Source organism: Sminthopsis crassicaudata, chromosome 5 (genome assembly GCF_048593235.1).
Source record: "Sminthopsis crassicaudata isolate SCR6 chromosome 5, ASM4859323v1, whole genome shotgun sequence".
Classification (NCBI taxonomy): domain Eukaryota; kingdom Metazoa; phylum Chordata; class Mammalia; order Dasyuromorphia; family Dasyuridae; genus Sminthopsis; species Sminthopsis crassicaudata.
The window spans coordinates 163,642,173-163,930,530 of record NC_133621.1 but is presented as its reverse complement, the minus strand read 5'-3'; the positions used below and the strand labels follow the sequence as shown (position 1 = coordinate 163,930,530).

The 288,358-nt window shown below is 34.1% G+C and overlaps 1 protein-coding gene and 1 pseudogene across 4 annotated transcripts; one reads left to right on the top strand and one right to left on the bottom strand.

Annotated features, from left to right (window-relative positions):
- Positions 1–78,813: 78,813 nt before the first annotated feature.
- USP6NL (USP6 N-terminal like) lies at positions 78,814–262,249 on the bottom strand. 4 transcript variants are annotated; one of them, XM_074268663.1, is made up of 16 exons: positions 262,037–262,249; positions 241,406–241,492; positions 192,280–192,390; positions 159,333–159,400; positions 154,513–154,595; positions 151,082–151,121; positions 129,331–129,411; positions 114,989–115,096; positions 112,291–112,400; positions 111,160–111,208; positions 110,319–110,439; positions 106,691–106,785; positions 105,522–105,587; positions 105,335–105,434; positions 102,276–102,428; positions 78,814–81,881 (listed from the first exon to the last, which is right to left on the bottom strand). In XM_074268663.1, the coding sequence occupies exons 2-16, from the start codon at positions 241,407–241,409 to the stop codon at positions 80,467–80,469; spliced, it is 2,604 nt and encodes an 867-aa protein (XP_074124764.1). In that variant the 5' UTR covers positions 241,410–241,492; positions 262,037–262,249; the 3' UTR covers positions 78,814–80,466. The 4 variants fall into 4 exon arrangements, with proteins under 4 accessions (XP_074124764.1, XP_074124766.1, XP_074124767.1 ...); XM_074268665.1 differs by lacking the exon at positions 192,280–192,390; XM_074268666.1 differs by lacking the exons at positions 192,280–192,390; positions 262,037–262,249 and adding an exon at positions 261,793–261,811.
- Positions 121,506–124,893, top strand: LOC141542704 (serine/threonine-protein kinase A-Raf pseudogene; annotated as a pseudogene).
- Positions 262,250–288,358: the final 26,109 nt, after the last annotated feature.

The following is a 288,358-nucleotide window of genomic DNA, read 5'->3' as shown; positions in this document are numbered from 1 at the left end:
TGCTCATGTTCATATTGTTATTGTTCATCTCAGACATTCCCTGAAAGCACCATGACCTTCCAGGAGTAGGAGAAATAAAGAAGCAACATAGAAATGTTCAATTACTTTATCAAGTCCACATATCTCTGTCTAGCAGCGATGAGAAGAATACACCTTTCTCTCTGTGTAAGGGTCTTTGATTCCTTTTTTCTCCTTTTAAAAATTTATGGTTTGTTTTTTTTTTAAACATAGCCTTCAGTTGCAAACATGTCCCTACCCTTTTCTACTGAACAAGCCATGCTTTATGACAAAGCTATAGCAGTAAGGAAGGAAAAGAGAATTGTTATTGAGCAATATATTGAATGCAACAGCACATGCAGTACTTTATACTGTTTTCCCTCAATTGCAATGAATGGAGGGTAGTGCATTTTCTCTGTTCTTCTCCAGGGTCAGGCTTGGATATTATAATTACAGGTAGTTTCCTTTCTTTGTTAGATTATTCTTTCCATACACATCACTGTAAAAGGTTCTGCTTGATTCTGAATCCTTAATGTCTTCCCATGATTCTCTGAAATCTTCATACTGATCATTTAAGACAGAGAACTCTTCCATTATATTTATATGCCACAATTAATTTAGTCATTCCCTAATCAGAATATCTATTTCATTTTTTGATACCTGTAATAGCAAGAGTGCTGCTATATTTTAATTACAGAGGTCTTTTATTTTTCTGTTTTTAGCCTTCTTAAGGTTTATGCATCATAGTGGGATTTTTGGTTCAAAAGCATAGATGTTTTATTTTTTTAAATCACAATTCCAAATTTCTCTCTGAAATTATTAGATCAATTCACTATTTTATGAAATGTGTAATAGTGTGACTATTTTCTGAAGTTTTACCAACAGAAGTAAAAATGAAAAAAAGTAGAAAAAAATCAATTTACTAATTTAAGGAAAATCCTAAGAGGGTTTTTGCTTTGCTTTTTAATTTACTTTTCTCTTATTAGTGACTTGGAACAATTTTTTTATATGCCATTACTAATTTGAAATTCTCTTGAAAACTGTGTTCATATCTTTCAAATACTTCCTCTTTGGTTTTTCAGGCCCATTGTGCTAAGTAAGCACTTTATAAATATAATTTCATTTAATTCTTTCAACAAACCAACACAGTAGGTACTGTTTCCCCATTTAACAGTTGGAGAAATTAAGACAGAGGTTAAATGACTTGTCCTGAGTGACACAGCTAGTAAATGTCCAAGGCTGTATTTGAATTGTAGTCTTCCTGACTCTAGCTCAGTTCTCTATCCACAGCACCACCTAGAGGTATATTATCAGCCAGTCCATAAATATTTATTTAAACTTTATTAAATTTTATTTATTTAAAAATTTATTAATGCTAGACATAACAAAAAGAGTGATTGCCACAAGCAAATCCATGCAAACAAATTATATATTGGATAAATAGGAGACTATTAACATAAGGAAGGTACTGGAATTAAGAGGGCTTGAGAAAGTCTTCTTGCAGAAATTGAGATTTCAGCTGAAACTTAAAAGAAGCCCAAGAAGACAGTAGGCAGAGATCAGGAAGGAGATTGTTCCAGGTGAACAAGACTTAAAAAAAAAAGGCCCAAACTGAGAAATGAGTGTCTATTTTATGGAAAAATTAAGAGGACAGTGTCATTGCAGTGAAGAATAAAAAAAAAAAGATATAAAAAGTCCAGAAAAGGAGAAAGGAATAGATTATGAAGGGGAAGGGAGGGAGGGAAGAAAAAGGTTTGGTATTTGAACCTGGAAAAGATAACCACTGAAGTTTGAGTAGGAGGGTGACATGGTCAAGCCTATACTTTAAAAAAAAAAAAATCACTTTGATAACTGATTGCAGTGGGGAGAGACTTGAGGCTGATTGACCCACCAGCAGCCTATTGTGATAATCCAAATGTGACGTGATGCATCAGAGTGGTGGCAATGTCAATAAGAAAGAACAACAATGCAGATGTGAAATCAGCAAGCTTTGGCAGTAGCTTGGATATGGGGGAGTTGGGGAGGAAGAAAGGATGATTCTCAAGTTGAAAGTCTGACATACTGAGAGAATGATATTGCCCTCTAGAGGTGATGGAAGGTGAGGGAAGGGAGGATTCAGAAGAAAGGTGAATTCTGATTTGGACATTTTTCAGGGGTCTTCTGGAATCTACTTTGAGATATCTGAAAGGCAGTAGGAGATGAGAGATCAGAGGTCAGCAGAGAGAATGGAGCAGGAAAGGCATATTTGAGAATAACCAATAGAGATAGTAATCGAATCTGTGAGAGCTGATGAGATCACCAAGTATAATATAGAAGGAAGAAAAGCAGAAAATCCAGCACAGAACCCTGGAGGAAATCTATGATTATAAGGAATGATCTGGAAGAGGATCTACCAAGAGAGACTGAGAAGGAGTAGTCAAATAGGAAGGAGGAGAATCAGGAGAGAATGGCGTCTCAAAAACCTAGAGAAAAGAGTTTCAAGGAGGAGAAGGTAATGAAGAATGCCAAAGGCTGCAGAGAGGTCGGGGAGAATGAGGACTGAGAAAAGACTATGGAATTAGCAACTAAGACATTGGAGAGAGCAGTTTTAGTGAAACGATGAGATCAGCAGCTGGATTATAATGGGTTAAGAACAGAGGGAAAGGAGAGAAACTAGAAGTACCTATTATAGTTGGTCTTTTGGAGGATTTTAGCCCCAAAAGGCAGAAGAGACATAGGATGCTAGTTAGTGGGAATAGAAGGATCAAATGATGGGTTTTTGAGGATAGGGGAAATATGAACATGTTTGTAGGAGAGGAGCCAGTAGACAGGGAAAGACTGTCATCTTCCTCTTTTTCTTGTTTTCAAAGGGGACAATCTGTTGGAGAATACAGAATGGAATTGGAATCACTTGAGCAGGTCAAGAGGTTAATGTTGATAAGGAATAAGTCACACCATGACAGATGGGTGAAAGAGGAGATAGTAGCTAAAGACATAGGAATGATATAAAGAAGAGGTAAGAAGAGGGGACTCATGGCAAATGGTCTCAATGTTTTCTGTAAAATTTGAGGCAAGGTTCTCGAGAGGATAGGGAAGTGGTGGGTAGGCTATGGGAGGTTTGAAGAAGGATGAAAAATTTTGAAAGAGCCCCTATGGAGAATGGAATAAGGGAAAGAGTTAATAAGGGAAGTAGAGTAGGCTTGCTTAGCAGCCGTGTTAAGTTTGTGTAATATAAATTTGTTGTGGACCCAGTCAGAATGGTTACATGATTTTCTCTAGATTCATTCAGCAACATGTGTGCAGAAACAAAAGCTGTGAAAGGTAAAACTTATCCAAGGTTAAGGCTTGCCAGAGAGCAAAATGATCTCAGGCCTCAAGAGGACAGTGTAGAGGTGAATTGTTCACCAAGGGATTCAAGATGGGATAGAGAAAAGAGTAGTCAGTGCTAAAGAAATGGCCTGGGAGAAAAATCTGGGATCTGGGGATCTAAGGTAACAGTGTAAACAAAGAGGAGGGTTTAATAAGGGAGTATAGAGAGAAACAAAAGCCAATGGGTTATAGTCAGATAAGGGAATTTCAGAATACTTGAACACAGAGATCATACATTTGTAGGAGATGGCAAGCTGCCTCTTTGCAGAAGTAAATCAAATCCTCTTGGAAATAGTTGATGTAAAGATTTTTTTTTCCTGTCATGAAGGATCTGGGTATACTTTGGGGAGCCTTTCACTTCTGGATCTTTGAATCCCCCTAAAGAAACTAGTTTCCCTCAAGTTGGGATAGGCTCACAAAGCTTTAAACATAACACTGGTTTCATTTGCACAATGAAGGAGGATATACATTGGAAAAACTTACCTGATGACATAGAGATTCCACTGAAATTCTGAGACTGTGTTTATGAATTGTGATATTAATCTGAAATTCCACTCCAGAAGAGAAACCATTCACCCACTGAAAGCTACCTCCACCCTGTTCTCCAACATCCATCTAGTTCTCAGCTCTGAATAGCAACTCTATCAAATACCTTCCTTCACTGCTCAGCTCTTCCACAACCTTCAGTTCTCAACTCCTTCCCTACCTTCCTGTTTTCCTCTCAGATTTTTGAACCTCTTTTTTTTTTTTTTTTTTTAAACCTCATCAAGGGAGTGGTCAACAGGATAATCTTGATTTATAATCTTGACTTACATGTCATTTCCTTTGCATTACTTATTTCCTCAGATTATAACCTCTTTGAGAAGGGGTAGCTAGGTGGCACAGTGGATAGGGCAACAGCCCTATAATCAAAGGACCTGAGTTCAAATGTGATCTCACTTAACACTTCCTAGCTGTGTGATCCTGGGCAAGTCACTTAACCCCAATTATCACAGCCAAAAAAATAAACAAACAAAAAAACTCTTTAAGATCAAGATCACATCCTTATATCTTTATACCCTCTGGTCCTGAGCATATTATAAGGATTCAATAAATAAGGAATTCTAATTATAAGGATTAAATAAAAGCTTGTTGACCAATTGCCTGAATTTACAGTGATATATTAGGAAGCTCTTGGCACCATATTTAGGGCTATGACCCAAAAGTTAAGAAGCATTGATGGAAGGCATTGGGATAATAATCCTAACCACCTCCAGGGCTTTGGAGAGAAAGAGAAAGGTCTCTCTGGGAGGAATTGCAAAGCCAAGGAAATGTAAAGGACTCCACTACTACTAATCACTACTTGTCAGCACTTAATAATAACCCTTAACTGAGCCCACAAAGCCCCAGGCTGCTCTCTTATAATATCTTTAAAATGCCAGAGTCCCTACCCAATCCCTCCCTCACAGGCATTTAAGACACAAAGAGCCTCTAGGACTGAAAAGGTCTAATCCTGTCCTGATACTAACTTCCTATACAGTCTTTTACATCTCGGCTTCCCCCATCTGAAAGTCTAGAGGAATCCTCTTTCTGCTTTGGTGTCCAGGGCAAAGATGGGCTAGCATAAGATAATGGAAGGGAACTAGCCATAAAAACATACTGGATATTTATTCTCAGTTTTTTTAAAGTGTATCTGAGAAAGAGGCAGAGAAAGAGAGAGGCAGAGAAAGAGATGGGGAAAGGAGTAAAAAGGATGAAGTCTGAGGGGAGAGATGAAAGAAAGGAAATAAGTCAAAAAGGAGGAATAAGGAAGGAGGGATGGAAGAATGGCAAGGAGAAAAGGGAAGGAAAAGAGGGAAAATTAAGGGGGAAAGGGAAGGAAAATAGAAGAGAGAAAGAGGAAAAGATAGAAACAAAAAGAGAGGGAAGGAAATGCGAGCAGGAGGAAGAAGTGGGCAGAGAAGGGAAGTTATTTACTCCCACAGGTATAAATGGAGAAGAACGGGAGAAATAAGAGAAAAGGAGAAAAGATAGAAATAAAAAGAGGGAAGGAAGTGAATGAGAGCTAGAGGGAGAAGTGGGCAGAGAAGGAGGGAAGTTATTTACTCCCACAGGTATAAATTGAGTTTAGAAAATGAATGGAAATGTTTTTGTCCTTTCTAAAACAGCTTGTGGGAGTTAGTCTCTCCCCATGGTACACCAATCACAGGCTTTCCGAACCTGGGTAACTACTTCGCTTAAAACAGGCAGGTTCCCCTGAGGCCCAGGCTTACCGAGAGGGTATTAGGTCTTGGAATTCTTAGAGCTCCCCTCCCCACTGAGAACCGTGGAAATCTGAGCAGTGAAAAGACTCTCCCTCTGGGTCCCAGTGAGACTTGTATCTTATTCCAACATATTTTTAAGCCATGAGCCAACTGACTGGAATGCTTCTTGCTTCCTCAGGAAACCTGAGCCTACATTAATGTACAGGCTTAGGGAGATGGAGGGAACCTCAAGGGGTAATTTGATTCATCCCCACCCCTCCTGCACTTAAACTACCCTGGGAAAATGGCCATGTTCCATTTCTATAAATGTCTACTGAGAGGTACCATGCTGTAGTGGAAAGTGCATCAAACTCAAAATCAGAAAATTCAGTTGAAATCTTGGATCCCACACTTCTTGGTTGTGTGATCCTAGGAAGTCAGATGTCTTTCCTTCTCAATTTTATGAACAAAAAGGTTTAGAGATAGAAAGGAAAATCAAATAAAGGGAAGAGAAATGAGATGAGGCAACCAGATTTTTCATGTAGGTGGACAGATTCTTCAGCTCCAAATATGTCCTTTACATTATATACCTTTTTTTAAAGTATAATCCTGTTATTCTCTTCTTTGCTCATGTCCCATTTGGCATAAGAAATTACATTCTGGCACCATATTTTAGGAAACATTGACAAACTGGAAAGCATACAGAAAATGGCAACCAAATGGTGACACCTTGAACCATGCTCTATTAAGATCAGCTGAAAGAATTAGTCATGTATAGCCTTAAGGAAGACAATGAATAGAGTATCAGGTCTGAAGTCAGGAATTCTCATCTTCCTGGAGTTCAAATCCCTGAAGTAGATACTTACTGTGTGACCCTAAACAAGTAATTTAACTATTTGCCTCAGGTTTCTCATCTGTGAAATGAACTGTAAGAGGAATTGGTAAACCACTCCAGTATCTTTGCCAAGAAAACCTTAAATGGAGTCACAAAGAGACAGACATGACTGAAGTGACTCAACCAACAATTATCAAAAAAAGATTTTCATGGAGGACAGGGTTGGGGAATAGACTAAACTTATTTTGATTGGCCATGGAGGGTCAAAATAGAAGAAATGACAGGAAACTGCAAAGACGCAGATTTAAGCTTGATATCAAAAAAAAATTTTCTCATCATGATAACTGTCCCTAAATGAAATGGGCAGCCTCAGGAATGAATGAATGAGTAAATGAATGAATGAGGGAGGGAGAAAGTAGATATTAAGTGCCAGTCATTGTGCTACTCATCAGAGATACAAAAAACAATAAAACATGGCAATCCTTTACAGAATATAAGGAGCATGAATTCTAATAAGAGAAAAGGATGCATATATAAGTGAGCAGTGGCAAGGAAAGAGTGCAGTGAATAGTTTGGAAAGGCAGGAAGAATTGTGATTTATGCCTTAGGGCAAATGATCGACATATCCTTTCTGGAAATGGTAGTGCTGATTTCATTGCTATTCTTAGAGTTTGTGTTAGAGATGGGTGACTCAGTTAAAAAGAAGGGTATTTGCCAAGGTGGCAAATTAGAATGGATTTTTGCTCCAAGTCTGTTTGTTTGTCTGACTGTCTGTCTGTCTGTCTATCTGTCTCTCTTTTTCAGAGAGTCAGAGATAGAGAACATAAAATTCAACAAAAAAAGAGGAATCTTGAATTCTCTGCAACTTTCAGATGGTTGAGGCAGTTTCTAGGACCTTTTGGCCTTCTGGTGATGATTAATTTACACAAAGTAAATATCTCATTGCTGCTGTTCTCATTTGGTACTGCTTTTGATCTTTGCTCTAAATCTATCAGACAGACTGCAGATAAGTCCCACATTTGAATCACCCATTTCCTATCCAGATAACTAATAATACAGTAGATAAAGCCTGGGCCTGAAGTCTAGTAGAGCTGAATTCAAATCCAGCCTTAGACACTTAATGGCTGGGTAACCCTAGCAAGTCATTTGACCTCTATTCACATTAGTTTCCTCAATGGCAATAATAACAGTACCTACCTCCCATGATTGTTGTGAGTATCAAATGAGACTATATCTGTTTTTTAAAAAATCCTTAACACAGTGCCTACCACATAGTAGGTGACATATATGTGTGTGTGTGTCTGTGTATATTCTGGACCAAATGAAAATATAACTGGAAAATCTTTAAAATGATAAATAAAAATACAATACAACCTAGGTAATGTTAATTTGTGAAAGTTTTCTAAGTCAATTTATGATTTGAAGAGATCCATTTCTATTGAAATTTGTCACCACTGCTTTAGGCAACTCTCAAAGACCATCCATTGCAGAGAAAGTTCCAACCTGTATTGGTAGAAAGTATTTCCTCACTTAGGAGTTCCTCCTATACAGATGAAATCAGTTCCTAACCTCTTTGGCATCCTTCCTGCTTCTCACCCTCTTCTTAAAGAGGTATTAATGAAAAGTGTGATTCATTTGTATAGTCTAAAAGTTCTGGACATTTTTTTTTAATTGTGAGACCATGTTTTCCCCTCCTGTCCTGTGCCCATCTTTACATTGAAGTGACTTAAAATATGTTTAATTTGGGACTTGCCAACACTTTTGTAGGACTCTGATCTCCTCAACCTCTGAAATCCATAGTGGTATCTGAGTTACAATTATCTTTGTAGGGGTCTTTTTGCAAATGTCCTGCAAAATGGGATAACCATGTTTCCAGTAAACAATTAACACATGATGCACTTTAACTTCTCAGAATCTGAATCTAAGATCCCACTCAGTTCTAGATACTTGCAACTATTTTCTTACACAAATGAGTTGGGACCTGTATGTATTGTTGGGACTTAAATGCATTAATTTTTTTTTTAAAAAAGGATTCAGTTCAACATCTCCATCATGTTTTTCCTTATTCTTCCAGTTACTGTCCCTCCCCCAAATGATTTTATACATATTTATGTATGTGCCCATTATCTCCTTCAACAGAGTACATTTTCCTTGAAGGCAGAAAGCATTTTATTTGTTTATGTCCCCAGTAACTAGCATGGAAGCTGGCAAAAATAGGTACTTAATAGGTACTCATTGAATGATTCATATTTTATACATACTTAACATGTGTATACACAGTCTCCTTCAATACAGTGTAAGCTTCTTGAGAGCCAAGATTGCTTCAGGTCTATCTTTGTGGCTCTAGCACCATGCCTAGAGCACAGTTTGTATTTAATAAATGCTTGTTGTTGACTGATGTGGAAAGACTATCAGTTCATATCAGCTTATACCTATACAGAAGAATACAGTGGCAACCACGTTGTATTTAATTGTAAAAGTCCATGCATAGAATAATCAGTTTTATTGCACAGACTCACAGAGCTAGATAGCAAAAGTCACTGGTAATGCAGATGGATGTCACAGCTTTGGGAACCAGCATCTACTCTATGGAAAGCACAATAAGAAGGAACCTCACCTCTCTACTCTCTACCCCCACCCTCATAAACATATAAACCAATCTGACAATCTTTCTGGAAATGTAATCTCCTAGAATGTGTTTGAAAGGTCAATGGAAATGACCTGTGATATAATGAGTATGACCCATTAAATGTGAATATCTTAGAGTTTAAGCTTGTTTAGAACATGGGACTTCAAGGGGATATGCTACCTTGAATCAGGTTTCTCCTCTATCTCCCCTCTGGCAGCAGCAGCCAGAGTGACTTATCCCCTTTCCTATGTGTTGTGTGCCCATGTAATTATCTGTCTTTTGTTATGTGTGTTGGTTCTCATTTTCGTTTGTTGGCTCTTTCTGTCTCTCATGGCTCCCCTACTTTCACCCCATTGACGGAAGGTTAAGTACAACACTTAATACATTTTTGCATTTAATAAACAACAGCATAATGAAATCATAAAAGACATTTAATGGGTGTCATCCTTGCTCCCTTTGTATACTCATAGAAAAATCTAGCTTAGACTCATTTTTCATTGTAGCATAAGAGGCTATTTCCACTGACCATCCAAACACATTCTAGGAACATAATTTACCAGGAAGACTGTCAGATTAGTATTTGAGGGTGGAAGAAAGGAGGTTATCCTTTTTGAAACTTTTTTCACAGTGCATATCCTGGGCCTGTCCATTTGAAAAGCCAAGGGTTAGCTCAGTAATAAGTCTTAGGTCAATGGTGATTCTATTTTGGAAAGACGAGGGAAGAGTACAAAAAACAAGAGGAAAGGCCTCCCTGTCATTCTACTGAAAATACTCGGAACTTTTCTGCCCAGAGGGGAGAATACATAGCTGGAGTTTGAGGGGAGCCACTCTATCTTCAACTGATGGAATTCAGCAGATCAGTTCTGCAGTTGTCTGACACATGGTGATAATCGTCAGAAGACAGTCAGGGCTTTATGAGGCAAGAAAGCAATTGAGAATTTGACCCTTGAAGGGAAAGTGGGTCCTGCAGAAGGAGAACACAGCCCATTAGCAGGTCATGGAACTTTCACTGGCTGACATTTCGCACCATGGCTGCATCTGCCAGAAAGGAATATGATGGTGAAGATGTCTCCTTTGAAATCACCTTGAGAGAGGGTGACGCAGAAAGCCCTGGTATAAAGCAATTGATAGTTCTGTGTTCATTTGGCACACTGACTTCTGTGAAACTTTGTAGGTTAATTTTTCATACACACACACATTTTACATATATATATATATATATATATATATATATATATATATATATATATATATACATATATATATATATATATATATATATATAAACACTAAAACCAGAAGGACAATCTTTAAATAGACTTTTATTTTTTCTCTTAAAGCAGTACCAGCATTTTAACAGCTATTTCTTAGGGAAAGAAAGAATAGTCAGCAAAGAGGATAAAAATATGCACGATTCTGTCCATACCCTATACTTTGCAGTTTAATAGAGGAGAAAAGTCAGATCACTACAGTGGAAAACACATGGCTTTTAGGCCTTAATTTTTTCATCTGTAAGATGCAAATTAAAACAACTTTGAGATGTCATCTTACATCTAGCAAATTGGCTAAAATGAAGGAAGGGAAAAACAACAAATGTTGGAGGAGATGTGGAAAAACTGGGCATTACATTGTTGGTGGAACTGTGAACCGATTCAACCATTTTGGAGAGCAATCTGGAATTCTGCCCAAAGAATTATTAAAAATTAATTAAAAATTAAAAATTATTACTCTTTCAGTAATACCATTGTTAGACAGTCTATTTTCCAAGATGATCAGAGAAAAGGGAAAGAACCTATATATTGTTGTTCTTTTTTTTTTTTTTTTTTTCTTGACAATGCAATTAGGGTTAGTGACTCGCCCAGGGTCACACAGCTAGGAAACAAGTATCTGAGGCCGAATTTGGACTCAGGTGCTCCTGACTCTAGGGCTAGTTTTCTATTCATTACTCTATATAGTTCCCCCTGAACCTATATGTTCTAAAATATTTGTGACAGCTCTTTGTTGTGGCAAAAAACTGCAAATTGATGGGATTGCTATTAATTGGGGAACATCTGTGTAAGTTGTGGTATATGTTTTTTTTAAAGGGGAATGGCTAAACAATTGTGATAGAATACTACTGCATTGTTAAAAAAAATAATGAGCTACTTTAACTGATGCCAACTTACTGCATCCTTTATACTGATGCTAAAAATAGAAATATCAAAATATTTTAAGAAAATATTAGGAAAAATTTAAGAAGAATTAAAAATATTAAGAAAATAAAAACAAAAATGTGAAACTGAAATACATGATTATTAAATAAACAGAGTGGTACTTCCAAAAATGAACTGGAAAGACTTGTATGAAAAAATAAATAATAAAAAGTAATGAAAAGTAAAATAAGCGGGATCAATAGAATATTGTTCAAAGCAATATTGTTCAAAGAACAAATGTAAATGACCAATTTATTCTAAATATTATAAATCAACTACAAAGGACTAATAAAAGAAAGATACTAACCACTTCTAAAGAAAGAACTGATAAACAGAAGTATGCATAATATGATTTAACACACTTATAAATCTGTATCAAATGGTGACCTTCTCTAGTGAGGAAAACAGTTCAGAACATAAAACAAAAAATAAATAAAATTAAAAATTTTAAATGAAGGGGTTGGATTAGATCTCTAACATCTCTTCTATAGCTCCAACATCCTAAAGGGTTTTATTACAAGTGCTCTAGATAACAAATGCTACAGAAAAATAGAAGCAGGAATGAATGGTAGAGAACTTGAAGGTAGGGTAATAAAGATGACCATATGAAGGCAAAATAGCATGGCAGGAAGAGCAGGAAGATCTGGGCTCAAGTGACAGCTCTAACATTTACCATGTAACCAATTGCAGCTTTGCTGCCTCAAGGCTTGGGTTCTTGATCTCTAAATTAGAGATAAGGAAGCACAATATACTTCACAGGATATATGAAATGTGAGTTATTACTATGTGTATGATGAGAAGAGGAATGAAAAGTAAGAAATATATCCTCTGAGAATAGATTCAAGACACTTCAATTCAACCACCTCCACAAATTTGCTTTTTCATTCTGGTAAATAGTGGTTAGCTAATACATTCTTCAATAAGTCATCCTATTTAATAGCAACCAGGAAAATGTCCTCGTCTCCCTTACTAGAGGGAAGCCTGTTCAAGATTACCATTTATCTATTGGTCAACATATTATGAGAGGTACTATCATATGACTATCATATCAAAGAATTAAGTGATTTGAATAGATCTGAAATTCCAGTCCTGTTGCATTGTGTTATCATGGACAAATCACTTAACCTCTCTGGACTTTAGTTTTTTTTATCTGTATAATGAGGGGCTTTATTTAGTTGATCTCTAAAATCCCATCTAATTCAACCTACCATCCAAGAAGAATATTTCTAAATGTATAAATGAACTATTTTAATATTCACATAACTAATGTCTGTCACAGAGATATGCTGTCAGATTAGCACAGTTCTCAAGGAAAACACTGAAAGATTATTTCCAAAAATAGTTTCTAAAGCTTTTTTTTTCTTCACCAGTTTTTTTTCCAGTTTAAGATTTCCCATTTTAAGAAAAAAAAAAAAAGAAGAAAAAAGGAAAGGGTGCATAGTAAAGAAAACCAAAACTGTAAGGGCTTGGAAAATAGGATCCCAAAGGTACAATTAAAGGAGTTGAGACTGTTTAGTCTAGAAGGTAGGAGACTAAGTAAAAATTGAGCAATTATATGAAGGTTTACCATAAAGGGCAAACTGACCAGCTATTAAATGTCTTCACTCAGAGGGAATTAATTTAAATTGCAGAGATTTAGGTTGGACCAAATTCTCTAATAGAAGTTCAAAGGAATTAGAGCTGTATAAGCTAGAAAACCCAACCCCAATTATTATAAAGGGGGTAACTAAAGCTTCAGAAGGGAGTCTTTTGCAAAATCATGTAAGTAGACAGGCCAGAATTCCAATCTGGATGCTCTTTTGAATCAAGGGTGCTTTTTCCTATACCTCCCTGTCCACAAAAATATGCTTTCTTTTACCAATAGATGATTTGATATTTCTCAATCCCTTTCAACTAGGGAGTGGAAGTTTGCACATGCTCAATTTCGGGACATCCTGGAGAAGTGTAGTACTCTCCATGGTGCTCAAAGACAGCAACATTCTGTCTCTCAGCTCCACTTCTCTTTAGGGAACAGTACCAATTTATTGTTAAATCATAAGTTATGGGTCTGTGGATTTACCCAATCAAAAATAGCCTTGAGAGTGGCTACCTAAATGGTCAAGTCACCCCTTTTTTCTGAACTTATTATATTTCATGGATTCTTAATCATGAGACCTTGGCATAATGGAGTTGTATTTCCATAGAAACAGATGAACATGCTGAGATTTGATATGCAGTTGTTTTCACTGAGTATAGAATTGGTAATCAAACCTTCAGTACATAACTAATGCACAATTCTTAATAAAATATCAGCCAAGAGATTGTGAACTTTTCTTTTTTCTAGAACTGAGAAGGAGCTCACACAGTACAAAAGTTTAGCCTCAGCTCTAGGAAATAAACCATTTGAATTTGTTTCATTCTTGATGGTTTTTCCCTGTGAGCAGGTAAAATTACATCCACTCAATTTTGACTTGGGCTTCCATTATGGCTGTCCTACAAATGAAGGGCCAGAAATATCCAATGTATCTCAATCTGACACTCAAAGCAAAGAAGATGAACTCTGATTCAGATGAACTTGGGAATGGATAGAAGATGTTCTTAGTCGGAGATGTTTGGTGACTAGAAAGAACCTCTTACCTCTTCTGGCTAAAATTAGTTCATCTCTCCTAAAGAAATATGGATATCTTCTTAGATGAGATATAGGAATCTTTGTTTTTGTTTTGTTTTGTTTTTAAACCTCATTTTAAAAAACATATTCTCATATTCATCATGCTGCCCAGGAAAAAATCAGATTAAAGGAGAGAAAAGAATATAAGAAGGAAAAGAGAAACAAGCAAACAAACAACAACAATAAAAAAATTGAAAATACTATACTTTAGTCCACCTTCAGTCTCCATAGTTCTCTCTCTCAATGGATACAGATGGCATTTTCTATCACAGATCCATTGGAAATACCTTGAATTACCTCATTGTTGAAAAGAGCCAAGTAGGATTCTGTCTTTCAGTTGAGGTACATTAACTCCCTCCCAAAAGGAGATCTCCTTTACTCTATATTATCAGATATATGTTCTCCTATGTACACCTTTTCTGATTTCTGTTTTGCTACTGACTTGAATAGTTTTCTTTGAAAAAACAAAAACAAAAACAAAAACAAAACCAAGAAAAATATATAAGCATTAGTAAGAAGTTAACCAACATGTGCCCAGAGCTCACCTTCTCCAGTCTTAAACAAGACATCTTTCACACACAGCTGTATCATGTCTTGTTGGGGGTCTGAGTTCCCATGGTTTCCTCAAGCGTTCATGACCCTCTGGAACTACCCCCACAACTGGACTTCATCCTAAACAAAAACTAAGTGAATGAGGCAAGTAATTGTCCTCCATCCTTTGGGTCACATACCTGTCTTATTATGTATAAATAGCAACAATAAACTTTCTATAGTGAAGATTAGGAATCAAGATTCCTTGAATGGAGGAAAGAATTCTCTTTGAAATTCCACCTTAGAAAAAAAGTGAATTCCAAGAAAGGAGCCACAACTATGGCTAATGTCACTTGGAGGACTTATCCTATTCATTTTCCATTAGCCACTGAGATAATTCAGGAAAAAAAAAAAAAAAACTAACAGCACTGGCGTCATTCTGGCTGTCAAAGTGGCAAGCACAGATGACTCCAAAACACCTGTTCCCACTTAATCTGAACTGTCCTTGAACAGATGTTACCCCGAGAGGCAAACAATTCTTAAAGACCCATTCTTAGGATCATCAGCATTCCAGTACTGGCAAGCAAATGCTTTCAGAAGAGCCTCCTAATCTCCAGGCCTTACTCCTGGGATTCCATATAGAGTCACCTGTAACATGATAGGAGGTTTTTCCAATACTCTTGAGAGAGCACTAGACTACTAGTCCAAAACCCTGCGTTCCATTCCCTCTTTTATCACTGACTGTCCAAATGACCCCAAATCATTTAATTTCATTGTATTTGTTTACTCATCTATGAGATGGACACATCTGCCTTGCCTAATTCACAAGAAATCTGGGAATATTAAGTAGAAATAATGGATGTGAAAAGTCCTTTTAAAAGCAAGTATGGGAGCCTGCATGAATTTGATTCTCAGGATCCACAGATTTGGCAGACTTCCGATGTAACCTAGTCCAACACTGAAGCCAAGTAAGCATCAGTGATTGTACAGTCATTTTCAAGTTTGTGCCACTGAGAATCTATTCACTTGCTTCCCTTCGGCAAATGTCCAAGCATGAGCTGGATTTCTGATCACTATTCATTTCAGACCCACTAACAGGAATAATATGGAGTTCAGGGAAATGAAGCTTTGGTTCCCTTTTTCATCCTTATATTCATGTGCCAAGTACATAACAAGTGTTCATTGAAATTCTTGCTGCCTGAATTGATGAAAAGTTTTATCAAAGCCCTATGAGCAGTCTTACTTTCCCTTCCTGTTTGCCTATCAGATTGTTATAGTAGCTAATTATAATGATTGGGAGATATGTCACTTTCTTGTAGTGCAGTCAGGAAGATCTGAGTCTAAATGTGACCTGAGGCATTTAACTGTGTGATCCTGGGCAAGTCACTTAACCCTGTTTGTCTCGGTTTCCTCTTTTGGAAAATGAGCTGGAGAAGGAAATGGCAAACCACTCTAATACCTTTGCCAAGAAAACCCTCTAAATGAGGGTCTGAAGAGCCAAAATGACGGAACAACAATATACCTGACATGAATTATAAATGGACTTTTAACATTCTTCCCCTGGGTTGTAAGCCAGAGCAAAGTGAGTTACATTAGTTCAGGTGGCTAACAAACCTGATTGTTTGTAAAATTTCCTCATGTTTAGAGCTACCACAAGGAATGTACAACGACAATTCATTCTTTTACTGAGAATTGTCCTAGCATTGTATCCAGACACTACAGCTCCTTACTATAGATGCTTGTGGAGCTCTTTTTTTTAATAGCTTTTTACTGACAGTACATATGCATAGGTAATTTTTTACAACATTGTCCCTTGCACTCACTTCTGTTCTGATTTTTCCCTTCCCTGCTTTCACCCCCTCCCCTAAATGGCAGGCAGTTTCATACATGTTAAACATGTTAAAGGATATCTTAAATACAATATATGTGTACAGATCCGTATAGTTCTCTTGTTGCACAAGAAAAATCAGATTTAGAAAGGTAAAAACCTGGGAAGAAAAACAAAAATGCAAGCAAACAACACCAGAAAGAGTGCTATGTTGTGGTTGTGGAGCTCTTTCTTGAGGATAAAATTATGAAAACATCAAGTAGTTGGGCTGGGAAGGTAGGCAGGTAGGTCACATTTTGAATTATTATTGTAAAAATATTCCTAAGGAAAGAAAAAAAAAGATTCAAAAATGGATTCACTTTTATTCCATCAAGTGGTATTTGTTGAGCTTAATAGATGTACTGAGTGGCATGAGGGAGCCATTTAAGAAGTATTAGCCATGGCCCCTGACCTCAAGAAATTTATACTCTAGTTGGGGAATTAAGAGAGGTACTCCTAAAATCATGAGTACAGTGGTTTTCAAAGTGGGAGCCAGCGCCCCTTGTAGGGTCATGGTCTAAACACAAAGGGCATATCAATCCAGTGTAGAATGGGAAGAGTTATAAATAACTTTTTATACTCAGCAGAGCCATCTCTCTTATTTTTATAATTTCTCTGCCAAGTAGAAATTAGAGATGCATTGGGAATGGCTACCAAAATAGCTGTGGCTAGAGCTGTGGAGAGAGCAGAAATCTTGGGTTAAGATTTTAAGCTTATCATTGACCCACTATGTGACTTTGAACAAGCTCCATCCTCTCTTAGTGGCTCAGTTTCCTCAGATTTAAAATGAGGTTGAACTAGATAACTTTTCAAGGTCTTTTATAATATCTACATTCTACCAATCTGTGCAATACTGAAGAAATAGCATCTCATACCCAGTAAATACGTCCTTCTGCCAAAAATCTTGGAATTAAACACAACCACAGGTGTTCAAGGATTGAGTAATTCCATAGCCAAGCACAATATTTATACTTTTGCACTGAGATAGTGGTACCCAAAGCTGGTGCTTCAGGGAGGCAGGTGATGGACAGAAGAAACAGAAAGGCATAGGCCCCCATGATGAAGATTGCACAGATGGACAAATGCATTATGGATGGGATGTTTTTCATTTTTCTGCCTCTGCTGTCTCACCAAATGGCTAATAAAGGTCAGGGACAAAAAATTCTACCTAAACCAGAATAAATCTTAATGAGATATATAGATTCCTTTTCCTGAATTCAAATCTAGCCTCAAATACCTACTATGTGACCCTAGATAACCTAGGGTGACCTGCCATCCTAAATGAACTATTTGACTCAATTGCCTTATCTATAAATGAACTGGAGAAGAAAATGGCAAATCTCTCCAGTATCTTTATATTAAGTAATATAGTATATAGTCATAAAGACCCAAGTTAAATCCTTTAGACACTTACTAATTATAACTCTGGACAAGTCACTATATCTTTTCCAAGCTTCAATTTCCTTCTCATCTATAAAATAGGCATAATAATGGTTACCTAACATGGCTGTCTTAAGGATCAAATAACTCACATAAAGTGCTTTGTAAATCTCAAAGTGCCACATACACAAGAGCTATTCTATGAGGCTGGGATGTATAGCCAACATTGAAAAAGTGGATTCAAAAGGATCTTGACAGGCTAGAACATGGGGCAAAATAGACCAAGATGAAATGTAGTAGAGCTAAATGCAGAGTTTTGTGTAGCTTATGAGCTAGGGCCCTCCAAATACTGCATGGCATCTTGGGCACTTCACCACAGGGTCAATTTGTCCCCTGAGATTCATTGCTTCCAATTCTATTGGAAATCTCAGAAATGAAACCTGGGTGTAGTTTGTCTGTAGGAGAAGAAAATGGCAAAGCAGGATCTTTGCCAAGAAAACCCCAAATGGGGTCACAGAAAAGTCCGACATGACTAAAATGATTAAACAACAACAAAAGGTTTTTTTCCCCTAGATTTCCCTAACTGGGGGTAACAGGATCCTTAGCCTAAGCAATTAAGGTAGCACAATGCAAATCACTCATGGGACAAACTCTGTTTCACCTCATAGAAAATGCAGAAGACAAAAAGGGCTCCTGGGGACCATAAAAAGATCCAGGCATACACTGAGAGCTCTGGCTTAAATTGGCTATTAACTCCCCCTGGAAAAGAATAGAAATGGGGGTGACTATTGGGACAACCCTTTGACATCCTGACAAGTTCCTCCTTTCCCCAGAGTCCTCTGCAACCTCACCAAAAACTCCTGCATACAGAATGGCTCCAATGTATCACTTGCCTAGAATGTGAACACACTTTGTAGACTGCTGAACAATCGGTTCTTTTCCTTTTAGATAAGCCTTAGTCTGAAAAACCCACTGGTTTGGCTTTCCAGGTGAGATGCTACTCAAGAAGGATAGGAATGACCCTCTTCTTCCCAAGAGCCCACTGCATCAGGAAATCCCCTTTTCTTAGAGCTTGTGTTTGTGTGTGTGTAAAGACTCTTTTGGCAATCTAGCAAAGCCTATTGGTCTCTTCTTGATGCAATGATTTTAAATGCACAAGATAAATATATATAGGATTACAAATTATATTGAAATACAATTCTCAAAATATTTAAAAGAATAAATTCACAGGCTCCAGGTTAAAAACTCCTGAAGAAGGTCTAATCACTAACCTTTTGTGCTTGGGAATGCCAAGGCCAGCACTTATCATTTTTTGCAATGTGGTTCCATAAGAAAACTTCTTGTCTCTCAGATGCTATCCATTCTTGACATGGAAAAGTCCATTCTCAGGTTTTCATGCTCTGCTTGTTTCCCCATAAAGGAAACTGAAAGGCAGAGGATAGTGAGGAACTTGAGGTCCCATAACTCTCTCTCCTTGGAAAAAGAATTCAATGTGTGATATAAAAAGGTTTCAACTGCTCCCAGGAAACTGAGAAAGACTATGTTTTTGCTCTCCCCATTGTATTCCAAATGGCACCAGAAAATAATAGAGAAAAAAAAAAGGCTAGTTTGTTGGCTTTCTTTAAAGTTCATAAAAAACAGGTAGTTCTACAATGCATTCTCTTGAATTTGTTAACCGGTCATGGAATTTCTCTGTGCCCTCTCAGTACTTTAAAAAGAGATGTTCCTCAGATTTCTGCTCCCCTTCCCAAATACATTCTTTATCATCTCATTGGGGAAATTCATCAAATTCCTCAGGGAATCCTTAATTCCTTACACATGGCTTCCATCCACTTTTTAGGTACAAGATGAGGAAAACATGATTAAGTAACAATGTGAAAAAAGTTCTGGAGTTTTAACATATTGGAAACTACTTGTAAGTGAACAGTTAATGTGATCATAAGAGTTATTATAAGAGACCTGTTCTATTCTGTGTTGGTCAGATTCCATTCAGAGCATGTTCTTAGGTCTTGGCTCCAAATTTTAAATTGGACATAGATAAACTGGGGAATTTAAACCCAGATGAAGGTTAACTAGGATGGTGAAGACCCTTGATTAGGCCACAGAAGGGCTTATTAAAGAAAGGATCAGGGAATTTTTAGCCTGGAGCGGGGAAGACAGGTGGGAGCATGATAACAGGCTTCATTAACTTAAAGGGCTGTCACCTGGAAGAGGTTGTGAGCCTTTGAAATCAACAAAAACAAAGGAAAAGAGGGAAAATGAAATTTTGCAGCAAATAACTGGCCCCCGTTTCCTTACTTTTCAAGAAAAAACAGAATGGATTTTTCTAAGAACCAGCCAGAGACTTCTTGCCAGGCATGTTACAGCACAAAATCAATGCAATTATTGGTAAACCAAATAGCTGCAGTGATGAACTACCTGAAGGGCTATGGACAACACACTCTGAGGGCAAGCAGGCTAGCGTTAGTGTCTGGGGATGCCGACATACAATGGGCTGAATTACCCAGCTCAAATTCAGCAGCTGAACAAAGTGCTTTGGGAAAAGACAACCACTTGTTCAGCCTTTGCATTCAGCGATGTACGGGTGAATGCTTTACATTTGGAGGGCCTGGCATAGAAAGCAAAATTTCTCTGTTGAGAGAGCTCTGGCTACAAAGCATCCATAGTTCCTTTAGCATCACAGGACTAAGGCTTTGTCCTCAACTTAAAAACATTCTTTTTCCCCATAGACCCTTGAGCTGGGACATAAAGAATGGCAAGGAGGTCCTTGAAGTCAGATAGAATATGATTCACTTCCTTCTCCTGGACCTTGTTATGATCATTTGAAATACACACATATCCACTTAGTTCCCTTTGTAAGATTCTGGATCCTAAGCTTGGTGAATTTAAGCTTCAGAGATAATTTGTAATAGAATTATAGTCTGTGAAGTTTTTCTATGAAGAGATAGTGCTAGACTGGAAAAAGGTGAAGGATCTGGGCTAAAATCCTGATTCTTCTATTCAAGACCTGTGTGACCTTACACAAAATACTTAATCTTGTGGATCCTTGATTTCATTATCTGTAAAAATGAAAGAGTTGGTTTCTGTATATCTGTATTCTTCTTTCTCCTCTTTTCAGGATGTACACATTTTCTTTTTCTTCTTAGGGTCAGGTCTTCCAAAAGACGTGCTTCATGCATCCCATCCCATATTGTCTGAAAAGAATGTACAAAAATGCCTATGATGAAGAGGCAAAGAACTTAAAACCGAGGTAATGGGTGTTGCTAAAAGTAACACTGAGCTACCCCTACTCTACAAAACTTATTCCCTCTTCTCCCTTTTGAGCTGGGGAAAATGGAAGTACTAAAAGGATAGTGGAAAGAAAAGATTTCATGGGAGGCTCAAAAAATTCAAATAAAAAGAAAATCAATAGAAACAGACTAATCCCTCATCTTATGTTGCTTTGCTTTTATAACTATAGCATTTTTGAACTGGAAGGAACCCTTATGATGGGTGAATACAAGCTTCTCATTTTAGAGATGAGGAAATTAAGGAATATTAAGGAATACGGAAATTGAAAATGAAAGCCACTGAGTTTAGAATTGGAGAATTTGCATTCAGATAATTCACTTACCTGTTGACCTGCATGTTGCTTAAACTTTCCAGGTCTCAGTTTCTTCATCTGTAAAATAAAAGGGTATGGCTAGATGACCTTTAAGCTATTCAGACCTTCCGGCTCTAAATCTGTGATACTCTGATTCTATAACCAGATGCCAAGAAATGGAAGTTAATTAGCCACAATCTCACTGTTACTTAACAGGAAGAAGTGAGACAATAATTCCGGATCTGCAGGTGCCCATCCATTTCTCTAACACTTTCATTATCTTATTTGGGTTTAATAGCATTTTATCATATAGTTCAGCTCCCGAGGGTAAAATGACTCTATATTCCATTCAATCCAACAACAGTTGAGCACCTATCATATAATACGTTAGAAAATAGTTCCTTCCCTGAAGGATTTGTATCATAAGTATATAATATGTAAACAGAGAAACATCTCCTAGGTATGGCAAGAGTAGTAACATTACCTCCCCTTCTCCCTCCCCCATGTAAATTAGGCTAGCTTTTCCTTAAAAAATATGGAGACCTTCCTTAAGGCTAAACCTTAGGCTGGTGTATCATAATTGGTTCTTCAGGCAAGGGAATATCACTCAGCTGAATCAACTCAAGGTGACCTCAATGTACATCGTTGTTGTAAAGGCTTCTCTTGGTATGGCTAAGCAAATTTCTTTTTGTTAACCATTGCATGAATTACAAATACAGGGATACCCCAGAGCCCCTCTGCTTCGTCAAATTATTCGATGCATTTCTACAAGAAACTTCAACATTTGACGGTATTCATCACACTTGGTTGTTGTCTTGGTTGAACAATAGAAACGTAAGGTTCACCTCACCACTGCTTGGCAGTGAGCAGATGGCAGATAGCAGGACTATCAGATTAGAGCCCATGATATTGAGATTATGTGTGTTGGTGGACAAGTCAAAGGACAATATGGCTGCAGCATATAAACTCCTGGCTCCCAAAACAGGTACTGGGTGATGCACGGAGCATGGTGTGCTCAGCAGGAGGAGAAGCAGCAGCTGCAGAAGCAACTGTGGCAGGTGAGCAGCAGCAGCAGGAGACCAGGCAGAAGCAATGCCAGTGGAGGACCTAGGATCCCTGGCTATGACCAGAGCGTTGAGTGGTAGAGGGGTGCAGGACCATAGGAGGTGGACCTCCAGCCCCCAAAGAAGCATGCATAGTGTGAAGTGGTGAAAAAACATAAAGAAGGGAGGAGTTGAGCTGGATTATTCTACAGCTAGAAACCCTACTTGTCCTATGAAGAAATTAGGTGGGGAAGGATATTTAGGCTGCAAAACAGAGAGACATTTCTTATAGGAAAAATTCATTAGGTCCACATCATTATCATCCATCAATTAACACCAAACATGATGGTACCACTATCTTTCATTTTATTCCAAAATAGAACCTAAACTTTCAGGGGCCTGGCCAGAGTCCATCTAAAACACAAGGCAAATTAAAGAGGAGGAAACGAGCATCCACAATTAAAGGCATCAAGAAATGATTTCTGTGGGAGAAGGTACATGACCCAAGATTTTAAGGAAGTTAAAAAATTGGGGATCTAGATATGAAGAGGGAGGCATTTCTGAAGAAGGACAGGCTATAGAATATAAGTAGGAAATGGAGTGCTGGATTCAAAGAAAAGTAGTTCAACTTAGTTGAAACCCAGAAAACATAAAGAGTAATATGCAATATATTTCCCAACCTCTGGGCCTCTGATCTCCAGAGAGCCTGGAGCAGAATGGAGGGAGAGGACTAATAAATCATTTAACAGAATTACTGCAAGAAGTTCTTTCATTAATTGATTCAGTATAATAAATAAGCAAACACACTACTATAGATTGCATAAATATTTCTTGCAAGTATTTATTACTGCTCTTAAAATGTGCAGGGATGTTGTGATTAGTAAAATACAAGTTAATCTAAAATATTCTTTTTGTTATTACATATTGTATTAAAATTGTATCTTATTCTGGTCCTACTGACACCATCACTGCCACTACCTCCTCTATCAGTATAGTGAGTTTTAATAGCTGTCATTATAACATAGGAGTAGCCAGTATAAAGAGGCAATAAAGTTTTACCAATAACTTTGAGATGATTTGGATATGTTAATGAATTAACCCCAAGATGGCACAGATAGCCATTGATCTATTCCCTGCCCCCCAAAAAACTAATAAAAATAAGACTTCAAACTCCTGCCCCTTACCCCCCCCCCGCCCAGAACTGTTCATCTCCTAAAAGTCCATGACGCTTGAGTGCCCCGACTTCAATCTGCTATTACTAAGTGATTCATCCCCTCCCCATTTTCTTCCCTTATGCTGCCTGACCTTTTTTTCCATCCCATTTCCTGCCTTGTCCTTATGTCATTTCCCTCGATAGTCCCACTTTTCACTGCTTGTCTCCATATGTCCTGTGCAGTTTGCCCTTACACTGTCTCACTGCCTATTGTAGCCTTTTTCAGTGATCATCCAAAGAATTGGGCATACCTGATCCTATTTCATAAATTATCAATTCACACATTTTTTCAGTCAACAGATACTAATAGTAAAACTCTAGGGAAGATAGATGGCACAATGGATAGAGTGCTGCACCTGAAGTCAGGAAGAGTTATTTTCCTGAATGCAGATCTCATCTTAGACTCTATTTAGCTATGTAATCTTAGACAAGTAACTTAACCCAGTTTGCCTCAGTTTCCTCATCTGTAAAGTGAGTTGGAGTAGGAAGTGGCAAAGGACTCCAAAATCTTTGAAAAGAAAACCCCAAGTGGGGTCACAGAGTTGAGTACAATTGAAATAACTGAACTATCAGATGAAGTATGTGTGAAACATTTTTACTACAAACAGAATAGAAAATACTGTGGTAGTGTTTATATGAGTTCTTTTACATTAAGAATTGAGAATAACTTAAAACAAAATTGACATAATAAAGGGGGCAAAATAAATTCTAATGAGTGCATGTTTTTGGATTGCTTAATGTGTATCTGCATGAGAAATTAAACATGTCAAAAGTCCAAAAGTAGTTGCTCAAGAATAGGTAACTACCATTTGAATTGTGTGTTCCAGATAAGTATACTAATGGACAGGCTTATTGGTTGTCCATACAAGTGCAAGTCATAAATGGGCAATAAGTCTTTTTCATCCATTTGGCTTTTCCTATGTCACTAGTCAGGACCCTTTGAGTGGTTTTTGTTATTATTTGGTCATTTCAGTCATGTTTGACTCTTTATGACCCCATTTAGGATTCTTGGCAAAGATACTAGAGTTGTTTGACATTTACTTCTCCCGTTCATTTTACAGATGAGCAAACTAGGATAAAGAGGGTTATGTGACTTCAAAGTCACACAGCTGGTAAGTTGTCTGGGGCCAGTTTTGAATTCAAGTCTTCCTGACTCCATGTCCAGTTCCCTATCCACTGCACTATTTGGTTTACAGATGTCTTTCAGGAGAATCAATAATGTTCAGGGGCTTAAAGTAACTAGCAAAATGCCATTAAAAAATAGGAACATGCAAAGGATCTTTATCCATAGAGATTCCCATTTCAATTTGGACATAGTACTAGGGAAATGCTTTGGAAAGAATGTTGCCCTGTTTTATGCCTCTTTTAATATTGATCATTAAATAATGTTATTTTCAATGGGCATAATATGATAATTAACATATCAAAATCAAATAATTTAATAAAAAAACCTAATTGATATGGCAAATCAGTTTTGCAAGGTAGCAGGATGTAAGACAAAGAGATATATCAATTCTTGTTCTCATAGAATAACAATAAAAATGTGAAAAGTCACAAAAAGAAAGTCCATTGAGTAATAATAGCAACAAAAGAAATTAAGCGCTCAGGAATTAATTTATTTAGTCACCCAGATGACCCTTTACAAAGATAACAATAAAAATGTACTGCCAAAAATATCTGGAGACATTAAATGTTCATGAGTGAATTAATCAACATTAAATAATTATGCTTCCCAAATTAAATGACAAATTTAATGCAATGCCAACCAAAATCAGAATGGATAGAACTGGATAAAGTCATAATGAAATCTTTCTTTAGAGAAAACCAAATGGCAAAATTATTAAGAAGCACTGAAAAAAAAAGTAGATTTGCATTTCAAGACTAAAAAGATAATGGGGACTAGAGCAGTTATTAAAACTTAAAATTGTCTAGTCCTTGGCCAAAAAAATGGGGAAAAAATAGAACAAGGGACAAAATAAAGATCTCACATATCAATGCAAATATATATAAAGGATTAATGCTCACGAAATCATAGTAGATAAAGAATTTATTATTTAATAAATATAATTGGAAAAACTGGTCTAAATCTAAAGTATTTTTTTCTTTATCATCTTGCTAGTTTCATTTTTCCAACTATATTAAATAATTATTTTGTTTTATTTCATTCTAATTCAACTAGATTATAGGTAAACATTAAAATCCTGCATAAAAGAAGAAAAAACTATGAAAATGCATTTATCTCACTTGGAGAGAGAAATTTTTAATCTACTAAAAACGTAGAGTTGGAGTAGGGGTCACCAAAGGAATACCTAACTGCAAAAACATCTTTAAAATGCTACATTGCCAAATATATATGCCATATACTGATTTTGCATAGAGTATCTGGCACATTGTAGGCATTTAATAAATGTTTGATTTTGTGTGTGTGTGTGTGTGTGTGTGTGTGTGTGTGTGTGTGTGTGTGTGTGTATGTGTTTAGGGTCACTAGGTAGTACATTGATAGAGTGTGGCAAGGAAAAGGGGGGAAGGGAGCTATAATAACTTTATTCAGGGCATAGCAATTCAGGACATAAAGATATTTTTGCCCAGAAAACCTCAAATAGGGTCACACTCAGACATGATTGAAATGACTGAACAACAACACATGGTATGCATACATTGTTCCCTGTACTTTCCACTGCCATAGCATATAAGCACCTTGAAAAAAGACATTTTCTTTTTTTGTATGTATAACCCCAGTACTTAGCCCAGTACTACATAGTAGGTTCTTCACAAGTACATGATTGATGAAAGCATTAGAGGCTCATTTATCAAATTGCCAATGATGCAATGCTGAGGGGGAAATTAACCTATCAAAATAATAGATCCAAAAAGATCTCAGTGGGCAAAAAAGACTAGCAGAAGCTAATGGTGAAATTTAATAGACATGAAGAAGAATTCCTACACTTCCTATTAGTGGTCAAGTCCTATTACAATTTTCATGATATCTCTTTCAAATGCCATCTTCTCTCCTCTGATATTGCCACCCTACTGCACAGACCTTCATTATCTGAGCTAATGGAAATAGCCCGCTGGGTTGGTTCCCTGCCACAAATCTCTCTCCACTTCAATCCATTCTAGACTCAGTTGTCAAAGAGATTTTCCTAAAGTGCAGGGCTGACCATGTTGCACAATCCTACTCCCGTTCAAAAAACAGTGGCTTCCCATTACTTGGAGGATTAAATATAAAATTTTGTAACTTTTTCCTTTGTTTTCCAGTCTTCTTATACCTTATACCTTATACCTTAGTGAAATCCAGATGCCTTGATCTCCTTTCTGTTCCTCACAAAAAACGCGCCATCTTCCCACTGCTGGCATTTTCATAGGCTGTCTCTGTCTAGGACTCTTCCCCTCCTTGTCTTTGTCTTCTGACTTCCTTTAAGGCTCAACTAAAGTCCACCCTCTTTAAATTTTCTTTCACACTCCTTAATCTTGATGCCTTCCCTCTTCGATTATCCCTAATTTATTCTACTTTGCAGATATTTGCTTGTTTTCTCCTCTATCATTCTGTGAGCTCCTTGAGAACAGAGGCTTTTTGGGGTGCGATTTTGCGTCCCCAGAACTTTGCACCATGACTGGCATATAATAGATGAGTAAACGGTAGTTGATTAATGACTCAAACAGAAAAATTCAATTGCACAATAAGATTACAGTTAGATAATAGTTTGTGACTAGAGTTTTTCATGAACTGAGTCAATATGGATCGGCAGTGTGGACATGGGACCCTCTCCTCAAAAGCAAAGTTTCTATAACATTAGGCTGTAGCAATCTAGAGAGGCAAAGTGTCTAGGACTAAGGAGATGATTGTAGATGAAATCTACAGCTGAAAACTATTTCTAGGTGTCACATTTTGGGAAGGGCATTGGCAAACTGGATTACTTACAGAGAAAAATAACTAGAATGGTTGCAGAACTAAAAAGCAAGACTCCACCAATTAACATTTATTAAGCACCTACAATGTGCCAGGTACTCTCCCAAGCACTCTGGGAATGAACAAAAGTGAAAGTCATTTCTGCCTTCAAGGAGTTTATATTCTTTTTTTTTTTTCCCTGAGGCAATTGGGGTTAAGTGACTTGCCCAGGGTCCCACAGTTAGTATTAAGCGTCTGAGGCTTGAATTTGAACTCAAATCCTCTTGATTTCAGGGCTGTTGCTCTAGCCACTGTGCCATCTGGAGTTTATATTCTTTTTTTTTTTTTTTTTTTTTTTTTAATTTTTTTTTATTTTTATTTTTTTTTAATTTTTTATTTTATTTTATAATTATAACATTTTTTAACAGTACATATGCATGGGTAATTTTTTACCACATTATCCCTTGCACTTACTTCTATTCAGATTTTTTCCCTTCCTCCCCCAACCCCCTCCCCCAGATGGCAAGCAGTCTTATATATGTTAAATATATTACAGTATAATTTAGATACAATATATGTGTGTAGAACCGAATTTTTTTGTTGCACAGGAAGAATTGGATTCAGAAGGTAAAAATAACAGTTTACATTCATTTCCCAGTGTTCCTTTTCTGGATGTAGCTGGTTCTGTCCATCATTAATCAATTGGAATTGGATTAGTTCTTCTCTATGTTGAAGAAATCCACTTCCATCAGCATACATCCTCGTACAGTATCATTGTTGAAGTGTATAATGATCTTCTGGTTCTGCTCGTTTCACTCAGCATCAGTTGATGTAAGTCTCTCCAAGCCTCTCTGTATTTCTCCTGTTGGTCATTTCTTATAGAACAATAATATTCCATAACATTCATATACCATAGTTTACCCAACCATTCTCCAATTGATAGACATCCATTCATCTTCCAGCTTCTAGCCACTATGAAAAGGGCTGCCACAAACATTTTGGCACATACAGGACCCTTTCCCTTCTCTAGTAGTTCCTTGGGGTATAAGCCCAGTAGTAGTATGGCTGGGTCAAAGGGTATGCACATTTTGATAACTTTTTGGGCATAATTCCAGATTGCTCTCCAGAATGGTTGGATTCTTTCACAACTCCACCAACAATGCATCAGTGTCCCAGTTTTCCCACAGCCCCTCCAACATTCATCGTTATTTGTTCCTGTCATCTTAGCCAATCTGACAGGTGTGTAATGATACCTCAGAGTTGTCTTAATTTGCATTTCTCTGATCAATAGTGATTTGGAACACTCTTTCATATGAGTGGAAATGGTTTTAATTTCATCATCTGAAAATTGTCTGTTCATATCCTTTGACCATTTATCAATTGGAGAATGGCTTGATTTCTTATAAATTAAAGTCAATTCTCTGTATATTTTGGAGATGAGGCCTTTATCAGAACCTTTAACTGTAAAAATTTTTTCCCAATTTGTTACTTCCCTTCTAATCTTGTTTGCATTAGTTTTGTTTGTGCAGAAACTTTTTAATTTGGTGTAATCAAAATGTTCTATTTTGTGATCAATAATGGTCTCTAGTTCTCCCTTGGACACAAACTCCTTCCTCCTCCACAAGTCTGAGAGGTAAACCATCCCATGTTCCTCCAATTTATTTATGATTTCGTTCTTTATGCCTAAATCTTGGACCCATTTTGATCTAATCTTAGTATGTGGTGTTAAATGTGGGTCCATGCCTAGTTTCTGCCATACTAATTTCCAGTTTTCCCAGCAGTTTTTGTCAAATAATGAATTCTTATCCCAAAATTTGGGATCTTTGGGTTTGTCAAAGATTAGATTGCTATTTTTATTCACTATCTTGTCCTGTGAACCTAACCTATGCCACTGATCAACTAGTCTATTTCTTAGCCAATACCAAATGGTTTTGGTGACTGTTGCTTTATAATATAGCTTTAAATCAGGTACACTTAGACCACCTTCCTCTGACTTTTTTTTCATTAGTTCCCTTGCAATTCTCGACCTTTTATTCTTCCATATGAATTTTGTTGTTATTTTTTCTAGGTCATTAAGATAGTTTCTTGGGAGTCTGATTGGTATAGCACTAAATAAATAGATTAGTTTGGGGAGTATTGTCATCTTTATTATATTCGCTCGGCCTATCCAAGAACATTGAATGTCTTTCCAATGATTTAAATCTGACTTTATTTTTGTGGCAAGTGTTTTGTAATTTTGCTCATATAATTCCTGACTCTCCTTTGGTAGATATATTCCCAAATATTTGATACTATCGACTGTTATTTTGAATGGAATTTCTCTTTGTATCTCTTGCTGTTGGATTGTGTTGGTAATGTATAAAAATCCTGAGGATTTATGTGGATTTATTTTGTATCCTGCGACTTTGCTAAAATTCTGAATTATTTCTAATAGCTTTTTAGCAGAGTCTTTGGGGTTCTCTAAGTATACCATCATGTCATCTGCGAAAAGTGACAATTTGATTTCTTCATTTCCTACTCTAATTCCTTGGATCTCTTTCTCGGCTCTTATTGCCAAGGCTAGAGTTTCTAGTACTATATTGAATAGTAATGGTGATAGTGGGCAACCTTGTTTCACTCCTGATCTTACAGGGAAAGGTTCTAGTTTATCACCATTACATATGATGTTTACTGAAGGTTTTAAATATATGCTCCTTATTATTTTAAGGAATAGTCCATTTATTCCTATACTCTCAAGCGTTTTTAGTAGGAATGGATGTTGGATTTTATCAAATGCTTTTTCTGCATCTATTGAGATGATCATATGGTTTTTATTAATTTGATTATTAATATGGTCAATTATACTAATAGTTTTCCTAATATTAAACCATCCCTGCATTCCTGGTGTAAATCCCACTTGGTCATAGTGTATTATCCTGGGGATGATTTTCTGAAGTCTATTTGCTAATATCTTATTTAAGATTTTAGCATCAATATTCATTAAGGAAATTGGTCTATAGTTTTCTTTCTCAGTTTTCGATCTACCTGGTTTAGGTATCAGTACCATGTCTGTGTCATAGAAGGAATTTGGTAGGACTCCTTCAATCCCTATTTTTTCAAATAGTTTACATAGCATTGGAGTTAGTTGTTCTTTAAATGTTTGGTAGAATTCACCTGTAAATCCATCTGGTCCTGGGGACTTTTTCTTAGGAAGTTGGTTAATAGCTTGGTCTATTTCTTTTTCTGAGATGGGACTATTTAGACTACTTACTTCTTCTTCTGTTAATCTGGGCAAGCTATATTTTTGAAGGTATTCTTCCATTTCATTTAAGTTATCGAATTTATCGGCATAAAGTTGAGCAAAGTAGCTCCTAACTATTGTTCTAATTTCCTCTTCATTAGTGGTGAGTTCACCCTTTTCATTTTCAAGACTATCAATTTGCTTTTTCTCTTTCCTTTTTTTAATCAGGTTTACTAAGGGTTTGTCTATTTTGTTGGTTTTTTCATAAAACCAACTCTTAGTTTTATTAATTAATTCAATAGTTTTTTTACTTTCAATTTTATTAATCTCACCTTTTATTTTTTGAATTTCAAGTTTTGTGTTTGTCTGGGGGTTTTTAATTTGTTCCTTTTCTAGCAATTTTAGTTGTAAACCCAATTCGTTGGCCCTCTCTTTCTCTATTTTATGCAGGTAGGCCTGTAGAGATATAAAACTTCCCCTAATTACTGCTTTGGCTGTATCCCACACATTTTGGTATGATGTCTCATTATTGTCATTTTCTTGGGTGAAGTTATTAATTATGTCTATGATTTGTTGTTTTACCCAATCATTCTTTAGTATAAGATTATTTAGTTTCCAATTATTTTTTGTTCTATTTTCCCCTGGCTTTTTATTAAATGTTATTTTGATTGCATTATGGTCTGAAAAGGATGCATTTACTATTTCTGCCTTACTGCATTTGATTTTGAGGTTTTTATGCCCTAGTATATGATCAATTTTTGTATAGGTTCCATGAACTGCTGAGAAGAAAGTATATTCCTTTCTGTCTCCATTTAGCTTTCGCCAAAGATCTAACATATCAAATTTTTCTAGTATTCTATTTACCTCTTTAACTTCTTTCTTATTTATTTTGTGGTTTGATTTATCTAATTCTGAGAGTGCAAGGTTGAGATCTCCCGCTATTATAGTTTTGCTATCTATTTCCTCTTGCAGCTCTCTTAATTTCTCTTTTAAGAATTTAGATGCTGCACCACTTGGTGCATACATGTTTAATATTGATACTGCTTCACTATTGATGCTTCCCTTTAGCAGGATATAATGCCCTTCCTTATCTCTTTTAATTAGATCAATTTTTGTTTTTGCTTGATCTGAGATGAGGATGGCTACTCCTGCTTTTTTGGTTTTGCCTGAAGCATAATAGATTCTGCTCCACCCTTTTACTTTTAGTTTGAATGTCTCATCCTGTTTCAGGTGTGTTTCCTGTAAACAACATATAGTAGGATTCTGACTTTTAATCCAGTCTGCTAACTGCTTCCTCTTTATGAAGCAGTTTGCCCCATTCACATTTATGGTTAGAAGGACTAATTCTATATTGCTTGCCATCCTATTAACCCCTGCTTATGCTTTTCCCCTTTCCTTCCCTTTTACCCTCCTATCCAGTATTAAACTGGTAAACACCACTTGCTTTTCACAGCCCTCCCTTTTTAGGATCCCTCCCCCACCTTAAAGATCCTCCCCTTATTTTACCCCTTTTCCTCGAAATTACTGTATTCCCTTCCCCTTAGCTTACTCCTTCCCTTTCACTTTTCAATGAAGTGGAAGAAGTTTCACCATAAATCGAATATGTCTATTGATACACGCTATGTTCATCTCCCTCCTTTCTTTCTCTCAGATATAATAGGTTACCTTTGCCTCTTCATGAGATGTAGTACCACCACTTTATACTTTTTTATGATATAATCTCCTTTCCACCTCTAGTTTCTAAGACAAATTGTACATATGTTCTTTACATATTTTTTTGACAGAAGTATAGTTCTCAAGATTTCTTTTTACCTTTTTTAGAAGTCTCTTGAGTTCTGTATTTGAAGATCAAACCTCTTATGTAGGTCTGGTTTTTTCATCAAAAATAGATGGAATTCATTTATTTCGTTAAATGTCCATCTTCTTCCCTGGAAAACGATGCTCATTCTTGCTGGGTAAGTTATTCTTGGCTGCATACCAAGTTCCTTAGCCTTTCGGAATATCATGTTCCAGGCCCTGCGTTCTTTTAATGTGGATGCTGCTAGATCCTGTGTTATCCTTATTGTGGATCCTCCATATCTGAATTGTTTTTTTCTAGCAGCTTCCAATATCTTTTCCTTTGTCTGATGGTTCTTGAACTTGGCCACTATATTTCTTGGCGTTTTGATTTTAGGGTCCCTTTCAGTAGGTGATCGATGAATTTTCTCAATGTCTATTTTACCCTCTGTTTCCAAAACGTCTGGGCAGTTCTCTTTGATAATTTCCTCGAAAATGGTGTCCAAGCTCTTTTTTTCCTCCCATTTTTCAGGGAGTCCGATTATTCTCAAATTGTCTCTCCTGGATCTGTTTTCCAGGTCTGTTGTCTTTCTGGTAAGGTACTTGACAGTCTTTTCAATTGTTTCATTTCTCTGGTTTTGCTTGACTCCCTCTTGGTTTCTCCTTGAGTCATTCATTTCTACTTGTTCCAGTCTAATTTTCAATGATGTATTTTCTTCACTCACTTTTTTTATATCTCTTTGTAATTGTCCAATTGAGTTTTTATCTTCTATGGAATTTTTTTCCATTGTATCCATTTTATTTTTTAGAGAGCTGATTTCTTTTTCCAGCTCTCTAATCCTGTTTTCCTTGGAGTTGTTTACCTTTTCCAGCTCACTAATCCTGTTTTCCTTGGAGTTGTTTACCTTTTCCAGCTCACTAATCTTGTTTCTCAATGATTTGATTTCTTTATCCATTCTGTCTTTGAATGCATGGGATGACTTCTCCAGGCTCTCTTGCCAAGCTTCCCTTTCTTTTTCCCATCTCTCTTCCAGCTCTCTTGTGAGAGCCCTTTTGATTTCCTCTATGAGGTTCTTTTGTATTGAGGAGCAGCTTATATCCCTCCCAGGGGATACATCTGGGGACATTCTGTTCCTAGTCTCCTCAGCATTTGAAGTCTGCTCCCTCTCCACACAGAAGCTGTCAATGGTTAGAGCCCTTTTGAATTTTTTGTTCATTTTGTCAGAGTAGGAATCAAAGAAAACAAACTGACAAGAGAAACAATTGGTCTGTTTTGCGGGGGATAAGGCTGGATGTTATTAATGGGCTTGCTCTACAGACTGGGGCTAGGGCAGCAGAGAGCCACTAACAGAACAGCAATGAGAACACACCGAGTCAGTCCAGGTGGGGGTTGGGGGTGGCCGGGCTCTGAGAGACGCTGGCTTTCTGGGGTTTTAATGTTCACCTCCGGTGTTTACACCCTCTCTGCTGCTCCTGGCTTGCTGCCAAGACGGAGCATCCACACTGGGGCAAAAGCCCTTTCGCAGAAACGGCAGAGATCACACCCCTCCCCCTCAGGTCTGAGCTGTGTGAGCTGCCTGTCTTGCTCTGGCTGTCTGCCCTCAGTCTGCGCCCAGTCTGATTGACCCTCCCCCGAACAAACACAGACCTTTTCTGGCGACTTTCAAGGATGTCTTCTCTTGGTGATAATTTGTGGATTTCTTTCTGGGTCAAGCATCAAGTCAGAGGCTTGTCATGAAGTAAGTTCTGAGAGAAAATGAGGAGCTCAAGCAGCTGTCTGCCTCCACGCCGCCATCTTGGCCGGAAGTCTGGAGTTTATATTCTTTAAGGGAGGACATTTACAAAAGTAAAAATTAAGGATAGGACTGGACAAACGATTTATTCCATAGAGAGGACTCCCTTCCCCAATGTCATTCAGTTTCTGCTCTGCAATTTATTGATTGCAAGAATTACCCTAGAAAGGTTAAATGACTGGTCCAGAGTCAATTTAATTCAATAAATATATATTAAGCATCTACTACATACTAGATAATGTACTAAATGCAGTTGTTTGTTCTCAAAGAGACCATGACATCAGGGAGATAAGGCCATGACAAGCAAGTGAGGGAGTTCTGTGCAAAGTCACCTACCTCACTTTCCCCCTCCAGAGCCATCAGAGCCCAGTGCCAGATATGGATATATTTATATTACTAGATAAAAGCTAGGAATACAAATATGGAAAAGAGAAAGTCTCTGCCCTCAAGGACTTTATAATCTAATGGGAAAACACAATGTGTCAAAGGAAGCTGAAAAGGAGGGAGGGAACTGGTTCAGGGGGAGGAGAGAAGGAAGATGTTGTTCTAAGGTGCCTTGGAGACCTAGGAATGGAAAAAGATGTTACTAGGAAGGTTGTAAGTTCTTTATAAAGGAAGGCTTTGGGAGTTTAGTTCACCCTCAAAGCCTTCAATCAAAGAGGCAACTGAGGATGAGTTAGAAAGGTGTAGAGTATGCAGACCTAGGTCACTTTTCACGGATGAGATTTCTTTTTTTTTTTTTTTTTCCTTTTTATTTTTTATTTTTTTTTTATTATATATATATATTTTATAATATTATCCCTTGTATTCATTTTTCCAAATTATCCCCCCCTCTCTCTATTCCCTCCCCCCGATGACAGGCAATCCCATACATTTTACATGTGTTACAGTATAGTCTAGATACAATACATGTGTGTGAATATCATTTTCTTGTTGCACAATAAACTTTAGATTCCGAAGGTACATGCAACCTGGGCAGACAGATATTAGTGCTAACAATTTACATTCACTTCCCATTGTTTCTTCTCTGGGTGTAGCTACCTCTCTCCATCATTGATCAACTGGAAGTGAGTTGGTTTTTCTTTATGTTGAAGATTTCCACTTCCATCAGAATACATCTTCATACAGTATTGTTGTTGAAGTGTATAGTGATCTTCTGGTTCTGCTCATTTCACTCAGCATCAGTTGATGTAAGTCTCTCCAAGCCTCTCTATATTCCTCCTGCTGGTCATTTCTTACAGAGCAATAATATTCCATAACCTTCATATACCATAATTTACCCAACCATTCTCCAACTGATGGACATCCATTCATCTTCCAGTTTCTAGCTACTACAAAAAGAGCTGCCACAAACATTTTGGCACATACAGGTCCCTTTCCCCTCCTCAGTATTTCTTTGGGATATAAGCCCAGTAGTAGCGCTGCTGGGTCAAAGGGTATGCACAGTTTGATAACTTTTTGGGCATAATTCCAGATTGCTCTCCAGAATGGCTGGATTCTTTCGCAACTCCACCAGCAATGTATTAGTGTCCCAGTTTCCCCACATCCCCTCCAACATTCATCATTATTTGTTCCTGTCATCTTAGCCAATCTGAAAGGTGTGTAGTGGTATCTCAGAGTTGTCTTAATTTGCATTTCTCTGATCAGTAGTGATTTGGAACACTCTTTCATGTGAGTGGATATAGTTTCAATTTCTTCCTCTGAGAATTGTCTGTTCAGATGAGATTTCAATTGATCATCTTATACACATGGGGAGGTGGGGAAAGGGGTTGGTCACTTAGTGTCAGAAAAGGAACATGGATCCAGGTCAAGGTGATTTTAGTGGGGAAGCCACTAGTAGCCATAGGGGATTAGGAATGGCAGCACTAGAGCAATGATTTTTAGTTTTTATTTTTTAAAAGAAACAATTGATGACTCTTGAATAGAACTAGCTCACTCCACCCAAAATGGCAGCTGCAATTTGATAGCAGAAGTTTAACTGAACTTTATCTATTAGTTCCCTCAGGATTCTTATCAGCTCAAGTCTCAGGAGGAATCTGACCCCAACTACTCTTCTCTTTTTCTCTCTAATGTTCCTTAATTAAATATACAGCTTGAATAGTTTGCCTTGGCAAAGCCAAATTGGTTGATAAAATCTTGATACTTCAGTATCGTGATTGCTCTGGCCCCACTTTCTCAGGGCCAGGCCTAAGGCATTTCCCTCCTGCCTCCCTTCTTTTCTGTCATCAGTTCAATCTGCCACCAGTTGTGTTACTCCTATTTTAGGGGCCCAATGACTAGAATCCCAGCTCCATATGATCATTGGACGTGGAATTAATTCTTACAATATTTGCTTCAAAGATACAGCAAGGAGAGTCATACAAGCATTTTCCCCAACCTATGGGTGCATTGGAAACCTCAGGTCTCTGGGGAGAGGAAAGGAATGGGCTAACATCTCAGCTCAGTTTCTATGTAGCATTGATCCTACCCAGTCCATGTTCAAAGTTGGCATTGCCGGTTACTAAGCTGGAATCTTGGGACCCTTTCGAGGCTGAATACGATAGCTAGCCCAGATCCCTCGACTCCTGCATCCCCAGGCAGACTAGTGATATCTCTGCACCTAACACAGGGGGGAAAAAAGAATGAATGGAACCTATTTCTCATGGTCTCATGGCTTCAGGAAGCAAAAGCAATTCTAGGTCTTTACTTTCCTTTTACCTCATGGCATGTGGAAAGGAATCACTTCTTTCCTCAGATGCAGAAAGCCACTGTGAGTGTTTCATTAGATTTTAAAGACAATGACATTTCTGATTACATAATCAATAGAAAAACACTGCTCCCAACCATGTGGCAGAACAAGTTTGAGTGTTCACAAATGCTCCAGTCCTCCAGGTTCCTGGATGCAGCTCCCTCCTGTCCTCTAGGTGGAAGATGCTATTTTAGCAAAGTGGTCATATTTGCACATGTGTTAATACTTAAATCTGCTTCCCTTCCAGTTTTGTCCTCTCCATTATGAATCTCACCACTGGCATTCAAGCAAGCAAAATAAATGAGCACAGAGTACAATAGCCATGTAGATTTGAATACACGCATACAGATAAAATATTTAAAAGAATCCTGTTTACAAAGGTGGCAGGGATCTGAGGCAGGTGTAGATTGCTTCAGATTGATTCTCTGCATGGAGCCTATTAAGGAGTCAATAGCATTTCTCTATGGGAAGTGCATTGGGAAGACTGTGGACCATGGATCAAACGACTATAAGTGGTTCTGGCTGACTAACCACTGGTTAGTGGTCGGGAGGAGCCTTTTTCAATTGGCTACAGAGTAGAAATTATAAATTTCTCTAAAAGACTGAATTAGTTTCACTCATTGTCTTCATCTATGTACTGGTGGTGATAGGATCCAGTAAAAGGCCAAGCTGAAATAAAAACCTCCCTCCCTCTGAGGCTATTTGGTCCCCCCAAAATAGGGCCTCCTTGACTTTTTCATTTTTTTTTCTGTCTGGGTACAGGGATCAGAGTCTCTGCCCATGGGAGGACAAGCTAGAGGAAAAACAAGAGGAAGGAAGGAAAACTGCTTTTCTCAAGCACCTACTTTGTGCAGCAGTGTGCTAAGTACTTTACATATTATCACATTTCATTCTCACAACATCCCTTTGAGGTAGGTGTTATTATTATCTCCATTTTACAGTTGAGGAAACTGAGGCAGACACAGGTTAAGTGATTTATCCAGGGTCTCTAATAAGTGTCTGAAATTTTGACTCTCAGCACAATGCTTTTTCTACTGTGTCTGTCACCTAGCTGTTTGGCATAGGAATCCAGGCCAGATGTTTTAGCCAGCACAATATCAGTGTCTCCAGGAACAAAAAGCAATTTTTAAGAGTGACCTTCAGGACCCCAGACTAGCAGAAGGATTCAAATTTGGCAGTTGTGCTGCAACAGGATGGACTTGGAAGGACCAATGCTATGTATCAATTGAGCTAAGTTTGAGCCTACTTACCCAAAGACTGAAACGGTCTTTCTCCAGCTCCTTTTCTCCATCCCCAGACTCCCTCTACTATAATTTATGGTTATATCAATATACTTGTCAAATCAATATGGCAAATCAATCAACAGGTATTTATTAAACCCTTCCTATGTCCTGTATACTAGGAATACAAATAAAAGGAAGAAAATGTCCTCAGCTGCAAAGAGCATGCCTCTGCATTGGGAAGCCCAGGGTTTAAGTCCTGTGTCTGCCATGCTCCTCTGAATGAGTCACACATCCTCTTAATATAACCCCAGGCAACTCTGGGTAAGACTAAGTTGTAGAACTGCACTGGTAGAGGGAGTTATCTTATCTGCAGTTTCCAGTGCCAACAAAGTCACTATTGGGGTTCCAACCCTGCCACAAACCCAATTAACCTACTTATCCTGCTTAAACCTATTTAAAGGCCATAGTATGTCATATCAAATAGGTTTGGCAAATGTTGCTTTGGACTATATCCCACTCTCCTGAAGCTCTTCAATTGTGGCTTCTGCTTGGTCCAAGAATCCGTCTCATCTCCAGAAATTTTCCTCTAAGAAACTGGCATTGTCTAGGAATTCTCTTCTCCCCAGGTAGCTCAGTCCTCTCAATAGCCGCCGTTCCTCTTAAAAAGAGAGAAAAAGAGAGGGAGAGGAGGAGGAAGAGAGACAGAGACAAAGAGACAATGACAGAGAGAGACAGAGAGAGTGTGCCAATCTTATTTTCCTGGGGTATTAAAAAAGACAGGTAAACTATCTAACAAATAGAAAACTACACTATATACAACAGGTATTTCTTTCTCTATATAAAGCTGATTATCAGCCATTACCTGGAAACAAAGGAAAATTACTTGCAATTATCTGAAGTTGAAGTAAAATAGCAAGTTTTGAAAGTTTTTGACTCCCCTCCTACAAAGCCCATTAATAGGCATAAAGGAGAAATAATACCACTTTGATTCAGAGTAACTCAGTATATCAGAACATGATTCACTTCTTAAGAGGAGGTGGGTGAGAAGGATCTACCTTTAAAGAAGCCCAATTAAAGTAATTACCATTGTGACAAAAATTACTGTTTTTAAGAGGCTGAAGTCCTCTATTGGAGAACAGATTCAGAGGGGAGGAAAAAACTGCCACATGCCCAGCATTATTAATGATAACGAGAGCAGTGTATTGTTTAAACTGATCTACTTAAGTCCTCCCCTGTTCCCACTCTTTGTGCATACAGTCACCATTTTGGGAACTGTCACACTTTTCAAGTTTTAAAGGAATTGTCAGTGCTAAACCAAAGCCCTTCCACGTGTGTTAGGCTTCACGTGTGCCTGTGTGTGAAGAGATAGGATGCTCAAGGTTATGAGACAAGATGGATGTCATATTTTCTTGAGATTTAGACTTTTTCTCCTACAAGGCATGGCTATTTAATCACCTTCCTATGGAGTATTAATAAGAATTAAAGTATTCAAAGAGGATTTTGAGAAACAAGATTCGGAGAATTTGCAACTCAGGGCCCCTTATGGGATGGGGTGCTGAAGAAGCTGTAAGAACAGAGACCATTAACATTTGAAACTGGCTTATTCCAGAGAGTAATTTCGCCTTTGCCTGGTGCCTTGCTGGAATAGTGCTCATTTCTTATCAATTTCCTAGTAGCAGGAGGAGCAACATTAATGCCCTGATACCTGGGGGAGCCACCTCCTGGTCTGAGCATCAATCACTCAGTAAACATCTAAGTGCTCTCTATGTGCCAGACACTGTGCTAAAGTATGGAAATGAAAAAGAGCAAAAGACAGCCCCTTGCCCTCACAAAGCTTACAATATAAGCATCCAGGGTGTTTTCTCATCATATCTTGTGTAAACAGTGGTGCTGATAGCATTATGTGAGGAAATTTGCTTTACAGAAGCACAAAGAATTACTCATGGTATGACTTTACTTAGTTGCAATAGAGAAGATTTCGCACTTAGACACAGAATTTTGGTAGCGCTATGGAAGTATATTGGGACATAATAGCCTTTAGCAAAGTTCTCCACATAGAATAAGCTCTGTAAAGTAAGCTCTGTAAAGTACTTATACCGTGGAACTCACCAATTTTGCCAGCCAGGGACACCATTGGTCTTTCCTTGTGTTCACTTAACTTAGGAAGCAGAATGAGGTTGGCTAATTAAGGTGATGTCAATTCACTATCTCATAGTACAAAAGTTCTTTCCATAGGAAAACTTTTAAAGTTGTCTATTCTCCCTTTATGACTCTTTAAAACAATTACATATGACCCTATTTCCTTCTCTCCAAATGTGACTCACACTGAAGTCAGTGGAAATGGACTAGTATTATAACACACATGTGGTATAGATACCCATCCCATAGAGCTTCATAATTCTCACTTAGAACATATGAATACCTACTGATTTTTTGAGATAACCTGTTTATTCCAATATACTCTCCACTGGCACTTTAAGTCCCCAGGGAAGAATTACCCCTACATTGCTATATTCAAATTCTCTTAGTCTTTTTAACTCTTTAGCTCTGTTATGCTTATATATATATAAAACCAACTATCAACAATAATAGCATATTTATTTCATAAGCATTAAGCATTTACTTAATGATAAGAAAAAATAAACAATAATATCACAGACATTCATACATTAAAGCAAATTCAATAGTACTAAATGCAACACAATCCATACATATGGCTATGTCACACTCTCCCACTAATGCACTTAGGGAGAATGGGTATGCCCAGATAGTCACTAAGAAAGCACACGAGAGAAAACTATATGCTTAGATTAACTTATGACTTTAAAACTATAAACTTTTGTTATTTTTTTTTGTTATTTTCTTTCTGTCTCAACATGAAGTTTCTTCAGAAACATAACTTCTATATTGGATGAATACTTTTCACTGTTAAGCTGAGATTATCTACTCTTTTTTTTTAGTATATCCTTTTAAAATTAATTTTATAATTATAATTTTGTGACAGTACATATGCATGGGTAATTTTTTACAACATTATCCCTTGTACTCACTTCTTTTCCGAATTTTCCCCTCCCTCCCTCTATCCCCTCTCCTAGATGACAAGCAATCCCATACATGTTAAATGTGTTACAGTATATCCTAGATACCATATATGTATTTAAAACCGAATTTCTTGTTGCACGGTAAGAATTGGATTCAGAAGGTAAAAGTAACCTGGGTAGATTATCTACTCTTCTGAACTAACACCTCAGGACTAGTAAATCTGTCAGATGGCTTCCTGATTTTCTATTCCTAAATGGGTACTCTGTTCGGACAGACTCCTCCATAGCAATTATAATATCCATTATTTCAAATTTCATATCTAGCTGATGAAGTTCTGAAATCTGTCCTTTTAGCTCTTTCCTTTATCTGAATGGGTTCATACTTTGAGTCAACTCTGTGAACAAATCCATCTTAGCATGTAGTTAACAACTACATTTTTATCTTCAGCCTATAACAGATAAATTTCATTAATCTCAGTCATAGGACAGTTTTAGTTTCCATATTGCTCCAATTTACAATTTGTCATGTTCAAAATGAGTAACAATATCTCATAACTAAGACAGAGTTCACTGTTTCTCTTGGAACTCTTAAGCAGACCTTTGCTCTAGATGAATTGTCAGAGAAAAGAAACTAGGAACTGTTTCTCAGTTGCTTTTTTTCCCCTCAGCAGACATGCTCTATACAAATGAGTTATCACTGCCTTAAAGGGTAACTACATTAGAATCAGACTGATTTTCCTGAGTTCAAATCTTGCCTCAGACAATTACAAGCTATGTGGCCTTGGGTGAGTGGCTTATCCTGCTTGCCTCAGTTTCTTCATATGTAAAAAGAGCCAGAGCAGGAAATGGTAAATGATTCCAGTATATTTTGTCAACAAAAGCACAAATGCGGTCATAAAGAGATGGACACAACTGAAATAACTGAATAACACATCTGAATCTACAATTTGAGAGCAGAAAGATAATACCATGGCAGTCCAAGCCATTTACCAAACCAGCACTCTAACACACCTGAAAGCTTAACAACCTCCAGCTAAGGGAAACATCATCTCAGGAGGCAAGTCATCCCACTTTTGGTTAGCATGAGTCATCAGAATGACAATGTTTAATTAAGGTGATATCCCAAATTTTTCTCTTTGCAACTTCTATCCATTGCTCCTAGTTTGGCTCTCTGGGGCAGATGGTGCAAAATTAACCTTTTCTCCACATGAGAACCCTTCAAAAATTTGGAGACAGCTAACTAACCGTTCTCATTTAGTCTAATTTTCTCTAGATTAAACACACCCAGGTCTCTAACCTACCTTAATATGTCATGGACTTAGGACTTTTCACCACCATTCTTGCCCTCCTATGGTCACTCCATTTTGTTAATGTGCTTCTTAAACCATGATGTCCAGAACTGAACCCAATTCCACATCACTGAATATAAAGAACAGTGGGACTATCACCTCCTTATTCCTGGGTAGTTATGCTCCTCAATACTTTTTTAGCTGCAACATCACTGTGCTGACTTGATTCATCTTGAACCTGCAGTCCCACTAACATTTCAAGATTTTGAAGAGCATCTATTTATCTATATTTCCCCCACCTCTTAGTGATTATTGAAGTTGGTTGGGAAGCTGATTTTTTTTACCCAGAACTAGACTTAATTCTTTGTAACATACTTGTTACCGCCATAGAAAACACTGAAAGGCTGGTGCATATATTGCATCTAGATCTTTGTCAAGATGAGATCAATTTGTAAAAAAAAAAAAAAAAAAAAAAAAGCCAAACTAATCAAACTATCATAGGTCTGCAAGATGTTGCTGAACTTGCCCTTACCTGCTTCCTTATCTTTCTGTTTCTTTTCCATTTGCTTCTACTACCCCATAATCTTCTTTAAGAGATAACCAAAAGACTTGCCAGACTATAGATCATAGATTTAGAGCAGCAAAGGACCTCTGAGGCCATAAAGTACAACCCTCTCATTTTGCAAATACAAAAATGGATGCAAAAGGGTGAAGCAACTTGCAAAAATGGCATTTAAACTCAGTTTGTCTAACTTCAGAACCAGTATTTTTCCATGATACGATGCTGTTTCTGAGTTCAGCTAACTTGGCTGCTCATTCACAAAAATCCCAACATCTCATCACTTAGGTTCAAGCAGGAACTGCTACTCATAATGCTCTCTGGATTTTGTATTGACTTCTTTGTGCACATCGTATTTTATCCCAAGAGAATTTCAGTGTCTTGAACTGTGGATAACTGACTAAGCTGTTCTACTGGGACCAGGGACATAAGAGTTTAATACGTGTTTGTTGACTTAGCGATCAAACAGATCCCTTGTTTTAGACCTCTGATGTTCTGGAATGAGGTAGCTATAGTAGAAGTAGGCAATGGTGGACTCTGAACAGGGAACCTTTCCCAGAATTCAATGTAATCATAACGGGGACATGAGCTTTTGAGGCAGGATGCCAGTGGCTGCAGTGCCAGCTTTACTTACTTCTTGTACAGACTTTCTAGATCTTTCTTGGTATTTCTCAAAGCCTTGGGGTTAGTTTGTGTAGCATGTTCCTAGCCAAGGGATAGGTGCTGGTTGGAAATGAAGGAAATCTAAATGCAGAGGGATGTAAGTTCACATGATTATAGATAGATAAAGATATAAATATATAGATATGAAATATCTATATATAGAAAGATCTATATATCTCTCTATATAAATATAAATAGAGAGATATAAATCTAGAAAGGATTTCAGAGTTCATCCCATCCAAACTGAGCTCTAAGGAGATTGACTTGTTTGAGGTCACACAGAGAATAAACATCAGAGGCAAGATTTGAACACAGGTTTTCTTGCTCCAGAATTGGGATGCTTTTCCCAGTCTCCAGAAAACCCCACAACACCTCAACAGAAAGCATTGCCTAAATGGGGGCACATCGTCAATACTCTGAGGTGGGGAAAGATGAATGAAATTCATTTTTTTAGCCCAGCTAGAGTAAAGTTTGGAGCACAGCTGCCTAAGAGGGCCTCTTTGGGCCAATTCTGATCTATGGACCTAACTCAGGTCTCCAAAGAGCTTTAACACTTCACTAAGGCGGTACGACAAGCAATAGCCATGGTAGCAGTAGCCATGACAACAGCTAGCAGCTTTGGCAGTAGTAGTTATAGAGCAGCAGAACAACAGGTGTCACTAAGCTACGCATGGGCTAGAAAGAGTGCGATGCCAAAAAGTGTCAAGGCAGGAGCTGTGAAGCTACCAAGAGCTCAGCCAGCACTGAACCCTGGACCAAGGGCCAGAGTCAGGCGTGGTACCCAGGGCCAACATCAGCAGATGGCGCAAACTCGGACCATGGTCTTTTCCAGTTGTGTGACATACGTGGCCTGTTAGGAATAAGAGGAAAGGGTGGACCCTCAGGAAAGACAAATTCTTTCCATATTTGGGGTGGAGCTCATCTCCAGGGTGGTGCTGTAAGTCTGGAGTGTCTCTATAGATCCCTAGGGAAGATGGAACTCATCAGAAGGGCGGGTTATTTTTATGCCCTAATAACCCCAAGTTCTTTTCCTACCTGGTGTGAAGCAGGAGAGGATCCACAACCTGCCTTTCACCCTTACCCTATGACAGTAATAGAGCAACTATTTAGGTGTCTGAAGAAATTAAGTCTGGCCAAGAGGAATTTTCTAAAAACAAAAACAAAAAAAACAAAACAAAAAAAAAAAAAACCAACTTTCTACGGGCTACTACCCCATGGGTTATTTCTTCATTCTTGGTTTTGTGTAATAAACTTGTTTTATGTGTCATATCTTATCTTGGCACATGCAAGAAAATTAAAAATATTTAGAAACTAGACAAGTTCATATTTTCCCAGGGTTGATCCGGGTGCAGGCATAAGTCACTGAGACATTTAGTGAAAAGCCTATAAGGTTGAACCCTTGAGATAATTAGTGAGAAACCTATAATGTTGAACCTAGTCTATCTAAGCTTCAGCATTCAGTTCTGGGACATATTGCACAACAAACATTTTCTCATTCTCACTACAGACCCATAGGTCTAATAATTTTCTTTTTGCTGTAAGATAAAAATTTCCCCTTGCCACATGTTTTGGGACCATCTCCAGATTTTGCTTCAAGTTTTTTAGAGTAGAGAAAAAGTGGGATTCCTTCCTATTTCCTTTTTTTCCCCAATATATATGTAAATATATATATATATATATATTTATAAACTGACAGGGAACTACACCATCTCTACCACTCCCAAACTCCCCCAGAGATTTAGTACTGAGGAAAATTTCCTCCCACTTTGCAACTTAAGAGTTATACTTTAAATTCATGGTTCCAGAAATCTCAACCTTGGATTTGCAAAAATAATATACATTACAGAGGAAATTGACTCACTCTATATGGTATGATCCATATTTGCCCATTAATCATCTTCACACTCCTGCAGGAGTTAGATTCACTTTCATTTTGAAAATAGCATTTTCTCTTTGAGCATTCCTCTTATCAGTCATGCACTTGACCAAAGACTCAACAAGATTGTTCGTGGATGGTTTTAGCATTGAAGCCACATCACGATGTGATTCCCCACCTATGTAGAGAGAAAACATTGTAGAAAACATTTTATATAATTCTTTTCATTCCCCAGTACCTTTTCTCTCATTATTTTCCTATGGTCTGGAGGCCCATCTCTAGGACACATCTACACCACCAGAACTTGCTGAAGGTTGAAATGGGTATAGCCAGAGAACCCCTTCCTTCTCTGCTTCTCCTTATTCCTGCTGTCAATTTGAAGTTCATAGTATCACAGATCTGGAGAGGATCTCAGAGACCTTAGATACCATTTAGTCCCATCAGGAGACAAGGTAATTTGTCTCATGTCCCACAGATAGCAGTACATAAGACAATGTTACAGAAAGGATGCGAAGGCTTACCCAAATGTGTACAAACAAGACAGTTTCTTTTGTGTAGAAAACAGTAGTATATTCAGATTCTGGCTCACCTACCCCCTTCCCATGGATGTCACAACTGGACCCCATTCTCTGGGTACTGCTGCTTTCTAGGATTTTCCTAGGGTGAATCCACTTTGAAGGATAGCCCCTGACTCGTGGAGATCTCCAAGTTTAGGAACCAAAGTATTTGCCTATGTTGCTTGTCAGGAGTCCTGAGATAATTTTGGACCTTTAGAAGATTCAGTAGCCATCAAGGAGGTAGCAGATATAAGAGAGACTTCCTAGGGTAAGAGACAGTCATGCTCTAGGCATATGGAGTTAAATTCTATGTATAAAAAATCAAAGGAGGAATCAAAAGAGCCACATGCGCTCTCTCCCTGCACTCTGGCCCTCTCTCTATAGTATCATAAGTTTAAAACTGAAGGGACATTACAGACCAGTTGTACAACCTCATTTTTTTTAGCAGTTAACAAAAGGTTAACTTGACAATAGCAAGGAAAGGCATTTGACAAGGACACTGGACTGACTTTATAGGTGCAGTTTCTCTGATTCTTCATAGAGGAACTTCTAATTCTTCATGTCCTGGCTTTTGATATTTAGATCATGAAGAAGTCAGTTCATTTTTCAGATGAAGAAACTTAAGTTCAGGGAAGTTACATAAGCTGCCAAAGATCCCATGGCTAGGAAACCTCTTAGAAGGAGGAGTTGAGCTCAGATTCTCTGATTCCAAAGACAGCCAAAATCCATGCCATTCTGTTGGAGATGAGAAAAATCTAGGATTCATTTTGGCAAGACCAGAAGATAACTGATCTCTATAGTCATACGCCTGGTCCCAGAGACTCCAATGTGTGGAAAGGGTTCCAGCAGCTGCTACTGAGCACAAAGCAGGTGTCTAAATGAGCTGAGACCACATAATTGACCACAAGGAGTATGGGACAAAGACCCTTTCAGATGTTGGCTACTATCTGAATATGAAGGCATCAGGTAACAAAGACAAAGGTCTTGTCCTGCCAAGACTGTTCCCCCAACCCTTTGCCACCTGCTCAAGCTTATGTCTTCGGACTGTTTTCTGCCCATTCCTCTGTATGGAAAATAAAAGATTAGGAGGTTTAGAAGATTTAGGAGAATTAGAAGATTAAATTAAATAAGGAATCCTGGAATCCATAATTGCTTGGCAAAATGGAAGCAAACAACCATTATTTGATTTATAGTTTAGCTTCCCCAGAAGACAATTGAGATAATTATATGATGCTCACCATCAGTTTTTGATGCCTTCCTAGTCTTCCTTCTGAAGAGCCTGGCATCTGGGGCCATCAGAGGTCTCCATAGTCACTTAGCTATCAGCTGTGTTCCCTTGAAGAAAGGAGAAGCTCTTCTGCTATTCTAGCATAAGGGGTTTCTATCTTTATTAAAAGAGCTGGGGGGGGGAAGGGAGTCTATCCATAGACTGGAAGCTAAAATAAAGGGAGCTGAGAAGTTTATCTGAGTCAGGTGCTAAAGTTGGTGGAGCAATGTGCAGCGGAGACAGCTTGTCCAGGCTCAGCAGCATCTGGCAGCCATCCATGGGAGCAGCAGCTGGTAAAGAAACAATGAGACCGATGGGGAACAGGCCTACTCAGCAAATGCTGCAAAAGCAGCACTCCTGGAGGCAGCCAGACATCAGCCAGAAGACATCGGCAGTGCTGGGAGTCGTCTCCCCTCTCTGATGTCCCCCCAACATGTGTACCTTTTCCATGTATTTATGCTTTCTTCCCATGAATGTTTCACATTATTGTGGGAGAATGTGCCTTAGAGTTCTGGAGGACTTTTTTTTTTGTTTTGTTTCTGCTTTTCTTCATAAGTCATTTCATCCAAAGGTCAGCTAGGTAATACAGAGGATTAAATGGCAGGCCTGAAGTCAGGAAAATTAGTCTCAGACATTTACTAGTTGTGTAATTCTAGGCAAATCACTTAACCTTTATTTGCCTAAGTTTCCTCATCTATCAAATGAGTGGGAGGAGATGAATGGCAAACCATTCTACTATCTTTGCCAAGAAAACTGAAGTCAGGGACAAACACAACTGGAGTGACTGAACAACCACAGCATTTCATCCCCTGCCTCACTATTAAGAGTTAAACCCCCCCAGCCACCAGCTTCTCAATTGAAGTTCAGGGGATGCAGAACCACACATTATTTTCACCTCAGATGGGGCTGAGGGTGCCTCTCAGACTTGACACACATAAGAGGGAGTGCTAGGCCAGGAGGGAAACTAATGGGTCTTCGAGGTTCGGGGGATTCCTGCATAGATGAAAAGAATTCTTGCCAGTGGGGACCTGAAGACTGCATCTTTTCCTCTGGGCCTCTACTATTTTAAGACAAAGGCCCCTCTGCCTGAGAAAAAGCGGGTCGAATGATCCAATTCTGCCCCAAGTAGATAGTTCTGCTCCTTGATTGATAGGAATTCTGATAAATTCCTGCTAAATTCTTTTCAGCCTGGTTCCTGTCCCTTCACTTATTCCTAGATACTGTTCTCAGATTGTTGCCTCTAGTTCTCCATTTTCCTCTTCTGCTTTCTCTCCCATCCTACCAACTAATACCTTGACTGTTACTTTGCCTATGATAAGCACTAGCTTGAATGACCAGGAAGATAATATCATTATCTGCAGTAGTCCTCCCACAATCAGATGTCAAAACCCTCTTTTCCTCACTCTGTTCCTGTGGGCAGAGATGAAGCAAGCAGCATGCACTCTGCTGTCTATATTACCTCAGTTAGGGAGGGGGGAGAAAGAAGGAACGGTTTATCTCTCAGCAATAATATGGCAGATATTTAAGTAAAGTGCCTTACACAACTTCAATGCTTACTAAATATTTGTTGAATTTGTTAAAACATAAAAGATAACAAATTATACCATTAAAACAATTGTTGATAGCACTCTGTGTTCTAAAATCTTTCTCCTCCTTTTTACTTCTCTTCTGACTATACCTAAGAACTGACAGATGTACCAGAAGGCTTTTTGGGGAGGGGAAGGTAGTCTGACTGTGCTAAACTTTACATCACTCAGGAGCAATTTCATACTTTCTTTGATGTTGATAGGTCATGTCTCACCAGCTGTGGCTGATGGTGTCTGAAGTCAAGAATAGCCTGAGGGACAGCCTACAAGTAAGTAAGAAGAGTCTGCTTAAGGTGTGCTTTTAAAAATACTTTGAGAGAAATCAGAAGAAAAGAAAGGTAGGGGAGTGGTGACTACAGATTACTGGAAACTAACTTGTCTGCAGATTTGGGTGTTATAGGGATGAGTTTGCCAGAGTTGGCACTTGTCATATGGCACAAGGCCCAGGCATAGCAGGTGGCTCAGACAAAACCTTAATTGATGGCTTAATTGAGGTATTAGGTAGGTTATGACTTCCAACCTATAACTCCCTTAAGTTAAATAGCATTCTCTGCCTTTCCGTTAGAAAAGTAAATACATGTAGAACAAATGAAGCATGTCATTAGCTCAAATTTTCATTGATAAAATGAGTTGGGGAATTTTTTTTTGTTTCCTTTGCCAACTATTAGAATTACACAAACCTATTTCTGTGTCTTTGCACTAATTGTTCCCAATGCCTGGAATGCATCTTTCCTCATCTCTGCCTCTGGAAATCCCTGATTAAAATTAATCTCAAGGACCACCTACTACACAATATCTTTCCTAATCTAGCAAATTCTAGTTCTGTTCCTCCCTAACTACTATGTATTAATTGTACCATGTATATGTATATGTATATTACACATATATATGCATATATATAATTACATAAAACATCAGCATTTTTATATATTACCAACAAAACCCAGCAGCAAGAGATAGAAAGATAAATTTGATTTAAAAGGACTACAGACAATATAAAATATTTGGGAGTCTACCTGTCAAGACAAACCCAGGAACTATATGAACACTATTACAAAATATTTTTCACACAGTCAGAACTAAACAAGATAATATAATAAAAATGACAATTCTACTTAAATTAATGTACTTATTTGGTGCAATAACAATCAAATTGCCCCAAATTATTTCATAGAACTAGAAAAGATAATAACAAAGTTCATCTTTAAGAAAAAAAAAGATCAAGAATATCAAAGGAATTACTGAAAAAAAAAAGCCCACAAAGGAAGGTGATCTAGCCAAACCAAACCAAAATCTATATTATAAAGCAGTAGTCATCAAAACCATTCAGTACTGGATAAGAATTAGAGTAGTAGATCAGTGGAATGGATTAGGTACCCAAGACATAATAGTCAATGACTATAATAATATATTGTTTAATAAACCCAAAAACTCCCATTTCTGGGATAAAAACCTCATCTGACAAAAATTGCTAAAAAAAAAAAAAACCTGGAAAATGGTATGGCAGAAATTAGGCATAGATCAGCATCTCACACCCCATGCCAAGATAAGATTGAAATAAGTTCATGATTTAGACATAAAGGATGATATTACAAGCAAATTAGAAGAGCAACTGATAATTTACCTATCTGACCCTTGGAGAAGGAAGGAATTTATGACCAAAGAAAAACAAGAAAATACTATGAAATGCAAAATAGATAATTTTGAATACATTAAATTAAAAAGATTTTGCATTAAAAAATCCAATGCAGCCAAGGTGAGAAGGGAAGCAGAAAGCTAGGAAACAATTTTTACAGCCAGTATTTCTGATAAGGACCCCATTTCTAAAATATATAATATATAAAGTCAAATTTATAAGAATACAAATCATTCCCCAATTGATAAATGGTCAAAGGATATGAATAGACAGCTTCCAGATGAAGAAACTAAAACCATCTATAGTCATATGAAAAAATGCTCTAGATTACTATTAGAGAAGTCCAAATTAAAACAACTCTGAGGTACTACTTCACACTTATCCAACTGGTGAAGATGATACAAGATAATGATAAATATTGGAGTGGATGTGGGGAAATTAGGATACTAATGCTTTGTTGGTGGAGTTGGGAATTAATCCAGCTATTCTGGAGATTGATTTGAAACTATGCCCAAAGGGCTACAAAATTGTGCATACCCTTTGATCTAGCAGTGTCATTATTGGGTCTGTATCCCAAAGAAATCATAAAAGAGTAAAGGACCCACATGTGCAAAAAAAAAATTGTAGCAGCTCTTTTTTTGTGGTGGAAAGAAAATGAACATTGAGTAGATATCCATTAATTGGGGAATGATTTAATAAGTTATAGTATATGAATGTGATAGAATATTATTGTTTTTTTAGAAATGATGAGCAGACTGATTTCAGAAAAGCCTTGAAAGACTTACTTGAACTGATGCTGAGTGAAGTGAGCAGAATTAGGAGAACACTGTATACATTAACATCAAGAATATGTGTTGACCAGCTGTGATAGGCAATTCTTCTCAGCAAATGTGGTGATCCAAGTCATCTGCATCCAGGGGAAGAACTATGGAGCCTGAGTGCATATTGAAGCATACTATCTTCACCTTTTTGTTTGCTTGCTTGCTTGCTTGCTTTTTCTTTCTTGAGGTTTTTTTCCCCCTTTTGTTCTAATTTTTCTTTCATGACAAATATGGAAATATGTTTAAAATGAGGTTACTGTCTTGGGGAGGGGGCAGGGAAGGGAGAGAAAGAGAAAAAATTATAACTCAGAATCTTTCAAAAATATATTGAGCTTATTTACATTTAATTGGAAAAAACTATTGAAGAAAAAATACAAAAATAAACGCCTCTGCTTAAAATATTTAAATATAAAAACAAAAAGCATATATGTATAGATGTATATACATATACACACATATATACATACATACACACACATCTATATATCCATGTTGTCCCACTGTTCAAATGGAATTTCCTTGAGGCAGACACTATTTTAATTACTTGTTGATTGAAAGGTGACAATGCCATGTAGCAAGGGGACGAGAGACAACATGCTCATTTCCTTCACTTGTTCAAAGGTACTCTTCATTCATCTAGTGAATTTCCTGAGGACACACTTAAAAAGTGCTTTCTTAGAATAGCAAAACCTTTTGGAGTCATAATATCTGCACAATTCCAGTTTATTTCCATTAAATAAATGTATGGGTTTTTTTTATTCTCAAGAACAGGGGCAACCACAGGTAGACTTAAACATCACAGTGTTAAGTGTACTCACCAAGGATGTAGAATGGAAATTAAAAACTACAAAGATAGTGAAAGAGCTGGATTAAACCAAGTGTACACACACATAGAGGAGATCTGCACTAGAGAAAGTGCTGGAGTGAAGTATCTGTTCAGGAGATATGATGATGATGATGATGATGATGATGATGATGATGATGATGTGATAATGAGATAATGCTAACAGCTAACACTGATATAACTCTTTAAGGAGAAGACACCAAGGGCATATGAGAGATCTTGGACCTTATCAATTCTGCAGAATTACAAGTGATAAAACATCAAAAAGTAGCAACCTATATATCTATTTTCTCACCCACATAATTTTTTTTAATTATAGCTTTTTATTTACCAGATATATGCATGGGTAATTTTATAGCACTGACAATTGACAAGCCTTTTGTTCCAATTTTCCCCCTCCTTTCCCCTACCCCTTCCCCCAGATGGCAGGTTGACCAATACATGTTAAATACCACATAAAATTTTATAAGAACAAGCATCAAAGGGTAGCTAGATGATGTGGTAGATAAAGCACCAACCTGGAGAAAAGTGAATCTGAATAAAGCATTTCCTAACTACGTGACCCAGAGTAAGTCACTTAACTTGTTAATTAACTTACAAAAATAGTGATGACATATGTTGATACCCTAAAACTTTAGTGGTTTTTATTTTAGTTGATTCTCTCTAGAGTTCTTTAAGTAACCTATTATATCATGTTTAACAATAACAATTGCTTCTTCTTTGGCTATATTTATTCTCTCAATTTCTATTTCTGATATTATTGCTATAGATGGCATTTTTATCCCTATATAAAATAACAGTTACAATCATGGACATCTTTGCTTTACTCCTGATCTTATTGGAAAGACATCTATTCACATAAATCTGGTTCTGTGTTTTACATAGCTATTACTTGTGATTGATTGTGCTTCATTTTTCAAGTAGGTTTTTGAATGATTTCCTAGCATTCTCTAGATACATCATCATCTAGTCTGCAAAGAGTGAGAGTTTTATCTCATTGCTTATTCTAATTTCTTTTTTCTTATTACTAAAACCAACATTTCTAATACAACAGTGAGTAATGGTGGTGATAATGGGCATCTTTGTTTCACCCCTGATTTTAACTAAGAATATTTCCACCTTCTCTCCATTATAAATAATGCTTGCTGATGGTTTAGAGAGATGCTGCTTGTTATTTTAAAGAAAACTCCCTTTATCTCTGCTCTCTAGTATTTTTTAATAGGAATGGGCCCTGATTTTTTGCCAAAAACTTTTCCTGCATCTATTGAGATTATCATGTGATTTATTAGTTTTGTAATTGAGATGATCAGTTATGGCAATAATTTTCCTGATATTATACCAGCTTTCCTGGTATAAATCCCTCTTGGTCATGGTCATAGTATATTATCCTGCTAATAAGTTGTAATATTTTTGCTAATTTTTTATTTAAAAATTTTTGCATAGTCATGCAAGAGATTGTCTTGAGATAGTCATGACAGAGATTTGTCTATGATTTTCTTTCTGTTTTGGCTCTTCCTGATTTAGGTATCATTATCATATTTGTGCCATAGAAAGAATTTGGCAGGAGTCGTTTACCTAGTAAAGGGAATTACTAGTATGGGAATTAATTGTTCCTTAAATGTTTGATAGAATTCATTTGTAAATCTATCTAACCCTGGAGATTTTTTTCTTTTTTTTTTGTTAATTTTATAATTATAATTTTTTTGACAGTATTCATGAATAATTTTTTATAACATTATCCCTTGTATTCATTTTTCCAAAATTTCCTCTCCCTCCCTCTACTCCTTCCCGTAGATGACAGGCAATCCCATATATTTTACATGTGTTACAGTATAACCTAGATACAATATATGTGTGTAAATCCAATTTTCTTGTTGCAGGTTAAGAATTGGATTCCGAAGGTATAAGTAACCTGGGTAGAAAGACAGCAGTGCTAATAGTTTACATTCAATTCCCAGTGTTCCTTCTCTGGGTGTAGCTGCTTCTGTCCATCATTGATCAACTGGAAGTGAGTTGGATCTTCTTTATGATGAAGATATCCACTTCCATTAGAATATATCTTCATACAATATTGTTGTTGAAATGTATAGTGATCTTCTGGTTCTGCTCATTTCACTCAGCATCAGTTGATGTAAGTCTCTCCAGGCCTCTTTGTATTCCTCCTGCTGGTCATTTCTTACAGAGCAATAATATTCCATAACATTCATATACCATAATTTACCCAACCATTCTCCAATTGATAGACATCCATTCATTTTCCAGTTTCTAGCCACTACAAAAAGAGCTGCCACAAACATTTTGGCACATACAGTTCCCTTTCTCATCTTTAGTATTTCTTTGGGATATAAGCCCAGTAGTAGCACTGCTGGATCAAAGGGAATGCACAGTTTGATAACTTTTGGGGCATAGTTCCAAATTGCTCTCCAGAATGGCTGGATTCTTTCACAACTCCACCAATAATGCATTAGTGTCCCAGTTTTCCCACATCCTCTTCAACATTCATCATTATTTGTTCCTGTCATCTTAGCCAATCTGACAGGTATGTAGTGGTATCACAGAGTTGTCTTAATTGCATTTCTCTGATCAGTAGTGATTTGGAACACTCTTTCATATGAGTGGAAATAGTTTTAATTTCATCATCTGAAAATTGTCTGTTCATATCCTTTGACCATTTTTCAATTGGAGAATGGCTTGATTTCTTACAAATTAGGGTCAGTTCACTATATATTTTGGAAATGAGGCCTTTATCAGAACCTTTAACTGTAAAAATATTTTCCCAATTTGTTACTTCCCTTTTAATCTTGTTTGCATTAGTTTTGTTTGTACAAAAGCCTTTTAATTTGATGTAGTCAATGGAGATTTTTTCTTAGGAAGTTCATTTTCTTTTTCTAAAATGGGACTATTTAAGTAATTTATTTCCTCTTCTGTTAATCTGGGCAATTTATATTTTTGTAAATATTTATTCATTTCAATTTGTAAATATTTATTCATTTCAATTATTCAAAAATTCAATTGCCAGTCTTGCTGGCAATACAGTTGGGCAAATTAGCTCCTAATTTCTTTTTCTTTGGTAGTAAGTTCACTCTTTTCATTTTTGATGTGGGTAATTTGGTTTTTTTCCTTCTTTTTTCTAATTAAATTAACCAAAGGTTTATCTATTTGGCTTTTTCATAAAATCAACTCTTAATTTTATTAATTCAATAGTTGAATAGTTGAATAGTTCAATAGTTTTCTTAGTTTCTGTTTTTCCAAATTCTCTTTTGAGTTTCAGAATTTCTAATTTGATATTTAATTAGGGGGGTTATAATTTGTTCCTTTTCTAGTTTTAATTGCATGCCCAATTCATTGATCTCTTTTTTCTTTATTTTATTCATGTGAGTATTTAGAGATATACAGCTTTCCCTAAGAACTGCTTTGGCTAAGTCTCATAGATTTTGGTAGGTTGTCTCATTACTGTCATTCTCTTGGATAAAATTATTATTTCTGTGTTTTGTTGTCTCATTCATCATTTAGAATTAAATTATCCACACATTGTTGGTGGAACTGCGAATACATCCATCCATTCTGGAGAGCAATTTGGAATTATACTCAAAAAGTTATGAAACTGTGCATACCCTTTGATCCAGCACCATTGCTACTGGATTTGTATCCCAAAGAGATCTTAAAGAAGGGAAAGGGACCTGTATGTGCAAGAATGTTTGTGGCAGCCCTCTTTGTAGTGGCCAGAAACTGGAAACTACATGGATGCCCATCAATTGGAGATCGGCTGAATAAATTGTGGTATATGAATATTATGGAATATTATTGTTCTGTAAGAAATGACCAACAGGATGATTTCAGAAAGGCCTGGAGAGATTTACATGAACTGATGCTGAGTGAAATGAGTAGGACCAGGAGATCATTATATACTTCAACAATAATACTATATGATGATCAATTCTGATGGACGTGGCCCTCTCCAACAATGAGATGAACCAAATCAGTTCTAATAGAGCAATAATGAACTGAACCAGCTACATACAGTGAAAGAACTCTAGGAGATTATTATGAACCACTACATAGAATTTCCAATCCCTCTAATTTTGTCCGCCTGCATTTTGGATTTCTTTCACAGGCTACATGTACACTATTTCAAAGTCCGATTCTTTTTGTTCAGCAAAACAACTGTTTGGTCATGTATACATATATTATATTTAATTTATACTCTAACATATTTAACATGTATTGGTTGACCTGACACCTGGGGGGGAGGGAAAAATTGGAACAAATGGTTTGGCAATTGTCAATATTGTAAAATTACCCATACAAATATCTGGTAAATAAAAACTATTAATAAAAAAAAGAATTAAATTATCCACTTACTAATTTTAATTCTAATTTTTAGTCTATCTTTCCTTGCCCCTTTATTGAATATAATTTTTATTGCATTATGGTCTGAAAAGGAAGTGTTCATTATTTCTCCCTTTCTGCATTTGATTGTGAAGTTTTTATGTCCTAATATAGCCAATTTTTGTTTAGATTGCTATGTACTGCTGAGGAAAAGGTGTATTCCTTTTTGTCCAATTTTCTCCAGATATCTATCATACTAAATTTTCTAGGATTCTATTAGCCTCCTTAATTTTTTTCTTCTTTACTTTGTGGTTAGATTTATATAATTCTGAGGAAGAAAGGTTGAAGTCCCCTGCTAATATAGTTTTGCTGCCTATTTCTTCCTGTAACTGGCTTAACGTCTTCTCTTAGAATTTGGATGCTGTACAACTTGGTGCATATACATTTAATTTCAATGCTACTTCATTGTCTATGGTACTCTGTAACAAAATATATTTTCTTTCCTTATCTCTTTTTATTAGATTATTACTTTTGTTTTACCTAAGATCAGAATTGCTACCCTTGCTTTTTTTGCTTTGGTTAAAGCATAATAAATTGTGCTAAAGCCTTTTACCCTTACTCTGTATGTATCTCTGTTTCAACTGTGTTTCTTGTAAACAACATACTATAGGATTCTGTTTTTTAATACACTTTGCTATTCGCTTCTGTTTTATGGGAAAGTTCATTCCATTCACATAGTTATGAATACCAGCTCTGTATTTCCCTCCATCCTATTTTCTCCCCTGTATATACTTTTGTTCTCTTTCCACCCTGTCCCTTAGTAGTGCTTTGTTTCTAATCTACCTTGCCCTAACTTCTGTCACCTCTCCTCTCTTCTCTTACCCTTTTCTCCTAGAGTTTCTGTCCTCCCTTCTATCCAATCCCTCCCTTTTCTTTCTGATTTTTCCTGCTATTTCTTTATAGTGTAAGATAAAATTTCTATACCCAACTGAGTAATTTATTCCCTCTTTGAGCCCAAACCAATGAGATTAAGTTTCAGACAATGCTCTCCTCTTCCCTTCTTTCCCTCCATTGTAACAGATCTTTTGTGCCTCTTCATGTGATCTAATTTATCCCATTATACCTCCCCTTTCCTCTTCTTTTCTCACCCTTTAATGGCTTTTTCTTTGATATGGTCACATCAGGGTTCATTCGCAACCACACCCTCCATTCATGTATGATCCCTCTGACTGCTCCAGTAACAGATACAGTCTCTAGAGTTATAGATATCATTTTCCCATCTAAGGATGTAAACAGTTTAACCTTTAAATATATATATTTTCCTGTTTATTTTTTTATGCTTGAAACCTCTGTTGGAAGATCAAATTTTCTGTTTACTTCTGATATTTTCAATATAAATGATTGAAATTCTCTTCACTGAACCCCTCTCCTCTCCTGAAAGTCTCACCGAGTAGTTAATTCATAGGTTGTAATCCCATTCTTTGCTTTCCAGAATATGGTATTATAGGTCTTCCAATCCTTTTATTGTAGATGCTGCCAGATCCTAGGTAATCCTGCTTCTCCTTCATACTTGAATTGTTTTTGCATAGCATTTGGCAGTATTTTTACCTTGATATTATAGTTCTGGAATTTTGTAACAATGTTCCTTGAGGTTTTCCTTGTGGGATCTCTTTCCAGAGGTGATCAATGGATTATTTCAATGACTATTTCCCAATCTGGTCTCGCATATCAGGGCAATTTTCCTTGGTGATCTCTTGAAGAATGCTATCTAGGCTCATTTTTAGTCATGGCCTTCACATAGACCAATAATTTTAAAATTGTCTCTTCTAGATCTATTTTTCAGGTCAGCTGTTTTTCCAATGAGAAACTTTACATTTTCTTCCATTTTTTTTTCATTTTTCATTTTTTTAATTGATTCTTGATGTCTCATAGTTATTAGCTTCCATTTGCCCTGTTCTAGTTTTAATATGTGATTTTCTTCAGTTAGTTTTTGTATCACTTTTTCTATTTTATTAATTCTACTTTTTAAGGTGTTCATTTCTTCAATGGAATTTTTTTTTTTTTTTTTGCATTTGGCTTATTGTGTTTTTAAGGAATTAATTTCTTCAATTTTTTTCCCCCTTCCTTTTCCAGGTTGTGGATTCTCACTTCTTTTATTTTTTCTTCTACCTCTCTTAATTGCCTTTTAAGAACTTTTATGCACACTTCCAAGAAGCTCTTTGGGCTTGATACCAATACATACCACTCTTTAAGATTTCCTCTATAGACATTTTGTCCTCATCTGAGTTGAAGTTTTGGTCTTTCTTCCTTTGGTCTAGCTTTTTATGATTAAGGTTCTTTGTTGTTTCTTGCTCATTTTCTTTCCTTTCTCTTTTTGTATTTCCTCTTTTGTGACTTTTATGGTTGAGCCCTGCTTCTAGGACAAAGTGGATATTGTCCCAAGCTTCCTGTGCAGCTCTGAGCCTTGTTTTTGAGCAAAGGGGTCTCTTATTTTTGGTGTTTTACTCATAGTAGGGGATAACTTTACTCTTTTCAGAAAACAGCCTAGTTTTCCAGAATTTGCCTTCTAAGTTTGGACTGGAGACTGCACCACTAGTTTGCTTTTCTATTGAGCTAGGAACAAGAATATCAGTTGCTGATCTGCTGTGTTTATGACTCTTTTCACTGGCTTTCCCAGACTCCATCTGAGCTGGGCTGAACACCCCTTTCACTCCAATGAAACTGACTTTTCTTGAAGTCCTTCCAAACTATGTTGAGCTGGAAAATGGCTTTGTTCCATCAGATTCTGTTCAGATGCTTGGTTTTATGAAATTTTCAAGGGAAACTGGGAGAGTTCAAGTAAATTCCTTATTTCACTTCACCATCTTGGTCTTACCCTTCATTCTCAAAGTGATCAAGATTTACATTCTTTTGGGTAGATAGCTCTGCAGGTAACAATATGATATCCTATGTGAAGAGGAAAGGGAAGTGAAAGAAGAAAGGAAAGACCAGACAAGGCAAAAAAAATAAGAGGAAAGGAAAGGAAAGGAGAGGAGAGGGGAAAGGAGAGGGGAGGGGAAAGGAGAGGGGAGGGAAAAGGAGAGGGGAGGGGAAAGGAGAGAGGAGGGGAGGGGGAAAGGAAGGGGAGGAGAGAAAAGAGGGAAAAGGGAAAAGGAAAAAGGGAAAGGAAAAGGGAAAGGAAAAGGAAAAGGAAAAAGGGGAAAACAAAAGGAGCTGTGTTGTTCAACTGGCCATTTCCAGAAGAATCCTCAGTAGGGCAGTTCCCTGATATCATGGTCCTCTTCAAGAACAAAGGACAAACAACAACCTCTGTCAGTAGGAATAAGAGACGCCCTAGTTAAATTTTCTGTTTCTTTTTTTGTTAATCAGGCATTTTATATTTTTGTAAATTTTCATCAATTTTATTTAAATTGCTGGTTTTATTGGCATATGATTGAGCTAAAGAGTATTTACTAATTTGTTCATATGGTATGAATTCTTTTTCATTCCAGATACTAGTAATTTGGATTTCTTCTTAAAAAATCAAATTAGTCAAATCAAAATAGTGGAGGAACAAGAACAGTTGAGCTCTACCTCATGAGTACTCCAAAAATCTAGAAGAGGCCTCAGATCAAATCCTAATTAGAGAAATCCAAGAAAAAAAATCAGAATGAGTCATTTTTCCAGCCCAGATCAGCCCAAGTGGACAAAAAAATCTGTGGACACTAAGAATGGTGTATAGCCAGGTACAGCCACATAGAGAATAAAGGGAAAGCTGTGTAACAGGGCAAGAAAAAGCCCCAAATCTTACGTAGAAGCACCTAAACTTGTAGGGTTTAGAAAAAGATGGCAAATGGCAGCTCTATTGCTCAATACCCATTTCTAGGACACAGTTCCAGGTGGACTCTGGAGGGGACAATTGTTTCAGGGTTGTATTTCAGGGTGAAGAATGATTATGTGTCTTAGGCTATGTACCAAGGAGCAAGTTTGGAAGCAAGCAGCATCTTGGGTTTTCCCCATTTATATACATAATCAGTAATTAAAAGAAGGTGGTATGTGCCAAAATGTTTGTGGCAGCCCTTTTCATAGTGGCTAGAAACTGGAAAATGAATGGATGTCCATCAACTGGAGAATGGCTGAGTAAATTATGGTATATGAATGTTATGGAATATTATTGTTCTGTAAGAAATGACCAACAGGAGGAATACAGAGAGGCTTGGAGAGACTTACATCAACTGATGCTGAGTGAAACGAGCAGAACTAGGGGATCATTATACACTTCAACAATGATACTGTATGAGGATGTATTCTGATAGAAGTGGATATCTTCAACATAAAGAAGAGCTAATCCAATTCCAATTGATCAATGATGGACAGAATCAGCTACATCCAGAAAAGGAACACTGGGAAAATAGTGTAAACTGTGAACATTGTTTTTTGTTTGTTTTTTGTTTTATTTTGTTTTGTTTTTCTTCCCAGATTATTTTTACCTTCCCAATACAATCCTTCCTTTGCAACAGCAACAACAACAAAATTCGGTTCTGCACATATATATTATACCTAGGATATACTATAACTTATTTAATATGTATGGGAGTGCCTGCCATCTAGGAGAGGGGGTAGAGGGAAGTAGGGGAAAAACTCGGAACAGAAGGGAGTACAAGGGATAATGTTGTAAAAAAAATTTTTTTTTACCTATGCATATGTACTGTCAAAGAAAATGTTATAATTATTAAAATTAATTTAAAAAAAAAGAAGGTGCTAAGGAGTGTGCAGATAATTTTAGTTGTCTAGGCTGATCAAATCTGCCTCGACTCTCTATTACCCCTTTTCCCTTTGCAAATGCTTTTCCCTCTCCAGATCTGTATTCTCTAGGGTCCTGATGCTGATTTCTCTGGGTTCAAACTAAGTGATATCAATACGTTTAGTCTCTGTCTAGTATAAATTAAAATCTGATCATTAATTTCTTTTTTGTGTTTTTAATAGCTTTTTATTTTCAAAACAAATGCAAAGATAGCTTGCAACATTCACCCTTGCAAAACCTTGTGTTCCAGATTTTTCTCCTTCCTTTCCCTCTACTCCTCCCCTAGACAACAAATAATCCAATATATGTTAAACATGTGCAGTTCTTCTATCATATTTCCACATTTATCTTGCTTCACACACACACAAAAATCAGATCAAAATGGGGAAAAAATTGAGAAAAAAACCCACCAAAGGCAAGCCAACAGCAACAGAAAAGAAAAAGATGAAAATACTATGTTGTGATCCACATTCAGTCCCCACAGTTCTTTTTCGGAATGCAGATGGTTCTCACCATCACAAGTCTACTGGAATTGCCCTGAGTCACTTCATTGTTGAAAAGAGCCACATCCATCAAAGTTGATTACATAATCTTGATTTTGCTGTGTACAATGTTCTCTTGGTTTTACTTTCTTCACTTAGCATCAGTTCATATAACTCTCTCCAGACTTTTCTGAAATTATTCTGCCAATCATTTCTTAGAGAACAATATTATTCCATGACATTCATATACCATAACTTATTCAGCCATTCTCCAACTGATGGACATTCACTCAGTTTTTAGTTCCTTACCACTACAAAAAGGGCTGTTACAAATATTTTTGCATATGTAGGTCCTTTCCCCTTTTTTATGAACATTGATTTCTTAGTCTGAGCTCTATAAACTACCAACTATGGTCTGAGACTGAGCAACACAATTGCAAACTTTCCTTTATTTGGAGCTCCCAGTAGACTTCTCTGTAGCCTCAGAGGGACAAAACTCCATCATTAATTTTGGTTTAAATTCTTTGCCTCTCTTAATCAGCTGAATGCACAACAGAAATTCAGGTTCAGAGCCCCATACCTCCTTATGGATGGCTTCTATTCTTGCTCCTTGCCCAATGCACAGCTTCAGCTCTGCTCCATGCTCAATCATAACTGTTTCTTGCCTGTGAATGTGTCTGCAGATCCTTCCCTGACCCAGCTCCTGGGACAGAGGAACAATTAATGGCTGATTCTTGCTATTCTTGTTCTCATACATAGCCCTGCAAGCCCTAGACCAGTTCGTGTACTGGAAGACCCATGAAGATAGGCCTTCTTGGCTGGACCATCTGGAATCTCTGTGTTTTCTCCTTGTATTTTCACATTATAATTCAGTTTGGTTCTCTTCCTTGATCTTTGCTGTAGTAGTGATAGGAAAGAACTTGGGTATATTATTCCTTCCTTCTCTGTCATCTTTTCTGGTCTCCAAAAGATAATCTTAAAATGACCAATTCAAGAAAATTGTGACTATGCAATAAGATTATATAGTTCTACATATCAAAGTGTAGAAGTGAATGTTTGCACAGAATCAGAATGCCTGGTGTAAAAGTTTGAAAACATGCATGGATTGAACATGAAGGATATATGTACATATAGGTGTCTATAGCTCAAGACTTCTTCCAAACTGCTAGGCCCTAGTCTTTCCTCTTGTCACCTTGGTGTGGGCTCACTAGCCAAGAAGAATGGCCAATCTACTTTTTCATGGTTTCATTTGCTAATCTCACCATTGGCAGTTCTTCTTCCAATATGGAATATGGATTTGAGCTAAATTTATGCATGAGTTACTGAAGACCTTGAGCAGATGGTAGGGTTGGCAGTGTGGGAGAAACACCTTCAGGAAGGCTTCAGGGAGGCAAGCAGCATCAGAGCAGACCTATTCACATTAGTAGTATAGGTAGGAATCAACAGAATTATTAATTAGTAGGAATAATCTTATGGGATTTAAGCCAATTAGTAGGTATGCTCAACTTCACCACCACTGATCACTGCCTCAGGCACTGTACTATTGATTTTCTGAAACTTTCATCATTAGGAAAACATTTAATCCAATCACTTATAAATTGAAAATTACCAAGAAGAGGACAAATTCACCCCTGATTCCACACCTTCATTATTATTATCTTTATTAGCCCTTGGCTCCAAGTCCCACTTCTGTGCAGAATGAGGGAAGACAACAAATATAGTGACTAAGAGTCAAGAGGCTGAAATTACCTTTCATTTCCCTTTAGCTCTCTCCATCTCAAACACTCCATTGACCTAAATAAAACTGATCTAAAAACCCTTAACCACTAAGTAAAATTTAGCATCACTGGTCTAGGTTTTCAAATCTAGCAGAACTCAAGATGATATCTTACCATACCTAAACTTCTAGTTTCTTTTGTATTAGCCCCATTTTTCTATCCTAGGATACATTTTTCTCTTTTAACTAAATATTTTAGAAGCTTTGTATGCCATGTTTTGTCTTAACACACCTATGATTAAACTTGTACACCTCTTCTGGTGTTTTGTTTTGTTTTTTAATGGGGAGAAGAGTTGGGAATGAGTTGGATTATTAATCCAAGGTCATTTACCAAACACTGTTGACAATTCCTAACACATCTAACCATGTGTCAATTCTGAGCAGATACTACACATCAGGTTTGCCTGCCTAATATTTTTTTTTCTGTAAATCATTCAGAAATGAATTATTCTCTCTGGTTATTGAAGAAAGTTAATGAAAAACATGTAAATTCTACAATTAGAATTTTTCTTTCTTCTTATTTCACTGATCACTATAGTGACCATATTTTTGTGAACCAAAAATTGGTAAACAGCCTGACAATATTTTATTTTCAAAATCTTGCTAAAATGTTTTTCTTGAAATTAGTTCAATACTGCACTAAGTGCTAGTAAAGATATAAAATATAGATAAAGCATAATCTCTGCTTTTGGAGTGCTTATGGTCTTGTGGGGAAGGGGGGTAGAGTACAAACATAAACAGGAACTTGCAGAAAACTGAGTTACATGGTTATTATACATAATAGCCTTCATTGATTGCTATTTTCCATTTGCTTCCAATATCCAGAGAAAGAATCAATGAAATCTGGATGCAGATTGAGGCATACTATTTTAACTGGGTTTTTTTTTTTGAGGGGGGGGTTCCCTTTTTTTCTGTGTTCAGTTTCTTCTTTTACAACATGACTAATGTTGAAGCATGTTTTACATTACTTTACTTTTATAACCTATATCAGATTGCTTGCACTTGTATCCAGGAATCATGGTTTGACAGAATTCAAAGAGATTCTCTTCTAGTCAAAAATAAACTTTATTAATGCACAGTAAAGTGGACCAGACTTTGAGAAAGTCTAGTGAGAAAAGCTTATATACTGAAACAGGGGGTTTCAGTCAGTAGGCTAAATATTCCCAGTTGAGGAACAGGGGCCTATGTATGGGAGCAAGGTTGTAAAGTGCAGAAGACAGATAAGGAGCCAGCATGTGGTTTTCAGAAATAAGTAAGAAGATAGGATAGGATTTTAGCAAAGTCCAGTCAATAGATAAGGGATTTTTATTGTTCTATGTTCTTTAGTTTAGTGGGTAAAGAGGTCCTCCTGGAACCTGGGTTTCGATCCATCACTATCTTGGGGAAGGGGCTAAAGAGGGAGGAAGAAAAATTTGGAACTCAAAAATCTCTCAAAAAATGAAATGTTGAAAATTCTCTTTTTATGTATTTGGAAAAAAATACTGTTTAAAAAAAAGCTTACCATCTACTAAGGGGAAAACACATACAAGTAAATCAGCATAAAACATATACAAAAGAATTGGTTTGGGGTAAGCAGTAACAACTGAAAGGACCAGGAAAAACCTCATATAAAGGGTGGCATTTCAGATGAAAGTTAATGGCACTAGGAATTCCAATGTATGGAGATGTGGAGGCTTGGGAACAGCCTGGGCCAAAACCCAGAGGTTGGAAATGGAGCAGATTCTCTGTAATGAAGCATTCATAATGAGGAGTTATGTAAAATAAGTCTAAATATCTAAGCTGGAGTCAAATTGTGAGAGACTTTCACTGCCAAATAAGAAGTTTATATTTTACTATGGAGACAAGAGGGAACTACTAGAAGCTTCTTCAATATTTATTGCACTTAGTGTCCCAAAAATATTCCAGTATCCTAATGTGATCTTTTAAATTGGATAAATTTTGAGATTTGTTAAAATAGTCAGTTGTAATTGAATTGTGAATAAAGAATTTTAGGACAAGAGACAAGACAATGTTTACAAGCCTGAAAAGCAAGACAGGAGCAGAATAATTAGAATATTAAAACAAAAAGCAGATCATATATTCCCGCATCAGTAAAATAGGGATGTAATTAGTGTCTGTATACATCACAGTTTAGAGAAGATTTTAAACTGAAGAGCAAAGGCAGAACTTTTGTACTTGCTGGGGAGTTAAGGAAGAACCACTTGCCTTGATATCTGTCTCTTTCCTTAGAGGTTAACTAAGGCTGTGCTCAGAAGTGACTTGTCTCTGAAGACTAAGATTTGTATCTCTTACTTTTTATATGATTTCTTACCATAAAGAGGAGTTTCAATGCATTCCATAAGAATGACTCTATTAGATCCCAGGAAAGTTTCCTTTACCAGTAGATCCTTTGTTCTTGGAGTTATTTTGTTTAATAATTTTAAAAGGAGTTATTTTGTTTCATCCCCAACAGGAGATGGGGAGGTTATCTAAAGTAAATCAATGGGATAATAGCACTGTAAAATTCAGAGCATGCTGGATGGGAATCTGAAGTTGTGGGTTCAAACCCTATCTCAGCTAGTGTATCTTCTCTGTGTGTTTTTAGGCAAATTACTTTCTACTCAGGATCTCAGGTCTGCCTTCCAACTCTGAATCTGAGATCCTAAAAGTGACTGAAATCAAGTGACAGAAAATTTAAGCATTTTTTAAAACAAAGTTATCTCTTCTACCTTACTTTCTGAAATTGAACAGTATCCTTCTTCACTTTAACACTCCTTAGATCCAGCCATCTCTTTTTTTCTTGTAATTCATGGCTATAGAAATGTGCCCAGCAGCACTCAAAGGCTAAGGAATATATAACCAGGATGTGACAGAGGTCAGATTTCAGCCCAGGTGTTTCTGGCTCCTAGGATAGCTGGCTATCCACCATGCCTTAATACTCATTTTAGGTTAGAAGTTAGTAATGTTACTTTCTTTATGTAAAGTGGTTATGTGATGAGTTAATTTATTAGGAACCATTTGGATACATGAGCTAAAATCTATCCAAAGTGTTCAACAGACAGTTTAATTCTTTATACTTAACATATATAAAGAATTGTGTGAGTGTCAGAGATTCTGACTATAATTTTCCTCTTATTAAGGTTTCCCTTTAGGTTTGCTTTAAAAACAAAAGCAAAAAATTAATAACAAGGGTTTAGCAAAACCAAACCAGTACATTAGCCATGTCTAACAGAATATGCAGAATATAATCATGTCGGACAACTACCACTCCTACCTCTGTAACAATAATACCTAGCACATACATAAATCCCCTCTTAGATCACTGCCTTGTGGAAGGGCTCGCACAACTCAATGAAACCATAAGCTATACTGTGCAGCATTACTCAAGAGAATTCTGACAAAAGGTGATTCTTTAAATGAGGAAATGGCACATCACTCCAGTATCTTTGCCAAGAAAACCTGAAAGCATTAAAATGACAATGGAGAGGACCTCAGAAGATAAAGCCCCTCACAATGTATCTAGTATCCTACTAGAGTTAAAATACTGCACTCAATATTCCAGGAAATTTGGAAAATTCAAATATGACCACAGGATTAGAAAAGGTTTATTTATGTTTTTAGTCATAAAGAGGGGAAATGCCCAAAAATTACTTACAATTATGCTCATTTCACATGCCAGCAATATTATGCTTAACATTCTGCATGCTAGGCTTCCATGATATGTGAACTGAGAACTACCAGAATAGCAAGCTGGTTTTCAAAGAGGCAGAGGAATTAGAGACCAAATTGTCACCATTCACTGGATTATGGAGAAAACAAGAGTGTTTCAGAAAAACATCTGCCTCTGCTTCACCGATCACCTTAGAATGTATACAGGTCACAACAAAATGTAGCAAGTCCTCAAAGAGATGGGAGTACCAAATCATCTTATCTCTTAAGGAACCTGTGTGTGGGTTAAGAAACAACCGTTAGAACCGAATATGGAATTACTGATTGATTTATGATTAGAAAGGAAGACAAGGCTGTGTACTGTCACCTTATTTAGCTTATATGCAAAGTACATCATGTGAAATGCAAGGATGAATGAATGAAAAAGCTACAATTAAGGCTACCAGGAGAAATATCAACAATCTCAGTTATATAATTGATACTACTGAGGAGAAGCATCTTGGGGGTGAAAGAGAAAAGTATAAAAATTGGCTTGAAGCTTAACATAAAAACCCTAACATTTTGACAACTGGTCCCATCACTTCTTGGAAAACAGAGTGAGAAAGAAATGGAAGTAATATTAGATTTCATATTCAAGGGTTCAAAGATCACTGCAGAGTGTGACTGAAGTCATGAAATTTAAAAAATGCTTGCTCCTTCATAGGAATGCTGCAACAAATCTGGAAAGCATATTAAAAAGCAGAGATATCACCTTGCTAAACAAAGATCTTTATGGTCAAAGGTATGGTTTTTCCAGTAGCAATGTACTGTTACGAGAAAACTATGAGGAAAGCTGACAACTATAGAATCGATGTTTTCGAATTGTAGTGCTGGAAAACTTTTCCCCTTTTTTTTTTGGTGGGGGGAGAAGAAAGAAGACTTTCAAAAGTATAGCAAAGAGATCAAATCCAGCTGCTACTTAAAAAATAAATTCAGGATATTAACTGAAAAGTCAAATACTTTGAAGCTAAAGCTTAAGTACTTTGGCCACATAAGAAGACGACAGGACTCATTAGAAAAGACTTTGATTTAGGAAAAATTGAAGGCAAAAGATGGGAATAGCAGAGGATAAGATGAATAAATAGTGTCATAGAAACATTGAATATGAACCTGGATAGACTTTGATAATGGAGAACAGAAAAGTCTGGTGTGTTGTGGTCCATGGGATCACAAAGAGGTGAACACAATTCAATGTATGGACATTTGTCTATCTCTTTAAGATTTGCAAAGTTTTTAAATGCGATCTATTTGATTCTCATAGCAACCCTGTGAGGTAAGTGCTAGTATTATCCCCATTCTACATATTAGGAAACTGAGGCTGAGAGAGGTTACATTGCTAATAAATTTGAAGTCACAATGAAAGGGGTACGGTCAACTCTTCTCCAAAGTAAAAAATGAACAGTATAATTACATAGCACTTAGAAAAAGATTTCCATTTCTATATTGCATATACTATTTTCCTGGCTCAATCAATCAATCGTTTAATAAGCATTTATTGACTATGATATGTTAAGCACTGAGATGACAAAGATCAGGATGAAATCTCAAAGAGTTTAAATTCTATTGGGGAGACAGTCTAGTACATGCAAACATACAGAATAAAAAATAAGAATAAAAATAGAGGAAAATAATAATAAAAAAGGAAAAATAAAATAGAGGAAATAAAAAATAAATAAAAAAGAGGAAATTTGAGGATGAGAAGAGTGGGAGGAGGAATCAAGAAAGCCTTGATATAGAAGGTCAAATTTGATCCAATTTTTTAAGAGAATAAGAGATTCTAAGAAATAGAGATGAGAAAAGAGTCCATTCTAGACTTGGGTAACCGCTTAAGTATAGAAAAAGAAGGTAAAAATGTGAGGAATAGCAAACCCCCCCCCCAAAAAAAAGCCAACTAGAATACAGAGCCTAAGAAGAAAAATAAACCTGAAGAGCATGCCTGGAAAAGTATATTTGGGATCAAGCTGTGAAACTTTAATAGTCAACCAGGAGTTTAAATAAATAAAAAAAGAATCAGAGAAGTGAAGTAAGATGGTCAGACTTTCGCCTTAGGAATATCATTTTGGCTTTTTGAAGAGAATGGATTGGAAAGGGCAAAGATTTGAGCCCAAGATCCTGCTTTCTCCTGGTTGTCCTCCTACCTTATCTGACCATTCCTAAATCTCCTTTGCTCTTTTATTCCATATTATCCAAACTCTGGTGTCTCCCAGAGATTCTGTCGTAGGCTGCCTGTTAGGATTACTAAGTGAGAACTCAGGTTGTCTGGATTGTGACAAGATGAGAATTCAGGTTGGACAATTACAAGGTGAGAACTCAGGTTGACTTGATAGAAGGAGCAAGCTCATTGGCTGAAGTGGTTCTTCCCAGAAGCCCTTGCATTATCCCACGCCCATTCTCTGGGAGGATAAAAGAGAGGACACCCAGAGATAGAAGAAGACTCTGCATTGCATCAGGCTTGACGGGGCTCTCTGCAGGAAGGGAAGTCACTTCTCTGGACAAGAGTTAACAGCAACTGCCTGGAGACAACGGTTCGTTACAGGAAGAATCTGTCGGAGAGAGCATTCCCTTCCTGCAGAGAGCCCCGTCAAGCCTGATGCAATGCAGAGTCTTCTTCTATCTCTGGGTGTCCTCTCTTTTATCCTCCCAGAGAATGGGCGTGGGATAATGCAAGGGCTTCTGGGAAGAACCACTTCAGCCAATGAGCTTGCTCCTTCTATCAAGTCAACCTGAGTTCTCACCTTGTAATTGTCCAACCTGAATTCTCACCTTGTCACAATCCAGACAACCTGAGTTCTCACCTAGTAATCCTAACAGCTGCCTTCTCTTCTCCTCCTATAGTAATTCACTTGATCTCAAGTGCTCCCATGGAAAATTATTTTCTATAAGCGGATGATTCTCAGATTTGTCCAATCCCTACATCTCTTCTAAACTCCAGTCTTATAGCACTACCACCTATTAGATAACTGAAATTCAACATATCCCAAACAGAATTCATTATCTTTTCTCTTAACTCTCCTCTTTTCAGAATTTCCTTATTATCAGAGGGAACTACCATTTTCCTAGTCTTGTCATTTTGGTTTACCCTTGACTCCTCCCTTCTCTCTCCTCCACAACCAATCTCTTGCCATGTCTTGTCATTTCTACTTTGACAATATCTCTCATATTAAATCTCTTTCTACTCATACAGTCACCACCCTGACACAAACCCTCATTACTTTATGCCTAGACTATTTCTGGTAGTCTCTAGTTAGTCTGCTCACTTTAGTCTAGATTCAAAGTCATCTTCCTAAAGCAGTCCTGCCCATACCATATAAATTTCCTAAGGCTGCCAGGATCAAATATAAAAACTCTTCCCTTTAAAATACTTTTACAACTTGACCCTTTACTTTTCAGTCTGATACCCCTTCACTCAGTCTACAATCCAGTGACAATGACTTTCTTGTTCTTCCTCACAGTAGACATTTTCTCTCTCGACTTCATGCCTTTGCAATGGCTGTTCCCCATTCCTTGATGCTCCATTGATTTCAAGAATCATCTCAAATTCTGCTATATAAGTAACCATTTTTGATACTCCCATCATTGCTAGTGCCTTCTCTCAGATTACCTCCTCGTTACATTCTAGATCTTGTTATGTATATAATTATATTTTATCTTCCCCATTAAAATGGGAGCTCTTTGACAAGCTATGACCATTATTTTTGTCCTTCTTTGTATCTTTAGCATTTAGTATAGCATCTAGTATGTAGTAAATGCTTAATATATGCTTCCAATTACTATATAGAGCAATTAGTATTCTATGCAATAGTTCAGTCAAGAAGTGACGAGAGTATGCACTAGGGTGGAGTGCTCTGTGAGGTTAGGGATTTGAGAAATGATGTGGAGATAGAAATAATGAAACTTGGCAACTGGGACTGGGGGTGGAATAGGTAGAATGAGGAGTTAGGGACAAAGCCAAGATAAGGAATCTCTATGACTGAAAACAGAGCAATGTTCTCAAGAGAAATAGAAAATTTCAAAAGGAGGGTAGATTTGGAGAGAAAGACGAGTCCATCTTCTTCACTATGTATATAAGTTTTCCAGAGTTTCTCTTTATTCTTCGTATTTAAAAAATAAATTTAATTGCTATCATTTTGTTTTCATACTACCTCACTACTCCCTTCTACCCCTTAATAACAAGGAATAAAAAAGGGGAAGGGAAAATAACTCCACAAAACTAGCCAACATATTGAAAAATCTGACCTATGCACTGTTCCATTTCTACCAAGAAGAAAGATCTCTTAAGACCAAATTTGGACATTATAATCACCCAGAATTCAATTTCAATTGTTTTGTTATTGTCCTTTCCATTTACACTGTTATACTCAAAAGCATATTGTTCTCCTGGTTCTCCTTATACTTTGTATTATTTCCTTTAAGTCCTATGTGTCTCTATATTCTTCACAAGTCACAAAAATAACCTATAATATGCATGGGCCATACTTTGTTTTACCATTTCTCCCCATCTTCCCCAAGTGGATGGACTACCTTATTTCCAATTCTTGGTTAAAAAATGTGCTACAATTACTATTTTTAGGTATATGGCAATTTTCTTAGTGCATAAAGTGCTAGAACTGGTCAGAAAGACTCTTCCCAAGTTCATATGTGACCTCAGGCATTAGCAGTGTGACTCTGAGCAAGTCACTTCATTCCCTTGGTTTCAGTTTCCTCATCTATAAAATGAGGTGGAGAAGGAAAAGACAAAACATTCTAGTATCTTTGCCAAGAAAACCCCAAATAGGATCATGAAGAATTGGACATGAATGAAAAATGACTGAACAAAGATTTGTAAATCAAAAGGTATGGACATTTAAATCTCCTTGCAAGTGTAATTCCTCATTGTTTTCCTGAATGACTTGATTGTGGTTTATAGCTCAGCCTATATGTCTCTCCAACACTATTTTTTCTCATATTTATTAATTTGCTGGGAAGTAAAACATAAAAGTAGTTTTAATATGAATTTTTTTCATTAATTAACTTGGTATATCTATATTTTTTATGTTTGGTACTCATTTGAAATTTTTTTTGAGAATTATTCAGATTCTTTGACCATTTGTCCATTGGATCTTGGTTCTATATATTTGTGCTGGTCACCTAAAATATATCAGTCCCTTATCAGAAAATATTTGATTTTTTTTTTCTCATCAATAGTTTCTCTTTATATCTTCACTGAACTGATTTTGTCCATGCAGACTTTTAAATTTCATGTACTATAACAAAAATGACCTATTATGATTTCTTTTATCCCTTCTTTGGTTATGAATTGTCTCTTCATTAAAGCTAAAAAAATGTATTCACCCACATTATTAAGAAATGATACAATCTTCCATATTTATTTGCTACTTATGTAAATATGTTACACATCAATTATGTGAGAGGATGTGATCTTAACCTATTTTTCCTGTAATTACTTTTCAATTTTTCCAGAACATTCAACACTAAACAATTCTTGTCAAAAGTTTATGCTTTTTATTTTTTTATAATTATTTTTTATTCTTGTTTATCTAAGTCCAATCTACTGATCTATTTAAAAAAAATTTAACCATTATCAGATAATTTTAGAGATTACTGTTTTATAACTTGATACCTGGCAATTTTATTTCTCCTTCACTCTTACTTTTTCCCCATTATTCTCCTTGAGGTTCTAGACTTTAAATAATTTTTAAAAATCTTATCTGAGTCTAGAAAGCAACTCTTTGGTTGTTTAATTGGCATTAAACTAAATCTAAAAAAAATTAGGGGGCTTTACTAATGAAAAATGGATAATCTTACAATTTTAAAATTCATTCTATATTTTCTTATATGTGCCATATATGTATATGTGCCAAATATATATATTAGGGCAATCTAGGTGACACAGTGAATAGATTACCAGCAGCTCTGAAGTCTGAAGTACTGAATTCAAATTTGACCTTAGATATTTATTCTGTATCCCTGGGCAAGTTATGTAATTTGTTCATCTGTAAAATGAGGTAAAGGAAGTGACAAACCATTCTAATATCTTTGCCAAGAAAACCCCAAATTGGGGTCAGAAAGAGTCAGATGACAGAAATGACTGAACAACAGAGTGTTTTTAATGGGATTTTCATTTCTATTACTTCATCAAAAGTAACAGATTTGCTATTGCTGTAAAGAAAATGGATATTCCCTGGGTTTTTAAAGTAAATTAATGTCATTTAGAAATAAGGATAATTTTAAATCCCCTTTTTTTGTTTGTATGGATATTTTTGTTTTTCATTTTATTGCTATTACTAGCTTTCCAATGACAAATAATATAGGGGAAATGTGTTATCTTTGCTTTATTACTTTGTTTTTATTTATTGTACAAACAAATAATGTAAAATTCTGGTTAGACTAACAGTGTTGTTTCCTGGAAAATTAATTTCTGATATTTATAAAGCACTGTGTGCCATGCACTCTGCTGAGAATTTTGCAATTATTATTTTTACAACAAACCTGAGAAGTAAGCAGTATTATTATCCTCATTTTACAGATAAGGAAACTGAGGCAAGCACAAGTTAAGTAATTTTCCTGGTTCACAGACTAGCAAAGAGTCTGAGGCTAGATCTGAACTCAGGTTTTCCTGATCCAGACTCAATATTTTATCAACCTAAAAAGTAATGATGGACAATAATTAGCATATAAATTACTTTCATATAAATGGTTTCTTCTGCAGTTCTTTCCCCCTCTGAGACAATCTGGAGTTAAATTTCTTGCCCAGGGTCACACAGCTACGACATTTTAAGTGTCTGAGGCCAGATCTGAACTCAGATACTCCTAACTTCAGGGCTGGTATTCCATCCACTGAGCCACCTAGCTGTCCCTCTTCTGCAGTTATTAAGCATGCTTGAAAAGTTTACTGCTGTTATGCATTCTTGGACTAACTTCAGACTTTCTCTTCACCCCTTTTGGAATTCTGCAGGGAAAAACCTGGGATAATTTATATAACCTTCCTAGTTTCCCAGGGGAGAACAGAATGTGAGGAGACATATTGGCCACATACAGGTGGTGGGAAGGTAGATGAATGGGATGCACTATTCATGGGCTGACCAAGACTGGAAAATGTAGACTCCTTAGTGTGTTACAATCAAAAGGAAAGAGAAACCATTGGAACCCAGTGAAAGCCCTGGCTCAGAGTTCCAAAGGTCTTTCACTTTGCTGTGGGTATCCAACCAGGAGAGTATTTTAAGTCAAAATGACTGCCAAGGTTCAGGGAAGAAGATGGCTTCCCCATTAGAAATGGTTTCTTAACTTTCTATGGACTCAGATATCAACCCTTTTCCCTTGCAGTGGGTCCTACTCAGGATAGTACTATAATTCACTTGAATTGCAAAGATCCCTAGGGAGGTGTCAACTTAATGGAATTGAAAGAGATAGCCTCAACTCTGGACTCAGTTGAGTTGTTTGCCTTTTACTATGAAAATAAACCTATTCTACATCTGGTGCATAATGCTTTCAAGGAGACCTGTTGGAATGCCAAAACTGCCATCCCTGGGCTCTACCTAGCAGAAAGTAAATGAGTCAGAGAAAGTAGCCCTCAAATTAAACCTGGGCTTTTTAGCTTTTTAGATCACAGGATCACAAAAATGGAAGAAACCTTATAGGTCATATGATCAATCCATTCCACCCCATCCTTTTACAGATGAGAAAATTGAGGTACAGAGAATTAAGTGGCTTTCCCAAAGTTTTATAGGAATGAAGTAGAAGGGCTAGAATTTGGGTTCAAGTCATCAAGCTCTATACTCTGCACTCTATTACACCATTACTCCCAGAACAGAATCTTTGACAGAAGAGTCACATAAACATTCTTGTTAGAATGTTGGTTACGCTATTAGAAATCCAAAATTAAACCCAAACTCTATCTGGAGAAAAATGGAAAGAGTATTGACTGGGAGTCAAGAGGTAGTTCTTACTCTTAGAACTATGTGATTCTGAATAGTCACAAGCTCTCTGGGGTCATCAAGATCTATTTTGTTATTTCAGTCGGTAAAGTATGAGGGTTGGATTAGACAACATCTAACTCCCTTTCCAACTTGAACCTGTATTTTATTCTATAATCCATTCTTAATTCCAGAATAGTTTTCAAATTAATTGTTACATTTGAACCTACCTGTCTTTTAGCACAGAGAAACCAAAGTTTAGAAGCCTCTGACCATCTTGGATACTTTGGTTATTTGCCACAACTACAAATTTCTTTGTTATTTCTTCGAGTGACTAATGGAAAAAGATATAATGATAGAATGATAGATACTTCAATACTGGCAACAAGAACACTGCTGATTCTAATGGGAAGGATATAGGCTAAGACAGAAGACTTGATTCAAACACTAGCTCAGCTACTCTATCACTGTAATCCTCAGGTTTTGTTACCTACTAGCTGAAAGGCCTCAATTGGATAATCTCTAGTTACTTGCATCTTCATCATTCTCTTACTCCACCATGCCTGGCTGGGTCATGATGGAAAAACTAGGGTTTTATAAACTTCTCCCCACAGCCAAACCTCTTCAAAGGGGCCAGATTCTCCATCTGCTGAAGGCATAAAATACTAATTAGTTTGATGATGAACAAAGAGGCTCTTTGTAGTTTTGTTGTCTACTGTTCCATAAGGATTTTTTCCCTGGATAACCCTGTGAGATAGTTACAAAGTCCACTTTTTCATGCTATAACTTATACCCAAACAAGATCACAAATTCTGAAGACTTCAAATTTGACTTGTTTGTATGGGAGTTTGTCCAGAGAAATCATGACTAAACCCTTGGCTGATAACACATTAAAAAAATTAATTTGATTGTTGTCCACTTCTTTATCTTTCCTCTTAAAATATGGTGATGGCAGAAGGCTCTTCTATATTACAAACACTGAGAAAAATTCTAAGAAATTATCTACTGCTGCTATCTGAAAATGTTAGAATACTACACTAGAAATTAGGAGTTTTAGCTTGGCTCTGACACCAAGTAACTATGCAACCTTGAGCAGTTACTACCTCCGTGACTTTTCTAAGTCTGTAAAATTGGAATAATCTAAAATCTTCTGAGATTAATTTCAAAGAAAGAATCAAAGAAATTTGATTCAAAGGAATCAAATGACATTAAGGTCTACTTATAATATAAAAATAAAAGGCAAACCTTCAGATTATTTGATGGTTTTTATCATTCTTCATTGTTGTCTTCAGTGGGGATTTATTTTTAAGACTGAAATGTTTCAGGAGACATTTACAATTCTAACTCAGGGCTGGGAAAAATTACAAGAGGAAGCAAAGATAAGCAGCATGTTCTGAACTTGCCTCTTGCATGCAGCAAGTAGCATATCTCCTCCAAAGGCAAATTTGATTTTGTTTCTATTCTGTGTTCCATAAAGGATAAACTATTCCAGTATAAATATTTCTGAATTATGAAGCTTTGATCCTTTAAGGGTTGCTGATGTCAACCATAGAGGGAATGGATTGAGTCAATTTCAGGGAAATTTTTTTTAGGAACATCCTAATGACTATAAGTTGAACTACAAAAATTAATTCTAATTCTTTCATCAGTAAAGAACTGTCATATGGTCTTAATTAGTTCCTTTGTTTCTCAGTTTTCTCATCTATAAAATGGAGACAGTTAGATATAAGGGATATTTATAAAGATGAATGGATAGCTGAAAATCCTTTTGAAAGCATAATTCATTTTATAGAATGCTAAGTAGAATTCTTTCCCCTACGCTCAATGACCTTGTGTTATCTTAGAAGCAGAGTTCAACTTGTTAAAATTATTGTGTCAAAAGTTATTCATTTCCATATTGGATACAGACATTTAAAAGCCATTAGACAGACAATTTCCTAGAAAATCCCCAGTCTAATTATGCCACAATCAAATGCATACTAACAGAGTTATGAATCTGAACTGTAGTTGAGATTAAAATATTTCTTGGATATTATGTTATAGATTCTCTTTGCATACAAATCCATATTTGTGTAGCGTGGCAAATATATATAACTATCAATTTATTTCCCACATGAGGAAAATGAGAAAAGAGATCCCTGAAAAGTTGATTTTGGATGATCATTGTAACCAGGGTGCCTCTTCCAATGACTGCATAATAATGGGGCTCAAAAGAACAATCAGGGATTATTCAAGTCAATTTCATTGTCATGCTTCAGCTAAAAACAAAAACAAAAATAAAAATCTACCACCTTCAGGAAAGGTTATGTGCCTCCCAAAATCATATGAGATTTAATTTCAGTTCAAAAAAATGCCAGATTTTTTTTGTATCAGTTTTCATTTATTTTTTATGAAATATTAAGAAAATGAAGTTTGCTGCTTAAAAATGTTTTCTTTTGATAATATCGGCACCTGAAACAGAAGGATTTGTCTACACCCTTGAGTAGGAAATCTTATCTAGTTTGTTTAGCTTTTCAGATTAGTCCCAGAAAATCCTTTTTATGTGCCAAAATATTTATCTCTTGGGGTAGGAAACACCACCAGGATGAAAATCTTTGATAATGCTAAATTTTACTTCAAGCAGGCAGTTACAACTACCATCAGATTGCCTTTTACTCTCTAAAACAGTCATAAACTTTCTATTTAGCAACAGCTCATCCCACTGTTTAAACTCATACTAAATGATATTTCCTGTTGATGCTACCTATTTGGATCCATTTAATTTAAATGATTATATTCCTCAAATGAAAATATTTTGGAAGACTAATGCTATATTTTCCTAAGGTTATGATGATAAGTTAAACATTTTATGTAAACAATAGTATATTTCAGGGTGTGGGGTGTGGAAATGGGAGTCAGATCTGTGATTTCATTAATGTTGGAAACTCCCAATCAGGTAATTCCCTCCACCAATGCAAATCAATAATTTCTCTATAACTTAAGAATGTTAAAAGTTGTCTGGGACACTGAAAGGTTAAGTAATTTGTCCAGCATCACAAAGTCTTCGTGTGACTAGGAGGCAAGCTGTCTATCTAGTAGTACAACACATATTGTTATTAATGAGGAAAAAAGTGAAATGGGTCAGAGTTCTAATTATGTGATTTCTTTTTGATGAAATATAAATTAAAAACCATTATATATACAATGGAAAATAGCAAACTAAAATTAATAAATCACTATTCAATTAGAAGAGATCAACTCTTGGAAGAGACAGAAATATGACATTTGATCCTAGTAAGAAAAGCTCATAGACACAGAATAAGATATCCTTATTACTTTTAGCATGTTAAAAACAATGACACAAAAAAGTATGCAGTTAAAAACTGTTATAGGTGACATAAGAAAATAGTGTGTATATAATTCATACATTTATATAAAATCTACAGTATTTACCATTGTTAATGTGTGTATGCATGTATGTATACATATATGTATATTATTATATATATGTAATAAAATATATGTAATAATATATACACTTACAGACACACACACACACACACATATATATATATATTTGGGGGAGGCAGCATAGGTGCTAACTAGAATAAATTTTACAGTATACTTTATTATAAATCACAGAATCAAGGTTTAAATTTTAAGGTTAACATCCTTGGCTACATTATATACATATATTCCAAGCAGCTATTACCAATCTAAGTCAATAGCCCCAGTGACACTAATAATCATAATTTCTTTGTGATTCAGTGTAGTGTTTAGCTATTAATATGCCATGTTCTATCATTTAAAATATTGTCAAGTTCATTAAAATTACACCAGATACATTATATACATAAACATCACTAGCTAACTAAATAAATGTTACTTCCATTTTCAAAGGCATTATATTTCTGTACCTTAAAACTTTAAAGAATCAGCCTGCAGCAAGAATAGCTCGCAATGCCTATTCTTTGATTCAGTAAAACTTTCTATTACTCAAATATTATGAAAAGTAATTCTAATACCAAACGGTTCAATTACAAATAAACAACATGTGTATTTTCTTGAATTGCTCAAGAATTGACCATATATGTATACTGTAATGTAGCTTGTCTAAAGATATGTCCTCTAAAGAACAATTTAAAGTACATAATTTAACTTGAAAATTTTTCCCAAAGTGGAAAAAAAGCAAAGGAATATTTTCAAAAAGCATGAAAATCACATTAACTTTTTAAAAAGACTAGTCATTTTAGATTCCTATTGACATGTGGGGTAACTTTTACATTCAGTTTTAATAATAATAATTTAATGGCCTGACAATATAGCACAACCATAGGTCCATTGCTAACACTTTTTACATAGGATGGTTATGTTTTAGCATATCTTTTGTATATGGCAAGGACCATTTTGCTCTGAGCCTTGGAAGGATCAAATTAGAATAAAACAACAGTTTTACTTTAACTTATTTTGTTATTATAAGTGACCTCATCATATGCTGCCTATGTGGCATGTATCTCTGTGATCTACCTTGCTTTTAAGCACCACTCAGGAGTCAGTTTAGAAAGCTGTACTTCTTTTTCTTCCAATTTCTTTGCTTAACTGTTTTTTAGATAGAATGATAGATGACAAAAACCCAAAGAGGAAAAAATAATTAGTATTCTGGGAGAATTTTCCTTTTAGTTTAGGACTAAGAAATGGGTTAAAGCAAGCAAAATCCAAGGAAGCCTTTGCTTAAAAGACAAGTTAGAGGAGTAAGCATACCATTTAATATCAGTTATTGATAATTGCTTTTCAATTTCCTGAACACACCTAAATGTGTATGCATATGTCTACAGATGTCTATTTAAAGATATATATAGTCAGAAAAATATCCATTCTACATGTTTTTTCAGTGCTGTTTTTCTTTTAAAAAAAATAAAGCTGGCACATGGAATTCTCTATTCTGAAAGATAAAAGATTATGCAAATGAAAAGTGTAAAGTACTAATGAATTAATATTGTGCGTACGTGTTTCCATACTATTGCTATGTTTATATATGCTATTATTTTTAAAAGTTCAATGATGACACAACTTAAAATGCTCAACTTCAGTAGCATCTATCTGGGGTCCCAAATGTTTTGATATATTCTTATTATCGACATACATAGAATTGCACAAGTTTTCCATAACCATATAAAATACTGCTTTGGCAATTACAAACATAGCAATGTAGATCTTAAATGGTTTCTATTCTCTCCTGTTAAGTAAACATAAGTAGATTCTCATAGCAATACTGATTCATGTATAGAAAGTCCATCACGGTTTCTGTAGTGTGGTGGAGGTGGTGCACTTGAATATTGATACCGGGGTGAACCAACATCTTCCAAAGATGGTGAAGTTCTATACCGTATTGGACTATCTATTGAAACAGCCGGAAGGTTATATTCCTGAATAGCTACATGTTGAAAAACAGTATGCTTTGGTAAGTTGCTGAAGTGACTTCTGTTAGCATCTCGGTTCCATGACTGTCCATATGCCTCTGGCCTGTATGTGTAAGTAACTTCTGGCCATTTTCTGTTGTCTGGCAAATAATCCACTGGAGGAATTATGAAGTCACCACCCCTAGGAGACCTTGAATTGCCTGAATAGGATCCTGCAGCACTGACATCAACAGGTAGGACTTCTATTCGATTAGATGGTAGCACAAGAGGGTTAGGGCGGTTATGGGATTTCTCTGGAGAAAAGTCTATGGAATGATTGGAGCCATAAGGTCTTCTAGAAGGGCTGATCTGAGTCCCGTGGTTAGCATGCAGAGGTATGGAATTAGTGTTAGCAGTACAGGCATATTTGGGAGAACTTCCATGGTAAATAGGGGGATGGCTATAGGATGGTGGTGGCATTTTCATATGACCTATGCCATCAACCTGGGATGAGTATCTTGGGGAATTTGGTGGCTGCACATTTAAGGCAAAATTATTTGATATTTTTGATGGACTAGAACCTCTCTCAGAATGCTTTCTGGGGCTACTTGAATAAATGACTTTATTTGGACTTTGAGACTGAGCTCTTTCTAACACTTCCTCAACAGAAGTCCCATTTTCACTTTCAGTTCCTGGTACATTGTCATACTGGGAGGCATTGGACCCACGCTTACCTTCATCATCATCTAAAATCTTAACCTTCTGCCTTACATTGAATGCCTGTGTCTCACCAGGGCTTGGGGGTGTGCCGATATGTGTGTGATTTATTGTTCTACTTAAGCCTTCAGTTGAGTACTTTGCTGTTTTTTCAATGTTTGACATTTCTGAAGGTTTATTCCACTTTGGTACAAAATCCCTCCGGATATTTGAAGTAGCATTAGAATTTTGGTTAGCTGCTGCATTATTATATTGCTTGGAATTGTCTTGTATATTTGATGGTTGTTTTCTTCGAGTCTCTACCTCACTCCTAATCTTTCCACTATTTTTTTCTTTTGAGTCAACTTTCTTTATAGAAGGAATCTTTTCTCCTGCATTGACTGAACTCTGATGATGGGGAGACACTTCTTGTCTTTTGGGAGTCGTACTATCTGTTTTTTTGGTTGCTTGGCAGTTTGCTAAACCGACATTTTTCTGTCCATTGCTTAGCTGATTAACAACAAACTGAGGTTCAGGTGGAAGTTGCCCCAAAGGTTTCTTTGGATATTCATCCTCTTTGCCTAAAAGGATAAAATCAGAAACAAAATTAGATAATTTGCAATCAATACTATATGAATTATACAACTCAATAAAAAGTTATATAACATAAAAGAATCTTTCTCTTCTGCTAATAAAAAATACTAAGCTTTTTCTCAGCAACACAAACTAATCAGCTTATTTCCTTTCCTAAAATAAATATCCCAAGTAATATATTCAATTTATCTTCATAATATTTCTAACACTTGAAGCAACTTTGCAATTTAGACAGTTGTGAAAGGGAGAAAACTATTCCCCTTCTCAGTTCCAAGCCAAGATGGACAAATTTAGAAAGCAAATGACAACTTAGAAAGATTAAGGTTATTTCAATTTGAATAGCTGGTTGTCACAGGAGAGAGTGTTAGGTATCATTTCTATATTTGATGATGGGTTCCTGCTAGCTACTAAACGCAGGTATCTTTTGATAGGGGACCTTTGGTTACTGAAAGGGGAATTTTGGTTAAATGTAAACTGCCATATATTCAAGGGAAGATTTGTAGGTATGACTTTAAAAAAAATTACAAAACCTAAATTGTCTTACAAATTCCACAACTTTCTGCTCATATCTGGTGCCTTAATATCAACTTTAAACATCTCCCAAATTAAAAAATTCATGCACAACAAAAACTATGAAATCAATATGCAAATGCTTAAATTATACGTAAACTTAATATTTAAATTATTACATGTTTACAATCTATAAAGCACATAGTTCTAAAAAAAACACTTAATATCCTTCAGTTGAAAGACTGACCTTATTTTTATATATAGAAACTAATTAAGTTCAAATTTATGACAATTAGAATATCATATATGGAAAGAAAGTACAAAACAGAAGTTATTGATCTTAATAAACGTAAAATCAAATAGAACACATAAAACTTTTAAACTTCAGGCTAATGTATGATAAATACCATAGAAATAGAACAAAGTTCCCTAGGAATTCAGAAAAGGGATAAATAACTTCCAGTATATAAGGGAAAGGTGGCATCTAAATTAAGCCTTCTTACACAAATAATGAAGTGGCTCAATATAATAAAAGTTTAACCTAATGCTCAATAATTCATCTTGATGGAAGGATTGTAAACAAAACAATTTTTTAAAATGTTAAAAAAGAAAACCTGTAATGGATCATTTGGAAGACATAGGGGGGGGGTGTAGATAATCCTCTCTTGAACAAAATAGGGCCTATTTAAAATGACTAATTTCATTTTTTATTCTTTTGTTCCACTAATAAACTGATTAAAAAGTTAAGCAGAGAAGATATTTCGCTTAAGTAATTCCCATGTTTCCACAGGTATTTCAGTAGAATTTTCTTATCATTATCTTATCAGTACATAGTGAAACATTCTATGAAATAAGATAAAAAGATAGTCCTTGCGGTCTGTGATATATTTAAAAATGCAAACATGACAATTGTATTTGGTAGCTGAATTTAACTGTATATATTACTATTAATTTATGATTTCAGATCATTTTCAAGGAAGTACAGAATGGTATCATAACATAAATTAAACTTTCAGTAAATGTGGTTTTAAAATTGTCTGACATAATATCCTATATCCAAAAAATGTCATCTTGTGAAAAATAAGTCATCTGCAAGTAATATCTTAGCTTGTAATGTCTCCTATCTATTAAAAAATCAATAATTACATACTCATTTAAAGATGAATGTTAAGTTTTCTTAAAATATCCTAGATAATTTTATCATCTACACAGATAGCATAAAGTCTCTATGGCATGTAAATGCCAATAAAAAAATGTGGGGGGAAAAAACAAACTTTGAAAAAGAAATACATAAAAAACAGTTTGAGAATATGGGGGAATGCATTTACATGTTTCATAAAATTAAAAATAAATTTTAAACAATTTTGCTGAATTAAATTTGTGAAAATTTTTCTATAAATTGTTTTTTGCACATATTTTTTAAACCTCAGAAAAACATTAATATTAACATACATAGTTTAAGGCCAGCAAGTTGATAAACACCCTAGTCTATTATATAAATAATTAAAAATATGGAAAACATAATGGTTCAACAATTTGTGAAAAAGTAGTCTAAATTTAGCATCTGTAGACACTCCATATATAGGAATGCACAGAATAGTAAGATCAGAATGCAGCTCAAGTCAGGATAAAGGAAAAAATGTTTTCATTAATATATTCATAAATAAAATCAGTAAGATTCCCTTCTCATCTGAGAAACAGTGATCAGCTCTGTAAGCATTTCCCAACTATCACTCCTTCCTCCATTCTCCAAACATTCTCATTGTTCTCCAACTTTTTTTTTTTTTTTAAGTTTTCCTAAGGAATGAGAGAAAGGAAAAGGAAGTCTTTTGGAATTTCTTCTAGAACTCCACTGCTTAACTGTCCTACCGTTTAGGGATATTCTAATTTATGTGATTGGTTAGATCTTTACAATTCTCAAGCTGTTAGCTAATTTTCAGAGAATATGAGGAAATGATGCTACCATTAAAAAATAAAAGCAAGAACATAAAAATAGTTAGATATTATTTAGGTGACTTGGTATAAAAGTGATGGAAGCAGATTAGCTGCTGATTTTTCATTATGAGTTTTGTGAGTAGTTCTCCCTACCACATAGCAACTATTTGGCTGCTTGTAGTGATCTACCAGTTCTAGAGTCCCTGTAAAAAGAGATTTAAAAAAACTTCTCATCTGGGGGCAGCTAAGTGGCACAGTCGATAGAGCACCATCCTTGAAGTCAGGAAAACCCGAGTTCAAATCTGGCCTCAGATACTTAACAAGTCCTGGCTGTGTGATCCTGGATAAGTCACTTAACCCTAATTGCCTCAGGAAAAAAAAATTCATATCTGGATCCTACCAAGGCTTAAAAATTGAGAAGGGGCTTACTGACATACAGTTCTTTTTCAAGAACCATCTATGTATAAATAGCGCCATTACTAAAAAGATGGACACCAAATGAGGATTTTTATTTATTTATTTTTAAGCCACAGTCACTTATGAAATTACTATGCTGGCAAGGCACAGATCTGTGTTAGGGAAAATTACATCCACACAAATAAAATTATGGAGGACTTCTAAAGTACTTAAGTATAAAGTTATTACTTCTCAATCTTATCTCTTTCCTGATTATTCTCTAATCAATCAATACACTCATGCAACATGACAATAAAGCAGCATTTAGGTAGGGACAATACATTTATTTAGAGCCATCACAAAATAGAAATCAAGAGACTGCAGTTACAGAAATGCAGATTTAGATTCAATGGTTAAAAAAAGATCTAAGTCCCTAAATTTCCTAACAAAACTATCAAGAATTAGAATAGGTTCCTTCTACAGATACTCCCTCCTAGAAAAATTCAAAAGGCTGGATGACTTGTATATTGTAAAGGGGATTGCTATTGAGTTGCTCTGGATAGCTTCTGAAATGCCTTGTAACTCAACATTCTGTGACTGCAGTATAAAAAATTGAAATAGCCAAAAGACTAAGTTATCTGTAGTTATGTGCTCCCCTGAATGTATTCACTGGTTGAGGACTCTCAATAGAGAAAAAAAAAAAAAAAAAGGTAATAATTAAAAGGTTAAGTAGTTCTCTTTAAAAAGGAAATTAGCACTTACAACTAGCTCTCTTTCCTTAAAACAACTTTTGCTGACTGAATCTTAGGACCTTTTACTTTAATTATTGGAATGATCTGTTTGTACAGACCCACTGCATTTTCAGTAATAACATTGAAATGAGCCAACTACAGCAATTAGAAATTATTTTCTTATATACTTTAGAGGGAACATCTTACAAACATTGGCAAGAGGATCTTAGAGTGCAAATGTTTTCAACAGATGAATATACATAAAATTTTTTACTTCAGAAAAAGAAAGTTTAAAAGTTTTTCAATATGGTCTCAAAGTGAGTTTTATACAAATTGAAATATTAACAAAACAACCAAGTTTTCGATATATCATATATCAGTTTAGTGCTGATAGATCTGTACAAGAACTAGATGCCAGCTGTTCCTGCTTTAATTTTTATTTACATCATTCAAACCAACATACTTTCATTATAATAATGTTACAAATAGCAAAACTGAAAGGTACATAGATATATAATAAATACAAATGTGTGTATATAAACAGAAAATATATGTGCCCCCGTGCGCGTGCGCGCGTGCCCGCACACACACACACACACACACACACACGGAATAACATTACTGTATATGCATTGAATAAAAAATGTCAAATTCTTAAGGCCAGAACTTGGAATTTTCAATTTGTTTTCAATAGAGTCTATTTTGAGTCTAACTATCAGGTAAAACCATGTTCTATGCTCATTCCCAAGTACCTAAGCTCTTGTTCTTTTTATCCATGTCACACAACTGGCCAGTTAGAGAACATGCTTCCAGCTATTCTAAATAAGTTGAAACAAATTGAAATGACAAGACATAGAGGGTGGAGATGAAATCTGTGCTACTATCTATCTGTAAAATCAGAGCAGCAACCTATTTTCAGAAAATTTCAACTCATTCCTGATTATAACAATGAGGTATTTTTAAAAATTTTATCTTCTTAGAATTTGACATCTGGAAATCACCTTAATAGCTGTGGAAATAATAGGATAAAGGATAAATAACTCCAATTTAACATACTTAAAATTTCAAAATCATTTCCTCTCTCATAAAAGCAATGAAATATAATTATTAAAGCAAGGAAAAGCACGTAATTTCTCCAATGTTAAACATTTCCAATAGGTTTACCAAAGCTTGAAGTGAAGAACGCTTTAAAAAAAAAACAAAAAAACTTAGATATAGAAAACCACAATTTATCATAGAACCTATCATGGGAGCATTCTATCATAGTGCTTTGAACATAGTAGGTACTCAAGAAACATTTAAATGCATGAATGTTCAAACTATTAGAATGTTATTAGTTTCTTGAGAAAATTTTATCTATTTTGTTGCAATTGCTACAATACCATGCATAGATTTAAAGGCATATTAGATACAGTTGGCACACCTCACTTTTCTGGAACTAGCAAGAAAACAAATTGTTATACCACAAATGAACTTTCTAGACATTGAAGTTTACAACCTTTAAATATTAAAGATTTTTTTAAAAATAATTTTTACCCTTTGGGGTAAATCTTTACAAAATTAATCAAATTAATGAAGTAAACATTTTAAAATTTAACCAATGTGGATGACAGGTTCACTAGTAAGAACAATTATTATACTGTAATGTCATCAAGATCTTAATGCATGTAGGGATGATTTATTTTTTATGTTTCCATGAGCTTTATTATTATCTCTATGCATATAACTCCAGACCTATACATTTATTCTCCTATCTAAAATTCAGTTCCATGTTACCTACTGCCCAATGAACATTTCAAATTGTATGGCACAGGGACATTTTAAATTCAACCTTTCCAAAACTGAACCTATTTTCTTTTTCCTAATCCCACCCCTCCCCCCTAACCTTTACTATTTCTGTTGAAAACACCATCATGCTTTCCCTTTCCCAAAATCATAACCTTAGCATTTTCCTTGATTTCTCACTATCATACTACATACTAACTAGTTGCCAAACCTTGACATTTCAGCTTTATACTCTTCACTCTGCAAAACCCAAAGGAAATTTTGCTATCTTAAATTTAATTCTTAAAAGTTTTATGCAACTATGAAGGACTTTATGAAGGAAAATGTTATCCACTTCCAAAGAAAGTACTAATATATGTTCCACATGTATATCTATATCAAATATTGGCCTTGTCTAATATGGGGCTGGGAGAGAACAACGTGGAACCCAAAATGCAACCGTGTCTGTGTGTATGTGTATGTGTATGTGTGTGTGTTATGTGTGTGTGTGTGTATACACATTAAAAAATCATGACTGTAACTACTACTGTAAGACTGTAAGACTACTCCTGATCCCTGAAATTGACATTTCATCTCCTCTTCTTCTGTCTTTCTACAAGGCTCAACTTTTTGAAACCTCCTATGCAAATCCTTTCTTTGACCCTCCCTCTGAGTTATTTCTCTTCCTCAAGAAATTACTATTGTATATTCCCCTGTCTACATATTGTATCACCATAGTTACTTACAGGAGTTCTTACCTAGGGTCCAAGAACTCAAGAAGAAATTTCAGGGAATTTGTGAATTTGGATGGGAAAAAAATCATTTTATTTCAATATAATTAGTTTCCTTTGCCATTCTGTGCATATTTAAAAAGATTAGTCTCAGAAGAGATACCTAGGTTTCATCAGACTGGCAAAAGGGTCTAAGGCACAAAAGAGATTAAGAATTCCTAGTATGTCTATACAGATTTTTATTAATGAGACAACAGACCATAACCTAACATGAATTAAAGGTCTCTTTCAATTCTTAAAAAATCTATGATTCACATGTCAAAGGTAATCACAAAATAAAGAAAATTCCCAGATTCACCAGTGAAATATGAAAGTATGCATTTTATTCAAGGCATAGATTATTTTGAAGTACCTAAAGCAAACAAACAAGACAAAACTATAAACAATATTTAAAGACCTACGTAGGATAATTTAAAGCAGAGAAATATAAATGGCAAAGATACGTTCTCATATTCTTAAGTGTATTTTTCTAACATGAAGAGAAGTAGATAGAATTTTCATCTTGGTTTCAATGTTACTTGACTCAATATTTCTCCAGGGAAATGAACTGTCCATATATTTTCTTATTATTTAAACAACAAACAAACAAACAACAAAACACTAAATGTTTAACATGTTCTATTGATGAAATGGACAAGAAAGAAAATGGATCACTAAAAAATGGTTGTTTATCATATAAAAAATGAATTATAAAAGCAGCATCAGTTCATCATGAATAGGTCATTCAAGACTAAGTTCATTTTTTTTTTGGACAAGATTATTAAGCCAACTGATGAGGAGAATGCTGTGGATAAAATTTGCCATATTTTTGATAAAAGTGTCAAATTATTTTCGTGGAAGAAATGGAAAAATATGGATCATCTAACACAATCAGATTGAGTCATATTCAAAAGTTAGTCAATAATAGTTTAATGCCAATGTGGCAGGAGATATCCAATGGAGGACCTCAGAGTTCTTTTCCTGAACTGGTACTGTTTAACATCAATGACTTGGATAAAACCATAGATGGCTCATTTAATCTTTAGATAATAGAAACCTGGAATGAACTGCTAACATACTTGATAACATAGAATTCTAAAAGGCTACCACATTAGACTGAATCTATTAAGATGAAATTTGCTAAATATAAAGACATATTTCATTACCCAAAAAATTCACAAATATAACATAGTAGAAACAGGTAACAGGTGCTCTGAAAAAGATGTTGGGGTTTTAGTGGACAGCTTCACTGAATCATTCTGATTGATGTGGCATTCAAAAACTAATATGATCTTCCACTGTGGGACAGCTTCCAGTAACAGACAGGAGGAAGGTGGTATTTGTACTTTGTATTCCACTATGTTCTATCTTCAGACCTCATCTGGAATACTGTGCTCAGTTATGGGTATCATGTTTTAAAAGGACAGTGACAAAACGTGTTCAGAGGAGAGCAAGTAGGATAGTGAAGAACCTTGAGTAAATAACATGTGAAAATTGAGTGAATGAATTGAACATATTTAACCTCATGAAATAAAAATTAAATGGGCCATTATAACTGCCTTCAAATATATGAGGGAGTGTCACATGATGGAGGAATCAGTCATGCTTAGATTAGTTGTGGAGAGAGCCCAACCAAGTATGAAGGGTAAAAAAGTAATAATTTGGGTTTAATGTTAAGAAAAACTTAATAATTAGGGCTGCCAAGGTGCAGAAATATCGACCTCAATAAGTAGCAGATTCTCCTTCTTTCAAAGTCTTTAAATTAAGACTACATGTGATTATTTGTAATGTATCATATTATAATAAGAATTTCTTTCATGTATAAGTTGGAATAAATGGCTGCCGAAATCCTTGTCAACTACTAGAATTCTATGACAAATACACTTAACAATAAATCCACCATGGCTCCAAATCAAAATCAAAGAGTAGGATCTTGTGGCTTTGTTTACAGTCTTGCATTAACTTTTACAACTTCTAAAAAAGAAGACAAGATCCTCTACACTAGGACCTGGTCTTTCTCTCCAAAGGATCAAACCTGGAATCTGAAATCACAATATGAAATATCGGCATTGTCTAGTCCAATGTATATCTGAAAATGGAACTCCTTCACAACCCAAATGGTAACTAGTCTTTCCTGGATGACCTCAAGTGAGAAAAAAGCCCATTATTTCTCAAGGAGTCGTTTCAGTATAGCTTCAATGAGTAGGAAGTTTTTATAAAATTTTAAGATGAAATTTGTCTCTTTGTAACTTCTTCCTATTATTCCTAGTCTCTTCCTTGGGGGCCAAGCAGAAGTCTGAAATCTCTTTCATATGATAACTATTCAAATGCTTGGAGGATCATGTCTTGCTTTAAATCTTTTCATCTTTACTAGAATGATGTCCTTCCTCTAGCAGCATTAAAATCCTTCAGAAAAAATTTATGACCAGAACTGAACACAATATTTCTAAATGTAATGTAATTCAAAATATTATAGCATAACTATTACCAACTTATTTCTGAACTTATATCTCTGTTAATGTAGTCTAGGTTATCTAATGTGCCATTTCTTATTGTTGTCTCATAGTAAAGTTGTATTATTTTTACATTTCTTTTTTGACAAAAACTGCTATTTAGTCATATATCTGCTTCTTTACCTTAGGACTCTTTCAAAGATCAAAAGGGATAACACCTGTAAAGCATTTGGCAAACCTCAAAGTGCTATACGGTTATCAATTGAGAACTGGCTAAATAAAACGGTGGTACATGAATATAATAAATTATTACTGGGCTGTAAGAAATGATGATTACAACATATAGAAAAGCATGAAAACATCTATGTGAATGATGCAAAGTGAAGTAGGCAAAGTCAAGAAAATAATATACTCAAAGATTACAACAATGGAAAATGAAAGAACAAAAGCAATAAAATAAAAAATAAATGATGTAAAATTATAATAAAGAAAAAGAAAAACCTGAAAAGAGATATGAAAGGAAAGTTTCTTCCTTTTTACATATGTAGGAAATTTACACATATTTTGTATATTATACATATTTTCAGACTTTTTCAATGTATCAATCAATGTATTATGCTGAATTTTTTATTTTACTTAATTTTTAAAAAATACTATTTGTCATGAGATGGCTGTCTGGAAGTTAGAAGATCTGTTGAGGAACTCTACCATGATACAAAAAAATACAAAAGTAACTTTTTTAAAATAAAAAGTACTACAAAAATAGAAAATTTTGATTACATCAAATTAAAAAGTTTTTCCACAAAAAAAAAAAACAAAAAAAAACAAAAACAAACTAAAGCAAACAAGATTAGAAGGGAAGTAACACATTGGGAAAACATTTTTACAGTTAAAGGTTCTGATAAAGGCCTCATCTCCAAAATATACAGAGAATTGTCTTTAATTTATAAGTAATCAAGCCATTCTCCAATTGATAAATGATCAAAGGATATGAACAGACAATTTTCAGATGATGAAATTGAAACTATTTCCACTCATATGAAAGAGTGTTCCAAATCACTACTGATCAGAGAAATGCAAATTAAGACAACTCTGAGATATCATTACACACCTGTCAGATTGGCTAAGATGACAGGAACAAATAATGATGAATGTTGGAGGGGATGTGGGAAAACTGGGACACTGATGCATTGTTGGTGGAGTTGTGAAAGAATCCAAACATTCTGGAGAGCAATCTGGAATTATGCCCAAAAAGTTATCAAACTGTACATACCTTTTGATCCAGCAGTGCTACTCCTGGGCTTATATCCCAAGGAAATACTAAAGAAGGGAAAGGGACCTGTCTGTGCCAAAATGTTTGTGGCAGCCCTTTTCATAGTAGCTAGAAACTGGAAGATGAATGGATGTCCATCAATTGGAGAATGGTTGGGTAAATTATGGTATATGAAGGTTATGAAATATTATTGTTTGTAAGAAATGACCAACAGGAGGAGAGACTTACATCAACTGATGCTGAGTGAAATGAGCAGAACTAGGAGATCATTATACACTTCAACAATGATACTGTATGAGGATGTATTCTGATGGAAGTGGATATCTTCAACATAGAGAAGAGCTAATCCAATTCCAATTGATCAATGATGGACAGAATCATCTACATCCAGAAAAGGAACACTGGGAAATGAATGTAAACTGAGCATTTTTTGTTTGTTTGTTTTTTGTTTTTCTTCCCAGATTATTTTTACCTTCCAAATACAATTCTTCCTTTGCAACAACAACGACGACAAAATTTGGTTCTGCACATATATATTGTACCATATATATTGTGCTATAAGATATTTAATATGTATGGGAATGCCTGCCATCTAAGGGAGGGGGTGGAGGGAAGGAGGGGAAAAATTCGGAACAGAAGGGAGTACAAGGGATAATGTAAAAAAAAAAAAAAATTACCTATGCATATGTACTGTCAAAAAAATGTTACAATTATAAAATTAATAAAAAAAGGAAAAAAAATAAAAAGTGCTATGTAAATGTTAGCTATTTTTGTGTTTTTTCTCTTATCTGAATTGAATTTCAACTTAGAGTCAGTTAGAGTCAGAGTGTTCTAGAGAGTAAAGAATTTTTTGAATTCTTACTTTTTTCCACTATATTAGCTAATACAACCAGCTCAGCAATATTTGCTACCTATGGCTTTAGCCAAATAAAGCAAAGATGTCTAGAGTACTTTACTGGAAACTTCTTTCTAAATTGACATCAAAACATTAAGGAATACTCTAATGAATGGCCAAGTCATTCAACCCATTTCTAATTCAGCTAATTAGTATAACAAAGAATTTTATCATATAGTTTTCTATACTTAGGATAAACTCCGCACTTAACCTTTCAGTTTAGTACCTTTTTCACAAAAGGAAATAAGTTTAATCTGGCACAACCTATTGTTAATTCATTCTTTTTCTAGCTTTTTTCATTATGTGCCCAATTCATTATTCTACTTGTTCTCTATTTATGTAAATATCTAGAGATATAAAATTTCCCCTTAGAACTGCTTTTGGATCCCATAACTTTTGGTATTTTGTTTCATTATTTTATCATTCCCTTGGATGAAATTATTGTTTCTAAAATCTGTTGCTTGACCCATTCATTAAGTAATTATTAGATTATTTAGTTTCTAATTAATTTTTGGTCTATTTGTCCATGGCCCTTTATTACACATATTTTTATTGCATCATGATCTGAAAAGGATGCATTTGTTATTTCTGCCTTTCTGCACTTGACTGAGGTTTTTATGCTCTAATACATGGTCAATTGTTGTATAGGTGCCATGTATCACTGAGAAAAAAGGTATATTCCTTTCTATTCCCATTCAATTTTGTCCAAAGTTCTATCATGCCTAGCTTTTCTAAAAATCTATTTACCTCCTTAACGTCTAAACTTAACCTAGTTTTCATAGAGGAAGACTAAGATCCTCTATTAATATAATTTTGCTGTATATTTCTTCTTGCAACTCACATTTAACTTCTCCTCTAAGAATCTGGATGCTATCTCACTTAGTGTCACAACCTATTCTTAATTAAATTTTGTTAGATGCTTGTGAACACAGCTTCCTCTTCCATACGTTCACCATTCTTTTTTTTTTTAAGCCATGTTTTTATATTTTATTTCCCCCCCTTTTACATGTAAAATAATTTTTTACATTTGCTTTTAAAATTTTGAGTTCCAGATTCTTCCCTTTCTTTCCCTCAGCCCCACTTTGAGAAGTCATGTGAAATGGTACAAAAAAAAAAGTCATGTTGCCAAAAAAAAAAAAAAAAAAAAAAAAGATACCCTCCCCACCGGAAAAAAAAAAAAACAAAAAACTCAAGAAAAAAAATTTTTTAAAGTATGCTTTGGCCTGTATTCAAGACACAATCAATTATTTCACTGGGTATAAATGTCATTTTTCATCATAAGTCCTTCAGAGTAGTTCGGATCATTTTATTGCTGAGAATAGCAAAGTCATTCACAGCTGATCACTATTTCACTTTGCTGGAGCACATGGAGGACTTTTCAGGTTTTTCTGATAGCATCTGTCTCATCATTTCTTATAGAATAAAACTATTCCTTCATGATCATGTACCACAATTTATTCAGCCATTCCTCAATTGATGGGCATTTCCTCAATTTCCTTTGCCCTGAGAAGAGTGGTAATCAATATTTTATACACAGAGATTCTTTTCCTTTAAAAAAAAACACCTTTTTGGGGGATTCATGCCTAGAAGTGGTATTTACTAGGTCAAAGTATATGCATAATTTTATAATAATCTTTTAGGCATAGATCATATCTTTTGATCATTTGTCAATTGGGGAATGGCTTTTTTTTTTTAAATAAATTTGATTCAGTTCCATGCTAGAGAAATGAGACCTTCATAAGAGAAACTGACTTCAAAATCCTTTTCAAAACTACTACTCCTAATAATACTTTCCTCTATTTATTCTATTCTCTCTTTCACCCTATTCTAAATATACTTACATTTGAATGTGGAAGAAAAAAGGTATGTGCACATACATACAAACACACACATTCTAGAAAGTTAACAAATACAAATGTATATAAAGAATACAAACAAAGCAGTTTGAAAGAGACATCAGCAGTTGGATTAGAAAAGGCATTATGCAGAAAATGGTGGCTGAGCTCCACTTTTAAATAAAGAGAAGGAATTTATATATAAGAGAAAAGCAAGGTATACATTCTAGGAATGAAAGATGAAAAGGCAAGGAAAATTACTTTAGCAGAAGTATATAGAATGGTCAGAGAGACACAACTGAGAGACAAGGTAAGGAGACCATTCAAGAGGCTAATATAATAATGTAGATAAGATGTGATGAAATTGTGAACTAAGCTAGTAGCTCTATAACATGGGAAAGATGTTTCAAAAGTAGATATGAAAAGATTTGTGATTATGAATATGGAAGCCTGGAAGAATGGTGGTATGTTTAGTAGAAATAAGGAAGTCTGGAAGAAGAGATGGTTCAAAGGAAAAAATAATAAATTCAGCTGCGGAAATTTTGAGTAAAATATTTCTCCTGAATATCCAATTTGAAATGTCTATATTTTATCATCAGAGCTGTCCAAATATAAAATATAATACTTTGGGGAAGAAGTGAGTTTGTTATCTTCAATTGGTAATTAAATGATCATTAGTCAGTGATGTTATAAGGTATAAGCATTCTTAATTCAAGTAGAAGTTAGACTAGACAACATGCAATACTCTCCCAAACAATTCTTTGATTAAAATACATACATACATACAAAAAAAAAAAAAACAAAACTCAAAGTTCCCAAGTAAAATATCTCCCAAAGTTTTAATTTCATTTACTAAATTGGTCATGTCTACCACAGCAATGAAAGGATAGAGAATACCTTAAAATTACAAAATTGAGAATATGACCTCCTTTTGTCCCAATGAGATTTTCAATAAATGAGGATAGATAAGAATAAATTGCTATGAATTAAGCATTCCACGTAAAAAGATCATCTTCAATCCACTCTTTCTAAACAAGTCAGTGTGGCAGCTATTAAATCAGGATTGAGTTATTAATTTCAGGCCCGAGACATTATTATAGACCATAATATTTCTAGTTAACAAGGAAGACAAATTCCAATGGCAGATTTCTTTTGCTTAAAAAACAAAAAAGCCTCCCCCAAAGAGAAAACAAAAATTTAAAAGTAGAAATAATAGACACATAGATTCTAGGATGTCAGGAAAAAAAGCTACAGTACTAAATTCAATTCTAAAGTACATATTTGACCAACATATTACCTTTAAAATTAAGATCACTTTCTTTCACTAACTTAATATATGGTACAACAAGTATTTATTGATTGAATAGCGCAGATAGATCTCAGCAATGGTGCTCTTGGTCTTCCTATTCCCTGACAAACATGGACTGTAATCAGTGTACAATTATACAAACACTAATGTCCATCAAAGGTCTATGAAACTGAAAAGATGGAAATCATCTTCTGGAGGAAAGCAGTGCACCTTCAGGGAAAGAATAAGCTATTAATCATCCTAAGAGATAGGATGGAGTGGTAAGAAGAAAAGAAAGGAAAGGAAGTACAGGAAAAAGAAAAATTAACACCAATTAGAAATAGGATCAAAGTAGAGAGAGAGATGATTAACCATTCCTGTCCCACTCCCCACAGTGAGACAGGATTATAACTTGTCAGACCCTATAGCCTGACCAGTGGAAGCTTGTGGCTTCCATTTCTTTCAGGAGGTTACTAGGAGGTAAGTTCTGTTGGTTTCTAAACAATTGGAAAATATCAATCAGTAAGAGAGAAACTTTCTTTTTGTAACCTAAATCTTGCTGTGCATTAATTACCCACTTTGCACAAATTATGAAGACTAAAACTATATCTTTTTTTAATGTTGCTGATTTCATTTTTCAAGGAAATTTGTTTCTAGAATGTTGCAGAGAAGCCCTATAAAAATCCTTTTCAAATGATGTAACTAATGTTCAATATATTAGAATATATGTATGTACTATAGACATCTCTATCCTTAGTCCTTCAGTAGTCTAAAGCAAAATCATTTTTTAAAAGGATGAGAAGATAAAATAGCTAGGTAAATAACATTTTTATTTCAATTCAATTTAAGACGCAATATAGAAACAAAGAACTTTTTTAGATTAGGCAAGTCCTAAGAAGAAATTTCCTCCAGGCACATTAAATGAAACACGAAAAGCAATTTGCAAATGTAACTGTGCATATTAATAAGCATTACTCAAACTCACAAAGAAATACAACTAACAAGAACATTCAGGAATTTTGTGAACCAATCAAAGAAAAGACAACAAAGAGACACTTAGGAAGTTAAAGGACAAAGAGAAGAAAAAAAGAAACTAATGTACAGGGAAAATGAAATAAGTGAAAAGCATGAAAATAAATATTTTCTAATCTTTCATAAAAGCAAATCAAAGCATAAAACACTCTGTCCCATAACCTTCAGAGGTCTATCCTATGAACTTAAGTTTATACTGCAGAACAGTGCATCTTCACATCTGGCACTTATGTTTACACCATGATCCCTTGCTCTTTCACTCTCTAAACATGCTTGTAGCAGAACAATCCCTCAAGTACAATCGGAAAATTCAAGCATAAATACTGTTGAAGTCAGATGGCTATTAAAGAGCAAAACATTCATTTTTTTGGTTTTGGTTTTGTCAAGGGTAGAGTAAAATTAATTTATCTAGCTATTGTTTGAGTCATTACTACACCCCAAATCTAAAAATTTTATCCATTTATTATCGTCAATGGGCAAAGGTTAAAATAAAGAATTGATGCTTTACTCTTAAACCATTTGAATCATAATTTTGGGAAAAGACACCATTGAAATTTTTAGTAAATATCTGACAATGATGGATTTTTTTTCCCATCATGCAAAACTACTGCACATTTTTTAATCAAAGCTGGGCATCTGAACCATACGTTAAGAATAATCTGACTAAAAAGAAAAACAAAAACAAAATTTTGCAAATTTCAAAGAAAATAAAAAGTTCATTGTTTAGTCTATGAAAACATTAAACAGCTAATATCAAATAATATCCAAATAATCCTTAGAAAGGAGAGAAAGAAAAGGGTGAATGAAAGAAGGGAGGAGAGAAAGGAGGAGTGGGGAAAGAAGAAGGGAATGGGAGGGGGAAGGAGGGAAGGGGAAAGAGAGGAGGAGAGGAAGAATGAGAGGGAAAAAGAGACAAGAGAAACATTTCTTATGGAGGGTGTCTATTTCTTGATCTTCTTCAAGTCTTTGTCACCACCCAGTGGAATCTCAGTTCAACTGCAAGATTTACAGAATAATTGCCTCAGTAGGCATTAACAGCTTCTTGCACTGAACAACAGACATATAATTAGGGTAAAGTGCTTTAAGTGCTCTCTTGTGAACAACAGTCTACTTTTTAATTTCAGCACCAGAATGTATGTACTCTGACTGTTCTAATAGTTTTAAGTGAGGAATGAAAGGACATATTGTCAGAAAAATTATTCAAGAAAAATGGCATCTTGGTAGGAGCCTCATGCTTCCTTCTTAACAAATGACTTCGTGATTGAATACTATAGTTTTTGAGTCAAAGTAAGTTTTTAAAATACCATCATAACACTGTGACCTCAAATCAATATTTGAAATATGAAAGTATAATGTGCTAGTAGAACATAAACTCAGTGTTATTAGTATGTAATATAGTGAAGACTACCAGAAAAATGATCCATTCTTTTTTATACCAACTCTACAGAGTCTCAAAAGTAAAAAAGAAGAGCTGTTTTAATTTTTTAAAATGTAAAGTATATCAATTTCCTTTCTTCAGTAGATTAAATTTAAAAGGAGGTGGTGATGATGCCATAATTGTTTCAGTCTACTTATCACTAGACTATACTTAATACTACATGCATTCTTTAGATGTTAAGATAAATTAGTATACTGCTCAAAACATGAATTTTAAGTACTTCCTATAATCTTCAATTTACAAAAGGATTTTCAAAAGGATTATGCATGATTCCAATTAAATAAATTAAAATGAGACTGGCAGCCCCTTGATCCTAACAATAAAGGGAGAATTTAACAATGAAATCAGAAATAAGTATGTAATAACTTTGAACATTTCTAATACTAAAATAATTTCTGAAAGCAAACACAAATCAATGAGTTCTGTTTTAATTTATTAAAGAATCAATCACAATATTATAACCACCCACTAAGTAGCAAGGAATTAAAATGAAGATAAAACCCAATGCTGAAGTAAAGAGTAGAGATATTAGTATATTTTTCTGAGTTTAACTTGTGGTCCAATTAAAAGCCAAATTAACTAAAGTGACTGGAACTTTGGACTTCCTGCCAATTGGTTGTGATTTAAATAATAACTTTTTAAGAGCCAAAGTGTATCCATATAATATATATGTAATTACAAAACAAATTTACATGCATATAAACACACATACATATATGTGGGTATATATGCATGGGGATGTACGTGTATACACACAGATACACACACATACATACAGAGGGATTCTGTACCACCCTATAGGAATCTTTTTGCAGATCCAATATCTTGAATGATGACTTACCCTGACCACAATTTATGGGGGTCCCCAGTCAAATTCACTTTACCCTAACTTGTCTTACTTTCTGGATTTCTCCATTTCCTTGACAGTGAATTGTCTCCTAACCTAGTATACATCCCCTTTTTGTATTGCTTTCGCTCATTCGTATGCATGTTCCTGTCATTTATTTGGATATAAATGCACATCATTGACATGAGAGATTGATACTATATAAGCATTTAATAAATGAATCTTCTCTAGTGCTCATGCTTTTGCTTTTCTGTGTCTCTGTCTCTCTCTCATATTCCTCAGTAAGAGATATGAGACCTTAATTTCACAAGTAAGAGTGTTGTATATGTGGCACTCCTTTAGTAAGGTCTAGCTTCTGTTAATAATTTTATGAAAAGATAGTTCTCAGGAAGGCAAAAGTCCTTAATAGAATTACCAACAAGACTTTAATGAATTTGTTAATAGCTCTTTTCTTTAAGAGAGTTTAACATATTACACAATTATAGTCATAATGAAACCATAAATTTCTAATTTAGAAGTACTTAGTATTATGGACTATCTAGAAAAATAGTAGTATTTAAGACAGAACTTCTGCAAAATTATATAATAAGCAAATTATATAATTATGTCATAATTATATAATTATATAATAACAAATTTAGAGAAATAGCAAAAGACTTATATGAAGTGAAGAAAGGAGAATCAAAACAACACTAACTATAATGATAAAAATAAAGACACCACTAAAAGGCAATAAAAAAGCAAGTACCCATGGTCAATGTTAGCACCAAACTATTAAAGTAAAAATACTTGTTTATAATCTGTAAACTCCAAAAACAGAAAATGGCATGTACTACAGCAGAGAGAAGAATGAGCTGCTGATTTTATCTAACTGAATAATGAAATCCCATTCTGACTTTAAAATATTTTGTGATATTGTATGATTCATTATGTGAATGGATGTTTATTGGATTTTTTTTTAAATGAAGAAAAATATACTAGGCAAAGTCTAAAATTTAAAAAAGGTTAAAGATTTTAATTAAAAATGTTAGATTAAAAAAAAAGGACTTAAGTAGTAAAGTTTGGTCTAGAATTGAGAACATGGATATAGGCTATCTATTGGATTACTTAATGTGAAGGGCAAGTAGGATGTCATTACTACGATCATTATATTGATGTTATGGCTTTCTTTTAAGCTTTCTATTTCAAAAACCCAACTCTCTTATCTTTTCCCATATTCACTCTTTAAGCCTCTTTACACTTCTTACAACTAAATTTCATTAAATACTTTCCTTTAGCAACAAATTGTTCCTGTAAAGCCCACCTGCTCTGTGGAAGCTTCATCTAAATTTCCCATCACTCTTTTTCCTTAGCTGTCCCCAGTTGGGCCATATTCTTGCATTAAATGAAATAGTGTTTTTATTGCTGTTCTGACACTAATGAGTGTACTTGCAGAATAAAGCTACATTAACTTCAACAACTGTTGAAGGTGGGAAATGGTAATGAAAAACCAATCCTTTTGAAATAATGGAAACAAAACAAAAAGGAATTATAAAGCTTCTCTCTACCTTAATATAAGTGACAGAGATTATGCATAACTCAATTTAAAGTAAGATGTTAAACCATCATGTTATAAAATGTATAATAATTAGACAACATAAGAGAAACATAAATATCCCATGCTGCTTTAGAAAAATAGTTTATCTTTTAAAAAAGAGAATTGAGAAGAAAGGCAAAATGTCACATGATAGAGTTGGCTAAAAATTCAGTAAGACCAAAGTTCAAGTCCCACTTTTGATAAGCCCTGTCAATATGAACAGTCATTTAACCTCTCAAAACCACAAACAAATCCCTAAGACTAGGCAAGTTGTGGATTTGTGTTGGTATAAGGAAGACATGAGAAGGAAAGAGGAAGAAAAGAGGGAACCAGTAAAGGGAAAGAAAAAGAGAAAAAAATTACCAAAAAATGTGCTGCATATAGTAGAAAAAATTTCTTAGTAGCAAGACTGTCACAAGGGCAAGAAGAAAATCCTTACTATACATTTGCATTTATTACTGTGGCACTTAGTTTCCTGCTCCTGTGCTAGCAAATGATTACAATGATTAAGTATTAGAACAATATTAATCATAAAAAAAAAATTAGTCATGAATCTGCCCAAATGAAAAGGGGATGTTGCCCAGATATTAACTATATTTCCAACATTGCTTTTTATCCCTTATTAATTCTGCTCTGTCTGCAAGCAATCATTTTTCAATTGATCTACTTCAGCCCCTGAATATCACTCCAAAATATCATATTAAGACATTGTAGAATCAACCACAAACCTAGCTCCAATTAATTTTAGGTTTTTTTTTTTTTCTTTTCCATTTTTCTTCTCTCTTTCTCAAAAAATTACAAAGTAAGAGAAGTGACTTTTATTCAGAAAATAAATAACTGACAGTATGGTACAGTGACAACCCAGGTTAAAATTCCAGTTTTCCTTTTTACTATCTTCATGCCCTTGAAGAAATAACAACCTCTCTGGGTCTTGGTTTCCTCATCTATAAAAGCAGGGACTAGATGATCTTTAAATTTCTTCCATGCTATAATCTGTGATCTTATGAGAAAATAAGGACATAAGCATTTATTAAGTGCAGATTATGTGCCAGGCAGTATGCTATTCACCATACAAATATCATCTCATTTAATCCTCATAACACTCCTGGGAAGTAAATTCTATTATTATCCCCATTCAAAAGCGGAGGAAACAGAGGCAAGTAGAAGTTAAATAACTTTTCCAGGATCACACAACTAATAAGTATCTGAGCAGGATTTGAAATCAGGTCTTAACTTCAGGTCTCATTCTCAAACCACTGGATCACCTAGCTGCCTCTGAGAATATGTGTCCTGAGTTACATATGTTCAATTTGAATATATAATCTAATATATCTTTAAATCTTACAAAACACACATACACATTTGTCCACACTACAGAATATAGAGTGACATTTACCAAATCAAAATTCACTAGCATTATAAGATTTGTGGAGGCAGATTTATATTTATTTACTTAGAATCAACTTTCTTAGGTTATTTTAGTATAAATAGGAACAGCACCATTTACTAAGTATTCATTCATACCATTACTAATGAAAGTATAATGATTACATTTCCAAAAGTGGTCAGAATTAATTGGAACATGCATTTCAATCTTTATTATTTTATAAATCTGGATTTTTGATATAAGTTTCTTACCAGGTTCTGGAAGATCTAATTTGGCCCGTTTCAGTTCTAACATAGAATTCTGAAGTTGTTCTATTACAAAGTCATCATCAAAGAAAAAATCCTTGGCTAGCGTTTCCTGAAGAAATTCCACAAGTTCTTCCATAGACAATTTCATTAGATGTTCTAACAAGGAACAGGAAAAAAGAAAAATACATTTGTTAATGTTAAGGGACCTTGGTTTTAACTTCATTCAATTACATAGTGGTTGAATAAAATAAACTAAAACTTCAAATATTTCACAATAGCTATCATTAAAACACATAATACAAAAATAATATGCCCTCTGAGACTAAAAAAGCTCTAGATTTTAAAAACATGAATTTTGGGAAAGGAGGTATGGTCTCAAATATCTCCCCCTACCTTATTTCAAGAAGTTCTAGGCTCCCAAAATGAATACTTCTCTCATCAATGACAGTAACAGTAATTTAAAAAAGAAAAATTCTTGAAAAAATGTAAATGAATACAGAAAAGTCACAAAAGGTAATATGAGGGTCTAGGTGTCTCCCCTAGCAGTCATCTCTAATTTACAATGGTAAAAATCATTAATATCCCAATCACTTTTTAAATTGGATCGAGGATTATAATATAGAACTAATTTAAATTAAATGTCTTTAGTGTTTTGGCCCAACTAATCAAGAGAAACTTGGTGGAAGAAGGAAAAGGGCATTTATAGACAGACAGATCTAGATATCAATGTCTAGACATAGATACATATGCAGATATTGATCAAGATATAGATACAGCTAAAACAAGAAGAAAGAAATAGATACAAAAATGAAACAGAATAAACAATCTAATCCAAAAGTCTCAGTGTAGTTTAAGTTACTAAAGCTTGTAAAGATTTTTAGCATTTGCTAATCTTATAAATTAATAATTCAAAAATTAGTAATCAGTTTGGTAGAAACTGAATCCAGTATAGCCCTTGCCTGTGATACTTTTCGTGTCTTGTAAGCTATTAAAAACTTCAAACTGCACTAAGATTTTTGAGACAATCTTTATCTATCATTTTTTGACAATAGCCTAAAAAAATAGAGATTATAACTAGCAAATAATACAATCATTGTTAAATTATATGATACAAATTATAACTACTGTCTCTAGGAAAAGATAGAGGAATAGGAAGCTGATTTCGTATTTTATATATAAATCTTAATTTTTAACAGACATTCTAATGTTTTATTCTAGTCTCTTATTAAGATTGTACAAGAAAAAATAAAAATAAAAAAGCACAGTGCTGCTCCCTCCTTTGACACCAGGCCATCTCAGAAATAATCCAGACAACTGTGCAATGGGAAGAGCTGCTTGTTACGGAGAATGCTCTTCCTTCTTGACCCCTCCCTTCACTCAGGTTGCCTGACTGCTTATTTGTTATGAAATGAAGGTCACCAGACTGTCCTGCCACCATGTCCTAAAAGTCTCCAGGCCTTGTCAGCTGGCTCATTTTCATGACCTATAGTCTCCTGTCACTGTCACCTACTGTGTCTTGCTATGCATCTAAACCACTGAACCGTTAGGGCTCTCATGCCTTTCCATATACCTTTTAGCTGAATTTTCTTTTATATGTTTTATGTCTTTATCTGCCCTAACAAGAATATAAGTTGAGGAGGGATTTCTGGAATTTTCTATTTGTATTGCTCTCTAGCACTTAGCACAGTATTTAACATGTGGTAAAATGTTTAACAAATGTTTTTTTTTTTTTCATTTACCTCTTATTTTAGGGAGTATTCTGAAGCTTTCTGTTAAAGATTTTGAAACCTTCCTTAGCATATGCGTATAATCATAAATAGCATCTCTTCTTGGTTTTTGCTTAAAGGAATACTTAAAGGGAAAGAGTTAAAATGTGGCCTACAATTAAGGAGGTGCTGACAATTATTGAACTTTCCAGGGGAAAATTTATGCACACACACTTTTAAGTTTAATTTGCATTATTAACATTTCCTCCATCACTTTCTTAAATCTAGACTCAGACTCATCAGTAAAACAATATCTGCCATTTTCCAAACTGTAAAGCTCAATGAAAATTTAACAATCAGTTTATGTTGCCTATGATCCTTTTCTGGAGAAAGGAGCAGAAAAATAATTTCTTCTGGCTTTTTCATGTCTGAGATCTAGTTTCCTGGTCCTATCCTCTTCTACCATTCACAGTATTGAACCTCGGACTAGGAGAAAAATAAAATGTCTAAGCAGAATATTATGACAATAAAAAATGTTATTATTAAAACACAATGCATTTCATAGCATATTGCAGATGCAGCCTAAGTTTATGGAGGGGTGATGTTTTGATAATTACTCTTGCCTTTTATTGAGTAAATGTTACATTATGATTATTCTCATTTTACTTTGTCATATAGTATTTACCTTATGGAAAGTTAATGCTATCATAACTGATTTGTGAAAACATGAACTACGATAGAGTAGGTTAAGAAGCTACAGTGATGAGTAGGAGCTGTTTATTCCCACACACATTGGGACTACTTAAAGAATCCTGAGAGGGAGTAGTTGCTGTGGGGTTGCTGCAATCAGAATCTGTCCAATCTGCTGAAATAGACCACAGGTAAAATAATACCACAGCTCAATTAGGGAAATACCCTAAAAAGAAAGCTGGCATCGGTGCCATGCTTAGGCTCACACAGGTACTATCCACATACTTCATACTTTTCATTAAATGGAGACAAGTCAAAGGGAAATTTGAGGAAAGGGTCAAAGGCCACAAACTACCTTGACTCTAATATCATATTTGTAGTTTCTATATAATGGCTTCATGAGATAACCCCAAATGAAAAAAACTGTGAAATGGTAGAACTTTAATCATTTGTTTTTCACAGTTTGGAAAATCATTAAAGCATAAATGTACAGAAATAATGAGATTTTTAAAGACAACAGCAAGAAAATTAGAATGCAAGATTTTGTAAGAGTGAATATCAAAAATTACCCACGTATATATTTTGAAAATAAAAACCTTTAATTAAAAAAAAAATAAAGACAACAGCAACTTTTGTAGGGTATTTGCAGTAAAAACATTTTCTTACTTCTGTGTAGTTTCAGGATCGTGTAAGACATGGCAGTAAGAACTCGTTCTCCTTCTAAAATGTAAATATCCCATATTCTGAGGTTTAGCGTAAAGGGAGTCTGCAATAAAGTTTTTTTTTTTTTAAATCAATAATTCAGTTCTATTTTTTAATTTCATGTTCAAGTTCAGTAAATAAAAATACTTACTCGATCAAGGAAACACTGAAAGAACCACTTCATTGTATAAAAACTTGTGTAAATTTCTTGAGAATCCTAAAAAAAAAATAATTTAAAAAACCCACATACAACACATAGACATGGCTTAAGAAGATAAGGATGACATTTATAAATGTCTTTAAACTTTATAAAGCACTTTATATAAATTAATTCATTTGATCTCATTTATAATATATGCAAATCAGACTGCAAAACCCAAGCAGAACAAGCTAGAATAAATACTTAAGAGATACATTAGAGATAGTGAAAAAAATGAATAAGAGATTTAGGTCATGCTAATCCTTCTGCAATTGCATTAGTCTTTTTCATAATGTTTTAATTTTACTTCTCCCTTTTCTAATCTTTTTCCCATCTCCAAACTGTCCAGTGGAAAAGCAGGCAAAAATCCAAATTCTGTCTTTGTCACTTACAACTTATTTATAATTTTAAGAATGATATTTCTATTGAGTAAATATTATATTATGATTATTCTCACTTTTACCTTGTCATTTAATAATTACCTCATGGAAAGTTAATGCTGTCATTATGACTGATTTGTCGAAACAAGAACTACACAGGAGAGAGATGGACAAGACGGCTTCAAGTCCTTCAAGTAGTGAATTCTTCTCTCATTAAAATTCTACATTATTTTAACGCTATCTTTACTGATCCCAGGACATATAATTATTATATACTTAGGTACTATGAGATTCAGGCTGGTCTACAATTAATATAGTGCCCTCCAGATGCTTCTAAATCTACAAAGATCACTGTGGGTGTGTGTATGTATGTGCGTGTGAATGAGAGAGACAGATTCAGAGAGACAGAGAGAGATAGAGACAGAGACTGAGAAAGAGAGAGACAGAGAGAAAAGGGAAGGGAGAAGGAAAGAGAAGGGAGAAGGGGAGGGAGGGAGAGAGATCACATATACTTAGGAAAAATAACATTTTTATTTATTAATTTAAACAAGAAATCTCTTCCTTTCAAAAAACACAAATCTCATGTTATTTTAACATATAAAAACTAATATTTTGAAATCCAATATGCTACAATAAAGTGTGATTTTTAAAGTGCTTACTTTGTGAATAAAAAAAGTGAAGCAGTAGAATCAAAAGCTGGTCTTTATTTCTTTAGCTGAATTTTTGACCACTTTTACCTACCAAGTGTTGCTTAAGTTTAGACAGAAATTTCTTCAGTATTTTTTCATGGTGTTCTTGAAATCTGAGAAGCTTAGGAAAACCTTGGACAAAAAATCCTAGGACATAGCAAAAGAAAGTCATTTTATTATAAGGAAGGAAAGATTAGTTTTGGAATATAGAATATAGTATAAATAGCTAAAATGAAAATCAGTAGATTTTCTCCCCATCCAAAAAGAAAGTATGCAAATGATGGTGATGAAATTTTAAGAGTAGTACTCCATTTTCTATATATTAAAGATTATGTATGTCTATATTTTATATATATATATATATATAAAATCATTCTTGAATTACATTTTAAGGCAAACTGAGGAAATAATCTCTTTGTCAAAAGATAAAGCAGGAATGCCTTCTTACATATTTTAAAATTAAAATGCTATGTGTCAGAATGGAAAAAGAAAGAGAAGAAGGAAGGAAGGAATTTAGAGCAAAGCCACCTAAGGTAGTTATTTAGTTTTGTTTGTGAAAATGTCAGGCTGGATATAAGAATTTCCCTCAGTTTTTTCCTGGTGGGATAGTCCAATACTAACTTGACACCATTTTAATGTAAATATATTATAATAGGAAAATTGAGTAATTTTATGCAAAAGAGAATTTAATATTAGAATTAGCTTTACAAAATCATGCTTCTATTGATTAAATGATTCTATATCAAGTTTAATTTCCATTATTTTTAAGACCTCTAATCCCAATATCAGAACCAGACTGATAGTCTATAATTAAAATTTTGTCAATTTAAAAAAAAATGCCATTTTATTTTAAGAAAATCAATTATACTACATAATTTAGATGGCCTCTGATAGGATAGGGATTATAAACTATTACATACATTTAATTTTCATATATTTAACTGTTTAATGATTTTTTAAAAATTCTACATTTTAGGTTTTTGAAATTTATTATTTTCTAAAACAAAAACAAAAACACATAGTTCTACTCAGTCTATGAAATTTAGCAAAAGACTAGAAAGAGTGTTAAATTCATTTAATTCAATGCTACAACTTAAATATTCCAAACTTAGCTGAAAAAACTCGGGGAAATTAAGAGGGAGAGATGAAGAGAAAGAAAATTCCAGGCATGGTCACTAAAATGCTCAGAATCCAGACAAATTTGACAGATGTGTGGAACAGCAAGAAGGCAATGCTGGATCAGAATATGTGGAGGGAGAGTAAGCAGATTGGAATTGCAAGAAAGGGCCAAGTTAGGAAAAGCTGCAAAAATCTAAGAGAAGATACCTTAGAAGCACTAAAATGTACTGAAGTGAAAGGAAAGGTGGTGGTAATGTGATCAGACCCATGTTTACATCAGTTTGACAGCTGACTGAAAAACAGATTGCAGTGACGAGACTTGAAGCAGGAAGACCAAAAGACTGGCTTACACATGCTGAGAAAACGAAAACTTGATTTTTTTTTCTTTGATAATTCAATATTAGTAGTTTTAATATATTTTCTGACCTATCATATTCACTACAAATTTATAAGAAAATCATATTTATATATAAGATATAAAACTGAGTTAATACGTATATTTCAGAATTTTATTGGTGGACCTGGAAATAAGACACCTTCAAGTATAGAAACACCAGCAAAAATATCTTTAACTGAAACTTCAGAAAAATATTACCGAATTAGTTAATATTAACTTTTTAAAAAGAGAACAAATCTGGTAGCATTAATTGGTAGATAAGCTACCATGTGTGTTTAATGAAGCACTTTTCAGAATTTTTTTCCATACAAATATTTGCTACCAACACCATCATCAATAATAATTCAGAATATATAAGAAGTACCATCTGTTCATATGTTATAAGATCCACAATGAAAATATTTTAATATCTTTTGATTTTATAACACCTAGATTTTTCATTGTATCTCTTATATTCTGAAAGACATAAAAAAGCTTTTAAAACAGAAGGAAAAAACCCCACAAAGCTAACTTGTCAAAACACAAAAAAAGTCTAAACTGATATGTAACATATTGCTTCTCTGATAGTCTAACTCTAAAAAGGAGAAGGGGGATGCTTTTCACATCTTTTCCATGAGGTCAAGCTTAGTATTTATGTCATAATATAAGGCAAAAGAGGCAGTAAGGAAAATGAAAATAAGACTCATCTTCATAAGTTTAAATTAAGTCTCAGAAAGACTGTATGATTCTGGGCAAGCCTCAGTTTCTTCTTTTGTAAATAAGCTAAAGAGGGAAATGGCAAATCACTCTATAATCTTGGCCAAGAAAACCTCAAATGAGATCACAGTAGGATAAAACTAAATAACGTGTGTGTGTGTATGCATGCATTAAATATGCACACTTACACACACACCCCCCCCACACACACAAAGTATAAAGTTTAAATATCAATTTTTAGTTCAAGGCCAGATATATGTTTTTACTGTGGTTCTAAGAGTTGTATAAGCTGCTATTAAAGGCTAAGTCTTCTTATTAAGTGTTCTTCAACTAAAAAGTTTCACTTTTCAACAAAAAGACTTTATTTCTAAGCCTTTGGAAGAGAGGGTCAGTATTTTATGATAAAGGAAATGGAAATGTATAACAAAATATCAAATTACTTCTTTTAAATGATATTTAATTTATCTACCTTAAAAATTTTATGGGATGAAGCTATCCCATCAGAATTTCAATTGTTAATTTTAAGAAGTGTGTTAAGTGCTCAGAAGATCCATTTGGAAGCAACTAACAGTGAAATAAAATTTTAAAAACTGGTATGATCCATTTTTACCATGTAGAGAAAAAACTATGGCACATATGTACTTCAAAAATAAATCACAACTCAAGTGGGTCCAAATCTGTCCAAAAGTATATGGTTTTATAAATGTAAAGCGACTGTTATAAAAAAAAATTGGAATAAGTTCCTTACAAATTAAATGATTAAAAATGAAAAGTCATTCATATTGCTAGTACTTTATAAAAACTATCTAATATAAATAGCAATTAAAACTAAGCCTTTAAGTAACTATCTAACAATATTTAACTGTAGCACTAACTTTATTTTAAAACATTTAAGTTTTATTTCATAATTTTATTAAAAGTATTATTCCATAATAAAATATATTATATATGATAACATATATATATATATATATATATATGTTGTGTTCTTCAACTATATATAACATATATAATATCAGATGAATCAAAAAATTATTTTAAATACACACTGTAATTTCCTAAAACTTAGAAAGCTTGTTTTCTCATCATAAACTTGTTTCCCCATTCTTCTGAAAAAAATAAAATATTTACTTAACAATTTCAAACAACCCAGAGATTAATAAAATTGGAATTTCTTTATGCCTTTTTATCAAGGGTGTAGAAATTCATTTTTGGCATACATTTATATTTAAATATATATACATATACATATAATTTTTTTTAAACAGAAAAGAGAATGTATCTTCAAAAATCCAGTTAAAAAAGGTTAAAATCTTCTCACACTCCCCAGTAATTTTTTTTTCAATTTTCCCCTAGAAATTTTTTCAGTATTTCATTTTTAAAAAATCTTTCACTAAATGTTGCTAATTAATTCTTCAAAAAATTTAAATCATTTTTGTTGCTCTTGCAAAATACTAGCTTCTCTTACCATGCATGGCATACTTGGGGCCCGAAAGTAGCTTCACTAAGGCCCAGAATGCATCTTCTTCATTCATATACATAAGGAGCAAAGCAGTGATCTGGCTCATTCCCTGACAGTATCCAACTTCCTGAGGGTTATGTAAATAAAGTGAATAAAAACAAGTTAATAACAAATATCTGAAGAATTTCTTAACTAAAATACATCACATTAAAAGAAAATATGTACGTTTACAGGGTCCAATCCAAAATCTGACTGGAAGCTACCTTTATTTCATGTACCGCTATATTGTTGAGAACTAACTTGCATGCACGCCTATATGTATGTATGTATAATATAATATCCCATCAGATTACTTAGGACAGAATGATGCTTGGAAACAAATCCAATTCTGCATGTAAAATGTACAGTCTTTCATATAAAATTCACTCCAATACTAAGACATACATGCATATAATTTAAAATTACATTTCTCACCTTACTTTTAGTCTATTTTTCCATACTTAATCTTTATCTAACAAAATGGCACTCTTTAAAACACAAATCAACTTTTAAAAAATGACAAAGATGGCTTTCCTGAAGGAAATAAAATAAACCTAATAGGGATCAACTCTAACTTTCCAAATTGCAAAATGTAATGAATGATATCACCAAATAGTATGGTCTGATTTAAAATTTCACTATTTGAATAGACAATCTATAAAATACTCAGAGATGCATAAGAGAAATCTGGTCTGATTTTAAGGACCAGTTTTATTTGCAAAAGTTTTAATCTTAAAAAATTGTCAAAAATAACATGATGAGGGGGGAAAAATAAAACATGGTACTATTTATAAAATGAACAACTTACCGTGTTATAAATAGAATATGCAGCTAAAACATGGAATAAGGATTGTTGCCTAGAGGTAAAAGCAGAGTTATATGAAACACAGTTTAGTTATGGAATTTGCTTTAATTTAAAAAACAAAGTTAATTTGTTAAGAAACAGATTTCCTCTTTTGTAACCCTATCAAATAAAACTATATGGTTATAAGTGGATTCAAGCACAAAACTGGATTATATAAAATTAGGCATCTTACATTCTGATGAAAAAATTCAAACAGTGATCTCTGAAGTAATTTTTGGCAACTCCCTTTCCTATCATACTTAAAACTACTTCAACACGATTGATTTTTTCAAGAGAAATTGGAAAAGAGTACTTTCCTAACTTTGTCAAACTGCACCACAGGTATTTACATAAAATTTAAAGCTCTATAAAACACTTTACATTATTATAATTTGGTCCTCATTAAAAATTCATAGGATATAGACAATCTCCATATAATTACTCTCATTTTACAAACAAATAACATGAGGTTGGGTTGAGATAAGTGCCATGTCCAAGGTCACCTGGCTAATACTAGAGTAATAGTAATACAGAGTATTAGTAATACAGAGTAAGAATTTGAACCTAATTCTTCTGACCCTAAGTTGTACAATTTTTAAAATATTATATTGCTTCTCATAGAGAAAATCTGAGTATAACAAGTATTATACAATACCATGTTTGAGCCTATGAAAATGATCAGTCTTATTTTCTTGTCTCAGGGTTTTTTTTAATACTTAGTCTAATTTTCTTTAGCTTCAAGGCCTCTAGAGTTCCATGATAATTTAGAGATATATGGCATTAGCACAACCCTCAAAAGGTATTTCAAAAGTAATTTCATCCTAAAAAGCTATCTCATATAAATTCTCAGATCAAAATTTATTTTTTTTAACTACTCTCTTATTACTTAATAAGTGAGTAGAGTAGTAAATTAAATCAGACACTGTTTTAGTTTCAAATGACAAGGCTTTAAATCTTCTCAAAGTAGAAAATTAAAAATCATTATTAATAGCAAGGACTACAGAGGACTCTTTGAGAACTCAGATTCAAAGTAAAACATACTTTAATAAGTCTTTTTCATATTCTAAATTATATACAGTATTCAAATTTACTTACTTCACACCATATCTGTCTCTAAACATAATATGGTCCCTATATGTACGGTTGACATCAAGGTCAATTTGTCTGATATCAGGTGAACATCCTCGTGCTCGATGTTTTAGTTTCTGAAAAAGAAAATGAACTTTTGCTTGAATTTTCTCCCCTTAAAAATATGCCTCTATATTGATTATTGCAAGACACTTGGTTTTTTTTTATTAATTTTATAATTATAACATTTTTTGACAGTACATATGCATAAGTAATTTTTTTACAACATTATCCCTTGTACTCCCTTCTGTTCCGAATTTTTCCCCTCCTTCCCTCAACCCCCTTCCCTAGATGGCAGGCATTCCCATACATATTAAATATCTTATAGTATATCCTAGGTACAATATTTATGTGCAAAAACAAATTTTGTAGTTGTTGTTATTGCAAAGGAAGAATTGGATTCAGAAGGTAAAAATATTCTGGGGAGAAAAACAAAAAAATGCTAACAGTTTACACTCATTTCCCAGTGTTCCTTTTCTGGGTGTAGATGATTCTGTCCATCATTGATCAATTGGAATTGGATTATCTCTTCTCTATGTTGAAGATATCCACTTCCATCAGAATACATCCTCATACAGTATCATTGTTGAAGTGTATAATGATCCCCTAGTTCTGCTCGTTTCACTCAGCATCAGTTGATGTAAGTCTCTCCAAGCCTCTCTTATTCATCCTGTTGGTCATTTCTTACAGAACAATAATATTCCATAACATCCATATACCATAATTTACCCAACCATTCTCCAATTGATGGACATCCATTCATTTTCTAGTTTCTAGCCACTACAGAAAGGGCTGCCACAAACATTTTGGCACATAAAGGTCCCTTTCCCTTTTTTAGTATTTCCTTGGGATATAAGCCCAGTAGTAGCACTGCTGGATCAAATGGTATGCACAGTTTGATAACTTTTTGGGCATAATTCCAGATTGTTCTCCAGAATGGTTGGATTCTTTCACAACTCCACCAATAATGCATCAGTGTCCCAGTTTTCCCACATCCCCTCCAACATTCATCATTATTTGTTCCTGTCATCTTAGCCAATCTGACAGGTGTGTAGTGGTATCTCAGGGTTGTCTTAATTTACATTTCTCTGATCAATAGTGATTTGGAACACTCTTTCATATGAGTGGAAATAGTTTCAATTTCATCATCTGAAAATTGTCTGTTCATATCCTTTGATCATTTATCAATTGGAGAATGGCTTGATTTCTTATAAATTCAATTCTCTGTATATTTTGGAGATGAGGCCTTTATGAGAACCTTTAACTGTAAAAATGTTTTCCCAATTTGTTACTTCCCTTCTAATCTTGTTTGCATTAGTTTTGTTTGTACAAAAGCTTTTTAATTTGATGTAATCAAAATTTTCTATTTTGTGATCAATAATGATCTCTAGTTCTCCTTTGGTCACAAATTCCTTCCTCCTCCACAAGTCTGAGAGGCAAACTATCCTATGTTCCTCTAATTTATTTATGATCTCGTTCTTTATGCCTAAATCATGGACCCATTTTGATCTTATCCTAGTATGTGGTGTTAAATGTGAGTCCATGCTTAGTTTCTGCCATACTAATTTCCAGTTTTCCCAGCAGTTTTTGTCAAATAATGAATTCTTATCCCCAAAGTTGGGATCTTTGGGTTTGTCAAATACTAGATTGCTATTTTTATTCACTATCTTGCCCTGTGAACTTAACCTATGCCACTGATCAACTAGTCTATTTCTTAGCCAATACCAAATGGTTTTGGTGACTGCTGCTTTATAATATAGTTCTAGATATATAGCTAGGCCACCTTCATTTGATTTTTTTTTTCATTACTTCCCTTGAAATTCTCAATCTTTTGTTCTTCTACATGAATTTTGTTGTTATTTTTTCTAGGTCATTAAAATAGTTTCTTGGGAGTCTGATTGGTATAGCACTAAATAAATAGATTAGTTTAAGGCATATTATCATCTTGATTATATTAGCTCAGCATATCCAAGAGCACTTAATGTCTTTCCAATTATTTAAATCTGACTTTATTTTTGTGGCAAGTGTAATTTTGCTCATATAATTCCTATCTTTCCTTTGGTAGATGGATTCCCAAATATTTTATACTATCGACTGTTATTTTGAATGAAATTTCTCTTTGTATCTTTTGCTGCTGGATTGTGTTGGTAATGTACAAAAATGCTGAGGATTTATGTGGATTTATTTTGTATCCTGCAACTTTGCTAAAGTTCTGAATTATTTCTAATAACTTTTTGGCAGAATCTTTGGGGTTCTCTAAGTATACCATCATATCATCTGCAAAGAGTGATAGTTTGATTTCCTCATTACCTACTCTAATTCCTTGAATCACTTTCTCGGCTCTTATTGCTGAGTACATTTCTAGTACAATATTGAATACTAACGGTGATAGTAGGCATGCTTGTTTCACTCCTGAGCAAGTCACTTGTAACGAAAATAACTACTGATTCAATGAAATCAGAATTTTTTTTTTACTAATGGCTTTTGTCTGAAATTCAATAAATGAATATTAAATAGGGCCAAAAAAAATCCAAATGTAAACTTATACATGTTGTAGAGTTTTTTCCCTTTGGTCTTTGGAGGAGGGCTTTTGATATCTAAAAGAAAGAGTTTAAAAAAACTTTTTAATTTAAAGTTTGACTTAAGATTGATTTAATATACTTACATTGTAAAGATCTCTTGTTTCTTCTTTCATTTTAGGAATCTCAAGTAGTAAAGACCAGACTTCACCTCTTAGCTGAAGTGGAATTCCTTTGTAAATTCTCCTATGAAACTAATTTAAAAGAAAAGAGATTAAATTAAATAATTCAGAAGTCAAGAATTTTCCCTAAATTCAGAATATAAAACTTATATTATTTATGCTTTCAACAGCATTGATGTGTTTTTATACAGTTCCTCTATCTATCCCAGTGAAAAACAAACTAACTTGTCTTTGCAGGCAGGTTCATTCATATAGCCACTACTAGTTACTGTAAAACAAAATCATGAACTTTCACAGTTGGAAGAGATCTTAGATATCATATAGTTTCACTCTTCCATTTTATAGATGAAGAAACAAGGTCTCAGAGAGATGTTCTATTATCTGATATCACACAGCACACAAGGTCAGTCAATACAGAGAATATTTCCCAACTTCTGTTTTATTTTTCTTTCAATTATGTTATGTTTCTTCCCTATCAGAAATATTATGCATGTACTGTATTTCTCTATTTAGTCTGTTACTTTTTATTCACTGACAACTCAGTTAATTCTATTTCAAAAAATCTCAGATAGATAAGGTAGATATAGATATCTTTAACCCCTTTTAAAATTTTTCTTTTCTTCTAATTCTTGGCCAGTTAATTCAGGAAAATCTTTTTTTTTCTTTATTCATTCCATTTGTGTATCCCCCCAAATGATCCTAAATTATGGATAAGTATGAAGAAAAGTAAGGATAGCCATGACATAGAAGACAAAAAACTGATCTGAAGCTAGGAAGAACCCCTCGGTACTTAAGCAATACTCAAAATCTTAAGTTACAGAGAAGGCATCAATCCTAATTGGTACAAGAGAAGTTTACTCAACGTGGAGTTTCCTATATCAATGAAAGCACACATTCATCCTCTACCTATAATATTAGTACTTACTGTATAGGAGAAAAGAGACTTTTACTTTTAGAAGTGAAATCTGACATGTTACCACCAACTTTTTACGTTTTTAAAATTCCAAGACTAACTGTTAAATTTCTTAACAAATGTAAAAGCTTAAAACTATGCAGTTAAATTAAAGTTTTAATGTTGTAAGTTTTTAAACTAATTATATATAGAACTTATTAATTCCATAGCATTTGTTAAGCATCTACTAGATGCATGTTAAACAAAAGTTGGGAATTATATATGGAGTACTACAGATTCTGAAAAGAGTGCTGTGGTTGCCAGGGCAATGATGAGCATAAATTATCTATAATATGACATGAATAATACAACCTCAAGGAATAGATACAAAGACAATGGATTGTAGGAATAACACACACACACACACACACACACACACACACACACACACACATACACACAGATAGATAACAGAATAAAGGGCAAAGGACATGAGAAGACTGTGTAGAATTGAACTGGTTCACCAAAGAATCAATGTGAAGAAGGAAGGAGAGTGTAGTCATTGAAAGGGTGATAGTCTAGGAAAGACTTAAAAGGTAAAAAGACAGGCATTATAGTTAGGACAAAGAACAGGATTAGAAGTATGACTGGACCCTCTTATCCCTTTTTCACAACTCTCTATAAACATCACAGCAGAAACTGAAAGTATGTTGCACAAAAAAGCATTTTGGATTCTTTGTTTTTAAACTATGATGGAGAAAGAATTAATCTGCAATTGGCCAGTCTAATGATGTTGGCTTTTGGTACTTAACTAGAATGATACTAAGAAAGCTGACTGAATTTGTTGCTAGAGCCATATTCAAACCCTAGAAGAATCTGCCAGACCTTTGGCTATAATAAGCACTTAGTTCCATGATAACACTGTAACAGGATATTCTAACTGGGTAAGTTGAACATTACCAAGGCACTTTGCAGTCCTGGACAGTACTTGATTACAAAATGACACTAAACAAAGCAATGCTATACTACTTTATGGCCTGAAGGGCCATACACACTACAGTGCCCTGAAGAACTTTTAAAAAATTTAATTTACATGCAACATTTGTGGACATATTGTGCATGTGACCTTTGTTCAATGTAATCTGCTTCTTCTCCCATGCTCCTCTTCTTTTTCAACTGATCAGGGTTCAGTCTCAAATGCTGACCTTTTCTCTTTCTTTTTAAAGACCTCTTTAGAAAGTTCTCTTCAAGGTTAAATTTTGTTTTACTTAAACTAATCTTTCCCCAAACATTCCTCCCTCTCCACAATCTTAAGTACATGTATGTTTTTTACTTCTTTTGACCATATTAGATGAAAATGAGCTTCAGGAATTGCCTGACCCCATTCCATTTTCCTTGTTCATAGTCCCAAAACCTAAATATGTGACATGTTTCCTCATCCCTCTTCCTTCTTTTTTCCTTAATGTATTCGTTTTTCTTTCCCTTTCTTCAAGTTCATCAAAGTAAAACAAAACCATCCCCAGACCCTGTGTCTTATTTAATTTCTCCCATAATCTTGATGTCAGTCAAGTTCTGAGGGGATACTTGTTAATCATCTCTTTTATTAGAATGTAAACATTTAAATCTAGTCCGTTGTGATTGCTTGTTCTTATTTATCACTTTATATTTCTCACATTTGTATTTTAACATACTACTCAGTTTTGATCTTTTCATCAAGAATGCCTCAGTCTTCCATTCCACTTTAAATTTCTTTTCCTTTAGTAAGATTAGTCAGATTTGCTAGAACAGTTATTCTTGATTATAGGCTTCCATCTTTTGCTTTTTAAAATATCAATATTCCAAAGCTCTCTTCTCCTTTACAGCGGCAGGTGCCAAATTGTGTGATCCTGAATGTAAGCTCCTTGTTACTTGAACTCTGTTTCTGGTGGTCTTTTTTTTTTTTTTTTTTTTTTGACCTGGACATTGATATTTGGCTATGGCACTCATGGGAGTTGTCATTTTGGAATATCTTTCAGGAATTGACTGGGAGATTCATTTCACTTTTCCCTTGGTTTAAGTAGGTCTTGATTACTTTCCCTAAAATATATTATCTAAGTTCATTTGGGGAGCAGGGGCATTTTCAAGGTTTTCAGGTTTTTTTCTCTTTGACCTGGTTTTATGATATATATTTTCTTCTATTTTTTCAGATATTGATTTTTTTTAATATTTGTTTTGTCATAGAGCCTCTAATTTCTATTGGTCCATTCAAATTTTTGTGTAGTCTGTTACTTGATTAAAGGTTTATATCTCTGTACTATGCTGCTAATGATCTTGCCAAGTCTTTCCTTTGATCCTCTCATTTCCTTTCCAATTCTTTCTTCAAGAAATCTCATTTCATTCATAATATATATATTTTTTAAACTCTTGTTTCATTTCTTGCAGAAATTCTAGTTGACCTTGTAATCAAACCTTATTTTTTCTTCAGGCTTTGCTTATGGATGTTGTGGTTATTAGCGTCTTCTGGATTTGCATCTTGAGTATCCCCCTGACTCCACTGCAGCCCTTTATTATTGGTCTTGTTTCATGCACTCATTTTTCCAAATTACTTCTTAAATTGGAACTCTACTTAGGATCAGGCCCAAGGTATTTCTGGAAGAATGTCAATATCCTGTTGCAACTTTCTTGGGTTTTGAGCTCTGGATCTTTCAAGTACCTCAAGGAGTCAGTCACAGAGTTACATACTATGTTCTTATTCCTTGCCCTCAAGCCCATCCACGCTCCTTACTCTGGTACAGAACCAAAGGTCTGACACTCTAAGTGCAGAGGTCCTTCTGCAGTACATTAGCTTCAGGACTAACTCTATAATAGAATTGTCAGTTGGCTCCTTTCTGTACCTTATTCCTAAATAGTGTCAGACTGTGCTTTATCCATGATCCCTTCTTGTACAGTACATACACAGGCCTGGCTAGATCAGTTCTCTAATGTCCACAGATCTCAATCTATCTCCTTAAATCAATCTTAGCTAGAAAAATAATTCACTCTGATTTTTTTTCCCCTTAGATTTCCTGATCATGATATCATGTAGTCATCTTTCTAGGACTCTAATTATGGGGAATGGTGGGCTATACTGCTTTTATCATCTTTACTGATCTCTCCAGACTTTATTCTCCTTAACTTTGCTGAAATATCTGACACTTGTTGACTGAATATTAAAGCTCTGGTAAAAAAAAAAAAATACAGTGCTGAGTAGTGAAAACACAAGGGAAATTTCCACAGAACCCTTCATTTAATGCATAAATAGAAACTCACATTTATATGTATTTTAAGAAGTACAAAATGCTTTTCATACAACAATCCTCATAGGTAGGTAATAAAATTGTTATCCTAATTTCAGAGATGAGGAAATGAAGTTTAGAGGGATAAAATAATATCTCCAAAGTTATACAGATGATAAATATCTAAATCAGAACTCAAACATGCATTTTCTGACTGTAAGAGTAGTATTTTTATACCACAAAACAGATATGCTATTGTGCATCAAGTTACACATTTATTACTTTTAAACATTACAAAGGGAAAATATTATTAAAATTTATATTTTAAAAATTTGAATCTTCACTCTTACATTTACATTTAAGACATTAGGAACTACACTATATTATTATTGTGTGAGTAGGGAATTGGAGAGAAAAAATATGTATTTCTTTGGGAAAAGAGAAATATATGCCAACTTCTTTTTCTTAAAACATTGTTAAACCTTAAGTTTACATAATGAATTAAAAGAGGTGATTCTTTTAGAAAGTGCATTATATCTCACACTAAAGAGGCATAATCAATACACCACATAAAGCTACTATAATTATAAGAACACAATTCTGTTAAAATTTTTCTTAATGAAGAATGCATTAATCTGAGTATTGGGGTAGGCTAATAGAGTCCATCTCTGCAAGGCATATGCTACTCTCACCCCCATTTCATGATGCCACCAAATGCCTTTAGGGATAATATCTTAACTTAAAAATTAGTCATGAAACTGATATAGCTCTGATTTTATCAATTTGGGGACTCCTTCCAGTTATATTTATCTATTGCAACAAAGAAGTAGGATGTGGTGTTCACCTAATCCAAAATGATGAGTGATGGAAGAGTGCTGGAATGATCATAGATTTATCCTCTCCAAACTAAATACACATATTCAACAAAAATGGTGGCCACAAGACAAAATGACTAATGTCAACAGATTAGAGTTCTTCTTTAAGAGGGAACTGTTTACTGCTAACTTGGAGGGAAAGCTGAGCCAATAGTTGGCAACAGGGAAGCAGAAAAGGAATGAGCAGTTTTCAGAGATTTGGTGCACAGCACTGCATTTGCTCATGTAGGTCAGAATGCTCACAAACATCAGACTTGTTTGAAGAAAATAATAAGGAAATTCAGAAGCGGGAAATGAAAAACAAGAACTTCACAAGGTATACCAGAAGGATAGTTCATCCATCTCTAAGAAGACAACATTTAATTATCAAAAGTTGTAGTAGAAAAAAATCCCCATCAATCTATGAAGAAGAAACATCTTACAACAGTTAGGATTACAATTGAGTACTTTGGCTTTTTAGGCAGGGCTGCTGTTGAAGGCCTTCCTGCACTCTCACTTGTTCCCATTTAATGGAAAACTGATACACTAGTGTGGGTAAAACAGTGGCCCTTACAAAGTGAAACAATTCAGGCCTTATTATATATAGTACAGGAGCAACTTGACCAAGAACACTCTTATAACCTTCTCTAAATCCTTGGAATTTCCCTGTATTTGTTGTAAAAAAGAAGTCTGGAAAATGGAGGATGTTGACTGATTTGAGAAAAGTAAAGGAGCAGATGAAAACTATGGGAACTCTTCAGCCTGAGAATGGCCTCTTTGGGTTATAGACATTAAGGATTGTTTCTATTCTATCCCTCTAGATAAGGAAGATATGAAAAGGTTTGCTTTTTCAGTGCCCAGCGTTAACTTAGCTGAGCCTTATAAAAGATATGAATGGACAGTTTTGCCACAGGGAATGAAAAATAGCCCTACTATGTGCCAAATATATGTTGCTGCTGTTCTTATTCCAGTAAGAAAAGCATTTCCAAAAGTAATGTTATTACATTACATGAATGATATATTGGGATGTGCATCTAAGGAACAAATGTTAGAAGCATGTCTACAAAAGATCATAGGAACACTAAGGAGTTACGGCCAGGGGCAGATCTCAAGGGCAGAGAATGAGGCACTCGGAGCCTTATTCTGCCTGAGCCTAATAAACTGGGCATAAAGGTATTGAGTAAACTTCATTAACGAGGAAAAGTCTCCTCTCTCTTGCTAATCATGCTCAAACTCGTGTACTCTCAGTCATGTGACCAGGGGACTATATAAAAAGGGGGTTGCAGAAGGCGGGGGAGGGAACTCAGAGGGAACCGAAGAGAACTCCAGGAGAATTCCAGAAGGAAGGCTAGAGGGAATGTTAGGGAACACTATGTAAAGAGTTAGAATAAAGACCTGTTGCTGCATACTTGAGTGACTTGGGTGTTCTGTGGTGGAACCTCTAAAGAGGTAGCTCTCTGATTGGGATAATCAGAGCTGAGATGTCTGAAGACCTGGTGAAGGCGAGAAACCAGCTGACCCCCATTGAGGTAAGCAACTGGGAGGTAACACTAAGGAACTACAAATTGCACATAGCTCCAGAAAAAATTCAAAGACATGCTCCTTTTCAATATTTAGGATATGAAGTATATCCTAAGGGGCTCATAGTACAAATGCTTTCTTTAAAAACAGAGAAGTTGAACACCTTAAATGACTTTCAGAAATTGATAGGAGATAACCAATGGATGCGTCCAGTGTTAGGCTTAACTACCTATCAATTACAACCATTATATAACATTTTAAGAGGAGACAGTGCTTTAAACTCACCACCCCAGCTTACAAAAGAAAATCAAGAGGCTTTGAGAGAGATTGAACTGGTTTTATCCAATGTGGTTGAAAGAGTTACTCAGAAACTCTTAGAAATATCAGTTTTTGCTACAAAAGAGGCACCCAACAGTCCTTCATCAAGGATACAGAGTGGGTAAACCTCCCAGCATATCAAGAACAAAGCCTTACTCCTTACCCAGTGCTTGTAGCTAGAATTTTATTAAAGACCATTAAGTGAGTAGTATAATGATCTGGGATAAGACCTGACAACATATACACTTTTTATACCAATGTACAAATTAATATATGCTGTGAAACCCATCCTGAAGTGGAAAAATTTGTTGGCCCCAGCTCTAAATTTTACACACAGGTCTCCATTAAAGATAACCCGGCTATTACATAATTGACAATGGATTTTTGAAGAAAAGGTTTCTCTTAAAGCACCAACTATCTTTACATCCAAACATAACATTTGTGCTGTATACTCTCGTGATTTAACTATAAAGAGAGTAGTCAGAACTCCTTTTCAGTCTACTCACCAGAATGAATTATATACAATCATTCTAGCTCTTACTTATTATTCAGGAGATATAAATGTAATATCTGATTCAGCCTATTCAATAGGTGTGATACAAAGAATTGCCACAGCCCAAATAAAATTTGTAGTTTCTTATATATATATATATATATATATACACACACACACACACACATACACATATATATGTATATATATATATATATGCACACACACATACAGATACATATATATATACACACACATAGATACATATATATATGCACACACACATACAGATACATATATATACACACACATAGATACATATATATATATACACACACATACAGATACATATATATATATACACACACATACATACATACGTATATGTATATATATATATATATCTTGCATGTCCATTCTCATAGTGGACTTCCAGGTCCTATTTTTGCTAGAAATTTAATGGCAGATAGCCTTCTGACCATGTTAGCCAATATTCCTTTATTTCAGGCAACCCAAAAATCTTATTCTAAATATCATTAGGCTGCTCGAGCTTTATGTTTGTAATTTGGGATAACAAAAGCTAGGAACATAGTAAAAGCCTGTACAGCTTGCCTTCCTTTCCACGCTCCTATGTTCCCTCCAGGGAAAAACCCTCGTAGTTTGAGACCCAATGAAATTTGGCAAATGGAAATGACCCATTATAAATCTTTTGGTTGCCTGTCTTTTATCCATGTTGTAGTAGACACCTTTTTTAGGATTTACTTTTGCAATGTGGGAAATGAAAAACAAGAACTTCCCAGGGGATACCAGAGGGTGGTTCATCCATCTCTGAAAAGACAGCATTTAATTATCAAAAGAAAAGTAAAAAAAGAAAAGACAGGCCCGAAAATGGAGGAAGCCACTGTAGCAGCACAATGACAGGTCACTTGAATAGAGGGAACAAAATGAGATTATCACCCCAGTAGAACCCTCTAGGGACCTAATCCCACCTGAAGATTCTGATATTATCCCTTCTACCAGCAGTTGGGTAGGGGGCACTGTGAAAATCGATCTGCCCAATCAGCAGCACACAATGTTGGAAGATAGCAACAGCCTAAGATACAGCCATTGCTCCCTTGAATGGGGAAGAAATGAGTTGAAGTCTGGGCTGATGTTCCACTTGCAGCTGCCCACAACTATGCACATAAATCACCTTTTGTGACTTCTGACACAGCTTCCTTTTTCATGGCTTCCACTGCTAGACATGTGGCTGCAAGCTTTACCAACAGTGCAGTGCCCATGTCCCCATTGTTTGTCCCCAACTGTAAAGCCTATGATCTTTTCCTAAGTCCTTGGGATGTCCCCAAAAATCTCTAGTTTCTTCAGCCCAACCTTTTTCCTTCAGACTCCAAGTGAGAATTGGGAAGGTATTAATTTATCTATGCATTCTGTATATTTTCCTTGGGGTGGAGAAGACTCTTTTCTTAGTATTTGCCCCATTTCACCTAAAAAACAAAAGCTCTTCCTCATCACAACTGGTCCTTCCTGGGGGTTCCCCATCCTTCCTGGAGTCTCCTGGCTTTAGTTTCTACTGCAGTAGCAAAGACTTGAATGGGAACCCTGGTACTCATAAGCCCTAGCCTAGAAGTTAGGTCCTATGTAAGCCCCACACCTCAAAAAGTCCCAGCAAAATATGCACCTCCCATGGGGAGACTTTTGCTTTCCCTGGGCCTGGAGGCCCATCCTTGCAGAGATCCATTCCATATCTATACCCAGTGTGCACATATTCAGCACCACAATGCCTCGACTGTAGGCTCATAAAGCAGGTATCCCAGGTTTTCCCTGCTGAAGGAACAGGTGTGGAAAGAACTCCCCCACCAGGATAGTTCTGGCCCTAGCCTTATGTCCTCCCCCCACTGCCCAGAAGGAAATCCCCAAGATCTCATGAGAGCCCTTTGAGCAATACAAATTCTCAGCTTCAACTAATGATAAGAAGAAAAAGTACCTGGGCTATCAAGACTTAAGCTACTATTGGGAGGTAGCTGCAGGAAAGATGCAGCTGCTGAAGCAAATCAGAACAGGCTCATTTGGGAGTGTGTTCTGTGGGTGATATTATGGGGACATGGATATAAAGATGTTAAAGGTGGTGCAGCCCATAGCTGAGCAAGCATAGGCCTTCAAGAATGATATGCAAGACCTGCCATATGAACATCCTCTTGTTCATGGGCTTCATGACAAGACCTGACTTTGCCATCATCACCCAGTGATATCAGAATTCCAGCCTCTATCACCACCTACCACTACCTCCTCACTTTGACACGGTACAATTCATTGATGTAGCTTGGCAGACAGCTAAGAACATGGATCAGCTCCATGTTAAGAATACTATTCACCAAGACTTCAAGTCTGAGAATACCTTCCTGCATGAGGGACTTATAGTGAAGACTGGTGATTTTGAATTAGCCACAGTGAAAACCTGATAGAGTGATGCTCAGAGAGTAGAACAGAACACTGGCTCTGTGTTCTGGATGATGCTGGTCACCACTGAGCTACTATAGCAAGAAATGCCTAAAATTGAGCACAGCATATCAGAACTGTCACTACACTGGGCTACCTTCCTCCTTGCTGGGCGCTATGTACTTCTTTGGGCCCTAGTAACTCTGGCCAGCCCTGGAGCCATGAACCATTTGCCCTAGGTTTCATTTCCCTAGTTCCCAGACCTAGCAGTAATTACTCTAATTTTCCCAGAAACAGACCACCTGATGTGGTGAAGATAAGGTTCAAAGGCCAGAGGGGAGGAAGGGAGCCCATCTCCATCTCACCCCTCTCCTGTGCCTGCTTTCTCTCTGCCTACCAAGAAACATAGGAAACTGCCCAGTTTTTACTTGATCTCTTAATCACATTCCTTGACTCTTTAAAAAAAAAAAAAGTACAAGCAAAGCTTAGAGAGATGCAGGATTCTTGGCTTAATAAGAAAGCATATGAAATTCAGTTTTATGCTGATAATAATAATCTAAAGTGTTTTTATGATGTCCTGAAGGCTATTTATGGGTCAAAGTCCTATAGTGTATCTCAACTACTCAGTACTGATGAAGCCACACTGATAAGTGATAATGACATGATTCTAGAGAGATAAGCTGAACACTTCCATAATATTCTCAACAGACCATCATCAACTGATGCTGAAACCACTGACAATGTACCCCAGGTTGAAGTCAATTCCATGTTAGCTAAATTCCAACCGAAGAAGAGGTTTTGAATGCCATTAGACTCCTTTCATGTGGCAAAACACAAGTACTGATTCTTCTACTGTGGAAATTTCAAAGGTATGTTGGGGTAGAGGAGGTTGAGATTTCATTGCTCATATAAAAACTAACTAAAATTTCCCAGGCTATATGTCAAGAGAAGCTATCCCTTTAGAGTTTAAGGATGTCTCCAATATCCATCTCAATAAAGCTAGAGAGAATGGAATGTCCTCTTACAATCATAGGGAAGAGAGGAGGAGGGAAGCTTCTTATTCATTGTTGGCAAGATTCTGCCAGAGTCCTCCTTTATAGATTGATCCTTCACTTGGAAGATGGTCATCTACCTGAGAATCAATATGGCTTCTGAAAGGGCTGAGTAACAGTCAATGTAGTTTGTTGCCCCATAACTCAAGAAAAATGATAGCAAAACAAAGGTCTGTACACAACACCTATAAATCTGACCAAAGTCTTTGATATTATCAGTTGATAGAACTTATGAAAAATTATGTCAAAATTTAGATGCCTGGAAAAGTCCATGGGTCTTGTACATCAATTGCATGATGGCATGCTTGCCCAGGTTCTGGATAATGAACAATGCTCTCATGCTTTTCCAATCACCAATGGAGTGAAGCAAAGCTATGTACTTACTCCTATGCTTATTTTTTGCATATTTCAGCCATGTTGTCAAACATTTTCATTGAGGGAAAATACAGCATTAAAGTCATCTAGCACACTAATGGCAAATTCTTCAACTTGAAAAGGCTTCAAGCAAAGACTAAAATGGAGAGAGAATTGGTAGATGATTTTTGGTTCACAGATGGATTGTGTACTCAATGCAGCCTCTGAAGCTGAGATGCAACCAGTATGGATTGATTCTTTGTTACTTACATTAATTTTAGCTTAACAATTAATACCAAGGTATCTGCTGCCACACCATTCATGTGTGGAACCACTGACTACAGCAAATTGAGAAGTTCTGAATGTTATGAATAAAATCACTTACTTTGGCAGTACACTTTCCAAGGAGGCACACATTGATAATGAAGTTGGCATACACATTGCCAGAGCTAGCTCAGTGTTTGGGTGGCTCAAAGGAAAGTGTGGGAGAGAAGATATTAGATCAAACTAAAGATCTACAGAGTCATTGTGCTGAACTCGTTGCCTGTGAAACCTGGGCAGTATTAGCAGCCCCATGCCAGGAAGCTTCTGAAAGCTTCTGAAGATCACCTGACAGGATAAGATACCAGACACAGATCCTTTCTCAAACTAAACTGACAACCATTCAAACTACTTCAGAGAGTGCAACTCTGTTGAGCTGGCCACACTGTTCAAATGCCAAACTCACATTTGCCTACATGACTATTTTATGGAGAACTCACAGAGAGCAAGTAGCTAGGTAGTAGTCAGAAGAAACGATGCAAGGACACTTTCACAAGGTCTCTCTTAAGAACTCTGGAACTGATTGTGTAACATGGGAGACTGAAATACAGAACTGAATAGTCTGACATGCCCTTATCAGAGAAGATGCTATGCACTATGAGCAAAGTAAAACTGGAGTAGGTCAAAAGAAATGCAAGAGGCATAAATTTAGAGATGCCATTCCATATATTCTGACGTCCTATTTGTGCCTGACCTGTAAAAGTACATTGTGAGTTCAAATTGATCTGCTCGACCACAATTAAACACACTGTAGCTTAACTCTAACATAAAGATGCCATGTTGATCTTCTTGGAGAATAAAGGACAACAACCACTAGTTCATCCTGTAGAGCTCCTGACACTGTTATGCTATAAAGTATCCACAGGATGTCCAAAGTTGCTCTAGGATCTTGTGATATTTCATGGGCTTAAATGATCATATATTTAAGATTTGGGGAAAAAATCTCAGAGATCCTAACTTTTCACTGTATTACATTTCCTTAATTAGAATTAGTGAAGCATGCAGAGATGTACATTGGTTATCACTCACTGTTGTTACTTGAGTTCTTCAAAAAAAAAAAATTCAATTTTCCACCAGGGAAAAGTGCAAATTATCAATTCTCTCATTCTGAAAGAATCCCAAGAAACTGTAGAGAATAGCAGGGCTTTGAAGAGTCCTACCAAATTATTCCCTTTCACACAATTCCTATGAAATATGTCCAAAGCAGTAATACATATTTTTTTTACAAAACAAAGGTGCTATATGGTTTTGTTTTTCTAGATTTTTTTTTCCCTATTCTAAATAACAGAGACCACACTTTATACATTTGGCTACTTTGGAATTCCCAAATACTTCAAGAGACACAATTTCAATCAGTGACTAAAGAGAAAATACTTTCTACCAATAGAAAAAGAATAACCTCCTCACATGTCTTCTTATCCTGTGATTATTCTTTCATGTTTTCTCACATATACTCCATAGAGGATCTACTCAACTCCTGCCTTCTAGATTATGTTTAAATCCCTAGAGTATTTCAAGTATTTTTTTAAAACACTCAAATACTGAATAAATCAATACCTTTCATTTTGTTGCTTCCTAATAATTTTGTGAGTTCTAGCATAATAATCATAACAGCTCACATTCATATAGCACTTTATATTTTACAAAATAATTTCCCTCACCTAAGAGGTAATATTTTCCTCAGATTTATAAAGGTACATAAATTATTCATAATGATAAAAATGACATTTACAATATTAATAAGATATTTCAATTGAGCTAGTACATAGTTACAGTACATGGAGTCTTAAAGCCCTACAATATATTTTAATGTTACCTCATTTTAACCTCATAACAATGCTGCAAGATAGAAAACAGAAATAATTATCCTTATTTGATGGATAAGGAAATGGAAACTCTAAGAGGACAAGTGACTATAAGAGTTGCATAGGTCTCAAAAGAAAGAATTTAAATCCATATCTTACTAATTAAATTTAAACCCCAAGATCTCAGAGAATTGCTTGTATGATAAAGGAAATCTGATATCAAAGGAAGAAATTTCAGTCCCAGTTCTAATGCTTACGACCTGTGTGTCCTTTGGACAAATCACTTAACCTCTTTGAGTCTCAGTATGTTCAACTTAAAAAAAAAATGGGGGGGGGGAGGATGTGGGTAAAGTATAGATGACATTTAAGGTCCCTTGAACACTCTATCTTTGATCCCACTATCAAAAAAAGAAATAGATGTTACTGCCACTAGTAAGGCTGTTTCCCGGAAAGGATACTTTTATCAATGGGCTCAGAATGCAGGAGAAAATACATTATTTTGGAAAATTTTGAGATGTCATCAATTTGAGAATTTGGAGATGTCACCAAAATTTGGAATTTATTATGTTTAACTGACTATACATATGTTAAAATGGTTTTCTCTTAATTTTTTTGTTTGGGGGAGAATGAAGAAGGTAATTTTATGTCTGATATATCAATGCTGAGGATGGGCTCTCCATTCCTACATACGCATACATATATACATACATATGTGTGTACATACTACAAATATAAATTAACACACAGATATTCTTGCTTATAAATCAGTCTCCTATAAAAGTGCTCATCATAAATCAGTTCACCTGGGCCTAATCATCACATGAGGAATAGATAAAATAGAGTTTTCAGAATTGAAAAGCTTAGGAATAGATTCTAGGCAATAAGTCTGATAGAAAAGCAGCAATTCCTATACCCAATTACACCCTGACACAAAAATCAATAATTATTTAATTGAAAACAATGTTAATTTCCTTTATAACTATGTTTATTAAGGTTATTTAAATACCTTTTCTGTATTCTTGTATTTTTCCCAGCTTTTCAGCATTTTCAGCCATTTTGTACTTCTTTCAATTTCCAGGTGCTTTTGCTGAAATGAAATTTTAAAATCTTATTATTATTTTTCAAGAATTATTTTGCTACCAAAAAGTATTACTAAAGAAAGTCAGCTTATCTTACCAACAAATCTTTGGTCTAAATTATTTCTAAATACATTTTTATTGATAATTTTTGGTTCTGTATTTTTTTTCAGTAATATCCAAATCTAGATGATCCCATTTGTGATTTTATTGGCAAAAATGGTGGAGCAATTTGCCATTTCCTTCTCCAGATCATTTTATAGATGAGAAACTGAGGCAAATAAGGTTAAATGATTTGCCCAGGGTCACAGAACTAATAAATGTCTGATTGCAAGCCTGCTACTCTACTCACAGAGATAGACAAAAAAGAGAGGATTCTGTCCCCAACTTCTGTTTTACTAACGCTTAAATTTCTCGTTATATCTCTTCTTCTTTTCACATGGACCTATCCTATCCTACATAAAACAGGATTGTTTTTTAAGGGAAAGGAAAGAAACAAATTAGCAAAATCAAATAATACACTGGGAGGGGGTGAGGGGAAATCTAAAAATATATGGAGCCTATCCAGACCTATTTGGTCTGCCGAAAAGAAAAAAAAAAAAAAAATGTCTTCCCCTATTGCTCTCTTGGGCCATGTCTGTTATTTTAAATTTTGCAACATTCATTTTCTTTCTTTCTTTTTTTTTATTATAGCTTTTTATTTACAAGCTATATGCATGGGTAATTTTTCAGCACTGACAGTTGCAAAACCTTTTGTTCCAATTTTTCCCCTCCTTCCTCCCACCCCCTCCCCCAGATGGCAGGTAGACCAATACATGCTAAACATGTTAAAGAATACAACATTCACTTTCAATAGCTTTGTGATTATATTTTAAGTTAAACTGTTTGTATATTGTTTTCTTGGCTCTGCTTATTTCACTCTCCATCAGTTCATGCAAGTCTTTTCATGCTTCTCTGTATTCATCAAATTCAGTTTCTAATAGTACAGTACTACTATTCTATCACATTCACATACCAAAATTTCCCTGTACATGGGCATCAACTTAGTTTCCAGTTTTTCACCATCATAAATATTTTAATGTATATGGAGACTTTCTTAAGAAAGACCTCTTTGGGATATATAGCTAATAGTGCATTTCTGGGTCAGAATATGGGGATTTTAAATATTTTACTTGAATAATACTGTCTTCAAAAACAGATGAAGTGATTCACAAATCCATCAACAATGCCCTAGACTAAATTTATCCATAACCCCTTTCACATTGATTCTTCTCATTTTTTTTGTCAAGTTTGCCAGTTTACTAGATGTTAGGTAAAACTTAGGGTTAATTTGATTTGCATTTCTCTTATTATTAATGAATCAGAGCCTTCTTTCAAATGGTTGTTACTTCTCATGACAACTGACTGTCCATATTCTTTGATTACTTCTCTATTAGGGAATGGATTTGGCCCTTTTATAAGTTTTTTTAAGCTATTATCTTTAACATTTAGGTTACATATCTATTTTACTTTTGTGCAATGTGGCATAAAATAATGGTTTAAGCCTAATTTCTATTGAGACTAATACTGAGTTATTCTAACAGTTTTTAAAATAGGGAGTTCTTTCCTAAGCAATTTATATTTCATCTAATAATGAGTTGATGAGAACTATTCTTTTTGATTCTCCTTTGTCTAGTCTGTGGAAAGAATCTACTATATTCTTTTAAACCAATAAATAGTTCTCAACTGCTGTTCTGTAAAATAATTTGAGGTCTAGAATAGCTATTTCACCTTCATTCTTGTCTTTTTAATTTTTATTATTAGTTTTGATCATTTTTTGTTTTGCTAAATGAATTTTGTTATTATTACATCAAGTTCTAAAAAGTATTTCTTTGATAGTGATTAAAATATCAGTAACATGGAGAATGGCTGAATTAGTTATGACATTTGAATGTTATGGAATATTATCATTCTTTAAGAAATGATCAGTGGGATGATTTCAGAAAGGCCTGGAGAGACTTAAAGGAACTGATGCTAAGTGAAATGAATAGAAGCCAGAGAACAGTGTACACAGCAACAACAAGATTATATGATGATCAACTCTGATAGATGTGGCTCTTTTCAATAATGAGGTGATTCAGGCCAATTCCAATAGAGTTGTGATGAAGAGAACTATCTACACCCAGAGAGAAGACTGTGGGGAATAAATGTGGATCACAACATAGTATTTTCATTTTTATTTGCTTGCTTTTTTTTCTTTCTCATTTTTTTTCCCTTTTTGATCTGATTTTTCTGGTATAGCATGATAACTATGTATAATAGAATTGTACATATTTAACATATATGGGATTACTTGCTATGTACAAGGGGGCAGGGGGAAAGAAAGGAGAAAATTTTGGAACATAAGGTTTTGCAAGGGTGAATGCTGAAAACTATTTTTGTAGGTATTTTGAAAATAAAAAGCTATTATTAAATATATATCATATAGATGTATGTGTGTATATACATGTATATATACACATATCACAAATACTATGAATTAGTTTTGTTAGTATTATATTGGCCTGACCCATCCTCCAGCTATTCATCCTCCTTTTTCAAAGGAACACTTTAAATTGAGTCTATATAAATATTTTGCATAATATTTGCAAAGTAAATACAAAATAATTTTTTATAGATAGTAGTTCACTAACAATTACAGAAATCAGTGAAGATTTCAGGAAGAAAGTGTCACCTATGTTTTGAAGGTATCTAGAGAATTTAAAAGATGAAGTTGAATAGAAAGAGTATTGTAGCTATGGAGGATAGGCTGTAAAAAGGTGGGGAAGAGATGGATGTGTGAACAATAAGTATGCCAGTTTGACTGGAACACAAAAGTATGTGAGGGGTAGTGATGTGTAATAAACTTATATAGAGAGGACTAGAGCTATACTTATAGTATATATTTTATAGGCCTTTAAATGACAAATTTTTTATTTTATCCATTCTTCTAGTTTTCTGGCTAACTACTACACAGGGAGGAACCATTCCTGTATTAAGATTCTTCCCTTAGGGGCAGCTAGGTGGCGCAGTGGATAGAGCACCAGCCTTGAATTCAGGAGGACCCCAGTTCAAATCTGGTCTCAGACACTTAACACTTCCTAGCTGTGTGACCTTGGGCAAGTCACTTAACCCCAGCCTCTCCCCCCCCCAAAAAAAAAAAAAAGATTCTTCCCTTACAGGGAAGAGGCAAAAGTCCATTCTATTAAGTCTCCAACATTGTTTCATGCCTTTGGTTAAAGAAAGTAGCATCATTTCTTCAGATCCAAACACAAGCCAATACCCTCTCCAGAACTGCCAATACCCTAAAGCCAAAACCTTAAAGACAATGAAAATCTACCTATATTCATTTCTAAATGATGACCCACCCTTCCCATCTCCAGCTCCATTATAACCTTTCCATTCCATGGATTCTGAAACTCTCCCCTCTATGATCAAAACCTTATCCTCTACTGCAGATCCCTTATTTCCATTCCCTTTGTAACTCCACCTTCTGGTTTTCAATGAGACCTGGAATTGGAATACTCAGTCATTTCCAGGTTTTCTTTCTTCCACCATCATTCAGTAACCTCCCTTCTTTTAAGGTTTATTCAATCCATATATAATAAACCTCAATAAAAGTTTTAGTATCTGTTACCTACTATGTATGATCCAGGATACTCTATTCCTTCCTTTCTTCAATAGTTTTAGTGCTTAGGTCATGGTGTTTCAATAGCTTATAATGTTTTTCTCTTTCTCAATTCCTATCTCATCAACTCTGAAACTCACATCTCCAGTACCCTATTGGGCTCCTCCCTTCTTCTGATTGCAAGGAATGCAAGATAGACATTGGAGAGGTCCTATTACATCCTCCATCATTTAAGAACACCCTGGGAAGTCACCTATAATTTCCCATCCAGCTGCTTTTCTGGATTTTATAATCTGGAGAAACTCATCATTCTGCAAAATGAAATATGCCTCTTCAGATCATTTCCTGCTTAAAGTGTGAAGACTGTAGTCAATGGTTATAGTAATCTAGTGTTTGACAAACCTAAAGACTCCAACTTCAGGAATAAAGACTATCTGACAAAAATTGATGGGAAAATTGGAAAATAGTAAGATAGAAACTAAGCATTGACTAATACCTAACACTCTATGCCTCGATAAGGTCAAAATGGGTTCATGATTTATACATAAAGGGTGATACTACAAGCAAATTAGGAGAACAAGGGATCATTTGTCTCTCAGACCTGTGGAGAAGGAAGGAATTTATGGTCAAAAAAGAACTAGAGAACATTGTGAAATGCAAAATGGACAATTTTGATTATTATTAAATTTAAAATTAAATTAAATTTGCTTTGTACAAACAAAACCAATGAAGTCAAAATTAGAAGGGAAGCAGAAAATTGGAGGGGGGGAGGAAATCACATCCAACGATTCTGATAAAGATCTCACTTCTAAAACATATGGAGAAGTGACTTAAATTTTTAAGAATATAAGCCATTCTTCAACTGATAAATGGTCAAAGGATGTGATGACACAATTTTCAGATGATGAAATTAAAGCCATTTCTAGTCATATTTTTAAAAATTCTCTAAATCACTATTAGAGAAATGCAAACTAAGACAACTCTGAGGTACCACTATATAACTCTCAGATTGACTAAGATGATAAGAAAAGATAATAACAAATGTTGGAAGAGATATGGGAAAACTGGGACACATACATTGTTGGTGAAGTTGTGAATGGATCCAACCATTCTGGAGAGCAATTGGAAACATGCCCAAGGGGTATCAAACTGCATATTCTTTAATCCAACAGCCTCTGTACTGGGTCTGTACCCCCCCCAAAAAAAGGATAAAGGATCTACATTGGCAAAAATGTAGCAGCCCTTTTTGTAGTGATAAGGAAGCAGAAACTGAGTAGATGCCCATCAAATGGGGAATGGCTGAATAAATTATGGTATAAAAATGTAATGGAATATTATTGGTCTATAAGAAACTTACATGAACTGATGCTAAGTTACATGAGTAGAACCAAGAGAACATTATACACAGCATCAATTATGGGGTGATCAACTCTGAGAGATGTGGCTCTTTTCAACAATGAGGTGATTCATGCCAATTTCAATAGATTTGTGATAAAGAAAGCTATCTGCATCTAGAAAGAGGATGATGGAGACTGATTTTGGGTCACAACATAATATTTTCATTTTTTTGGTTGTTGTTTGCTTGGCTTTTTTTTCTTTCCCAATTTCTTTTTCCTTTTTCATCTGATTTTTCTTGTGCAACATGATAAATGTGAAAATATGTTTAAAAGAATTGTACTTATTGAATTATTTGCTATTCACGGAATGGGTTGGAGGAAGAGAGGGAGAAAAATTTGGAATACGAGGTTTTGCAAGGGTAAATGTTGAAAATTATCTTGATGTGTATTTTGAAAATAAAAAGCCACCTTTTTCAGTTTTTTCTTATGTGTTACCTTCCCCATTAGTTTGTGAGTTCCTTGAGGGCAATGACTGTCTCATTACTCTTTATATCCTAGCATTTAGCACACTGCCTAACACATAGTAGATGTTTAATATTTATTAACTGAATCTGATACTAAAGGATTTTAACAAAGGCACCAAAATAGTTAGGGAAGGCTTCCTATTGAAGGTAGTTTGGACTTAAAGGAAGCCAAGGAGGTCAATAGTCAGAGTACAGGAAGGAGAACATTCCAGCTATGAGGAACAAATAGACAGAATACCTGGAGCTCAGAGATGGAGTGGCTTGTTCATGAAATAGCTAGAGGTTAGTGTTACTGGATCAGTAAGAATTTTTGGGCAATAAAATCTTAGAAGACTAAAAAAGTAGAAAAAGGCTAAGCTTTGAAGGGCTTTGAATGGCAAACAAGATTTTGTATTTGAAAAAAAAAAAAAAAAAAAAAAGATTTTGTATTGACTCCTGGAGGCAATAGGAAGGCAATGGCATTTATTGAGTGGGAGGAGATGAACATGATCAGACTTGAATTTCTAGGTGTCACACCTGAGGTACCAGGAGGAAGATGTTGCCTTCCATAATAAGGGAAGATGATGGAAGGGAACTACTGAGCTCTGTTTCCACATACTGTATTTAAGACATCTATTGGATATACAGTTTGAGATATCTGAAAGGCAACTGGAGATGGAAGGGCAGCAGAGACATTGGAACAGAAAGGATACATTTAAGAATCAACAGCATAAAAATGATACTTAAATCCCAGAGAGCTGATGAAATTGCCAACTTTAATAGTACAGAGGGAGAAGAAAAGAAGACCCAAGAAACCTTTAGTTAGAGAGTATTATCTGCAAGAGGCAGAAAAGGAGTAGTCAGATGGAGTGTAACCCTAAAAATTAGAAAGAACATAGAATTAAGGCAGTGAGAATACTCAAAGGCTGAAGTCAGATTAAAAAGAATGAAGGCCACTGGATTTGACAACACAGAGATTAGACAGAGAAATTTCAATTGGAATAATGAGGTTGGAAGGCAGATTGTAAAACATTAAGAAGAGAATAAGAGACATCTACTGCAGATGGCCTTTCCAAGAAATTTAGCTAAGGGCAGAAAAAAAAATAAAATGATCATGAAGATGGAAGGGTCAAGTGAGAGTTTTTTTCAGGATAAGGGATATAGGTTTGTAGGCAGTGGGAAATGAACCAATAGACAGGGACAGATGGAAAATAAGTCAGAAAGTGGGAAGGACAAAGTAAATAATCTATTGGAAGAGAGGGGATGGAATAGGATTACCTGAACAAGTACAAGAGTTAACTGGTAAACAGTAAAATCACTTCATCCTATGAAACATGTGAGAGGAGAAGGTGGCAGAAAGCATCTGAATGATAAAAGATGAAGGGAGTAATAAAAGATGAAGGAAAAGGGAGTTCTGTATTTTCTGTATGATATGAGTCAAGGTTATCTGATGAGAGAGGAAGGAAAAAGGGAAACCATGGAAGCTTTGAGATGGGATAAAAAAGGTTTGGGAGAGCTGCTTTGGAGAATGAAATAATGAATTAATAAAATAAATAATAGGATAGACTAACAGTAGTAAAGAACCAATTGTAGTTATGTAATAAACTAATTTGTAGTGAATCCAATCAGAAAAGTAGAGTGATATCCCATCCCACTTTTTGTGTAGGTTCAAAAGCAATGAATGGTGAGAGTAATCCAAGGTTGAGGTATGATTGGTGACATGATGATATGGGTGTAAGGGATCAAGAGAGAAGGACAGTATAGAGTTGAATTGGTTCACTAAGGAGTCAAGATGGGGAGGACAGAGTAGTTAGAGGACAGAGGAGATAGCTTAGAGAAAATTGATAATTCAAGGAACTGGAGTATGTGTCTGGCACATAAGTCCTTAATGAATGATTGATCCTCTATAAACATCCACTTTATCTTATCTTTACTAAAGGACTGCCCCCTTTACTATTTTATTCTCTTGCTTAACTTCAATCTTGGTCTACTAATTGTTTCATTATTGCCTATCAATATACCTGTTTCTCACCCATTTTCAAAAACTTTCATTTGATCCATCTATCCCTGCTACTTATCATTCCATCTCTCTTCCTTTCTGTGGCTAAAGTCCTTGAGAAAGCTGCCTACATTTTATACCTCTACTTCTTTTCCTCTTAAAGTCAGAGTCAAGACTGCAGAGTGGTAGCAATTAGTACAATGAACTCCTCACCACAAAACTCCTCTAAACAGATAAAGAAAATGTACCAGATCTAATCCTTGAGGAAAACCAGAAAAAGTCAGTGAGTCACTTTTCCAGCCCAATTCAGTATAGGGAGACAGAGAGATTTTAGACAGTGTCAAGGCAGGAGCACATAAAAAGTGAACGTTTTTAGCATGCAGGGAAAGACCACACCTAGGGCAAAAAGAGGCTGCAGAACCATATTAGGGTATCCATATTGGGGCATTGGAACATTAGCAGATGTGAACTTCCAACTTTCTTCTCCACTACTCATTCTAGGTCACAGATGCAGAGTAATCGAAAAAGATACCTACACACAGCAAGGTGGAGGTTCCTGGAAGAGAGTCCTGAGAAATATACTGAAAAAGAAGTAAACAGTAGCAACTTGGCTCAGATCCCAAGTCAGAACAGAATTTCACTTCCAATATCTAGTCCAATCTGCAGAGGAATAACTAGGGCAGACAAAATGATGGTGTGTAATTCTGCTGTTCAGAATCAAAAATTTTCAGCTTGTCAGAGAATAAATGCAGCAGCAACCTATTCTTTTTCAGATAAGGAACAAACAGATCCCAGGGATGGCAGCAATCGGACTCTGTCCTTGATGACACCATGTTGACAGCAATGAAAGTTTGAAGGTCTCTAACTTGTTCTTGAGATTCTAGAATAACTCAATATTCCAAGAAAGTGATGGTAAGACCAAACTAGACCTCTAGAAGGGCCACAAAGCCCAGCCTTTAAAATCAAGTTCAAAGTCAGGAAGTAGCCTGGAAGAATGAGCAAACAAAAAAAGTATCTCACTATAAATAAATAAAGAACTATTATGGTGACAGGCATGTTTACATTATAAACTCAGAAGAGAATGACTCCAAAATAGCTAAAAGCAAAGTCTCAGGAAAAAAAAAAAAAACAGTTTGAGCAAAAACTCATCCAGAATGCCTGGAAGAGATAAAACAAAAACAAAAACAAAAAAGAATAAATAATATCTTTAGAAATGGAACAAGAACACTCAAGGGAAAAAAATTAAAAAGAAACGAGAACTGTGGAAGAATTGAAATGGGTATTAACATCTTGACAGAGGAGGTACAAAATCCTATTGGAGCAACACATTTCCTGAAAACTAGAATGACCAAATAGAAATCAATGACTTCATGACAAAAAGAACTACAAAGATAAATCAAAAAGACTTAAAGAAAAAAAACAAACAAAACAAAACAAAAAAATTAAGAACCATTAGACTATCCTAATGTCATAACAAAAAAGGGGGAGGGGGCTCAAATATCCTAACTTAAGAAAATTTAAAAGAAAATTGCCCAGATCTCTTAAAACAAAAGGGCAAAATAAAAATAGAAAGAATTTCCTAATTACCTCCTCAGAGAAACCCTAAAGTGAAAACTCCCCAAAACTTTAGTTTAGCATTTCCAAATCAAAGAAAAAGCAATGGAAGCAGTCAAAAAGAGTTCAAGTATTAAAGAGTCACTGTCAGGATCATATATGATTTAGCAATCACCATAGCAAAGGGAAAAAACGTTGGATTATGAGAGTTTAGACAAAGGGTTATCAAGACAAAGGATATGGCCAAGAATAATTTATCCAGAAAAACTAAGTACAATACTATGAGGGAAATAGATTTTTAATGAAATAGAGAACTTCGAAGCATTTCTGACAAAAAGACCAGAGCTTCAAAGAAACAATAGAAGTAAAGAGAATAATGAATTAACAATAAGTAAACTGCTTACACTAAAATATGAGAAATGACACACATATCCCCACTGGACTCTTAACATTTTCAGAGGTCATAAAGTCCATTTATTTGAATGGACTCAGATGTCAAAATCTCAATCAGAAATCTCTGGGGGGGGGGCAACTAACAATAAAATCCCACTCTGACTTGAACTGCTTAAGAAGGGATGTATATATACAAATATTCACAGTTGAGTATAGAAACAAAAAAGGGAAGGAGAGATTGAAGGAAGAAAGATCAAAGGACTTTTAAAGATATACAAAAATATTTATAGGGTTTTTTTTGAGATGACAAAGAGTGGGAATCTTAAGGAGTATCCAAAAATTGAAGAGTAAATAACAAGACATAGAAATGTGATAGAATATCTTTGTGCTGAACTCTCATCAGTGTAATTAGCAAACTAGAATACAGAGGTCTAATAATGAAACATACTACACTCCTCCTGGTAGAAATGTAAATGAATATAGAATAAGACAATTATTTTCTGGACATGACCAATGTGGAAAGATATTTAAATTGACTATACAGGCTTCCTCTTTGTTTTCACTGGGAGGAAAGGGAGAGAGCCTGGAATTGGCAAAAGATGAATTTTGATCTATCTTTAAAAACTCTGTACTGTTTGTCTTCCAACTTCACCATTCAACAGAAAATGTTCTCTCCAAAAGTATTAACAACTTCATAATTTCTTATCTAAGGACTTTTTTCTCAATCTACATCCACCTTGACCTCTTTGCAAATGTTGATATTGCTGATCACCGTCCCTATGTTTGTTTGAAAGGATAGGAAAAGGAGGTTAGAGTAGTTTGAGAACACAGGAGAAATAGTAGCTGGAAATTGAATTGCCAAAGACACTATCCATGTTAGTGTCATGGGAACAACATGCCCTAGGTCTGGTTGCATACCTAATTTTCCAGTACAGTTCCTTCTGCTTCTAGGAGTTCTCTCTAAGACACATTAGGTTAAAATTATTATATTATCAAGTCATCATCAAAATAATGTTCTGCTTTTGTGTTTAAAATGGCCTATTCTCAAACCTCTCATATTTAAAATTATTTTTAGAAAATTAAGATATGTAAGTTCTCACCATGACTGGATGAAATTAAACAGAGCTTGCACAAATTTAAACCTTACCAGTAGAGGTCAGTAGAACACAAAGTTCAAGGAAGAAAAAACAAGTATTAAGAGAACCATAACTGTGTTCCTTGATATCTGAAAGGAACTCGATTTTTGACTGAAAAGTCTAGTTATAAGATAAAAGTTTTCTTTTTTAAAAGAACAAATAGCATATATTATTCCAAAAGTCATTTAAATATTTCTATGTAAAATTTGGAATGATTTAATCCTTAAAAATGTATAGCATTCCAGTGAAAATATATTGAACAAAATGTTTTAGTTCATCTTTGAGTGTATCAATGCGGTATTCATTTCGACCAGTACACTTGGTCTTCTACTACAACCTCGATAAAATTTTTATCATGTTTCCCCATTCATATGTTCAACAAATAGTTATTAAGCAACTACTAAGGGCAAAAAATATTAGGTAAGATGTAATCTTAAAAAGTTTTAAAAGTCCTCAAAAGCTCTTCCTCTTATGCTTCTGTTTTCTTAGAGATAACAATGTGTTATTCCTACTGTCCATCTATGTCTCTCATTATTGACATACAATAAAAATACTTCTACCATATATCATGTCATTGCCCTTTTGTAATTTTAACTTTTCTGAGATTATTCATGTCACAAAACATAATCAGAGAACTTTGTTGTTTTAAAGTTGGGGTTTTGCTATAGCTTAGGATCACTATGAAAGACACTGTACAATTTCCAAATTATTTCTGCTCAATATACTCAATTCCTAATTTGGCCCATTGTCTAAATACATTTCCTATATTGCCCATCTAGTTTCATTTCATAGTCTTGGGAGAATGTGTTTTTCATTTATTTGGTTTTTTTCCAATATGGATGGTTAGCTGTAGATTTTGACATGGACCATTTGTTCTTTGGAGTTCCCTAAAATGTCAGAAAGAATATCTGGGGAACCTTCCAATGAAAGGGAATCCATTATTTCCTTGAAATTTATGCTAGACATTCCCGTTTACAGAAAAACACATCCTAAGTTAACAAATTTCTTCTTTTTGAACTTCATTTGACAATACTAAGCTGATTATTTAACAAACTTGTATATATCTTTTATGACTTTAATATGTAGAAAGGGTAAAACACTAGCATTAAGGCTTCATTTTGTTATACCAAGGCAAATATGTTCTTAAAAACAATGAAGAATTTTCTATTTTACACTATCTTTTATTTAGCTGTGTGATTATGAAGATGTTCTGCTACAGAAAATCATGTGAAAACTTAACAGATTTCTTTTCATGTTTACATAAACACAAGCACAGAACAGTAACATACTAGAAAGTTCACTATTGTCTTTTCCAGTTTCTTTTGAAGGGGTAGGAAGGAGTAAATCCAGTAAAAGCATCATCCACAATCTCTTCCATTTTTTAACAATTATTTCTGAAATAACTTGAAGACCAGTCCTAAAAAGACCGTGAAGTTGAATAACATCCAGCACAGAGTTCTTCTATTCATATTCTTAACTAACCACTTCCCTCAATATGATCTTAAATACTATCAGTACTTCCTCATCTGAACAGAGATGAGGCCCAAATGTGACGGTTCCATGATTACTGTTAATAACAAAAGAGCATTATAAAAATGTTGAGAGATTTGTTGTATTTTATGTCTATCCTCTGCATTTTAATTGCATCTCTAAAATGCAATTCTAGCTTACCAAATCTTATATAAACTTGATATGAGTTTGTAAGCTAACTCTTTGGTCAACTACTTTTCATTATCACATGAAGTTGTGGTACTACAATTAGCTATGTAGCACAGTGGATAGAATGCCAAGGTACAGAGTCAGCAAGACTTATCTTCTTCAAATCTAACCTCAAAACTTATGCGGTGCATGAGCCTGTTTGCCTCAGTTTCCTCCTCTATAAAATGAACTGGAGAAGGAAATGGCAAACCACTTCAATATCCTTGATAAGAAAATCCCAAATGGATTCATCAAGAGTTGTACACAACTGGAACAACAGAACAACTACTACTCATCTGCTCACATCTCCCCTATAGCATTTTACAGTGACTTTGGCTACTATATCTTCTGACTTGGCAAAGCAAATATTTTTTGGCTGAAAGTTTCTTCTTTCCTTTTACCTTCTCATTATGGTAATTATATTTTATTAAACTTCTATAAGAAATGGTAACAGTAAGAATAAGCTTATCTACATTTGTCCTTTCCCCATTTATAAAAAAAAACCTGTAGTTCATTTACAGGTTCAATTAGAGCTCCTAGAATGGTCTGTATTACATTTTCATCCTGAGCATTCTCTAAATATAATATTTATTTGCATGTGTATGTTTGCTTCAACTGAAAATTTATTTTAATTATTCATAAGATTACAAAATGGTTCCTAGAGTTCCATAACTAGTCTTCCTATTGACTAAAATATAGTGAATTCATTTAAAAAAAATTATTCTGGCTGAGCAAATTGTGGTATATGAATGTAATGGAATAGTATTGTATTGTAATAAATGATAAATAGGCTGATTCAGAAAATCCAGAAAAACTTACACGAACTGATGAAAAGTGAAGTGAGCAGAACTAGGAGAATATGTACAATGTTAATATCAACATTGGAAAATGATCAACTATGTTTAACTTAGCTCTTCTCAACAATACAATGGTCCAAGACAATGACAAAAGATTCATTATAAGAGTCTAAATGCAAATTGAAGCACACTATTTTAACTTTTTTTGTAGAATTTTCCTTTTGTTTTGTTTCTTCTTTCATAAAATGGCTCATATGGAAATGTTTTATACGATTGCATGTATGTAACTTATCTGATATTGCTTACCATCTTGGGGGAAGGGGAATTTGGAATTCAAAATTTTACTTAAAAAATAAGTCAAAAATTGTTTTTGTATATAATTGGAACTAATAAAATACTATTTAAAAAATTAAATGCCATTCCTTTTCATCATATCCATAACTTTTAAACATTCTTCTTAAAGAAAGTATGCATGATGTATACAAGTTATCTGATTTTGGTACGCTACAAGTCTCTTTTAGATCTTGATTCTGAACTATATGTTATTTTATTTTTATTGATGTCATTTAATTTTCATACCAGTTTAATTCATAATATATTTCTTTATCCTTTTCACTCCCACAAAGCCACCATAAGACCCTCCAACTTCTGACATGATGTCTTTTTAATGACTATCCCCTATGCTTAGAATTTTCTCCATTCCTCACCTCTGTCTTTTGGTGTGATTCAAGACTCAGATCAAAAGGATTTTCCTGGTCTTCTCTTTACCTACTACCAGAAGCAGCTGGTAGTACAGTAAACAAAGCACCAGGCCTATAGTCAGGAAGATCTAAATTCAAATCTAGTCACAGATATTGTGTCACTCCAGGCAGATCACAACCTCTCTCTGATTGTGGGGTTTTTTTCTTAGTTATAAAATGAAGATATAATAAATAGCATGCATTTACCTCACATGGGTTGTTGCGATGATCAAATGAGATAATATTTGTCAAAAGTACTTAGCACTATGCCTAGCATATAGAGGGCGCTATATAAATGCTAACTTTTTCCTACTAGAGCTTTCCCTTCGGTATTATCACCCAGGTATAGAGTGAGTGAGGGAGAGGGAAAGGGAGAGGGAAAGGGAAAGGGAGAGGGAGAGGGAGAGAGTGTATGTGTGTGTCTTATATGTACAAATATGTTTGTATATTCTTTCCCCTATTAGAATATAAGCTTCTTGGAGACAGAGATTTTATTTTTGCCTTTCTTTGTATCCCCAGAATTTGCCACAGTGCCTGGAGTACACTAAGCTCTTAATATATGTTTGTTGACTGACTAATTCATGCATAGCAATATCTACATTGCATCAGTGTTCTTATATTTCTAAAATGAACTTTCCTTATCTTCTGTCATCACTGCCAGTATACTAGGTTTGAAACCTCACTGACCCCTCCTTTTTTTTTGGCTTTTTTTTTTTAATGGGGTAGGAGGGGAAATGAGCATTTCTTTTACTCTTAAGGATCAGAAACAATTTTTCTTTTTTATATAATAATAGCTTTTTATTTTCAAAAAACATGCAAAGATAGTTTTCAACATTCATCTTTGTAAAACCTTGTGTTTCAATTTTTTTCTCCCTCCCCTAGAAAGGAAGGAATCCATTATAAACAAAACATGTGCAATTCTTCTAAACATATTTATCATGCTGCATAAGAAAAATCAGATAGAAAGGTAAAAAATGAGAAAAAAAAACAAGCATGCAAACAATAACAACAATAGGTAAAAATTAGTTTCCACAGTCCTCTGCCTGGATGCGGATGTCTATCATAAGACTACTGGAAATGGCCTGAATCACCTCACTGTTAAAAAGAGCCAAGTCCATTACAGTTGATCATCACATAATCTGTTGTTGCTGTATACAATGTTTTCTTAGTTTTACTCACTTCACTTAGTATTAGTTCATCTAAGTCTCTCCAGACCTTTCTGAAATTAGACTTCTGATCGTTTCTTATAGAACAATAATAAGGAATAATGTTATATATTTTTCATGCTTGACATTTTTTTTTTTTTTTGAAAAATGCTTGTTCAGATGTTTTGCAGAATGGCTTTTAATCTTATATATTTATATGAGTTACATACCAGGATATCATGGATTTGTAACCATTATTGAAGATATCTGATTTTTTTAAAAAAAATTAACTCAAATAGTTTCCCATCTTTTCCTAATTGTAATGATTTTAGATTGTTATCTATAAGTATAGCTTCCAAAAGTTTTTCTTGTCCTTCCCTGTGGACATTGGTTTAGAATTACAAAGAAGATGCAAAATTAAAAAGACTGAAATAGACATAAAGTCCTACCTTTTTTGGTTTAAAGTTACACACAATATTCTGCAAGGAGCAATAATCCAAGCACTTTATTTTACTACTTTCCTGGGGAATATTAGTGATATCAATCACTAAATCACATGGCCTTTTCCCAATTCTCTTACTTGATTTTTCTGCAGTTTTTTATCATGTTAACTACTCCATGTCCTTCTAGATATTTTCTCCTAGTTCTCTTTTTTACTTTCTCTAGTAGCTTTTGCAACGCTTTGCTTTTGTAAGCTCTTTCTTACTTTTCTGTTCAGGACTATCATGTGATATATAGTCACCAGAACACTAGTGTCCACTAAGGCTCTGTTTTGGGGAGTCTTCTTCACTTTCCTGTCTTCATTTTCATTCTTGGTTATCTCAACCTCATACAAGATCAATTTTAATTTCTATGTACATGAATTCCAAATCTATTTATCTAATTATCTTTCTCTTGAGCTCCAGTCCCACATCACCAATAGTCTGATTAATGTCTTTATTAGCAAGTCTAAGAGGTACCTTATACTAAAAATGCCAAAAACTGAACTCATCTTTCCCACAAACTTTTCTGTCTTCCAAATTATCGATTTTTATTGCACCATCTCTGCAGTCATCCAGACCCATGAACTCAGAATCATTTCCATGTTGTATCTCTTACACACCATTCCTTTACCCATCCAATCCATTACCAGGTCTTTAATTATAACTACACAATATCTCTCATATCCTCTTACCTATGTCAAATTGTCATTACCTTTCAAATGACCAGCATAACAGTCGACAATAACATCTACAATAACTGATGACTTTCCTTCCAGTCTCTCCCTTCTCCAAAACATCCTCCACACTACTAAATGATAATACAAAGGATTACAGAGAAGGAAAACAGAGGAAGAAAGTGAAAGTTTCATCAGAGTATATAACAGACACAAAAATAGGAAATTAATGAGAAAGAAGTTCATTTAAAAGATAACAAATTTGAGAGAGAAAAATGTTAATGATGGAGGATACTAATCATACAGACATAGGCCAGATCTTTCCCTGACAAAAGAAATAATTTCTTGACTTGCACTAATGTTAATTTCATCCTTCAAAAAGTCAAGGAACTCAGTAGGAAAAACTCTCTTCTGGATTTGATTACCACCAATAGGGAAAAAGTGATGGCTGAGAATGAGTATAGTACCTTGATGTAATAGGTTCTCACTTCATCTAAGAGGAACCTTCTGCAGACCACTATGTAAAGTGAATTTTATATAATGCTATATAAGTACTATCCAATAAAGTTAAGATAGATATTTCTGGAATATGTATTTCTTTAATTATTCTTTGTGTAAGGTCAAATTTGTGTAATGCAACTTTAGGTAAAGTGAGAACTTGTGAAAGAAAAGAAGAGGCAATCTGAGAAAAGCCTAATACATACCCTAAATTTTGAATGATCACATTTCAAAGATGAAAAAAATAACAAGGATAACAGCAGAGACATGGCTAGATAGCAGTTTTTTTTTTTCTAAATAGCTCCAAAGATTGTAGTAAGCTGCAAGTTTAATTTGGCTCAAGTATTTATCACATAGGCATTTCAAATTTCTTTATATTCCCTTCCTTAGAGTTAGATGACACTTAATCATCTTTTGCAACTCAATTATGATGATGATAATAATAATCAAAACATTCTGAGAGGAGAAAGTTGAAACCCAAAGAGACTGAGATCCTTGAACTTGTAAAGCTTAAACAGCTTAAGTATGGCCAAAACTGAGATTTGAACCCATGCCCCTGGACTTAAAATAAAGGCCAAGGTTTTATATGTATTTACTTCAAAGTTAACTTCTAAAAGGAGATGACAATATGCATAGAGGAGTGGGGATCAAGGCAGAACACTAGAGAAGATTAAAAGGAAAGTGGTGCCATAAATGAATAAATTGATACCCTTTCCAAGATCAATGGTATAGTTGATTTGACTGTAATCCCAGAAATGGAGAGTCTGGTATGGAGGTATGGTCTCAAATGACGGGAAAGTAGGAAGTAATGAAGGGTCTTAAATTCATGGTATTCTATTTCTATTTGTAGATCTGATTGGACTGAACTCCACAGATTAAGATACCCTTCCCAAGATAAGTGGATAATCAGAAATTTTATCATAATGTTTAACTCAATCTTGGATATATAGAACCTTCCAACACTTTCATCCTCCTTTCTCTTCTGATTAGAGGGCTGGAAAGTGGAGCACTAAACTTTACCCAAAGTTTTTCTTTGTAGAGGAAAGAACTTGGACTTTGCAGCTCACTCCATTTTACACCTACAGCTGTGCTTTGTCTGAATGTTACAGAACAAGATAATGACCTTATCTGCCCTCCCTTCCAATTTCCTTTTTAAGTGCTGTCTTTCCCATTAGATTGTAAATTCCTTGAGAGTAGGAATTGTATTTTTCTTATTTTTATCCATGGCATTTAGCACAGTGCATATAAAGGCATATGATTTATTATGATGAGTCCACATATGAAGGAGGAAATTGAGACTCGGAAAGACATTATGACTTAATAAGATCACATTTTCCCTAAAGAAATAGGCCAGGATTCAAGCCCAGATTTTCTGACTTTAAATACACTACTTTTTCCATTGGTAACATGTTCTACCTCAAACACATTTTAAAAAGTTGATACATATTAATAATATATAGAAAGACTACTATTTCTATAGATATAATTAATTTATCAGAAAGCAAGTTCCCTAAATACTTAAATCATAGACTTAAATAATTCAACCTCACTTCACTGCTTTAAGTTCAACGTATTTATTCTTATGCTTTAGGTCTAGTAGTTTTATCACTGTATTTCTGAGCCTATTTTTAAATACACAAACTTAAACTTCCTCTTCTTTTGACATATTGCTTCCAATCTCCTCTAAGTAAACAGCTAATCAAGTACATGAGAATTGTAGACTTAAATTAAGATTTCTAATGAAGTCTGAAAATTTTTTCTCACAAAATTAGAGCATGTGATTGTTTTAGTATACTGGCTTTATGAGGATGATTAAAGGGTTTTTATGTGGTTTGGTACTTGGCACACTGCTTAGAATATACTAAGTGCTTAATAAATAAATTTTCATTCATTCATTCATTCATTCAATCACAGCCAATATTCTAGATAGCTGTTGTTGAAGCAAGTTTAACTTGTACACAAATTTGAGAAGTTTCTATGCATGTGTGTATTTGTATATATAAAGATGTATATATATACATATATGTATATATATATACACACACATATAATATCTATTTTCAAAACTGATCTGCAATTTTCAAATACTTGATTTCCATGAATAAGTTATGTAAAGTTTAACTGATAACTTTAGTAACCATTTTGATTTTTCCCCCTTTCTAGGAATGAGATATTATCTTTGAACTAAATTAAAGTAATCCTCCTCCAACTACTATAACAACCCAGATCAGCCAGGAGAAAGTCAAGAAGATGAAAATAATAGATTCATTTGCTAGCCTGTCTGAAAACAGTCTCTAAGACAAGTCCCTTTCTCCATATTAGCTGCTTGGAGTGAATCTCATTTTACCTAATTATTACATGTAGGACTTTGTATAAAACTAATGACAGGCTGATGCTCAGCAACAAAACTAAATTTAACAGCCCACTCTTCTATCATCACACTCTTATTAAGTTTCCATCTGTCAATTTGTAGAGGTTCTGCTCTTACCCCTAATTAAATACTTTCCACTACTCAGGGCACCAGAGTCAACAAAGAAAATAAGTTTCAAAACATTCACCAAAAGAGCTGTCCATCAAAAACTAAATGAACAAGAGCTCATTTCAGTAACAAAGAGAAATTCTCTCTCAAAGGGAGAGAATAGGTGGTAGACAGTAATAGAATAAAGTAAAAGAAGAAAATGAGGCAAGACTGTGGTACAAATAAGAGAAAAGAGAATGAGTATGGAAGTCTTTCTATAACTCATATCTTATCAAAGTCATTTGATAACATAATCTACATTGCTTTAATAATGCATTTATATTACTTTTCCTGATCATAAAATTACTTCTAGTTGTTCAAGGTATATAAGATTGTCCAAATAAACAACAGTCTTACCACATTCAAATTAAGTTGAAAAAATATTTCAAATCTGCATGCTAACTTTTCAGGAACTTTCAGGAGTCATACAGACTTTTTTGATAATCATTCATAGTAAGAAAGATATGTTTAGTCCAATTCATGGGAGAAAATAGTATTATTGTTACAAGTCACTGCAGCATGGATGAGTGTGTGTGTCTATACACAAACACACACACATATTGTTTATCATCATAAAGAATAACTTCCTCCTTCCCCATATCACTTTTTCTCTTTTAAAAATTCATGTCAATTCAGTTATTTGAATAAAATGTCAAGAACTTTTCAAAAACAGTACAGTACATTCTATTTCTTAAGACTGAAAGATAAACAGAATGCAGGAAAACTCATGCGAATTTCATATTAAATATTTAATGGGAAATGCTTAAAAGTAATTTACAAGATATAATACAAACACACATACACACATAAAGTAGAATGTGAGAGCTATGTAAATGAGCATTTTGAATAATGTTTTGGACAATTTAAGTGCTTAATATATATTTATTCACTGAAGTCAGGAGGACTTGAGTTCAAATTTGATCTTAGACACTTAACACTTCCAGCTGTGCAATCCTGGGCAAGTCACTTAACCCCAATTGCCTCAGCAAAAACATAATTAAAAAAAATTTTTAAAACATATATTTAATCAATATGTGATGAAATGAAAAGAGTTTTAGTGATCTTTCTCTCCAGGCCACTTATTTTATGAATGAGTTCTCAAAAGGACCAAGGTCACATGACTAATGAGTAATACTGCTAAGCCTGGAATTTGGGGCAGATACTCTCAAGTATATTGTCCCATGCAATATACCAATATCCAGTTTGGGAAACCAAATGGCATTTAATTTAAAGACTTTAGAAATCAAAGTCATTTAGCTATGAAAACACAGGGCATCCTGAAAAGTACTTCATGAACATATAATTTTAAAGTGTTGCTATTTCTCAAGCTACTCTTCTAAGAGATAGATCAGGAAGTTGCTGGACCAAAATTGGGCAGACTTGAGGATTTCCCACATTTCCTACAAATAAATTTTATAGCTCAACTAAATAAAAGAAATATCCCACAGTAATCACTATGGACTCATGATCTGTCTTAGAGAAGGAAAAATTAAGCTATCCATACCATCTATATAAAATATGAAACGTAAAGCAATCTAAAGAAATAATCTCTCTGAAAAAACAACAGATAATAATTATAAGAGTTAAAAATTACAGAAACAATGTTCTGCTAAACTAATCACAAATATGTAGAGCTATATGTTTAATTCTATCTCTTCACCTCTGAATGAAAGAATATATATATATATATATATATATATATATATATATATATATATATATATATATATATATATATATATATCTCTTACAAAGCTGTTCCTAAAATGGCAGATATCCTGTTTTTGCCTTCTTAATTTATCCCAGTTGCTAATGACCTTTCTCCTTAGGTTTCATATATTACTTTGTTTTATATGACTCTAATATACTTAGATATACTTAGGTAATATTCTTATCTTACAGGGTAGTGGGGGTTTTTTTAATGTTTTTATCCCCACTAGTCTGTAAGCTCTATATTTTTGTTTCTGTAGCCTCATCATTTAGTAGAGTTCTATATTTAGAATTAGTTAAATAAATAAAAGGAGAATAAGGACTAGTTTTTACTTAAATTTTATCTTTTTTCTTGCAGTGCCTATCATAATGTTCTTCTCATTATAGTTTAATAATCATTTCTTGAATCAATGAACAGATGATATACCATATCATATGAGATACCACAAATAGGTATATAATGCATATGTATCTACATATACACTATTTAAATATATCTACACGTGTTTAAGAATCAACACATTTAAGTACAAAACCAACTTTTAAGTTAAGCTTTAAGGTATACTATAGATCTCATTAAAACTTTTACTTCCAAGGTTAAACTTCTACTTTTAGGAAAAAAACTTTACTGTTTTCTGCTAAGATGAGAATTTTCCTATTCCAACTCTTAACAGTTTTTAATGACTGTTCACTTCAAATTTAATTCATAAGTGATTATGATCTTTGAAACTTCCAAAAGCAAAAATGTCTTTAAATTCTATATGATATATTATTTTATGCATTATAAGGAAAGGTTTCCTAACAAAAGGGGAAGAAAAAAAAGCTGCAAATAAATATAGAATATAACTTACCCTTTCTACTGCTGCATTGTGGTATGGAAGCTCCTCCTCACTGTGGGAGGGAAAGCATTAATGAGACACAATTTTATGTTCAAAGAATACCATTGTATTTCTTTTAATTACACAACTATAGATATACAAGTGATTCATGGCTATTCTTGTCATCACAGCCAGGAATAATATACATATCCATTATATTTTATATGCCTGGCACAAAAATAAATAAATAAAAGGTACAGAATAAATGCTTGTTGATTGATGGATTTAGTAGAGATGATAATTTTACTCCATAACTACAATAACTATACATTATCTTTTTTCATCATTCTTAATCTGGAGCCCATGAACTTTAAAAAAAAAAAGTGGTTCTACCTAAATATTCATTTTTATTCTTCTCTAGCAGAGATAAGTGGAAAAAAGTTGAAAAGTAAGGTTAGGAGTAAAGATCACATTTAAAAAGTGATTACTCCTTCACAGGTTGTGAAGTAGTTTTTTTTTTAATTTTCATAACTATATTTCTAGAGAATTCATTTCCTCTGTAATATTATATATCTTATATTATATATTTAAAAATATTATTCTGAGAAGAATGTCCAAAGATTTTGCTACCATATGAAAGGAGTTCATGATACACAAAACATTAAGAACCTCTGCTTCAGGTCAAGCAGTTAAGGGTTACATTAAGAGAGGACAAATGTTACATGAGTTGAAAAGTTCAAATATTGTTCAATGATCTGAATCTCCTAAACTGAGTAGTAAAAATGAGAAATATGTTATTTTAGCACCTTTAATTTCTAATTAATTCATATGATATATTTCTATAACTCTTAGGTAACATAAGATCATTTATTCAATTAAGAATCTTAAAATTAACAAGATTTAGCATATCAACAATGTTTTGTAGAAAGCTAAACTAATACTTTCAAAACAAAACGTTCTAAAGACTTAGAATCATAAAGTTTTCTCTCAGCTTTTCACAGATTTGCCAAATGCTTATTGCAGTTTCTAGGTGATCAATTAAAGTTGGCTGTCACAATTATATAAATACATATTATTAAACTGCTAAAAAATTGTTTGCTGGAAACTTTAAATTTAAATTTAATATGCTAAGTTTTCCCATTTAGGCAAAATTTCTCTTTTTTTTCTCCTCTTTTAACTCATAATCTTTTAAAACTGAAAGCACATCCAATATTAAATAAAGACTAAGCATCTTTTGTTCAGCAGAATGAATACAGAGTAACTATATTCCACAAACAAGTATTCTAGATACTTAAACACTATCTCTCCATTCTCTAAGTATAGTCCCTTCATCAGTGCATATATCTAAAACAAACCTCTTCATTCCTGAGTACTATACAAAATTACTTCTGTTTTACTAACAGGCCAATCTGGCTTTAATTCCTCAATATTCACTCTGTAGTTTGTTAGAGAACCAAATTAGTTGTGCACTGTCATATGTTGGTCTATACCAATGCTTCTTACATGAGATCCCATATAGGATCATATTAACTAAATATGGGGGTTGTGAAATTATGATTTATTATCAGTAAATGTTTGATCTGCATGCCTATTTTATATATTTTCACACCCAGTGTCACATAAAAATTTCTCGGATGAAAAGGGATCACAAGTAGAAAAAGTTTAAGAAACCCTGGTCTATATTATGGAATAATTAAATTTAGGATGTACCTATGAAACAAAGATTCAACAAGAACTGAGATAAACAACATTATAACGACAAATAATGTCTCCTCAGCATTGCTAAATAAGCATTATTACACTATCTTGATTAATTCAATTCAATAAGCATTTATTTATTAAATAGTTCTTTCCTGTGGAACACTACTGTAAGCATCAAAGAAGGTACCAAATTTAATCTCTAACCTCACAAAATTTATAATTTATAACAGATATAAATAGAAATAAACAGATATATCACATATATTTAGACATATGTACATTTATATTATATAAACATACAAATACATATATATAAATAATGATAATCCAAACAGAACAAGATTATTTAACAGAAAATGTATATTTATAGGGAGAACTACTCAAAGTTGTAGGGGAGACATTTCCAAATGCAAAATTTGGTATTTTATTGATACCTGCATATGAGATATCCATTCTCCTCTAATCACCCCTCTAATATAATCCATAACAAATAGCACTCTAGGAATCTGGAAGAGTAATAAACCAACACAGCCAGGAGACTATTTATAGTCTTTTAGCCAAGAAAAGACTAGACACAACATCTATATTCCCTCAGAAAAAGTAATTAAATTCTACACCTCTAAGTACTACAATATGATGGGGGGAAAAAATATAAGCTATAATCCTATGAGATCACCTCCAGAGAAAGTTTTTTTTAGTTGAAGTTAGCAATTATAACAAAAATCAATAGTTTCACTTAAAGAAATTTAATGAAATACCTAACATTTCTAGACTAAAATCCATTTCTTTGCTTTTTAAATTTTTTTTTTATTTTTGTTGCTTACTGAAGGAATACATTACGAAGTTAATGAAAATTCAATACATTTAAAGACTACAATGGGAGAAAGTGAAAGCTGGTTTGCAACTGTCTCATTCCAATAAGAGTTTCAAACTCTAGTCTGAAGTGTGCCTAAGGCAAATCAACAATCTCTAGCATTTAGCAAAATGATCTGAAACACACATAATTCACTGCTAATAGGCTTCTTTTGTACACCAAAAGAAAAATATACACAGAAAAAGTATCTGTTAAGATGTCCAATTTTAAAAGCACATATTCCTCAAATGTTCAAAATATTGACTTTCTATAAAGCAAAACAAATATCAAAAAAACTAAAATTAACAAGACAGGAAAACATTGCTATCAAATTTGAATTCCACTAAAGTCTCTCCTTACTTACTCTCAAAAAGACTCCAATGACACATTTACATATAATTCATAAAATCTTAAAAATAATTAAAGTACTAGGTACTAGAACTATCACTACGTATAATAAATGAAATACAGCTGAAAGTAGTTCTTTACAAGATTCAATCACTCACTTTCAAATGCCTAACAACAAAACTTCTAAATGCTAATTATTTTTACAATTTAAAGAAGTAAAGTTTCATTAACAATTTAAAAAAATAATGTTCCTAATTTTATTTCATTTTGAAATATTAATAATATTCATCAGTTGAATTTAAGGTTTTTTTTTCCCAACAAAAAAGCCATATAAAATTGTTACTCCCAATCACAGTTAATTTAGAAAGGATAAACCCCCTAGAAACTATATAACTGAATAATATTATAATAAAGAGCAATTTAGAAGTTACTCAGCATATTATTTTCACAAGTCATCTTTAAAAATTATCTAAAAAAAATCAAACCAAATATTAGCAATAATTGCATAAAATACTCTTACTAAATAACTATATTAAATCTATAAATAGCTATGTTAACTTACTGTAAAAAGCCAAATCTGTCAGTAACTTTGTAAACAAGGTAATCGGCATCTTCCCAAGGTTCGATTTCTGCACCTTCACGACCCTAAGGTAAGAAAAGGGAAAAGAGTAAATGTTTATGTGATGATTAATTACATTTTAATAGCATATATTTTCCATAAATGTTTCATTTACAACAACCCTCTCAGGCAGGCAGTACCAAATATCTTGTTAAATTGATATTCACTTTACAGATAAGATGCCTCAGAGTTAAATGACATGACACAGCGATGCTGCTAATAATTCTCAGCTACAGTTTTATAACCTGGGTCTTTCTGATTCCATTTTTAATTGTCTTTTCATTACACAGTAATACTCATTCAAGAAACTATAAATTTATGTCCTTTGTTATTTTAGATGAATATTCCTAATGACAACAGTGAGAGCTAGAAAAGAGAAACATAACCTGCTTTTTATTCATAAGAAAGAACATGTTTTATAAAAATGGTTTTCTAAACTTAAAAAAAAAATCTTTATTTCTATGGCTCTTGAACCAAGATATCAAGGTTCAGTAAATGTAAACAACTTTGCCAATCCATCTTTTACTCAGAATTAATGTACTCAGAAGTACGTTAAGAAACAAGAAAATCCAGTGCAACTTTCTCAAATATAAATTTTGTCAAATATACAAAGATATTCAGAGTAGTTTTTATAAAGGTTTTGCTGTATTAGACAACTATGGAAGTTTGTGACAAGTAGCCATCCAAATTAATTTCTAAATTAAAAATTTAACCTAAATTTCAAGTTGGGTTTGTTGTTGTTTGGTATATGGAAGTGCTCTTGTTTGTTTAAATTTGTCAAATTCAGAATAACAAAACGTAAAAAAAAAAATTTTTAATGTAGAGGAAAAAATTTTTATGTTAAAGGGGTCTTGAAAAACTTATAATGAGATCTCTTTGGCCATTTTAAAAACTATTGTTCATAACAACAATTCACTTTTAGGTAAATAAAGCACTTTCCTCTTAACCCGGTGAGTTTATATATTGCTTAGCCCATTTTTATAGATGAGGAAAATGAGACTGAGAGCATAAATGATTCACTCAAGGTTACAGAGAGTATATATCAGAGTAGGTAGCTCATGTGACCTGACGCAAAAAGTCTGGAGCTTTTTTTTTTTTTTTTTTTACTGTTTCACATGGTATATGGTTTATGGGTAGGAATATAGATGAGGGATATGGATTTAGAATGTAAAAATCTTAATAATTTATCTTATTTCAATTAAGTATTTCTGTGCATTAACTGACTACTATATGCAATACAATGTGCTTCAATACTGTTATTACAATATACTAATCACTTGTAATTTCACAGGTATTGGTACATTCTATCTATCAACCAAGACAAGTCCCTCTGTGTCTCAGAGGACAATCTTCATGAACTATATTCTACCTTTAGTGATGAGCTTTTCTACTCACTGATTGAACAAGCATCTATCAAATACTACAATCTAAACACGGGGCTAATTGCTGAGGATGCTTCCTAAATATTATAATAAGTAGGCACACAAAAGTTATATGGAAAGTAGAAGAAAGGTAATCTTTATAGGGAAGGCATTAGGATCTGGGAGTACTGAGAAAGACTTCCTGCAGAAGGTAGGATTGGAACTGGGTCTTCAAGAAGGTTAAGAGGCAGAGATGAGGAGGTCAAGCATTTGCACAGCTAGCTAGGCTGGTCTTCAAACAACACAATTTCTGTTACAGTTTCTGTTCCATTTCTTAAAATCTACTCTACTTTACTAGGCCTGTCAAAACTTGCACTCCACTCCAAAATTACTTCCCCATCACCATGAGACATTACTACTATAATGAAGAAGAAACAACAATAATTAGGAATATTACTACTATAATAACTCAATATTACTATTGTAATGCCTCCTGGTCAATTTTAATGGAATAACTGTGAAAAAAAAAATTGATTCTTAATCTGCCACAGTCTAAACTTGTTCTTTTGTAGGTAAAATATTAGGAAGAATATTAGGAAGTCCAGAATTATTATGGATTCTTCTCATATCATTGATGATATTCTGTCATTTCAGTCATGTCATACTATGACCCCATTTGGGGTTTTCTTGGCAAAGATACTAGAGAGTTTGCCACTCTCCTTCTCCAGCTCATATTACAGATGAGGACTCTCCTTCTCCAGCTCATATTACAGATGAGGAAACTGAGATAAACAGGATTAATGACTTTCTTGGAGTCATGCAGCTAGTGTTTAAGGCCAGATTTAAATTCAAGAAGATGAGTCTTCCTGACTCCAGGCCTAGTACTCTATCATATATGCATATGTGCATATGAATATAGATAGATAGATATAGATATACGCACACATATGTGTATGTATATCTATATCTTCTTTATAAATATCTTTATCTAATCACTTTTTCTAATATTTAAGCATCTATTGAATAGGGTTTGATAAGCAACGTGGAAAATACGTTTTGGATCTATGAAGAACTTGTAAGTAAAAAGTTAAAACAAGGAGAGGAGAAATATTTTTAGTCTATAATAAGGAATGGAACATTTATGGTTAACCAAGTTTAAAGATTGAAATATTGAGTACATAATAGTTAGTTAACTTTAAAGTAAAATAAGAAAAAAAGTAAGACATGAAGAAGAATTCAAATGGCTAGAGACAGTAGCATAAGTTAAATTACAAAGGACCTTCATCATACTTCAGGGAGGATCATGCACTAGAAAAAAGAACGTAAAAATTTCTTTTCCCTCAAAAAATAATTAGGTAGGGTAAGAGGAATAAGAACTTGTAATCTGTCACTTAATCAAATACCACTTTTATTAGTAAATATTAATAGTAGCAATAGAGAGATTCCTCTTTTCCTCCCTCAATTCACATTTCCCAGATGCCTTCTTGTCTCTCATAATAAAGTGACCCTTCTTGCCAAGGCAAAGACCTCTATATGCACAAGTGATTTCGTTCCGTCTAGTACTATCTAGATTATTCCTATATCATCTCCACTACCTCACTTTTATCTTGAATTTCCCTGGTTATCTCTAAAGAACATGCCTTTGTTTTCCCTCTCAAAAATCCCTAAGTTGATCCACCCATCCCCAATAATTATTAATCCAGATTTCTCTTCTCATTTGTAGCTAAAGTCATGGAAAAAATCAATCTACAATAGCTGCTTGGACTTCTCCTTTATCTTAATCTTCTAAAGTATGGCTCCAACCTCCTCATTCAATAGATTCAACAATTTCTCCAAAATTATTTAATTTTTAAATCTAATAGCCTTTTTTCAGTCCTCACCTTTTTTTTTTTTAACATACTTTGAGCCTGTCAAAGGTTTAAGTGTTGACTATCTTTCCCTAATATTCTCTTTTCTCTAGGTCTCCATGACAGTATGCTTCATGACAATTCATGACTGGTTCTTCTACCTATCTGACTACTCCTTCTCTCTCTCCTTTGCAGGCTCTTAATCCTAGTCATACTTACTATATTGTGGATATCTCAGAAGGCACTGTCTTGGGAATTCTTTAAATCTCTTTTTATTCTATTTTACTTGGAGATTCATCAGTTCCCATTGATTCAAGGATCATGTCTATGCTAATGATAAGCAGCTGGTCTAGGAGGTAAACACAGATCCTCTGACTTCAAATATGGTGCTTTTTCCATTATAGTACACTGCCACAAGTAAGAGAATTCCCTTTCAAAGAAGGTGTTGAGTTCTTTCCCAAGGGAGCTATTCCAACTTATAAACCTCCTACTCTTGGTCAACTAGTATATTTTAATGTTGGCCCTCAAACCTCATTTTCTTTACCATCATCTCCACTTATGTGGAGCACTACCACTCATACCTGCAACCATTGTTCTCCTCTCCAGTATTATGAAGTTACTTATGTCTTGGTGCCCCAGGTAAGTCTCCAAAATGAGAAGGTGCACAGCTATATCATTAAGGGGTAAGCTCCTTGTTAAATAGGAACTATTTCAGTCTTTCTATCTGTATCTTCAGCAGTAATGTGACTCAGTACCTGGCTTTAAGAAATGCTTGCTGATGAACTGACTTGAAGAGTGAAATCAACAGCTTCGCTACAGCAATGAAAACACAGGTTTGGACCAAACAGAAAGAAAAAAGGGAATATATGAATAACCATGAATTTTAGTGCATATATGTAATGATTATAAGAGGATAAAATATTAATGAGAATTATACATTAATGAAAACTATCTTATTGTATACATAATTATTAATCATAAATATATCCCTATAACCTTATGTGTGATAACATAATTATATATAACATATTCTATACTATTGAACAGAATATATATTGGGGAAAAATTCTGATTTTTAAAAAGACAAAATTTTTCACTTAAAAGTTCTTTTTTAAAAATGTATACAATGCAATATATGAAAGACAACTATAACACAGAAAATAGAAAACTGGGGTCCTGAGTCAAGAATACCTAGATTTAAGTTTTGCCTATGACTTTACTGACTGTTACCCTGAACAAGTTCACTTTAGCTCTCAGTATCACCAGACAGCTTTTTTTAGACTTAGCTGCAAAATAAGTGCCAATCTGCACTGGTGAAGAAAGTTTCCTTAGCAGGAGAACCTTATACCAATTTAAGTTTTTTTTTTGTTTTTTTTTTTTTTTAATGCCCATAAAAATGAATTACAGAAACAATAAAGAAAAGAGATAAATAATCTCAATGTTTACTTGAAATAAGTAAACTGTTCTCGTAACTTAAGCTCTCTAGGTCAATGTATTTCTATTTTTAACCTTTTGATAAAATTAAACAAACAAAAAAGCAAATATAAATACTTACTCGATCATATTTGGCAACTATTTCAGCCCGTTCTTGAGCAAGTTTAAGTGCTGCATCCTGCTCCGAATCTGTAGAGTTGAAATGTGGTAGTTATTATACAGAAAACAAATATTCCCTTGAAGAATTAGTGATATTATATTAAAATAATAAAGAAAAGAATATAATCTAAACAACAAAAGAGAACATCAGCTTCTTTGATGTTCTATGTCCTAACAAATGCTAAATAGTATAAAACAGCTTCTGGTTAAAATCAATTCCATGGGGATAATGTAATATTTTTAGTTTCTAAATTATTTATGACATATAAGTCATTTACTAGGGAAAAAAAATCAGCATGGTAAATGGTATCCAGAAGGGTCAATTAGAGGTCCAGTTTCATTGCGTTACACATGTAAATATATATATATATATATATATATATATATATATATATATATATTATGTGTGTATATATATATATATTTATGTGTATATATATATATATACACACACACACACACACACACAAATGGACCCCACATGTGAGTATACACAAACAGACACAGCTATAAAAGTATGTACATGTAAAATATATGTATGCAAATACATATAAATTAAGCAATTAAAAATAGAATTAACTTTGCTTTTGAATCGAATTGAGGAAGATAAGAACAAAATCCAAAATGATCTTTACAAATTAAGACAATCATAAAATCCCAGAATTTCAGAGTTGGTAAGTTTAGTCCAGACCATGCTGGAAAAAGAACCCTCATTACAACACATTCAACAAGTAGCCATCTGGCCTTACATGAAGATCTCCAATAAAGGATAAATGATCATCTCCATAGAAAGCCCATTTTATTCTTATTCAGCTCTATTTGTTAGGAAAAAATTTTACTGTCTCTAAAATCTAAATTCTCTTCTTTTCAACTGCTATTCACTGCCCCACAAACCACTACCCTTAGTGAATAACAAGAACAAAGCAAATCTCTCTTCTACAATGTTACAAAAAGCAACTATCAAATATCCCTCTCAAGTTTTCTTCCACTGCATCCCAGATCAATCTTCACGTCATGGACTTAATTCTAATTGCTCTCTAATTTATTAATTTCCAAAATTTTTGCACATAGATATTCCAGCAATGATGTGTGTCCAGAATATTTCAAACAAAATGGAATGGAAAAACAAGATCAAGATTTCAAGAATGGGTGTATATGTATAAATAGACACATACATATCTATTACATACACATATACTACTGACATAAGATTTTAAAAGACTAGTTGATATAGGTAAGAAAAAAAAAGACATGAAGGTACATAAATATATTCACCAAGAGTATACTATGAATAAAAAGGATAGAGCCAGCATAAAAGTCAAGAACAAACAATGTAACAATTGGTATGTATATAAAAAAGAGCTGGAAATTACATCCATTATAAAGTATTAAGTTTCCAATTTTACTTCATTCACTTCTAATGGATAAATAAATCACGAAAACTATGTTCCTCATAATCAGGAAGACTCAGTTTCTAAATTCTATTCCAATATTTACCAATCTCTTACTGTTGGGGGCAAGAATCAGAATCCTGTCCCAGATATTGTTTTTTCATTTGTAAGATGAGGAGGATACCTTTCCTAGTTATCTACTTAGGTTGATTATTAGGCTCAAAATGAGATACTACAAATAAAGTGCTATGTAAACAGCCATTCTATTCTGTCTGCAGCCAATCGACTAGAATTAGGCTCCCTGATGATAGGAACAACTTAATTTTTGTCTTTATATCCCCAGTGCCCAGCATTATACCTAACAGACTGAGAAAGTATTTAATAAAAACTTCAACTTAATCATAGTAAATGATAAGAAGTTATGCTAGACTGATAACTGAAATATCCATTCCCTTTAACCCAATGTTTCCAATGCTAAGCGTATGCCCCAAAGGAGTTTAAAAATGGAAAGATCCTTTATGCACCAAAATTTTATAGCAAGACTTTTTGTTACTAAAGAAGTACAAAAGAGTAGCTGCCCAAATATTGAAGAATGTCTAAATAAAATTTGCTCTATGAATATAATGGAATAATATTGTACCATAAGTTACAAATTCAGAAAAACAGGAGGAGACTTACATAAATTAAGATTACTTAAAAATGAAGGAAAACAAATAAAATTACAACATAAACAAAAAGAAAAGAAAATAAATTTGCAGAAATAGTTTAGAAAATGCATCTTTCATTCTTCTGCCAAAATTAATTACAACTGTCTTCATGCTCTAAAACACCTAGAATCCAAAATAAACAAACAAAAAAAGGTCATAAACTGACACTCATTGACCCTGAGTTCACTCAGAACCTCTCACCTACCTCCTACACACTACACTCGAAGATTGTACAACATCCAGAGTATGTTATCATTGAAAAAAAAAAAAAAAAAGTCACTGAGCTATTGAAGCAATTTAAGCTTCAAGAAAACCAGCTGCCCAGAATCCAGCCAGGAGACCTAATAGCACATTATTTTGGAAAAAGGTCAGGACAGATAGTGAAGATCATAAGATCCTATGAGACTTCAGGCAGATCTACCATTTACTATGGCTAGTGCTATAACTGGCTATTTACTCCCTGAAACCACTGCCAAAGATATGCCAACCTCTGACTCCTGTCTCAGCATGTAGGCAGATCTACCCAGGAAGAGGGCTGATTTGTTTGCCTTTGTGGGCTGCCATGTGTTCTGTCAAACTCAAAGGAAAAAGCAGGGGTGTTCCCTTCTCACTTGCTCAACAGAACTGACACTGAAGACAAAAAAAAAAAAAAAAAAAAAAAAGGCATAGCATCTTTTTTTTGTGTGTGTGTGTGTTGGAGTAAGGGGGGAAACCATGTATCTTGTACCTTGGTCTCTAAAACACCCTTTGCAGAGCTCCCAAATAATATGGCTAATATCCAGTACTGATGATGCTATTTTCATGCCTAAAATTATGGTGGCTCTCTGTTGTCTCTAAGATAAACAACAAATAACACATCTTTGACCTTCCCTTAAAACACTCGATCTACATTCCACCTGACCTGGATAACCAGTTGTCTGATCTTATTCTGTAGCATTTTTATTGGCTTTACCTCATATATCTGAAACTTTTTTTAATGTCTGTTCAGTAAAATTATTATTTCTGGGAGTCATTTCTTTCATGAAGCCTTATCATTAATAAAGGGGATAATGTAGCATGGTAGAAATAGGTGATGAACTTGGAATAAGGAAAAATAGAGTGTGAAATCTCACTGGTCATTTCATTCCATTACTGGTTGAATGGCAGTATCTACCATAGAATTTTTGATAGAATAAAATGGGTATAAAGTGCTTTGCAAACCTAAAAGCATTATATGAACATCAGTTATTTATTTCTCATATATATATATTTATATATATATATATATATATATATATATATACACACACACACACATATATATCTTAGCCTTATTTTCTAATGTTTTAGATTTATTTTGCCTTCAACACATTGTACCTTGTATTGTAAATGTTTATGCATGTCATGTCCCTTATATTAGATTATAAATTCTTGGAGGGTAAGGAGTAACATTTTTAATCTATATATCTCTAAGTGCCTGGTACAGTGTCTCATCTATGACAGTTATTTAATAAACAGTTTAATTAGGGGGAAAACACACAAAACCAAAAAAAAAAAAAAATCCTAGTAGACCCAAGGACCTCAAACCTATATCCCAGTCACTGCTCTTCCTTCCTAGTATTGTAGGGACCTTGGTTCAAGGCTAAGTTTGCTTTGATAGTGCCAACCAGTCAGATGGCAGGAGGCAGATCTTTAAAAACAAAACTTTCTGAAGGCCACAAGCCTGATAACCAGTGCTACAAAACTCTCAACTACCAGTATCATAGACGCAGCAGTTCTTCTGGAGCCAGAGCACCAGCATGGCATACTTGCCAGGTACAGAGCGGACAGTAGAATGAGCACAACCCCAAAGCAATAGCATGCCAGATCTCTGAATTGCAGGCTCCAGGCAAGACACATGAGAAACACAGGAGTGCGATAGAGCAACTAAGTCTGAGAAAAAAAAAAAATAATAATCCAGCTAAAGATAGTTCTGATCACCCCAAAGACATCTGGGGAAGAGACCTAGACCAGCCAAGAGTAACCTGCTAAACACAGGAGAAAGTTAAGATTCTTTGAAACATAGCTTCCAAGGAAGCCATCACTACAGAAGCGAAAGAGTCTACAAGAGGGGAAAAAAAAAAAAAAAAGAAAAACTAGGGTGGGGGAAGGAGAGGAACTAAAAATGCCAAATATCCCAGGAAGGTGAAAACTGAAAGAATTGAACATAACTAGATAAATCAACTGAGAAAATATTGGCAATAGAAGGAAAAACTAAATCTAACAAGTTTAGGAATTGATGAATGAATTCTGTAAAACAAAACAAAATGATGAATCATCTGATAAAGGACCTTGTGGAATATGAGAATATGAAATGGAAACACTGTTTCTGACTGGTTCAAATGAGAAATGAGAATTATTGACAGCAAAAATCATGACCCCAACAAAAATAATGGGCAAAATAGACAATGGAATATGTGAGTATAAGTTATTCAAAAAATAGAAAGGAAAAAATAAGTAGATAATACAAATACAGAGAAATAAAGGACAAGATAAGCACACATTAAAAGATAATACACTCACTTATGCAAGCAAAATATAATGATATCACTGTGTAAAAACAAAGGATCAAGGGTCTCCCAGAAAAACAAAAAAGGATAAAAAAAACTTTCAATACCATAAATACCATAATGCAGGAATTTATAAAGAGAATGACCCCAGAACTTCTCAACAAAGAAAATGAAAATTCCTATTGAAAAAATTCACAAGTGACCTTAAAAAAAAAAAAAAACCAAGACTGGAAAAATGACAAGACACAGGGTAGTTATATTCAGCAGTTCATTTTTTAAAAAATATCCTAATGCTGGGAAGATTAGAAAAAACTTTAAAATACAAAGGAAAGGAAATATGAATAACACAAGACTATTTTTTCCTATCAGAAAACATAAAGAGGTAGTACAATGTGTTCTTAAGAGCACCCTTTCAGCACAGGGTGATCTACCCTGCAAATGCAAGTTTAATTATAAATGAAAAAAGATGGATGTTCAATAATAAAAATTTATTGCTGAAGATAGTACTTGCTTCTCAAACACCCCAAACAAAAATGAAGCAAGACAGTGACAGCAGAGAGATCAATTAGAAACTACTTTCTAAATAAACATAAGGAAACAGTAATGAAGGTCTAAGTCCTGTGGTGATAAAAGGGAAGAGGAATATTTGTGGTATAATGGACAGAACCCACTGACACTGCCCACAGATGAATGAACATCTTCATATGGGACTACATTACTACATAAGAGTATATATAAAACGTAAACACACATACACAGTTATCTTACTGCACAAGAAAAATCGGATCTAGAAGAAAGTTTAAAAAAACCTGAGAGGGAAAACAAAAATGCAAGCAAACAACAACAGAAAGAGAGTAAATGCTATGTTGTGGTCCACACTCATTTCCCATAGTTCTCTGTAGCTGATTCTCTTCATTACTGAACAGCTGGACCTGATTTGAATAATCTCACTGTTGAAGAGAGCTACTTCCATCAGAATTGATCAGCATATATTATTGTTGTTGAAGTGTATAATGATCTCCTGGTTCTGCTCATTTCACTCAGCATCAGTTCATGTAAGTCTCTCTAGTCCTCTCTGAAATCATCCTGCTGGTCATTTCTTACAGAACAATAATATTCCATAACATTTATGTACCACAATTTGTTCAGCCATTCTCCAGTTGATGGGCATCCACTCAGTTTCCAATTTCTAGCCACTACAAAAAGAGTTGCCACAAACATTTTTGCACATTTGGATCCCTTTCCCTTCTTTGGAGATCTCTTTGGGATATAAGCCTAGTAATAACACTGCTGGGTCAAAGGGTATGCATAGTTTGACCCTCATAACTATAACTAGATTAAACAATCCCCAAAAATGAAAAAGAGTCAAACATTGAATAAGAAAACAAAACCCTACAATATGTATGAAACACATCTAAGAAACAAAGTCACAGAGGACAGAAAAATTTGCTATGAATCTAATAAAATCCAAAAAAACCAGGAGTTACCATCATGCTATTTGACAAAAGAAAAACAAATATTAAAAGGGCAGAGGAGGGAACCAAACATGAAAACCAAATTATGCTGAAAGGATCGCAGGAAATAAATAAACCGATATCATTAATAAACACATGCACCCCTTTTTTCAACAATTAGGCAATTCCAATAGACTTGAGATGGAAAGAGCCATCTGCATCTAGAAAGAACTATGGAGACTGAATATGGATCAAAGCATATTTTCACCTCTCTTTGTCATTGTTGTTGCTATTATTTGCTTGGTTTTTTTTCTCATATTTTTCCCCCTTTAACCTGATTTTTTTTTTTTTTGCATAGCATGATGAATATGGAAATTTTTTACAATTAATTTTATAATTATAAAAATTTTTGACAGTACATATGCATGAGCAATTTTTTAAATAACATTATCCCTTGTATTCATTTTTCCAAATTTTCTCTCCCTCCCTCTACTCCCTCCCCTAGATGACAGGCAATCTCATACATATTATATGTGTTACAGTGTAACCTAGATACAATATGTGTGTGTAAATCCAATTTTCTTGTTGCATGTTAAGAATTGAATTCTGAAGGTATAAGTAACCTGGGTAGAAAGACAGTAGTGCTAACATTTTACATTCAATTCCCAGTGGTCCTTCTCTGGGTGTAGTTGTTTCTATCCATCATTGATCAACTGGAAGTGAATTGGATATTCTTTATGTTGTGAAGATTTATGTTGTGACTTCCATCAGAATATATCTTTACCTCTTTAATTTCTTTCTTATTTGTTTTGTGGTTTGATTTATCTAATTCTGAGAGTGCAAGGTTGAGATCTCCCACTATTATAGTTTTGCTGTCTATTTCTTCTTGCAACGCTCTTAACTTTTCCTTTAGGAAGTTAGATGCTATACCATTTGGTGCATATATGTTTAGTATTGATATGGCTTCATTGTCTATACTACCTTTTAGCAGGATATAGTTTCCTTCCTTATCTCTTTTAATTAGATCAATTTCTCCTTTTGCTTGATCTGAGATAAGGATGTCAATCCCTGCTTTTTTGGCTTTACCTGAAGCATAATAGATTCTACTCCAATCTTTTACCTTTACTCTGTATGTATCTCCCTGCTTTAAGTGTTTAAGTGTGAATGGAATGAACTCTCCTTGTAGGGTTCTGATTTTTGATCCAGTCTGCTATCTGCCTCCATTTAATGGGAGAGTTCATCCCATTCAGATTTACAGTTAAAATTACTAATTCTGTATTTCCTGCCATCATATTATCCCCTTATTATGCTTTTTTCCCCTTGTCCCCCCTGAACCCCTTCCCCAGTATTTAATTTATAGGCCCCACTTGTAATGCGCAGCCCTCCCTTTTTAGTCCCTCCCCCATCCTTTTAAGTCCCCCTTTCTTGTACCCTTCCCTTATTCCCCTTTTCCTTTTCCCTGTTCCTCTCCCCCCTTTTAATGAGGTGAGAGTGAATTCTCTGGAAAACAAATATGTCAATTATTTACTCTTTGAGCCTACTCTGATGAGAGAAAGATTCGCACAATGTTTCTCCCCTCTCTAAATTCCCTCAGATGTGGTAGATTTTCTATGCCTCTTCCTGGGATGTAGTTTCCCTCTTTTTATCTCTCCTTTCCCTTTTTCTGATACTATCCCCTTCCCTTTACTACTTCCCTTTTTAAAAATATTATATCAGTAAAATCAAATTATCCATGTGGTCTTTCTGTATATCCACAACAGAGATTCAGTTTTCAAGAGTTCTTTTTACCTTTTTCTGCTTCTCTTCAGTCTTGTGGATGTAGATCAAATTTTTTGATTGTCTGTTTTTTTTTTCTTAGAAACAAATGGAATTCCTCTGTTTCATTAAATGACCAACTTCTTCCATGGAAGAAAATGCTAAACTTAGTTGGGTAGTTTATTCTTGGTTGCAATCCTTGTTCTTTTGCCTTTCAGAATATCATATTCCAGGCCCTTCAATCCTTTAATGTGGAGGCAGCCAGATCTTGTGTGTCCCTTATTGTGGCACCTTGATATTTGAATTGTTTTTTTCCTAGCTGCTTACAGTATTTTTTCCTTAGTTTGGTAGTTCTGCAGCTTAGCCACAATGTTCCATGGAGTTCTTTTTTTAGGGTCTTTTTCAGAAGGGGTTCGATGAATTCTTTCGATGCCTATTTTCCCTCCTGTTTCTATTATCTCTGGACAGTTCTCTTTGATGATTTCCTGTAAAATAGAATCTAGGCTCTTTTTTTGATTATAAGTTTTCGGGAAGTCCAATGATCCTCAGATTATCTCTCCTAGATCTATTTTCCAGGTCTATAGATTTTCCCAATAAGTATTTGATATTATTCTCCAGCTTTTCATTTTTTTTTTGGTTTGGTTTGACTGATTCTTGGTTTCTCAATGAATCATTCATTTCTATTTGTTCCGTCCTGATTTTTAATGAGTTATTTTCTTCATTCACATTTTTTTAGTTATTTTTGTATATGTCCAATTTTGTTTTTAAATGTTATTTTGCTCTGTTGATTTTTTTCCATTTCACTAAATTTTTTTTAGTTATTTTCTTTTTCCAATTCACAAATCCTACTTTCCTGTGATTTTTTAACCTTTTCTAATTCACAAATTTTGTTTCCCTGCACCTCCTGTGAATTATTTATTTTTTCCAACTCAAATTTCAGGATGTTGTTATTCTCTATCATAGCTTCTCTTTTCTTTCCCCATTTTTCTTCAAACTCTCTTAACTTTTTAATAGTCTCTTCTAGGAGAGAGTTATGTGACGGAGGCAGGTATCATTCCCCTTTAGGGTGTTATCTGGAGACTCTCTGCTGTTAGCCTCCTTGGGGTTAGATACCCAGTCTTTCTCTGTATAGAAGGTGTCAATTGTTTTCTTCAGCTTCTTACTCATTATTAACACTTATGGGGAGTCTGCCCTTCGGGTAGGAAATTTACCAGCTTCCTCCCAGACCAGGATAGGTTGCTGCTATCCTGTGTCTGGACTAAGAGAGAGCTCTGTGATAGAGTTCCCCTCCCCCCCCAAGTGACTTAGAGATGGTAAGCCTGACTACATTGCAAAACCTCGCTGTGTGGCCTAGCGACTGCCCTGAGACTAGAGGCTAAACAGTAAAAGTGTCACAAACCCCAGCCAAAGCCTCCTGTGGGGCCTTGGATATTAGCAGCTGCCGTGAAAAGCCCCTGTGCTCAAACCAGAAGTGTCTGCCTGGAAAGCACAGTACCTGCTTCGAAGGTTCCCCTGTTATGGGAGTTCCGCTGCTGCTGGAATTTTGCTACTGGGAGAATTCCACTGCCTCAGGCTGAGCCCTGCACTATGTGGATTAGAGGCTGACCTGAGCTGTGTCCCCCTCTGTTCAGGTTCTTAACTGCCCCCAAAGAAAAGCCCCGGACAGCAGCAGGTAGCTGCTCAGCCAAGCTGAGATCTGTTGGGTCACTTCCGGTTTGGGGTGATTATATTATCTGGCTATTGCTTTAATGTGGCTTTGATTTCTCCTCTGATCTGCTATTTTTAAAAGCAGAGTAGAGCTATCAGCCTGTGCCAGATTCTTCTATCTCAGTGGCTTCTCTGATCCCAGAGTTCTCCCCAGCTCATTTGGCACAGTGTGCTAGCCCCAATCCAACACTGTCTGTGCTGATCTTTTTTTTTTTTTTTCCTCCCCTCAGAACCAACCTTTTCTGTCAAAATTCCAGATTCTCTTCAGCTGGTAAGTTGTACTTCTAATCCTTGTGGTTTTTATCAGTCCAGCGTTATTTTTGAGGCTGATTTAACTAGTTTGTATTGAGGGAAGAAGGGAGCTTACAAATTTGCGTGTATCTTCTCCGCCATCTTGGCTCCACCCCCCCCTCTCCCCCCCAGGAAAATATGTTTAGAAGAATTTTACATGTTTAATCTACATCAATCATTTGCTGTCTAAGGGAGGGAGAAGGGAGAGAAAAAGTTGGAACACAAGGTTTTGCAAACAAATGCTGAAAACTACCTTTGTATGTATGTAGAAAAATAAAATACTATTAAAGGGAGAGGAAAAGAACAGACTTGAGATGATATATGTAAAATACTTGATATCTGCAAAATAAACAAACAAACAAAAAAAAAAACCTTAAATTGCTAATAAATAAATGAGCAAGCAAGCAAGCCTATGTCCTAATTGTCTTAGTATCAAGATTCATAAAGGAAACAAGTGAGTTATAAGAAGACGGCAGAAGACTTCCATAACCATCTTGAAGTGTTGGATTTGTCTAACAGCAAGATAACCAAAGGGGAAATAAGGAACTAAACAAATGCCTGAAGAAAGTATAGTTAAAACTTATGATGTCTTCTAAATGGGACAACAAAAATATATAAACATTTCTAAGCACTACATGGAACTTTTATGAAGACTGACCATGTACTAGGGCACAGAGATGTGTAAATAAATGTATAAAAGCAGAAAGAGTAAATACATTCTTTACATACAATAAAAAAAAATTAGTCATTGGTTCAGGGTTGACAAAAAAAAAAAACACTTAACAATGAATTATTATTTATAATTACGTAAAAAGTGATAATAATAAAATAAAATGACAAAATTTCTGGGATTCAGCAAAAGCAATTTCAGGAAACATCATCTCCTTATAAATATACATTAATCAAATAGAAGAAAAGATTAGTGAACAAAATATACATTAAAAATTAGAAAGCCAATATATAAAGTAAATACAAAGAAGAGATATTAAAAATTAGAGGGACTATGTATAAATTGTTACAAAAAATACAGAAATGATAAAGCTGAAAACCATTTCCCTGAAAAGATTAAAAAGATAAAACCAAAAAATAAAAATATCAAATAAACAAGGTGAAATTACAGTAAAATCAGAAAAAATGCAGAGTAACAAGATATTAAATATAATAATATATTAACACAGTTCTGCTTATAAAGGAACAACCAAAGAAAAAAAAATTCCCAGTTCTAATTTTTGTCAAGCTTTTAAGAAAACAGATTGTATCCATACCAAATAAAATATACTCAAAAACTAACAAAACACACTACTAGAATCTTTTTAGGATACACAAAAAAAATAAAAATAAAAAAAAATAGGGAAACATAAAACGTGGAAAGGAAACTATTGTTTAATATCATTAACAATGACTCAATTTTTAAAAAATATCCTAACAAACTAACAATAATTTAACTAGGAAATTATTCATTATGATCAAGCAGAAACTATAATAGTGATGCAAGGAAATTTCATCGCTAGGAAACATTCAAATCCATGGGATCATCTTAATAGATAGAGAAAAAATCTTTGACAATATACAACACTCTTTATGCTAAAAATGCAGGCAAAGAAAAATCTTTTTCTAATATCATCAAAAGGATGGATCTAAAAACAAAACCAAGTATCATTTGCAGTGAGTAATATACTAGAACCTTTCCCTTCACAAGAATATTTAAGAGCAAGAAAAAAGCACATACTACTATATATACAGTGAAATATTAATATCCAAGCATTTGGAACACTCATTGTAAATATAATCTCTTAGAAATAAATACTAATAAGTTTATTTTTAATTTACAGAGTACTTTTTCATGCCAATTACTTCAAAATCAAATACACAAGTATTCAAATATAAAATAGCAATTGTATAGCAAGAGAAAAATAATTTTAAGAATTTGTCATTCAAATCTCACATTTGTTCTTTACTCATAGGAAATTTAGAACTCTTTTGTTTCTGTGCACAGATATGACCAATGGCCAATTTCAACAGTAACTGGGGGTCAGTAACTTGGCCTATAAATCAGCATAGACCATTATATCTGGAGGCTGAAATAAAAACCCAAATTAAAAGTACAAAAATATTTCTCAATTCTCAGCTGTAGCAGTTTTAAGGGAAATATTTGGGAATAACACTTTCGGAACTAATTAACCAGGTTTCTTTTTTATTCAATTTGAATAATCATGTACCTATAGATTTTTTTTTAAAATAGCAACAAAGTATATTTCAAGATAGCCATAATGGAAGAATGAAAAGGCTAGTTAAAAATCTGGGTTCTCAATCTTCAAGGCATTAACTTTATACATAACTGTATACATACACATTAGATAAATCACCCAATGTCTTAGGGCTTCAGCACTTTCAACTTTAATAGAGGAGTTAAATAAGATGACCTACACAAAATACAATTCCATCCCAAAGCTGTAGAACCACCACATTAAATCACTGTGATAAATTCAATCTTTTATGCTATATAAAGATACATGTAAAGAAATATCACAAATAACTTAGCACAGTATTTAAGATTAAAAGCAACTTTGGTATTTATTGTGATATTAGCAAATCACCATCAGCTCCATACTTACAATCTTAAGGAACTGAGTTGATTTTCTTTTTTGATATACTCCCCTAAGAGTATAATTTGAAAGTTATTTTACAATTTGATAGTGTGATTTAAAGCTGAAACTTACAAGACTTTTCTTCAGCAGTACCTCTATACTTATGTTTTCATAAAAACGTAAGTAGTCTGTGAGAATATATTTGATTCCAGTTTAAAACAAACTTTTTTCTACTAATTTTATTCTTTCAAAAAGACCTGAGAACATGATTTTTCAAAATCATAAAACTGATAAAACACTTCAAAAAGGCAAAGAAGAAATATTTCAATTATAATGTGGGGCTGGTAATTTATGTTTTTTGCTTTTAAAAATGTCTTAAAAAGTGATCTTTGCCATCTTTAGATCTTCAGCAAATTCAATATCAATAAAGAAAAATACTGACATTTATTTCTTAAGGCCTTTATTCTTCAAAAGAGAAGCACTTTATTTTATTAAAATACTTCAATTGGTACTATAATTACCAATGACTGATTTGTCTGTAGGAATGTTAGCTTTATAAAACAGCAATGCAATCTTTCCTGATCAACATAAACTTCGAAACAAAAAATTCTAGTGGCGATTTGCATTCATATCTGCACTGAAGATCACGTCAATGATTCAGTCCTTAACCCATAGTCTCAATGTGTCCTAAAGATGTAACCTACCCGATTCTGAGGTCTGGCAGTAGAGGCGGTAGAGGGGCAGCCCAGCGAAGGCAGCCCCAACCATGGTCAAAGTACCGGCCCCAACCACAGTCAGAGTTCCGGCCCCAACCACGCCCACAGTACCGGCCCCAATGGCGCTAACAGTGCTGCCCGCAGGCATAATACAATTTCCCTCCTCCACAACTTTCGGTAGTTCAGCTGATAAGTTTGTGCTTTCAACCTCCCCAGGTGGTTGCTATTAAGGAGCAGCCCTTACCCTCACCAGATGCCAGGACGCAGCTAGGGCCGCCCCACCACCAAAGGCCCCATGATGCCCCAAGCTGGCTGCTCAAATGCCATGGCAACCAACACACGGCTTAACTTTTCCCAATATAGACCAGAGGTTAACAAATTTACTCATTCTATTATTTCATATAGTTTTGGAAATACTGGTGACAGCAGTTAGACAAGAGAAAGAAATTAACGCATAAAGAGAGATGAAGAGATAAAATTATCGTTATTTCTGAGGAAAACCCCCAAAAGACGTCTGACTGAAAAGCAACTCTACAACATTTGCTGATTGTATGATTACAGGAAAATTCTAGGAATCAGCAAAAATACTAACTGAAACAATACCTTCAACAAAGTTGAAGGCTATACAATAAACCCTCAAAAAAAAAAAAAAAGTCAACATTTACATATAAAACAAAACCCAAGAGGCAACAAACGACAAGGAGAGAAGAGCATATCCAAAATTCAAATTATATCATAAAGCAGCAGTCAACAAAACCATCTGGTTTTGGTTTAAAAATTAAGAGATTAGACAATGAAGAATCACAACAGAACTCAATAATCCAGTGTTTGATAAAGGAGAAACCACAAATTATCTAGCAAAAACCTCTTAATTTCATTAAAAAAAAAAAAAACTGCTTGAAAAATCAAAAGCGGTCTAGAAGAAGCTTACACCATACTAAAAGATTTCCACATTAAAAGTCATACTATATGAAAATTAGAAGAGAAATCAATCATATATCTTTCATAGACATAAGTTGTTGATAGATTCTTAAGAGAGAGAGGCAATTACAAAAGATAAATAGATAACTATTTCTTGAAGTTAAAAAGCTTACTCAAAACTAATGTGCTTAGGGTATGGAGGAGTGTGGTTAAATGGGAAAAAAATGTTTTTCTCAAAGACCCTCTAACAACAAATTTTCCCATGTTTGCCAACATACAGCTGTTTTAATTTGCCTTTCTCTGGCTATTACTGATTTTGAATTAAAATAATTATTGATCATTTTTCTTGGTTCCAAAAAGACCTTAAGCTAGAATATTAGAACATGATGAAATTTAATATGGAGAAATATAAAATCTTTTTTTTTTTTTAATCTAAGTACAAAATGAGGATGAGAAGTATCTACACAGTTTGAGGGGAAAGGCCTTTGGTTTTAATGAACTACATGTACAATAAAGTCAATAATGTAGTATGTAAGCAAAACCAAAATAAAGCAATATCTATTTCTAATATGATATTGGAATAGCACTGAGAGGGAGTAGGAATATACTTGTTCTGCTGTACTCTTGTTAGATTACCTAGAATACTGTTTTTACTTCTAAATGCCACTTAAAGATATTAATAAGTTGAACTGAATTCTTAAGACTTTGCTAAAGGATCTTAAAATCATGCCATATGAGAATCAGCTGAAAAAATAAACTGAAAATGCTAAACTGAAAGAAGCAAAGATTAGGCATATTAGTTGGAGAAGACATAAAAATTCTCTTGTAATAACTGAAGTAATCCTATATGGAAGAAGCAATGGGTAAAAGTTCAAAAAGACAGATTTAAGTTTAATGTTAAGAAAATTCAGGCTTTTAAATTTAAGTGGCTGTTTTGGGAAATAATGATTTAATATTCACTTGAGCTTTTTAAATGAATACTTAATGACTACTTATGATAAAATTTTATAATAGATAATCATAGATTTAGAGGTGGAAAAAACTTTAGAGATCATTGACTTCAGAATCCTCAATTATAGATGAGGAAGCTAAAGTATAAAAGTAAAGTGAGGTAGGACTGAAACGCACATTTTGGATTTAAGTGGTGTGTTCCATCTAATGTACCATACGGCCTTTCAGTTATATCATAAAGGGGATTTTAAGAATAGGTTGAGTTATATGACCTTGAAATTCCCTTCTAACATTGATATTTTATGAACTGAAGAATTGTCATGTAGAGAAGATATTACATTGGATATATATCTGATCTCAGAAGAATGAAGCAAGGGAAATAGTTAAAAGTTGTTTTTTTAAAAAGTGATTTTTAGCTGAAATGTAAAGAAGTCCTTTTTTAAGCAATAAAAGCCATGTTCATTAAAAATACAGAATTATATGATTAATGTGCAACAAGAAAATGGTATTTACACACATATATTGTATCTAGGTTATATTGTAACACATGTAAAATGTATGGGATTACCTGCCATGGGGGGGGAGGGAGTGGAGGGAGGGAGGGGATAATTTGGAAAAATGAATAAAAAAAAAAAAAACCAAAAAAAACAGGATTATAGATGTATAACTCAAAGAGACTTCATTATTTCTTTCAATATTTGGGGATAAAAAATATTTATCTTATCTCCTTGCTTATCTTAGATATAATTCCCTATTGGTTATTTTCCAGTGCAAAATTATCACTTTACTTTTAACACAATAAAGAGAAGCAAAATTAGAATTAAGTATTTCTATCTTCTCTTCAATGTCCATTATCTTCCTCCAATCTACCCTAATTGGTTCTTTGATACTCTTTCCCCCAAAATAACTTTAAAAAAAAATCCTTTTTTCTTGTCCTTTGCATTCCTTTCTAGAAGTAATATATTCTGATACTTAATACTCTGAACCTTGTAATTATAAGACCATGTCATACTTTTCTTTCATCTTTTTGTTTCCACCTTGTATATGTCTTGAAAATCTAAATTGACTAATAAATTCCTTGAACATCAGTCTACAAACATCTTTTTTTCCCTTCTCTATTAAATATTTTAGGATATATGAGTACTTTTCTCTAAAGTTCCATCAATTTTATTCCATTCCTCCTTAATGACCAGAATCATATTGAGAATAGTAGTTCTAATTTTCTACAGTTTTTGAAGGAATATCATTAAAACAAACCAAGAATTTCTTAGCTAAGCCATGTTGTTTAGAAAGATCACCAATATAGCTGAATGTTGTTCTCTAGATCCATAGAAGATTTAAAAAAAAAAAATCCAATTCCTCCTTATCAGTCTTAATCTTTCTTGAATTTCCTATTACTTTTTAAACTGTTTACTCAGATTTCCATCCTCCTATCTACTTCTTTTTTTTTTTTTTAACTACTTATTCACTTCTCTGTCTATATATACTCCTCTCTCCACAGCCCCGGCTTTTCCTTTTTCCTTTCATCTCTTAAAATTAAATGTTCCAAAGGGTCTCTATTTTTTTTTCCCTCTCCAATTTCTTTGTTGGAATCTTCATCTATTCCTATTATTTCAATCATTCCCTTTAGAAGATACCTCTCAAATAAGTGTACATAACTGTGACAGCTCTTCTGGCAACGAGACAAATTTAAAATATATAGAATCAAACTCATATGAGCTAGAGTCAGAAGAACTAAATTTGAAATCAGTCTCTGTAATTTACAATCTGTATGATTTTGGACAAGAACTTTTATACCCCCTGGGTCTCAGTTTCCTCATTTGCATGAAGAGGTTGAATTAGTTTATTTCTAAAGTCACTTATTCTCTCAAAACACTTGCCATACATATTTAAATTCCTCAGCCTGTCTTTCTCTCCTCTCTCCCTTTGTATTTTCACTTCTATCACCATGGTTCAGAAATGCATTATTTCTCATTTTTATAATTAGAATAGCTTTCTAATCAGATTCCCTACTTCCATATTTGGAGTTTTGGAAGGGATGAAAAGATTTGGAAGAGCCACTGTGGAGAATGGAATGAGGAGCTAAGAAAGAAGGTATATCAAAGGATGTGAACAAACAATTCTCAGACAAAGAAATTGAAACTATTTCTAGCCATATGAAAAGATGCTCCAAGCCTTAATTAATCAGAGAAATGCAAATTAAGACAACTCTGAGATACCACTACACACCTGTCATATTGGCTAGAATGACAGAGAAAGATAATGTGGAATGTTGGAGGGATGTGGGAAAACAGAGACACTGATACATTGTTGATGGAATTGTGAATACATCCAGCCATTCTGGAGAGCAATTTGGAACTATGCTCAAAGAGTTATGAAACTGTGCATACCCTTTGATCCATCACTATTACTACTAGGCTTATATCCCAAAGAGATTTTAAAGAAAGGAAAGGGACCTGTATGTGCAAGAATGTTTGTAGCAGCCCTCTTTGTAGTGGCCAGAAGCTGGAAACTGAGTGGATGCCCATCAATTGGAAAATGGCTGAATAAATTGTGGTATATGAATGTTATGGAATATTATTGTTCTATAAGAAATGAACAGCAGGATGACTTCAAAAGGGCCTGGAGAGGCTTACGGGAACTGATGCTGAATGAAATGAGCAGGACTAGGAGATCATTATATACTTCAATAACAATACTATACTATGATCAATTCTGATTGAAGTGGCCACTAATAGAGCAGTAAAGAACTGAACCAACTACTCCCAGAGAAAGAACTGTAGGAGATGACTATGAACCACTACATAGAATTCCCAATCCCTCTATTTTTGTGTGCCTGCATTTTTTATTTCCTTCACAGGCTAATTGTACACTATTTCAAAGGCCGAGTCTTTTTGTACAGCAAAATACATGTATTTTGGTCATGTATACATATATTGTACTTAATTTATACTTTAACATATTTAACATGTATTGATCAACCTGCCATCTGGGGGAAGGGGTGAAGGGGAGGAAGGAGGGGAAAAGTTGGAATAAAAGGTTTTGCATTTGTCAATGCTGAAAAAATTACCCATGCATATATCTTATAAATAAAAAGCTATAATAAAAAAAGAAAGAAAAAAGGTTAGAATTGCTAGACAGTAGTGAGGGTCTAGTTGAAGCCATGTAACATAAATTTGTAGTGGATCTTGTCAGAATGATTTTGTGATTTTCTCTACCTTCAGTCATCAGTATGATGCAATAGTGGAGACAGAGAATGATGGAAGTGATCTAAGGGTAAGGTTCAGAAGGACTCAATTGGAGAAATGATGAGTAAGGTTTCAAGAGAAAAGGACAATGTGAAGTTGAATGAATTCACCAAAGAGCTAAAAATTGGAAAAAGAAATGGCTTGGGAGAGTACTGAGGAGCTAAGAGAATAGAGATCATGGTGGGGATATAATATAGGGTTATATGGAGAGAAAAAGAAAGAAGTGGAAAGAAGTGTTAGATTAGGAGATTTCAGAACTCTCATATGTGGTACATTTATGGGAGTAATGGCAAGGACAAGGATATGATCATTCCTGTATATAGCTGAGGTGGAGTTAAAGAAATAGGTTACAGAAAGTGTGTGGCTATGGAAAAGCAAGAGCTATACCGTTTCTATCTTTGTATGCACAGCATCTTGTACATTCCTTAACAGAAATATATTTTGAATTTTTGAAGGAACAATGATGTTTGGATCACAAAGAGAAGCAACTTTGTTTCAACTTTAGCTATTAGAAGTCTCTTAATTTGAGGTCTGATTCTCAATTGGCATCAAAATAACTTAATGAAACTCTATTTACAAATTAATGCTGTTTGCCTGGTACCTACACAGGTATATCTTTAACCAATAATAACAACAACAATTATTATTAATTATCCATTCAGTACATTGCTGCCCTACCACCTTGTGCCTTCCATCTCCTTCCTGTTGAGTACAACCTGTCCCCCCTGAGGAAAGGCTGTGAGGGAGCAAGTTTGCGTCCTCCATCTACTCCAGAAGACGTCTCCCTGAATAGGGAGTCCACCACCATCCCTGCTGCTGCTTTGTAGCCAGTCTTCCTCAGGTAAGAAAACCTCAGACCTTGCATTAGTATCAAATGTCTTCCATTTCTTGTTGTATAGAACATGTCGCCCTGACAAGGGACAAGATAAGGCATCTTCCATTTGCCCCAAAGCAACCACTTCTATCTGTTCCAGCAGAAGACAACTTTCACATTCTGCTACCAGCTCAGTCTGAAGTGGCAAAAAAGGACAACATTCCCCTCGACTGAAGGTCTTCCATCTCCTACTACATTTGTCCTTTAAAGTAAGAGGAATCCAAACCTCATTCCAAACCCCACACCATCATCAACAAATTCATCAATTCCATTCCTTTCAATCCTCCTCCCTCAAAGTTCAAGCTAATTACACACAGTCATTCAACTGTGTCCTCTGGAATTCCTATTCCATAGGCAACAAACTTCCCTTCAGTATAAATCTTTTCCTCTTGTTCCATCTAGTAATCTATCTTGGCTAAAATGGATTATATGTTCCCAAAGGGGCTCTAGATTGATCTAAAGTGGTAATAGTAAAGAGGCTATCTAGTCTAACCTCATCTTACAGATGCTTAAACACTTCGAAAGACTTCAGTGTATTGCTACAATTTTTTCAAAATAAAAAGAATCCCATAAAAATGACATCATAAAAAATCTAATGAGAATTATATCCTAATGATGTAGAAAGTAAATAATAAAAACTTGAAAAACTGAATCCCTAAATTTCTGCTGCATAAGTGTTATGGAAATAGTACATATTTACTTGCAATTATTTTTAGATAATAAATCAATATGCTACTTTTAAAAATGAATTTTTAATACATAATTCATTCTTATGGCTAGTTTTTCATCAAAATCCTAAAACAACGTCAAATTCCCATAGTATTTGCTTATATTTAATAATGAGGAAATAAATTATTGCACAGATATTTGCTTATTTACACATTCTATTTAAAAAAGAGTTAGATCCAAAATAATCTACTGATAAGAAATAGCATCAGTTGCAGTTCTATGGCTATAAACAAGTCTAAACACTTATCAAGAAAAAGATAGTATGAGTAGATAAGACACCAGTAAGATAAGACACTTTTATTTGAAGCAATGATTAAAATATCACCAAAATGACTCCATAGAAACCCTGAAAAATTCTGAAACCACTCAAAGAATGCTATGACAAATTAAGATTATTTTGGAAACGTGCACGTTTGCTCTAAAAATAATATAATGTTTATAACTGTCAAGATATACTAATGATCTCCCAACATAATTCATAAGGAAATGTGTATTTTAAAAAGTTAATATACATATATAATCAGAAAAAATAAAACAATAAAGGGGGAAAAGATATAGTGAAGATATCAATGGCTGATTTCACCAAACATCTGAAACACTTATAAAGCACTTTGTAAGTATAGAAATAGAAAAAAAAAATGTTGTTTTACAAAATAAAAAATCAGCTCTGAGATAGTAAAAAGTGACAAAGAAACATTTCTTTCTTTGTAATCTTTTTCACCTTCATAAGGAACTCTGGCCAAAAATCTTTTTTTAATAATAAATAATACAGCATAAAACCATGAAAAGATTCAACTTAGCCTAACATTTGATTCAGTGAATGTTGAAAAACATTTTGAAATGCTAATACAGATACTGCTTTTTACACAGAAGACAATATTTCTATTAACTCAGTTTTAAAAACTACATAATAACTTGAGACGATAGTTTAAAAGAAATTTGAGAAAAATGAAACTGCCTATTGAATAAAATAATTTCCCACACCTTAGTACCTAAAAGGAATTGCATGTTAACATCATTACAAAACTAAAACAATATACAATGTGCATTCAATTTAATAGAACTTAAAATTTAAAATTCTATCCAACATTATACCACGCTCTGACAGCTTCATATGACTTTTTTCTTAACATGAAAAAAACAATAACAATTATATACTTGTGTATGTATAAATGTGTGTGTTTATAAAACTTACATACAAAATTACTTTACCTTTTGTCAAGTTTTCCTCCTGGAACTGAAATTTACCAGTAGCATTAGCCTTCATGTAGTAAATTTAATTATTCCTAATCTGTCATCATCATTAGGTCTAATGATAATTATTATTTTTAATAATTATTGAGCACCAAGAGTATACTAAATAAGACAACTGGTGCATCCTCAATAAGTTTGAGTAGAAAGAAGGCACCTTAACTTAAAGCTATCTCAAAAAGAAGGGGGAAGAAAGAAACAAGTCTTAGATAGAATATGTCTTTTCCTAAGTAAAAAAGCCCTCACTGTAGCTATACTGACTAGAGATATTCCAACAAAGATGATATTTGTTGAGAATAAAAAACATGACTTTCAGGCTATATGCAAATATGAAGCACACCAGCCTACACCCAGCATTCCAACTAATAACAAACAACGTTTTTAAACAACCAACTTCATAACATGCAATGGTCTTGGGCTTCCAGACTGGCTATATTTCCTTTTTTGAATAGGGTATGTCATAGGAATTTAAAAAAAAAAAAAATAAATATATATATATATATATATATATATATATATATATATATATATTATATCCTCAGGGTAGTGGTTAAAGTCTGACCTATTTTTATTTTTTTTAAGTAAGTTTTACAATATAAAAAACAAAAGTCTTTCACCAAGTAAGAGGGTGATGAAGGAAGGCATATTCAGAAATGGCAATGATGAAAAAACAATGGAAATTAATAATTTTTTAAAAAATTGGCTGAACTTCAATTATACATATATATGACTAGAGAGAAAGATTGTTTATAATCATATGTGATGTATATCATAAAAATTATGCTCCATGGTGCTGCACCCCTGCATCATCAAGAAAAAAAAGAAACCTTGTTTAGTTTGTAGAAGGTGGCATACTTAATACATTTTAAAAGATTTTCACTAAAAAGAAGTAATTTTCTTAAAGTTCTGGTATAGAGAAACTCAATCTACTTGAGTATTAGATGGGAAAAATCCCTGGTGGATGGAATTAAGTGATGACTATTAGAAAGGAATGAACAAAGTCCTTTTTTTTCTGGTGGTTTCTCCCATAGGAAGAAGGGAGAGAGAGGTTTAGGGAACAAAGTCACAAATAAGTGACAGTAGTAAGCTATAAGTACAAAGCTACATTGTTATTAGGAATGTGGAAAGTAAATGCTACTTGAGTAGTAACACATAGCAATGATCTTGATAAGGATCAAATGGAAGGAAGATGGGATCTTGCACTTGTCTCCTTTGGACAAGCTATTCTTTATGTGTTTCCCACTGTCTCAGGATTCAGCTACTCAGTTTTAATTGCATTCTCTCTCACTTTTTGATTATGTGCAATCTTAAGTGTTCTCTCTGTGTATCCCTCTCTCTTTTCCTCTCTCTCCCCAACCTTCTTCTCCCTTTGTTTCTGTCTGCCTCTTTCTGTGTGTGTGTGTGTGTGTGTGTGTGTGTGTGTGTGTGTGTGTGTGTGTCTATCTGTCTCTTGGGGTTTTATGTTATTAACCTAAATTACTTCGTACCATAAGTACAGGACAGTATATATTCAATGGTCACTGGATCAAGAGACCAAGAAGGCCAATTGAACTCCTCCAAAAATGATATGTGGATCACCAAGAAAACCATTACACAGAACAGCATTTGGACAAGAGACTTAAGTCTGATTCCAAAAAAAGACAACAACAAAAAAAAAAAAAGAAAGAAATTAGCCAGAGTAAACAGAAAGTCAAGGAGAATATCAGAAAACAGATCAGAAGCCACAAAAACTCTCCAGGAGAATTAAAGTACTGACCCCGGGAAAATATTGCAATTTTTTTTGTTGCAATAATATATGTTCCACATTGAAACTAAACTGTGTAAGTGTGTGCATGTGTATATTGGGGATTATTGATGGGCAGGAAAGAAAATAGGAGGAATGGTACTCAGAAGAACATCTCAGGAAGAGCTAACTCGTAAAGCTAGCACTTGCAAAGCAACAAGGATATATGTTATACTCAGCTTACTTGGACCAACAGGTTTAGGTTTATGTGTTCTTGCCTATAACTATACTATTCTAACAAAAGGATAAATATTTAATTATTGGGCAACAGCTACTTAGTACATAATTGATGGGGGTTGAGGTCCCTTTGAGATTCCTTTCTGATTTCCAAACCCCAACATGGCTGAAGAAGCTAGGATCTTTTGATTCACAAATCCTGGTAAAAAAGCACCCTTTTGAATTCCAATGATATCCAGGCTTTCCCCAGCCCCACTGGATATGAGCTAATTTGGGTTTTCCCAACCCCCACAGTTTAAACCCATTGAATTCTATTCAATGCTGACCCTGGCTAAAAACCCACCAGGAGCCTGGGACTCCACCCACCTTCAAGATCACCAAGAGCCCCCATTATAAAAGGGGCTACTTTGGAGTCCACGTTTTTTGCAGAAGTCCTAAGCATGGCATCCTTATGTCGGTCATGTCAAGGGTTTCTGCCCACCGGACCTATTCTGGTGCCCTATTATCACTACCCTCAACTTTACTAACTAAACTTTACTTCCAAATCCCTACAATAAACCTTTTTTATCAATCTAGGTTTTCGGGCCTGTAAATTCCTTTACAGGGGACTCTTACACCATCACTGGACTATCCTTGCGTCGATCCAAAAGGAATTCCCTTTCTCATCATAATGACATGTACTAAGGTTTCTAGAAAACCAAGTTCCTAGTGTATTATAATATTACTACTAAACAATTCTATAAATCTTTAACAAATGAACTAATTACCTTATCTGGTAAATGCCAGCCCCTCACTTCCATTCCCAACAATTAGGTATTACACTCCCTAAACTTCAGTATCTTTGTCCCTCCTACCCAAACTTTTGATTTAATATTTTCTACTAATGGCTCAAACATTGTCCCAATTACCAAATCTTCAAATTTCTTCCTTTCCACTTCCTCATCCTCCATATGCAATCAATTGCCAAGGCCCGTGGATTTTCCCCTTTGTAATGCCTTTCTTCTGTTCTCTTTTTTACTTCCATTGCCTGAACTGTAATTCAGATATTAATTAAACTTCTCACCTAAGATGTCTCTTTCCTTTCCAGTTCAATGTTTACATTTCTGCCAAGATAATCCTTTAAATGTATACATTTGAATCATGTCACCCCATTTCTGAAAACTTCAGTGATTCATGATTGCCTACTGAATTTTTAAAACAAACAAACAAAACATTTTCTTGGCATTCAAATATGACATAATAGCCAAAGGCCTAATAGGTTCATAGTATAAACATATGAGAAAAATATTGTAGAGATGGCAGAATATCCAATGTAAGGAATGTATGTTTCAATAAATCTATGATCCCATTAATGTGCTTTTGTTTCCACTGGTACAAATCACAATCTTACTCATGCACTTTCATTTTGTAATTTATTGTTCAAAATTTTCAACACATTCTCCACAGAAGAATCTCACACATTACAGGTCATCTTTATCATTTTTGAAATGTATAAAAGAAGTACTAAATTTATTGGCTAATCAATTTTCATTCATACTACATGATGAAAGAAATCTCCTTTTCTAATGGTACATTTCCTCAATGGTCACTCTTTTATCAATTCTTGAGCAGAGATATTTACTAGAAATATGCTATTGGCTTACTTAAGCATATCACGACTGTCTTCATTGTCCTCAAGGTCAACTATCAGAGATACAAAGTTCTAAGATATGAGGTTGAGGTATGATTCAAACTCAGGTTCTCTGACTTCCTGTTAAGTCAACAAACATGTATTAAATGGTTACTATATCCAATTGCTACACTAAAGGCAAAGGATACAAAGAAAGGCAAAAACAATCCTTGCCTACAAGCTCACACTTTAATGGACAGAAAAAATAAGCAAACAACTAGAACAAATAAGATAAATATAGGTATAAACTATCTAGGGAATGATGGAAAGGAAGAGAGAGGAAAAAGAGGGAAAGGGGGTGGGGATAGAGGGGAAAGGAATAGATAGAGATAATTCAGGAAGACAAGGTGATAATAAACCTTAAGGTAGACTAGAAAAGGCTTTTTGCATAAAGTGGCTTTAATTGAAACATAAGAAAGCCAAACTAGGAAACTTTGAACATTAAAGAACAAGTAAAAATCCCATGAAGCCAGAAAATGGAGTTTTTTATGGAGGAATAATAGGGCCAGTATAAGGATTGGCATACACTTGCAAGGTAATAGAAATAAAGAGTGTCACAAAAACCTATGCAGATGAGAGTATCAAGAAGGGGAATAAACATATATATAGTACCTAAAATGTACCTAGTGAGGCAGCATGCTAAGCATTTTACAAAAATTATAATTTAATCCTCACATCAAGCCTACAATTATTAACCCTATTTTAAGGTTGTGGAATATACAGATTAAATCATTTGCCACAGTCATATAGCTAATATGTAATTGAAGCCAAATTTGAACTTAGATCTTCCTGACTCATGATAAAGCTCTCTCTTTCTACCACCTAGCTACCTCATAATAGGGTGTTCATCAGTGTCAAAAGCTTTAGAAAGGCTGAAAAGAATGAGGAATAAGAAAATTCAGATCTAGAACTATTTCTTTGTAACCATGCAAAATGCTAAGCCTTCATATTTGCTGTCATTAAAAGTACTACACAATTTCGCAACTGAAGTCCAGCATATTCTTTTATTCCTAGTTAAGATGGGCAAAGTTCATTGATATATATCTAACTCTTCATGACCCCATTTGGGGTCTTTTGGCAAAGATATTAAACTGGTTTGCCATTTTCTTCTCCAGCTCATTTTACAGATGAGGAACTGAGGCAAACATGGTTAAATGACTTGCCCAGGGTTACACAGGTAGTAAGGATCTGAGGCCAGATGTGAACTCACAAAGATAAATTTTCCTGACTCTGCCTAGCACTCTATTTAGTGTGTCACCTAATTATTAACATATTCTGGATCTTGACCTAATCATTAAGATGCTATTTGTCAACTATATCTATAGGAAGTTCCTCTTTCTTTGGTCTCTGTGCTAGGTATCCTTCATTACAGTGGCAAAATTTATTTGTATGTATATCTTTCTATATGATATTAATAACTAGAAAATAACATATTTAAAGTGGTCCAAGTCAAAATGATTACATGACTTTTTTTAATCTGAAGCAATTAGGGTTAAATGACTTGCCCAAGATTCAAGCGTCTAAATCAAATTTGAACTCAGATCCTCCTGACTCCAAGGCCAGTGCTCTATCCAGCACACCACCTATCTGCCCTGCCATTTCTTACAGTGAAATTTAGCAGTAGGATTCACTTGATATTGGAGATTACCCCATAGGTGGGGCTTTAAAAGTTATAAGCAATGACAAAACAAAGGATATGGAGATTCAAGTGTAAGTGATAGCAAAAAAATTGGGTAACTACAGGGACAAGAATGCAAAGGGTTTATAAAACCAGAACGGAGGAAATAAATATGATAAGCAGGGAAACAGACTGGACATGATAGTGAAGACTACATTTAGGAAGACAGAGATAGGAAGACAAAGATGGAAAAGTAAAGCTATGATCAGTTAAGACAACTTCAGATGGAAGGTGAGTAGTTATAAGTGACAAAAGATAAAGAATACCATCTCTGTGCTTAGATGAAGTTGAGTGAAGGTATATACAAATCACAGAAAATTGAAGAGATTTGACCTAAGAAAGTGATTGCTTACGAGTTTCTGAGGAGGTATCAACACATATATAGTTCCCCAAAGTTGAGAGAATGCATTGGAGTGGAAAATAATTCCAAGCTAATCAATCAATTAATAAGCATTTATTAATGTCAGTGATGTACTAGAAATCAAGCAAAATGTTGCTGATACAAAAATAAGTGACCTTAAGAAAGTAATTTGACCTTTCTGAAGTTCAGTTTCTCCACCTGTAAAATGAGGATAACTGCTTTGCCTATATTATGGGATTGCTGTAACGATAAAAAAAAAAAAAAAAAATTCAGTCCTTAAAATACTTTTAAGTACTATACACATAACATTCTTTGGTGAATATTCACATCATAAAGAGCATAACTTTTCCACACCTTATACACAGTAAATATAGGCTATAGAATATAATTACTTCATACATCTTATTTAAGTGTAGATACAGATATAGAGAGAAATATATAATGGAATATTTAAAATACAGATGGAAGTGAATTTCTACTCTTTCAAGTAGTATTAGCATGATTTATTTCTGAATCAAGAATTCTGATGCAAAGACAATGTAAGAAAATAAAGATCATATGTTTTCTGTCAGAAGAGCCACTGAACATAGTTGAAATAATGGTGAAACAGTCAAGATATAACCTAAAAGAAATACTACTATATAAATAAGACTATCAATCATGGTCTAACTACTAATAAAACTTCCCTGCACAGTCAAAACAATCATTATTAACTCTTAAGAATTGATATTTGGTAAAAGTGTAAGTAATCAAATTTTTCAGTTAGGTATTCTTCTTCCCATCCTTAGCTACTATATTACAATTATTTTGTCACTGAGTTATGAGGGAAAAAAACATACACACCATTATGAGGCACTCACATTAAAAATACCAAGAATAACAATATCAAGAAAAATGTCACCAAACCCATAAGGATTATGAATCCTGATTGAAGCTATACTTAATCCCTACCTCTCTGAAGGTAGGAATATCTGAAATTAAGGAAGATCTCATAAGGAGATCTTGAAAGAACTATGAATAATATAGACCAGGTTGATTCAGTCAGGTGAAATTTTATAAACATTTCAATTCAAATTCAATTGAATTGACATTTATTGGCATACTATCTGCCCAGCCTCTATGTTAGGTACTAGAGATACAAAGAAAACAAAGCAATACAAAACAATTCACTCCCTTAATGCTCTTCATCTCAGCTTCTTAATGACAGAAATTAAAATGTTCTCTAACAGACAAAAATACATAGCAATCTGGCCACTTCTCAAAAATTCTCTAATTGACACTCTCTAGATTGAGCTAATTCTAAGACTGACTGAATTCTGCTATGTGCCAGTGGAGTTTCAGATTGAGATATAGATGTAAACACAGCACATTTCCCAATAACTATAGCTCTCAAATGACTAGGCAGAATTCATATCAATATTTAATATTCAAAACTATCTTTGCAATACTAATAATCAAGAATTATTAATCAGTCCTAAATCCCATCTGATACATTTATAAGAATATCCCAAATATCTTAAAGATCATTCCTCCACTCCAAATAAATTCTCATGGCTTTTGATCTTTACAGAAGATTTAGTAGAAATTGAAACTAAAACATTCTCAAAATAGGATCCAAGTTCAAGAACGAGTTTCTCAAATGAAGTGAATCTCAAATAAAGTAAATGTTTGGAATTATTCACTATTAGTTGCTCATCCTAGGCCTTCTCATAATTAAAAAAGTACAGAATTTGACAGATATAAAAACCATTAGCTATAACTGACAAATGTTATTTCTGCTAAATTAAACCAGGAAAGAGGATGTGATATATAACTGGTAGCTATGAAAAGATTTGAGGTAACAGCTTTACAGTAAGAGTTTGTTCAAAGAAAAGATCACTAGATAAATGAACTTTAAAAACAAAAAACTTAAATTACTGTTTGGGTAGATTATATTCCACCTATGTATGGAATTTATGAAAAAGATGCATACCACAATTTAATAAATTAAATATTTAGGATCAGAGAATCAGAGGGAACCAAATAATACAGTTGATGGAATACTAGTCTTGGAATGAGGAGGCAAGTTTGAATCTGGCCTCAAGACACATACAGTTCTCTCAGTGACCTTTATTTACAATTAAATGGTAATGATAACAAAGTAAGTTATTTGTAAACGCTAAAGTGCTTTATAAATCACTAGACTAGAATTGTGTTTTTGTTGTGTTTTATTCACTTTTCCAAAAGACTTAAGGAAGTAAACTCTAGGTCAAGAAGATTGAAGTTTTAACCCAATAAATCAGTTCTTTCTTCAAACCTTGCCTTTCACTAAGTTGTTGATAGAGGGGAAGAGGAATGAGAATAAAGGAACAATTATGGCCCCATTTGGTGATTCCAGAGTGTTATTGTATAACCCTTTCAACTTGTGAATGAACTAGAGATCTATTTCTTGTACTATTCATTTGGATTTGGAGTGGGGGAATAAGTGGAAAAATTTTTTCAGATTGGCTAGAGGATTAATGTAACAAGAAATGAACAAAGTCACGATATTCTCATATCTGAAACAGGTGCTCTCAAATGAAGACATGAAAATGTCTGTAAAGGGCTGAAAGTCTTGAGTCAATGCCCTGAGGTAGGACAATCGAGCACTTGAGGCTAATTACCAATTGGACAATACGCTATAAGAATATGCTTGGAAAATGGCCCTTCACACTATCCTGTGCTGGCCCAATCGTTTGGTATATACAGAGAATTGTGGGAGGGACTATAGTCCAGAGCACAATGCATGAGACTGGACATAGTAAACTTTTATTTGTAACAATAATATTTAAATAGCAGTTACTATGTGATAGATACCATATTAATAAGTATCTTACAATTATATCATTTGGATCTACAACTACTCTAAAGGATTTAAGGTGAAAAATGCAATCTATCTACAGAGAAAGAACTAATTAAGTCTGAATGCAGGTTAAAGCATACTCTAAAAAAAGTTATTTTTCTTGAGACTTTGGGGGGGGGGATTTGAGGAGAGATCTATTTTTTTCTTTCACAATATGACTTTTATGGAAATGTTTTGCATAATTTCACATGTGCTTTCTTAATAGGGGTGTGGGGGTAGGGAGGAAGGAAGATATTCTGGAACTCTAAAAATTTAAAGCAAATATCAAAAAATTGTTTTAAATGTAACAAAAGAAAAATAAAAATATTAAAAATATATTTTTTAAAAAAACAATTACTACATTTGATCTTCAAAATAAACTCTGATAGGGAGGTGCTATTATTACCCTTTTTTAAAACCAAGGAAACTGAAGTTGAAGTTAATGACTTCTCAAAGTTTACAGTTTATATATGTCATATCTGAACTCAGATCTAATACTTTCTCCACTGCATCACTAAGTTACCTCTATGAGAAGGTCACATTCCCAAGATATATTTAGGGGTACCACATTTGTTGGCAAAAGATTATCTCCAAGAGAAGTAGAAATTCCCACAGACAGGAAGGATACTATCAATCATGGCCAAATATCTTCCTCCTAGTAGGTAGAAAACTGTCTTGAACACAGATAGGAAATCCAAGGAATTAAGTTCCACATGATGTAAGGGAGAATGTGGCCATTTATTGTCTAACTATGTATATACAGTCATTAACTACAAAATGACTGGCTGAGAAATTAAATTACTGTAAAATGGAATTGAGAGCTGAATGAGACCTTGGATCTTTCTTAAAAACTTTAGAATTGATTGTATGACAAGGCACAGAACCACCCAGCTTGATGTGCCCTTATCAAAGAAAGCATTATGCTCTCTGAGCAAAGTAGAATTGAACTGAATTAGTTCAAAAGACATGAAAGATACACAAATTTAGAGAATCTACCCCAAATGGACTATTTATGCCTGACTTGTGGTAGAGCCTTTAATTTTATAGGCCCACTGGAGTAAAATTACTTGTTCAACTATATATAGCAAATATTTATCAAACATGATGATGTTCATTATATGAAGTGCTAAGTCTCCTACTTATAATTAAGTTTTCCATTAATCATTTTTAAGTGTGTCTATATTGGTAGATTATAAAACTTGTTGGGTACAACAAAATTATTTCACCATCAGAAAACTATCAAAGGTACTCTTTCTATAGAAGAAATTCATATGCTATTTCCCTTACTATCTCAGGACAGTAAACTAATCACACAAAATAATATTATTTACTTAAGTAATCTTATTAGAATTGAATCTGTCTTGAATTGTTTTCATCTCTCAGAATGAGATAATATTCTCGACTCATGAAGAATTTTTTTAACTAGTTTTAATCAATGAGTTGACCACTGTCCTAGTTCCATAATGGAGTAGAATCTGTGAGGTTCTGAATTTATTGAAGAATGAAAAAAAAAAAATTGCCCCTTCCCCTCTTTTTTTTTAGCTGTACAATTTGCTCAAATCAGATTTTAACGACACTGCTATAAATTTTAAGATGATTAGAAAAAGCTAAATTATGATATACTGTGCTTTACTCATTTATATAATAAACTCAAATATAAATGCATACTATTTTAAGACAACTATTTTAGGAGAACATATATGTGTGTGTGTGTGTGTATATATATATACATATATATATATATGTGTGTGTGTATATATATATATATATATATATATATATATATATGTATTTAGATTCAAATAAAAATTTCTTTAGGTGTGCTTTATCATACATTCATATCTAACACTTAGCAATCATTCTCAATTTAATTTAACTTTTTCTTCCAGGGTACTAAAAGAACTTCGTTTTGTGACTCCTTGTTTTCATCTGGAGATCAGGAACTCAAAACTGTTTGGGAAATGCATTGGAATGCAAAAAAGGAATTAAATTTAATTGCTGAAACCCTGATAAGAATCATACTAACAACTATAAGTTATTTGAAAAATGTGTTTTTTCCCTTATTTTTAATATAAATGCTCCAAAGCATTTATTACTGAATTATGTCTGGAATGTGTATAGACAAACATGGAAATACTGCCTTTCCTAAAACCACATTTTCAGTGGATTATAAAAGCTCAAATTAAGCTTTTTGAATTTAACTGTTTAAGACTGAAATACAATTTCATTTAATTGTGAGTTTTCTTTTTTAATTTAGCCAATTTTTTCTATTATTTTATCTGCTTCAACTTAGGGTTCTAGTCCTATCTCTGCTACTTATTAGCCAGGCAACTGGGAGAATAATTAAACCATGAAAGTTGTTTAACATTTTCCTTTTAAGAAAAAACAAGTAATACAGGAGGTAAAAGAGAATAATTCACATTAATAATGTGTTTACAAACAAACAACCCAGGAGGTGAAGGGTGCAGACATTATTAATCACCACTTTACAAATAAGAAAGCTGAAGCTTACAATTAAAGATTAGGTAACCACAGCCCAAACAAGATCTCCTCAGCCTAAAAGCTAGAGTTCCTTTCACTTCATCTCTGAACTGTGAACATAAAATCAGGACAATCCAAGGAGCAGACAAGTACATCTGTTATTGGTTGGTTGTTGTCCTTCATTCTCAAAGAGGACCAAAGTGACATCACTATTTTAGAGTCAAGTTAGTGTGCCTAAGTATGGCTGATCAGATCAATACAAGTAGTAGAATGCTCTACCACAAGTGAGGCACAAATAGTCCATATGAAATTTGGCATGGATTCTCTGAATTTGTGTATTTCTCATGTCTTTTGAGCTAATTCAATTCTACTTTGTTCATACAGCATAACACCTTCTCTGAAAAGGGCATATCAAGTTGGGCAGTTTTATGCCATGTCATACAATCAACTCTAAAAGTTTTTAAGAGAGAGCTTGAGAGTATCCTGGTATCAATTTTTCTTACCACTTATGAGAACTTGCTTAATGTGCGTTCTACATAAAATCATCTTTTTGGAAAGCATACATTTGCATTCAAATAATGGAACCAACCCAACTAAGTAGCACACTCGGCAGTAGAGTTTGAATGCTTGACAATTTAATTTGAGAAAATTCCTCAGTGTCTTATCTTGCCAGGTTATCTTCAGAATCTTCCAAAGACTTAATTCTACAAAAAATAATTTTAAAGACTATTTTGTTGTTCTGAGTATCATTCATAAATATGAATTTATTCTGGATTTATTATTAGCCACCTTCTGGGAAGATAATTTTGTTGTTGTTGCATGCATCTTCATATTCATTCTTAATTTCATCTTTTTCATCTTTTGTACATTGCTTTTTAGAATCGTAACTTTCACAGGCCTCTGCAATTAAAAAAAAGTTAATTTTTTTTTTAAATTTTCATCTTTTCTTATTCATAAGGTTCATTTATAATATAAGAATTTCTTTTTTTTTTAAAGACTTTTCTAGTCCTTTTTAACCATCCTCCCTCTTAGAATCTCATACCAATGTTTTCTCCAAGTTTTGTAGATCACCTTTATTAGAATAGAGCAAGTATGCCAGACTATTCTTTCCATACTTTTCTTTGGCTATCAGAAACTCTTAGATTATTTAAGCACCTCTTTTAAAGATTCTATCTTTCTTCTTGACCAATAAATTTTTCTTTATCAAAACACATCCACTAACAACAAACTTCTGGAGAAAGGTGACTTATAATTGTCATAAAATTGAAAAAAATTATTTGATTAAAATATCTAGAATTAGTATTACTTATAATATAATGAATTAAAGGCAATCTAAATATTTAATAGTGGATGACTGAAAGACTTTGGCCTATCAATGTAATGTAAAAAAGAAGAGATGGAAAAAGGGACAACTAAGAAATAACAAATCTGGAGGCAGGAAGAACTGAGTTCATATCTGATCTCAGACACTTAATTACTAGCTGTGTAATGATTCTGGACAAGTTATCCTATCTGTAAAAATGTGAATATTTACAGGACATTCTTCCCAAGGCTTATTTTTGTAAAGTATTTAGCAAACTGCCTTGCACATAGTAAGTGTTATATACATGTGCTATATTTCAGGAGAAAGAATGGCATAAAATACAAGGAATGTTAGAAAGGAACTAATATTTCTAATCCAATGTCAAAGATTATAAATATGAAGAACATAAAGAAACTTTTTAGACAAATGAAATAAGGTAAAGTTTTTAAAAATTAAAAAAAAAACCATTAGGACAATTAAATAATGAATTTGATTGTATGAAAGGAAAATTGAAGATATCATAATGCAGTATAGTTTCCTCCCATAATAAGTGATGAGTACAGTATTTCTTGAATTCGTGGAAATACTGAAAAATTTTCTGTTTTCTCCTTCACTGATAAAATGACACTTCTCAGCACCATCACTGTTACTAGCATTGAGCAACTAACTTTTAACACATAACTAACTACAATACAAATAATGGGTCGTTAGATTACTTATAGTCAATTTTATATTATTTATACATTATAGTTCTTAAGACAATACTATTTAGGCTCACATAATGAATCTAAAATAATGTTATGACAAACTCTAAAAACAAAGTGTTTTGTCATTGCAGAATTTTATTTAATCAAATGTTATCTAAAAATTATGAAATGAAGTGAACAGACAACATTAAATTTATCTTTTTAAAAATGAATAGTTGAAACAAGATTATGTGATGATCAACTGTGGTGGACTTGATTCTTTTCAACAATGAGGTGATTCAAGCCAGTTCCAATTGACTAGTGATAGAAAGAGCCATCTGCAACCAGAAAGAGGACTGTGAAGATTTTGGATCATAACACAGTATTTCCACCTTTTTTGTTATTGTTTCCTTGTTTTTATTATTTTTACTTCCTTTTTGATCTGATTTTTCTTGTGCAGAATGATAAATGTGGAAATATGTTTAGAAGAATTACAAATGTTTAAACTATATTTGGATTATTTGCTGTCTAGGGGAGAAGGGATATGGGGAGGGAGGAAGAAAAATTTTGGAACACAAGGTTTTGCAAGGGTGAATGTTGAAAACTATCTTTGTACATACTTTAAAAATAAAAAGTTATTCTTAAAAAAATTTAAATAGTTTAATATAACTTTAATTTTAACCTAATCATCAGGAAAAGTTTGATATTTTAAAGTGGAAAAAGCTTTAAAAACTGGAATTAGGAAACACCCAAATTCAAATCTCATTTCAGACAATGACTAGCTGTTCAACCACAGGCAAATCTAAATTGCAGTTTCCACATATACAAAAAGGAGTAATACTTAACAGTACCTGTCTCACAGGATTATTGTAAGGATAAAATGAAATAACATTTTAAAGTGTTTTAACAACACACAAATACCAGCTCGCATTCCTATAGATTATTAGGAATCATGCCTTCAAAAAGGACCAGTTTCAAGTATGTTATCCATGGAATTCTATCAATATAAAGCTGTACTATGTTTTCAGTCAGTCCTATAGTAACATTATTTAGAAATATTAATAATGGGAACAATTTAAATGTTCAATGTACAAAGCTATCATAGGGAAAAGCTCTGCATATTTATATTTAGACATGGCACACAAGTGTCAACTGAGAAAAAACAAAGATGATATTCAATAATATGACTAACTACAATGGTTCTATTCATTAGAAAAAATTGAAACCAGGAAAGGAAAAAAAAGGAAAAGGTCATTTGAATGTCAGTCAGGTTCAATAAGTGAGGTTAGATTGTGCTTCATTCTTAAATCTATAACTCAAAAATACAAAAAGGATTCTACCAAGATCACGAAGATTCTACATAGGGCACCAATTAAAAATGTAGAAACATTACCATTTTGCCTTGAGCTTCTTTTCTTATAGTCTTATTTTTTCATAAGAAAATGAATACAATGTAGTACATTTCCTAAAAAGAATGTCTTAAAATACTATGAAAAGTTTGCTTATATTACATAGTATTATGTATTATATTACATGTAAAATTTGAATTTTAAGAAGGGCATACACCTCTGGAAAAAACTTGACAAAGACATTGTAGTTTTTATCTTAACTCTGGGTTTAGTAAAATGTAGCTGTTTTACAATGGAAAAATGACTAATTTCTTTAAACATGTTAAAACACATGGGTAATAAAGAGATGAGTTTTCTTAATTATAACTAATGACGTATCTACTTGCTTTCTTTCAGGTACTGATGGGGGTTGAGGTCCCTTTAAGATTTCCTTTCTGATTTTCCAACCCCCATGGCTGACCTTTAATTCACAAATCCTGGTCAAAAAGCACCCTTTTGAATATCCAGGCCCAGCCCCCACTGGATCTGAGCTAGCTTGGGTTTTCTCAGCCCCCACTATCTGCTCAGGTTTCCCCAACCCCCCACAAACAATTTCTTCCTTATCTGAAAAGCCGGCCAAGAACTTGAGGCACCGTCCACAAATCCCTTTTAGGTGTAAAAGAGCCAAGTTGGAGCTCTCTCTTGGCAGGAGCCCTTCCCCCCAAACATGATATCCTTCCGGCCATGTAAGGGTTCCTGCCCGCCCAGCGACCACCTTTGGCCCTGGCATCTTTGTACTTTAAACTTTACTTCTAAATTTCTACAATAAATCTTTTTATCAATCTAGATTTTCGGGCCTGTAAATTCATTTATAGGGGACACTTCTCCTCATGGGACTATTTTACTATCTTTGCGCCAACCAACGGGGTTCCCCCCCTTTTCTATCTCTCATCAGTACTACTCATTCATCCCACTAAACAATTATTGTCAGTAATTTCACTGTCCCAGTCCTTCAAGTTCAAAATTTTGGAGTCATATTAAATTCCTTTCTCGTAACTTAACACCATACACCATTTCTCATGATATTTTTATCACTTTTCACTCCCCTAACCCTCAATCCTTGGAACTTCTGCTTTCTTTATTTCTAAAGATATTTTCCTAGATCAGGAACTCATCAATTCATCCTTGAATTATTGCATTGGCTCTTTAATCTAATAATACTTTATTGCTAATAATATTTTTTCAAAAATAGTACTTTTGCCAAGACACTTTTTGCCTAGTGTCCTATTTGGACTCTTTTTACTTTAATGGTAGAATATCTAAGCCCTCATTTTAGCCTTCATAGGCCTCCAACAGTTGATATCCTACCCTGATCTCTTCTATCCAGTATCTCAACAACTTTATTATCTTTAATCCTTAGTAGCAACAGTCTTCTTACTCCTTCCTTGACACATACAAGTCTTTCTACCTAGGAAGAAATATGAAATCTTCACTCCTCCCTTGACCCATCAGTCAATGAATAAAATCTCTAACAGCACTTATGAATACAATTTGCCAATGCATTATTTAATCACTTTATGTTTCCTATTATAGCCAATCAATCCATTATTCCTATGTTAACTGTGACAATAGTGTGGATTCATTATGACAGCTCTAAGGGGTAGGTAGTTGGGATAAATACACTGATAGCTCAATGTTAAAAGAACTATAACACCTAAAGAGAAAATATGAAAACTTTTTAACTGTGGACTAACCATAGTACTATAAAAGTTATCCCAAATAAAATGTAATAGAAAAATGTAAAATTTCTAGAATTAGTTTATCAAAACAGATAAAAGTAGAGAAGCCATGAGGAAGCATTTACAAAAGGATGATCCTGAATAATAACTTGTAAATTATATTATATATCAATACTATTAATATTTCATGATAGCGTTCAAAGTCCAACAGTGGATATGAATGAAAAGAAAGCAATAGCTTCATCCATATTATGAATATGCAAACATTGTCTTTTGAAGTGAGGAAAAAGCCAAAATACTCCAAAACGTGCTATTTGTTTCTCTCATACTATCAATTCAAAACTATAAAAATATACAAGATATTTATAATTTCTTTCAAACTGACCCATTTTATACTGTCTGATTCTATTTGTCCTTCCCTTTGGCCTTTTATTTTGAGATGCAATTTAATGTAAACTATGTAATATAAGCAAGTAAGAATTTCTTCTTCTCATGTATAGACATCACTATTTCAACTGATAGAATGATAGATGCTCAAAAAGCCTATCCACTACATAACAAATTCAACAAAGATGCATTATTAAAAATCGTCCTTCAACATTGATTGATAACATATGGTCCAAGGCATTACTGACAGGGAACTTTTTTATTTAATCACTTATTACATAGATAATACTAAATAAACCACTCAAAAAGTTTTCTACTTGACATCTGCCTAAAACTTCAAAGTCATTATAAAGAATCAACATCTTTAATTTAGTATAGATTTTGATGAGATAATCAATTAGGTGTATATTTTCTTTCCCAAATAGAATGTAAGCTCTTCAAAGACTGAGACAGTCTTTCTTTTCTTTTTTATTTGTTCCCTCAATGTTTAGCACAAAGTTTGACACATGGTAAGCATTTAAGTGTTAATAAATATGTAATAAAATATTAATAAAAATGTACTTTCAACTTGTACTTTTAATTACTTAAAAAAAAAAAAAAAAAACCTAGGTGAAATCCCAACACTTACCCTACTTTTGTTCTTTGTATTGGTCTATTTTATTTTGCTTATCACTTCCCAAAAAAACTCCTCTTCCATCCATCATATTATTATCATTAAAAACAAACAAACAAAAAGAGCTAAGCAAAATAATTTATGTAACACTTGGAACTGACAACCTACCAACATTCAAATCTGATGAAAAAAGCCAGCTGTTATGTGAGAACTGAATTACTGACATAGCGCTGTCTTCATTTATAAATCTTTTTTTCCCCTGAGGCAAAATTGGGTTAAGTGCCTTGCCCAGGTCACACAGCTATAAAGTGTTAAGTGTCTGAGATTAAATTTGAACTCAGGTCCTTCTGACTTAAGGGCTGGTGCTCTTTTCACTGTGCTACCTAGTTGCCTCATATTATTCTTTTAGTTGCATTTTTTTCACTCTGTATCAGGTCATATAAATTCTCCAATGTTTCTCAAAATTTTTATATATATATATCATTTCCTATAATAATAATATTCTTTATATTCATCTAACAATTTGTTCTACCAACCCTCCTGATGAATAAATGTGTTTAATGCCTATTTAACAGTCAAAAAAAAAACATATATATATATATATATTGCTATTATGAACGCTCCTTATTTCTATCAATGACTTATCCCCAGAGTATAAATATGATAACAAGAACACTATATCAAAGACTATGGATCATTTAGTAAATTTTCTTGCATAAGTCTAAATTGTTTTCCTTAGCTGGACCAACTCATAATATTGATGACAATATGACTGTTTTCACTCTGCTCTTAGAATGTTTTTTCTATTATTACTTTTTTTTTTTTTTTTTTTTTTTGGCTATGGTGAATATTAGTCATTATACCAATGGTACTTAAATTTTCAATTCTGCTAAGGCCTGAAGTCAGGAAGACCCAAGTTCACAGCTAGCATTTTACTAGCTATGTGACCTTGGGCTTATCACTGAATCTTATTTGCCTCAGTTCCTCATATGTAAAATGAGCTGGAGAAGGAAATAGCTAACTACTATGGAGTCTTTGCCAAAACAAAACCCAAATGGGGTCAAGAAGAGTTGGGCATGATTGAAACAACTGTACAACAATTTTCTTTATTTTGCTTTTGTATCTCTTTTTCCAATTTGCCAATTGTGCTTTGTAAAGAGTTATTTTCATTGGTGAATTTTTGTATCTCCTTTTCCATTTGGCCAATTCTGTTTTTTTTTTTTTTAAGTGTTATTTTCTTCAGTAATAGTTTGTGTCTCTTTTACAAAGTTGTTTATTGTCTTTTCATAATTTTATTCTTTTGCTTTCATTTCTTTACCTAATGTTTCCTCTGCTATTCTTATTTGATTTTGAAAATCATTTTTCAGCTTTCCTAGGAAATCTTGTTGGGCTTGTGTTCAATTCACAATTTTTTTTCCCTTTGAAGCTTTGCAAATTGTAGCTGTTTTTGAATTTATTATTTTCTTCTGCATTTGTTTCTTGATGTATCTTAACATCACACTGGCTTTTTATGGTCAGGGTTTTTTGCTGCTGCTTGTTCATTTTATTCACAGGAACTCTAGGTTGAGTTTTGTTCCTGGCATGGAAATGCTAGGGAGAGAGGGTGAGACAGTATCTTAAGTTTTGGGCTACTGTTTTTAGAGCTAGTATTGGTATTTTGAAAGTTTTTGGTGCTTCCAAGGTAATGTGATCTGGGGAGAGGTATTGTAATGTCAGAGAAACTGAGGCAAGATACAGATTAGAGAGTTTTTAATAATTTATTTGAAAGGGAGAGATTGTGCTGGGGGCATGCTGCCTCCAGGGCTGAAGTCCAAAGCAACCAGCAGCCAATATGTCTCCTAGGAAGTACACACATAGCTCAGCTGCAGGGTTAGTCCAAGGCAGGGATGGAGTAAGAGCAATGACTGTGGGAACAGACTATCAATCCAGTTCTGACAGGGTGAGAGGAAGGACATAGGGAGAGACATGGAACATGCTGATGATGTCTAAGATAGAAGGTTTTTCTCCTTATCTGGATCATCATGATTAGGAGGGAGGGGTGATATTGAGCAAAACAATTAGGAAATGAGGCAGAACAATTCAGGGAAACCAAGGCAGGACAATAAAAGGGAACTATGGCACAACACTATGATCATGGCTTTCCTGACTATACTCTGGAATCACTTGGAAATAAAAATGGTGCAGTTTTCTCTCAACCCATAAAGTATGACCCAGAAAAGGGAACAGGCAATGCAAATTACAGAGGATCTCATTGATAACACTGGACTTGGGATCAGATGATATTTTGAAACTCTAAACCTGAGGGGAAACTGCTATTAATCCTATGGAATTATTGCTGATCATTACACTGGTCAGAGTTCCTAAGTCTTTTAAAGTTATTTGTCTTTAAAATACTGTTTTCATTGTATATATGTATATAGAGAGACAGAGTGAGCATACCCTTGTTCTGTTCCTTTATTCTTCATCAGTTCATATAAATTTTTATTTCATAAATCTCTCTGAAATCACACCCTTTATCATTTCTTCCAGATCATTTCTATTATATTTATAAATCAATTTGTTCGTCATTCCCCAGTTGATCAGTAACCCTTCAGATTTCAAATCTATGCCACCTCAAAATGAGATATTTTGTATTTTTAGTTATTTTGTTTTGTTTTTCCTAGAACTATCACATTCCTTAATCTACCCTCCTACTATCTGCTTCCTTCTAAATTTCTTCTCTTATTCCTTGTTCAGTGAAATGTATTTCGGTATAATCTTTTCTGTATAATTTCTGTATAATTTTTTCTCCTTTGATCAGTCCAGAAGAGGTTAAGGTTCAAATGCAAGCTATTTCCTTTCCCTTTCTTCCTTATTTGTTTAATTATTATTTATTGTTCATTAAAAGCATAGTCATTAAGTTTTCCTTAAAAATAAATGCTAAGCAGAGCGATATTTTTCTGCCCATTAAGCGCACTGTGTATCAAAATCAGCTAACTCCATCCTGATTTTTAAATTCAAGGCCTTAAACTTTCACTAACTAAATTATAAGAAATATTTCTAGTTCTTAAAACTAGTATTTTTATAAGGATATTTGTGTATGTGTGTATAAATTCAGTTTTATTAATTTCTACTCCTCCATAATTTCCTCCCCAATTTTATTTTTAAGTATTTTCAAAGGATTTGAGACAAACATTTTTGGTCTAAAATGAAATATAAGTTAAACGAAACTATAATGTTTGTATTATTCTTAGGGACAATTTTGTGGTTTTGCTATTCACTGAATTTACTCAACTTTTTAGTATATTTTCAGTCTTGAGATAGATCACAAGCCAAAGAATTTCTTAAATCAACAAAAAATCCTGTTTCTGCCTTCCCTGGTTAAACTATTTTCTTGATTCCTCAAAAAATTAATTTAAAAATGAATTTCTATTAGAATAATGACATAAGCCTATGCAGAGTAACAAAAAGTATAGCCAGCTTTTTATTCCTTTTCACTTCCTAACACAAATCCTCCAAAATGGCCTAAAAGGCCCAATACATTGACTCCTGATATAGAAATCCAAGAAATATCATAGTCATTAGACCATTCCAGATTGCCATAGGAAGACAAATCTATGGATATTGAGGATGGGATCTAGCTATAAGAAATGACAATGGGTATGGTTTCAGGAAAAACATGTAAATGCTTACATGAATTGATGAAGAGTGAAGGAAACAGAATCAAGAGATCAATGTATGCAATCATAATAATATGGAAAAACAAAACTTTACAAAACCTAAGAACTCTAATTAACTTAATGATCAATCCTGATTTCAGGGAACTAATTAAAAAAATGCTGTTCACCTTTGGAGAAAGGTAAGGGAGTCAAGACTGCCAAATGAAATATTAAGTGCTTTTGTGTATATACATAAATAGGTGTATACATAAACATGTGTGTATATGTATGTATGTATACACACACACACATACAACCAAAGGAAAAAAGTGGGTTTTTTTGAATATATATTTTTTTAAGATTTTTTTTTCCTTTCCTTCTCAATGAGAGTTGGAGGGGCAGTATCAATGGTACAAATGGAAGGCAAATTTCATACACACACACACACACATATATACATACATATACACACACATACATATTCAATAAAAGAGTTCACTTTTGAGTGCTACAGTTAGACATATGTATATTATACACACACATACATATAATATTCCAGGTGATAAGAAAAAAAGAGCTTGACCTAAAGAAGTGGCAATAGGAGTCGAAAGGAACAATAAGAAATGAGAAATATTGGTAGAATCAGCAGAGCTTAGCATTAAGAGAGAGGAAAAATTAAAAGTCCATTTTAAGTTTTTAATCCTGGATGACCAAAAAAAAAAAAAAAAAAAAAAAAAAAAAAAGAAAGAAACAAAAAATCATGGTGCCAATAACAAAATTAGTTAAGTCAGAAAGAGATATGGTTAAACAAGAATGTCAAAATTAACTGTCTCTCATCTTCCAAAAACAGAGAAGCTAGTATAAAACTGAAGGGAAAAAAAATGTTCTTGAAGTTTTAGCCTTAAGAGATAAATTAAGGCACATGGAATATACTACTATCAGGCTTGAGGCCATATTAAAAATGTAAATATATGGTGCAATTGGAAAATGTACATAGGAGAAAAAACAATTTGACTTGGTTTTCATTTCTGAGTCTCTAAAAGAAAAAGAAAAAAAAAAAGAATTGCCAAAATGGCAAGGATGAACTATATTAAGGTGAATGTTTTAATGTTTTAATCTTGTTGAATTATCTATATATGACTTCTTAAGGAAGAACTTACTTAAAAAAATTGTTTCAATCAGCAGTATGCTTTTTACTAAATTACACATTGTAAGAAATGGAAAGAACCTCAGTAAAAATGAGCAGTTGAGCAATAAACATTTTTAAAATAATATTTATTTTTAATATTCTTTTCTTTTTATTATTTTGAGTTCCAAATTATCTTTGTCTCTCCCATCCCTTTCCTACCCACCAAGAAGACAAGCAAAATGGTATCAATTATACAAACGAAAGCATGCAAATCATATTTCTATATTAGCCATAGCACACAAAAAAGCTAAAAATATATATATTTTTAATTTGTATGCAAGAGTTCATTTGGAGATGAATAGATTTTTTTCTTCATGAGTCCTTTGGAACTGTCTTGGATCATTGCATTGATCAGAATAGACAAATCTTTCACATTTGATCATCATTACAACACTGCTATTACTATACAAACGCTAACACAGTTCTTTCTTCACTTTGCATCAGTTCATAGGTCTTGCTGGTTTTTTTCTGCACCCATGCCTCTTTCATTTTTTATAGCACAATAGTATCCCTTTATAATCATATGCCACAATTTGTTCAATCATTCCCATAATTTCCAGTTCTCTGCTACCACAAAAAAAAAAGGCTGCTGTAAATATATATATATATATATATATATATATATATATAAGTCCTGTTGTTTTTTATTTCATCTGTTTGGGATAGAAACCTAGCAGTAATAATACTGGATCAAAAGATATGTACAATTTTATAACACTTTAGAAATACAGACAGTTTTCACTTTACATAAGTGGACATTTTTACAGACCTCTACATAAAATATATTATATAAATTGTAAATTTGCCTGCACTGTGGAGAAGCGGGAGGGGAAGAGGGAAACAGGAAAGAAGTCATGAGCCTGTGGAAAGAGGGGGCCAGTATCTGTTCAAGGACACCTGGAGTGAATTCTGGACTCAGTGAGAACAGAAGATGATGATGTTGGGTCTGGGGTCAATCATATGGAGACTAGATCAGAACCCAGAGGAAAAACATAGATGGAGCAGACATAGATACAGGAAGGAAGAGACACTCACCCGAGAGCATGAGCAAAGTGTGAGAGACAGACACATGCTTCCTAAGCATGGACAGACATGCAGGCAGATAAATGGAACAGCGCACTGGGCGAAGAGGGGAGAGGGAGAGGGAGAGGGAGAGGGAGAGTGAAGAGGGAAAGGGGAGAGGGAGAGAGAGAGGGAGAGGGGAGAGGGAGAAGAGGGGCCAGGGGAGAGGGAGAAGAGGGGAGAGGGGAGAGGGGAGAGGGAGAGGGAGAGGAAAGAGAGGAGAGGGAGAAGGAGAAAATGGTACTGTGAAGTTAACATAGATTATTGAGAATATTGACTCCTTACACAATGCTTTGTGTAAAGTCATTATGTGAATTTATATAAAGAAAAAATTGTTTATAGTTCCAAATTGTTCTTAAGAATGACTGGACCTCACAACTGCACTAACACTTTATTAGTGGACCTATTTTTCACCACCTCATCATGCATTTGCCATTTGTGATAGATACGAGGTGGTACCAAAATTGTTTTTATTTGTATTTCTCTAATCAACAGTGATTTAGAGCATTTTTTCGTGTATGTGTATGTATATATATCTTTTGATTTCTTCTTCAGAAAACTATATGTATACATCCTTTGACCATTTATCAAATGGGGAATAGGTCTTATTTTTGTGGCATTATCAGAGAAATTTGATACCTTTTAGCAAAATGTACTTTCCCTTTTAAAACTATTTTAATTAGGATTTTGTTTTTGTTTTTCCTTCTTCTAAAAGCTAATTCTGCCCTTTTTTACATCAGTTGAAATATAGTAATAGATTTTACTTGAGGCCTTTAATTTTACTGTGAAAGTCTTATACATAATAGAATGTTGGGTTCTGGCTTCTAATCAATTCTACATCCCTTTCATTTCATTTCATTCATGGGATGAGTTCATCCCATTCACATTGACAGTTATACAAAAAAAAAAAAAAAAAAAAAAGCTGCTAAATCTTGTGTGATATTGGCTGTGATTCCACAATATTGGAATTGTCCTCTTCTGGCCACTTGCAATATTTGCTCCTTGATCTGGAAACAATGGTTTTGGCTATAATATTCTTGGGAATTTTCATTATAAGATGTCTTTTGGATAACTGGTAAATTCTTTCAATTTCTATTTATCCTCTGGATCTATATTGGGACAGTTTTCCTTCAAAATTTCTTAAAATACATTGGGGCTCTTTTTTTTTTTAGCAGGACTGTCAAACAGTCCAAAAATTCTTAAAATTATTTCTCCTCAATCTATTTTCCAAGTCATTGTTTTTCCAATGAGGTATTTCACATTCTCTTTTTTTCATTCTCTTAATTTTGTTTATTTCTTGATGTTTCATAGAATCATTAGCTTCCACTTCCCCAATTCTAATTTTTAAGTAATTATTTTCTTCAGTGAGCTTTTGTACCTCCTTTTCCATTTGGCCTATTCTACTTTTTTAAGTTCTTCAGTACTCTGGGGGGCCTCTTTTAACCAAGATGTTAATTCTCTTTTCATAATTTTCTGCATCATTCTTATTTCTTATCCCAACTTTTCTTCTACCACTCTTATCTTTTAATCTTAATTCTTATTGAACTTGAACCCAATTAACATTTTCTTTAAGACTTTGTTTGCAGCTGTTTTTATACTGTTATCTTCTGAGTTTATTTCTTGGTCTTTTCTGCCACCAGAGTAGCTTTACATGTTTAAGCTCTTTTTTATTGTTCACTCACTTTTCCAGATTGTTTCTTGACTTTGAACTTTATATTAAAATTAGACTTTACTGACTTAGGATGGACAAGCACTGTCATAAACATCAGGCAATTTTTTTTTGTATTGCTGTTTTCAGATCTATTTCCAAAGGTCTTCAAATTTTCAGTGCTCCCAAAGTGGTATAATCTAGGAAAGTTTATTGAGGTTCCAATCTAATGAATCCTCAAATATTTTCTGATGAATTTTTTCCTAGCAAGGTTTCCTCCATCCTATAATTGGGACATTCTTTTCTTTCTTTCTTTTTTTTTTTGGGGGGGGGGAGTGGGAAGGGGATGATTAGCTATAAACATGCCTTTCTCTGTCCAAAACACTCATTTATGTATTGTCTTTTCCTATTAGAATGTAAGATCAATTATACACTTCAACAACGAGACTGTATGAGGATGTACTCTGATGGAAGTGGATATCTTCAACATAGAGAAGTGCTAATCCAATTCCAATTGATCAATGATGGACAGACTCAGCTACACCCAGAGAAGGAACACTGGGAAATGAGTGTAAACTATTTGCATTTTTGTCTTTCTTCCCAGGTTATTTTTACCTTCTGAATCCAATTCTTCCTGTGCAACAAAAAATTCGGTTCTGCACACATATATTGTATCTAGAATATACTATAACATATTTAATATGTATGGGAATGCCTGCCATGTAGGGGAGGGGGTGGAGAGAAGGAGGGGAAAATTCAGAACAGAAGTGAGTACAAGGGATAACATTGTAAAAAATTACCCATGCATATATACTGTCAAAAAAATTATAATTATAAAATGAATTTTTTAAAAAATTTAATCTAAAAAAAAAGAATGTAAGATCATTGAGGGCAGACACTATCTCATTTTTGTATTTGTATCCATAATGTTTAGCATAGTGTGTTATGGGCCAGAACTTGAAACAAGGTGCTAAGTCAGTGGAATTGATAAGAGACATGATTATTTATCATGGTATTTAACAGTTCTCTAGTTCAGTACATGTACTTAGTACTTACTAGAATTCTACAAGATTCACACTTTTAAGAGAGCATATATAAGCTAGGAGCCTCAACCAGGATTCAGTCCAGGAGATTCAGAAGCTATTGAAGGCAGGCAGACAGAACTAAGGAAGACAGAAAAATGGTGGCAGGCTATCCTGTGGAGAACACTGAAACCAAGGAGAACACTGAAACCAAGACCCGGAAGGCCTCCAGAAAATTAGCCGAGCCCCAAGTGAAGGAGATAAGACTTTGAAGGAAACAATAAAGGATTTGGACTTTAACTCCTGGCTGCATTTGGGGTGATTACCGAACTGAAACGAAGGCTGCTCCCAGACACCCCCCAAAAAACCTGCTCCCAGAGAACATTAAATTTTAGAGAAGAATATTACAATAGTGCATGGTCATTTGTGCTTTTTCATTCATTCATTCCCTCGAGGAGCTATTTCCTAAATTCTACTCTCACTATTATTTAAGTGCCCAAATACTGAAAAACATAGTTTAACCACTTTGGATGGAACTTTTTCTAAAATGTATTAAATATACTTCACTGTCTTTGAACTGGGACTACTCATTGCCACTGAGGGCTCTCTGTGTTAATTCCTATATTTGGTGGCAAAGGCCTCTCCAAAAGAATGATTAAGTGGAAACACAGTAACCACACTAAGGAAGGAAAAAAGGAGAAAACTCTTGCATAAGATTTTTATATATCCAAAATAAATGTATTAAAGTTTATTCTTTTTTTCTCAATACTATTTTATTTTTCCAAATGCACATATAGTTATTTTTGTAAAACTTAGTATTCCAAATTTTTCTCCCTTCCCAAGACAGCAAACATTTTAATAGAGGTTAAACATGAACAATAAAGATTATTTTTTATAACCAGTTTCAAATAGGAAAAGGATGCAGTGGGATTCCAAATATGCTTACAGAATGATCTAACAGTTTCATTGATGGCTTCCCAATTCCCGTTTTTTTGTACAAGAAAAATTTCATCAGTGATGTATGTGAGAAGAATAATTCCTCCTTTGGGGAAGTTACTTAAGATTGGCTGACAAGTGTACACACACACACACACACACACACACACAAAATTTTAGGAAGTATGTATATAGGGAAGTATATATTGATATGGTATCTAGAAAAGGGAGGAAATAATCCAGTTATATTCTCTCCTTGTTAGAATAAATACCATTCAATTTAAGGTACCACATTTAGAAAGAACACTAGCAAATTAGAATATATCCAGAGGGAGGGACATTTTGATGGTACACTAGAAATCATATTATATGAGCAAGAGTTGAAGGAAAAGGACATGTTTAGCCTGAAAAAGAGAGTCAATGTCAGAAATTTTAATAGCTGGGTTCAATAACCCAAAAATCTATCACTGAAGAGGAAATAGATTTTTTTCTTAGCACCAGAAGAATAGAGAAGTACATTTTTCGTTCAAAAAAAGAACACTTCTAAATACTTAAAGCTCCAACATAAAATGGGACTGCTGACACTGGGTTCTCAATCACTAGAATTCTTTAATTTAAGGGTAGATGACTTATTTAAGATTAAGATTCAGGAGGAAAAATAGTTTCTGTTTATGACATATGTTTTCTCAAATAAGCAATTTGCCAATAACATTAAAAATTATAAGGTATATAACTATCTCCTAAGCGAATGAAATAAAAGCAGATGGTAAAACTAAATGAAGTACACATAGGTCACCATCAAATGCCACAAAAAACTAGGGTAATTTTTTTCCCACAAAGATATTAAGAATAACTAAAATTTATTTCATTATAACTATAACTGCAAGTAATCAATCTAAAGAAATAAGAAAATCCAACATAGTTTAACAGCAGGTTTGCTAGTACATTGCACATATGGCATATCTTATAGGATATTCCTAAACTGTTTTAATGAAGAAACTATTTCCAAATATGTTATTGTATAAAAAACACTTTGAAAAGAATCATGTACTGAAATACTGCAAAATAATTATCATTATTACCTTTTTCTTTGGATATATTCCAAAAAACTATAATTATAATTTCAAATGCACAATCCAGGAACCTGCTATTACTTAAATAGTAGAATTAAATTAGCCAGCTCCTGTTTTCCTTAAAAACTAAAAATCTTAAGATTTTTCATCATTTATAAATGGAAGAAAAATGTGTTATTTTTTATTTCATGGGCAAAGGAAATAGAGGTAAATAAATGTAAAGGATTCTGAAAAGAATTATGATATTTACTAAGAGAAATAACATTTGCTTCTTTGTTTTTGGAGGATAGGAGATGATGCATTTCTTTGATATAATAGCAGGTCTGTTTCATAATTTGTTTAAGGCCCTGTTTGATAATTTGTTTAAAGATACCTTCCCAAATTTTAAATGAAAAATTGCTTATATATAAAATACGTACTTTTAAAAATGTAAAATTAATCTCTAACATTCTATTATTTTATAAACTTATATTATTTGATGCTGCTTCTTAACATTTTCCCAATCATTTAAATATTTAATTTGAAATATTTTATAGAAACTTATTTTAATCCTAAGATTGTCAAGCTTTAGCTGAACAACTCTAAAAGCTATAACTAAAAAAAAATCTTGATTAAATCATAACTTTTGCAATATATTATCACATACAAAAAAACAGTAATGCTTTGAAAAGGCAGATCAATTTATAAAATGACTCAATTTATAAAATTTTATTATTTTTATATTTTATATAACTATATATTTATATATTTATAAATTGGCTCAATTTATAAAAAATTCAATTTCCATAAAGATTTTGAAAAATACATATTTTGGAGGTATGGCCACTTTCTTGAAAAGACAACACATGGTGTTATAGTGAAGTAGCTGAGTGAGTCAACTACTTTGCCTTGTCAACAAATAATATAATGGAATTGTTAGTAAAAGGAGCCTAGATTCTGGACTCATATTTTTAGGTTATCCTCAAATATATCTTAGTATCTTAAATAATCAAAATCAATGTTATGTAAATTATTTAGTCATAAAGTTCCCTTAACTTGATTTAAGAAAAAGATGAATTTAATATGAGAATTTTAAAATATATTTAAATACACCACTAGTTCAAATTGAGAATTAAAAAATGGGATTGCTTTGAAAAGAAATAGTAACAGATAAATATAAAAACTACTAAAGAGAGAATAAAAATTAACTACGCTTCAAAAAATTTCTCCCTACCAATAAGCAATATTCTTCTAACAAAAACACTTACATTTCAATCTATTAATATAGCATATGTATTCTACTTCTGAACTAAATAGCAACATAAACATAAGGTGAATAATTTTCTTATCCCGATATAACAGATTTTAGGACCTTTTCAATTTTACCATTAATATTTATATTTGTATAATAAAAAATTATTTTAGCTGATTTTTGTTTACAAAAACTGAAAAAATACTGTTGAAATGTAATAAAATTGTTTCTTATTCTCTCTGCCTTCTATTAGCTTGCCTTATGATGTAATTATGCTTAAGATTTTAAAAATTTATCAGTAATAATTGCCTTGTTGACATATCTAAGCAAGTCTGAGAAACAACGAAATTCAAATATCAGAACCACAATAGCATATTGCTTCATGGCAACTGAAAATACATTGTAAGTAGCTATTTTGTAATAATTACATAAAAGATCTCTGAATGCCTCAAAGTGGTATGCTATGATCCAATATTCTTACACTATTCCTACCTTTCTTCCCAGTGACTGATCTTTGTCTTGATGGTGACATCAGATCCTTTACAATCTGTAAGACTTGAATCATCGCTATTTAGCAAAACTAAAGACTCCAGCTGCTCCTCCAGAAATCCAACAGGTTTCATCACTAACAGCTCATTATATTCTGCTTTCAGTGAGCTCAGAAAGGCTGAGACACCAACACAATTAATCTTCACAGAAAGAAATGCTTTTGCTAGCTGTCCCAAGAATCCTTTAAGGCAGTTAAAAAATTCAAAGTGATTTCAAGACATTTAAGAAAATATCCTCTTCAAGATCCAAGGTATCTTTCTATGTAAAGTTTCAATTAGCAACAAAATGGGAAAAAAATGTGTGATTTTTAAAAAATATTTGCTTTAAAAAAAGAGAGATTAGAGTTTTAAAATTCTAGGAAATAAACACATTAACAGAACAACATACAAAGGCTTAAACTAAATTTCCTTAAAAGTACAGCCAATAAATAATCAAATTATAGATATTTCAACTTTTTCTAAAACCTTAATTATATCTAATTTTTATTTCTAGAAACTTCTTGAATACTAAAAAATAAATGAAAGCAGCTGAAAATAAAGATCATCTTGATAACTACAAGCTGCTAATAATTCTAAAATCAGTAAGCACTGCCAAAAATATCTACAAGAACACTCCTTAAATTCCTCCTCATCCTTTTTACACATCTCAGACATTCTGGTACTGATTCTTATATTTCACTGTATATCAGACACCCTAGTAAGTTGCAATTTCTTCTGTCTCACCACTAGAGGTATAAAGAGAACCTAAAGAAATCATTGTTTCTGTCAGGTAAGTTTATGAAACAAGAAATATTCAATTAATATTTATTATCATTTTTAAAGTATATTCATTGGTCATTTACTTAAAAGCTACCAAAAAGATAAATAAATAAAAAACTTCTCAGGTATAATTTTCAGTCTCCTCAAAATGCTATATTTATGCCTTTTGCTTCCTCATGCTCCCATCATGAAGACTATTATGATTTACTGCCACTGTCCTCCATTCTTCTTCCTATCTCCTCCTATTATTTCCTTTTTTGATGTTTTAAAATATACACATGTAATATATATATACTGATATATTCATGCTGAAAAAAGATTTCAGGATATCTAATGACTCAATTCTATAGTTTCAGACACAATAATAGTATACGTATTTACATTTAATGCTGGGATATTGAGGACCAAAGGAGATTGCCAACTGTTACAGTTAAATGCATCAATTGTCATTAGCTATCTGAAAAACTGTTCAAAGTCACTAATAATCAGTGGGAATATATATTAAAATATTCCTTAGGTATCACTTAAAATCTTGATGCTAACAAAGATGGTAAAATAAGAAAGCCTTATTGTGGGGCTTCAGAAAAGATAGGCTATGCTAATTCATTACTAATGGAATTATATGTTGGTAAAAACTAATCTGGAAAAACAATTTGGAATTATGCATGCACACACACATGCACATACAAATTCACATACAAAAATATTTATAATAGCATAATTTGTCATAACAAAAAGTCCAAAAGAAAATGTCCCATAAGTAGGGAATGGCTGGACAAATAATAGTATGTAAAATATAATGCAAAACTATTACACCATAAAGAAAGTCAAATCTAGGAAAATATGGCTCTAGCTGTTCAGAGTCTAAACCTCACACAAGGATAGCTTTATTCTTAACTCAGTATCAGTCAAACTTGATTCAGAACTCTGAAATTCCATACTAGACCAGATTTATTTCCTTAACATTTTCCTCCACTCATCCAATCAGGCTATTTTTCCCTTCTTGTTCCCTATCCATGACATTCCATCTACCTTCTCTGTGTCTTTCCACAAGTTATCCCCTCTTTCTCTCCTTACAAACCAATGAATGCAATCCATTACACACTTTAGCTTCATAAATTACTACCTTCCTTCTAGATTCAGCTTAAGTAGCATCTCCCATGGGAAGAATTTTCTGATTTCTTTTACCCAGCTGTTGATGTCCTCCTTAGAAATTACTTTGTCTCCTTCCAATAAAATGTTAGTTCTTAGAGGGCAGGATTAATATCATTTTTGTCTTCATATTCTCTATACTTAACATAGTATCTGGTAGAATGCAAGTACTTAATAAATGTGTGCCAATTGATCAAATTCTGCCCCACTGACAGCCAAACTCCATATACTCCTTAGCATGTCAATCAAGGCCTTTTATAATGTGGCTCCAATCTACCTTTCTGGATTTATCCCTCACAATACCTCCTTTCATATCCTCATGCATGGTAAGGGAAAATATTTTTAAAAGCAAAAATAACTATTCAACATCAGTTGTAAATAAAAAGCAGCCTAATAGCATTACATTAAATGATGAAATGCTTTGAAAGGTTAAAAAAAAAACCACTTATTTCATGAAAAAAGTTTCTAATCCCAAATCTTTATTTTTATAACCATGTTTTCTATGGCTCTTTCCTTATTCTTCCCCTAACATACACACACTCCAACTCAAATACATTCAAAATGAAACTAAAGTGACACTGCTTACAGTGTCAAAGAATAAGATAATAGCAAAAGACAAAAACACTACCATCCAAGACAAAGAAAATTATCAATGGAAATATGATTGCTGTCACCTATTGTCTCGATTGAATTCCTAAGACTACACCTGCCTTTCCTTACATTTAAGAAAAAGTTTTATCAAATGAAATGAGAACAATCCCCAAATGTAAGTATAATATAAAGTTTTATAAGTGCTCAGAAAAGAGAATTGGTCCAGAAAACTGACATAAAACCTATTTTCAAATAAGTAAGCTGATACTTTCTAATAGTGCTGACCTCTGGGAAATAAATTAATTTGAACACCTTCTTTGTCCAGAATACAAAATAAGAAGGTATATAATCAGTAAAATTAAAAGACAAAATAGTAAAGATATGCATAATAAACAATAGTGAGTAATATAAATTACTCTCTCAAGACTTTAAGAACGTGTATTTTAATGGATTCTTTTGAGTCTTAAAAATCCAAAGTCAAGACCATTTTCAATGTGTTTTGTTTTGAAGTTTTAAAAAAATCTTTTGAATAAAAAGTAACTCTATTACTCAAACTCCTTTAATTACTGGGAACCAAAAAAAAAAAAATAAAATCCCAATGAAGTGGAAAGGTATCATAAAGAAATAATTGACCAATTTAATTGTTGTTGTTGTTGTTGTTTTTAAAGAGACTCAATGAAATGGAAAGCAAGGGAAGTCATAGAGTAAATATAAAAGAGTGGATATTGTGTTATAAGAAAAGTACCAGCAATGATAAAGCTCAGAATAAGGTAAATCTGTCACAGATGGCTAAAGACAACAAAAAGAGCTTTCTACCTATCTGGGGAAAAGAGAGAGGGATTAAAGAAGGAACTACTTTTTTGGCATTGTTCAGAGTAGATAGGATGATAAGAGTAGTGAGAAAAAAAGTAGTTCTGTTTAACTCTTATTTGGGTTATATTTTTACTGCCAAAAAAAATTATCTTTAGGTCTGTAAAGGAAAAACAAAAATGGCTAATAGGGAGTTGAAACCCAAAATCAGGATCGACATATAGGGGAGGAACTAGCAGTCCTCAAATAACTCAAGCCACCAAGCCAAGAAAAACTACATTCCAAGGCACTGAAGGAACAGGTGATGTAACTACAAAGACAGTGTTAGTAATATTGAAAGACTAGAAGATGAAACAGATGATACAGAACTAGGGAAAGGCAAATGTTGCCTTGATTTACATCAAAGAAAGGGGAGTAGATTCTGCAAACTAAACACAAGTACACTTGATTTTGTTTCATGGTAAATCATATCAGTGATCACATGATGTCAAAATAGCTTCATCAAAGACAGATAAGGCTAAACTAACCTCATTTCCTGTTGTAGCAGGGTATATAGACTGTAGAACAAGTAAAGTTATAAATATGATTTACCTAGATTATAGCAAGACATTTAGCAAAATATCTCATGCTACTCTTATGAACAGAATAGGGGGAAAGTCTTTTGAAAAGTAGATGGATTTGGAACTGATTTGATGTTAATTTGGAAAGATGATTTAAGTTAATTGGCATAGGAATCTCTTCGAGGGAGGGAGGGAGAGAAGAAGGAAGGAAGGAAGGAAGGAAGGAAGGAAGGAAGGAAGGAAGGAAGGAAGGAAGGAAGGAAGGAAGGAAGGAAGGAAGGAAGGAAGGAAGGAAGGAAGGAAGGAAGGAAGGAAGGAAGGAAGGAAGGAAGGAAGGAAGGAAGGAAGGAAGGAAGGAAGGAAGGAAGGAAGGAAGGAGGGAGAGGAGGAGGGAAAGAGGGAGGGAGAGGAGGAGGGAAAGAGGGAGGGAGAGGAGGAGGGAGGGAGAGAAGGGAAAGAAGGAAGGGAGGGAGAGAGGGAGGAAGGGAAGGAGAGAAAAAGGGATGGAGGGAGGGAAGGAAGGAAAGAAGGAAGGAAGGAAGGAAAGAAGAAAGGAAGGAAGGAAGGGAGAGAGGGAAGGAGGGAGGAATATTTATATAGTGTCTACTATGTGCTAGGTTCTGTGATAAAATTTTTTTAAACAATATTATCTTATTTCATCTTCACATCAGGTTGATATTATTATTACTTTACAGTTGATAAAACTGAAGCAAACAGAGATTGAATAACTTCTCCAGGATCACACAACTAGTACATGTCTTGAAGCAAGTTTCCGGACTCTAGGCCCAGTATTCTATCCAACATACCACCACCTTCCTATCTATTCTATTTAACATTTCTGTTAATAGCTTAGACATAGACAGAGATAGTATACTTATTTTGTAAATTACAAAAATCTGGGAGGGGGAGTTAACATTCTGGATGCCAGTCAAGATTCAAAATCCAGGCTAGAAAACATTAGGCTAGACCTATAACAACATTTAACAGGGATTAATTAAATTCTCATACTTCAGCTCACGAGTTTAACTAGTAGGGGAAGCTAGATGGTGCAGTGGATAGAGCACCAGCCCTGAATTCAGGAGAACCCCAATTCAAATCTGATCTCAGACACTTAACACTTCCTAACGGTGTGACTCTGGGCAAGTCACTTAACCCCAGCCTCAGAAAAAACAAAACAAACAAACAAAAAAACTAGTTTAACTAGTACTGATATGTCTAGAAAAAAAAATTTATGTCTGATCTAGGAGTTTTAGTAGATTGCAATAGACATTCATTCCAGAAGCCTTTTTAAAGTAAACACTATGGTGCATTGTGATAGGATTTGGAGATTCAAAGACTTCCTCCAAAAACCTGTTTCAATTCTCATGGAGCTTCCATTCTATTAAGGATACCATTTAGATAGAAATAAATGCAAAATATTCAGAATAGAAACAAAGCAACCTTGGGGTGAGGCATTAGCAACTGATAATAAAAGCAGGAGCTTGCACAGGAGCTGAACTTTGAAATTAATTTACTAAAATGAAGCTGAGGAGAGATTGTGTTCCGAGCAGTGGAGAACAATCTATACAAAAGCATGGAGATAGGGAAGAAAAAACATCCAGAATAGGTAACAACAAACTATTTAGGTTGACAGGAATGTAGCATTTAGAGGTTAAAAAAAAAAAAAAAAAAAAAAAAAAAAAAAAAAGACTGGAAATTTAGGCTGGAGTCAGATTGTGATGAGTTTTAAAAGTCAAACAGAAGACTTATCCTAGAAGCAAGAGTAAGGCAGGAATTTCTTAGCAGGAGAGTGACAAAGATAGACTATGCTTTAGGAATACTATCTTGAAAGCTATTAGGGAGATGACCTAAATTGCAACAGCAATTGTCCAGACAAGAGATGATGAAGGATCTTAAAGAAAGAAGAAAGACCAGGATGAACTAAAGGTAGATTGTAAAATAAGATTTGGCAAATCATTAGAAATCAAGGAAGAAGACCTTTAAGTCATCTTTAAATGACCCCTAGATTGAAACTGGATGATTGTAAAAATGATAATCCCTTTAAAAGACCTATAGAAGGCTACCTCATCTTAGACTTTTTATTGAGACATAACTAACATTCAATATCTAGAACGCTAGTCCTATTATATTCAGATCTGGTCAAAAACATATCAAAAATAGTCTCTTCCTACTGAGTGAAGAAAGCAGAACCAGAGCAACATTATACAAAGTAACAGCAATATTGTTAGACTTTGCTCTTCTCAGCAATATGATGATCTAAAATAATTCGAAGTCTCATGATAGAAAATGTTATCCACACCCAGAGAAAGAATGAAGTCTGAATGCAGATTGAAAAATATTTTGTTGTTTTTTTTCTTTCTCATTCTTTTTCTCTGTTGTTCTGATTCTTCTTAAACAACATAACTAATGTAGAAATATGTTTAATATGACTGTACATGTATAACTTTCTTGGAGAAGGGGGAACAAAAGGAAGAAAAAAATGGAAATCAAAATGTTATAAAAGTAAATGTTGAAAAATATCAAAAAGAATATTCTGTTTAGCTTTGGTACTACATTTTAGAAAGGGTATTTAAAGGAGAACAAAAAATGGTGAAGGAAAATTATGCTATATCACTATCAGTTGAAAGGAACTATAATTATTTAACATAAAAAAAAAACTAAGTGGGGACATATGAACTATCTTCAGATATGGGATACAAAGGGTTGTCAAGGTAGGGATAAGTGATTTATTTTGTTTTGCCTGGCCCCTAAAGTATCAAAGTAACAGATGAAAGATGCAGAAGTAGATTTGTCTTAACCTAAGGAAAAACTTCCTAACAATTAGAACTATCTAAAAGTAAAATGTTTTGCTTCAGAATAAAGTTATTCCTTCATTAGAGGTATTTAAGCAAAAGAGCAGGTAGGCAGCACAGTACTGGGCCTGACTTCAGGAAGATTCATCTTCCTGAATTCAGATCTAACCAGACATTTCAGAGACAGTTAGGTGTGGCACAGAGGATTGGAGCACTGGACCTGGAGTCAGGAAGACTTGAATTCAAATCTGTCTTTAGACATTACCTCTCTGGTCCCAGGCAAGTCTCTTAATCCTGTTTGCCACACCTTTTCATCTATAAAATGAATCGGAGAAGGAAATAGAAAACCACCCCAATGCCTTTGCCATGAAAACCCCAAAACCAGGTCATTGGAGAGTTACATACAACTGAAATAAATGAACAAACAAAAGTTTGGTGACCTCATGTTAGCTATGCTACAGAAGGATTCTTTGTTAAGTATGGGTTGGATGAGATGTTCTCTGAGGGTTCTTAGAAGTCAGATTCTAGGATAGTTTGGATCTGTGACTTTTCTTCAAAACATTTCTTAGGTATTGAACAACCATCATTTTATAGGACATCCTACTATACAGCGCATGCCACTACAACTATAAGGGAAAAAAAATAATGATCATCACCCTAGGGACAAGAACAACTTAAAAATTCAAGATAGCCAAATAACACAGATAATATGTTGTATAAGTGAATATTATAATCTCAATTTTGGACTATTTGGGGAGGAGGTTAACAAATCAGTTCATTTTATCTTTTCTTCAATCCAAATTTGCAATATATTGCATAATTATCTTCTTGAGATGATAATCATCTTTTAAAATGTGTTTAAGATTAAAAGTACCATGCATTACAATTACATATTCTCAAAAGCTTAAATTGCACACTAAAACTTGGAAATCATGCTCTCAGATACTATTCTACAAAAATGTATAATTTCCAAAAGATCTTGTTCAAATATTCTAGAATTACCTTTAAAAAAAAACAATGCTAATTATGAGGGTTTATATATTAACAATACCTGATAAAATGTGGTCTACTTTGGACTAGAGAATTGGAAATTGAGGAAAATAAAATGTTTGTTTTGAATTTGAAGATTGAAGATTGAAAAATCTAAAATCTTCCTCTATTCTCTTCCTAAATTTTCTGTTAATGGAAATACCATTCTCCTAGGCATGCAGATATGATTAAAATATTTCTCTGTCTGATCAACTACATCCAATCAGTAGCCAAGTGCTGTCAATTCTACCTTGGAACAGTGCTTTTATATAGCCATTTTCAGGGATTCAAAGAGCTTTATATTTTAACTCATTGTGATTTTCACAACAACCCTAGGAAATGTTTTGTTTTGTTTTGTTTTGTTTTGTTTACATTTTACAGGTGAGGAAACAAGCCCAGAGAGATTGGATGATTTATCCAGGATCACACAGCTAGCAAAGGATTTTAAGAAAGGACTCAAATTCATATCTTGATTCCAAGTTGCACCTTACCCACTATGTCACTTAATTGCCTATGAAAGCAACTGTAGCTCAAGCACTCATCTTATTTCACATTTTGCCCTTTAGATGCTCTAAACCAGGACTTCTTAAACTTTTCTAATACCAAGCCCTTTTTGAAATTTGTATGTGACCCTGGGTATATAAAATAGATATATAAAAAACATTTACTGATAATACATCATAATTTCATGTCCCCCTACATTCAGTTATCTCAATCAGCAATCCTATTTAGCATATCCTATTCAGCAATTCCATATGGGTTGTAACCCATGGTTTAAGAAATTTTGCTATAAACTATGGCCAAACTAGATTATATGTCTTTCCCAAATTCAATCTATCATTTCCTAACCTATGAACATGAATATATTGTCATCTAGGAGTAGGATGCACTTCCCAATGTCTACAACATTTTTTTAATGATCCACTGAAATTTCAAAGAAAGGTTTTCCTGATATTTGAAGATAAAAAAAGATTTCTCCCTTGTCATATCATTCGTTTTATCATTTCCTAACTGATACAAGTATTCCCCATCTCTCTTGCCCTGTAAGCTTCTTAACAACAAAAGTCCTATTTTTTCAAGTTGTTGTACCCATTACTGTACACATAGCTTGCCCTCAATAAATATACATTTATCTATAAGCCATTGTGGATTAGCCGTAAGACTAAAACCTAGGAATTCAAATAGGAAGAATGAAACAAGTCCTACTCTTAAATATTTTTACAATGGGAAAAACAAGTACATCTGTAAATATATAAAGAATAAATATAATGCAAATAACTATATTAAAAGTGGTTAAATACAAGGAAATTTGGGAAACACACTAGCAAAAAGGAACGATCCAGAAAAGATTCTTTTTAAAAAAGCATTTGTATATTCTGGTCCAAATTCCCTCTTCCTGGTACCCGCTTCCTCACCCACTGAAAGAAAAGAAATATGAAACCTGATACACACACACACACACACACACACACACACACACACACACACATACACACACACACATACAGTCAAGCAAAATATAATTCCTCTTTAGCTAGGTTCCAAAAAAAGAAAAAAAAAAAAAAAAGGCAAGAAGAAAGAAAAAGGAATTTTACTTTAAGCAAAAGTTATCTATTTGGTGGAAGAGAATAATATTTTATAATTCAGGGGTTCTCAAACTACAGCTGCTTGGGACATTTATGCAGCCCTTATGCGGCCCGCCAGTTATGGCAAATGGGGTGAGGGGCGGAGATAGACTGTGAGGTTTTATTTTTACTATAGTCCGGCTCCCCAACAGTCTGAGGGACAGTGAATTGGCCCCCTATTTTAAAAGTTTGAGGACGACTGTTTTATATCAAAAGTTCTTTAGAGCTATGGTAAATCACTGTATTTATAAGAATGATTAAATCTTTATTAGTTGATTTCCCTTACAATATTGCTATTATATGTAGATTGCTCTCCTGTTTCTGTTCACTTCATTTTGTATCACCTCATTAAGTCATCCCAATTTTTTCTGAAACCATTCCCTTCTGTAAAGGTCTAGAACTGAGCAGATGCACTTAATGTAAGATAACCTAGCACTTAAGACTAATTACCAATTGGACAATTCTCTATTAATATATGCTTAGAGGATGACCCTACTCAACTCTGTGCTGGCTAGATCTGTGGGTGTAGACAAAGAAGGGGAAGAGAAATCAGAGGGTGGAGTAGGACAAGCAGGATCATCCTTTGGCGGTGGAAAGAGAGAAAGGAGGTATGTAGATTCCTATATCTAATCCCCTGATGACGACCACAGAAGACCAAGAATAAAGACTTTTGCTTCTCTTGATTCCGGCTGATTCTAAGATATCCAGGGTACTAATACGGTCACAACACCCTTCCAACACATTTACATTACATAATTTGTTCAGTCATTCTTCAGTTAATAGATATCTTTGTTTGCAATTTTTTGCTACCAAAAGTGACCTGCTATGTATATTTTTATGCAGATGAGTTCTTTTCTTTTTCTATCTATCTCCTTGGGTTATAGCTCTAACAGTGTTACTGTTTTGTAAAAGTTTTATAGCCCTTTGAACATAGTTCGAAACTGTCCTCAAGAATGGTTGGAGTAGATCTGCATTTCTCTAATAATGACTTGGACAATTTTTTTCATTTCTTCCTGTTAAAAACTGCCTTGCAGATCCTTTGACCATTTATCAATTAGGTAATGATTCCTATTTTTATAAATTTGGCTTACTTCATGTTTAGAAAAACTGTATATAAACAAAACTAATGCAGATAAGATCAGAAGGAAAGCAATAAACTGGGAAACCATTTTTACATTCAAAGGTTCTGATAAAGACCTTATTTCTAAAACATAGAGAGAAATGACTCAAATTTATAAGAATTCAAGCCATTCTCCAATTGATAAATGGTTGAAGGATGTTAGGTTCTTACTAAGTGCTAAGTCAGTACTTAACAATTCTCTAGTTCACACACAATTTTCAGTTGAAGACATTGAAACTATTTCTAGTTATATGAAAAGTTGCTTCAAATCATTTATTGATCGAAATGCAAATTAAGACAACTCTGTGATACCACTACACACCTCTCAGATTGGCAAAGATGACAGGAAAAGATAATGATTAATGTTAGAGGGGATGCGGGAAAACTGGGACACTGAGACATTGTTGGTGGAACTGTAACGAATCTAACCATTCTGGAGAGCAATTTGGAACTATGCTCAACAAACAAACAAACAAAAAAAAAAAAAAAAAAATATATATATATATATATATATATATATATATATATACATTTTATGTTTTGTAAATAAAAAGCTTTAATAAAATTTTTTAAAAATTGCACATGTACTTGCTAAGGAAGAAAGTGTGGAAGAAGGGAGGGGGAAATTTTTGGAATATAAGGTTTTGCAAGGGTGAATGTTGAAAACTATCTTTGCATGTATTTTTAAAATAAAAGCTCTTTTAAAAAAAAATTTTTAAAGAATGTGAGTTACTTGTGAAGAAGGATCATTCCATCTATTGCATTTGTATTCCCCAGTCAAGCACAAGGTAAATATTTAATAAATGCTGTTGATTGAATGATTTTAAAAATTTTGGCTTACTTCTCTATGCATTAGAGAAATGAGACCTTTCTCAGAGAAGTTTGGCTGCATTTTTTTTTGGTACAAAATTTAATGTAATCAAAATTATCCATTTTACCACCTATGAACCTCAATGTCTTTTCCATGATCAAGAATTCTTCCTCTCTCCTTAGATCTAACAGGTTAATTTTTTTCCTTCCTTTCCAAAATTTGCGTACAATATCATCCCTTATGGTTAAATCATTTATTTTGAGTTTATTAGTATATAGTTCTAAATATTAATTTATGACTAGTTTCTGCAAACAGTTTAAAATTCACTTTTTTTGTCAAATAGTGAGTTTTTGCTTAAAAGCTGGACAAAATCTTTGGACTTCTCAAATACTAATCTGCTCAAATACTCATTTCCTTTTCTACATAATATGTAAGATGGTCCATTGATCAACTATTATGTTCATAGCCAGTAACAAATGAGTTTTGGTAATTTTTGCTTAAGATCCCATACTATTATCATTTTTTCTATATATCATTTTTTTTCACTTAATTTTCTTGATGTTATTTACCATTTGTACCTTTAAATGAAATGTTACCATTTTTCTTGTTCTACACAGTACTTCTTTAGTAGTTGGTATGGTTTTGAATAAGTGAATTTAAGTTGTATTGTCATTTTTACTCTATTGGCTCAGCCTATCCATAAATAATTAATAATTTTTTGTGTGTGAGGAGTGTTTTTTTACTGTGTTCAAATAATTCCTGTGTTTCTTTTGGTTGACATGTTCCCAAGTATTTCATGCTTGTATAAGTACTTTTAAGAGGAACTTGTCTCTATTTATGCTGGGGTTTATTGATAATATACAGAAATGTTAATGATTTGTATGGGTTTATTTTATATTCAACTGCTTTATTAATGTTATTGTTTTGATTATTTTTTAATCTGAATCTGTAAGGTTCTCTTAGCATATTATCAAAAATATCACCAAACAGTAATCATTTCATTCCCTCATTACTTAAGCATATATCTTTAATTTCTTTTTTTTTTACATTCTACAGCTAACGTTTTTAGTATAATATTAAACAAGAATGGTGAAAATGAACATCCTTTCTTTACCCCTAATCTTATTTATTTCCATTATAAATATTTTCTTAATATGAAATAAATATTATAATTTTAAGAAAAGCTCTTTTAGTTTCTACTTCTAATAATTTTAATAGGAATGAGTGTTGTCTTTTGTCAAAAAGCTTTTTCTGCATCTACTGACATAATTTGTGACTTTTGTTGTTATTGCTGTGGATATGGTCAATTGTACTTATAATTTTCCAAATACTGAACCAGTCCTGCATTACAGGGATAAATCTAACCTAGTCATATATCTATTTGATCATTGTGCTATATTTCTATAATCTCCTTAGTAGTATTTTAAACTTTTGCATCAATATTTGTCAAGGGAAATGATCTATAGTATCTTTCTCTGATTGGTTTAGCTATCAAAATTATATTCGAATCATAGAAGAAATTTAATAACTCCTCTTTTTACCTGTTTTTTCCAATTTTACATAATATTGGAATTGTTCTTTAAATGTTTGGTAGAATTCACTTGTAGATCTAATTTGTCCTAAGTTTGAGGATGGGGGGTTTTGTTTTTTGTTTATAGAGCTCCTTCATTTATGGCTTCTAAAAAGTCATATTCTAAGTTTGCACTATTTCCTCTTCTGTTAATCTGGACAATTTACATTTTGCAAATATTCATCTATTTTATTGAGGTTGTTAGTATTATTGTTAGAAAGGTGAGCAAAATAGCTGCAAATATGGTTTTAATTGCATCTTCATTATTTTCTTCACTATTTTTTCTTTTTTCTCTTTTTTTTTTTTCAAATTAGCTAATGATTTATCTATTTTTTTTCTTCACAAAATCAGCTCCTAACTTTATTAGGCTAAATGTTTTTTTACTTTCAATTTCAATGATTTTCAGGATTTCTATTTTAATGTTTAGACATCTTTTTTTTTTTTTTAGTTGTCTTTTAATTGCATGGCCAATTCACTCCTCTGCTCTTTTTCACTTTTACTGATGTGAGCATTTAGAGATGAAATTTTCCTTTAAGTACTGCTTTGGCTGCATCCCACAATTTTGGTTTAGTATTTAATTTTGTCATTCTTGCCAATGAAATTGTTGGTTGTTTCTATGATTTTTTTCTTTGACCCACTCATCCTTTAGAACTGGATTATTTGGTTTCCCTTTAATTTTCAATCTATGTTTGAAAGGCCTTTGATTAAATGTAATATTCATTGCCTTGTGATCTTACAATGATATAGTCAATATTTATGCTTTTCTACATTTGTTTGTAAGCTTTTTATGACCTAATGCAATTTTTGACAACTAAAAACCAGGTATATATTTCTTTTGTATTTCCATTCAATATTCTCCAGAATCTCTCATATCTAACTTTTCTAAAATTCTATTCATCTCCTTAAATTTTTTTCTTGGCTATTTTATGGGTACATGTATTTAAGTCTGAGAGGGATACATTGAGGTCACCTACTTTGTATAGGTTTACTTTTTTCCTCCTGTAACTCATTTGACTTTTCCTTTAAAAATTTGAATGCTAAGACTTCTGGTTCATATATGTTTAAAATTGATATTAATGTATTATCTATGTTATCTTTCAGCAAAATGTAGTTTCCCTGCCTGTTGCTTTTAATTTGATAATTTTGCTTTTGTTTTATGTGAGATTATGATTGCTACCACTACCCTTATAACTTCAAATGAAACTTAATATTTTATGTGCAAAGCCTTTATTTTTACTCTGTGTGTCTTGCTGGTTCAAAGGCATCTCTTGTAAGCAATATATTGATGAATTCTGGTTTTTAATTTAGTCTGATATCTTCTTCTGTTTTATGAGTAAGTTCACCCCATTGATTATGATTTTTTACTATGTAATTCTTTCTCTTCTATTCTCTTCTATTTATTCTTCCCCCCCTCTATTTTTTTTTTCCCCACTCCCCTCATCAAAAGAGCAGGTAGGTGGCTCAGTGGAGAGATTAAGCTAAATCAGAAGATATTTTCCCAAATTCAAATTTGGCTTCAGATCTTTACTAGTTGTATAATCCTGAGCAAGTCATTTAATCCTGTTTGCCTCAGTTCGAGGCAGCTGGAGAAGGAAATGGCAAATCGCTCCAATATTTTTGCCAAGAAAACCACAAATGGGGGTCACAAAAAAGTCCATCCCCCCATCTATCTTCTCTCTTATCACCACTTCCATTCTCTTAGCCCCTTCTCTTATTTACCTATTAATTAACATGAATTTCCATATCCAACTTTTTTATTTGTGTTTATGTGTATTCCCTCTTAGAAACAGTTCAGATAAGAGTGAGGTTCAAGCATTGCTCACTTCCTCACACCTATTCCCCTTCCTCCCTTATTGTAAAATTTTTCCTTATATGTCTCTTTTTGTGACATAATTTTCTTCAACTTTCCTCTTTGTTCCCCTTTCCATTCTTTTATATCCACTCTTTTATGTCCTTTAAACAGAATCCTTCTGATTGCCCTAATAATGATAAAATTCTTAACAGTTACCTATATCATCTTTCCATGAGAATATGAACAATTTAATCCTATGCTTCTCTTGAGTCTCTTCAATGTCAAATTTTCTACTCAAACCTAGTATTTTTGGCCAGAATCTGATCTATTTTATTACATGCTGGGTAGGATTTTCTTAACTGTAATCCTAGCTCTTTTACCTCCCAAAATATTTTATTCCAAGCCTTCTGCAAGTTTACAATTAGTAGCTACTAAATCTTTTGTCATCCTTACTGTGATTAAATGATACTGAATTTTTTTTCTCACTGCTTGCAATATTTTCTTCTTAACCTGAAGGCTTTGGAATTTGTCTATAACATTCCTGGAGTTCTTATTTTGAAATCTCTTTCAGAAGCAATCAGTGGATTCTTTTAATTTCAACTCTGCCCTCTAGCTCTAAAATATATGGCAGTTTTCCCTTATATTTTCCAGAAATGTGAAGTAAGCTCTTTTAAAAAAAAAATCATGGTTCTCAGGCAGTCCAATTATTCTTAATGTTTTATTTACCAAGTCAATTCTTTTTCCTATGAGATATTTCAAATTTTCTTCTACTTTTCCTATTAATTTCACACTATTTGTGTCTTGATGTCTCAGAATTATATTTTTCATCTGACCAATTCTAATTTTTAAGGACTTTTTTTTTTCTCAGTAAAATTGTATATCTCTTTTTGCCATTTGGCCAATTTTGATTTTTAAGGAATTATCTTCTTTAGTATTTATCATCCTTAATCTGCTAATTATCTTTTCACAATTTACTTGCATAGCTTTAATTTCTTTTTCAAATTTTTCCTTTATTGCTCTCAATTGATTTATAAAATCATTTTTTGATCTTTTTAAAAGATCTCTTTAGTTCTTCTAGAAACTTTTGTTAGGCTTGTTTCCAATTTGCTTTTTTATTTAAAACACTAGTTTTTTTTTTTTTTTTTTTTTTTTTTTTTAATCATTGTCTTATTTTGAATTTGTGTCTTGAGGATCCGCATCCCCAAAGTAACTTTTTATTGTCAGGTTCTTTTTGTTTGTTCATTTTTCCAGACTATTTCTTCTTTATACTTTTACATTAGAGATGGTCTCTGCTACTTCTATGACTGGCCTGAGTATGAAGTTTTAATGTCCTGCTGCTTTCAAAATCAAGTTTAAGGACCAGTGGTCTTTTAGTACATCCAAAGTAGTATGATCTAGTGTAAAGTCTGAGAACTACTTTGCTGGTCTCTGCTCTAGCTGTCACTCAGATATGGACCTGCTCTATGGGTGATGTCCCTGACTACAATCTCTCCTCTCCACCCTGGAATTGGATAATAGGTAATGGAATTGATAAATTGTAACCAATCACATACCTGGTGCTAGCAGAAGGCTTTTCTTCCCTCCCTCCTCCTCCTCCCCCAATTTCTTTCTTATCCAGTTTTCAGTCTCCTTGCCATCTCTGGGTGATGGGTCCTTTGAGTGCTGCCACAATTGCTACTACTGTTCCCCTTCCAAAACCCACAATCCATGCTGCTTCTGCAGTTCCCATCAGCCTAGCTCCCACCCCAGGGCAAAGGTCTCTCTTTAGGTCTTCCTCAGTTCCCTGGTCTAGACAAATGATTCACTGTGACTTTTGTTGGTTATCTCAGAATTCAGTTTAACATGCTTTTAAAGTTATTTAGAAAGGCATATTGGAAAAGGTCAGATAAAAAGCTCCCTTCACTTAGCCATCTTGGCTCTACTCCACAAAAGTTTCCTTTAGAAGGCAGTGCTAAGGTGCACTTTGAAGGAACAACAGTAGGCAGAATTGAGAAGGAAGTACATTCCAAGGGATAGGGCATGGTCAATGCAAAGCCACCATAGAGATGGATTGTCATATGTGAGGAACTGAGAAGAAACCTGTTTAGCTGGATTTCAGGAAAGGTGGCAAAATAAAATGAGGTTTGGCCCAAATTAAAGAGAACTTTCAAAACTAATCAAAGAAGTTACATTTTATCCTTTACACATTAAGAAACAATGGAATTTATTAAGTAGGGGAACAATCAGTGAGATCTTTATTTTATAAAAAACTTTACAGAAGTATGACTAGAACTTAATTTGATAAAACATTAGATGTTTTCTTAAAGAGATTCAGTACTTATCTATCTTACTACTTAGTTTATGGGTAGTGAGGGCAAAGGGTAAGTGGAACCTCTGACTTCAACAGTATAGAGAACTGATGAGAAAGATGAGAAAACTCCTTCTGTCAATATTAGGTGCTGGCAACTTGTCTGAAAATTAGAATATTAGTTACCTAGCACACTGAGAGGTTAAGAGTCATGCCCAGGATCTACAGGTAGACATCTTTTTTTTTTTTTTTTTTTTTTTTGGCAAAGCAACTGGAGTTAAGTGACTTGCCCAAAGTCACACAGCTACTGACTATTCAGTGTCTAATGAACTTTAACTCAGGCCCTCCTCAGGCCCCTCCAGGGCCAGAACTCTATCCACAATGCCATATAGCTGCCCCAGGTTGCTGAGATCAGCTCTTTATCTGCTATATCACCCTATCTCTCAAGAGTACTCTAATAAAACTATATAAACTCTAGCTATAAAGAGCTTACAGATGGCTTTCATGATCAATGTAGCTCAGCTAGAGCTCAAGCTTAACAAAGCAGCTTGAAGATCATCAAAGATTTATGCAAAAAGTAATGTTTTGCAACCATAATACAGATATTTTGGGAGATTTGCATATGGCCTTATTTTCAAATTCAAGAACTCATATCAAAAATGGTATTCGGGAGATCAGAGATCAAAGTACTTCTTAACAATTCAATAGAAAAAAAAAATTCAAGATGTCAATAAAAACTATTTTCAAAATTGAAATTTCTTACTGCCAATTTTGATCACCATCCCTAAAATTTTATAATCTGGGTTTATAATTATAATCTCATAGAGCAAGTGAATTAAATATAACATTCTAGCAAAGTCATATTTTTCAAGTATATACATATATATTTACATACAAACACATGTATGTATATACAACAATATTTTATTAAGAATACACACACACATATATAGAGAGAGAGAGAGAAAGAAAGAGAGAGAGAGAGAAAGAAAGAGAGAGAGAAAGAGAGAGAGAAAGAAAGAGAGAGAGAGAGAGAGAGAGAGAAAGAGAGAGAGAGAGAGAGAGAGAGAGAGAGAGAGAGAGAGAGAGAGAGAGAGAGAGAGAGAGAGAGAGAGAGAGAGAAAGAGAGAACACACCTTTAGTAATGAAAGGGAATCTATTCTAGAGTTTTCCACCAGGGAAATGTGCAAAAATTATGGCACCAATTATAAGGAAGGTGACTAACAGATCTCTCTCCAAAATGTAAAGTAGGTAATTGCTTATTTTTAGAATCCTCCTACTTCTTTTCTTTTGAATACGAAAAATCTACTATCAAAATCTCTACCTCACAGCATTAGCCTTACTCTTCTCAACCCACCCAAGTATACAATTAACTATCTGGGTTAAGATGCCATCACATTCATAATATATGATTAGAGTGAATTACACTATCATAGAAAAGAAAGGGCATAATCTTTTCAAATAGTATTTACATGCTGAAAGAGTTATGTATATAATGGGTAAAAATGGGTGGGGAGATATTTTTGAGAAAACCTACTCTAAGACAAGTTTAGCCTTCCAAGGATTATAATAAAAGGTTCATAGTATCATAGTTTAAATATATCATTTTACAAATGATGAAACGAAGATGGATATATTTAAGTAACTTTGCCACAATCAAATATACAGTAGTGATTAAGTGGTAAACTGAACCCAGGTCTTCTCTCTCCATATCTGGTCTTCCTTTTATACAACACTTAGCAGAGTGAAGCCACTCCTCTGTCTCCCCATAGACCTCTTCTTCCTCTCTCCTCATCTCACAATTTCATAAGATCAGATTCTTTAGTATCTCCTCCTTTACTACAGTTTCTGATGAAAAGCTGACCTGTTTGTTTGCTTAAGTCAACCCCTTAATATAAATATATATTTATTTATGTCTTTGATACCAACCTTTCCCATTTTTCTGCTTTCCCCATGTTCCCTTTCTTTTTCTCTAATCTTTAATTTCTCACTGTCCCATGATTGCTTTCCAGATATCTACAAACTTCCCAAGTCTTCCCCATTCCTAAAGAAAAAACCTCATAAGACCACACCTTTTTTGCTAACTATCATTCTCTATTTTTCCCCCACTTTTCAGCTCAAGTTTTTCTCACTGTCAGTTCTAATTCTGGTGGTTCTGAATCCCCATTTAAATCCCATTTTCTATAACCCACTATTCCCTTATGGTCATCTCTCTCAACCCAGCTCCACAAAAGATTCACACTAAAGCAAATCATTCCTTCTACCACACTCTTTTGAATACCTGTTCCATAGATTAAAAACAAACCAATATTGTTGTCTGGGGAGGGGGGTAAAAGAAAGGGAGGGGAAAAAATTTGGAATACAAGGTTTTGCAAGGATGAATACTGAAAACTATCTTTGTATATATTTTGAAAATAAAAAGTTATTAAAAAAAACTTTTAAGAAATTCCCAAGTACCATATTAAAATAATGTCCTAGTTCTCCTTTCAAAATAAATAAACAAAAAAACAATATTTAACTTTAGAACTTTTCCTTTTTTGGGTCTCCCTTTTTTTTTTTTTTTTTTTTGCACTTAAGACCTGGTTTCCTCCTGAAGATTCTCTGGCCACCCTTTCTAGAACTTATATTCATATTCTCTCTCATTCTTGGGGGAGTTGAACCCCAGGTCATTTATAACTCAACCAAAATTCTAGTGGATAATGTCAACTACTCTCCAGAGAGAATGCATATAAATAAGTGCATGCAAAGAAGTGATGTCAATTCTATTCAATTTTCTAACTCATCCTAGTATCTTTTCAGTGTTCTAGACAAGAAACTATCACAAATCAGGAACATGCCTCAGTTTTAATCCTAATTCTTCCTATTTTGAATTTATTTCCATCTATGTGCAGTTGTGTTAAACTTGTGAAAATGAGTAAGAAGAAAACAGTTGGAATATTTCTTTTTTTTCCAAGTAAGATAACATCAGGATCAAAAGGAAAAAATATATATCTTTAACAGATCTATTAAGAAAAACCTTTTTCATGTGTATATATAATGAATTGATCTTACAATTTCATTTTCACACAAGGCTATATTTACATATAATTATACTTACTTCAAAATTTAATTCAGCTCTCCAAAAAACCTTAGTATTGTCAAGACATTCTTGACTATAGTCAGTTTGGCAATGTGTATATTTTGGAGAATAAAAGGAAATGAACTGTAGTACATTTTATAGTTAACATAAGCTATCTTCCAGACATGCTACTAGAAGAGAGAATAATAACAATACTAATAGTAACTATAATAATAGTAGTAAAGAGCATTTACATAATTGTTTTAGGTTTGCAAAGCACATTACATGTTAATTAGTTTGATCTTTACAACTTTCTGAGGTAATTACTATTATTATCCACATTTTCAGATGAAAAGACTGAAACTGTGAGAAGAAGGTGAGTTAAACCAGAATCACATAACTAAAGCAGTATATGAGGCAGGATTTTAACTCAGGTCTTCCTAACTCCAAATCCTGCAATCTATTCACTAAACCACCTAGATAATCTCATGGGAACATGGCACAAAGGATATTCATCCAAATAAAATATGTAAGCTGAAATCTAATGGCATTTTAAAAAATCTATATTTATTTTGATTTTAAATTAGTTCTTCAAAGGAAAAATTTTAAGAACAATCAATGGCCCATAAGAACTTGCAATATATCATATTTAAGTAAAATTCAAAGACAGATGAATTGATTTTTACATTTCCTATTTTCATTAATAGTCTAAATTAAACTTTTTGTTGTAATTAAACTCAGTGCTTTGCAGTTATAAAACTTTAGAAGCCTAATTTTTTAAAAAAAATCTCATGTGCTCCATAAATCTTTAAAACTTAATGAGAATTAGAATCTCAATATATTCTTTTGTTCCATTTTTAGCTAAAGAACATTTATCGGGCCAAAAAAAAAAAAATTAGTGCCAGGATATGAGAAAGAACTAGCCTTTTCAATGCATTCTTATTTAAGATCAGAAAATTAGTTGTGACTATTTTTTAGTTGTGACTATATATTATAAATATAGTTTCGAGAAAGAAAACAAAAAATTATATCATACTTAAATATTTAATATCCTGAAGATTTTCGAGTTCATGTTAACTCCATTAGAAATGAGATTGCTGATGGGGGAAACTCATTAAATTGAACCAGACCTCTCCTTCAATCCCCATTCCCCAAATCTTACAAAGCAAAAAGGCATCAAGATTTTGACAGAATGAGGAATCATCTAACCCTAATTCCTCTTCAACAAAGACCTAGAAAATGAACTATATACAACTCTGATATTAAAGTTTAAAAAAAAAAAGTCATAGTCATTTTTCCAATCCAGAGTGGCTGAAGGAGAGAAACAGAGAGAAGACATATAGACACTGGAGAGGCATTCTGGCCAAGAGAATATAAGATGGTAGAAAGTATTCCAGCAGTTGGGAATTAGGCTAAAACCTTGAAAGAGTGCCAAAACAGGAAAACCATGGCAGAAAGAGATCTCAGGGGATGTCTGAACAAGAAAGGACATGATGTAGAATTTCAGATGCCATCTGGAAAATATACCATTCATTAATCAGTTTTACATCTTAGATCTAAATTGGAAAGTGATGATCTCAAGCTTAGGCTGTGGCTGTATACCAAGCATCATTCCAGGAATTGAAAGGTAACTGGGTGGCCCTCAGCTCTGGAGTACCAAAAAAATCAAAACCAAAAACCAAAACCAAAACCAAAAAAAGCTGGCAGTTCACATGAATCTATAGAGACTATTAGTAGGTTCTCAGTAGGCAAGTCCAACAACAGTCAACTAAAACTCCCAACCAGAAATAAGCCCATACACCCAAACTTGGGTAAGGAACTTGCAGGACTCAGACTAGGATGGCAGTGAAAAAATTTCCCCATAACCTTGAGGGGCACTAAAAATGTACAGGATCCTAGCCAAAGTTTTGAAAATAGCAAAAGGATGGATGCAAGAGATCAGAAGCTCAAGTCAAAAATCTCAAACATACACACAATGAGAAGTGTGCAAAGCCTCAGTACTGATATGAAGTGTAAAATCCAGAAGCAAGCTGGAAAAATGAACAAAGTATTTAACCATAAAAACAAAAAACAAAAAAAACAGAAAAATAGAAAAACTTGAAAAATCTACAAGCAAAGCCTCAAAGAAAAGTTCAATTTAAATAAAAGTCCTGGAAAAAAAGAATTCTTGGAAAAGCTACAAAAAAGCTTTATAATGAGCTAGAAATTACTTTTAAAACCAAATGAATAGTAAATAAAAGAGAAGAAAACAAAAAGGAACCAAGGAAGAAAGGTATAGTTTGAGAAAAAGAGAATTATGTAACTTAATTACCAAAAAAAAAAAAAAAAAACCTCTTTGAAAACCAGAATCAAACAAATGAAAGCGAATGACTCTATGAAATATCAAGATATAAGAAAATAATGTCAAAAGACTGAAAAAAAAAAGAAATTGAGAAAAATCTATCATAGGAAAAACAAATGATCTCTAAAACAAATCTATGACAGATAATTTAAGAATCATAGGAATACCGGAAAACTAAGAACAAAAGGAAGGACACACATACATCCTATTTCAAAAACATTGTCCAGATATCTTACCAGAGGGTAAAGTAAAAAAGCAAAAGAATCTACAATTCTTTTTTTTTAAAGAAAGAAAGAAAAAGAAAATTCAAAAGAATAATACAACCAAAATCTAGCACCCAGATTAATGAAAAAATACTGATAGTCAAAAATAAAGAATTCAAGTGCTGAAGTATCATAATCTAGATTAGACAAATTCAACCACTAATAAGTAGTAGAGAGCTTGGAATATGCTATTGAAGAGAGCAAAAGTTCCAGGTTTACAACCAAAAATACCCCCCCCCAAAATCTAAGTATAATCCTACAGGGATGAGAGAAATTAGAGGATTGCTGATGAAAACACCAGAACTGAATAGAAAATGTAAGAGCTATAAAAAAGGTAAAAATGAGTGAGAAATCATTGGGGACTAAACAAGACTAAACTATTTACTTTCTTTATGTAGAAAGATATAGAACTTAATTTATAAGTCAGAACTTAATCATTATAAGTCATGGGAAAAATTTAATTTGCAGAGGGCCTAGATGAGGCTCCATTTTGTTGGGAAGATCTCAAAAAGAAGAAAGGAATGAGAGAGGAATAGGAATGCGTAAGGATAGAGGAGGAAAGGAGAAGAAAAAAATTTGAAAAATTATCTCATTATTCAAGGTATATAAAAAGATGACAATGAAGTGAAGTAGATGACACTTGAATGTCATATTCACCTGAGCTGGTTGAAAGAGAAAAATATATACAAAAACACAGGTACAGAAAAACTAAATAGGAAGGTAAGGATTAAAGGGAAAATGGGGGAATAAGAAGAACATTATAATAAATAAGAAAGTAGAAGCAATATAAACTTTTTAAAAGGACAAGAGAAAAAGAAAAGGATAAATAGAAAATAATGGGATGGTGGAAAATACAGATGGTAATCATAACTATAAATGGAATAAACTCATAGCAAAATGGAATTAGAAACCAAAATCCAACATGTCATTTACAAGACACAAACAGAATAAAAAGAGAATTTTAAGAGGTGTTAAAAAACAGAATTTATTACAATTTCATTGAAATTAAGAAGTCAGGAATAGGAATTATTCTCTAATAAGTGATCAATTATACCACTGCTAAGACTTATACCCAAAAATGATTACAGAAATAGGAAAAGAAAGAAAAGAAAATTAAAGAAACAGGAGGAAAAAGCAAAAAACAAACCCATAATTAAAATAGCTAAGTAAAGAAATTACATTTTACTAAAAATTATAATAAACAATGACAATATCTATACTGAACTTATGTGCACCATGATATCTGAATTCTTAAAAGCAAGTTAAAGGAAGAACTAAAATAGAGCCACTTTAATTTACCCATCTCAACCCTAGATTTAGTGAATCAAAAAATAAGAATGAAAATAAGGATATGCATAGAATTTTAGAAAAGTTAGATATGAGAGAGATTTCTGGAGAATACTGAATGGGAATAGAAAGGAATGCAGAATATCTATGTCTCCATTATTCATGACACGTGCAAATTGATTGTATTAAGGGATAAAAATCTCCTAAATACAGAAAAGTAGAAATATTCTAATCACAATGCAATAAAAGTTACATTCAATAGAATTATTTGTTTTGAAGCTAACTTTGAAAATTAGCCGGAACTTATATAACTTAATATGAAAGAATGGATGAGTTCAAGAACAAATTATAGAAATAAAAAATTTCCTTAGATAATGTCAACAATGAGACATCATAATTTATAGGATGTAGTCAAAGCAGCAATTAAAGGAAAATTTGTATTTCTAAACAATCTCTTCAGTAAAAGTAGGATCAGATCAATAAAGTGGACATCTAATTTTTTTAAAACCTAGAAAATCAACAAATGTTGAAACCTGAACTAAATACCAAAACAGAAACCTTAAAATCAATTGAAATAACCCTACCTTAGAAATAATTGAATAAGTTTAAATGAACTCCCAAGTTAAAAAAGACAATGATTTACAAATGAAGCCAAATATTTAAAGAACAATTAATTCCAATACTACAGAAACATTGAAAAAAATGTGTAAAGTGATCCTCTTGAAATCCTTCCATAAAAAACTTAATAATCTGTGTATATGTATATACATAGATTTACATGTGCATACATGTGTATGTATATGTATGTGTGTATATATGTGCACACACAATTTAAAATTTTTAAATCATCTTTAAGTGTCCTTCATCACAATCCAAAACAGAAACTCTACAGAAGCAATCTCACTTGCTAACATCAGGTATGACTAAAATCACTCTTAAGATTATCCAATAATCTAAGAAAATCTTTAAAATGTGTCCCTATTCATTTAGATCATTATTTGGACCTTATTTACCTATTTGTAGCAAGGTAAAGGAGGTAGAAAAAAATGCTAAAAGGAACTTCTAAAAGATATTCTTCTGTTTCCAGGTAGGTACTAACCATTTCAGAAAAGTGGGAATCTATCTATCCTTTTATCTAAATAGAAGACAGCAGTTATTCTGAGTGTTTTAGGTATAAAGTAAATTTCATCAGTTTCATTAGATAATTGGAGGGGGAAATCAGTGAAAAAAAGTAATCAATTTTAGAAAACTAAAACTTACTGTTTTTATTAAAATTTAAAAATACTAATAAAAACCAGAGAAGCACACTGTTATTTTAATAATCAGACAACATAATTTAAATATATCTTTAGGTGAAATATAAGAAACTTTATATAAAAAGTAGTTCATATAATAAAAGTCATAAATGATAAAAAAAAAAAAACTTTACTATGTTTTGTTCTGTTAAATTTCTGGATTATTAATAAGAGGGCCTAAGAATTTCATCTATTTTAGATGTTTCCTTTTTAAAAGTATAATACTTTGATCACCAAATCAAGTTTTGATCCTTAAGTTTCAGCACCTTAAGTAACTGTGTTACTGGCAGTCGTAGCTAAAAAGGATACAATGATATAGTATCAGGTCGATGTCTACTGTCAAAAGGCCAGTCCAATCTTAAAACTATGGGAAGAGAGCCACATTCTGAAGATCCCAAAATCCTCCTTCTTAAGAATGGGAAAAATGCTATCTGGGACATGGGTCCATGCAGGCCCCCAGGAAAAACAAATCATTAATGATTCCTTGTGAAGTTGTTGAAGGTCTTTAGTGGAATGCCTTGTGGCCAATAAAGGATATGTATAATATTTCTGCTTTTTTGCATATATTTTTGAGATAGTTATTTCCCAATAGGTAGCCAATTATATATCACTGATAGACACACCCCAAAATGATCAGAGAAATAAGAAAATGGATAAAAAATGAAATTAGCAAAACAGGAGAATAATTTCTACAATAATGATAAAACTGTAATGAAAGAAACAAAATTCAAAGTTTTAAGAACTATTAACATATATACCAGAGGATCAGTGATTAAACATATTATCCATCTTCTAAGAGAGAATAGATTTTATACATAAAGACATCTGTCTATATAACCAATGAAAAAATTCCAGTTTTATTGACTATGCATGTTTATTACACAGAAATGTGTTTTTCTTCCTTTTTTCCCCATGCAATATAGATAAGGGCAAAAAGGGAGAGGGGAGAATTTAATTAATTTTTTTTAAATAAAGAGGTTCAGAAGATGCTAAAGATGTCAAACACTACACAAGCTTCCAGATGAGATCACTGTATTATTTGCTTTGCCTATTTTATTTAGTTACAAAAAACTTTTCACAGAGTAGGGGTAATCTGCAAATGTATAGAAAGACAAAACAATAAAACTGTTTTTTAAAAGATCACAAAGACTGAAAAATGTGTAGTACTTTTCTGTTCCCATTCAGTAACTGCCAAAGAGCTATCACATCTAATTCACAAGTTTTTATGAGAATTTTCTATAGTTACATTCAGGTCTTTAACTTCTTATAAATTTTGTTAAATTTAACTAAATCGGAGGCAACTAGGTGGTGCAATAGACAGAGCACCAGCCCTGAAGTCAAGAGGACCTGAGTTCAAATGTGGCCTGATACTTAAGACTTCTTAGTTGTGTGATTCTGAGCAAATCACTTAACCCCAACTGCCCTAGCAAATAGATAGATAGATAGATAGATAGATAGATAGATAGATAGATAGATAGATAGATAGATAGATAGAGCCAAAAAAAAAAGGATAAATAAATTTAACTAGATCCAAAGTATTGCATTACAGTCCCCAGCAATTATAATTTTACTGTCTATATCTCCTACCATTAAATTGCATTGATGTTATACTATTTGGTATTCCTATACCTATTTTCAATATCTATGATGCCCCTGTCTGTTTCTCTTTCTGTTTTTCTTTTTCTTCCCCCTCTATTTCCTTTAGCCCTCTATTCTATATACCTTAGAACTTCTGAGCTTTATGAGATCAACCAGCTACAATCTCATGATTATTATTCTTGTTTTCTGAGTCTATACTAAGCAAAATAGATTTTACTCTAACTCCTTACTTTATTATTAACTTTTATGATTCATACATACTTCTTTATAAACATACTGTTGAGTTCTGATTTTCTAATCCATTGTATTATTCTCTTTTCAATTTTAAGTGAGTTTATTCCATTCATGTTTACAATTAAGACTATTGTGTATTTATCCTCTTATATTTTGGCCTCTCAATTCCATCTCTTAAATCCCACTCCACTTATCCTGTTTCTCTTTATAGAAGAGGATAAGCTGGTGAGAAAGAGTGCATTGTAAAATACTAAAGATTTCTAAATAAAATGATCTGTCTTGTACTACTCTTCATTTTTTTTTTTGCCTTTGCCCCCAATAACATGTTTTTTATTTTCTTTCTCTTTATTCCTATCTTCATGATCTACTATTTTAAGTTATTATGATTAGTCTCTCATCCATGTCTAAAAGGCATCTGGAGATGCAAGATTGAGATCAGCATAGAGGTTCAGGGGTACGACAGGTAGTTCAAGAATCTTCAGCAAAGAGATGGTAATTAAGTCCAGGGGAGCTGATGAAATTACCAAGTAATGTAATATAGAAGGAAAAAAGAAGAGGGACCAAAACAGAACCTTGTAGAACACCTACAGTTAGAGAGCATAATCTGGATGTGGATCTAGCAAAGAAGATTTATATCATACATTATACATATATATATATATATATATATATATATATATATATATATATATATATATATATATATATATATATATATATATATATATATATATATATCACTAAATCATAGAGCCCCATTGAAATACTCAAATATATTTACCTTTCTAGTTTTTTTCCCCTTAACTCTTGTTTTATTTTCAATATCTTTCCTGAGGGCTTATATTTTCATTAATACCTCAAAGTTTTTATTCCAAATAAGGTCCATTTCTTTCTCTCACAAGATTATACATAACAACAAAAATATTATAAAGCAAAGATTATATATAACATCAAAAATATTATAAAGCACATCATAAATGATGATACTTAATAATCACAAACAATCCTGGGAGATAGGTGGTATTATTATCCCAATTTTATAAATCTATGATACCAGATTTGGATTCACATCTTCCTATTTTCAGGTTCAGTATTCTATCTGTTGTGCCTCTTATTGGCCTAGTACCTAATGTATAAGAGTAAGATATTCTTGGTGATAAGCTTTATTGTTTCCTTTTTAGAAAAGTGTGTTCCAAGATCTCCCCTTTTTATTGCTATAGCTACTAACTATAACATATCCAACAAGTGGTCATTAGTCTTTTTTTTGATGACCTTTGGTGTAAGAGAACACAAATCTTCCAAAATAGTCTATGACACTTCAGAATTTTGTTCAGTTGTATTCCAATCACCAAATTTGTAATTGTAATTGTAATCCAATGACCAAATTTGGGGTTTTCTTGGCAAAGATACAAGAAGGGTTTATTATTTCCTTCTTCATTTTACAGATGAGGAAACTCAGTGATTTGCCTGGGGTTATACAGCTAGTAAACCGGAGGCCAGACTTAAATTTAGGAAGATGATGAGTCTTCCAGATGCCAAGTCTTGTATTCTATCCATTCTACCAACTAATTGCTCATTTTGGAATAGTTCTAATTTTGAGTTTGTCCTAACATCACTATTTACTTTATAATTTTGACCTATTGTTTCTATGTCAGCCCTCTCTAATCTATAAGAACAAATACTAACTCATCTAGCACATCACATCCTTACACATACTTTAAAATATCTATTATCTTTTCAACTTTCTCTTTTCTAATATGAACTTTCCCAATTTCTTCAACATAGCCTTACGTAATCACATGAACTTAAGACTTTTCACCATCTTAAATGTCCTTCTCCAGATATCCTCCAGTTTAGCAATTTTTATGGATTTTTTTAACCTAATACTCTAAACATAATATCCCAGATGTAGTCTTTTATGCAGAATACAAGAGAAATGTTGGTTTCCAAGTTCTACACACAATATTATTCCTTCTGCAAACATCAAAAAAAAAATCTATAATAAGTTTCATATTTTATTTTAGTCCTAACTTCAAGGGAACAATTCTAAAAATTTTTCAATAAAATTTGGATTTTGTTAAATAAAATTTTTCAATAAAAAATTCATGGTTTAAGATTTGAAGCAAAAAAGAAAAAAAAATGGCAATTCTTGATCAAAGCTTGAACAAAAGCCTTGAATTTGAATCTTGACTCTTTTGCTTGGTGATACTTATATCACCTTGGGCAAGGTACTTAATATCTCAGAGCTTCAATTTATTCATTGCAAAAAAGAAGAAACTGGAATAAATAACTTTTAAACTCCCTTCCAGTTCTATATTTGTGCTCCTTCACACTCCATATAAAACTTAAGACTTCAGAAAAGACAGAAAAAAAAAGAAGTGACAAAGGAAACAATATTTCTCCTTCCTCCTGAAAACAAAACACCAAATTAAATTACTTTTTTAAATTCTGAAGACAAAAAAAAATAAGGAAGCTTTAGGGTACTTCTGGAAGTAAGGTAGTGCTATAACTTTAATAGTAATTCTATACTTCTGGGAAACAAAACAACTACACAATATTTCATCATATATGTTCACAACATCAAATTCTCTTTATGCAAAATGTTTCTTTTTATTCAATCAAAAAAATGATATGACACAGATGTCTACAGACTGTAGAAAATATTGTATCTCATAATCACTTGTAGGAACTGTGAATTTATTGGCTATAGTGGAGCTACCCAAGTGGCACTGGCCATTTAGGCAACACAGCTCTTTCTTTCTTTTCTTCTTTCTTTCCTATTCCCCCTTTATGCCCCCTACTTCCTTTCCCTTTCCTCTGTCCAAACACCTGTACCTGATGGTACTCTCTTCAAAGGAAGGTAAATTTTGATCCCTGAAAATTTCCAAGATATCTTGGAATTTAGTGGTTAGATTTCTTTCTTAAGGACCATGCCTTCCACTCAAATCACTTGGGTCTTATTGATAGGCCAATAACAAGTCCCAGATCAAGGCCCAATTGGTAACTGTTAGGACTCAAATTGGTTCAAAATGAATACAAATATTAACTGTTTCTGTTTTGGCCATCTTTACTGTACTGCAATTAAAAGGGCTTTCTCCTAACTCTATCTGAGTGATGGCCTAGTTTAACTGATACAAGAGCTGGCCAGTAAGCTCTGGGTTCAAGCCCTGCCTCTGCTATATATTGACTACTTTCTATCCCCTGCTGAATATCTAAGAATCTCCCTTATTAGAGAAAACTTCCTCACCTGAGAAAGTTCCCTATATGAATGAAGTAACAGGTCCAGACTCTACCATAATCTGATATTTAAATTCACCTGCTTGTCAACCTTCTCAAATAACTTTGCCTTGTTTTGCCAACAAAAAGTTCTTAGTAACAATGTTATTCTAGTCATTAAAGGTTTCATAACATTCAAGGGCTTCATTAAGAATAAGGCCTGTGTTTCTAAGCTCTCAAATTCCTCACTAAAACAACAAGAACTATCAATCCTAAAGACAGCAAATCATAATACATTAGAGAACACAAAAAACAAACTAAATTTTAAAGTACTTTTAACATAAAACTCAATGATGGAATGTTGGTTTTACACTGTTTTGGTTATTTACTAATATAAGATTATTTACATGTCATTTTTAAAACCACATATTTAAGCTATGGCTGGTGTCCTGCTTTAAAGTCTACAACTAGTAGACATTATTCCAAAACAAGAAGTTAAATTTCAAAAATAGAAAAAAGCAAAATGGATTTTTAAAACTTCTAATTGGTGTGCACATATTAAGTATCTATGCACACATGTATATTCTACGTCACTATTTTCCCCAAAGACTAGAATCCTAATAAATAAAGAAAATTTCATCAAGACCTAATCACATCTAAACAACAGGTTTTTAAAATTCTGGTCAGTTCTGAAGTGTAATACATGATTAAAAAAAAAACCAAAAACTCCACAAGATTTAGATGAAAATATCACTTCCCATGTCTCAAAAAAAAGCAGGAAGTTATCACTATCAACATGTATTGTTGTTTATATAATTTCAACAAAATATTACTCTTACTCAAAGTTAATACTGTGTTGTAACATTAATTTTGTATTTTACCTTGATTATATTTAATAAGAAATATTTGATGAAAGTGGTAACTCACATCCATTTTTCCCTACATATTTTTCACCAAAAATCATTTCTAATAGTTAAGAGAAATATTTAATAATAAAGGATTATTATAATCTATATAGCTGATGAATTAAATTTTCATCACCTTTATAAATATAAATTTCTCAAAATATATTAACCAAATATATTTTAGATATACTTTTAACAGTTCACTATCTAGAAAGGCATCAATCCACATCAATCCATCTTAGCTACAAATAAATCCAATTTGCAAATATATAGAAATTATATTAGAGTATAATACAATGGTCTAACTATTTAAGACAAATTTCCTGCTGTATCACTGCAACTTAAAATTTAGGAAAGCTATAACAGTAGAGATTCTACTGAGATATTAAAAAAAAAAAAGAAAGAACTGTACTTACTCATGACTGTAATTATCTCTTTATATCATTCAAGTCATGTATTAAACTAAGATCTTCTGTCCAAAATTTCTCAGAGGAATACATGTCCTAAAAAAAGAAGAGAAAATAGTAACGTTACTTTCAAAACTCCAAAGTTATAATTTTTTCAAGTTTTTCTACCATTACTTTAGTACTTTAAAAATGATATAGGGAAAGCTCTACTAATGCAGATCAAATTTCTCCAATGCCTTAGTACACTACACATTTTCTGTGTATGAAAAAAGTCATCACTTAATGGCAAACTCAACAAACTTAGTTAAGCTGGCCTTCAGTTAGTAGATTCATGGTCCATCAAATTCCTTCTGCTCAAAACCTTAACAGGCTGGGAGGATCTGACAGAATTTGATTTCTACTGCCAAAGTCTTCAAGAATCCAGTTAGAGGCGGCTAAGTGGCGCAGTGGACAGAGCCCTAGCCCTGAAGTCAGGAGTACCTGAGTACAAATGTGATCTCAGATACTTAACAATTCCTAGCTGTGTGACCCTGGACAAGTCACTTAACTCCAAATGCCTTAGGGGGAAAAAAAAGAATCCAGTGTTATTTCCACCTCAAGATGAGGCAATGGAGAAATATTTTAATCAAAGTTCCTAAAATTCAAAGGGTTGAAAAAATAAGTTCATTTCAAAAACTAACTTCTATTTCTAAAGGAACATTCCCCTTCATATTTTAAAGGAAAAATATGAGTTAACTTTTTTTTTTAGCTCCTTAATACCAAAAATACAAATGTTTTCCTTTTCCTTTTCCTATAAAAATTAAAATGATATTGGCCATTATATACAAGAAAACAACCAAACTAAAGTTTAGTATCTCTGATTTTTAATTCTTCTTCCTACTCAATCCCAAAATAAGGAAAGCACATAAAGAAAACACTCCTTCTAAAGTAAATGTGAAACATTATATTTACTGAATCCACTTTGATTTGATAGAGGGTATTTTTATTGGAAAAGAAAAAATCTAAGATAACTTAAAATTTAGGATAAATATAACTTTCAATATATTTCAAAGATTAGAGATTATATAAACTAAATAGAACATTCAACTGACATTATTGATATTACATAATTATTAATACTCTAATTCATAGTGATACATTTTCATTAAGTTAAATAACAGTCCAATTATTTTTGACTATTCTATTTTCTTAGATTCCAAATATTATATTCTAAAGAAAAAATCTGATTAGGGAGGAAGTTCATGGCAATTTTTTTATATTTTTAAATATAGTTTACGTACATATATTTTCAAAGTCCTCCATGAATTAATAAGTACTTGGTAATATATTTTGTACCACTTTTCTACAATAAATCTTCCATGTTAAGTTCCTGCTTCTCTTATTTCCCAGCTTAATTTATATATATTTATATACCAAAATGTGTGTGTGTATGTATGTATGTGTGTTCAGCCTTCCTTTGTATAACTCAGATAAGACTAAAGTTCATATAAATGCCCACATTCCCACTGCTTCATGTGTATCTGGTACCCTTCAGCTGCATCCATTATTTCCTCTATCCTCATGTATTCCTCTTTTTTACTTTTTCTTCTTCTTCTTCTTTTTTTTTTTAAGCATTCTCAGAACAAAACCAATCCACCCTCTTGGTCTTTGTTTTTCTTATTTAACTCCCTCAATATCCTTTGAAAAAGGCTCTAGAGAGCTGGCCAAAGAGATTAGGAACTAGCTGAAATCAAAGAGACTAGAAGTAGGCTCTTGCAGAAAATGGCATTTGAGATGCATCTTGAAAGAACACAAGAAATCTGCTTCACCACTATCCCCTTACCCTGACAAGAACCACTAGGTTACCTCTCTCTACCCCTTGCAAAGCCAGACCTTTCCACTTCACAGCCTGTAAAACTGGGCCATTTACTACTCAAACTCTGGAGTTCTGCCTAGCCCACTTCCTACCTCTGTATTCAGCTACTTTCAAGTCTAAATCATATTTAAGCACATAATAGCTAATCACCATAGTTCTAGAATCTAGTCTACTACCTAATTACCCATATTTATAACTTCAATTTGCAGGATCCTACCACAACTCCAGACTTCTTACTTACACAAGACCAACTGCCCACCCGTATGTGCCAAAATGTTTGTGGCAGCTCTTTTTGTAGTGCCTAGAAACTGGAAAATGAATGGATGTCCATCAATTGGAGAATGGTTGGATAAATTATGGTATATTGAATGTTATGGAATATTATTGTTCTATAAGTAATGACCAACAGGATGAATACAGAGAGGCTTGGAGAGACTTACATCAACTGAAGCTGAGTGAAACGAGCAGAACTAGGAGATCATTGTACACTTCAACAATGATGCTGTATGAGGATGTATTCTGATGGAAGTGGATATCTTCAACACAGAAAGAGATAATCCAGTTCCAAATGATCAGTGATGGACAGAATCAGCTACACCCAGAAAAGGAACACTGGGAAATGAGTATAAACTGAGCATTTTTTTGTTGTTGTTTTTCTTCCCAGATTATTTTTACCTTCCGAATACAATTCTTCCTTTGCAACAACAACAACAAAATTCGGTTCTGCACATATATATTGTACCTAGGATATACTATAAGATATTTAATATGTATGGGAATGCCTGCTATCTAGGGGAGGGGTGGAGGGAAGGAGGGGAAAAATTAGAAACAGAAGGGAGTACAAGGGATAATGTTGTTAAAAAAAAAAAAATACCTATGCATATGTACTGTCAAAAAAAAGTTATAATTATAAAATTAATTTTTAAAAATTAAAACTTTCTATTTTCACATTAAAAAAAGACCAACTACCCACCTTCATAACTTTAACTCCTAGAAGCTAATAGGTAGTTAGATTTATTATTCCTATTATAGTTATAACTTTTAGCTTTCTGAACTTTTAATTCTGAAGTCCTTTTAGCTTCAATTCCCCCCCCTTTGACCATGGCCCTAAATGGAAGAACTCAAAAAAAAAAAAAAAAAAAATCATGGCTAAGAATTTCTATCATTTTTAAACCAAAAGAATCCATACAAATTAAGTCTAATCTAATCAATTGGAAAAATATTAAATGCTCTTGGATAGGGCGAGCAAATATAATAAAGATGACAATACTACCTAAAACTAATCTATTTATTTAGCGCTATACCAATCAGACTCCCAAAAAATTATTTTAATGAACTAGAAAAAATGACAACAAAGTTCATATGGAAAAACAAAAGATCAAGAATGTCAAGGGAATTAATGAAAAAAAAAAAATCAAATGAAGGTGGCCTAGCTGTACCAGATCTAAAATTATATTATAAAGCAGCGGTTACCAAAACCATTTGGTATTGGCTAAGAAATAGACTAGTTGGATCAGTGGAATAGGTTAGGTCCAAAGGACAAAATAATCAATAACTCTAATAACTTAGTGTTTGACAAACCCAAGGACCCCAACTCAATGTTTGACAAAAATTGCTGGGAAAATTAGAAATTAATATGGCAGAAACTAGGCATTGACCCACACTTAACACTGTACACCAAGATAAGGTCAAAATGGATTCATGATCTAGGCGTAAAGAATGAGATTATAACTAAATTAGAGGAACATAGGATAGTTTATCTCTCAGACCTGTGGAAGAGAAAGGAATTCATGACCAAAGAAGAACTAGAGATCATTACTGATCACAAAGTAGAAAACTTTGATTATATCAAATTGAAAAGTTTTTGTACAAACAAAACTAATGCAGATAAGATTAGAAGGGAAACTAAACTGGGAAAACATTTTTACAGTCCAAGGTTCAGATAAAGGCCTCATTTCCAAAATATATAGAGACTTGACTCTAATATATAAGAAATCAAGCCATTCTCCAATTGATAAATGGTCAAAGGATATGAACAGACAATTCTCGGATGAAGAAATTGAAACTATTTCTAGTCATATGAAAAGATGCTCCAAATCATGACCAAAGAAGAACTAGAGATCATTACTGATCACAAAGTAGAAAACTTTGATTATATCAAATTGAAAAGTTTTTGTACAAACAAAACTAATGCAGATAAGATTAGAAGGGAAACTAAACTGGGAAAACATTTTTACAGTCCAAGGTTCAGATAAAGGCCTCATTTCCAAAATATATAGAGACTTGACTCTAATATATAAGAAATCAAGCCATTCTCCAATTGATAAATGGTCAAAGGATATGAACAGACAATTCTCGGATGAAGAAATTGAAACTATTTCTAGTCATATGAAAAGATGCTCCAAATCATTATTAATCAGAGAAATGCAAATTAAGACAACTCTTTGAGATACCACTACACACCTCTCAGATTGTTTAGAATGACAGGGAAAGATAATGCAGAATGTTGGAGGGGATGTGGGAAAATAGGGACATTGATACATTGTTGGTGGAACTGTGAAATCCAGCCATTCTGGAAAGCAATTTGGAACTATGCTCAAAAAGTTATCAAACTGTGCATACCCTTTGACCCAGCAGTGTTGCTACTGGGTTTGTACCCCAAAGAGATCTTAAAGAAGGGAAAGGGACCTGTATGTGCAAGAATGTTTGTGGCAGCCCTCTTTGTGGTGGCCAGAAACTAGAAACTACGTGGATGCCCATCAACTGGAGATTGGCTGAATAAATTATGGTATATGAATGTTATGGAATATTATTGTTCTGTAAGAAATGACCAACAGGATAATTTCAGAAAGGCCTGGAGAGATTTACATGAACTGATGCTGACTGAAATGAGCAGGACCAGGAGATCATTGAATGCTTCAACAACAATACTATATGATGATCAATTCTCATGGATGTGGCCACTTTCAACAATGAGATGAACCAAATCAGTTCCAATAGAGCAGTAATGAACTGAACCAGCTACACCCAGCGAAAGAACTCTGGGAGATGACTATGAACCACTACATAGAATTTCCAATCCCTCTAATTTTGTCCGCCTGCATTTTGGATTTCCTTCACAGGTTAATTGTACACTATTTCAAAGTCCAATTCTTTTTGTACAGCAAAACAACTGTTTGGTCATATATTGTATTTAATTTATACTCTATCATATTTAACATGTATTGACCAACCTGCCATCTGGGGTGGGGGGAAGGAGGGGAAAAATTAGGGCAAAAGCTTTGGCAATTGTCAATGTTGTAAAATTTACCCATGCATATAACTGGTAAATAAAAACTATTAAAATTTAAAAAAAAACAAAAACAAAAGAAAGAAGTTCCTTTTACAATTACATATTCCTGAACATAATAGAAAAAACCAAAAGTTTAAAAATTGAATAAATTAAAAAATTTATTAAAAATAAAACTAATTTATCCCTTCTTCCCTCTCCAACCCCACTATGGTGTGTCTGTGGGTGGGAAGCAGGATAAAGAATGAAAACCAAACAATTAGGGAATGTGCCAAGTAACAGCAAACAATTTTAAACATCAATAAAGTGGCAAATAATAAAATTAAGCAAAGGCAAAAAAAAAAAAAAAAAAAAAAAAAAAAAAAAGCTCTGAAGAGAGCCTTTTCTTCTTCCTCTTCCTATTACACGGTTAACCCCATTATTGTATATATCCTTCTTCTAATAAATAAATTTATCTTTTTTTCTTGTCATTTCTCTTTTAAAGTTCCTAAAAAGCTATAGTTTTGTCATTAGTAATGTCTAATCATCCTCTATTTCATTAAAAATCTCTTAAATAATGTTTACCACTTTCTCTTCTAAGCTATTTAATCATCTTCATCTTCTTTCCTCTGTAGCTTTTAGTTTACTTTTTTATATCATTTCATTTCTTTTAGATATTCATGTAGACCTTGTGGGAAATCTTTTTTTTTTCTTTCAGTCTCATTTTGAAGTAGTACAGAGCTATTTTCTTCTAGGTTAGAATTTTAAGGATTTCTATATCTATAATAATTCTTTAGAGAAGTCAATGTATTCTTTGATTTACTCATCTTTTTCAGTCTTAATCTTTAAATTGTGGTATTGCATGAGGTTACACTCCCTGTGCTTTGGGAATAGTATGGTCAGCATGCGTCACAAGGATTAATAATGGCTGATCTATGCTAACTGCGGTTTGCCCCATGAACCTTTGAATTTCAAAACACTAGCTTTTCAGGAACCTCTGGAGACAGGTTATCTGTCCAAACAAGTATCTCAAGACAGAGTATTAGCGATCTTGGACTCCCTGGGCATTGCATTGGACTGGACTGGCCTGAGTTTTTCAGTCCCTGATCCCTACTACTTACAGAAGTTCTGTGCCTTTCCAATTACTCCAGATCTTTCTTGCACAGCTTTCCACTCTTGCTTGCTGCTTTAGAATACGGAGCACAGAGGATCCATATCTCTGACTTACCTCTGGTCATACTGGGAAGCTGCAATTTTGTTTACTTGTTCTAGAATTGGCTTTGGCAGTAATCTCTTTTTATTGCCTTGGCTTTTCTAATGACTTTTTGTACATTTAGGGAATAGAAGAAGTTACTACAGATTTTTCTTAAGATTTCTGGTCATTATGAAATCTGATATGGTTTTTAGATTTTTTTTTTTTTTTTTTTTTTTTTTTTTTTGCTGGAGTAGATATGTAGAAGTTGGACTGCCTCTATTCTGCAAGATGGCAGCCATCTTGGCCAGAAATCTTGTGTCTTACTTTATATTAATAATGAAAATCTTTGAACAAAGATATTGAGGGAATCAAATAAGAAAAACTACAGACCAAGGAATAGACTGGTTTTGTACCGAGTGTGTTAAGAGAAGAAGAGGTAGTTAATAGCCTTCAAGTAATCTTGTATGATCTTAATATATACATGAGTATCTCCTTGTTGGAAGAAGTTTTTAAAGTTTCAATTGGCTTTATCAGTTCAAATCCTTTTTAAAAAGAACACACAGCAAGTTCTTGAATACTCTATGCCTTTCAGAAAATTATATGATCAAGTCTAGTCAATCAATCAATAAGCAATTAAGCAGCATTTATTATGCATTAGGCATTGAGCTGATAATCAGAAATATAAAGACGAAACTATCTCCTACTTACTTGTTTCAGTATGCCTACCTGAAATTCCTCTCATTTGTGCTTCAATGATACACCATGTGCATCTAAACCTGGCATTCATGAACTTACTTTTTCTATGTTTTGGTAATTCTACAAGATGTCCTTGTCAACTTTGAGGGCTTAAAACTGCACTAAGATTTCCAATACTACATTTTTAAAAATTCAATAGTATCTTATTTTTCCAATTACATTTAAAGATAGTTTGCAACATTCTTTTTTGTTAGATTATGAGCTCCAAATTTTTTCTCCCTCCCTGACTTTCCCCCTTCCCACGTCAGCAAGCAATCTGATGTAGGTTATATATGTACAACCATTTTAAACATATTTCCAAATTATCCTATACTATATTTCAATATAACTTAGTTTCCTTTGAAATCCTGTGTTTTTATAAAGCAAATGCATAAAAATTTAAAAATTAAAAAAAAAAACATTACCCTGGTATATTCAAAGACTTCCAGTTTGCCCAGCAGGTTCACAAGACAAAAAAAAAAAGGTTAAGAAGCCCTGATCTAAATCATTCTTATAAATATTTATAAAGACCAACTTTAGGATCATTGCTATCAACTATGAGTGTTTTTCAATCTTCTGAAATCTTTTCCCTCAGATAAGATTCTGAAGAAGTCCCTCAGTGCTTTTATTGAGTTTACAAAGGCTATGAAAAATAAATGTTAAATGCTTGTGGTTTCTGCAATATTGGAAAGTCTTCAAGTACTTCTGTTACTAAAACAGAATGAGTCTGCTTTAAGCTCAAGGAACAACCTAAGAGAGAAGCTCATAATCAGTAGTTTGGCTGTTAGAAAATAAACTCTTTGGCCATGAAATTGAAAAAAAAAAAAGAAAGAAAGAAAGAAAAAGAAGAGGAGAGAAAAGAGGAGAGTAGAGGAGAAATATCTGTATAGGATCTCATTCTACTTTCAGTAAGAAAGTAAGAATGGGAGAGTAACAAACAGGATATAAAAAAAATTGCAACCTTTTTTAAAGTCACTCTGAAAATATTTTTTAACTGTAGATACTCTAAATATGAAACCTTGTGCAAATTTTCTCATCTTTAAAGAGAGGATGGACTTTATGATTCTATGTGATCCCATGAATAATGCAATGACATATTATTTACAAGAAAGTTTCTTGAATGGAAATTACACATAGTGAACAAAGACCTGGAATTTGAATCAAAAAGACCTGGATTTAAATCCAAAGTCAGACATTTGTTTACTATATGACCCTAAGCAATTCAAACTCTCTGAATATTAATTTCCTCATTTACAAAATGATGAGGCTAGATTCAATTACCTGGTCTCTTCTAACTCTAAATTTATGATCCTATTTATGTTCTTACAACAAATAAAGCCAAAAGTAAAAAAGTTACAGGTGAATGGAAGGCTGACTAACAACTTCTTCTTGGAGAGGCAAACATCATATACTCAAAGACAACAAGCATATTATTTCATAGGACACATGATCATCTCATCTTACAGAGTTCATAATGAATCTTAACAAAAGGCCATCATAAAGATAATTACAGTTTACATACCAACATACAATATACGATATACAATAAAGAGAAATTCTATAAAGAACTTGATAAAATAATCCAAACCAAGTCAACATATATTTTTATATAAGATTATTTCATTGTGAAAGATAAAACAGCAAAAAATATATTGGAAAATACAGACTCTTATTTGTAGACTACACAGAAACCTAGTTTCCATGGATGCGTTTTCCAGAATAGAGGCAGAAGACAAAGGATATGAAAAAACTTTGTATACCAGAAGATTTTATATTTAATATTTTATATTCATTCCTAGGTGATACAGATCCACCAGAATTTATTGGGGAATGGCAGCCAGACTCATATTTTAGAAAAATCACTTTGGCAATCACTTTGAATGAAGGATGGATTGGAATGAGGAGAAACTTATGGCACCAAAAAAGAAAGAAAAGAAACTGACATCTTAAAAAGAAACAAATTATTATTTACAGAGACATCATGTCCCTATGTATACGCCCAGATCATATAATACAGGGGTAGGGAACCTTTTTTCTGTCAAGGACCATATGGATATTTCTTATATCATTTGCAGGCCTTACAAAATTATCAACTTCTAGAAGGCAAGCAGTAGAAGATTGTTCCCCTACCTATCAGATCATCATTGCCTGATAAGGTATTATTTCCTTAGTAAAAGACATTCCCCATCCTTTATCTAATAGAACAAGAACTAAAATTAATATGAAAATATAAAACTAAAGAGTAATAAACAATACAAACAATTGTTTCAACTTATCTGGCCAGTCAAACGGTAAGTCAAATAATAAATATTAGGTATTTATTTGTATGTCAGACACTGTGCTAAGAGAAGGAGGATCAAAGAAAGAAAACTGTTCCCCTGCTCTTGAAGAGCTCACAATCTAATGAAGGAGACACCATGCAATAAATTGTTACGGCAAACTCTATCCAGGTTAAAATGGGAGTAGTAGCCTCAGAAGAAAGACATGAAGATTAAGGAGAATTGTATAACGTTTCTTCCAGAAAGTAAACTTTAGCTAGGAGCTGAAAAAATCCAGGCAAGTGAAGAGGGAGAGCATTCCAGGGATGGAGGATGAACAGTGAAAATACAGAGAGCTCAGAGTTGGAATCACTAACTCAAGGAACAATAAGGTGGCCATTGTCACTGAATCAAAGAGCATATGGTACAACATAAAGTGCAAGAAGAATGGAAAGCTGAGGGGAGAAGAGTGTGGAGGCCTAGGTATGAAAGGCTTTGTATACTAGATTTTATATTTATCCTTAGAGGTGATACAGAATTTACTGAGGAGTCAGACTTGTGCTTTAGGAAAATCATTTTGGTAATCACTTTGAATGGAGAATGTAATAGATGAGGAGAAACTTATGACAGGCAAATCAACTAGCAAGCTACTGAAGTAATCCAGGCACGGGGTGACAAGGGCCTATACCAAAGTGGTAGCAAAAGAAAGAATAGAGCATATTCAAAAGATGTTGCAAAGATAAAATCAGCAGGCAATCGTTAAATTACCTCCAACAGGTTAAAGTCAAAAAAAATATTACTTGGGGGACGAGAGACAGTGTGAAGTCTAGGATGATAAGCAGACTGCAAGCTTGAGGGACTATAAGAAGAGATTTGCCTTCAACAGCATAGGGTCAAAAAAAGACCTTACAGGCAAAAAAGTAGGAAAAAGGGAAAAAGAAAAAGACATATAACCCTAATTATAACCATTCTTCAACCACTTAATGAATATAAGTTTTCACAATAAAGAGGCCAAAAGAATCCCAAAACTATTTTTCCCCCAAAACTATTAATGAGAAATTATATGATCTTCACAAGTATAAATGACAGCAATTAATTTTAGACTAAAGTTCACCTATAAAACATCCTGTAGAATATGAAAGTTAAAAAAAAAAAGAGCAACAGCAAAAATCAATGGAAAATAATATACATCTAGCCAAAGGTTCAAATTATTTATATGATTAAAATACATTCATAAATAAAATTGAAGTATAACAAATAAATGCAAAATAAAATGTTTGTTAATGTTATACAGCACTTTATTTTCATCATCCATGACATAGGAATCATCACATTTGAACACTATTAGTCATTAGAAGTAGAAAGAACATTTTGGAAAAAGAAATCAGGAAGAAAATTTGGATCAGATCAAAATATACATTACAGATATCTATCCTGAAAGTAATGCTAACTCTCTTTTTATTAATATTATTAAAATTAGAGGGGGAAAGCATGTAAAGTATTACTTTACCCTTATTCTAAATAAATATACATCTTTGAGTTTTTAACTAAGATATGAAAAGATCTAAGCAATTTCAATCATAACCACTAAAAACTTCATGAAGATACTCATGGGGAAGGTGATTGGTCTTTTTCATAGAGAAACTTTTCATAAACTACTTTTCATAAAGCTACTACATGTATCACTAGAATAACTGATTTACATAAACCTATGAAGATAGCATAATACTCCATTCAGTACTTTCTATCTTTTTAAAACAGACTATTAGCTCAAGTAAGTTGAATATTTGCTGAATTTTAAAAATGGTTATTACATCTTTATATGATCTTTCCATTAGTGACAAAAATACATGAAAAGTAGACTATAAACCTATGAAAAATGAAAAGCAAAAATTAGAAAGCAAACCATTAACTAGAAATAACATTTATAACAAATTCCCTATTAAAGGTCTGAGATCTAAGACACAAAAGGAATTCACAAACACAATCTTTCCCCAATAAAGTCAAAGGATATGAATATTAAAGAAATCCAAATTCAAGTTATCAAGCAGTCCTCTTTTTAAATGCTTCAAAGTACTAATAATGAGACAAATACAAGTGAAAGCAACTCTGAGGTTCCACCCCCATGTAAATCATATTTGTACAAATAACAAAAAGGGGAGAAATGATTTGAGGAGTTCTGGTATGCCAGGAAGTTACTGTGCTGAAGTGGGCATTGCACATTGATCCAACTACTCTCTAAGTAATTTAGAATTACATACTAAAACCCCTTCCCCAGTCACTAAAATGAGCATGTCCTTTGAACAAGAGAAATCACACTAAGCATATATCTCCAAAAGATCAAAGACAAAGGTTAAAAAAAAAAAAAAAAAAAAAAAAGCATACAAATATTTAAAGCAACATTCTGTTGTATCAGAGGAGGAGAAGGAGGAGGAGGAGGAGTATCAGCATTTCTATCTTCCCATAATCCCTCCAATATTGAGTATTGCCAATTTTTTGGTCATATTTACCTATTTGAAAGTTGTAAGGTAAAACTTCAGGGTTGTTTTAAATTGTATTTCTCTTATTATCACTCTTTTTGGAAAATTCTTTCATGTGAATGTGAATATTATGTAATTCTTTTAAGAAGTTTGTTCATATTCTTTTGGCTACTTATCTACTAGGGGATAGCTATAGGTCTCATATATATTTACTACTTGTTTACACATCTTGAATATCAAATCTTTATCAGAGAAATTTGATACAAAATTTTTTTCCCATTCAACTACTTCTGTTATTATGATAGGTACATTGATTTTGTTGTCCAGAAGATTTTAAGTTTCATATAATCAAAGATATCTACTTGATATCTTGTAACTACCTCTTATTTACTATTTGTTTAAGAATACATCTATCCATAACTGCAAGAAGTATAGGATTTCCTTGTCTTTTCTTTTTTTCTTTTTTTTTTCTTTTTTTTTCTTTTTCTTTTTTTTCTTTTTTATATATAGTATGATTATAGCTATGTATACATTTAGCATGGGATTACTGAATGTGATATAGTGTTGGTCTAATCCTATTTCTGTCAAGATTGCTTTCCTTTTTTTTTTTTCCTGAGTAATTTACATTTCCCACTTTATCAAACATTAGACTACTGAATTCCATGCTTCTGATTCTTCCTTATCTTCTCTGTTCCACTAGTCTTTTTGAAATGAATACCCAGATGAAGAAACAAAGGGAAATTTTAAACTGAATCTCATCTCATTAATAAAATTGCTTACACATTTCTTCCTAAAGTGTGTAAAATTGAGGAAAAGAAAACTGAGTATTGTCTGGCATGTCCAATTGAGAAGTTAGGAAGAAAGTCATGGAGCAAGAAACTTCAAGGTAAGTCAACACAGAAGGAATGACACTCTCAGAATGAAATTCTGAAGATACAAAAGTGATAATTACAAGGAGTAAAAATGTAATTTGTCTGAGAAGACCAATGTATATACATAGAAGACTCAGTCTTTAAAAAGAATTTAACTTTAGATTTTGAAGAAATTTTTAGATTCTTTAAAGATGAGAATAAGATGGAAACAAGGCTAGCTAAGGGAAGATATAATAAGTGAAGCATGAAACTCTAAAACAACATGAGGAATGCTCAAAATGAGCTGAAGTTAGTGAGGGAAGGTACAGTTAAATAAAAAAACAACTATTCTTGGAGTATCTCAGGGACCTATTCTTGGCCCTTTACTATTTAATGTTTTTAAACTATGATTTGGACGATGACATAAATGATGTGCTCTCTTCAATAAAGAGCCGAAGACTTTGGAGTGGAATAGTGCCAAATCAAGATCCAGCATCGGACCATGGATATAGTAAGGTAACATGTCCAAAATTTTAATAGAACACAATGCTTTCTCTTTACAGCAAATGAAGAAATGAAGTAAATTATTAAAAACCCTTTTGCCCAATTTTATGCCACAAAATGGATAACTTTAATGAAATCAATAAATATTTACAAAGACATAAAAATACCTACTAAACAGAACAAGAAATAGAGAGAAGAACCTAATATCAGAAAAAAAAAAAAAAAAAAAAAAAAAACTGAAGCAATAAAGGAAAACCCAACAGGAGAGTAGGGAAGCCAAGACTAGATGTATTTGCAAGCAATTCTATGAAATATAACAAGTAATTTCAATATTATATAAATAGCTTAGGGTAGGAGAGAGAAGAAAAGAAGAGATTCTATCAAATTCTATCTTTAATACAAATATGAATTTGATACCAAAACCAGGGAGTAAAAAAATAAAATAACAGATCGATGTCAAATGATTTTCAATACAAAAATATTGAACAAATACTAGCAAAGAGGCTATAACAAAACATTAAAAAGATTACATACTACGACCAGAGTGTATTTATACCAGGAATCCAAAATTTATTCATTCAATTTTAATAAATCTATCAGGCAGTTATGTGGCACAGTGGATAGTGAACTAGGCTTAGAATCAGGAATTCATCAAGTTCAAATCTGACCTCAAATACTTACTATGACTCTGGGCAAGTCACCTAGCCCAGTTTGCGTCAGTTTCTTCATGTCTAAAATAGGCTGGAGAGGAAAATGGCAAACCCATCTAGTATCTTTGCCAATAAAACCCCAAAAATGGGGTCACAAAGTGCCAGGAATAACTGAAATGACTTTACAATAAAAGTAAAATTATCACTTTAATAAGCTACAGTAATAACAAAATTATAATAAAAAACAAATTATATCAATACATTCAAGAAAAAGTTGAAAATAAAATTATTGCTGTTATAGATGACATAGTTAATTAAAGAACCCCAAAAATTCAACTATGAATTAATATCAACAATAATAACTACAGCTAAGTAGCAGGATAGAAAATGAACCCACATAAATCATCATTAGTCATAAATATTAGCAACAAAATTTGGCAGGAAGAGGTAGAAAGATAAAGGCAATTCAAAATGCAAGAACAGATGAAACATCTGGAATTTTGCCTCCCAACCCAAACACAAAAATTATATGGAAATACTCTTCACAGATAAAGATATACTTAAATAGATGGAAATTAACTGCCCATTGGTATATTATCCCCCCCCCAAAAAAAAAAAAGAAAAAGAAAAGAAAAGAAAACAAGATCTACAAAAAGATAAATAATTTAAAGAAAATAATTTTAAAAGTGTGAAGGAACAAGGACTTGAGGAACAGACCTCAAACTCTACATTAAGAAAGTATTTGTGTCTTGTGTGTATGTATGTCAAATATAATGTCTATACTTATACATAATATTAAAAGAAAAATGGGAAAGTTGAGCAGTGAAAGTAATTAGACATACAAGATGCAGAAATAAACAAACATTAATAGTAGTGTTCAATATACTCAAAGACTCTGACTACTGAGAAAAGATTTATACATGCTGTAGAAAATGGAAAGCAGTCTGAAAGGCTTGGGACAATATTCTGCATTATATACCACAGTGAACCCCAAATAAATATATGGACTATATGTAAAAGATCATGTCATAATCAAATTAGATGAACAGGAAAGAAGATTAAAAGTTCATAAATATAAATGGGGGAAGAGTTCTTAAAAGTTCATAAATATAAATGGGGAAAGAGTTCTTGATTAAACAAGGAATAGAGAGGATTGTGGGAAATGAAATGCAAACTTGTAGTTCCATAAAATTGAAAAGCTTTTGCATAAATGAAATCAGTACAGAAATAATTGGAAAGAAGTTACCTATATGTATTTAAAAAAAAAAAACTTGTCAAATATATTTATTTAATAAAAGTCTACCATCCAAAATATAGAGGAAACTGACTTTTGAGCAAGATGGTTGCCAGAACTTAGGAAGACCATCCAGCTTCCATACTTACTCCAACAAAAATTTTAAATTATCACCAGACTAAATAATGATCAATAAATCTAATGAGAAACCACTGTAAACGACTTCTACACCCAAAACTTCACAAAAAGGCAGAACTTTGTAGACAAAAGGAAAGATGGGCCATCAAAGCCTCAATCTGCAAAGGCAAAAAAGCCCAGGCATAACCATGGATGAGTCAAAGACATTTGTAGCCTGCAAGTCTTCATAATGGGAAAGAACAAAAATAGATGGTCTACTGAGAAAAACACAGGAAAGTCAAAAAGTTCAAGAGTGAGAACTTTAGACGCTCTAGAGAGGTACAAGGCTTTAAGGCAACATCCCATGTTTGGTATCTAAGGGTTCTAAGATCTCTAGGACTGAGATCCCATAGAGGGCCCTGAAACTCCTACCTTGAACTTCAAAAATCCCAGAAAGCAGAGGGCATTGTATGTATCCAGAGGATCCAGGAAAGGACCATAAAAGGATGACTAACCTACTCAAAAGTATAAAAGGCCTGTCCTGTCACAAAGTCATAGTCCATAAACTCTAGAAATTAAAGAAAACGTGAACCAGTATAAAAAAAAATGTTATTCTAGAGACCCTCAAAAAAGCAGAGTAATGTCATAACAAATGCAAGCAGAAACTCAAAGAAAAAAAATGGATTTTCCACAAGGACTACGTGAATATCTAGACGAAATAATACAAGATATTTTAAAATGAAATAAAACCTATGAAGAAAAAGATTAGAACAGCTGAAAGCTGTAAAACTTGAGCAAGTAACAAACTTCCTATAAACCAGAACAGATCAAACAGAAATCAATGATTCCATAAGACAATGGCAACAACAAAATAGAACAAAATCAAGACTGATTTTTTTTTTAATTGAAAGAAAATATAAGATATATCAAAATCTGGCCTGAAAAAAACAGGTCAAGGCAAGAGCGCTTAAAATTACTATATTCAACAACTCTGAATGAGTTTAAAACTTTAATCAATTGAAAAATAAATCACAAGTTCAAAAGACAAAAGATGAAATGCACTACCCAACTTCAGTATGAGAGATTAATGTCTTAATGCAGATTGAGATATATTTTTGGACATGGTCAATGTGGAAATGTATTTTGTCTCAAATATTAATATGTTATGAGATTTTAATTTTTTTCTTTTTATTTTTATTGAATGAAGCATTTATTAAGTGCTTACTGAAGCATCTATTAAGTGCTCTGGATGTGCAAAGAAAGCATTAGGGATACAAAAAGACTTCAAGGTTTCAGATGCAAATTATGGAAAAGTCTCTGATTCCTGAATGCAGTGTCAAAGCATACATTTATGCATCTTCAATGTCATTTCTATGAATAAAATGATACCAGTTTTTGATGAATTATTTGACAGTGCCAAAGAATTTTGATAACAGTAACTCTTTTTCTATGTCTTTAGTACCTGTGGCTATAGTACAGGTTGCGTTTCCATGGGACTCATTTCCCAAGGCTGAAGAAACTGGACTAGAAAAATTGCTATTCCAAAAACTCTTCAAGTAAAGGTTTCTAGCCTGTCTCCACTGGGAAAAGTTAAGATGTTGTTCAACATCAAAACCAGTAAGGGTGTTTTGACTTGCCTGGTACATGCTATCTCCTTTCTCTCCTTCAGAGTACTGCTTCAACAAGGCTGGCTTACTTGCTCTTTAAACTTCAAGAAATCAAACAAACCTGCCCAAATCTATTACCAGAGCATAACATAAAGACAGAACAACTCCATCAATCACCTTCTGAAAGAAACTTCATAAAGAAAAATTTCAGGAACATCATAGCTACCACTGACAAAGAAACAGCAAACATTGCCAAATAAATTGTGTTTCAAGGAACCATAGACAGTATAACAAAAAGCCTGACAGCTACAACTAAAAATAAGAGGAGATCTTGGAAAACAGTATCTTAGAATATAATATAGGCAAAAACTATGGGCTTACAACCAAGGATAATATATCCTGAAAAGCTAAATAACTCTATAGTGAGGAAATGGAGTTTTATGAAATTAAGGACTTTCAAGCATTTCTGATATTGGGAAAGGGAAGTGAAAAGGTATAGAAGAAAAGGAAGGGAAAGAGGAAGGGAAAAGGAGCACCTTTTTAAAAAATAGGAACAGCAGAAAAATCATAAGCAAGTACAGAAAACAGGACAGCTTTGACCTTAGTGTATAGTTAAAAAAAGAAAAAGAAAAGAAAAGAAAAAGAAAAGCAAGGTTTATATAATAGAAACCTATAGCTGCAGGTGCAATTCTCTTTATGAAAATAAAAATGTTTATTACTTGGTGTTTAATTTAGAATAAAATATTTTTAAAACAAGATACGTGTTTGCTTCAATCAATACTTTTGCATAATGGTTCCAGACAGTTACAAATGGTCCCCTCCTTCATTCAAATCCAATTCAATTCACTTGTATGTCATGGCATCACATGGTTGTCTTTGAGAATGAAGAACAAATGACAATCTCTTAGTAACCCCACTGAGGATCAGACAACACAGCTAGCTAAGCTACTAGTTTTCTTGCTTCTTTCCCCTACCTCAAATGCAAATCATTCTGGCTCTCACTGAGTGGCCAACAAAAAGTCCCAGGTCAAATCTACTTGATCTTTGTTTTGGCCCAGAATGAATGCAAATAGCAATTTTAGTTTTGACCAGAAACCCTGAAGGTCTTCCTCTCCCAAATGGATTCCTTTTTATTTTTTGACTAAGTTAAAAAGGCCTTTCTTTGTCTCATTTCTTTTTTACCAAGTCTTAATCACAGAATTGATGATTGCCTCACTCAAACTGAAACCTTAGCTTTAAAAGGCCAAGGAGTCTCATTACATCTCCAGTCGTCTTGATCTGTATCTGGCCACTGGACCCAGATGGTTCTGGAGGAGAAACTATCTCCATCATTTGAATAAATGTCTTAACATTACGTGAACTCAGGATACAAGTATTGCAATATTTCATCTCCAATTGAGAATACTGGAGTTCCAGAATAGTTCTGTTTTTCAGTATATGTTAACAAAATTTCCATTAGAGAAAACAAGAAAGGCTTAATGTTTTACAATCTGAGGATGCTCAGAATCTCCAGTCATACATTGAGCCTATGTAGTCTTAAATTAAAAGGTGAGTTTTAGCAATAATGTTAAATTTTTCTTATCTTCAGCACTCCAAGTTTTATAATGTTTTGCTGATAACAAATGGTTTTTCCCCTTTGTAGCAATATCAAGCAACTGTAATTTTAATTGTCTTCTTACTGCCCTAACAAACTTAAGATGTTCTATATCTTATTGTGGAGAAATCAGTAAGAATCCCTTCTAGTGCTAGATCCCTCTGAACTCCTTTGCTTATTGTCTGGAAGTTAACTAATGCATTCTTTCAGCAAGAATTTGTCAGCTTTAGGGAATTTTTTATTTTCATCCATACTTTTTTGATCTTTGGTGAATCATTCAAATGTATAACTTCTCCATACCAACATCAAGGATAACATCTAACAATTATTGAAGAGTGCTCCGTAAGAAACTATAATTTTTGTGTGTTTCCATGAGAAATATCTAGTCAGAAAATAAGACTAATTAATAGAAATTAAAAACACAACAAAAAAGAACAATAAAACAGGTATGCATGGCAGGAAATCCATGGATGTAGAAAATGCTCAGACTAATTTCATCTTGTCAAAGTTAGATCTTTTGAGTCAACCTAACATCAACAAAAGTATACAATACATCCATTTCTGTCACAAAAATGAAACCATGTCAACAGTGGTGCCTATCCTAAGTAACTTTCATACTACTTTATATAGATAGATAGATAGATAGATAGATAGATAGATAGATAGATAGATAGATAGATAGATATAGACAGATAGATAGATATAGATATAGATATAAAATGCTGAAATTTACATTTCACTTTATGTATATAATCTTATTTGAGCCTCACAATTATTTTATTACTCATTTTAAAGAAAAAGGCCCAAATAGACTAAATGATTTAGATCATGGTGTTAAGAACTGTCATAGCTGAAATTAGAATCCAGTTCTTCCTGATTCAAGTACAATATTCCCCCTGCCATGTCTCTCTGGATTAAAGATTATATTATTTTTAAAATATGAAACTTATCTACGCATAAAAAAACCTAAGAATTGGGAACTTCAACATATACTGTCCAATTCCATCATCTACCTACAATGTGCAAGAAAGGACATCATTGTCATTTATTTCTCACACAACAAAAACTTGAGATGAACTATATATAAAACTAGTGACATAACCTGTCAAAATCACTTCTTTAATTATAACACCATCATTCAACTTAAAATTCACAAATCCAACAGTAAATGAACATAATTTTCCCATGCAAAAAAATAAATAAATAAATATTGCTTCTAACAGCATTTTTTTTTTTCATTTATATCGCAATAATTTCAATGATTGGTAAGGTCTCAATTCAACAGTCCCTCCCAATTTCGAAGATCGAGTCAAGGTTTTACTATCTAATAAGTTTGTGCAAATTTTTTTTTTAAAGATGAAAAGGAGAGTTGTTACACTTAAATAGAATGGCATTCATTAAGAGTTTACAATGTAACAATAACTTGTAACTTTTCAAACGCTTGGAACAGTAAATTAATAACTTTCACGGGACAGAAAACTTTGTATAATTTCAGCTCAGCGTTACACAGTTGTTACCGCTAAAGTACTTTTACAAACTTTATGAGGCCGGTCTCCCCGGCTTCCTAGCTTGAAATTTCTTCCTTCTTATTTTCTCTCACCCTCAAGGCTCTGCCCGAAACTAAGTTCCCAAGAACTTGAGGCGAGCATTTATCTGAAGGACAGAAAAGTTTCCCTGTCCACTCAGTCTTCCGCAGACGCCGCAGAAATTCACAAGGGAAACGAGTCTCAAGGGGGCCGAAGAGAAACTTGGAAGGAAAAAAAAAAGGGAGGCACAAGCTAAGACAGCGCCTCTGCAGAGTGTGGAAGTGGTGAGGTGGGCGCTCAGTCTGGCCAGGGTCACTGCAACCACCTCTTCCATCCGCACCTCTTCCAGCTCACCTGCGTCCCTTCCCCGCCCCCCTCCACGCGCTCCTCGAAAGCTTCTCCCCGCCCCCACCGAGTTCCTCACCCGCCAATCACAGCCCCTCCGAGCCCACCAACGGAGACATTCGGAGGGGACAAAGGACACCCCGCTCCCTCGCCCCCCGCCCTCCGGGGAGCACTCACACTCGCACTCACACGCAGGCGTACGCATTTCAAGGAACTCCGGTTCCGGGACCCTGCTTGGGAGGTGGAACGTCCCAACCCTGGGCACGGCCGACAACCTCATCCTTCGCCTCCCCGGGACAGGGAATGGCGGCGTCCAGCTCTCGGGGGGCCGCTCGTTCCAAAGTCCCCATCCAGAGGCGGGGCAGGGGGAAGGGGGGTCCGGACAGAGCGAGGTGGGAGGGGAAGCGGTCAAACAAGTTACCTCGGGACGGTCCCATCTGCGGAGGAGGCAGGCGACGAGGTCTCCAGGCCGCGGACGCTGCGAGGGCTACTGCAGTCTCCTCCGCCCCATTGTTCCCCTTCCCAGTGGATCTCCGGCGGAGCGGCTGTGGCTGGGAGCGAGCCCGGGAACCAGGAAGTTCCCCGGCGCGACACCTCCTGCGGCCGCTATGGAAACGGCGCCTCCCACCCCCCCGGCCCCCGGGCCCGGCCCCGCCCCGCCCCCCAGCCCGGCGATCCCGCCCCCTTGGCCGGCGATCCCGCCCTCTTGGCCGGCCCCGGGCCTGGCCCCGCCCCTGCCCTGCCGGCCTCTACTAACAGTCGTCGCTGGCGCCGAAGCCGCAGCCGTCGCCATTTTGACGCTGGCCCCAGCATCCTCTCCCCCTTCCCTCCCACACACTCACTTCCCCCCCCTTTCCTGGTGGCCCTGTCTCAGACCCTAATTCCCCTCTTTGACCTCGCTTTTGCCTGTGCCGCAGGTGGTGTGCGTGCAGCCCGGGGAGCATAATCTTCCCTGGCACGCGGGCTGGGGCTTGGTCCGCATTTTGAGGGGAGGAAGAGATAGACCCAACCTGTACTGCGCTCCTGGAGAATGGAGAATGGGAAGGAGCCCCCGCACAGAGGGTCTAGCAGGCCCATTTTAGTTGAAATGAAGGCTCTCTGCTTGGACTTATAAATTAGGAATTAAGCACTTATCATGTGTCTGATACATACTGGTCATCGCGCTTCGCACCTGGCACAATCCAGAAAGGCAGAAAAGGGCCTCTGCCCTCAAGGAGCTTCTTTTCCAAAAGAGGAACCAACATGCATACAACAATACATACAATTGGAAATAAAATCCGGGGGAAGGCATCAAGATTAAGAAAGGTGGAAAAATGGGGAGGGGGGTTGTATTGATTTTTTTTCCCGGAAACTGGGGTTTTTAGCTGGAATTTGAAGGAAGCTAGGAGGCAGAGTAGAAAATTAAATCTCCCATTCCAGGCATGGAAGGTCACTGACTTTTAAAGCCTTGAAATATGTTGGGTCGTCTGGCAGAAAGGGAAGGCCTACTGCTTCCTTTCAGAGCCTTATCTATAGAGGCGATAAAATTTCTTCAGTTCATTACTTTTATTCCAGCCTTTATCAGGAAAGTGGTTCTACTTTGAAACCATATTAATTCCATATTGTTGCAGTTTTTTCAAATCTCACCATATTTTTAAAAAGTGAATTTCTCTGGGTCAATTTGTCTTTTATCTGGTGGAGATTTTTCCTCTAAGGAAGTGATACATATGAATATGGATGATGTAAATTTTCCTGCACTGTAATTAAATGACAGTTGAATTATTTATCTTGGAGAAGCTGAGAAAGATAGAAAGGATGTGAACATAATTAAAGGACTTCATTCCAGGAACTACTGTCGGTATTGGGTTGTTGTTTCTTTTTCTTTTTCTTTTTTTTTTTCTGAATTACTGTGGAGGAAAACATCCAGAAGCAACAGTTGTTTCCCCCATTAGAATGCTAGCTTCTTGAGGACACAAATTATATTTTTTGTATTTGTTATTATCAATAATATAATCCTTGTCTCCAGGTTATAATGAATTCTTTTCATTCTTATATCTCTTCTATAAAATCCAAATAAGAGAAATGACATTATTATTGTGGGCTTTTAAAAAAATGTGTAGAGGTTAGGGGAAATGGACCAATGATTTAATTAGTATTGGAAATTCTTCAGTGAGGAATTTCCTTAAAATGCGACTTGAAGTTTCCAAGTGTGGTCTGAAGACCACTGAGCATCACCACAAAAAAACCTTTCATAATATTTTAATTTCTAATTAAATATTAGTAATTATAATCCACATAAATAAAAACCATTGGGAGACTTAAGAGTATGAAAGGGATTCTAAGACCACAAAGTTTGAGGACCATTGTCCTAAAGATCAGCATCATGCAGCCAGGATGTTAAAGTAGGCTTAAGCTCAAGGATCCCCATCTTCAATACTTTCTGCATTATACCACATTGCCTCTGTAGAAAATTTGATGACTACAAAGAATAATCTATAGTAAGGCTTTTCTTTTGCCCCCCCCCTAAAGTATTGATTACTGCACATGAACAAGTACTGACTTTCATGGTTATAACTAGTGGGGGGGAGGAGGAAGGGGAGAAGTTGTAGTTACTTATTAATTTGGGCATCAGATAGTAAGACAATCTAGCCTTAGGGCCTGATCTTGGGGGTTTGAAAGAGATACAAGCTGACAAAGGACTTTTTCCTCACCATAAGCCCTTGTCCCAACCCTGAATGCCACTAAAATATCTTGGAATTCACAAGGTTCTAACTTAATTAGCTGCAGCACCTCTGACGGTACTATTCTAAACATTTATAAAGTAGTCTTTTTCCCACCACTGGGTTTTTATGCTACTTTCTCCTTTTTAGCTTTTTATTTCTCATGTTCCTTTCATTCGCTGGTACTCATAAATACCTGGCTTTACAATCACTGCCACCACTACTATCTTACCTCATCCCACTCACTCCAGGATAACACTGCATCCCTATCCATGCTTTCAAGAACTAGCTAAATCCAATTTCTGCTTCAGACACTTACTGGCAGTTTGCCCATGAACAAATCACTTAACCTGTCACAACATGTTTCCTCATCTTAAAATTGGGGTAATAATACCAAGCTATTATGAGAATCAAATGAGAAAGCAGTTTTCAAATTCTTAAAGAAATATAAAGGAAAGTAATATTATCCCTTATACCATCACCATTGCCCCAACACTAGCTCTGGAAAAAGAAATGGAAATCAGGGAAATCTTGTTTGAGTTTTGTTCTATCCAAATTTATCCCTCAATTTAGGTACTTGGTAACTTATATCCCAGATAAATCTCCTTCCTTTCTCCAGGAATTTGAGTTTGGTTGTGAATCTAACTTAAAATTTTCCTCCCTTACTTCCTCCTCTTATTCTAAGAGGGTTCAACATATATCCTTCCATTCTCTAGCATTCTCAATCCTCTTAATTTACCAATATCCTCAAGTCCACACACAGATTATCTTTTTGTGATCATCCTTTTCATTTTCATGAATTACAAAGTCCCAAATCCACAATGAGTTATGAATTCCTTTGTCCAGTCATAACCTATCATTACATCTCTTCCTATGCCTTACTTCTTAAACTTGTTCTTTGTCTTTATGAGGACCTGAAATGCCTCCATTCTATTTTCTAGGCTGTCACTCTTGTTCTGACATCTCCCTTCCCAATCTTAATCCTTTAGTTAACCACTTCAGCTCTAAACTTTACCCTCAAATCTCTTTCTCCCTTGTCCTTTTATTAATTGTCTAGCAAAATCAAATTTTAGCTCATTCCCACTGTCTGATTTCTTTGTGATAATTATGCAACTGTTCTAATTAGATCCACTACAAATTTATGCCATCTAATCTTAAATAAACCTTTGTTTTATATAGCAAGGCAGTCCTTTTATTCTTCCCTAATTCTCTATCTCATTCCCCAGTATGACTATATGATTCTTGCCTAAAATATTGCTCATCACTGGCTTCCCCCACAATCTCATCTGAGAATTTTACATAAAGTTCACTAAGAAAATGGAGTTCATTTGCTTTGTGAGTTTCCCCCCCCCTTCTCTGCGTCAATCAATAAACATATATTGAATACCTGCTGTGTAACAAACACTGGGGATGCAAAAAGAGGCAAAAGAGCTTAAAATCTGTTAAAGAAGACAATATGAAACACTACTGAGTCTTCACTACCTAAGTCTTCATTACTCTTAAAAAAAAAAAAACCCTCACTAGATGTTACAATTCCTCATACTATTATCCCTTATCCCTCCTCTTTTTTCCCAGAGAGATTCCTAGAATAAATTATCTGTATTAATTGACCCATGTTTCATCTCTTCAACCTTTCGTCATCTGTCAAAATTACCAATGATCAATTTATTACTTTAATTCTTTTTTGTGTGTATGTGTGTGTGTGTGTGTGTGTGAGGGTTTTTGTGTGACACTGCTATTTCTGCCTTCTCTTCTTAGCTACTATTTCACTATTTCCTTTGCTATAGCATCATCCATATTACTTCCAATAACTAACTGTGCATCCAAGGATCTATTATTCTAGGCCCTCTTTTTTTCTCTCTCTTCCCTCTTCTCTCTCTCAACTTTATCAGCTAGCAAGAGTTTCATTATCATCACACCTCCATAAATGATTTACAGTTCTATATATCCAGCCCTAGTCTCTCTCCTGAGCTTTTATCCCACATCACCAACTTTCTATTGAACTTTTTAAACTGGACATCTCAAGCTCAACATATTTAAATCATGGACATCTCAAGCTCAACATATTTAAAATAAAATTCATTATCCAAACTCTCTTCTCTCCAGATCTAAGAGTACTATCACCTTTTTAGTTACCCAGGTTCACAACTTCAATGTCATTTTTGATTCCTTATCTTCAAACAGCATCCAAGCAGTTTCCAAATCTTGTTTCTATATCTACAAGAACTCCAATATAAATTTCTTTCTCTCAACCCATATCACCCTGATTCAGGCTGTTATCACTACTTTCCTGAACTATTGCAAAGATCTCCTAATTGATCTTCCTGCTTCAAGTCTCTCTCTTTGCAATTCACCTTCAACATACTGACAAAGCAATTTTCCTAAGTGTAAGTCTGATTACATAACTAAACTCCATGAATTTCAGTGGTACTCTTTTTTTCCCCTGTAGCAACAAATACAGTCAATTCTCAACATTCACATATTTAAGTTTAGAAACTTCAACCATTCACATATTTTTATTAATAATATTTATTTTTACTTCCATGTCGGCAGTCACACACATTTGTGGCTAAGATGAGAGTTATGATATGGATAAGTTTGTGAAGTAACTAATACTGTACTAGTTACTTCACTGGTCTTATTCATTCTATCATTATAAAAAGCTCCCCAAGCATTCATTGCATATTTTCATTATTTGCTTTTAAAACTCAAATTTTGTGTTGTAATTATGCCCCCAATGCATAGTGCAAGTCCTTGGTTTTAAGCCTGAGTACTTGGGTCTGTGATGCAATTTAATGAGAAAGTAAAAGTGTTACAAAAATCAGGCTGAATGTCCACAGCTGTTGTCAGTCACAAATTTGGTATTACAGAATTGATGATTCAATACATCCACAAAAAGAAGGAAAGTACTTATGATACTATAGCTTTTATTGTCTGAAAACAATGTATTTTTAATTGAATGTTAGTATGAGATTTTTTTACAAATTTTTTTCTCTTTTTCCCCTTTATTAAAGCTTTTTATTTTTCAAAACATATGCATGAACAATTCTTCATCATTAGCCCTTGCAAAACCTTGTGTTCCAATTTTTTCCCCTTCCCTCATACCCTCCCTTAGATGTCAAGTAGTCCAATATATATCAAACATGGTAGAAATATATGTTAAATCCAACATATGCATACATATTTATACAATTATCTTGCTGCACAAGAAAAATCAAATCAAACCAGAAAAAAAGAGAAGCAAAATAAAATGCAAGCAAACAACAAATGCTATGTTGTGATCCACACTCAGTTCCCATAGTCCTCTTACTGGGTGTAGATAGCTCTCTTCATCACTGAAAAATTTGAACTGGTTGGAATCAATGAGATTTTTTTTAGATATTTTACATGTCATTTATTTTGTGTACTACATTTTGTAGCCTATTTCTTAGTTACTGTGTTAGGAAAAGAGCATATTATTAGAAGTAATATTTTATCATAAAGCATTATATGCAGAAATGTGTACTTTCAGGAATTTCTAGCAAAAGACTGTAATTTTTGGTTGCAGGAACCTAATCCAACTATCTCCCATAGGTTCAATGTATCAACATTCATATTTTTGACTTTCATGACATTTTCTAGAAATGTTTTTCCAACAAAAATTGAATATTGACTGTAGAGACTTCGCTGATATTTACATCTCTTCCCAATTTAGTCTCAGCCTTATTATACATTTCCTTCCTTTATATATTCTATATTCCAGTGAATCTGGCCTTCTCACTATCACCTTCTTTCCATGGCACTGTTTCCTCGACCTAAAATGCAATTCCTTTTCTTTACCATCTCTCAGAATCACTACTTTGTTTCAGGTAACTCTCCATCTTCCATATGAAACTTTCCCTGAATCCCCTAGCTTTTAGTGCTTTGTCCCTTCTCAGATTAACATATACATATGTCTCATTTTATATGTTGTATTTTCCCAGTAGAACGAATATAAGTTCCTTGAAGTCAGAGAGATTGTTTCTCTTTTTTTGTCTTTATATTCTCACTTGCACTTAGTAAAGCATTGTAAAATGCATATTGAATTAGAACATTTAAGGGGTACCGCTGACTATCAGATACAAAAAAAAAAAAAATATATATATATATATGTGTGTGTGTGTGTGTGTGTGTGTGTGTGTGTGTGTGTGTGTGTGTATGTACGTATACTTCTGTGATTAAATGAATTAGTGGGGATACTATATGGCTAATAATGATTTTTAGGTCTAACCTAAATGAAATTTTAAGGTATTTCATTCCAGTATTTTAAGACACATAAGCTATAACCAGATATCTGCTTAAGTTGCACAGGTGAAAGAAAAGGCTTAACAAATTCTTATATTAATACAATAGAATATTAATGTGACTTGAGAAAGACAAATATAAGGAATCAAAGAAACATAAGAAGATTTGTATAAATTAATACAGTAAAATAAATAGAAACAGAATAATATATAACATGACTACAACATGCAAATATAATTAAAGAAATCAAATTCTGTATAAAAGACAAAAAACAATAGTGGTCCCAGAAAGCAGATGATGAAAAACATTTCTGTATTCTCAGCAGAAATAGGGGCACTACTGTATTAGACAATGTTGTATACATTGCTCAATTCAGCAAGTCCTTAACTGCTTTTCTTTGTTGCAAAAGACAGTTCAATCCTTTAGAAGTGGGATGAGGATGATGTATGCTCAGAAATTACTATGATGTTAAAACAAAAGGCATCAACACAATGCATTTTCAAATAAATAAATTACATAGGCAATTAAGCAGAAATGTTATGCCAGTTTATGGATATGTTATATGTATTATTGCCTCAATTCTCTACTTTTTAATGAAAACTTGATCCTATAATATTAATAAAACACAAACACTTAAATTATCTCCTTTCCCTCAAATAAATGCCCATGGCAAGTAATCCTTAACACAATGTGTCTTTTAAGGTATGACTTAAGACATTTGTCTTTGTTGCTATTTTTGTTTTTAGAATATTCTTCTGAAGGCTTTTGAAAGGAAAAAAATCTAACCACAAAATTATTCTTAAATAGAATGTTCTGAAAGATAGGCAGAAAATAAAATTATATATCAGAATTATTTATTTCAGAAAGAGTTATTTCTGTACTTTAGTATTTGATACTTTATATTAATTGGACTTGTACTTAAGTATGTTATGCCAGATATTAAAACACTCATAAACTTCTCTCCATTTCTCTCTTGACTCAGAAATTTTCTTTAAAAAAAAAAGCTTTATTTTTCCAAATACTTACAAAGCTAGTTTTCAACATTCACCTTTGAAAAACCTTGTGTCCAAATTTTTCTTCCTCCCTCACCCCTACTGTCCTCCCCTAAAGAGCAAGCAACTCAATATAAGTTAAACATCTGTGATTCTTCTAAACATATTCGTATTTTTGTCATGCTGCATTAGAAAAATCAAATAAAAAAACTACAAGAAAGAAAAAACAAACAACAATAAGAAAAAGGTGAAAGTATTATTCACATTCAGTCTCTACTCTCTGGTAGTGGATGGCTCTTCCCACAAGAAGTCTATTGGAATTGCCTTGAATCACCTCATTGTTGAAAAAAATGAAGTCCATCACAATTGATCTGACTCAGAAATTTTCTACCATTGCTTCCTAGCAGGAACTCTCTCTCCAACCCCTGCTTTTGACCTCTTTTATATATATATATATATATATATATATATATATATATATATATATATATATATAGTCTTCTTTAATTAGCATATAAGCTTCTTGAGAATAAGGACTATCTTTCTTTTTTGCCCATATTTGTATTTCAAAAATAAGTGCCTAAGAAATGCTTGACCTATTTGTCTAAACTGAAGCAACAGTGGGGGGTTTTCCAGTGAGAAAAAAGGGTTTGAACTTGGAGCCCAAAAAAGTAAAAATGAATAAAGAGCAACTACTTAATGTCTTATCAAATTTAAAATTACATTTCACAAATAATAGAGCTCTGGAGCTACAGCCCAATATACCACTAGGGAATAAAGATACACTGACATCTGGATTTCATTTTTTGAAATTGTTACATGTAATTCTAATGATTATACTGAAAAACTTGTGCCAGAGGTAACAGCATATGTTTAAATCCCCGTGGAATTCTATACTAACTGGAGCCAGGAATACAATTAGTGGTTTAAAAATTTTTAAAATAAATTTTTCCATCTTTGTTTCCTTACTATCACCCACAAAACATCCATGTATGGATTCTGTAACAAATAGTTGATAACTGCAAACTCTACTCCATTGTCAAATAGTTTTTTCAAAGAAAATGTGTAAGTAAATTTTATCAGGGTAGGAAAATATAAACTAAGGAAGAACCTGACACACCACAAATTAGTTGCAACAACTTTAATAGATCTCCAAATCTTATAACAAAAAACTTATAACAAATACATGCTGTTATTGAGGATAAACTTTTTAATTTGAGGATAAAAGTTCTAATGACCATATGTGACATATACGTGCATGTAACTATATGTGTATGCATATACATACATATACATACATGCATAGAAACATATACATAGATATTGTTCTGTTATTTCCACAAAGATACATATATGCATATATGTAATATGTGTGTCTGTAGATGATGAGGAAAAACAATTCCTGAATCATACACAAACCACAAGACACAAGGTGCATGTGGGAAAAGGTACCTTCATTAACAAGAAAAGATCACAGACAAAATGCAAAAAAGATTTTGTGACATGCTTTTTTAAAAGGGGGGACTTTTTTTAGCTCAGAGGGAGGAAGGAGACATAAAAGTGAGATCTTGGAAGTGACAAGATGTGTACTGAAATGTTGGGACTGTCTTAAGGATGCTAACAAGACTAAGGACAACAAGATTTAAGGACCAGAAACAAAAAAGCCAGATGGGCTCCAGCTTCTCTCATCATTCTATGGACAGTCTGGGAAACTGATCTGATTAAAGGAACAGAATGGGCTCCCTTCATCATGTCTCAATAAGGAAAGAGAACAACCTGGCTTCATAGTTCCCAAAAGTTATACACACACACACACACACACACACACACACACACACACACACACACACACACACATTTGTATATTCTAAAATTTCTACAATATTCATCATCTGTATGTATAAGCATGGGTGAAATAACCAATGTAAAACCAATAGATCCTTTTATATCATCCATAAAAAAATATTCTGTGGCTATAGTTATAGACTATAAGCAGAGCTATTTCTTGGTGAGAAGTCCTGAGTGGATTTGGCAGAGAAAATCTGAAGTACTGATAAGATTACTTCTTGAGACAAGCAGGTCAAGGCATAGATGGGGATCAGCTCAATCTTATAGGCCTACCCTTGGTGAAGGTCTAGGATAACCCTACCTTACTGTATCTAATCAGAAAGCCAAATCCATTTCTCTTGGGTTAGCCTACCATAGCATTCTGTTGCATGACTTTTTACTCACCCCTTACCCATGACTCATGATATCTTTCCTCTCACCCCCTATCATGCCTCATAGAGTCTTTCTTCTTGTTATAGCTAACTATTATTATTATTATTATTATTATTATTATTATTATTAAAGCTTTTTATTTACAAAGCACATGCATGGGTAATTTTTCCAATATTGAACCTTGCATAATCTTTTATTCTAAATTTTTCCCTCCTTTCCCCCACTTCCTCCCTTAGCTATCAGGTAGTCCAATACATAGCTAACTAACTGTTTTAGTGTGCTAAATTCTTTTTAGGATTTAGCCTACCAGTTAAGGGAATACTCCTACCTCATGGTGTATTTCCTTTCTCCTGGTTAATTGTGAGTTCCACTAGGGAACTTTTTTCCCCCCTTGTTAATTGTTTAAAAGCCTCTTTCCTTGCTAACCATATGCTTTCCTAAATCTATTTCATATTTACCATTCCTGTTGTCTATTGTATCTCTTCATTTTGTCTGTAATTTTGTCTCACAAATAAATGTACCTTTCATCAAAAAGAATGGCCACTGTAAATTCTTCACATGACTAAACCTCAATATTTGGTGCCAAATCATAACATCTGGTACCAAGTGCTCTCCCAAATCTTATCATTTGGTGCTGAGACTGAAACACATCATCAATGTATTGCCAGCAAATTTTAACTTGAGTCACTCTGTTCCTCATTTCTGAATCCCAATTAGGTTTGTCATTGTTATTTACCAGGAATTCACAACTCTTGCCACCCTTGCCACCCGATCCGGTGAAATTCTTATCCTTGTGATCCCATTAGTTCACCAGGGAATCCAACTGGGGTCTGTCTTTATATTCTCTTCACATTATATTGATATTATTGGGGAACAACATGGGTGATTCATTGGTCATCCCTTACTCTTTCTTTTTCCCTTCATCTTCCTTTTTATTAAAATTTTAATAATAAAATTGTTAATTTTATTAATTAATGTTTTAAATTAAATTAATTAATTATTTTAAAAGATTTCTTTCTTAAGGACCATGCATTAAACCAGAAATCACACTGACCCTCAATAGGTCCCAGGCTAAGCCCTAATTGGTCATTTTTCAAGTCCTGATTGACTGAAAGTCAAAGAAAATAGCATTTGGGCAAAATCCCAGATCTTCCCTCCCATATAATATTTATTTTTAAAAAATTTTGACTAGGGGAAAGATGCTAATTTTTTTACCTCAGTTACTACCTAACCTTAATCATGGAATGAGTATGGCTTCAGTCAAACTGAGACCTTAGCTTATAAAGGTTAAGTTCTCCCATTACATCTCCAGTTTGCCTGATCTCTATCTGGCCACTGGATCCACATGGCTCTGGAGAGGAAAGTGAGGCAGGTGAGCTTGCACAGCCTTCACTCACATAAATCCAATTCACTTGCATGTAATAGATTCACCTCCTCAGTTTCATAGTCCTCTTTTGTGACAAAGGACAAATAATAACAACAACATCTCTTAATAGTATTCTTCATTCTAATATTTATTCATTGTTTCTAATTTATGATAAATTGTATCCACTCACATTGATCATATACACTTTCTATTATCAGCTAATTAATACTTATTTTTAATTCTTCAGAGATACAATATTCTGTGATTTACAGTCATACAATCCCAATGGTAGATATTGTATTGTTACAGCCTATGGTTTGTTATTGTATCTCAACCATATCATATTGTTTGTAGTTATATGTCACATTGTTTTTAATTGTATCTCAAAGTATATAAAGGCTTTTTTTCTGCCCAACCTACTTGTAGTTTCCATGCCAATTCCCCATTCAGCATGTTTTAGATATCACCCAACAGTTCTTCCATTTTCTGCTTATGTCCTAATCCACAGTATTTTGTTACAAAATAATTGTAAGTCTTCAAAAACTTGTTCAGAATGTCAGAGAGATTCCAAGACTCTATGGTATTTTGTTTCTGTTTTAGTGATATGAAACATTTGCCCTTGCCTACATTATGATTTCTGCTCTTAGTAACTAAACATTTTTACAAACATATTTTGGTTGTTATAAAAATCCTATTTTATTTTTAAAAGATTTTTTAAAAATATAATTAAAACAACAGCCTTCAGTACAAATCATTTTGACAAAATTAATAAGATTAATGCAAAATTAGAAAAGAGATGAAATTATATTTTAAAAAAAGAAGAGTGCACTCTTTTTACAAACAGGTACTGAGGAATCAAAGGTTTTATTTTCTCTGTTAAATTGCTCCTTGGGATGTTAATGTATTTTTCTTGTTTTGGGAAATAGAATGACCTTAATTCTTTGGAGCCTATCCAATAGTCTTTCAAATATATATGTGTTTAAGAGTTATAAAATAAATATTGAGCCTAGAGTGCCGGGTCTGGTCTCAGACACTTATTATCTATGTAACTTTGGGCAAGTCACTTACCCCTAATTTCCTTTGTAATGTCCATGTAAGCTTTCTGAAGGATCTCTATGGATTCTGGAGTCTGAGATAGAGCTTGAGCACATTTTCTCTCAAGTCTCCAGTCCTCTCAGCCCTTAAATACCTTAGTACAATTACATCACTACAGCACAATGAGCATGTGCCAACTGTAGAACCATTATATTACCATACTAAGTACTAAGTATATGTGAACTAGAGAACCATTATCTCATCAATCATTAATAGTATAGAGAGTAAAATTAAAAGTTCTCTAGGGTTACCTGTGGGTCCCCCTTTCTTTTGTTTTTGGAGGAGTGTCTTGATGTCTCTGCTTCTCCTCTCTACTATTGCCTGTCCTTGAGGATTAAAAGGTATGCCAGTGGTGTGTAAAATCTTATACTGTGCACAAAGTGTACAAAATCTTTAGAAGTATATGCAGGTCCATTATCTGTTTTTATTGCTTATGGCCCACCCATAATTGCAAAAGTTTGTATAAGGAATTCAGTGACCACTCAGACTGTCTCTTGTTGCTGGTATTAAAAAAGCAAATACTGAAAAGGTGTCTACTACAATATGGATAAAAGACAGATGATCTAAAGATTTATAATGAGTTATATCCATTTGCCAAATTTCATTGGATCTCAAACCATGAGGGTTCTTCCCTGAAGGGAATGTAGAAGTGTGGAAAGGGAGGCAAGCTATCCAGGCTTTTTACTATGCTCCTAACTTTCTCTTTTGTTATCCCAAATTGCAAACTTAAAGCTCGAGCAGCCTGATGATATTTAAAATGAGATTCTTGAGCTGCCTGAAATAAAGGAGTATTGGCTAACATGGTTAGAAGAAGATCTGCCTTTGAATTTCCATAAAAATAGGACCTGAAAGTCCACTATGAGAGTGGACATGCAAGATATAAATCTTACCTGGATGCTTTCTCACTTGCTCTTGAAGTTCCTTAAAGTGCTAATATATATTAGAAAATACAAATTTTATTTGGGCTGTGGTAATTCTTTGTACTACACCTACTGAATAAGCCAAATCAGATATTATATTTACATCTCCTGGATAATAAGTACGAGTTAGCATTTTTTTTCATACCCTGTAGCAAAATTGTCCATTCAAATCTTTTATAAGGTTCAGCTAAATTAATGCTGGGCACTGAAAAAGCAAATCTTTTCATATCCTCCTTATCCAGAGGGATAGAACAGAAACAATCCTTAATGTCTATAACCCAAAGAGGCCATTCTCCAGGCAACTGAGTAGAATATGGAAGTCCAGACTGAAGAGTTCCCATAGTTTCCATCTGTTCATTTACTTTTCTCAAATCAATCAACATCCTCCATTTTCCAGATTTCTTTTTCATAGCAAATACAGGGGAATTCCAAGGATTTAAAGAAGGTTGTAAGTGTCGTTGGACAAGTTGCTCCTGTATTATATCTAATAAGGCCTGAATGTTTTCACTTTGTGTGGGCCACTATTCTATCCACATGAGTGTATCAGTTTTCCATTGAATGGGAACAGGTGAGAGTGTAGGCAGGCCTTCAACGAAGCCCTGCCTAAAAAGCCCAAGTATTCAATTGTAATCCTGTTATAAGATGTCTCTTCCCCATAGATTCATGTGGATTTTTTTTTTACTACAAAAGGAGTACAAACTTCTGTTTTACTTTCAAATGTCCATCTCAAAGGGGTAGCACTAATTTCAGCCAGACATATGGGTGTCTGTCATAATTTTTGGCCAATGACTGGGCCAACTGGCACCTGTAATGACTGTATGATCTACACTCATGTCTATCAACCCTTTCAATGGTATGCATACATAGTGAGCATAGGATGGTCAGCTGTAACAGCTGCAGTCCAGAATATTCCTGGATTCTGTTGCTGGAATTCAAAATCTGAGTAAATATCACCAAATTGCCTACCAGGAGTGTGTATCAGTAAACCTGATGCTACTCCTTCTCCTGAGTGATAGATCACACATTGTCTACCTGTAGTAGTAACTGGGATATTATCTACATATTCCCCAGTTTCCCAAATCAGTATATGGATGGACACTGTTTTGTAAGCACTCTCAAGAGGTGAAATGGTCAAGCCTACTGTGTGTGGAGGCAAGGGATCTATAGGCCAGACAGGGATAGCTTTTTACCTCTCTGTAGTCCTAGTTGAATACAATTCTATTCTCCCCAATTGCAATCCCTTACTCCTATCAGGTTGCTTCTTGGCTGATTGATCATGTTGGAGTACTGAACTTCTAAAGTCTCTCTGGGTGTAACATTAGCTGCCATCATGCTCCAAGTGTTTTTTGTCTGGGGCCTTAGAGCCAATCCCTGCTTCCCACTTCCCTTGAGTTAGTCTAAATTCTGATGCCCAATGGAAACCTCTGTTGCATTTTGGACATGGGGTTTTGGGTCTTGTTCTCTCACCCTATTTTCTCACTCTGTCTCTGTGTTAACATTGAGCTTTCAAATGCCCTACTATACCACACTGAAAGCATTGAAAAGTTTCTCTGGAAGTCCCTTGCCAAAAGGGACCCTGTTTTCCCATGTTCAGATCTTGATAAGTCTGCATTATAGCCTGGGTATAAAAGGTACTTGTGCCCACTGTGGCGCAGAGTCTTATGATCTTCTCTCAAGGTGCATCCTTGTATAGTCCTAGTATAATTCTTCTACATTCCTCATTAGCATTTTCTCTAGAAAGTTGTCTTATCATAATTTCTGTTGCTACATTTTTACCAATAGTTTGTATAACAGCTGTCTTCAGACATTCCATGAAATCAGCAAAGGGTTCATTTGGACTTTGTGCCATTTCCCCTTTATCTTGTCTTCCTGGGAGGATGCCCCATGCTTTTATTAGCAGCAAAAACAATTTGCTCATATGCTGCTATAGGGTAATTAATCTGCTCTAAAGTGCCCCCATAAGGACATATACTCAGAAAGCCACAACAAGTTTTGTCCAGGTTCTAAACATGTCTTTGCTATAGATTTCCAATCACTTGGGGTTAAAACTTCATAAGCTAAATTCTGTAATACCATCTTAAGATAAGACGATGTAAACCCATAAAGAGTGCAAGCCTTTTTCAGATCTTTGATAATTTCCAAATTAAAAGGAGTGTATCTTCTCCTGGCTTGAACTGAAGAGTCAAACTCTTCAATCACAGGGTTTGCTTCTATTCTCAAATTAGATGTATTGTGTCCTTCCTTCTTAGATTTAACTAATGCCTTTTGTAATCATGTCATAGGGGGTTAAAAAAGCTACTGCATGAGTGGTGCTGATGGTGTCCATCCACAAAGGTGAAATTAAGGGAGGAGGATTAGGAGATGGGGAATGCTCTAAGGGTAGGTATGGGCAGAGGTGAAACTGAACTGTGAAAGTGAGAGGCATCACACTCTTTAAACTAATCAGCACTTAATTCCTTTCTTGTCTAATTCTCTATGCTTTTCAGCTAAGCTTTGTCAGTACTATCCCCCTCCTACTCTTTCTCCTCACATTACCTTGTAAAAAAAGTAAAATTTTTAGAACTTGTAGGATTCTTTAAAGTCAATTGTATAATGTTATACATAAGGAATGTTTCCTTAGGAATTGAATCAGGACTCTTCATAATATTCAATTAGTTGCTCTCCCAATAATTTCCATATATATATATGGCTCTGATTTTTCTTCCTTAGAGAGCAAGGAGACATATATTCTAACATATTTAAGAGCCCAATGATCTGCTTCCAAGTTAACAACAAACCTTGCTTCTTTATTAATCTAACTTACACACTTTCTTCAGGTGTGGAGAAGGCTCTTTTCTTAGTATTTGCCCCATTTCAGCTGAAGAAATGAAAGTTACTAGTTTAGCCCTTACCAAAGTTTCTTACTTGTCTATTTTTATACTCACCCTATTTCCAAATCACAGGGAATTCTCTACTAAGCTTACAATCATGTCCGTTGAACTGCTGAGTGTAGGTCCAGAGCCTCATGTCTAGGGCCCCACAGTGGGCACCAAAATGTAATGTCCAGGGAAACTTTGTCAAGGATCTCTCTGGAGTCTAGAGTCTGAGATAAAGCTTGAGCACACTCTCACTCAAGTCTTTCTCAAGTCTCCAGTCCTTTTAGCCCTTAAATACCTTAGTACAGTTATATCACTACAGCACACTAAGCATGTGCCAACTGTAGAACCATTATATCACCACAATAAGTATAAATATATGTAAACTAGAGAACCATTATCTCATCAGTCATACTGAGTAAACACTCTGTTGTAAGTATCCTTGTTTCAAGTATACTTTTCCAGAGTTCCGGCCCTCTACACCCTTAATTTCTTCATCTGTAGAGCACAAAATGGGAAGTTATTCCTCCCTCCTTTCCCCACCCTGAAAAAAAAAAACAACCCACAGCAACCAAGCCAAATGGAGTCATGAAGTCAGACATTATTGAAAAATTACTGACCAACAACAACAATGTATGAAAGATGTGTCTAAGCTATTTAGCCTTTATCATCTTTCATTTTATTTTCACATGAGTTGTTGAACCTCATTCTCTTAAATCTATAGACAGAAACCCTTTAAAATGTGTATGTGGGGTGGGACTGGGATCATCTAAACACTTAATTCAGTTTTTGTAAACTATTTATATTTTCACATGTATTACAGCCTTAAATATTCACAAAGCTTCAATAGATATTGTTCCAATTTATAAACTTTCATATTGAAATTTTAAAGGTTATATAACTTATAGTCATCCTAAAATATAATGTAAATCCTTCATCCTGAAATAAACTCCATAGCTACTGAAATTTGCTGTCAAAGAAAAATTGAAATTGAAAAGTCTATCTAGAAATATTTATTGCACTTATATAACATGATACTTAGTCATCTTTAGATTATAAAACATGGCATTAGGTTTTGATGCTCCAAAAATTCATTGGTCCAGACAAGCACTGAAGTACCTTCTCTATCATTTAAGAATAATAGTTAAGTTTGAATGCATGTATATCATATATATTCTGACCTCAATCTTTCAATAAGGCCATCTACAGCTCCCTATCTAGAGGGTATCTGTGAGGAATTAGTATATCTCTTACTCATGCTATCAACTTCAGCCCTCAGTGGTTATATTTCTCTTGTTGGCCACCAGTCTATGACATACACAAAGTTACATTTAATCACTTAATATTAACTAGCTTTTCTAAAGGTTCTGATAAAGGCCTCATCTCCAAAATATATAGAGAATTGACTCTAATTTATATGAAATCAAGCTATTCTCCAATTGATAATGGTCAAAGGATATGAACAGACAATTTTCTTTTTTTTTTAATTTTATTTATAATTTTTTGACATTATATATGCATGAGTAATTTTTATAACATTATTCCTTGTATTCATTTTTCCAAATTATCCCCTCCCTCCCTGTACTCCCTCCCATTGATGACAGGCAATCCCATATGTTTTACATGTGTTACAATATAACCTAGATACAATATATGTGTGTAGATACCATTTTCTTGTTGCACATTAAGTATTAGATTCCAAAGGTATAAGTAACCTGGGTAGATAGACAGTAGTTCTAACAGTTTACATTCACTTCCCAGTGTTTCTTCTCTGGGTATAGTTGTTTCTGTCCATCATTGATCAACTGGAAGTGAGTTGGATCTTCTTTATGTTGAAGATTTCCACTTCCATCAGAATACATCTTCATACAACATTGAAGTGCACAGCGATCTTCTGGTTCTATTCATTTCACACAGCATCAGTTGATGTAAGTCTCTCCAAGCCTCTCTGTATTCCTCCTGCTGGTCATTTCTTACAGAACAATAATATTCCATAACCTTCATATACCATAATTTACCCAACCATTCTCCAATTGATGGGCATCCATTCATCTTCCAGTTTCTGGCCACTACGAAAAGAGCTGCCACAAACATTTTGGCACATACAGGTCCCTTTCCCCTCCTCAGTATTTCTTTGGGATATAAGCCCAATAGCAGCAATGCTGGATCAAAGGGTATGCACATTTTGATAACTTTTTGGGCATAGTTCCAGATTGCTCTCCAGAATGGTTGGATTCTTTCACAACTCCACCAACAATGTATTAGTGTCCCAGTTTTCCCACATCCCCTCCAACATTCATCATTATTTGTTCCTGTCATCTTAGCCAATCTGACAGGTGTGTAGTGGTATCTCAGAGTTGTCTTAATTTGCATTTCTCTGATCAGTAGTGATTTGGAACACTTTCATATGAGTGGATATAATTTCAATATCATCATCTGAGAATTGTCTGAACAGACAATTTTCAGATGAAGAAATTGAAACTATTTCTAGTCATATGAAAAAGTGTTCCAAATCATTATTGATCAAATAAATGCAAATTAAGACAACTCTGAGATATCACTACACAGCTCTCATTTTTTTCTTTCTTTTTTTTTCCCCCCTGAGGCTGGGGTTAAGTGACTTGCCCAGGAACACACAGCTAGGAAGTGTTAAGTGTCTGAGACCATATTTGAACTCGGGTCCTCCTGAATTCAAGGCTGGTGCTCTATCCACTGCACCACCTAGCTGCCCCTGCACACCTCTCAGATTGGTGAAGATTACAGGAAAAGATAATGATGAATGTTGGAGGGGATGTGGGAAACTTGGGACACTGATGCATTGTTGGTGGAGTTGTAAATGGATCCAACCATTCTGGAGAGCAATTTGGAACTCTACTCAAAAAGTTATCAAACTGTGCATACCCTTTGATCCAGCAGTGTTACTACTGGGCTTATATCCCAAAGAGATATTAAAGAAGGGAAAGGGACCTTGTTAGGGTTTTTTTACTCTCCCTAATTAATGCTAATTGGTCCTTATTTCTAGGCTTATCAGAGAAAAACTGGCAAATATAATATCATCAATCTCACCTCTGTTTTGAGGTCCTCAGAATCCTCCAGCTACTATCTCATAGAAAGTAGTTGAAGCATAACAGAGCACCCGAGAGTTTAAATGAACAACCTTAGATTTTATTCCTGTAAATCACATCTACTCTATGATCTCCTGCACAAACCTTAGTAGCGACCTCCCAGTCCAGTCTCCAGATTGTAAGAGAGGGGAAAAAAAAGGAAGAGCTCTCCTTGTCCTGAGCTTAAATAGGGTCAATGAGGTCACAGACACAAGCCAATCAACAATGAAAGCTACATCCCAAACTTGACCAAAACTTCAGAGAGAGATCTAGGTTCCTGCCATGGGTAGAGGCCCCACCCACGCAGGAAGTCCCTAAGTACTCAATTCTTAAGCACATACAGGGATAAAGACCATTGGTCCACTTACATCTCAATTGCACTTGCTTGACCTTTCTTTGGACCCTTACAGGACCCTATGAGCAAAAATGTTTGGCAGTTCTTTTCATAGTGGCTAGAAACTGGAAATTGAATGGATGCCCATCAATTGGAGAATGGTTGGGTAAATTTTGGTATGTGAATGTTATGGAATATTATTTTTCTGTAAGAAATGACCAGCAGGATAAATATAGAGAGGCTTGGAGAGACTTGTATGAACTGATGCTGAGTGAAATGAGCAGAACGAGGAGATCATTATACACTTCAACAACAATTACTACATGATGATCAATTCTGATGCACATGGCTCTCTTCAACAATGAGAGGATCCAAATCAGTTCCAATTGATCTGTAATGAACAGAACCAGCAACACCCAGAGAAAGAACACTGAAAAATGAGTATGGACCGCAACACAACATTTCCCCTCTTTTTGTTATTGTTTGCTTGCCTTTTTGTTTTTTCTTCTCAAGTTATTTTTACTTTCTTTCTAAATGTGATCTTTCTTGTGCAACTAGATAACTGTATAAATATGTATACATATATTGCATTTAACATATACTTTAACATATTTAACATGTATGGGACTACTTGCCAAATAGGGGAGAGAGTGGAGGGAAGGAGGGGAAAAGTTGAAACAGAAGTTTTCGCAAGGATCAGTGTTGAAAAATTACCCATGCATATCTTTTGTATATAAAAAACTATAATAAAAAATAAATAAAAGATACTTTAAAATATTAATTAGCTTTTATAAATGCATATTATTTTGAAGATATAGTAAGAACAAAAGTCTAAAATCTCCTTCAAACATCTGGAGGACATACTCTTCTATCTCTGAAGAGAATGAGCTCAGACAGGATAGTTTTAGCACAGCATTGGTCCCATAAAGCCCATATGCATTTATCACTTATTGATAAACCCTCATTTCCACTATCCCTAATCTGGATCCAGAGGTTGGTCCTGATGAAGTGTGAGAATTGAGCATTGAAAGATCTCCTCTGGTTGATGTCGCAAATTCTTTGAGAAAGAATTTGCAAACCCAAAATTTGTGGCAAAAGAGGATTTATTTACATTAAGAAGACAGCTTTTTTAGTGGGCAAAATCCTGTTAGGATAATTTTGTGAAATGTCTGGGCATACAGCGCCAGATATATTAGGGCTCCTTTGATCTTTGGCCCCAAGCTGGGGTACAATCTTCAGATGAATCTGGGAGACTAATTTTCAATTCAATTCAATTCAAAATTGAATGAAATTGCTTATCTTGGGAGTTTCCATTATGGACAGAAGGGTGTACCCCTCCCAGAGGTTGGGAGGTTTGAGACCCTGAATCACCCTTCACCCAAAGATTCCTTTTTGACCCTTCCCCCATAGTTTAAAGAGAACACAATTTACATCATTTACCCCCCTCAAGGAGTCCCTCTAAATTCATTTGGGGCAAAGAGGTGAAGGTCTCATTTTCTGTAACTTCTTCAGGTTGACAAGGATGGTAGAGTTGTCCCTGTGTTCAATGGGGGTTCAAGTCAGGAGGGAAAGTGTGAGATCTGAAGATAACAGCAGCAGCATCCAAGGAATGTTGTGTGTCCAAGTAGCTTGAAGCCTGGAGGAAACAAATCTCACAAGCAGATTAAAAGTGGGATGGCATCTGGGGTGGGGATGGAAACATTTGGAAATGAGGCCTTTGCAAATAATGCATCAGGTCCCATCTGTGGGCTGCCTTAAGGATGCTGATGGCCCACCTAACAATCCTGAATGCCCCACTACCCATGGAGTTCCCTAGCTAAAAGGCTAAGAAGGAATTAATTATTGGCAAAGGCAATAGAATGACTTCAAGAAAAGCCAGAGAGAAAATGCTAGGAGCAAAATTCTCATCCCTGGATTGAGAAAAGTTAGGAAGATGAGTGAGAGTGAGAGAAAAAGGACACAAACAATTTCATCCATCTTTTTCCAGAGTGCTCACAGGAGTACTCTGAAATATCCGAGAAGTAAAAATTAGACTATTTCTTGCTCTGTAAGGAACTAGGCAGGCTTAGGCAAGGTATGATCTTTTAGCAAGGACCTTGATATCTCCTGAGCCTTCTCAGTCCTGCAGGGAAAAGCTTCTAGCCAATTAGTAAAGGTGTCAACAAAGACCAAAAGCAATTTGAAATAAATCTCCCCTGGGTATATGCCCCTTCTCTGAACAGGCTTCAGGAGAGGGGGAGGTTTAAACCAGCCAGAAGAAGAAAGTGTTTATTCCTGTGGGCTATAAGAAGGGGTGTAAGAATCAGGGAGCTGGGAGATTAAAAGTCAGGGGTGAATGAACAGCAGCTTTAGTTGAAAATCCATTCCCCTTGGCTTGAAGTGAATCTCCCTTATGGTGTCCTTTACAAAATATGACTGAAACCTCTTTGGGTCTGTGGACAGCTTTTAGTAGCTTTAGAATTTCGCATCCATATTTAATAGGAGAGTTCTTTGTTATCAAAAGTCCTCTTTCTTTCCATATAGTCCCATGAGTATGCAAAATATGAAAAGCATATTTGGAGTCAGTATAGGGATGTTCACTCTCATTCCCTTTCCTAGTTCCAAAGCTCTGTTTAGGGCAATGAGTTCAGCTTTTTTGGCAGAACTCCCAGAGGACAGTGGTTTAGCCTCCAGGGTGCTGTTGAGAGTCACTTCTGAATAACTTGCCTTTCTTTCCCCATGTTTAAGAAAGCTGGATCCATCTGTTAAACATTCACCATCTCGGTTGTCAAGGGGAATGTCCTTAAGTCAGTTCAACAATCTAAAGCTTCCTCACAATTATGAATTATGTCTCCTAACTGAGTGGGGTCAGGGAGCAAAGTGGCAGGATTTAGGGTATGGCACACCCGGAGAGTCAGTTCAGGAGTAATTAGCAAGAGAGCCTGATATCTAGTAAGCCTCCTACTAGCAAGCCCTTTGACTTCTAAAATGCTCTGGTGCCCTAAGGTAGATTTTGTGGCTTCTTCAATTAAAAGGGCTGTAGCAGCTCTAAGGCACGAGAGTCATTCTAGGGAAACTGAGTCGAATTCCTTTGAGCATAGGTCTAGGATTCCCAAGGGCCTGGGCCTGCCTTTCAGGACTGCAGATCAAGATGGGACTGCAGTTAAGTGGCTCCAAATCTCTTAACACTTTAGCTAAAAATTTATGCTTAAGAAATCCCTCAATCCTGACTAAAGCTGGAGTGGCCCAACAGAGAAATCTATTTTCTCCAGATTTCAGAGGGAATATGGTAGGGCTCTGAGACCAGCACAAAAAAGACCATCTGAAGGTCTAAGAAGAGAAAATTGGGTCCCCAATTTCATCATTAAATTACATCCCAATAAGGGAGCAGGATAGGAGGGAATAATAAGGATTGAGTGTTTAAATAACAGGCCACTAAACTGGCAAGGCAGAGGAAAAGTCTCCAAAGAATTCTTAAGTTTCCTTGCAATTCCCATTCTATGGAGGTAGGGACAAGTGAGACCAGAGTGCCAGAGCAAGAGGGAAGGAAAATTCACCATAGCTAAAAGAAATTCAGTGGTCTTACCGGCCACATCTGGGGATAATTTAGCACGGTTCAGTATGATTGATTTAATCCTACAAGCAGTTGTTATGGGCCAAAACTTAAAACAAGGTACTAAGTGGAATTGAGGAGACAATAGTTAAATCTAGTTTAGCATTATTTAATCCTATAACAAATAATGGTTTCTAGTGATATAATGATTGGTGTATACTCAGTGTGGAACATATAAGAGAGAAGTTCTCAGGGCCAGAGAAGACAAGTGCACTAGAAGCTTTTGAAGGCTGAATCAGATTCATTCCATCATCCACTTTTGTGGTGACTGGAGGCTGAAGCACAAACCTTTGGAGTCAGGGAAATTCAGAAGCCAGAGAAGGAGGCAGAAGCTCAATCTCTCAGAACCAAGGAGAGAAATAGGCCTCTTGAAAAACAAGCTGAGCCCCAAGTAAAGGAGACAGGACTTTGAAGGAGACCACAAGAAAACCTTAACAGAGAACATTATATTTTGGAGAGAATATTACAAGGTCCCACTCCTTGTATCAGAGGTATTGAGGAGCGGGGACTAAGAAGTCTCAGGATACAGTTCAAAAAGTAAGGGGGATAGAGTTACTGGAAAGGATTCAGAAGCCTCCTGATAAGGACTGCATAGGGGTGCAGAGGAGGGATGCTGTGTCCCTAGAGAAGCAAGAAGGGAGTTTGATTTCCCTCCAGCAAATTTAAGCAGCATCCTGCAGTGCTGTTTTAATTTAAGCTTTTTAGTTTGAGATCTTTTAAGCCAAATTTATCTCTGTTTTTTAAGAGATTTCCTAAGGAAGAATCTAAGGCTTGTGGGAAAATGGGACAATCTATCTCTGTCTCTATCCCTAAAGAAGAATTCCCCCAATTCTATAGTGCCTCATCCTCTTTTAGGTGTCCCCAGAGAGGGAGATGACAGAAGTTCCCTGACTTCTGTTAGAACACAGGAATTCCCAATTTAAGCATCCCCAGCCAAGGAATTCTGAGGAGCATGAAGCTCCCGATAACCCAAATTTTCCACGGTATTTGAGTGTCCTAGTTATAGAATAGACAATCAGCAAGAGAAGGCTTACCTCTTTGGCCAGATCCCCATAAGGACCACCAAATGATGAGGTGTGAGAATTGAGCATTGATAGATCCCCTCTGGTTGATGTCATAGATTCTTTGTGAAAGAATTCACAAACCCAAAGTTCGTGGCAAAAGGGGATATATTTACACTAAGAAGACAGCTTTCTTAGTGGGAAAAATCCTATTAGGATAATTTTGTGAAATATCTGGGCATACAGTGCTAGATATATTGGGGCTCTTTTGATCTTTGGCCCTGAGCCAGGGGCCAATCTCCATCTGAATCTGAGAGTCTGATTTTCAATTCAATTCAATTCAAAATTGAATGAGATTACTTAATTTGGGACTTTCTCTTTTGGACAGAGGGATGTGCCCCTCCCAAAGGTCGGGAGGGTTTGAGACCCTGAATCACCCTTATCTGAAAGATTCCTTTCTGACCCTTCCCCCACAAATTAAAGGAAACACAATTTGCATCAATCCTTACATAATGATATTGGGAGGGTTGCAAAATCTGGCATAGATTTTTAACGTTCAAACTCCTGGAATCCTAGACACCAATATACTCAGATACTTTGCTTTGATCTTTCAAAAATCAGAATGTCAAAAGTTTTCAATTCCTTCACCTAAACTGAAAGAACAAAGAGCCAAAGTACTTTTCCCCATGGTTTCTCTCCTTAAAATATTCTTTCTTGAGAAATGTCATCAGTGAAAGAATCAAATGTAAATCAGAGATCCATCAAAAGAGAGGTCCAAAGCAAAATGAGTCCTTCTGAGAGCATACTTAATTTTAATCCTTCAATTGCAGCCATCGAAAAAGACTACTGTCTATCATCTGGTTAGTAGACTAAAACCAATCACAAGATGTATACACATGCCTCTTCAAGTCTCTCTAAGATACTTCTGTTACATATCATCATGATTTTCCCAGAGGCAGGATCCCCAAACTCTTCCACATGGGAAGTACTGTCAGGGATATTGTGTACATGTACCAGTCCCCATTACACATAGATAAGAGGTTCATCAACTGATCATACAGATCTACAATCAATTAAAAAGGAACTTAAGGAAACAAATATGGCCTGTAGCACCTGGAAATCCAATTCATTTGAAAATTCTTCATTAAACTTACTCTTTTGTGTCTCTTTGTCAAAAAGTCACACAGCCTTTGCCATTCCTCTTTAGTATTCTCTGTGTTCAAGTCTTCCTTCAGGATATTCATAACATGGTTGTCCCTTGCCTACTTAACCAAGCCTCTAAAAAGACTACAAGTGAAGTCTTTCAAGTGAAGTTGCTGTTTTACAACAAACAAGCACATTAGCATAGGAAAGAAATCTGAGCTTTCAGGACAGGAAGACAATAGCTGCTGCTCCTGTTACCACTGCTGTGCTACCTGCAAGTAATGCATAAAATCCAGGAAAAGGAAAGCTTCCCTGGTTTGTTTGATGAGAGTGAATAAGAACTAGGTAGGACCTCATCATTGTGGAAGACAGACTGGTATCCTTGAATGGTTTTCTTTGTGTGTCTATGTTTCTTAGTGTTCCGTATGTATCTTTGGAAATCTTACAAGACAAACTCTCTTGCCTAGTGTTCTGAGATATTTAATACAGAGAAAAGGGGAAAGGAAATGATGAATCTGTTCATGAGATCACTGAAACTTGTGTTTTTACAGGACCTTCTAATCCAATACCAATTCTAGGGCCTTTGATAAAAAAAAAAAAAAAATCCAAGAAAATGGACTAAAATCATTTGTCATCATGAACTCTGATCAATGTGGTAACCAAGCATGATTCCAGAGGATCAGTGATAAAGTGTGCACCCCACCTCCTGACAAAGTGATGGATTCAAAATGCAGAATGATAGAAAAATGAGAGAATTGATTATTAATAACCAATTCATATCAGGGATGTGAGGGTTTTTTCCCCTTTTTATTTCTTCATTTAATAACTTAGTTAAAATGGCATCTAAAGGACAGGACTGATGATGAGAGCGGGATTCAATCTTGGACAGGATACCACATAACTAAAAAAGTTCAGTTCTGATTAAAAAATAAAGGTCATCTTATCTAGTTGAACTAATCCACTGTTTAACTACATAAATGGTCTGGATGGAGAATAGATCCTTTTGTATAGATTGCTGGAGACAAATGATCTGGATGTGGAGATGAGCCTTTTTGTCCAAGAGTGATGTGATCAGTATCATATCCCAAGCCTCTCATTAGAATAAGCCTACCTCTCATTATAATATTCATTCTCACATTTTTTTTTCCTGAGACAGTTG

Coding starts and splice junctions, on each gene's coding strand:
- USP6NL (XM_074268663.1), bottom strand. Junction 151,122..154,512: donor GACAGATTTGGCTTTTTACA/GTAAGTTAACAT, acceptor TCCCTCCCACAG/TGAGGAGGAGCTTCCATACC. Junction 111,209..112,290: donor AGAGACAGATATGGTGTGAA/GTAAGTAAATTT, acceptor TTTTACCTCTAG/GCAACAATCCTTATTCCATG.